The following is a 288,358-nucleotide window of genomic DNA, read 5'->3' as shown; positions in this document are numbered from 1 at the left end:
GATCCCCAGCAGTATCACCTCCCCATCCCCTAATGGTAAAAGATCCCCGTGGCAGAGCCCCCAACCCCAGTGTCAATGTTCCCCCACTATATTTGTACCTCCTCCTTCCCCATGTGTCACTTCAAAAGCACATATACATTTTAATATATCCCCCCGGCCAAAAATCTTTTTTTGAGGGCCATAACTCACCCACTCACCCCCCCATGCCAAAAGATGTCCCCTATTACAACCTCCCTCTGAGTTTTTGCCTATTAACATACTAATTAAATAGCACTTTCTTTTATGAAGTTTCATGAAGTTAGTTTGTATTTGCCTATTAACATTATTGCAGAGCACAGTGGAGAATGTGACAGGGGGGACTGATGATCAGTCCCCCCTTGATACAGCTGATCTCTGCACATGCAGAGATCAGCATATGTGTGCTCATGTTCCCCTCCTCACACTTAGGTTTACAGTGAATGCGCCTCAGAGTGCCATTCACAGCATTCTGTAGCACGATTTATGGGTCACAGACCACAAAATCACTCTCAGAGGGCCAGAGCAGGGGGGGGGGGGATAGAAGGGGGACTTAGCAAGCTGGCGCGGTCACAAGGGATACGACTGTGTCAGTTAAAGCCCAGCTAGTTGTGGTTGCATTTCATGCAACAGTGCCAGGGAAGTGGTTAAGCGGCTCACTATTGTAGAAGCCATTTTGGAATAAGAATCCATTTTGTATGCCATGTATGCATGAAGGGTGGGTGCACAGGACAGGATGGAGTTAATTCATTGTACAGACCCTGTTATAAGTGCACAGAAGAGCATATGTACATATAAGGTAAGGTATGCGATTCCAATGTTTAAACAGAGCTATAGTCTCACTGCAGATAATGCATACCATGTGCTAGACGGAATCTATAAATATGTGCTGTTCTGTTAAAAATAAAGGAGAGATGGAGATGCTTGTGGTTACATATACACGTTCGTGTCCGTGTCTCCTTCCTTACACACATGAACATATGTAGCCTTTAGCAAACAAGACTCTGAGGGTGACCAATAAAGAACTAATTCGCTGGCCATAGCTAGTGAGGAGAATTAACACTATCAAGTGGTATGAAGCCTAAACACAGGGTTTTTTTTCTCCAAGAGAAAAGCTATGCCACTGCCTCACACCACCAAGGGGATAACTCCCATACTTGAAATAGGCAGCAGAACATTTGAATTCCACCTGTGTGTTTTAAATACAAAAAGACATAGGATAGCGTGGTCAAAATCTTCATTCAGCAATACATGATGATAGTTACCACAGCCACTTAAGGCACCAAAGGTAAATAGACCCCTAACATTCAACAACTTATTATTGTCATATAATGAATGATGCCATTTGTTTTGTCTATTGCTTATCTCCATTCCCCCCAAGCATTGTTTGGCTTTGCCTCTTGGGTATTCTGTGGTTCATAGAAAGCTATATTTGTAAACTCTTCATATTATCTCTTGGGGAGCTTTTCTTTATTGTTTCTTACAGAACTCCTGTTATTTGATTGGGTATCCAGGTATGTCACGAATCACGGTCTTAAACATTCATTCATTGCTTTGTCTAAAACCTCCAACAGACTATCCCAGTGATTACCGCTCACCTCGCTGCTCACCTGCTCAGCCTGACCAATTACCTGTTACCACTCAGACTCATTGCCTGAACAACTGTGTTCCCTTCTGGAGCATGGTGTGAGCGGCCGCGGCTTCCTACGGGTGCGCCCGCGTCGACCTGTATTAATTTAAAGGGCCAGAACAATTGTTGGTAACATCACAGGAGGCGCCTAAATTCAAGCCTTACCTATAAAAGGAAGTCCTTGGGAGCACTCCTGTGCCAGAGTATAGGCTCCATTACCTTACTCCAGCGTTCCTGTATATACTTTGTTACTTGTTCCTGACCTTGGCTTTGTTCGTGACTTCGATTTCGTCTGACCCCTGGTACTGCATTTGGTAATCTGGTTCTGACCTTGGCTATCCTCTGTGACCTGCATACGTCTGCCCCCTGGTACCGTCTTGTCTGTTTGGTACTGACCCGGCCTGTCGACTATGCTGTATTAAGAGTTCACCAGCACATGTATAGGGGAACCTATTCTGAGGGCCGTGACCTGTTTGTCAGACGCAGCTAAGTCCATGCCTTCTTGCGAGGGTCCCTGGTGAACACCGCCGGAACATTAGACTCCACGCCTCAGAGATAGGTCACGCCAATCCCCAAATATGGGTTGCATCCATTATCTACCCAAGAGTTGTGACACTGTGTTTTCCTGTGGATACTCTCCTTGCTGAAACTCAACCATTACCCAGTGGTATCATTGCTGTTTGACTCTCAGCACTGCGGCTTCCATATTGTATACAGATAACCACCAGAACTGTTTACCAAAGCCACTGTATACCATCTCAGCGCCACGGCATCCATGCCGCACACAGGGCCTGATTCAGAGGCGCTCGCAAAAAGTGAGCTCGGGCAGTGTTTTTTTAGGAGCGGCCTCCTGGCCGCTCGCATAGCTGTGGGTGACCACCCACAGCTATAGCGAGCAGCCATGATGATGGTCGCGATGGTCAAGACCATCACGACCATCGGTCCTGCGACGACACCCTTGTGGTAGGGTCTCGTGGCCGCAAGCCCCAGAGAGCTTCTGGCTCAAATAGAGCTGGAAGCTCTCCCACTGATATCACTGGTGATGTCAGTGGGGCCGCCCACAAACGGCAGGCGTTCGCATGGGAATGCCTCAGTTTGTGAAGCCACCCCCCAGCCCCGCCTACAAAATGGGGCGAGCTGTCGATCAACATCGACAGCCGCCCCTTTTGTAGTGAGTCCCGGAGCGAGTGCGTACTGGGCCACCATCGACCCGCTTGCAAGCAGGTCTGAATCAGGCCCTCAGGCCGCATGCTGTTGTCTGCATTCATTGCTGTGTATCATTGCTCAGCGCAGCGGCTTCCACGCCTCATACAGACTGATCATAATTGTTTGCATTCCATCTACCGCGGTCTACCATCTATCAGCGCTGCGTCTCCCACGCTGCACACAGACCTCTTCCAACTCCAGCTCCAGTTCTGCCAGTGTACCTGCAGTGCATACCATCTGCTGCTGCAACACATCTTATCACCTGTGTGGATTCCACTCTGCATTGTGCGGACATCATCTTTACTGTGGGCCTGATTCTGCAAGGATCGTAATTGCAAAGCTGCACGCAGGCTATAGATATATGATGTATGCACGCAGGCAGCTTTGCAATTGCGATCTTTGTAGATATGGTAATGCACAGGAGGCATCACGCCCCCTGTACATTACTTATCCGAGGTGCGTTGTCCAACGCAGCATTCGATAATCTGCGTACCATCGGCCGGCTGTGGTGACCCATGGGGTCCCGCAGCCGGCCGCCACAGTTTAGAGGAAGAGGTCTGGAAATCTCCGTCAGCTGACAGAGATCCTGGCTTCTTCCCTGCCCTGCAACAGCGGCAACATGCCTCCATTTCGGGAAACGGAGGGCATCGCTGCCACCTCCCCACCCCCAGAATTTTAATCACTGACAGTCTGCTGCCAGTTTATGTGCGGAATCGCAGACTTGTTCTGCACATGCGCAGAACAGGTCTGGCGCCTGCGCAGATTCCCAAACATTGGGAATCTGCGTTCAAGAGTGCACTAATGTGCACTGCTGAATTAGGCCCAGTGTTGCAAGTATTAGTACACGCTGTGGCTATAGTGGGTTACTGCATAACCTAGGTTGACTATTTTGGTTATCCTGTACTGTGGGTACTGACAGTCAGCATTGGGGTTCCAGGTCTGGAGGGCATGATCGGGTCACAGTATTTTAGCATCGAGGTTTTCAGTACTGTGTGTGCCTGAAGTGTCTCTCTATCCTGAGTTCCTCTTCTGGATTATGGGCCAGGTCTTGTGTCAGAGCTGTGCCATGTATATAGCTTCATTAGTTCTCCCCTGGTTACATAAGACTCAGATTCCTGGCTTGGTTCCCAGGTCCAGACTGTTAGTACTATACTGTTTAGAGTTCAGGTTCTTCTTGTCACTGGAGTAGTCCTCTGGCCTGATTGGTCCTTGGAACATTAAGTGAGAGGCTGCCTGGTGGCTTGGGTTCCTGTTCTAATTCTAGTATCCTTGCATTACTTTGGTCCGTGATTCCTAGTGTCTCTAGCCTGCCAATAGGTGTATTTCCTATGAGTTGTGCTATCTTGAAGCCTCCCTGTTTCCTGCACTCCTCAGTTAATACCCTGGGCCCCTTGCCAGATCTGCAGAATACCAGAACCGTGACAGGCAGTCTCTAACTCAGACATGCTTCCAGCTGTTGGTATATCCAGCAAAACAAACTTGTGCTGTGATTCATGTTCCAGCTACATGTTAGGTGGCACTATTTCACAGAATACTACATTCCTGGACCTTATAAGATTTTTATTTGTTATTTCCCACAGTCTGTATCTTTGCTCTCTTGGTAGTATCTAATTATAATATATTCCACTGAATTGGGATCCAGCCTACATCTCTTCTGTTTAGAAATGTGTGCATAAGCTCTGGATCCAAAGACTCTGAGATGATTGATGATTGACCTACGCCTCTAGTAGTGTTTTGCCTTTTACTGTTACTGTGGGTGCACAGTGCTTTAAGTATGCTGCGGTAGACACTGCTTCTGCCCCAAAACACTTTTCAAGGCATGCATCACTCTGTTTAATTGTGCGGTTGATTTTCTTACTGAAACCATTCTGTTCTGGCGTGTATAAAATGGTTAGCTGATGCTCAATGCCATATTTCTTTATAAAGATGGCTACATTTTTTTTTTGTATTCTCCACCATTGCCAGATCTCATGATCTTCAGCTTTTGACTTGTTGAGTCTCCACCAGCATTCCTTGTGCACAAGAGGTCTTGGCAATGGTGTGAGAGTTGATCATCAATCCATGCATTAAAATCCCCCAGCATTAGTTATTTACATCTCCAGGCAGGTGGCAAATGGGAAGGACTCTCAAACCTAACCTAATAATACACTGAAATGAGTAAGTAGTTACCAGTGGATGGACCCTTTAAGTTTAAGTGCTTTTTTACAGCAGATGGCCATCCCATCTTCCCTGTTCTATTTTGAGCAATGGATCACAGAGTAATTTATTGGGTCTGCGGCTTCATTTTCACCTTGCCAGGTCTCTGTAACACAAGTTAGATGATCTAATGGTTCAATAAGGTGGGTAATAGTAGCTGAATAGATGTTATCACACTATTTATGGTTAAGACTATCCTGTTATCAGATGTATTGTGAAGTAGCAGTTATCCCTGTATTTACTCTGCTGCAGCCCAGCTGGACTAGGCTAGTGTGAGGTATGTGACTTGTGCACAAAATATAGATCATGTTCATGACAGGTGCATCTATGTATCACAAATAACAATTCATCCTCCACAGCACGATGTACCAACTTAAAATTCACCACCAAGAAATCCTAACAAGCTTAACACATGTAGCAACAGAAACTGGATCACTACATGTGACCCAGTGCAATTTCCAAACATAAAAATCCAAACAACAATGCACCTAAACCATGAGAATCATGTGCAGTTGTCCATACGGGTTGTGGCGGGATTCCGGTACCGGCATCCCGACAGCCGGGATCTCAACTACATGCCGTTCATACATGCAGCACAAGAATACATGCTGACATAGAGAGCAAGTGTTGGCATTGTGTAATTACCAATAATTAAATTACATTTAGATTGTCAAGAATCAAAAAGAGACAGAAAAAAGGGACAACAAAATAAAACCAAAGGAATAACGTTCATCGTTTCTGCCTTCCCTTCTGTATATGTCTCATGTGTCTTAGTGTGTGTATCTTTTCTGCCATCTTTTCTGTTGTACTATTACTAACTACTACTAACATTGGCCCTCATTCAGAGCCGCTCGTAAGCGGCCGTACGCTCGTAGCGGTCCGATATTGTCAAACCACACATGCGTCGGTGTAACAGTGCGCATGTGCGTACGGCTGATTGCGATCATTTTTTCAGTCGTTCGTCGAATAGCGAACAGGAAGTGACATGTCAAATGTGATTGACAGAACTGTCCGTTTTGGGGTGGTGACGGGGGTGGAGATGGGAAAACGCAGGCATGGCGAGGTGTTTTTTGGGCGTTACAACATTATCTGATGCGAACGGCCAATGTGAACGGAAAAAGTGTTACGTCACTGTCTGATCAACTTTTCATTCAAACTGCTCGCTCAGCTTGTGGTCTGGTATTCTCTACCACAATGACGATAGTCTCTTAGTTCCTCCCGCGGCTCATCGATGGTTTCCCGATTGATCAATTGAGGCCTCAAAAACAATCAGTTTAGAATTGCAAAAATGCTTGTAAGGTGTTTAGCAAATAGCCTTTTGTTACTAGCAAAAAACCGTACGCAGGTGAACTACTCAGCTGCTAATTTCTGGGTTAGACAATCAATTAGCTTTCAAATGTATTTTACCTTTACGTGTTTTTGCCAACTTTCATTTTTTTTTTTTTTTTTAGGGCAACAATATTGTACGCAGGTTTGCTGTTTTTCTTCATTTTTTAGGGACCAAGAAAAGAATCGTCCTTTTGTTTTTAGATAAGTGTTAATTAAAACTCCTACATGGTTTTTAACCCTTGTTTTTAAAAATAAATAAATAAATAATGTTTACATTTCCGTTGTATTGTTTGTAATTTTGTTAGTGGGATTACCTTTTAACCAGTTTTTGAATGAATTAACAATAGATTTTTTCAGTTTTTCAAATTATTTTTATTTTGATACACAATTTTTTTTAAGTGTTGTTTTTCAAAAATAAAATATGGATAACTCTAAAAAAATATAAAAATTATAGAAATGCACAAACAAAAAAAGTGGCATTTTCAAACCACAAACAAACAAACAAAATTTAAAAACAATTCACAAGAAGGGAGAGGGAGGTTTTGGCCATTAAGGAATATGGGGCAAACACAGAAGGAATGTGGGAAATTTAGCCAGTGCTGTCATCGCCTTTTGGCCCGTTTGGCCGGGGTAGGGAGGTAGCCTGAACGGGTCCGGGAGGTCCTTCGGCTGGCCTGTCCAGAGGCAGATGTTGGTGCCTATGGACTAGGCATAGGGCTAGGCACATTTGGAGGGATGGCTGTTGTTGTGCCAGAGGTGGAGGATCCTGATGTTCCGGCAGGAAGGGAGGCCGGCTCCAACATCTGCTGGTGAACGAGCTGCTCCAGGGCATTTGCAATCCGGATGTTGGCCCCAGTATTTGCCTACAGGGCCTGAGCAATGGTCACGTTGGCCACAGCACTTTGCTCCAGGGCCTGTGCCACCCGTAGCAGACTGGCATCCAGCTTCACCAGAATCTCAGTGTGCAGATCCGTTTTAATATTGAGATCAGTGAGGAGGGCCACTGCCTGCGAGGGGGATTGCCCTGGACTGTCTTCCACAGGGTCCCCCAGCCGGATCTATTGGTTCCTCCCCTGCAGAGCCAGCAGAAGTTCTGCGGCCAAAGCTCCCCTCTGGAGCAGACTCATCCGCCTGTGTCTCTGTGAAAAAAAACAGAAAACAATAACATTATAATCTAGATATTGTCCAAAACACATTTCGGAGTTATTAACATTACTACATTTACCTGAGGAGCTGCAAAGTCGGGCATGTCGGTATCCATGTTCGACACGCCAAACACCTCCTCATCCTGCACACACCCCTGTGCCATCTCCTCCAAATCAGTGAGCTCCAGTGCCACAGGGGTAGGACCCCCACCTGTCCCCCCTGCATGCCTAGTCCTATCAGCCAGTTTTTGCTTCAGCCGATATTTGAAATCGCTCCATCTGTGGGTTAAAAAGTTGGCATTATTCCTGCAGTATTTGGACCTGTAAACACTTTTTATTAAAATGTATTTTGTACGTACCGGCGTTTGACGAACTGGGTTGCTCGTTCAAACTCACCAACCCTATTGACAGCACTGGCTATGTCATCCCACATTTTCCATTTCTGGCTTGCACCCATATTCCTTGCTGCCTGGGGCAGGGTGTCAACGCATATTTGGACCAAAACCTCCATCTCCGTTCTTGTGAATTGTGGCTGGCGTTTTTTTTGGTGGCTTTTCTTGGCCTGCTAGGGCCAGCAGCCTCTTCCATTACATCCTCAACACCTTTTTGGTTTTTGGAAATACATTTTTTTTATGTAAAATGTGCCTAAAATGTTGCTTCTACAAAATCCATTAGGGCCAAAAATACAAATACTTACCTGGCGCCTCTTGGCCAGTGCTTTGCTGCTCTGTAGCCATTTTGGAGTTTCAGGTCTCACTACAGCAGACCGATTGGGGTTCTCAGTGACGTTTTTATACATGCGTCAGCATTATTCGGCCGCATCATTGATTGTGCGCTCCTATTGTCCGTCCGTAATTTGAGCGGGAAAATAGACTATTTATGGCTTGGTGTGACTCGAGTCGAGGTGGCGGGTGAGGAATCTTGGAGGTTTGATGGAGGAGGTGTTTGTGTGCGGTTTTTGTAGTGCGGAGTTTGAAGTTTAAGATTGTGGGTTTTTTTTAAATTTTCATACTTTTTTTTTTTATGTTCGCTTTTTTTTATTGTTTACCTTTTGATTTTGGAGTTTTTGAGTAAGTCTTTTTCCAAACCACCGTAAACAATAATAGTAAATACTTAAAAAATGTTAGTCCTTATGTTGGTTTTTTTTTTTTTTTACAGTTATTTTGGCCTTGCCCCCTTGACGTTTTTGGACTTTGGGTTATTTGTCTGTTTTTGGTAAGTGTTTTTATTTTCATGAAGTTACAATTTCGATGTGTTGGTCCTCGCCTATGTTTCGCTAAGTGTTATTTTGGGGGTTGGAGGACCAATCATGTCTTCCCACTAAATATAGCGTACTCTTTTGCGAAATATTGTTTGAGTTGTTTTTATTCTTAACTGAACGTACTATTTAGCGCACTAATGTCTCCTTATTGAACTGTAAAAGTAGCGTAATATTTAACGAACTCATGTGTCTTGTTTTAACTGTAAAAAATGCGTACTATTTAGCGCACTAATGTCTCCTTATTGAACTGTAAAAGTAGCGTAATATTTAACGAACTGATGTGTCTTGTTTTAACTGTAAAAAATGCGTACTATTTAGCGCACTAATGTGTTTTTATTATTTCAGTGTAAAATCATGTTTGACCAATAAATGTAGCGTGTGTTTTCCAAAACTAATGTGTGCTCCCTTCTCTTTTTTTTAGGCCTAAAAAATGTGATCACAATCCAAGTTTGCCCAATAATAGCTAAATATATTTTCAACTTTTGAAATGTAGGTTGTTCTACTCATGACAAGACCCCGGCCTGTAAGTATATTTTTCTTTTAAAATTTTTGGAAAATAACTACCTGGCTTACCATTTCAGGTTGATGTTGGTCATATTATCTTGGCCATGGTTCCAGAACCCGACCAACCTCAACTTCATCCCGGGCATAGGCCTCGTAGGCGTGCAAGGCCCCAGATATATAGAACACGTGTCACCCTTTTTGGAATGCCAGATGATGAGGTTTTATGATGATACCGTCTTCCTCCACAAATCATCCTAGACACTCTCTCATTAATAGAGAGTGATCTTGAATGGCAAATTAACAGTCCTACAGCAATACCACCACTTACGCAATTAATGTCGGTGTTACATTTCTGTGCCTCAGGATCCTTTCAAACCACGGTGGGAATAGTTGCCGGAATCTCCCAATCCTCCTTTTCAAGGATCCTGAGGGCAGTGATGGAGGCCATTTTCAAACACCTCCATCATTTTATTAATATGCCATTGGATATGGGTTCCCTTAGTGTGGCGAAGGCCAATTTTTACCAAATAGCTGGCTTCCCACACATCATAGGGGTTGTGGATGGCACTCACATACCACTTCAGCCTCCAGCAAGGCTGGAGGCTATTTATAGGAACCGAAAACACTTTCATTCCCTGAATGTAATGGTGGTATGTGATGCCTCCCTCCAGATCCTGTCCCTGAATGCCAAATTCCCCGGGAGTGCACATGATTCCTTTGTCATCCGGCAATCAGGGATTTGGCCCAAATTAGACAACCTACAAGCTGGTGATGCGTGGCTTCTGGGTAAGTTGACACCTTCAGTTGAAACCAATGCAAAGCTTGTTACACAATGGTCATGATTGTTATATTTGTCTTTTCACAGGAGACAGTGGTTACCCTTGCACACCCTGGCTGCTCACTCCTTATTTGGCTCCCATACCAGGGCCACAAAGTGAGTTTAATTCCACACTTACAGCCACCAGGCAGGTGGTGGAGCGCTGTATCGGCCTTTTAAAAGGCCGATTCAGATGCCTCCACCGCTCTGGTGGCGAACTCATGTATTTGCCGGCTATGGTTTCTAAAATTGTGGTCCTGTGTGGTATATTTCACAACATCGCCATAAGGAGTGGTGTCCCAATGCAGCCAGAGGAGGCCTTGCCTGAAGAGGGTCCCCCCGAGGTTGGTCGGAGGTCAGTATGTGGGGGGCCATACGCGATGATGTGGTGGCCAGATATTTTAGGTAATTATTGTTGCAAATTTAGTAAATTGACACAATGTAGACATGTAAGATTGTAATGTACAATTGTAATTTTTTTTTCATTGTTTTTTCTGGTATTCCCTTAAATTCCACGGAAAAACAATGCCTACTCCTGATCCACAAAATTGTCTTCATGTTGCCGCATTGGATATAACTCGTGTGAACAAGCCCTCAGTTGGGCGAAACATGCGTCCTCACATGCCGCACAGTGGAGGATCCCAATAGCCGCCGCATAGCCGACGTATGGATTAGGACTTTGGGCTCCCACCACGATGGGGATGGTATTGTATTAGCCAAGAAGGCTTTATATATATCTCAAATTCTACATGGGCTCTAATATTGGAGCGGGTAAACTATTTCCTGCTGCATAGATTTTCATTCCCAAATTGTTGGGACATCTTTCCACTGCAGTAGCTATACTCTATTTAGGGGGGCATAGTACTATGCATATGTACTGAGATTGGCAGTCTCACAAATTGTTCTCCTTACTTGCAGATTAAGCTATATGTATATCATATATGTGAATACTATGACATTTGTGACTGCATATGATACATATTTTCTTTAATGATTAATATACTAATTGCTGCATTGTAACTCCTCTCTCCCTCCTGTGTACCTCACTAAATGAATGAAACATGTAGTATGGATGTACATCAGGAAACTGAAACATTGAGATAAGAGGGTTCATTTTTTCAACCTATTATCTGCTCCCGAAATTTTCTTTTGGAGCTTACTTTATGTTCTATGTTTTCTGTGTATTGTATGTGAATCCCATTCTATTAACTCATTGTACATTCTAACAGCGGATTATTCTGCCATAGAAGTACATGAGGAAATTGCAACATTGAGACTAAAAGGATCCTTCCAAGATATTTGTGCTTCAGAATTACCCTGGAGCTAACTTTATGCCCCTTTTTTTACAAACGTATGGGAACCTTTAATTATCAGCTCATTGATAAGATTAATAACAGATTATCTGTGATCCATACATACCAAATAACTTTATTATTGTGATAATTTTATGACATCTTTGACATCTTTGACCAACTGAGAGTGTTTATTTTGTGATACACTATTATCACTCAGAGTGAGCTACATAGGAGATGTCATTTGTACATATGCATCACATTCAATTACTGCAGATATCCTATTAGGATTAAAAGGCGATTTGTTACACTTTTTTGTTACATTGACTATATATCAAGAAAGTACCTATTCTGTTAGTACGGTCTATACGTACAAATTATAAGTGTAACAATGAAATTATGCTCATGCGTAAACTTTTTTGGTACACGATTTTTCTAATAAAAATGGACTTCTCACTGCATTAGTCCTACATCCATCATCTGGTTCTGTCTCTGCTCTGACCTAGGTGGGGGCATTTTACCCTTCCTCATATGACTATTACTACGGCCATACATCATCAAAATGCCCAATCTCGTCTGATCTTGGAAGCTAAAAGGTGATAGGCCTGGTTAGTACTTGGAAGGGAGACCCCCAGGGAATACCAGGTGCCGTAGAAGTAAGAGGAATATTTGGGGACCCCTAGGTTGTCAGTCGGTTAGAGCACCATGAACCATACTCTTATTCGTATATCCAAATTATGATCAAACATCTTTACCTTTCTTGACCATAAATATCATACCCATTGGAATGATTACTGATTGTTAAGTATTTCGCCAGAGGATCACCTCAGGATCTTATTAGATCCATTTACACTTATATTTTTTAGTTTTGTTTTTTCTTGGGGGATTCTGGTACCTTATATTTTATTTAATTATATCTAATAAAAGTTACATTTTATTATATTTTTCTAAGTGTGCCCCAACAACTAGCCCTACTTTCGTCTTTCTTTTTGTATGTATTGTCTTTTGGGCTATGGGAGCACCACCAACAATTTTCTGAATGATCTTATTTGAAAGCAATGATCACGTATGGTTGGTCCTTTGTGGATACTATTGATCTAATTTGAGAATACTCGCTCTGTGCAGAATCTTCCCTCTCTTTGAGTTATGATAGGCTTCATGCAGTGACATGCGTAAGCTAATTTAAATAAACAAATTAAAACACTAAAATATGCCTATCACAAACACAGGAAAACAATAGTATCCATCCTAAAAAGAAGTAATTTTGATAAAGTAAACCATTGGTGAAACCGTACGTATTCTGCGGGAAAAATGACACACACTGACAAGAATAAAGTTTATTGAAATTTAAAAAAACAAAAGTTTGAAAACGTGAAGAGCAATTAAGCTAATTAATATATTGATTGGCATGAAACGATTCAAGTATGTTTGCAGAATGAAAGAGCAGGTAATCGAAATCTGACAGGCCCACTTCCTGAATTGACTTGTGCGAGCGTCCAAAGCAACCAAAGAGGAGACGAACGGTCGCTATTTTGAACGGTCGCAAGCTAGAGGAAGGGTTGGAAGAATATGGGGCGGAAGGTTAGCTACGAGCAAACATACGAGCGAGCGCTTAAATTTTAATTTTTTCGCTCGTACGGCGGACGAGCGAACGGACACTTGCGTCCGGGTCTGAATCAGGCCCATTGTGCCATACAGTGCACAATAGGGGTTCACATATTTTTCTGTTCACATATTTTTCTGTTATTCTGTAACTCTATAGTGTGGACTAACTTATAAGATACACTTTTCAAAGTGTTAACCCCATATTTGTAAAGCTGCATACACATACGATTTTGTTACCGACGATGTTATGAACGATTTTCTGTCAGATTATCTGTCAGATTTTTTAAAGTGTAATGAACGATTTTTTGAACTACAAACGATTTTTGTAACTTCCCTTAATGAAAATCGTTCAGTTGGTCAGTCAGAATGAACTACAAACTACAAACGGGAACGTGCATGAATGATAATCGTTCATCGTTATAACTCAGAAACTGAACAATGTTTTTCAATGATTGAATGATAACGACGTTGTTATAGTTAAATTGTTCAAAAAATCGTTACGTGTGTATGCACCTTTACAGTGATGGCATGACATTGCCTCATGACTTATGTAGAACACTAGTCATCTCTATTTGGCTCCAATTCCATTATTTAAGCCTTATACCACAAAAAAAGATGGAAGGTGTGGTCAGAAAATGACAGACACACCTAATGTATGACTGTGCACCAGCGACGTGCGGTGAGGTAAATGGCTGGGGGGGACACTGGCTAGTATCAGAGCCAGATTTACAGATACATATATGAACCAGAGGGTTCATGTGGACATTATAAAGGTGCAGCAGTATATAGTGCTGGAAATTTGGTGAGTTTTGATCAGGGATGTGCTGAAAAGGTAGACATGGGAGGCAGTGCCTCACCTGCCATACACGTTTTACTCCAGAGTTTTGACTATAAAAATTATTAGAATAATACAAAGAAGAGATTTATAATATTTTCTTTACATTTTTCTTATAATTTTATAGTCAATACACTGGAGCAGTGGTTCCCAAACAGTGCCCTGCAGCACCCTGGGGTGCCTCTGGACACTTGCAGGGGTGCTTCAGGTTGGTGGTCCAGCACCAAATCAAATTATTTATGGTCAGTGTAATGTAAATATGTGGACAAACAGAAGCACAAACCTGTCCACCACCACAAAACTGAACCTAAGGATGACAGGTAAGTACAATTTACTTCACTTTACCACTTCACTACATTTTTTTCTGAATTTCTCAATAACAAACTTTTGGCCTAGGGTGCCACGATTCAAAAAGTTTGGGAACCACTGCCCTGGAGTATACCTAAGTATGACAGGAAAGGCTCTGCCTCAACTGACCGCACATCACTGCTGAGTACGGCACGTTCACATGACACAACTTTGATAGGGATTTCACATTTTGCCCTATGCTCAGGGGCATAAGGAGGGCGGCTCCGATGGAGTGCAAGCTCCAGTCGCAGAGAATGATAGAGGCCATGCCGCAGCCTGACTGGCGCCACGCGGCACCTACAGCACGGCCGCCACGCGGCTCGCAGCTGTCAGACAGTGCAGCCTGAGCCGCGCGTAGGCTTTCTCATACTGCGCTCCTGACCCGAGTGGTGCATGTCAGGAGCGCAGAATGATGTCAGGCGGGGAGACAGTCTAGAGAAGGGAGTGTGGAGAGAGGAGCTACCCAGGAGGCGCCGCACAGCACCGCGCTGGAAACAAAAAAACTTCTGACTCTCTGGGACTGGCTGCACTTTGTTTATAGCCTTAGGCAGGCTAATACAGTATGTACCATATCATTTATAGGGGCGGTCAGTGAGGGAGAGTAAAGTCAGTGAGGGGGAGTAAAGTCAATGACAGTGCCCAGTGCCCCCCCTCTGATTGTAGCAGGTCCCCAGTGGCAAATGCAGGATTTCTAGAGGGGGGGTTTCCAAATGCTTGATTTTAGAGCGAGTGTGGCCAGTCCATGAAGAGGGCAGAATTAGTACTTACCCAGCTTTAATATGTGTCATATAATGTGTATTGTGTGTCATAATTCCAGCATATATAGGACTAGCAATCACAGTAAGTAATATGATGCGGCAGTAAGCCATCCTGCCTGAGCTGAATGTTTTTATTTTAGATGTGGGCACCATTCCAGAGCATTGGAGGAAGTCCGGGAGCCTGGAGGAGCAGCAGAAGAACCTAGCACTGCCCTGGACATATATGTACATATTGGGCTCTATAGCAGTGCATCCCTAACAGTGCACGTTTTCCAGATCTCCTAGTTGGTGCAGCCAGTTAGTGCAACCAGTTACTGGCTGATACAGGTTAAAAGATCCACAGGTTGTGCTAATTATTTCATTTGTGATACTGAGAAGAACATGTAGCACTAGTAAAATTCTATTATATTACTATTTCTACTGTGGTCATGGTATGTGCTGGGGAGGGGGGTTTCCAGGCAGACGGAAACCCCCCCTGCGTTCGCCTATGGTCCCCATACCTTATATTTATTATTGCACCCATCAGTCAGTGTCCTGTTGATTATATATCAGTGGGCCACTGATGGGTGCAATAATAAATATAAGGGATCAGGAACCTGCTACAATCATTGAGGGGGGGGGGTCACTGCCACTGACTTTCATAAAAAATTTACTATATAAAAAAAAATGCATTTACTATATGAAAATAAATGTATGTACTACAGTATCAGAAAATAAATGTATTTACTATATGAAAAAAATGCACTGCTGAACGCAGTTTCCCAATTATCGGGAATCTGTGCGTGTGCAGGACCCATTCTGTGAGTGTGCAGAATGGGTCCTGCTTAATCACATGCTAACCCTTGAATGCCTTTACCTGATTGACAGGCAGAGGCATTTAAGGGGTGGTGAAGGGGCGGGGTCGACTGCCGTTCACGGAAACAGGGTGTGTCCGCCTCGTTTTCCGGGAGTGGGCAGCCCAGAGACTGCATGGACATACGCAGTCTTTGGGGCTCGCATGCCAGCCAGTTCACCATCACAACCATTGACCACCGATGGTCGTGATGGTGATCCGAGCCTGCAACTTCGGTCACAGTGCTTGGATCGCAAATGCAGCAGGGGGTGTCTTACACCTCCTGCTGCATTTGCATTATTGCAAAGACCGTCTGCGTGCAAATCAGGCCCTCTGTGGCCAATTTAGGGTCACATGCTATTAATGAGATTATCATCTGAATCATGCCAGAGTCACAACCATGAGTCTGAATGTTTTATGTTATCCATAGTCACCTACAGGGGCGTAACTAGGTGGTGTGGCACCCAGGGCAAACCTCCCCATTTATATAACCTGGGCCTATTGCCCAGGGTCACTTATAGCCTCAGGACAAGGGCCTGATGTCCGCCTTTCAGTGCCACAGGCCTAAGGCTTGATTGCCCCCACAGGCCTAGTGCATGACAACTGGTGGACTAGGGAGGGAATTTTGATGGGAAGGCCTCATAGAGGGCCTACCTGTCCAGTGGGAGAGGCAGCACCCTCCGATCCTCAGCCGCATTCTTCTTTCAGTGGCCTGGGGTGAATAGTGAAGAAAGGGTTAGGGTGCTGTGATGTGGTGAATAATAAAGGAAGGCGGGGGGTGCTGTGATATGATGAAGGGGAAGAGTGCATTGAAGGGGGAAAGTGCTGTGAGAGGAGAACATTGAAGTGGAGGGGAAGGGGTGCTGTGCCCAGACCTGTTTACAGACTCTCTCGCCCTGTCACCCACAACATCTGCCCCACATACTCTCACCCTATCGCCTACTAGACCCTGCACACTCACCGTATCCCCTACCATACACATCTCCGTATACTCACCTGTCACCTACCAGACCTGTCCCTGTATACTCGCCTGTCACCTACCATACCTGTCCCCGCAAACTCACAGTGTCATCCACCAGACCTGTCCCTGCATATTCACCCTGTCACCTATCAGACCTGTCCCTGCATACTCATCCTGTCACCTACCATACCTGTCCCCGCACACTAACCCATTCAACTACCAGACCTGTCCCCGCACACTTACCCTGACACCTACCAGACCTGTCCCTGTATACTCACCTGCCACCTACCAGACCTGTCCCTGTATAGTCACCTGTCACCTACCATACCTGTCCCCGCACACTTACCCTGACACCTACCAGACCTGTCCCTGTATACTCACCTGTCACCTATCATACCTGTCCCCGCACAATTACCCTGACACCTACCAGACCTGTCCCTGCATACTCTCACCTGTCATCTACCAGACCTGTCCCTGCATACTCACCCATTCACCTACCAGACCTGTCCCTGCATACTCTCACCTGTCATCTACCTACCAGACCTGTCCCTGTATACTCACCGGTCACCTACCATACCTGTCCCCGCATACTCACTGTGTCATCCACCAGACCAGTACCCAAAAAAATGTATTTTAATTTTTTCCAGTGAGGGGCAACGTGTTTGTTTTTTTCCCTGTGGGAGCCAATGTGTGTGTTTTTTTTAATATTAAAAATAGTAAAAGTATTAATTATAGACATAGAACTTGATTCAGAGCCGCTCGCTAGCGATATGCGCTCGCAAGCGGCCCGATGGTTTGTGAATGCGCATGCGTACGCTTCGTTCTGCGCATGTGCGAACTACTCTGTGCGATCGCAGGCCGTTCGCTCGCCCAGCAAAGACAGCCCAGTGAAATGAGTGACAGGAGAGGCAGTTTGTGGGTGGTAACAGGGGCAGGGCACTAATAATGGGGGGAGTGGAGGTGCGAACGCAGGTGTGCTGGGTGTTTCAACGCCGTTTTTAAGGCATGCATAATTACAGGCAGCATCATAGTACACGTCACTTGTCTGTTTTTTACACTGAAGTCCTCGCAGTGCTTTCGGCGGGGTAAGGCAACCACAAGTGCTGCGATCGCTCCCGACGGTGCATGATGTACCAATGCTTTAATACACTTCCTGGAGATGACGTGCGCTAGTGGACGTCTCTACATAGGCTAGTGGGTGTCTGCATACACAGAGTGCTCGTTCGCACAGCCAAAGTGGGTGTGCTTATGCCTTGGCGAGGGATTGCTTCCCATGACATCACTTAGAAATATTTGCATACGCTGGATGCAAGCGATCGCATCTAGCGAGCGGCTCTGAATCAGGTCCATAGTTGGATGGGGCGGCCAAAAATGTCTCACACAGGGTGCTAGTGAGTGGGGAGTGCTGTAAGGTGGACTATGGATGAGCCGAGGGGGTGCTGTGTGGTGCATCTTATTGGACATTACTGATACAAATGGAATTTTCCTGGACAGTACCGCTGCAAATAAACATTTTACTAGGCAGTACTGATTGTAAAGGTTATCTTGGGTCCTGCTGTTAAAATCTGATATGTTGCTGACAATTGCGTACCTGCAATGGACACAGCGTGTGCGGTGTACACGGATCCATGGTAAAGTGGGGCACACCAGCACCCAATTAATTTACTTACCTGCCAGTCACTCCCACCATTACTCTAGCGATTTCTTTGGAAATATGGCACCAGAAATATAACGCTGACTCAGGATACTCTGGTACAGTGCCAGAGGGGTCTCAAGGATATCTGCATACAGTCCTCATTCTGTCCTAAAACTACCCTGTGTGCTGGACATAATCACTGAGATTTTATGTTATGCTGAATATTACCAATTGCCTATTCCATTTTACGAGACATTACCACTGGCATATATACCTTGCTGGGCAATAATAAGAGGCTGGACTTGTTCGATGTGTCCACAGCATTCGGGGAGCCTCACGTTGTGTTCTACCATTACAAATACACTCTAAAATAATTTGAATTAGAATCTAGTTTTCAATGTAAAATGTTTCCTCTGGGTTTAAGAGAAAATTAAATATGATATTAAAGCACATTCATATTAATTAAAATTGTAACATCTTTTGCAAATGAAAGTAGCACAGCTTCACCACGTGCATAGAAATAGGCCCTATACAGCTAGTGTTACACTGGAATTTTGTTCTCCTCCTGCCCAGTGTGTGCCAACTGTCACACTAGGGGGTTTGTTTTGCCTCCTGGATCAACATAATTTTAATGTGTGAATGGTTGGACTTTATGAACCTGAGACTTTTTCAATATTACTAACTATGTAACAACTTAACTATGCAACAAATGAAAATGAATCATAATCTCACATTTACATAAACAGATTTGTGTAATTCTGCCACTTACACATGCATGTGCCTGGATGGGAAAGGGGACATGCTATAAGCCAGGTACAGTAAGCAGGGTCGGATTATAGGAGGGTCAGATGGGGCGGTCGCCATGGGGCTTCCACAAATTAGGGGCCCCCACACTATTGCAAACATTCCTGGTCACGCTGGACCCTCTCTGGCCGGGTCCCGGCAGCGGACAGCAGTGACAGCACATTCCATCACTGATGGACCATGGCTGATGAAGGAACCCCGCCCCCCTCACTGACATAATGCCGTGATCCATGGGTGTATGGGTAGGGGATGGGGCCTAATGCCTGCCCCCATTAGAAACCTGCTGCCTGGACTGCACATAGTGGTAGGCAGGAACGGACTAGGACTGCTAAGCAGCCCTGCCAGTTCACCTGCACAACCCCTGCGCATGCGTCCGCAAAAAGGGAGTGGACTTGCAAAAAAAAAGGGGCGTGGTCATGCCTCACGTGGGGGGGGGGGTGCCGCGAGTCACGGAGCGTGGCATCGCTGCATGTCCCCATCTTTCAGTATCCCTGGCCGAGCAGAGTGCCCGGGTTTGCAGCCGGCCCATTTTGCCAACGGCCCTTCTGGTATTTGCCAGGAGTGCCAGATGGGCAGTCCGGCCTTGGTGGTAGGGTAGTGAATGCCCTCTCTCTGTCCCTTCCCCTCTCTCTCCCTCTCTCTGTCTCTTCCTCTCCCTCTCTCTCCCTTTCGCTCTATCCCTTATGACTTCTCTCTTTAACTACCTCCCTGTCTTTCCCTCTCTATTTCTCTTTCCCTCTCTTTCTCTCTCTCCCTCTGTCCCCTCCCCCCCCTCTCTCCCTCTCTTCCACTATCTTTCTTTCTCTCTCTCCCCTCCATCTGTCTCACTCACCTCTCTCTCTCCCTTACCGCCTCTTTCTCTCTCCCCACCCTCCCTCCATCCCTCCCACCCCCCATTCAAAATTCTGCATTTGCCCCTGGCAGTGTACTAGATGATGTGCTATACTGCTAGGAGTCGGTTTCCAGCAGTGTTGCAGACATGATGTAGTATGCTGTGACCTTCCCAGTCAGTGAAGAGTCCAGAGACAAGGTAAGGGGCATAGTAGTCACTATCGTGGGGGCTGTAGCAATTTTATTGATAGGGCCCCCACAACTTAGTTGCCCCGGGGCCCCCACAAGCCTTAATCCTATTTATGCAATTGTGAACTCTAGCACACTGGGGAAATGATACATATACAGCATAAAATTTGCAGTGAGCTGTAGCAAATAGTGTATGATGATGAGGATGTTGGTCAACAGCTTATGTTTGGTATTTTTATACTAGCAATGATCACTATATTCTGCCCTGTGAATCGCATAGGCAAAGCTGTACAGTGTTCTAGGTGCCGCTAGTCAAAGATGCAGGCCTTTACATGTGGGGCACTTTGGCCTGGGCGCCATCTGGCACCTTGGCCTTGGCCTGGGTGCCTGGGCGCTGGGATCAAGTGTTGATCCCAGCGCCAGAAGTCCTGCAGTCTAGTGAGTTGTGTCCCCAGCAGGACACATCTCACCGGACTGTTCCCAGCGGCAGGTGAGTCCACCCAGCTGCACCCAGCTTGTGGACCAATAGCTATTGAAGAGTGCCAGCAATTTTGAATTTGGCGCCAGACCGGCATCATATAGAAAGCAGCCGTGGCAAGCTAATCGCAGATGAAGGACGAGAACATCACGAAAAGAGCTTTGGCGGCCCCTGAAGAGGCTAGAAGACACTGGGCTGAAGAGAGAAGAGCTCCAGTAGCGGCACCTTTGGCCAGGACTGTGATTCCAGCCAGCCCCCCTTCTGTGATTCCAGCCAGCCCCCCTTCTGTGTTTCCAGTCAGCCCCCCTTCGGTGGTTCCAGCCAGCCCGCCTTCTATGTCTCCAGCCAGCCACTCTTCTGTGTCTTCTGCCAACCCCCCTTCTGTACCCCAGCAGCCCTCTTCTATGTTTCCAGCCAGCCCCAGCAGCCCCCCTTCTGTGTCCCCAGCCAGCCCCCCTTATGTGTCCACAGCCCCTGCAGCCATCCTTTTGTGTCCAGAGCCAGCCACAGCAGCCCCCCTACTGTGTTCAAAGACAGCCCCAGCAGCCTCCATTCTGTGTCCCCAGCCAGCCCCAGCAGCCCTCCTTCTGTTTCTCCAGACCCAGCGGCCCCCACACTTACCTTGTTGCTGCTCACGAGGTTCCTCTTGAGTCCTCTCTTCAGTGGCGCGGCATGACGTTGCGTGCATCGGGTCTAAAAAAAAAACAACTTTAGTTGCACGGTGCCAGGTGACACGCACATCAATAATAGTAGCTGCATGGCCCAGGGAGGGCTGACGGCAGCAGCCTCATCCTGGTGGCGGCCATGCATCTGTAATGTGTGACCCTGTCTGTATGTAATTATGTGTCTATGTGTGACCCTGTCTGCATGTACTGTATGTGTCTATGTGTGGCCCTGCCTGTATAAATGTGTGTATGTGTATGTCTCGTGCACACATAAGAGGAATTATAAGAGAACCTTTCTTACTTTTGCTAGTGTTACATTAGTGTGAGAAGAACCTCAACACTAATTCAATCTACCCCTTGGCTTAGGTGTGCCGTAAAATAATTCAGAAACAATAAAGGTCCAGGAACATAGAAAGTTTGGGGACCACTGGTTTAACATATTTGTAATTTTGTTGCATGCTTCTCCCCTATGTACAGCATTACTGCCTCACAGCACTGAGGTTGTGGGTTGGATTCCCACTACGGTCCTAACTGTGTGGAGTTTGTATATTCTCCCTGTGCTTGCGTGGGTTTCCTCTGGGTACTCCAGTTACTTCCCACACAAAAATTACCCCTGGTGTGTATGTGTGTGTGCATAGGGAATAGAGGGCCTGATTTAGCAAGGATCGCAACTGCAATTACGCATGCGATCGGCGAATTGATGCATTCTGCGCAGGTGTATGCATCGCAGTGTGCGTTCAGGCGTTTGAATGCCGTTGCATGGTCGTGCATAAATTGGCCACTGTTATGCCATACACAGCTTGGGCTTTCACTATGTGCAATGATATATAAATAACTGGTAATAAAGAAATAATATACATAAATGAATCAGCGGGACGGGAATATTCCATTTACACTGCATGTTAAGGTAGGAATATTTTCCTGTTGGTACAATAATATGTTTACATAAATGAAGTGCTGAACCTGGGGCCTGATTTACTACAAATAACTATTGAGATCACAGCTGCGTATACGCATGCAGATCTGCTGCGAAAATATGCTAACGAATGCAACTGGTCACCCAGCATAGAGATGCCCACTACCACTTTCACACATCCGTAAGACCTCGCAATCCTGTGTATACATCAGTAACATCGGACCCCCACGCAGAATTACAGCAGGTCTGACCTTACTCAGAAATTGTAACTGTCATCGCACGCAGTGAGTACTCAAACTGCAGATGCCGTTGCAGTGGCTAATTTATGCACGAGCAGGAAACGGCGTCCAAATGGACAGGCATGCCTGCGTTTCTCCAACCACTCCCCCATCACCACCCCCAAATGCTGACGTCCTGTAACTCACTCTGCGATGGCTTTGTATCTGTGTAAGTGATCACAGTGCGATTGCAATGCTATCTCACACACGGCAACTGCAGTGCATATGCATGCGCAGTGTGCACCATCAGCCGATCTGCGTACACTGTTGCAGTTGCAATCCGTGAGGAATCAGGCTCTTGGTAAATTAAACCATGTCAATATTTGATTGTCTTAAAATGAATCCAGAACGGTCTTTTCATAAATATACCAAAGTGAGTGAACTTGTGAATGTGTTCTGGTAATTTGTCATACAGAAACTTCTCAGGAATGCAATCATTTTAATACAGCCAAATGGCTCACCTTTAAACATATAAGTTGAAAGTCCACAAGAGTTACTAGCAGTGTGGAACCTGACTTACAGTAACAACTATCAGTTTTGGTCCCAGGAGATAGATACATCTTGTGAAGTTTGTGATAACTTTTATTAAACCAACATGACAGTTATTTAAACAAGTTGTCACATGTGAGATGGGAAACATTTCTGCTCTGCATCATGTTACTTAGCACAAGGGGAAGGAAATGAAAAGCACTTCAAATCCCAACAGCATCTATTAGGAAATATATGCCTTTCCAATATATTTTTTATTACATTTACTATGCATTGAATTCAAACAGGAAATTACATGATCTTCTGCAGGTTCAGGCCACTGCTTGCAAAAAAAACAAAACCCCAGTGAATTGGGAATATAGTGAAATTGTGGAGAAGTTACTGTAAATTCTCTAACATTAATTTATTTTTTTGCAGGTTTCCAAGGCAGAACAAAGGGAAATGTTTATACGATTTGCACAATCAGAGCATCACAAATTATGTTGTGCACATTGTGGCTGTGTACATGGGATGTAGTTATTATCCTGGCTGTCGGGATGCCGGTGCTTAGAATGTCAGCGCTGGAATCCCGACAACAGCCAGAATCCCAGCGCCAGCATCCCAACAGTAAAGCTGGCCACACACTAGACCAACTTTCATCCAACCAGCCAACTAGTTGATTGGTTGGAATGAAAATCTGGTAACGTAAGAGAGTAAATGATGATCAGCAATTTGTTCCTAAATGCCAGGAAACAGATGAAAATGGTCGTCAGACAAGTTTGTTAAATGTTTGATCTAAACAATTTGTTCGAACAACAGTTTTTGTCCATTTTCCAGAGTTTGGGAGCAAATTGCTGATTGTCATTTGCTTTCATCCCTTACCAGATTTTCATTCCAACCAATCATCTAGTTGGATGGTTGGATGTAAGTTGGTCTAGTGTGTTGCCAGCTTAAGTATTGGAGCTAGAGGGAGGGTTATGGTTAGGCACTAGGGGAGGGTTAGGTTTAGGCTGCGGGGACGGAGGATTAGAGGTAGTGTTAGAGAAAGGAGAGTATACTTACCTCCTTCCATTGGGATTGTGACCCTTCGGGATGCCAGCATCGGGATTCTGACCGCCGGGATCCTGCGCGTTGGCATCCTATACCCAACCCGTGTACATGCCCATCTGCTCATAAAGCTCTGTGCAGATATCTCTTCTGTAACCCATAAATAAAGGACATCCAGGGTCTAGGAACGCATTGCTTGGGTTCCCCTTGCTTTAGGGTGCTCTAATTTAAGGATAAGGATTTGGAGACCTCAGATCTTGAAGTAATCTGACCAAAGGCCTCAAATGGAGCCGGCGTCAAGTTACATGTCTAAAGATTGTTTCTGTTCCAGTCCTGAAGAAGTGTCTAGCTGACCTCCACCAGTAACTTACATTTTGTTTTACATACACTATTAGCATTATCCTGACTAAATTGAAAAGTGATATCACAAGCTCAACCAACTACTACACAGTTGCATTAGTGACACGATTGGGAGACCTACAACATCATTGTACAGATTAAGTAGATGATCATGCTGCATGAAGGTATCAACCACTTTCTTTATAGGAGAATGACAAAACCTGTGGGATACTGGTCACTGTTAAAACTAGTGGGATATGCATATACCTTCTAAATGTATTTGCAGCATTATAGACAGATAGCCCATCTGAGCTGTAGTGTCTTAAAATAGCAAGCTAACCAATTTCTTAACAGCCCAGAGTACAGATAGTTCATTTTTACAGGTCTAAAGAAATCATATTTTCAATAATAAACTGTCTTTATTTTAGAGAATCTGATCTCCAAATTTGCAGTGACCTTTGCCTTACAAACCCACAAAGGAGATACAGCATAAAACATGTCATCTTAGCATTGAGGGGACATGGAATCATATAGAAATGGGCCTTTTTATTTTGTTTGCCACCAAAAAAATGTATACATACAATTTAAGATTCGGCTTGGGGTCCAGACCTTCTACAGTATGTTTAGGATGTTGCCCTTCTCAGACCTTCCCAAACAAGGGATGCACCACTCCAGACCTCTCACTCTGCTGGGGAAGTGCCCAAAATGTGTATCCTTTTCTCACCCATTCTCCTACTTGATTAGTGAGACCACAGTGGCGTGCACTATAAACAGAGTTAGAACCCGTGTGGGTGTTATCTATACCCTCTCCTATCTATTTCCTCTGGGAAATAGATAGGAGCCTACAGTAGATTGTCTAATGGATGAATAGGCTAGGATTCCTGCTCTATTCAAACATTCAAATTCACGTGGGTCTCTTTGTGGCAACATTAATTTGCTCCTTTATGGACAGTATAGCGCTAGCTGAATGGCAGGAAACCCACAAGGTTTCCTGCACTTCAGCTGATCTTACCCAATTAGCGTACAGTTACTATGATAACGGCCTCTGATTGACTAAAAGCTGCTGGACTCTTAGCCATTTATGGCTAAGGTACAGGAAACACACATGGGTTTTAACCAGTCCCTCTTCTCTTCTACTGACAACTTCTATCCAACAGCTTTTTTCATTTCACTCCCAACTGACTTAAAAAAAATGAATTGCTCTTATACGTGGATTTTATGGAATCAGTATGTAATACCACCGGCCGCATGGCCAGCGGTTCTAATCCCGACAGCGGAAGACCGGCAGGGGTGAAGATCCTGATCACTAATTTAGGTAAGTATCACTAATTTAGGTAAGTTACTTCCTACTCTAACCCTCCCTTAGGGGTGCCTAACCCTAACCCACCCACTAGTGCCTAACCCTAACCCCCCTTTAAGTGCCTAAACCTAACTACCCCTTCCCTGCAGCCTAAACCTAAGTCTACCAGGGGGTGCCTAACCCTAATCTCCCCCTGGGGGTGCCTAACCCTAACCCCCCTTCCTCTAGCCTAAACCTAACCCTCCTGGGGGGTGCCTAACCTTAAGTCCCCCTGGGAGCCCTAAAACCTAACCCTTCCCCCCCGCGCGGCTGTCCACGCCCGGTGCCTGGCTTACCTTCATTCGGTATGCCGTGCGTTGGGCTCCCGGGGTAGGTCTAATGACAGGCATCGGGATATCATTAGTACCTTGCCGGGATTTGACAGTCGGAAAGCCAGTGGTCGGCATTTCGCCTGTCAGCTTCCTGACTGCATCCCGGATTTTATGTATAAAATAATATACTGTGGGCCTGATTCAGAGCCGGACGCAATTTGCGCTCGCTCGTTCTGAAAAGGGGGCCAGCTATTTAAATTGAGCGCTCGCTCTTTGCGGTCTGTTGACGCCTCTATGTCTGAGCGAGGAAACGAAACATGTGCTCGCTATTTTGTAAAGACGCCCCCTGGCCGCTCGCATCCTACGTCATCTCCGCTATTTATTAGATTAATCGAGTACATTGAAAGGCGTCTGAACTGCTCGCAGTGCTTGTGGTAGGATTTTCCTACCGCAATCATGCGAACAGTTCAGGCTAAGAAACAACCAAGTGACATGGTCGATGACGCTGCTTTGTTAATTATGCACACCCTTAAAATGCCCGTTTTGACCGTTTGGCACGCCTGCGTTCGGATCACCACTCCCCGTTTTCAAGCACCTTCCCCTGTTACCACCCACAAACGCCTCATCCTGTCACTCAAATTAGCAGGCACTTGCTATTTTGCGAGCGCTCGCTTTCCGACCGCAATGACTGGTTGTCGCATGCGCATTACGACCCATACACATGCGCAGATGTGCGAACATTGCTCAGAGCGAACGAGCGGCCGCTTACGAGCGGCTCTGAATCAGGCCCTGTATTCCATATCACTTGACACAAATTCAATTCAACAAGGCTTTTCTCAATAAAAATACATATCTAATAGACACAGACACTTAACATATCTAAAACACATATATCATATAGCAAGTATGCAAATGTATTATAATAAAAAAAATATACATGAAAATAGCTTGAAACAATACCACTTTTGGCTGCAATATTCAATTTAGTAGTATTTGTAAATGGTTACCCATAAAAGTCCAAGTCTGTCATCTCACTAATCAGTGAGGCTAATTACAGTCTCCTGCGTGTTTGAGAGATAGATACAATGTATAAAGTGCTCACCGGCAATTTGAGATAATTACTTTGTTTCCTTAATCAGCCTGTGTACATGGGTTCAGATCACAAAGTCCTTAATGCGGTGTGTTGACTCTCTCCTAAAGTCGGAGGAAACTGCGTTCTGTCAACTCTATTTGGAGATGTAAACAGTGCTGCCTCCTCCGACCCACCTAAACTCGGCGCCTGCCGGGCACCCACTGAGATTTTGTTGCCAGCGGTCGCCCGGCTCCCTCCCCGCAGCGCCAGCTGGAGGCTGGAGCTCACTCATGAGCTCTGGGTTCTGGGTCCCGCTGTGTGCAGTGCTCTATTGTAGAGATGTCATGAATGACGTCTCTCCCATAGTTCAGACTGAGTGAAGAGCAGCCAGACGGACCATGGGGACCAGATGGCAGTGGAAGCAGGAGCGGGGCTTGAGGTAAGTATTAGTTTTTTTTTTTTTGTGTGTAAGTGGCTTCACAAAAGGGGACATTACTACAGGGGACATTAGTCAAGGGTACTACTACTGGGGGCTTTACTCAGGGCCACTACTATTGGGGGCATTACTCAGGGGGCATTACTAGGGGCACTACTACTGGGGGCATTACTAAAGAGGGGCATTACTAATGGGGACACTACTACTGGGGGCAGTACTATAGGGGCCATTACTACTAGGGGGCACTACTATTGGGGGCACTATTACAGGGGGATTACTAATGGGGGCATTGCATAGGGGGCACTGCATAAGGGGCACCATTCCTGGGAGCACTACATATGGGGAGCTCTGCATAAGGGGCACCACTACTGTGGGCTCTGCATAAGGGGCACTACCACTGTGGGCACTGCATAAGGGGCACTACCACTACTGGGGGCACTGCATAATGGGCACCACTACAGAGGGCACTGAATAAGGGGCACTACCACTACTATGGACTCTGCATAAGGGGCACTACCACTGTGGGCCCTGCATAAGGGACACTAACACTACTGGGGGCACTTGATAAGGGGCACCACTACAAAGGGCATTGCATAAGGGGCACTGCCACTACTGTGTACTCTACATAAGGGGCACTACCACTGTGGGCACTTCATAAGGGGTACTACCACTACTGTGGGCACTGCATAAGGGGCACTACTACTACTGGGGAAACTACATAAGGGGCACTACCACTACTGTGGGCACTGCATAAGGGGCACTATCACTACTGGGGGCACTGCATAAGGGGAACTACCACTACTGGGGGCACTGCATAAGGGGCACCACTCCAGTGGGTATTATGTGTAAGGGGCACCACTACAGTGGGCATTATATGTAAGGGGCACTACTGCTGTGGGCATTGTATAAGGGGCACTACTACTGTGGGCATTGAATAAGGGGCACTACTACTGTGAGCAGGGCCGGCACTAGGCTTTGCTGCACCCAGCGCCGTCCTGTGTTGCCGCCCCTTCCCTCCACCGCTCCCTCCCCCTGAAGTTACTTTATCACTATAGAGCCGGGAGGGAGGGTGGGCGTTTTCAGCACCCGCCGGATTCAATGGCGTCCAGGCGACGGCCCGGCTTGCCCGGGCCTAGAGCCGCTACTGACTGTGAGCATTGTGTAAAAGGTGCACTGCTGTGTGTCATACATGAATAAGAGACACTACTATGTGGTGTAATGTGAATCAAGAATGTGCTACTGTGTGGCATAATTTGTTACGGGAATACTATTATGTGACCATGCCCCTTTCTTTTGAGACCATGCCCCTTTTTTGCCAAGCGCTGTCCCTTTATTAACATTGCACCGAGGGGGGGCGGTGAGTTCCACCACTTCTCTAGGACCACTTTAAGCAGTGGTCAACACACCGCATTAAGAACTTTGTGATCTGAACCCATGTATGCAGGCTGATAATGGAAACAAAGTAATTATCTAAACTTGCCAGCTTCCTGTTTCTCCCCCTCCATGTTGTTTCCTGGCACAGTACATTTATGTAGTCACTACCATACCCAGGTCGGAAAACCCGGGTCGCACCGTTTACACTGCACAATTACCCGGGTCCATCCTGGGTCACTTGACCCGGGTTATTTTTCAGGGACCCTTTTACACTGAGCTGCGACCCAGGTAGACCCAGCAAAAACCCAGGTTTTTGGTCTGGTGTAAAAGGGGTATTAGTCTCGACCATGCAGGAGACTGAAATTAGCCTCAGTGAGATGACAGACTTGGACTTTTATGGGTAACCATGTACAAATACTACTAAATTGAATATTGCAGCCAAAAGTGGTATTGTTTCAACCTATTTTCATGTATAATTTTTTTATTATAATACATTTGCATACTTGCTATATGATATGTGTGTTTTAGGTATGTTAAGTGTCTGTGTCTATTAAATATGTATTTTAATTGAGAGAAGCCTTGTTGAATTGAATTTGTCAAGTGATACTAAATACAGTAAACTATTTTATACATAAAATCCATGTATAAGCGCAATCCATTTTTTGTGTTATTTTTATTTTGTAGTTAAATTTGTAATTAAATTGAGCCAGCTGGTCCTGGCTAATAGGATTAGCAGCATATAGTGTGAAAATAATAATCTCTTTTAACAAACATATAAACTGCAAGGATAAATAGCTGTCAGGTAACTGACATGCTATAGATATAGCGACTGCCAACTGACTTTACTAATGCCAGCTTCCTGTTTCTCCCCCTCCATGTTGTTTCCTGGCACAGTACATTTATGTAGTCACTTCCATACCCATGGTGTTGCTCTGGGGCTACAGTAAAAAACAATAGAGATATGTGATGTAAGTGCAGTTGTCCTCTTTAATTAGTAAAATTAACTCAGAAGGGCTCTTAGTTGTGTATTTTAGCAGTAAAAGCTGCAGCAACACACCAGAGTTATTTAAAAAAAAAATAACTCCATATGGTCATTGTTAAGGGTGCAAACTGGGCACTTTAACTAAGCATATTTAAGATGCATACACATGGTCAGATTTGTCAGATGAACGATTGAACGATTTTACCAAAGTTTTGAACGATTGAACGATTTTTGACAGCATTAAAATGAATGGAACCGTCCAAGTCTGACTGCAAACACATCAGATGTCAGATATCGTTATCTGACAAACGGGAACGCGCATCGTTCATCGTCCATCGTTCAGGCATGTCAGATATGTCAGATTTTCCTTCAGATATGAACGACTGAACGATTTTTAAATCGTTATCGTTCAGATCTGAAGGAAAAATCTGACCGTGTGTATGCACCATAACTGATGATCAGCAATTTGCTCCTAAATGCCAGAAAACAGATGAAAATGGTCTCAGGCAAGTTTGTTAAATGTTTGATCTAAACAATTTGTTCAAACAACAGTTTTTGACCATTTTCCGGCGTTTGGGAGCAAATTGCTGATTGTCATTAGCTTCATACCTTACCAGATTTTCATTCCAACCAATCAACTAGTTGGATGGTTGGACAGAAAGTCTTTACGTGTGTACTCAGCCTCACTTATTTTTGTCATTTGTAAAATAGCTCTTGCTGGTAACTGAGCAGGACACAGAGGAGAGATGTTGATGAGAGTTAAGGCCCCCATACATCCGATTGAGGATCTTGCGATCCTGCGATCAGACGGGAAGCACCGATCCGCCAGTTGGAAATACTGACCGGCGACCATCGATGTTCAGCGGTCCTTCGCAAGATCGCTGAAATTTTACATGTTAAATTTCATTGATTTAACAATCACGATAATTTTTTGATCGTGATTGTCATATCTGTGAATTCCAACATGTTGGATTTCTACGATCCTGCGATGCCGGGTTGCAGCATCGCAGAATCACGGCAATCCATCGCTGATGGATGGGGGCCTTTAGTTTTGCATACAGTACTACACCTGGCACCAGGTAAGGTTCTGTAAATTAGACTTGGCCCTAAATATGGCTCTGAATACTATGCATGGCCGCAGGTATGGCTCAGCACTATATACTAGGTACCAGATATGGTACATGGTACCAAATATAGCTATCATATTATACCTAGTAGCAGATGGGGCTCAGCGTTTCCTTACTTTTGGCACTTCATCGTAGATTTTTCACATATGTTTACACCTGCTGATATTATAAGTGCCTCTGAAGCCTGCCCTTTTAAATGTTTACTGACCAAGAACCCAACTAGGAATCTGCTACACAGGCATATGCAGTCAGTTCTGGATCAGTAAAAAACACAGCTATTTAGGTTCACTAAGACACTAAGAAAAACTTGGATGCAGCTGGTGATTATATTTTTATTATATTGAAGGCCTAGTTAATAAATGTATAATAATAAATATTATGTGGTCCATAAAATATAAAGTGCACTGTGGCTTGCAATTGGGCTGTTCAGTGAGGTATGTACCCTTGGCCACTGGTCCGACTTACACCATGATCCATCATTATTCCTTTACAGGATAAATAGTTTTTTCAAAGCTGGCAGTGCAGTGTGTACCTACCCTCATTAAATCATCATAATGTTGTTTCATGTATTATTATATAACATTTTAGCTATGTTATTTCACTGGAGTCAAATAGCAAACTGAAATGTCTTGAAGAAATGGGACTTGTTCAACAAAGGATGTGTCACATACTATCATTCTAGTAATTGCAAGACAATGGGGATGACTGCCAAGCCTAAAAAAGAACCTAAATTATCTTCTTATGTCAGAGTGAATAAAGGTCATATAAAATAGGTGTGCCTTGTGTAAATTACCTAATTGTCTGAAACAGAATAACCAGAATTATTCTTATGCAAATATACTGAGAACATACATATGCCACATAGATAGGGTCCTGAATGGAATCACACCACAACTCCAGTGCTGTGAGGCAGCTATGCCAACCATTGTGACTTCATGCTGTTCACCTTCATTTATGCCTCAATTTACTTACTAGAAATTGTGTGGGATCAGGACTGTCTTAATTTAGAGGACTTCATTACACATATAGTGAGGTGAACTATGAATATATACATGCCTCATAAATATTCACCTGCGGCTCCTAATATATATATATATATATATATATATATATATATATATATATATATATAGCACTGTGATATGTATCACATGCATCTGTAATATCACACATGTCCTATATCACTGCTGGGGGGATGCATTCCTACATAAAATGCATCTAAGAGGCGCAAACAGTATCTTATGGAAAGCATAGGCTGTGGCATGGTTTCCACTACCACCAAGGAAGTGAAGAAAAACAAGTCATTTTGCATATATAGACCCCCTGTATATAAATAACTACACTGTGTCATTTAACTAACCACATCCTGCAAAACAAATTATTATTTGTGCATGTCAGCAGATAAAGAAGTGACCTTTATATGTTACATTTTAGCTACAATATGTTTATTTTAACTAAATACAGATGTTTATGGATATAAAGTATGATGCACCTAATGATACTGGAGGTGGTGTATGTAGTCATAATTTTGTTTTATTGTTATTATTATGTTATTATTAGATTTGATCACTCCAATTGTTACTCCTCATGCATACTAACAACATTACTACCACTCTGTTACCAATTCATAGGTTGATAACGTTCCCTTTCTCCATTTCTTGTTCATTCTTCAACTGCAATAATCAGGGCTGATTTATTTAACTATGGTTAAAGGCCATTTTGAATATAAATTAACTTATTCAGACCCAGGGCAGTTAGAAAATAAATGGGAAAAGCAGACATACAAATGTCACACTGACACAGAGTCAGGTTGAAAAGTATGCAGCACTGCAAGAAGATGAGACCAGTTGTTTGAAATTATGGGGATGATTTTCTAAAGGTGTAAATTTTATGCCAGCTCAGCAAATATTTTATGCCCAATCAGGTCAAATGAAATGTAAAAGACTTTTTTGTTAATAAAAATAAAAAGTAAGAAAAGAAATTACTCCTAACACAACTGGGCATTGGAGGACGTGCTTGGAGAGACTAATTAAGTCCAATTTATTCTGCAAACTAAGCAAAAATGCCTAATATCATACTGTACATCTAAAAAAAAAAAAGTAATTATATTATAACAACGCTATATAGACAACTAGAGAGGTTATCTGCAAAGACGATGGTCTGTGAAGAACATAATAATCTACTTTTGAAACTGGTAATGGTAATATTCAGTAATATCTCACATTTCGTTTTCCAGACATATTGGGCAAGGATGGACTCGTATGGTAATTTCAGTGGTCACTAGATGGCGCTGTGTCATTTAACGTAAGCACATGAGGGTAAACTGCAAGTTTATGGTCTGACTCTGCACCATTATAGTTAATTATGTACGTGAATAAAAATAATACAAGCATTAGTCATGCTTAACAAGCTTGGAATATATGTATGTTTTAGTTGCTTTGGACCTAACAAATATGGAGTAAATGCGTGCAAATATTTATAACCCCCTGCTTGTGTTGACTCATCTGTTTGCAAATATTGAAATATTATGAGGGGAAAAAGCAAATATTGTATGTACAAAGCTCTATATAGAAAGAAATACAATTAGTTCCGGGTGATACATTATTTTAAGTGATACATTTACATAATACAGATCTCGGTAAGTATAAATTATATAAAAAGGCAGTTATTATTTATATCAACTATAATTATTATATAAGAGATTTCTTCTTATAGACTCTGCAGGATTTGCCAATGTCAAATGGTCCAGCTGGCAATGACTGCGGACCTGCACACGGTTTGTCTGCGCAATGTTGGGTGCTATTAGACCAACACATCTATCTTATCTTTGGTGGTGTATTATTTCATAGCCATTGATGATCACCCACACTTCTCATATGCCAGCTTGGAGAAGCAGGTCACTGGATCCACAAGCCTATTAGCACATCCTAAAACGCACACAAGTACAGTATTTCCCAGTTAGTAAGTTGCTCCAGGGTGGCAGTGGAGGATAGCATTAATGGCTATTGTTTCTGGGAAACTGAATCAGGAGACTTCAAAAGCAGAAACCGGCTGGCAATACGCACTTTCTGATCTTAGTACATGACGCCAGTGATCGCATGATAAATACTAGCAGTGCACTATGCTATAAAGTATGTGCGTACAGCAAGGAAAGATTAAAATATAATAATGAAATGCATAAATCACAGCTTCCAGTCATCATTCAAATATTAGTTATTTCTGTACAAGAGGCAAAGCATAAGCCAAGCCAATATAGATAAAACGGCATTAGATATTAATGGTGGATAGGATTCGATGGCGTGTATTTATCATTAGGCAGGAAACCAGCATAGCAAGTGCTTCCCAAAGGCAAAACTGTTGTGTACTGTAGCTAGATAGATAGATAGATAGATAGATAGATAGATAGATAGATAGATAGACACACACTGTATATATTTATTAGAATAGGAATAAAATATAATCTGAGCAGTGCATGAAATATATGCAAGGGATTTAAAGAGGTGTGTCTATCTATAAGCATTGCCACCCAGAAACAAAAACACTGTGTATATATATATATATATATATATATGTGTGTGTGTGTGTGTGTGTGTGTGTTTGTGAGTGTGCGTGTGTGTAGATCAGGGGTGTATCTACCCCTTGGCCAGCATGGCACTCGCCAGGGGTATCGGACGAGGGATGGCACCGTCCTGCGGCCAGAGGGTACAGTCAAGACAGGACTGCCAGGACTGGAGTCCCGGGTACACCCCTGGCTCCTAGATGTCCAGGAGGCTGGAGCGGGGTGCCAAGGGCTGAAGCTGGAGAGACAGAAGGGAGGCTGGCTGGGGACACAGAAGGGGGATGTTTGGGGAGACAGAAGGAGGATGGCTGGGGAGACAGGAGAATGGCTGGGGAGACAGAAGGAACATGGCTGGGTAGAAAGAAGAGGGATGGATGGAGAGACAGAAGGAGAATGGCTGAGGAGAAAGAAGGGGGATTGCTGGGGAGGCAAAAGGGGAATGGCTGGGGTGACAAGGGGGGCTGGCTGGGGAGACTGAAGGGGGCTGGCTGGGGAGACAGAAGGAGAATGGCTGCGAGACAGAATGGAGGATGGCTGGGAAGAAAGAAGGGGGATGGCTGGGAAGACAAGTTGGATGTCTGGGGAGACAGAAGGGGGTGGCTTGGGAGACAGAAGAGGTGCTGCCTGATGAAACAGAAGGAGATGCTGGCTGATGAAACATGGGGCTGAAGCTGGAGAGACAGAAGGGGGCCTGGCTGGGGAGATGTTATAAGAACAGTGTAAATATATAGAAAATATTGGGGGAGGAGGGCACCAGTCCATTACCTTGCAAGGGGCACTCGGACCCCTAGATACACCCCTTGTGTGTAGATAGATAGATATACAGTGTATATATACACACACACAAACCATAAATAAATTGTGTGTCTATAATAATGTATGTATATGCACTCTAACACTGACTGTATATATATATATATATATATATATATATATATACATACATATATATATATATATATATAATATAAGTAACAGAATATATATATATATATATATATATATATGTAACAGAATCACCGGCGCTCTTAACGTGAGCAATAGAGTAAATCCTGCTGAGGTGCTCACCCTGGGGCATGCCACCCCTCCATGCACTGAAATACTCTTTTTCATGAGTTGCTAAGCCTGAGAGTGCCGCTTTATTGAAAAAATTATATATATATGGAGGTTTGGTTTGGAAGCATGGCTATAGTAGTTGAGATTGATATTGACAGGAAAGTTTATAATCAAAGAACCAATGCCTATACAGGCAGCTTTATATTCATGATTTTGCGTGAAGCCGATCCATGTGTGTGTGTGTGTGTGTGTGTGTGACATAATAAACACCGACTATGGTAATCAGGGGAGCCCGGGCAGGCTACTGACATTCCGATAACACCCCGGTGATTAGGGTAGTACTGTGGCAGTGTCACCCACCATGACTGCATTACATGACTGGGGAGACGCCTAGCGCAATGTACAGGAGCACTGTGCACAGTGTCAGAAGTAATGGGTGGAGAAGGGCTGGCTCATAAACAATTTTTAATTGGCTAAGAAATTTTGCAACTGCTGTAAAGGTCAACGAAGGAGTTGGCTACATAGTATGTGTAACAGTGTAAGCAGCACACAGTGCATGTGCACTAGGTGGATGCCATGTTGAAATGAGTCTGCAGCACAGAAAGAGACTGCTCGTCTCTCACTCTCAACAGGCGACTGCTGCTAGACAGAGCTATTTATCACACACTGATCAGAAAAACTTCATCCGGGTAAGTGCATGTGTGTCCCTGGCCTGCCATACAAATCTACGCTATGGGGGAGAAGTAGCTAAGAGCAGGTTACTTATACTGGGCTGCCTGGGTCACTAGCTGTTGTTATGCCCATTAGATCGGGCTGCTGATCACCTTGCTGAGGGCGACAGCAAGCAGTGGAGCTAGTAGGGGTCTCACATACTATAATTTATAAAGTTTTACATGTGTGTCATATGTGTAAAGGGTCATACACAGACTCAGGGGTTGGTTCTGTCAGCTCATGTGACCCCCCTCTAGAAATGACTCAGCTACACAGTGACTTTTACATTACTCGTCATAAAATTAGTGGCAGAGCGCTTCAGCGCTGCACAGCTTGTCCCCAGCAGCCAGTGTACACACACAGCGCCGATCAGTGAGTTACACGCCTGTCTCGCTGCCCCCACCGTGTCACACGCTGCTACTCTCACCGTGGCTGAACTGACGGGAAAGCTGTACAATAAAATACTTTGTGATGGGAAAAAATCAAACCCTAGAAGGTAGGTTTTCAGTTTCACTTTCATTTGTTGCATATTATTGTCCTTTAGCGAATGAAACACAAATGAGGAGACGTGTGCTGTTGTGGTGGTTTTTTCCCATGGAAGACTTGTTAGTGTATAAAGTACAGTATAGTGGCAGCGGATCAGAGTACAAGGCGCCGCTGTCACACAAAGTACACAGCACAGGCTCAGCAGCACAGTTGTGTCATTCTGCAGATTGTTACACAGCACAGGCTCAGCAGCACAGTTGTGTCATTCTGCAGATTGTTGCACAGCACAGGCACAGCAGCACAGCTGTGTCATTCTGCAGATTGTTACACAGCACAGGCTCAGCAGCACAGTTGTGTCATTCTGCAGATTGTTACACAGCACAGGCTCAGCAGCACAGTTGTGTCATTCTGCAGATTGTTACACAGCACAGGCTCAGCAGCACAGTTGTGTCATTCTGCAGATTGTTACACAGCACAGGCTCAGCAGCACAGTTGTGTCATTCTGCAGATTGTTACACAGCACAGGCTCAGCAGCACAGTTGTGTCATTCTGCAGATTGTTACTTATTTTATCCTGATGTAGCCAGGTGTGAAGAATAGTCTGCTGCTTCTTTATTCACACTGACATGTCTTATTATATGTATGACTGCTTTCCACCATATACATTCGTGTTTTAATTTGAGATGACAGCATTTATGTTTCTGTTTATACGTACTTGTACTTATGCAACATCACTGCTATTATTATATGTATATGTGTGTTCCTGATCGGGTTTTGTAGGTCACAGACTAAAGCCTTTGGGAATAGAAGGGTTAAAAACTAATCTTGTTAGGAATAATTCAAAGATTTGTTTAATGCCCCCTCCAGCGGGAGGGGGTGTTGGATTCTCACAGAAGTAAGATTTTAACGATTTAATTTCGGCAACCTGTGCCCCTCCCCCCTCGTCGAAGATGGCAGTGCATGCTGGAATCTGTAGTGCTACTACACAGAGTACATTATATTTAAGTGGGCGATGCCTTCTATTGAACGTCTGAATCCCTCAAGGTTGCGTGAAGAAAAATCGCAGGCTGCCAGTTATATAAGGAAAAGAAATGTAACAATTGGGACCAGTTTAATTAGTCCCCAGGCATCCCCTGTATTGTGTGCATTGCAGATTGGCGATTCAGTGGGGAGACTGGGTTTAACCCTGTAGGTGACGAGCTGTATTGGCAGAATAGAGGAAAAGCTGTGGGAGGTTGCACATACGCATGTGCACAGTATCTGACACATAAATGAGGCACAGTGCTCTAGTTTAGGTAAATTGGGTGATTAGCATGGTACAGACACGTTGGCAGTCACTGGTTTATGAAGCTGGCATCTTGATTTTGCCTATTTTAAGAGAATATGTCCGCCTTGGTAATGTAGTATTAGGGTATGGTGTATCTCTCGGTGTCTGTAACATACTTCTATTATATTGTGTTATGAAGAACCCATTGATTTGTTTATGCTGGTTGGAATGTTTGCCCTCAGTGTTTATCTTGTGTTGCTGTTACTATGTGGCCTTGTTGCGTGCTGTACAAGGTATGTAGCCTTGTGTGTTATAGGCTGAGCACGTCAGATGAAGTACATATGTCTTCAGAGAATTACCATGGGCATTTCAATGTCAATTCATTATTACTGTAGCTAATTTATTATCACATGTCAGTCTGTAAATGGGCAATACATAAAACTCCAACTAGTTACTACTGGTAGCTATTCATTGCTAAAGCTATAAACCATATTAAGATAATGATGTTAAATGTTCATATTAATTCTCATGACACTTGCGTATCATGTAAAAAGATGTAGTTGTTCATTTGACGTATTTGCCCATTAGGCCTGTATTTATTTCCAGTTACATCATATCCAAACCTTTGTAGTGACGGGGACTGAGAACATTGTCACCATAACTAATAAGTCATTATTGCATTGTGTTACATGTGCTCACTCATGTTACAGTATCACAGCCGCTTATGTACTATATATAGTTTGGGCAAGTCATTTAATTTTGCAATTAAATACAATCACCCTTATAATGTATTTCTCCATAATAATTGCGCAGATCCATGTATTCGCTATTTCTAATATCTATATACATTTATCGCATATCTGAGAATTTATAATGAGGGAGGAATGTATAGATAAGGCAGCACATGGCTGGGAAGATCTATAGATACGAGAGTGTGGGAAAGTAAATGTTAGCCGGGGCAGGTTTTGGTTGAGTTAGTGCCTCATAATCTGATTTGCACATAACAATTGATAAGATGCGGGTTATAAACGCATAATGACATTATATGGTGCAGTCACCGCATAGGCAAGGTTGAAAAGCTTTGTCGGGTGCTTATTTATTTATTGGATCACTACTTGGACAAGTGAGCAATGAAGCAGCCCTGGTGTGGTGGGCAACTATAGCGATCAGAGGACTCAGGTGGAGACACCTGTTCCCATAGCACTGCATCCAGGGACATTTCTGCATAGCCACTGTCTACATGTGAGCAGAACATGCTACATGGTCCTCTGGTATCCCCAAGCAGTGACATAGGCCATGTGTGATATTACAGATGCGTGTGATACGCAGCACAGCCCATGTGACATTAGCCTCCCCATGGAGAGGTGCCCTTTCCCCCATCCATCCAGCAGAGTTCGGGGAAACATCCTCCCTGATCCGGAGCGGGCTCCTCTGTTGTGCAGTCACTGGGGGAGTGTGGTGATCGCTGTGACCTCCCCCACTGACGTGTCTGCTGACGATCACGGAATTCTTTGGAGAACCCATCGCGGGTACGGGCGGTTATTATTGCACACAGATTCCCCGGCGTGGAGGGTGCCAGTGTCAGCGGAGGAGCGGGCTTGCTGGCTGGGTGCGTGGGGCTCTCAAAGTTATAGCAGCTCCATGGTCAATGGCGGGATTATTGCACTACTTCTTCTCAGTGGCTGTTTTATGGCATAGAGGTATCACTGGTGATCATTCACACTGAGCATCGGAGCTGAGCTCACACCTGCACAGGGATCTTATACAGGCTTCTTATATAGGATGATGTTTTGACTGGGATCTGGCAGCCATCAGGGACTATTTAACTCGTGAGGAAAAGTGGATATGGTTATAATTACCTGGGAGTCCTGGAGATCTTATTGATTACAGTGGGTTATTTGTAGTGTACACTTGTGGATCACTAGTGAATGGCAGAGGAAGCTGCTAGAGAGCCATGCGTGGGCTTGTCACATGTCAATCACTTCTACTGTCACAGGTACCCTGATCTCCCTACTATAGCTGTACTTCCTCCTGTCACTTGTGTGATTGGCCAATATCTATCTATCTATCTATCTATCTATCTATCTATCTATCTATCTATCTATCTATCTATCTATCTATCTATCTAATCTATCTATCTATCTATCTATCTATCTATCTATCTATCTATCTATCTATCTATCTATCTATCTATCTATCTATCTATCTATCTATCCCATTGCACTGTTTGCTACATGTATTTGAATGTATGCTCTGACAATTTGCTAATAATAGTACAGTGCCCAGATTCATTGCTGGAACAGTCTTTGAAACTATGATGCATCTACCTATGCAATATGCTGCTATATGGGGATGTTCTTATTCTGTACTGAAATACATTCAAGGCAAGCCTTGACACATGCATTATTCAAAGGTGCATTTTCATTTTTTTGTTTATTAAAATAACTCATTGCATATTGATGGAAGAGTAGTAATACAGAAAGTTTGTGATTTTAATGTATACATGTAATGGAACATTATGTTTTGAGTAAACAAGCCTGACAAATTATTTAATAGCATTTTTAAATGAGTTATGCCATTTTTCCTGGTAATTTAGCCACAAGGTGGCATTGTACTACTTTTATGACTAAGCTATTTACTTTTACAATGTAATAACTAGGACAGCTGTCATTAATGTGCAGATTAGTTATGGTTAAATATTTTGCTGATTACTTGCAGAAAATCAAAGCAAAACAAAACAATATAAAAGCCTGTGACTGGTTGGCTAACATTATTTTAAGTCCTGAAATCATATGTTGTTAACTTGTTATCTCATCATAGATTACAGGCACAAATAACAATATAACCATAAAATATATGGTATTGAGTGTCTGGCTACATTTTCAGGGTCATTGTGAGATCATTTGAAAATGCCCATGTTCTAAATTCAGATTGGTTGAGGAATGTAATGTTTGTGTTGTCTTCAGAGAACAGGTTATGTGGTTTGTATGGTATTGTGGACTATGCTTTGCAAACATTTCAGAAGAGTAACATTCAAATATATAATTTTGTATCATAATTTAAAAGTTATATAATGCACTTCCATAAGAATTTGCAAGAGTCTTATTTTATTCCACTTATTGCGATTAAAACTAATATCCAACATTAAGAAGTGAGGTTTAGTTACCCAGAACACACACAATAAGTTATAGAGGCTTGTGTATCTGTCTTTGTAAACATGTATGAATGAGTTTGTTAGTTAAAATACACTAGAAGTAGTTTACTAAATAATCACATACATAAAAGAAAAAAAAATTGCACCACTGAATTGTTTTTTCCAATTTCATTGGCGCATAAGCTTGTTTATTGTTTTTATGAAGACATAGAACTGTTTTTCCTATGAATCACAATAACATTGTTTGATTGCTGAAATTGCCTTCAAGTACATGACATCACATTTTTTGTGGTAGAAAAAATAGATTTATTATTTTTTTATGATGCTTTTCTATATTTATTGTGTTGCGTAGTAACATGTTGTCGCCTGTGGGTATCAGTGATGCTGTCGTTTTCCGTTAAGGGGTTTGGTCAATGACTATAATAGCTCTTCGCAGGTACTGTAGTTTTGTTAATGAATCAAGAAAACAATAACTGTAATAAATATTGTCACCTTTTTGATAAAAACTGTGAAGACAAAGGGGTCTATTCAGCAATGTTTTTTTGCATAAAAAATACGGAAACCATCTTTCCGCATTTTTCATGTAAATCCCCTATTCAGCAATGGGATAATGGAGAAGATAACGCAATTATCTTCTCCACTAATTCCCATTTCACAGAGTACCACAGTGTAAGGATCAGCCATTGATCTACAGTGCTTTAATGCTTTTTGCTATTCATCAAAGCAAATAGCGTTAAATTACTGGATAAATCATTACTTTATATAACGCCATCTCAGAATGGCATTATATAAAGAAATCACATTAAATTTCCCGAAAACTGCAGGGACTGTGGGAACTTTTCCCATAAGTCCCTGCAGCATCGTGTGACACCGCCCCAGTCTCCGTCCCTGCTTCCCGGTGACCGTCGGCAGTTAAGACCAATTAGACCCTGTTAAACCTGCCGAAAGTGATTGTCATGTGTATACAGGCTTTATATTAGTCTGTATACATGTATATTAATGTGTTTTTGTATTTAACATTTCTATATAAATGTTAAATCTAAAAGAACATAAATATACATGTATACAGACTAATATAAAGCCTGTAAACACATGTCAATCTCTTTGGACAGGCTGTATTTGAACTTACCCATCTGCGGTCACCTCGTAGCGGGGACGGAGACTGTTTGGAAGCACATGACTGAGCATGCGCAGTAGCAGTAACAGAAGGTATTGTTTTTGGAAACCAAAAATAATACTTTCTGTAACATCGCAGGGACAGCGTGTTACTGCAACCACTGTCCCCGCATAAAATAATGCTGAAAAGCAGCCATAAATTTTAATAATTCATAAAAAATCGTGACGATGTTGCCTGATAATATTCTGGGCAACATCGTCACTTTTGCTGAATAGACCCCAAAGTGTGATAAGATTATTTTGATTTCGCTTTAACAGATATTGCTTAATTTACTATTGAAATACAGTTTCTCTTTTTTTCAATTTGTATATCTATACAACAATTATATTATGCAGCAAATACAAATATATGTTAAGCCATCACAAATTTAATAAAACTTTTATAGTCAGTCAAGTAGGAAAATCAAAACCCTTAGAATGAGCAGAATGTGAAAGCTCTGTTTAAGAAGATGATATAGTGTCCACGGCACAAACACATCAGCACTGGCAAAACTTGTTACAGTCATTTATTGGGAGGGGATGTGTTGATAGAGAGAATGTGAATAGAAGTAGAATTATAGGATAAATAAATCTACTGTTTATAACATTCTGAGTGGGGTTTGGGGGATATCATTTGATGTTACATGGAGAATGTCTGATTGAATAGATATGATCAGTTGATGATTGTGCCAGAAGTCTAGATGTGTTTGAGATTGGATCTTTGTCCAATTAGATTCCCACAGCAGCACCACTTGTAGTATCAGGCCACTTTGGTTCTAGGGATTTAACAAAAAGTGTGCTATAGCAAGTACTGTCCATAAATGACAGCTTCACTCTTGGGTTCACCTATGAGTAAACAAAATTTACTTTATAGGATGGGAGCACCTCAATTTCTATCCATAAATTACATAGGGGCCTATGTATCAAAGTTTGATGAGAGATAAAATTGTGAGAGAAAAAATATATTAACCAATCAGCTCTTGTCATTTTTCAAATACAGCCTATAAAATGTAAGTTAAAAGCTGATTGGTTGGTGATTTATAGCTCACAATTTTATCTCTCATCAAGCTTTGATACATATGCCCCATAGTTTGTAATTTTAAAAACATCAGGTATCATTCAGGCCTTCTAAGTTATAAACATTCCTACCCTTAACAATAGTAGAGAGGAAAAGAATAATCAAAGCAGCTGACAGCACGTGGTGTAGGCTGATGGGATTTATTATGACAGGTGTTGAATGACTCAGTACCTGTTAATAGAACCATCCCCCACACTGAGTGCTGTTAAATATGTAAATGTTAATCCCTGCCTGTGTTTTGTAAATATGCTTACATTTCTGGATGAAGAGTTCTCATTTATGTGTAGCCTAGAACGTATGCTTCCACTTCCCCCACATGGGATCACTGTCATTATAATATCTGAGGCTGGTTTTATAGTAAACCCCATGGGTCAGTGGTTTGTCCTGGCTCTATATTATACAGTATATCCTTGCATTTTAATGATTGAGATTTTTGCTCACTAGGACCTACTCATTTCTAACCCTGGTCCAGAGCATATAGATAATCTATCTGGGCTCATGGAAGCTCCCGTTCATACTAAAAAATTGCAATTATTAGAAGAAAAATGGGTATCTACCGTTTTTGTCTAATTTTTTTGTGGGGCACAAAAGCATATTAGATGTACATGGTAAAATTATCTCATGGCAAAAACACCTTTGAACCATTGTTGCTAGGAAGTGACAGACCTCTATTATTAGCTGCGGTTAAAGAGTGGGTCAGTAGTGCCGAGGGTTTCCTGTGAACAATGAACCATCTAGGTGACATTAAACACTGTTGTATAAGCTGATATCACATAGATATGTATTTGACATATAAAAATGTGCTACAAGACCAGTTTTACACCATCTCTGAGGAGGAGCAGATAAAACAAGTGTGTTATTAAGTGGAAGTGATATCTTATTTTTAAAATGAAAACTGCCTGAAGCATTTCACTTGCAATAAACATACCCTCAGTGTCCCCGCGCTATCATGATTTATAAAATAGCTAAATGAGGGTCTAATAAGCAGCAGGGAAGTTGCCAATGTTTTCACATAAATGTTTTATCTTTGTATTCCGTAATTGTTGCAATTGTCATGTAAAAGCACCAAACTAGGTGGACAGATTCATTGCACCTATTATGCTGGGCATACACTCTACAATTATCTGTTCGATATCTGTCCAATCTGGCTGGTTGGAATGAAAATCTGGTAATGTGTGGGAGCCAATGACAATCAACCATATTATCTTAAACACTGGAAAATGGGCAAAATGATTGGTCAAATTGGTTAAATTCATTTGATTTAACCAATTTCTCTAGATGACCATTTTTGTCTGTTTTTCAGTGTTTGTGAGCAAATGGTCAATTGTCACTGGCTCCCATACATTACCAGATTTTCATTCCAACCAGCCAGATTGGACAGATATCTGACAGATAATTGTATAGTGTATGCCCAGCATATGACGTGATTCTCTTTCCATGTGGGGAGTGTCATGCTAATTATCATTGTGCTGCCTGACCACGGGTGTCTGCTTTGTATGAACATATAAGTAAAATATGGATCCGAACACGACACTAGGGAAATCAGGTCACTCAGCATCAGGGAAGGGATTTCTTAAAATGTGTACCACCTTATTCAAATCACATTACTGCATTCTCATTAATTCCATGTTGCTTGGATTTAATTTATTGTGAACATCACAACTGACTTCACATTTATTTGGATCAAATAATAATGGAAAATAATCCTTACACCAGAGGTTCCCAAACTCGGTCCTCAAGGCACCCTAATGGTCCAGGTTTTAAGGATAAGCATGCTTAAGCACAGGTGATTTAATTAGTACATCAGTCAGTTTGATTTAACCATCTGTGCTCAGCCATGAGTAGCCTTAAAACATGGACTGTTAGACATTGTACGATTTATTTTGATCGGGATAACCAACGGGGCAATTTTTCGGCAAATTGAAAGCCGCAATATCTGTCCTACACATTAAGCAGTTTTTTATTAGAAGCTAGCGATTTGTCACCACACCACACTGATTTTGCATATGTCCACCCACAAGGAGGATGACAGAGTGACAGGAGAACACAGGGAATATGGGCAGATTATTGAGAATGCACACACACTACTTGATATCCGGAAATTGAGGCAAAGATTTTTGGTCTTGGCCAACAGATTGAATAATCAAAGGAATTCGTTTGTGGAAGTTTTTTAATTGTTTTATTGTTGAAATGCTGAGATGATCATTTATACTACACAATAAATGAGGCCGATCACCCTATTATTGGCAAATCGGCCTAATAATTGTATAGCATGTATAGCTTTAGGGTGCCTTGAGGACTGAGTTTGGGAACCACTGCCTTACGCTGTGTCAGAACATAGCCTTCACAAATTTTTCTTTGGCGGTCGACTTGCATAAAATAATCTTTTTTTAAATAAAAGTTAAATTTAGACTTTTATTTACAAACACATAAAAATATGCTTGCAAATTATTTTGCTGCCTAACTTTGTTTTCTATTGACTATTGACACCTGATACTATGTAATTATATTACAACAGAGGATAGTGTAACTAAGTGCAATTGAAAGTATAGGATAACACTAAAATTATATGGTATCTGGGTCTAAGCAAGCAGGCCACCTCCCGAGTGTGTAGATTGCAGCACAAGAGACTAAATGCCTAAATGAGTCAAATCTGGCACATGAGGTAGCCTGTTGGTATTATATAGCAATTATTTACTACATGCAGCTATGGGAATTATAGGGAAATATGAGCATTGTGACAGAAAATACCAAATCCCTTAATATTAAAAGGAAATTATCCTATTACTCACTGTAGGAGTTTTCCTGCTGCATTAAATGCAGGCTATGCCATTGGGGGATTTTTCAGTAATGTTGTTTATACGCAAAGGCTGTTATGTTTTAAATGACCTTTTAGATGAGAGCTTTTGTGTTTGGTTCTGATGAGTCAACTGTAAGGTCGATGTGGCAAATGTAATCTGTTCTAACTATGATTTCATTTTGTAAACATATGTGCTAAATATGCAAATTATGGCTAAAGCATTAAGCACTGGGTCTGCGTGTTCTTTGTAATAAACACATATTTATTAATATTTTCTGATATCTAAGATGCAAAAAAATATTGTATTCTGTTCATAATCATGTTGTGAATTTGTTTTCCTTGCCATGGTGGTGAATAACAATTATATAAGTAAGGATGTAGCTATATGGACACTATGGTATAGTAGGTTGACACATGTCAAAGTATGACTAAGCCCTTATACCAGTGGTTCCCAAATTTTTTTGAATCACGGTGCCCTAGAGTACCAGCGTTGTTTTCATGGCACCCCTGAGACAATATTTTGTTATTGAGAAATTCAGAAAAAAATGTAATAAAGTAGTAAAGTGATGTAAATTGTACTTACCAGTCATCCCTAGGTTCAGTTATGTGGTGGACAGGTTGGCACTTCTGTTTGTCTTATATTTACATTACATTGACTATAAATAATTTGATTTGGTGCTGGACCACCAACCTGAGGCACCCCTGCAATTGTCCCGAGGCACCCCAGGTTGCCGCGGCACACAGTTTGGGAACCACTGCCTTATACTATAAAAATTTGTTTGTAGTGTATAAAGTTGTGTGGCATTTTTGAAACTCCAGAAAGAGAAACTTGCATGGATTGATTTTGTAACAAAATGTGTCTGGCTTAGGTGGGTGAGTTTAATTATTTTGGTGCAAATATTGCAATGCGAAAATTGGGGTCTATTCAAGTAGTAGAAAGTGTGTGAAAGCGAGTTTGTTTCATGAATCTTGCATACATCGCATGAATGCATGCCCCCGAGAAATGCGAGATCCAGTTAGAAATGGCAATTCATGGTACCTGCGGCGAGGTTGCATGACTTTTCTACAAAATGTGAGCAGAGGTGCGTGAAAAAGAGGGGAAACCCCAAAAGTGACATCTGAGATAGCAAGACAGTATAGAAGGCTGCTAGTGGCCATAAGGAAAGTACTGGAGTATCTCAATTAACCCATTATTGAACTTTTTAGAGTTTACTATTCATTGGGAGGAGTGTACCAGAGGTCCTGCGCTGTGTCCCAACATTTGTTACCTTAAAATAAAGATTTTCCCTACCTTTTCACCTGCAGGGGGATGTGCACAAAAAAATGCAAATTGAATTTGCGGTGCAAGTTCGCTGTGATACCCCTTTGTATTGGCCTCATTCATTTTCTTACGTTTATTTTTCTTTTCGCCAGGCCAAAATCTTGACCTGAAAGTGAGTGAATTTTCAGTACGTTATATGTTGCTGCTTATACTTTGTGTGTTATTCAGATAACTCTACATTTTGTTTTTAGAGTTTGAATACAGTAGAATTTTACCTGCTCTTCCCCTGATCTGTTGATCTGGCTTGTCCCTTAATGCTGCTAAAATCCAGCCAGGAGAAAGCGCTTTTCTCAAACTGCCACTGTATTGTTAAAGTAATGTGTACTGTACGTATGGGCGGATCTAAGCGCCAGACAGCTACTAAAATGGCACTCTTTGTATTTTCCACACAGTGCTTTATAAATTATATTATCACTGTATTTGGTATAGAAAAACACTAACTCAGACAACCAGTAAATTGAAATGAGTTGGGACTATTAGAGTGAGTATAGTTACAAATAATAGTGCTTACCTGTATGTGTCTACTATGTACTTTTTATACACATATATATAACATACTACTACAAAAATCTGATAGGACCATGTGAATCAAAACAGGTGTAAAAAAGTGCTGAGTACAAATATATGCAATTAATCATCAGTCTTTCCTAGCTAGAAAAAAAACCCCAATAAGTTAATAAACTTTCCATTGATGTAAATGAATTTGCTAAATCAACTGTGTGCAGTTATTCTCTGGTTGAAACCATAAATGTGAAATTGCAAATATAGCACTAAGCACCCATTTTAGCTGAGTGTCACAAATGCATGAAAAAAATTGTAAGAATTATACAAGTTATATATTTTTATACTGCTTCATTACATATTATCAGGCATCAATATTCTGTTAGTGTTTAAAAGTATTTTAGGAAAATAGATTATTAGTCTATTAAATTAACTTATGCTTTTAAACCTAACATAAATAATGCATAAAATGTGTCTATGATTTTAAGTGAACAGTACTTGTGCGAGTCTAGAACACTATTAGAAGATAAGAGAAAACAGACTCAGCAGGAAGTCTCATGTGAGTGCATTATATTGCAATGGCATCATAAAGTCATGTTAAACATGCAGCTTATGTGTAGTCAAGGTGATGATAATTTCCATACTGAAAATAGTGGATTATTCCTGCTCCATGGCACTTGTGGCAGTTATATGCACAAACTGGCTAGCCTTTTATAGAGGTCCAGTCAGGTTTGGAGAAAAAGCATTTACAAAGTCGCGACTAACGCTAAATTTTCCAAGTGGATTATTACAGAATATGTAAATTCTGTCCATGTAAATCATTATTTGCTGCTATTTCTGCTACAGACCAGAAAGAAATACCGAAAACTCCCAAATATGGATTGGAAAATTTGCAGCAATACTACTCAGACAGACCTAAAAGAAAATAAATAAATGTAGTGTACACCACTATCCAGATATAGTGTGTACTGTAATCTAATACAATGACTTAAACAAGAGCAAAAATCAGTCTTCTGGTGTGAAACATCTATGGTTGTGAAAATATGTACAGTGTAGTGTTTTCTGTAAGCAAATGAATTCTGATGGTGTTCTTAAAAATAACCACGCACCTGTATTAGATGAATGATGCTAAATTATATATCAAAATCAAACCCTTTTGGCCTCTCAGAATTCACCATAGATAATCCTCCAAAATGTGAGAATGTACACTAAAAATGGATATGGTTTCCCCTAAACCATATGGAAGTGGTACAGCTTGAGGGGTCCAACATAAAGGAGATTCGTTCATTACCATTAAGGACTAAACTAAATCTCTGGTGTAAGTCCCTTATATGAGCTATCACTACATGTGAGTGCAAAAATGTATTGATACTAATAGATAAAGCAAAGTATCACACTTTTTATTTTACTTATTTTCAGGGTAAAAAATATATATATATATATTTCACATTCTGGTTTATGGTGAACTGCAGTCTTCTCCCTGAAGGCTCTGCAGATGTCATGCTGCCATGCAAGATTCAAAAGATGCCAAGAGGGGTGGAGTACTTGAAGTGTTGCCTGTGGCAAATAAGGGGAGATAGAATAAGAGATCTCTTACCAGTCATATATGTAGATTAAAGCTGTCTAATAGGGTGACCATTTTCAGTGAGTGATGTGAGTAATGAATGTTATAATGGCAAGGGGTGCGTGTGTAATCAACGTTATGCTGTTAAGGGTGTGTGTAGTGAATGTTATAATGTACTGCTTGGGGCACTGTAATGTGGCATAATCTGAACTGGGGGCACTATTATATGGCCTAATATGAACAGGGGAAATCAGTGGCGTCCCGACGAAGGGTGACACCAAGGTGCAGACTCAGTGACAGGAGCCGAGTACTGCACTGTAGCACTGAGTGTAGCACTCAGCTCCTGACATTGTAAGGGACCCGGCACTGCCACAAGGCACTTTCTGCACCCCCCTGCAGTAACAAGAACGGGACCACTGGGGTTCGGGCCGAGAGACCACGCCCCAGTCCCACGAGACCACGCCCCCATCTTGCGAGGCCACACCCCTACAGCGTCCCTCCCAGAAACAGGTGACACTTTGGGGAGGGACGCCACTGGGGGCAATGTAATGTGGCACACTATGAATATGAGGTGCTCTAGTGTGTCATAATTTGAACTGGAGGCACTGTATTGTTGTATAATATGAACTGGGGCATACAATTAACTAGGGTACTATTATGGGACATAAAATGAACTGCCGCTGTGGAAAGAGGTGTCTCTCTAGAAATATTGGGGTCAGAGTCCCTTCAAAATGTTGCCATGGGGCCCATAAAGTTCTGGCTACGCCTTTTCAGTGTTGTTAGGAACATTAGCCACCAATGTAGGTGTTCACCATCAAATATTATTCACACTAGAAGATTTATTGATATATATCTTTTATGGTGAGGGCATTATGAGTTTTATTCACAGTCCAACAATTTTTGGGATGGTAAATGCTATATCTATTTGTTTCCTTTTATTAAAATAATGCTGTGGAACAACAACATTTTAGCAATGCAGGTAATTTGTGACTTTAGACATGTTTGCTTTGATAATATAATAAATTACATTTATAAAGTGGCTGTGATGCTCCATTTTCTTTTTGTTACTGGAGAGACCAGTGACCCAATTGTTACACTGGAGTTTTTATAACCATTACTGGAAATGTACTTGTATAAAATAAAGTATACTGATATGGAAGAACAAATTCAAGATACATCCAAAGAATGATATATATATTTTATCTTTATAAAAAACATATAAAAATCTTTTACACAATAGTTAAGCACATAGAAATAAATAGCAGTCAAATGTAATTATACCAACCAGGCAGGGGCGTATCTATAATGGGTGCAGAGTGTGTGGGGGTCCAGGGGGGCCCACACTGCACACCCTGCACACATAGGTTTAATACTTACCACTCCTCCTCCGGAGTCCCACGTCTGCGCCGGTATCAGCGCTGTCAAATCCTCCTGAAAATGGCCGCCGCGTCAGACATTTTCACGGTGTTTTTCGCATGCGTAGTAGGGAAAACACTGGGAAAATGGTTGCAGCACCATTTTCCCGGTGACCTGCGCATGCGCTGTAGACTCTGGACACGCTCTAGTGCCCAGAGTCTGTCGGTGCCGTACTGAGCGCTGCTGGTCGCCGGAGAGAGAAGAGAGGACCCCGGACAGAGACTGCACATGGGTCCCCTCCTCTCTAGAAATGACCCTGCAACTTGGTCTGATGTACCAACTAAGACATGCATATCTGTTGCATATATCTCCTTCACATATTGAGAGTAAAAAGCTGCAATGCAAGTATTTCAATTATTAGATGGACTACAGGTCCCAGGATATAAATTAAACTTATATAGAGCTCTTTTTGCAATTAAACATAAAAAACCTGAAATAAAATGAAACTAACATAAAATGAATAAAACTATATTGTAATAAACATATATTTAATGATTTTATATTTACCTTTTGCTCACTGTGAAAAGATGCATAATATGCCACACAGTAGTGTCTCCAATTCATAATATGCCACACAGTAGTGTCCCAATTCATAATACCACCACAGTAATGCCCCAGTTGAAATGTCACACTGTAATACCCCTAATAGATAATATGTCACACTGTAATGCCAAAATTGGTTATATGAAACACTGTAATATCCACAGTTGGTAATATGCCACATATGCCCAGTCTTCAGAGCTTCCACATTTCCTTATATTATCATTTCAGAGCACCCTTCATTTACTTATATTCCAGCTCAAAGCCTCCCTCATGTCCCTATATGCCAGCCCAGAGCCCCCTTATCTGCCAGCCCAGAGCACACCCATTTATGCCAGCCCAGAGTACCCTTTTAAGTACCAGTCAAGATTCTCCTCTTAAGTGCCATCCCTGAATCCCCCCATATGTGCCAGCCCAGAGTCCTCCTCATTAAGTGCCAGCCCAAAGTCCCCCCTTTGGGTACCATTATTTTACTTACCTCTCCGAATTATGCCTGGAGATTGTCCGACAGCTTCTGCTAACATTGAGTCTGACTCCATGCGTGCCACTGTTCTCTGTCATGTGTAGTGGAGAGCTAAGCTAACACTGAAGTCCAGACAAGTGTGTCCGGAGCTCCGTATGACTCTTGGATGGAGTAGGGGTATGGAGTCTCGAAGATTGCAGGCTTGCTCCAAGCAATCTACAAAGTCATTAATAAAAAGATTTAAAGGGTCAGGGCTCAACAATGATTCATGTGATTCACTACAAATAACCTTAACCTTGTCTTAATTAATTTCTTTTACTTCTATGCTGTAACCCAGGGGTATTGAAGATGTGTCCCTCCAGCTGCTGTGGAACTATAAATCCCAGCATGCCATACAACAGTTTTAGCATATCCTAATAGCAAAACTGTGGCAGGGCATGCTGGGATGTGTAGTTTCAGAACTGCTGGAGGGCCACATGTTCAATACCCCTGCGTGTATCCTCTACACATTACATACTTTTCCCAGTAGATCTAGTATTATCATCTTATGAACCACTCTACTATCTCAGACAAGCACTTTTGTGAATTCCAAATATATCATATCATTTACACTACCAAGATCCAGTTTAAAACTTACCTACTTATGGGGCATATTATTTATCACTAATAAGTCTGTTACACAAGCGGAAGCGCTAATATCAACGGGAGATTCATTATTAGGGGTCCAATAGGGTCAAATAATATTCAGCAAACTCCAAAAACTGGTGTTGATTCCAGAAGCCCCGATCCTTCGTTTGGGAAGGAGGTCCAGGGTTGTGAAGAGGGATCTGAGGGGATCCATCCGCTGTCTCAGCACTGAGTGCCTGTGGCATTGTGCATGCGTGACCTCCGGTCATGCATGCGTACAAGTCAGGGCTGGATTGATGGCCACATGGACCTGGAGCTGAAAATGACCAAAGGGCCTATTATGAGAAGCAGAGGAGGCGTGACCAGTGCTGTGTGGGTGTGGCCAGTGCCATGTGGCCGTGTACACCCCTATACTCTCTGCTCCAATGTCTCCCTAAATATGTAAAAATTTTGTGAGGTAAATAGAAATACAAATTTACTACTTATGATTTATGGCTGACCGTGTGGAGAGCAGATGGCCAGTCAACATCATGTTGTCATGACAATGGGCCTATTTTTATGTGGAGGCCTGGAGCTGTAGCTCCATCCGCCCCATTGTTAATCTGGCCCTGGTACAAGTCTGGATGGGCACCGGTAAGTATCACTGCTACTTCTATAGCAGTGTTACTGATCATGTAGACAGCTGCTTTTCGAAGTAGCTGTCCCTCCACCGGAGCAATGCTGAATTGCTCTGATAATTAAGTATCCACCACCATCCTCAGATAATGAATAAGCCCCATATAACTAATCATATTTGTTAGGCATGAGTTTTCTTTATGAAACTATGCTGACTAATATCAAATTATTTTCAACAATATATTTAAAAATTTAATCCCTCTCAGTCTCTTCAAATAATTTACCCGCAACAGAATTTGAACTCACGTGTATATTTTTCTGGTCTCATTACGTATCCAGTTTAAAGATCAGTATCAACTCTACTAGCACTAATATCTTGGCATTGATCTGATTATGAGTGCTTAAGTAGGCCCTTTAACACACGTGAATAGATGCCTTTTGGGCCAGGCTTGTTTTCTCTGTCCTAATCCTGTTTAGGTGTAACTGCAGCTCCTCCTTTGGTAAATGAGTGACATGTTATTGTGTGTTGTTACATTTTATTTCCTGGTATTTGTTTTATCTCCTTTGCAAATACAGATGAAAAAAAAAACGAAAACATACATTAGACTGAGAATAGTTTTCTCTTTATCTAATACAATTATTCGGGTCTAGATACTAAAGGTGGCCATACACGGTGCGATGCACCGTGTAGAGTGACTGCCGATCCATCGGCAGACGGATCGTGCTGTCACCGCCGGCAATCGTGCCGTCCCCGCAGACCGCACAATATGCCGGCTTCCCCCTCCTTCATCTGAATGGGATCGTACATCGCATCCCAGATCAGATGGGTTTGCAGGAAGACTCTTGGATGCGATGTACGACCCCGCGGGAGCACGCAGCACGATATCAGGTACGATATCGTGGCCCATATACGGCACGATATAGCACCTATATCTTGCCGATCCGTCGGATTGGCACATATATCATGCTGTGTATGGGGGCCTTAAGCCTTGGAGAGAGATGAAGTGGATGAAGTGGATGGAGATAAAGTACCAACCAATCAGCTCCTAACTGTCACTTTACAGGCTGGTTTTGAAAAATGTCAATCCACTTTATCTCTCTCCAAGGCTTAGTATATAGACCCCATTGTTCCGACTTTATACTTTAATGACCCAATAGTATCAGTTTCATATTATTCTGTTTATGTACTTAAGGAAATGTTTTGAGCTTGTGTGTGCTTATTAAACTTTGACCTTTTAAATTGGCTATACTGTGGCTTTGCAACAAATGGGGAAGGGTTATAAATATATTAATATTATATTCATTAAAACTGATACTACAATCGGGTGCATTCTAACCCCTTTAGGAGGAGTTCTACAATGTGAACTGCACTGGAATATTTGAAAGCATTGTTGCAATACTATTTTGCTTAATTTTTTTTTATTTAGCACCATCAATTGCATAAACAAATACAGCAAATAACAATGTATACAAAACCACTGAAAATATCTTTGGTTTTCAAAGGTGTGGGTAAAACATTGAATAACACAATCAACATATTAACACAAGTAATACATACACAGATGAACAAGGGAGAGAACACTACAATGAGAAGAGGTCAGGGAAGCAGTCATGCATGCATCATGAAGTGTTGTAGAAATTTGTCACACTCTTTGATCTCTAACCAATAAAAGCACGTTGGCACAAACTCAGAATATCTATATTTTTATCCACTGCAGTGAGTGCAATGTTCTCCATTTTCATGTACTAATCAAGTCTTCGAAACCAGCTCCACATTGGTTCTCCAATACGGGTTCTCCAATTTACAGGTATAATTGTTTTGATCACATTGTTGAAGTGTTTTAACAACTATATCTTTATATTTGTAACTGTTTATAGCATTAAAAAGCCAAAACCTTGGTCATTAAGAATGTCCCACCACGGTCTTTATGTTGTGCGTTTTAGCTTCCACATTTACAATTGGTAGAAAAAAGCCATATGTACAATATTACTGTCACTCGCTTTGCTCTTACCATGTATTTGGAATATTTATGTAGTTTGTTTTTCACGCTAGATCTAGTATTGGATATATTATTTTACTTCACCAGTTATTACATAGCTGTAATTGATAAGCATGCAGCTTCATCCTTTTTTTAAAACTTTATGCAGTCAATTCACCCATATGAATCTATGCATTTACAGTAAATGAAAGCATTACATATGAAGCTACCACCTAGGCGTATCATGATTTCCTCTACACATTGATTGTCAGTGAATCATAGTTGCGGACATTGTGGGACTTTCTTCTGGGAGATTTTTTTAGGGACAGGTCCCAAAGGCCACTTGGAGGGTGTCACCGTGAATCGTGTCAGCACAGCCCTGCCGCACAATGCTGAGAATTGCAGTGGCAGGCACAACCACAATGACACGATTCAGTGTATAATGCCATCATGGCCAGGTTTACTTCTTTGCAGAAGGGACAGAATGCATAACACCAGATGTATTAATGCGAGTTGTGTACCCTCCTGGGATAGCTCCTACAATTCAGCAGTCTCCTAGACATTCCAGGACATTATACAAGCATACAGTAAACTACAATTATCTTCACAATCAGTTTAGCTAAACTATCAATATATAGATAGCCTGGAAGCTTACAGCACAGATGAGATCTTTTTAGCCTTGCACACAACAGTGACAGTGAACTAACCTGTTCTAATTCTCAGCATTTGAAGCTTTTTGCATGATGGCAAAATCACATTTAAATTCAATAAGTCACTTGACCAACTTCTTTGCAAAGTCAAAGTAGTGAATCACAGCAGACACAATGAACACGTTATCTTAGCTATAACTACAGTGCACATTTATAATTGGCACTCTCATAAACTATGCTTGGAGGATGAAAGGCTATATTTAAGTAAATATGAGGTCACACATTAGCTTCAGAAAGAACCTGTTCTGGCTGAGAAGCTTTGCTAGTCACAGTGAGCTCTGCCTTTTGAGATCATTCAGCACAGACTTCTGCAGTCACTGCATTTACAGTATATTTAGGTTATCTGTAGCTGATTCACTGAACCATCTGGTAAGGTAAATAATCTGGACGTGCAACATAAGTTTGTGTCCTGAAATAGTCTACACCCAGCGTTATATAAACTAGAGATGCATTTATATGGCATATTATTCCTTGGGAATTAACCATTTCCACTGCTGATTCCATGTGTATTAGGTCATGTGTTTCCACTCAGTAGTTGAATGCAATATAATTAATTTTCTATTGCTAACGTAGCTTTAGTTGTGAGAACAATCAGCACCAGTTTGATAGAAAGTCCTGTCTCTGGCAGGGGAGTCATGTACAACAAATACATATTTTAAAAATGATAGCCTACATGTTTTTTTTTTACCTTCATGTGGGATTAAAAATAATGCCTCATCCCTGATGTAGATGATTTGAGAACTGGGTAGAACGTTTTGTCCTTATTTTACCTTGTCAAAGCAATCAGTATTGAGACTCACTTTAAATATAATATTCATATTGCTACATAAAATGTATATACAGGGTGATCCAAAAATCTTCAAACAAGGATCAGCAGTTTCTAATTTCTGTATTGATCGTGGTAGTCGTGTGGAGTAGCCTCCGAGGTCCACTTTATTTTTACCTGTGGGGACACTTGGAAGCCATGGTGTACCAGGAAAAGATATGAAACGTGAATCACCTAAAGCAGTGGTTCCCAAACTTTTTGGAATCACGGCGCCCTAGAGTATCAGCATTTTTTCTACGGCACCCCTGGGCCAAAAGTTTCTTATTGAGAAATTCAGCAAAAATTAAATCAAGTAAATTGTGCTTATATGTCACCCTTAGGTTCAGTTATGTGGTGGTCAGCAGAGCTGCGCTTCTTTTTGTCCACATTTTTTGATTGGCAGCCATTAGCACTGGTTTTGCCTATCACACTGACCAAAAATAATTTGATTTGGTACTGGACCACCAACCTGAGGCACCCCTGCAAGTGCCCTGAGGCACCACGCACCCAGTTTGGGAACCACTGACCTAGGAATGTATTCAAAATACAATTTCACGCATAGCACCAGGTGCATTAACATGAGTTCACCAAGAATGGGAGTGTGGCATCCCTATGTATTTCCAGTAATGACAACTATGTAGAGCATATTTTATGAATAAACTTACATTTTGTTAAACAGTGTTAATTTGCCCTATGTACGTAATTTTCTCTATGAATGAAGGGTTTTGGACCGCTATGTTTTAATGACACAGCTTTATTTGCCCCATATTAGGTCTCTTTCATTGCATTATACCATTGATCGTATGCAGAAAGAACATGAATTGATCTAAGAGCTATAAGTAGAATAATCACATGTAAAAAATGTGCAAGATATTTTTGGGGATGTGAATGCCCTTAAGTGGTAACCACCAAACTGTTTATTTTATTTTATTTGAAGCCGTCACACTGTGTGCTGCATGGGATCTCCACCGGGTTAAGGACTACACTGTCCCCCTCCTTCCTGGACATAGCCTGCTCACCTGGGCAGTCTGATGAGTAGTCTATGTCCCAGAGAGATGGGGGGGCTGAGTAGTCCATGACCTGGTGGAGGGGGAGGTTGCATTGCGACACCCCCTGTGCCGGCTTCTATGTACACTTATGCATATATAATTATTAAATAAGCTATATATATATATATAGAGAGAGAGAGAGAGAGAGAGAGAGAGAAAGCATGTATATTATATAACACACACACACAAGCTAACAAGTACATGCACATATATACATACTAACACATACATATACACTAAAACAGTATACATACATATTTGCACTTTTGATACAGCACCTGCTGCAGCTTGCTAATGGGTGGGCACCTTGCATCACTAGCCCTGCCCTTACAGTTATATGGGGCGAGGCTTTTTGTATTGGCCTGCATGTTCCAGTGCCCTGTACATCCTATCTCCTTTAATACTGCATTTAAGCAAGGTGGAACCTTGGCAAACAGCCAGGGGCGTATCTATAATGGGTGCAGAGTGTGCAGGGAACACGGGCCCCTGGGTCCAGGGGGGCCCCACACCGCACACCCTGCACCCATAGCATTACTTACCTCTCCGGAGTCCCACGTCGGCACGGGTCGTCCGGCATTGTAAAACCTCTCCGGAGTCCCACGTCGGCACGGGTCGTCCGGCGTTGTAAAACGACTGGAAAATGGCCGCGGTGGCCATTTTCCCGTCGTTTGCGCATGCGCAGTACAGGGAAGATGGCCGCTGTGGCCATTTTCCCGGTGACTTGTCCATATAGTATAGACTCTGGGCACACTCTAGTGCCCAGAGTCTATAACTCCGGCGCTGGCCACGCACAGCTCAGTGCACTGCCGGCCGCCGGGCGGAGAGGAGGGGGCCCATGTCGGAGACTGCACACGGGTCCCCTCCACTCTAGAAACGCCCCTGCAAACAGCATGTCACTTTTAATCCATGGGCAAACAACTCTTAAAGGGAAAATATAATTTTCACTTAAGGGAAATTTGCTAACCAGAAAATTGTGCAGATCTGACTGTTATACAGATAGGCAGGTGCCGTTCTTCTTCCTGTTTATATAAATGCCTCTGTGCAGACCTGTGCTCAATTGCTGCCTGTTATAGTAGAACACAAGCTAAAACATTAAAATGTCACTTCAAAGTCCTGCTTACTATAATTTCTGGGTCACCTTAATTAATTCAAACATTGACTTTTTTTTCTCCTAAAATATGTTGGTTGTTGAGTCTCATTTATGTCTTGCATACATAACTAATGTGAGTAGTGGGACATTGGGACGATCTTTGTTTCCTGTATATCATTTGTACATTGCAACATTTTTATTACATATTTCTCACACACGCATCGCTGGTCCTTGCCGGTTATCCATTAGACGACTTTCTGAACAATCCGATCAAAACCTCCTGGTTTCGGTCGGATTGTTCAAAAAGTCGTCTAATGGATAAGCCCCTTTAATAGATAGATCAGGAGATAAATTTGTTGCCTTTATCAATGGCAACAATAAAGACTACAGTATGCTAGAGATTGTTCTATTCCATACCCTCAGGGTTATAAATGGTTAGAGTAATACAGAATTCTTATTTGGTTGGCCTCTACTTGAAGAGAAATTCATTCCAGAGCACTAGTCTGTAAGCTCCTAGGAGCAGAGTGCTCCTACCCACTGTCTCACAGCCTTCTTCTCTAGCACTTATATGACAGCCTTCACCTTCCCATGTGTATTGTGTATGGAGAATTGTGTTGCTATTTGTTACTTGTGCTCTGTTTATAATTTGGTTACTGTATTGTAATGTTCTGTGTACCATTTACTGTATGTACAGTTCTTGCGGACCACTTGTGGCACCCTTTAAATAAAATGTAATAATAATAATAATAAGTAGGGTTTTGTTAAGATCCTGATTTAGAATAGTTCATTTTACATTTGGAGATCTTTCCAAGTAGGGCCTTCAAAACAGTGTGCTTGTGGGCGTGAGTAGCTAACAGGAGACTCATCTGAGAATGTTGCTGAGTATGGTTATCTCCCCCCATTTTCACGCTATGAAGATGTGACTAATTAGAAATTTCTTGAATGTGGATAATTACGCCATGAACATTGGAGTAATTCTAAATGGTTTGTAGGAAAGATTCTAATGCAATCATAGAAAGCAGATGATTGGGAAGCATTGTGACAGAAACTTATTTACTTGAACTCTAGCAGATGAAGAAGTGTAAATTATAGTATTCTATTAATTACCTTCCTGTAGAATCATTACCTTCAATGTGGTAAATAAAGTCACAGTCTCCCAAATCAAATGTTTTTTGTGCATCGGTAGGTGGCAGAAAATGTGGCAAGGCCAACTTCTTAGCTAGATAGTGTAATCGCTTAATAGAATACTCCCTCACTTCTCTATGATGAATAAAGTTGAGTTGTTTCCTGTCAATCCAGAAACAGGTGAAATTGTTAACCTTAAAGACTCCGTAGGGTATACCTAATTAACATATTTAATTATACTGTTAGCCTATGGTGTGTGCTTTAAGTTTCTTTCTAGAATTAAGCAGCTGTAAACAGTTTTATTAATCATCATCATTATTATTAATAATAATTAAAAAATATTTAAATGTATAAAGTTTGGCGAAATTCCCAAGCTAGTTATTTTCAGGAGAATGCTGTGTATAGGAGTATAAAATAGTGTAGACTATATTCATGTGATGCAGAAATAACATATTTATGCTTTTAACATTCATGTCAGCATTTAATAAAAAGCTAAATTAATAGCAAGTAATAACAGTTAAGAAAAGATAAATTAATAACAATTTGCATAATTATCCTTAGCTGAACACTAAGCAAGCGTATTAGATTCCATGGAGCTCTCGGTTATTTATCAGTAAATCAATTCTCTGTTTACATGAACTGACTAAAGAACATTTAACAATTACTGCAAACTATTGTACTGTGTGGTGTATGATGCCACAAGCTGTAATGTTTATTATTATATGGTTGCATCCAGGGGAATTTCCTAATGATGATGCTTTCAAAAACCGTTGGCAGCATAAGAACTAGAGATGCATCATGTGGAAATGATTTTCTCTCATCACTGAAAAGGGCATTCTGCCCTGAGTGCAGTCATGGTACTCCCACTGCTCACTCTTTTGGCAGATCAATCTCACTGTTAGAATATAATTCAATCACACAGTTAGACAACTGGGATTGATATGTATTTCAGGAAGTCTTTACTGATCTCCAGCCAATAGGAAGCACATGTGATATCATATGACTTCCCTTTAAGCTGGATGCTGCAATAGTGTTAATTGGCTGTGCCATCATCATTTTCTTTATAGTTTTTCTGTTAAACTTAACTGTGGGATTGACTTTTGTATAGTTATTGTACAAATGTTCGCAGTAAGTAACTTATAATTTCTAATAGTGTTTGTGGAAAATATGTTAGTGGATTGCATTGGTGTCTTCAGCATTTCAATTAAGAAAGTATCTGGTGGAGTGTTTAAATCAAAAGGCAGTTGTTTTTTGTTACCTGTACTTTTTCTTTCCTTGGTCTAACTATGCCATGTTTAATTTTCAACTCATAGATCTCATGCTCTCTGAAGGCAGCCACATGTAGGCTATTCCTGACATCAGAGTGATAGGACCATTGCACAGTTTGGCCACATGTTTAGTTGGCCATATTAGATTTGAGTCGGCCATTCAGCTATTTGGGAAGTATGGATGGATACAGGTCTTGTGCAGTCATACTTGAGACGAGAACATGCTGATTCATGTGTACACACTATTACACTCTACCACTCCATCTGTGATCCTCATCTCTTGAAACCGTCTGCTGAAAAGGTTGTGATTGCAGGAACAGCAGCAGATGTATTGGACAGAACAGTGGTTAGTGCGTCCACACTTCCAGGTTTGTCTGACATTGTACCATCGCATCTGATGAATAGTAGAAAACCACAAAAAACAGATCTTCTGATAAACTTGATCGTAGGTGCATATACACTCAAGCTATCTGCTTGTCTCATGTATGGGTCGGGAATTGGAAGATCTGTCAGACGATTGTATAGGTGTGTACCTAGGTTAATGGTCATCTTCCAATCACATATTTTAACATGCGTGATATTATTTTAGTTTTATTTTATTCCACACATGCTGCCATTTTGGACTAATTTCCCCATGTAGCTGCCAATATTGCTGTGTGTATGGACAGAATTATTTGTAGGCTAGTTCAGAAGATTTGGACACAGATTATAAAATAGCTAATTCAATCAAACTAAAAATACAGATATTTTTAGCCAACCTGGTTATTTTCAATCAAATTGACCCAATTTAGCAATTTAACCACTTAACTGACATTTTTTTTTCTAAAAACAGCTCCGAAATTGTCTGTTTTTTTTTAATGAGTGAAATAGGTGAAGAATCTCTAATCTCTGCAGCCGCTGGGTGGGGGGTCTTGGGGGTCCCGCTGTGCTTACTGATCATCATTGGCAGCACAGCAGACACTGGGAGAGGGTGCAGGGAAGCAGTGGGACCGGAAGGTTCCTCTGAGAGCAGCAGCTGCTGGAAGATTCTATTGCAAAAAATTGAGCTGTACTGGAAAAGAAAAACATGGGAGATTTCTTTTGTTCATAATCTTAATATTGTGCTACACTTGTGCTTTAAAACCACTGTCTATCAGTCCTCTACTTCTATATCTATCTATCTATCTATCTATCTATCTATCTATCTATCTATCTATCTATCTATCTATCTATCTATCCATACATTTAATTGTTCATTTGTATGTATGTTCGTGATAAACTCGAGAATTATTAAACCGATTTTGATCAGGTTTTCAATGAAATGTTCCTTGAGATCCACCAAGTAACATAGATACTAGAAATTCGGTCTATGCGGGTTCGGTTATATTCTGCTTTTTTCGACAAATCAGCGCAAGTCCTGATTAGTTCGGATTTATCTTATTGGCTATCCAAAACATGTGAGAGCCGGATAGCCAATATGATGCTGTTTTAGAGATCCGAATATATCCGATTTAAACCGAATCGCTCCTCTCTAATATACACACATACCAATCCTTTATCCTCATCAGGAAGCCATTACAGAGATAATTTACTGGGCTTCTTCCAGCAGCAGCTCCACATGTAATCTGGGGGGGCAGAGCTTGTGACTGACAAGCTCCGGAGGACCCCAGTGCAGGAGAGGACTGAAAGAGAGGGAAGGGGCGTGGCCACCACACTGCCTGCACGGCTCTAACCGTGAAGACTGACTGATCTCACTATCACCCAGGTGAGAGAGTCCCCATTCACATACTTTAATCATCGATTCAGTATCATTGAACAAGATGAATCACTCGGCATCACTGAATAAAATTAATAATCAGGCAACGACAGTTAGGCACTGTTAGTCTATACTGCTTATATTTAAATAAAGCAACAGGTGCACTTTATAGATAAAAGCTGCCCTGTGTGAATACTTGCAGCTGACACATGAGGGATTCTGTCTAAGCCCTCATTAGCAGAAATAGAGGAAAAAATGTGTCTGCGCAGGTGTAAACACACTAAGGATTCCCAAAAGCTGTTAGAAGTAAACTATTTATTTCTCACAGTATCAATTCATCTGCAAATTCAATAAAAAGATACATTTAGAACACACTTAATAACATTCAGTAAATATTTAGTATAAATATTCAGCCTATAATAGCAGCCTCATGTGCACATATAAATATAAAATGAAAAAAGTAAAATTATATTATTATATTTAGTTTGAAATGATGGGGTCAATCCAATTAGGTGCGAATTGCGAGGTGCGAGTTGCTATTTTCTCCTCGAGTTTGCAATCCAATTAGCAACTCGCACTGAATCAGTCAGACTGAATTTGCATCTTCCATTCACACCTCCCTGTGGGTGGGATATGGAAAGGAAAATCTTTATTTTAAGGTTAAAATGTCGGGATACTGTGCTGAACCCCTTGGACACCCCCCTGATGACTAATTTGGAAGTTTCCAATTAGCTTAATTAGTCCAATAATTACATGTCATTTTTTGTGGTTACCCCAAAATCAACTTTTTCGTTAGTTTAGGCACCCCAAATTGTTTTTATCATTTGTTTTTAAAAAATTTTCAATGTGCCCTCAAGTACGCCAAAATCACCTTTTTTATCAGCATTTTTCATTTAATTCGTTTGAGATTAAATGAAAAAAGGTTTGTTTTTATCATTTTCTTGCATTTACAAAAACCAAAACACAAATCAGCCATTTGAGACCATTTAAAGACCTACAGTACCTCACTCCAGGATGGTCTCCCCACTTTTTCACGCACTTCTCACAAATCGCATTTGACAGTCAATTCGCACCCCTCCTCGAGTAGTGCGAATAGGCATATTTAATTGGATTGGAGAATTCTTGGGAGCGTGCTTTGCTGCAAAGTCTGCGAGTTTCAAGAAACAAACTCACTACTCGCAATTCGCACCTAATTGGATTGGCTCCTATGTCTACCAGGGATGTAGTTATCCCTCGGGGAGGGTTAGGCTTAGGCTAGGGAAAGGGGGGGTTAGGGTCAGGCACCTGCGGGGGGGGAGGTTAGGATTAGGCACCCACCCGGGAGGGTTAGGTTTAGGGTGCGAGGAGGGGGGATTAGGTTTAGGCACTAATGGGGGGAGGTTAGGGTCAGGCACTAGGGGGGAGGTTAGGGTTAGGCACCCCTAAAGGAGGGTTAGGGGGGGAGGGGGGGTTAGCTGTACTTACACTTCGGCCAGCCGCTGTTGGGATTTGAAGCATATACAGCCGCCGGCAATACAATCCCATTCTGTCTACTATGGTAAGAGCTGTGTGTTTGAGAGTTAAATTACAGAAAACAATCTTGTCAATACCATTTGCTGGCTAGAGATTCAGAGATGTTATTCAACTGGAAACAATGATTTCACTGCTGTGTATTTTAGGAAGTCATTGTTTAGCACACATAGGGCTCTTATTTTGCTTGCAACCTCTATAAGAAATGAAAACAGGAAGCTTTAGATAATTATAAACAATGTGTGCATTATTTACATGTCTAAAAATATATTTTCATAAATCAATATTGAATGTCTTTTTTTTTAATGTTTCAGATTCCAAAGAAATATATTGGTATCCTGTGTATTTTGTACATTGAATAAATTAAACTAATTACTATTATTTTATGCAGCTTTCTCTCATGAGCTTTATAAGGGTAATTTAGTGGGTTTTTTTATAGACAGAAAATGTTTAAATATTTTCTTTTTTAACTTCAAACATTTTAGCATTGAGTTGGTGATGGATAATATACTGTTGCTGTTGATTATTTTATGCGCAAGGAACAGATACTGTATGCAAATTAGGCCCAGCTATTGTTCTGTTACTAAAGCAAAAGTGTAGTGACTCTGGGCCTGTTTCAGCAGTGTGCGCAATTGCGATTACGAATGAGATCAAGCGACTGTTTGCCATTACGCATACATATAAGCTGCACTGCACGTGCGCAGCGATCGCATTGCGATTATGGATGCACAGAGGAATCAATTGCAAAGTGAGTGATAGGCTGTCAGCATTTGGGGGTGATGACGGAGGGTGGTCATAAGAACGCACTCGTGTCTGTCCGTTTGAACGCTGTTTCACGGGCATCTCTGCTTGCGGAGAGACATACAGTGTCTCCGGCTGGTCAGACTTGCTGTAAATGCTGCATACCTGACCGATGTGCATCAATGCTACTGATGTTTATGTAGAAGAGCGACATTGGTCGGCTATAAGAAGGCAGCAGTGGGCGTCTTTATGTCGGGTGTGCATTTGGAAGGCATTAGCATATTTCAGCAACTGCGATCCGAAAGAGTTAGCAGTTGCAATTGCATTTGCGTACGCAGCTGAATCAAGCCCTCTTTAACACTTTGTGGGTTTTAAAATTAGACATTTAATGCACATTCTTAATGCCTAGTAAATGTTCTTAATGCAGATAGTCTTAAAAATAATGTAAACTTACGATCCTTTATAATATATTATTATATTTTATTTTTTATAGGCCACAAGGGGCCCTACCAGCACAAAGTACAATCTATAGAGGATAAGGGTGGACACAATGAGGGGAAGAACACAAAGTGGGGAAGGGCAAAGACTGCAGTTAGGATAAGCATTTGCTTTGTTTCACAGTCAACATTCATACATATTAAGACTCATTAAACTAAAATGGAGTTCTATGGGAGTGCTCATAGGACTCTGCAAGTTTTGAGAAAGTGCTTTGTATAAAGCTAGGGTCTTCTTTACACTTTTAATAGTCATCTATCCCATATTTATGAACGTTATAATAAAAGCCCATATTTTTTCCTCCTTGTTCTTACCTGCTCTTACCTACAACATTGTTTTGTTCTCAGTAGAAAAGTGACCCAGTTATCTGGAAGCCACGGTTCCTCAGCACTCACCAAGTTCTGTGCTTGGGTGCTGGGAACCTGAAGCCTCTGTATATCCAACCTTTCATTTCTCACCTAGGGGAAGATGTACTAAACTTTGGAGAGAGATAAAATGGAAAGACATAAAGTACCAACCAATCAGCTCCTAACTGTCACTGTACAGGCTGTGTTTAAAAAATGACAATTAGGAGCTGATTGGTTGGTACTTTGACTCAGATTTATCAATGAGTGATATTCTTTTTATCACTCGTTACTATCTTACATGGTGCACAACCAATCAGCTCCTGTCATTTTTCAACACATGACAGTTAGGAGCTGATAGGTTGGAGCACCATTAAGATTAGTAACAAGTGATAAGAATATCACTCATTGATAAATCTGGGCCTTTATCTCTCTCCACTTTATCTCTCTCCAAGGCTTAGTACATCTACCCTCTAGTGTTAACAGCGCTCTGGATATCACTTAATACACTGTTATCAGATGACAGCAGATTTATGTAGTAGCAGCTGGGCCAGATTAACAATGGGGCGGATGGAGCTACAGCTCCAGGCCTCCACATGAAATAGGCCCATTGTCATGACAACATGATGATGAATGGCCATCTGCTGTCCACACAGTCAGCCATAAATCATAAGTAGTAAAATTGTATTTCTTTTTACCTCACAAAATGAAGCATTTTTTTCTTTTCCATATTTAGGGAGACATTGGGGCTGAGAGTATAGGAATGTACACGCCCACATTTCACTGGCCACACCCACACAGCACTGGTCACACCCACACAGCACTGGTCACGCCCACACAGCACTGGTCACGCCCACATGGCACTGGTCACACCCACACAGCACTGGTCACACCCACACAGCACTGGTCACGCCTCCTCTGCTTCTCATAATAGGCCCTTGGTCATTTTCAGCTCCAGGCCCATGTGGCCCTCAATCCGGCCCTGAGTAGCAGATGTATATAACCAAAACCCACTGCTCTTGTGCAGGCCTAGTAAGACAGTTGGCAGTACAGAATGAGCAGCACAAGTCAGGGGAATTCCAGCAGTAAAGGGAGAGTAATGGTAGTGTGGGAGATTTGATGTTCTGGAAGCGTGGAGGTAGTGTTAAGCTGAATACACACTAGGACAATGGATCGTCCGGAACTATCTGACGATTTACATGTGCCCGTCCAGTTGTGATGTCAGTCACCGGTGGCCTCTGCAGCAAGTGTACGGGCGGACACACAGCATGATGTGCCGATATATCTGCAGATATATCGCCCATCGGCTGTGCTGCATGTCGTTCTTTGCCTGGCACTAACAAGCGTTTACCATGATTGGGCCACCTAACCCTTGCTCCATACCACCACATATGTTCATATGTTTTTTGAATGTAAGTTCTTACAAGCAGGACCCTCTACCCTCTTGTGCTTCTCCCTACTTTACTTTCATTTACTTCTTACTGCTCACTAGGGCACCTAACACTTGGTTGCTTAGCTCTGCTGCTTATGTGGGTGTTATGGTCGCTAATGTAGCAATGTATATTATCCATGTCCTTGTCCTGCAATGTATTGCATTGTACTGTACTGTAATTCTGGGTAGACACGGGACGATCAGTCAGCGATAACGATATCGCTGACTGATCTCCCTGCGCCTTCCCGGTGTGCTGGATGATCGTTATCATTCATCCAGCACACCACCAACCCACCAACGACGGGCCAGCAACCTGCAATCAATGATCATGGAACCCTATGTAACCTGGACGATATCGTCCAGGTTGGCCTGCATGCACGGCTGATGGACGATATCGTTATCGTCCATACGTGCCCATTGCTGGTCGTTTGAGGGTTGGAAGACACAAAGAAAATAAAGATCTGAACGATAACGATATGAACGATATCATTATCGTTCATAAAAATCAGCCCGTGTGTACGCACCAGTATTCTTTGGTCACCTATTTGTTTATATACTTTGTAAGGAGTTGCGGAACACTTGTGGTGCCAAATAAATAAATAAATAAATTATAATAATAATAATAATAATAATAATAATAATAATAATATGTTCAATATGATATGGATGCTGTTACTTTGTGCTTGGACTCTTGTGTTTTCACCATTACGTTCTATCTCTGTCTGCTCATATAAAGTAATAAATCTATGGGATGTTTTATTGTCTCATTATTGTAACAGTCTGTTGAATATTTTGCCACTTTCTAAATAAAATAATGTTTTTCAACAGTTTTACATAAAGCAATTATCGCCATCCTAAAAAAGTTAACGCAGCAAGTTCATGTATAAAGTTTTACAAAAACGTGTTCTGCATTTTATTTAAATCACTGTCATCTAAATTCCCCTAAGACACATATAAATAGCAGACAGATGTTTTTAGCTTGCAGAATTACACGATTATATATAGACTATGGAGTTAATGGGTTTAACATTTTAGACTATCATTGGCACAATTAGTCTGTCACACATTCTTAGTTTGAATTGCGTTTAGAATTAATTGAATTCAAAATTGAAAAAAAAAGTTGTCTTTAATATCATAGCTAGAAATACTTTTCAAATCAGTATTAGGACATGTGTTGCTAACTTAAACATATTTTTATAGGGTTTATTAAACTATTTATTAATTCTGATACTCCGCTTTGGTGAATTCAATGGTTTCTGTTACAACATTGATTTTATTTAACAAATCTTATTCAATGCTTTTCATTGTACCACAAGTATGTAACTGGTTCCTACATACATATAACATAAGCATATCAGTTCTGTAGTTTGTCAATTTGTGCATTACTTTGTTTCTGCTTCTGATACTTTAAATGTGTGAGCTTCATTGTCACAGAAATCGATGAATATTATTGTTTCTGAAAATTATCATACCTTTAGAGCAGGGGTTTCTAAACTCGGTCCCCAAAACACCCTAACAGGCAAGGTTTTAGGGTGTGCTGATCTACATTTTTTCATGTCTTAGTATTAAAGCAGTTGCACTTAATGTATTTAGGTTTTGTAGGACATCAAATAGTGTGGCGTGCAATTTTTTTTTGTAGTGCAAAACATTCTAGTAAGCGCTGATTTGCATGGCCAGCAACTTAACCAGGAGAGATATGAATATATAGGCAGCAATAATATGTAGCTGAAACTGAAGAGGATGAATAGCCTCACAATATAAAGAGCTACATATTTAACTGTAAAGAGAAAAAGTCTAACAATATATTTATGTAATACATTTTATGTGTATTTACTAGATTAAAATAATATCTAATTATAGTTAACCTTTGAGAATTAAGGGTGAAGTTTTCTTTTGTTCCTCTGGAGATTGCCACATAGCAGCAGCTGGTGGACTTGGGTAGCAAACATGCTGAAAGACAGGGGAGTGATCACTATACTGCCAGCACTAACAGGTCAGCTGCACACTAGCTGCTGGGCAGGGCTACTGCTTCACCGAGGCAGATTTTCTCTCAGCGCTGAAGGATGTAGGATGTAGTTACAGTCTCTCTGACTGACACACTTTTCCCCCTTTGTACAATAGTTAGAATGAACATAAAAAAAGTGTCCACTACTTCTTCCTCATCTGAGAAAAAGATGTTTCAGAGGGAATGAGAAATATTTCAGCCAGAATTCCTGATGACTAATTTACCTCAGATGCTGAGGTAAACTAGATGTAATTATTCAGGTTTTTTCCTCAATATTATGGTAAGTTTGTTGGTATTAAAAATAAATAAATTGAATATGGATTTCTCACAGGGATGCTTATTAATTGTTGCCTGGAAATGCCTTTAGAAGGTAAAATATACTGTATGCAGTCAGCAGAACAGTTCTGCCTGTCAGATGTAGTTGGCATCCCGATGCTCTAAACGCTGGTGTTCAGGATCCTGTGGCCAGAATCCCGACAGCAGTCAGAATCCCGGCTCCAGAATTCCAATGGCTGTGATCCTTCTGGTGAATATTAGGGTTAGGTTTACTGTTAGGCTGCGGGAGAGGAGGGTTAGCATTAGGCGGTGGGGGGAAAGGTTAGGCTGCGGGAGGGAAGGGTTGGTTAGGCTGCGGGAAAGGTGGGTTAGGGATAGGGTTACAATACTTACCTGCCTTCGGGATTACGCCATTGGGATGCATTATCAGTGCCGGGATCCAGTACCCAACCTCTGTCAGTAGTTGGCTGGAGCTGGTATCAACTGGAGAATCGAAGTTTGAAAAGGGTCCTCTCATAATAAATCCATTGTTGGTCCTTCAGATATTGAATAATCCTCAAGTCCCTCTTCTGTGGTAGTTGGGAAGTCTGAGGACGTAATTGGGACAGCTGTGTGTTTAAAGTCACATTTTCACCTGCTTTTGTAAAAATGAATTGATGGCCCCTGAGTTTGCTGTTTATCCTCCTGTATAAGAAGTTATCGCACTGGCAGTGCCTTTCTGCTGGGGAAAAAGCCTATTTGTTTTGAAGCACTTCAGTCTCCAGTGGTCGCCTGAATCTACCCGCTACACTGTCAGAGAATGAGGATGGAAGATACAGGGGTAAATTTACTAAGAATCGAGTTTGGTTGAGTTTTTTAGTTTTTAAACTCACTTTGCTTCACCAAAACTCAGGTGAGTTTTCCCTTTAACAACTCTCAAATTTACTAAGAAGTGAGTTTAGGTGAAAGTGAGTTTTTCGCTGGTGAAGCAGATCAAGTTTTTCCTCCAAATTGCGAGCTTAGAGGAGAGTTTAGAGGAGAGTTTAAGGAAAGTTTAAGGAGAGTTTAGATGAGATTACTCACCCGAGATTGCAGTTTTTTCTCTCTTCCGAACTCACCCGAGCAAGAAGCCTGCACATATCAGTGAGATATGTGTAAGCTGCTTGTATGTTAAGACCTGTAAAAAACGGGTTAAATAATATAAAAAAAATGACATAGGGTCCCCCCCCTAAAGCTTAACCAGCCCGGGACTTGCCAGCCTGTCCTGGTACTTACAATTACTGGGAACAAAATGAGTAGGGTTCCACCGTAAATAAGGTACCAGCACTAGGCTGCAGGGCCAGTCCTGGTTTTAATTATAGGGGGTAAAAATTTGCGTAGGGGTACCCCTATAATTAAAACCAGCACTGGACCCTTTCTAGCAGGGGACTGATGCCACAGCCAGGGGAGCCCTTTCACTGTCCCCCCAGCTGCAGCATCAGCCCAGACCGCTAGTCAGCACAGGCCAGGGCACCCCTGGGCACCCATGGCCTAGGCTGAGAGCCCGGGGCTATGCCCGCCACCCTAGGGGCGGTGGGTGCCGGGTTGATAGTGTTAGTGTGTAGTGTAAAATCAATGGTTAAATATTGTCTTTAGTTGTGGAACTACACATACCAGCAAGCCTCCCCCGCGTGCTGGTATTTGGAGAACCAGAAATACCAGCATGCGGGGCACTACGGGCCCGCTGGCACTTGTAGTTCCACAACCAAAGTAATACGTAAATAAACACAACATACACCGTGAAAGTATAATTTTATTCTAACATACATGCACACTCACACTCACTATCACACATACTCGCCTAGTATCAAAAGTAATCCATAGGGGTACCTATAAAAAATTCCATACTCACCTCTCCTATGCGTAGTTCACGTCCTCTTCACCAAGTAGGCATCCAAAGGGTTAAAAAACACCACGAGTGTACCCGAATCCAAGCGGACTGAGTACAGGTATGTGTGTGTACACATGCCTTTACTCCACGCAAATGACCGGGGCACACATGTGCCCCGTCATTGAAGGAGCCGCCAGCCAATCAGCGTGAATCTCCGTCGGAGCAGCTCGCTGATTGGCTATATGCGGTCAGCGTGTCTCCCCATAGACTTCTATGGAGAGAAATCTCCATTGAATTCTATGCTGGGACCCGCTACATTGTATCATTGATGTAACCACAAGGTTAACTACGCATAGGAGTGGTGAGTATGGATTTTTTTATAGGTACCCCTATGGATTACTTCGGATACTAGGCGAGTATGTGTGATAGTGAGTGTGAGTGCGAGTGTGCATGTATGTTATATTAAAATTATACATTCACGGTGTATGTTGTGTTTATTTATGTATTGCTTTGGTTGTGGAACTACAAGTGCCAGCGGGCCCGTAATGCCCCGCATGCTGGTATATGTGGTTCTTCAAATACCAGCATGCGGAGGAGGCTTGCTGGTATGTGTAGTTCCACAACTAAAGACAATATTTAGCCATTGATTTTACACTACACACTAACACTATCAACCCGGCACCCACCGCCCTAGGGTGCCGGGGATAGCCCCTGGCTATCAGCCTAGGCTAGGGGTGCCCTGGAGAGGGGGACCCCTTTATTGGAGGGGTCCCCAACTCCCCAGGGATCCCTGGCCTGGGCTGACTAGCGGTCAGGGCTGATGCATCAATCCCCTGCTAAAAAGTGTCTGGAGCTGGTTTTAAATATACGGGGGACCTCATGCCTTTTTTTTTATCCGTATATTTAAAACCAGGTCTGGCCCTGGTGCCTGGTGCTGGTTCTTAAATTACGGTGGAGCCCTATTAATTTTGTTCTCCATAATTTTAGGAACCAGGACTGGCTGACAAGTCTGGGGCTGGTTATGCTTTTGGGGGGGGATCCTATGTCATATAAAAAAAATAAAAAATAAACACTTTATATTTGGTATACAGGCAGAAACATACACAAATCACACTGATCTGTGTATGTTTCTGTCAAAGTCGCAGCTCTGGAGGTGAGTGTATAAAACTTCTATTTCATAGTGAGTTTGCTACAATCTCACACGAGATTGGAAACTCGATTCTTAGTAAATTTGCGAGTTGCTTCTTTTTCATCTAAAGTACTTCCTATTTTGGCCGATGGTGAGTTTTTTCGAGTTTGCAAACTCACATGAGTTTTAACAGTGAAAAAACAGAACTCACTTCCAAACTCACTCGAGTTTATCTTTAGTAAATTTGCGACATGAAAAAATGGCAAAACTCACGTGAGAATGCAAACTCACCAAAACTCACACATACTCGATTCTTAGTAAATTTACCCCACAGTGTCTGTTTTCTGTCGCAGATATATTGCATATTTTCACCTCTACTGATAAATTCTTGAATACACTAAAAAAACAAATAAATGTTATTATGTCATTATCATCATTCTCAGGTATTAGTTGTGAGTGGTAAAAAGAGAAAAAAATCAGTTAGTCCCCTATGTATCAAGCTGTTTTTTACATACAATTATGCAGAAACTGCACTTTCTACATAACTGTATGTATTGTTCCTATGTACTAATGGCACAATGCAGGAGATTGCACAGAAATCTCTGGCAAAGTGCTAATTAGCACTTCAGATCGCAGTCCCTATTATTATCACTGAGGACTACGATCTGACCCCTATGTACTGAACTCCAAAAATCTAAGCTTTTCAGAGTTTAGCCCCGGTAGTTTACACCATCTTAAGATGGTATAAACTGCTTTAAACCTATGGAGGCTCCAGGGGCAAGAGAGAGATCTTTCAATCTCTCCCCTGCAGCCTCCGGCCAGCTCAGGAGGCTGACACTGTGCGCATGCGCAGTGTCAGCTTCCCCAGGAGAAGTCTTTCACTTCTGTGAAAGACTACTCCAATTTCGGGGATATAACTCATAGGGACAGCAATTCCCCTTTGTACATAGCATAAAAATGAAAATATCCCTGACGAGAAGGATAGATAAGAATCGCAGCTGGTCCGTGATTAATAGTACATAGACCCCTTAGACTGTGGTGTTCTAATAGAGTTTGATTGTAGTTAACCATTTTCTGAGGTAGACAGATGTTTCCCACTTACAAAAAAAAAAAATTGTCACAGGGTTATTGGCTCAGACATAGACATAAAGTTTCCTGGTATTGCCTGTAGTAGGCAGAAACATTCCAAAACCCGTTTTCTGAATAAGGTTCTCCTGGTTATGTGATTGCTGGCCAATCTCACTAACACCCACCTTCCCCTCCTGATAATTCCCACACTGTTGACTAGGAATCCTAATACCAGATTGCAAGTATGGCTCTAGCTCCCGAGACACCTCCCCCTAACCTATACTCCTCACACTGGGCTTTGTGTGAGCATTCTGAAGTTTGCTATACAGGCATTCAGGTTCACCCCTATAAATATTGGTTCTCAGGAGTCTCATAGACTTGGCCGATGTGCCAACAATTTTCACCTGATACACTGGCTGCTGTTTCCACACGTAAGACTTTTGAGAAAAATTAAATTAAAATGACAGTTGCAGCAGGTCATCTGCTATATGTCTTTCACAAGGCAGGAAAGGAAGTCAAATCTGCCTGCTCCCTTGATACACTTTCTCGCTTCATAATACATCCTTATAAAGACTATCGGCAGGGCTACTCTCTTGTGGGTCAGGCATTTAACTATTTTAGAAATTCTAGAGAGAAAAGATGTCTCACTACATCAGACTGATCAGAACTAGTACCTAAAGATTATCCTAGGCTCTCACATACAGACATGTTTGGACCAGAGTTTCTGTCTTGTTATTATTAGTAGAGTAAGCAGTGATAACGTACTGAGTGACTCAACCTGTTAGGGTTAATGTGGCTATCATTATGAAAGGCCAGTGGACATGCTGGGAACATTAGTACTCCAGGCAGAAAGTTAGACCAGGGTTTATGTGGTGTTAAATATGTAACACAGGTGCTGGTGGAGGTTAGTCCACACATGGTCAGCTTAACCAGGTCTTAGGTTTATTTAACCAGGTATAAAAAACATGTAGCATATGACACAGGGATATCACAGGTGTAACAGTGGGAAGCAGAATTTATAAGTAACGGCAGCCTGGAGCTCAGCATGTTGCCAGGCATTTTAGTGTGCTCAGCATGATTGTGGTAAATACACCGGCATATTGTAGCACTGGTGCCCTATACACTAGTGGTGGTTATGCAGTGTACTTGCTGTTTGGTATTGCAGCTCTGTATGGCTCTGTATGCTGTGAGTATTCTGGGCCCAACTATCCACATGGAACACCAGGGAGTAAAGACGCGCGGAGATGCAGAGCATACGCAGTAGCGCATGTCAGAGGTTGGGTCTGTCTGAAACCGGCAGATCCAAGTGACCGCCAAGTCAGCCTATCTTGTCAGGGTACTGGGCGGAGGCAGTGCAGGAGTACACTCATTCCAACAGTTATAAGGCTCATAGATCCTTTATGGTGCTAAAGCCTAAAACTCAGAATAAGGGGAAGAAGGTTCTCTCTGTATGGGTGTTATGCTTCCAGAGAGAGAGAAGTTATACAGGCAATACCAGACCACAGAGATGAGGTTAATTTGCTAAAACACAGAAGCCTAGAGGAGTAATCGTATCATGTTTGGCACTCCTCTACCTTATAAAATGCAATGTTCCACCCTCAAATGTGCAAAGATTTAGGCACTAGGGGGATTAGGGTTAGGAGTAGGGAAAGGGTTAGGATACTGACCGACAAGTGATGGTATCCTAACCCTGTCTGGATGCTGAGCGCCAGCGTCCAGTACCCAACCCTTCCACTGGTGCTCCTAAAAGTTATATACTGTTAAACTTAAATAGTCTAAAATTAATTGAAGCTTTTTTTCTCCAAGGTCAGTAGTCAAATCCTCAGCACTAATGTCCACTTTCCTTTTTTTTCCTTTTGTTTTTTTTCCCCCTTGATTCTCATATAATGGATCATTCCATATGACATAACAAGAAAAGGAAATAATATAGTGTAATATCTTCAAAATTCTTTGGTAACCCTAGTTACCATGCAGAGGTTAATGTAACATTTTCCCTGAAGGGGATAATGTGTCCTTCCCAGAAAGGACATACACCATTCAAAAGCTATTATTTTAGTACACTTGCAAGAAAAGAAATCTACACGGGCACATTGCAGTCTCTTTTCCTCATCCAACAATCTTTTTTTGGCTTATACTGGGTACACACTGGCCGACTTATCGGCCATTCAATTGAACGGCCGATATATCTTTTGTCTGCCAGCGATATTTCTGTGAACTATGTAGTTCACAGAAATATTGCGTCGGCTGTGCAGCACATATAATGCCCAATATATCTGCAGATATATTAGTACATTGTGCTGTGTGCACGGGAGTCAGCCGACCGCCCGTACACTTGCTGCAGAGGCCGCCGATGATTGACAGCTGAACTGGGTGGGCACATGTAAATGCCTGCCCAATTGTGACGTCAATCACGATGCATCGTGCACTTACCATTCATCAGATAGGACAGCGGATCTGCTGGGTGGTCAATACGTCGTCTTAGTGTGTACCCAGCTTTAGAAAGGAAATTGTCCCCATAAGGAAAAAGAATAGAAGGCACTTTATAGTGCAAGTTATATATTTTTTTTTCAACAAGAGACAAGCATATACACATTTAAAAATGAATAGTCACACTGGCTGCCTATCAAATAATTATGTTATACAGCCCTTTTCTCAAATACATTTTATTAGGTTTTTCAGATTAGACATTAGACAGAAAACTTGTTCAATAAATCAAACAATGATATAATAGTATCGATAAAGCGGATCACAGAACAGAAAATACAAATAAATCTTGTATTGAGTATGAAGTAAAAGTTTGTTATCCATAAAAAAAATAGCAACTACTGTTAGTTAGATAAGAACAACAAAATATCTATCAACAGCTTGTAAAATATACTAGAAGATAATAATGGTCTTACATCTTAGTAGATAAAAGCTAACAGTGTAGAGGACAATAATACTAAATATTCTGTCATTATAACTTTACCTAACCAACCAAATTAAAAAAATTCAATAAATGAGTGAAAAAAACAAATCTGTTTGAATAGAAAACAAAACAAAAAAAAGAACAAAAAAAGACAAATAAAACATAAACAAGACAAGACGGACCAAGACACAACAAGACAAGGGAAGGCTTTAGTAGATTGGGAGAACAGAAGAGGAAAGCCGAAAGGAATGAAGGAATATATTGGATGTAAGGACTAGGACTTGTTATACTTAAAGGAGAATCAAAGCAAAGAAAAAGCCGGATATCTTGCCTGGAACACTGGAGTATCTCAACAATCTAGACAAATTGGAAACCAAAGTAGTGTTGCGATTGTCACCTTGAAAAATGAGAACAATAGAAGAGAGAGGATATACATTGGGTAATATGACCAATCAACGCACTGCAAATTTATCAATAAGTACCAGTTTGTTGATTCATAGAGTTTGTATATTTTGGTCTGAGATGATTCCTCCAAGCTGTTAATATAAATACCCCTTTTCCGTTGGCTATAAAGACCTTTAAGGACAGATCTTTGCCCTCATGATGTAATACGTTCCATGGTGCACAGGACAGATTCAGGAGCCTTCAGATGGTTACCGATGTAAATTGTCCTCAACTGTGAGAGAAAAATGCCTCTTATTCAGAATTCTTTTGTAGAATTAGGCATAGTAAAAGATGATGCCTACTTACTTCCATTTACTGTAACTAACATGTTAGAATATACAGTAATTATTAATTACCTGTAGAAAACCTTACTGTCCAGCCAGACCCTCAACTTAGAGGATGGATAGTTTATTGCATGATAGAGGCTGGTTGATGTCTATCAATTTAACGACTTACCTAGCAACTGCAGCCAGCTGGGCTTTAGTTGGCACAATCGCATCTCATACGACCGTGCCATTCGCTGTGTCCTCCATCCTCCTACTTCAGCCACTCAGGAGTAATGTCCCAGTCTGTGACTACCATCATCACTCACGAATCGTGCCCTAGAATGCTGAGCGAACTGCACTCGGGTGCATGCACCATATACCAAAAGTGTGAGAAGGGGAACATAATTCCCCTTCGAACACTAGTATGCAGAGATCAGCTGCAGCAGGGGGGTACTGATGATCATCTTTTGGCATTTGGAGGGTATGGGGATGGGTTATGCCCAACAAAAATAATTTTTAGCACGTGGAGGGTGGGAATATATGAAAAATATGTAATTTTATATGAAGTGACACATGAGAAAGGGGAGTACCAATACAATGGGGGCCCATTGACACTGGGGGTTGGGGCTCTGCCACTGTGCCACTGGGATCTATTACCATTAGGGAACTGCTACTGCTTGCGATCTTTTGCCACTGGGGGGGGCTATTTCCACTGGGGGTGGGAAATTATTTTACAATAGGGGTCTATGGACACGGGGTGCAAAACATCCCCTATGTATATATTTTTTAAATAAAATATTCACATCTATTTTTAAAAGACATTCTAAACATAAATGACAATTTCCGACCATTTTTTGGGGAAAAAATTGTCACGGCTTCTCCTTACCAGGGCCGTAGCTAGGGTAGTGCGACCAGTGCCATGGCACAGGGCATCGCAGGGCAGGGGGTGCTGTTTGGGCCTGTCAATTTTCCTGTTTATTATCATTCTCACTTGTAGCTTCCTCCTCTTTTATCCAAATCATCTCCTGGCCTCCCCTATCTCTTCCCTGGCCCTTTCCCCATGAGGCCATGGCCCTTTTTCAGGTCCACTATCTTATCTTCCTTTTAAAAAAATGGGGGGGGAGGGGCACCAATGCTTTCTCTGGCACAGGGCATCAAAAAGTCTAGTTACGGCTCTGCTCCTTACTGGGTGCAGCTGCATCTAAAGCAGCCTCAAAAGTAATCTTATCTATAATTCATGTGGTAAGCTGGTCGAGTGCATGTTTAATTGCAAAATACTATTGGAGACTGGTATTCAAGAGGATTACAGTCTACAACCTCAATTTGCATGGAAGAGATTTTTATCTCAGACTCTGATATGCCCACAAATTTCAGAAGATGGATTCTGTATGCAATGAGAGTCAATGGTTTTGACATAACTCACTTAGGGGCCACTTTTTGAGAGGTGTTGTCAAAATGAAGGCACCTCAGGAGGTCTTCCCCTGCAAACATTTATGCACATGGCTCTTTAGTCATCAGTGCTGACATTTGCATAGATACCTAGGGGTATATTCAGTAAAGGTCAATTTTGATTGATTTTAAATTGCTCTTAGTCGATGTTGTGCTTCTGGGGCTAAATCACACATTTACTAACACTTAACAAAAACAAATAAAAAATTGTCTGTTAGCCCCAGAAACACAACATCGATTTAGACTGATTTAAAATTGATCAAAATCAATTAATATCAACCATTAGTAAATATACACTCTAGTGATCAAGAAAATATAAAGTTTCTGAGAACAACCACCATGTGTGTGGTAGTCTGTCCACCAGCTGTTGCTACTGTAGGTGGCAATCTACCAAAGAACAACTGTAGTTTGCAAGAATCTATGAAAACTTTAGTTGCACTACAAAATAGGCTTGCCATCTAGCAACAGCGCCCAATCCTTTCCTCCAAAACATTACAAAGTAACTGTTGCTTATACCACTTTTACACAGAAGCAGGGGCTTCAAACCAACTTTTACCCGACTTTTGAAGCATGGGTCAATTCCCGGTCCCAGAGCAGTAACCTCTTTTAGACGGAAGAAGAAATTGCCGGGTCAAGTATTTGGACCCGATAATTTGCCGGGTCAACCTGGGTTCTTCTTCTGTGTGAAAGGGTCAACCCAGGTTGCAATTCCCGGGACTTTGACCCTCGAATATACTTTTAATTTCTTGGTCTAGCGCAGCAAATTTTAGGTTTTTTTTTAGGGGTGTCTCGTGCAGGTGCTTTATTTTGGGGGGCTGACAAGCTTATTTTGGTTGCATATTTAAGTTCATATATTTTTATTTTAAGTATAGGAATAGGAGTCAGTGAAATGTATTCAGCAAATATAAAACATTACAAATACACTCACATTTACTAGAGTCTTAATCTTGCCTCTGGTTATAGGAGGTATAACGCAGAAACCTCGGTAGAGAGGTCCTGAGTTATGCCCAATATGTCTGAACTGTCTGCATCGATCTGAACATGGATATACCCCAAGGGAGTTCTTTAGCAGTGTCCTCACATATCACAGTTCCTAGACTAATGTTTCAGTTTCTGTATAATGAAACAGTGGCGATAAAATATATTCAGCCCCTTTAGCATTTTTCACATTTTCAAGAGATTCTGTAAGCTCAAATATAAATTTTCCTTTTTACCATTTCCATACACTGTAGCAGGGAAACATCCTCATAACCTTATCCCACAGAACTTCTGGCAACCTGTACTGTAGTTCTGATTTCATGTGAGTGTTCTACTCTCCTATAAAGTGCATATTTGCACATGCTATGGTTGGGAATGGACAGTTTCTTAGATGCGCCGTACTGTAGGTCTCTTGGTGGACTCCCTAACTAGTGCCCTTGCTGTATGGATTCTCAGATCTGAAGGGGGGGTTGGTTCTAAAAATATTACAATTGTGCCATATTCTCTCTATTTCCTTGTCATGGATTTTACAGTGTTCTAGGGCATTGGCAGCCAGACTTTTGGACACAGTGATCTACTCTAAAGACCCCCGAAAAATCTTTACTCTCTACCATAGTATATAACATAATATTCATTAAGTCAATTATGCAATGAAATGCAAAATATGCATAACATCAAACATATAAGGTGTTTTTTATTGATCTTCCTATTGTGATTAATCATGTAGCAATAATGTACTGAAAGATGGTTCATCTGTCAGACAGCTGCTACATCTGGATTTAATTATCTTCATCTGGAAGACGGCTGCTTTGCAAAGGTAGGTTGATCCAAAAAATGCTGTCAAACTAAGAGGTGTTAATCTCAAGATGGTACTGTTCTTCCAGATTCCAGAATTTCCTGATTGCAGCTTCTCTATATCTTCCTCTAAATCTTCCGCATTCATACTGAACATAGAGACAGTTGCAGAAGTTTCTTCAGTATCAGCATTAGCAAATGGAAATTACATGAAAACTAAGATTGGCTCAAGCTGTTTAATATCCTGAAGTCGCCTCTCTAGTTCTTGCCAAGGATATTGTACTTCAGTACAGAATGTATCATATGTGTAACGGCTTTCATCATATTTTTCTACAACTTTTCCTACATTAAAGTTCCTCAAAATGTCCTTTGCATGCTGCACATTCAGAAACTGAATTTTAATTTAAAAGCATTTAAAAGCTAAGTAATTGGGTAAAAGTTTGTCCTTCCAATGAAGTTCAAGGTTGAATGCATTGCAGTTGCTGTAAAATCAGAATCTTATCAACCATAATACATCGTGCAGATATTCACCTCACTGCAACACATACAGGAATCTTTCTAAGAACTGCCCCCAAACTAAGCTATCTCATAGTTGCCGACCTTTCGGCTGCCTTCTTTGGCTGTAAGGAGGCATCCTGGTTGACACTGCAGGGGACGGGTCTTAGCCGGTCTGGGGGCAGCAATGGGTAGAGCTTGGCGGAGATGAGCTAGTCTGGTGGCATGATGACACAATCGCATCATTGTAGCCCCGCCTCTGCTATGCACTGAAAGATTACTGGCATTGTGGAGCTGGGCCGAGCTACAATGACGTGATTCAATGTGAATTGTGTCATCGGCTGCCTGTGCCATCCTCTTCATTGGGGAAGTGGGTGGCTGGGTGGTCCCAGCCCCTGGGAGACTTGTCCACCTTTCTGGGTGGCCTGGAGTGCCACTCGATTTTCAGGAGCCTCCCGGCTATTCCAGGAAGGTAGGCAAGTATGAGCTATCATAGTAAAAGAGCAGGTCTTCACACTCAGCCTCACTTTGCACGAACTGATTTAACTATATTGGCCATAATGTATCTGATGTATGACATCATGGGCAAGATGTATGGTTGGTGCAAAATGATGTGTGGATTGTTACAAAATCAGGAAAATCCTCATTGTTTCAACAGAATACAAGAAACCCATGGTTCTTATCAACCAGACAGAGTCCCCATTGCTAGCAATGCACATAAGTGTGAAGAGGAAAACTTGTTTATTTTGCAAACTTAACAAACTATTGAAAATTCCTCCTTGTAGGATATAGCAGGAAATACCATTCTTATGAACCTGATTAATTTAGAAGTATTCATTATCAATGTATTCATCAAACTTCAGGGAAAATAATGACATTTAGGAGTGCCCATTTTCTATATGTTCTGCAAGACATTTCCCGCTCTCTCCACCCATCTCGTTTAAGTTTGGAGAGATATCGGCATGTCTTTAATGGCTTGATGATTTCACTTTTACTCTTTAATGTATTAAAAATAACATTTCTATATTCAAGAAGAGCCTTCTCCAACATTTCCGCATCTTCAAAAGTTTTCTTAAGCTTAACTAAAATATTTGTAATAGGAAAGAATGGTTTTGCCGCTGCTGCTTCGCATTACAAAATAAATTTAGCAAATATAAGCTCTTCTACTCCTAACTGAGCTATCAGGGATATCACTTGCTTTCTTATTTCACTAGTAGGTGGAAAGTCATTTATTATTATTTATTTATTACCAGTTATTTTATTTTAATTTGTCTAATGTATGTACATGGATGTATAAAAATATTCTTAGGGGCATATTCAATTGCAATTTTGAAAAACCCGTGCGCATGAGGTTTTCCTGCAGCCGTAAGGTTTTTCCTATTCAATTGCTGTAGAGAAAATTAGTTGCGTTAGTTTCTAAAGATATTTTGCAGGTACAAAAGACAGGGAAAGTCCCTGTTTTAAGTTAAAAATGCCAGACCTTGCTTTAGAGCTCCTTGGTCCCCCCCCCCAATGACTAATTAGGCAATTGGAAGTTTCTAATTAGCTTAACTAGTCAATAGCTACATGTCATTATTGAGCCTAACCCTGGCTACCCAAACTGCCACCAGTCCGTGTTCCCTGCACAGCTGACAGCCGCCTGAGTGGTTACACAAATATCAGCCTCCCTTTGGCCATTGGCTGCTCTACTACTGCGTGCACCTTGATCTCCAGTTTTACTGGTGGGTTTGGGTAAGGGACAAATAAATTGCTCAACTCTGGGATGCTGTTATAAGTGGCAAAATAATATGTTTTTAAACCAAAAATAGTGTTTAAAATACCTTAAACACACACTGCTACTGGGTGTACTGAGGCCGACAGCCATGGCTCTCCTGCAGGTACCATGTATGTTCCTGCTGCCATGGCACCCCCGCTGCTGTATACAGGATGGGACAGCAAGGAGACTCTCCCCAGGGACTGCACTCATGGTGACCAGCACGGCAGCCCCCCCAGTCGGGTCTCCTTCAGCATAGGCTATCATGAGGCAGCCTGAGCCGGAGCTCCCTCTCTCAAACCTGCCTCAGACCTGGCTCTACAGCCCCCTCCTGCACCAGTCCCTGCTCCCTGCCTTGCCCATAATGACATGCTATAGAGGCAGCCTGTACTGTTATCTCAGCTTCACCAGCTCCACTTGCTTCCCAAAGTCCTGTGTGCCTGCAGCCTGTCCACTCCTGTGTCCTTTCACCTCTGCTCTCACATGGAGAGCCCTTCTGCCCAGTGGAACACAATCCCCCGGTAGAGTCTGCCTCCCACAATCCTCCGGTACATTGCTCCCTACTGCACACACCGCACAGCTGCTGCTAGTGCTTAAATGTGAGGTATAGGTTGATTTTAAAAATCCCCTCCTCCGCATGGGTTTTTTCGAAAAAAATAACAGCAACAATTTTTTTAAAATTGGATACTGCAGGTATCGGGAGTGCGCATACCCGCAGTAATGAAAAAACTGGTTGCAATGTCCGTGGTAGTTTTTACTGTGAATATCTCGCAACTAATTGGATAAGCTCCTTAATCTTGCATTAGGACTGTACATACTTCCATAGTGGTGACTGGTGGGAGTTATTGCAGAGCTCATCATTCAGTACCGTTAAAATGAATGATATTTTCTTCCCCATAATCACTTTATCCTTTCTAAAGCTGGCCATACACTGAACGATAATCATTCAGGTCAGCTGATGAGACGACCATTCTAAAAGATTATTGTTCAGTGTATGGAATGAACGATAATCATTCACAGCATTAAAGCGGTTTAAATACTTTTGGGATTGATTCATTTGGTTATCAGACATGACTGATAGTCCTGACCATTGTTCAGCCAATTCCATGGTATACAATCGGGAAACCGGCTGCCTTAATACCGACAGCCGGCTTCCCGACTGTCATATCCCGGCGAGGGTGAAATGCCGGATGTCTACATGTAGACGCCTGACATTTCCCCGACGCTGGGAGACCGGCACCCGGCATCCCGATCGAAGGGATGCCAGGCGCCGTGAGTGGACAGCCGCTGGGGGGAGGGTTAGGTTTAGGGCACCCGGGGGGACTGAGGGTTAGTCACCCCCCCGGGAGGGGAAGCAATCGGGAAGCCGACTGCCTATATACCGGCAGCCGGCTTCCCGACTGTCTTATCCCGGCAAGGGTGAAATGCCGGGCGTCTAGATGTAGACGCCCGCATTTCCCCGACGCCGGGAGACCGGCGCCCAGCATCATGATCGTAGTGATGCCGGGCACCGCGAGTGGACAGCCGCGGGGGGGAGGGTTAGGTTTAGGGCTCCCGGGGGGGACTTAGGGTTAGGCACCCCCCCGGGAGGGTTAGGGTTAGGCTAGGGGGAGGGAGGGTTAGGGTTAGGCACCCCCGGGGGGGGCTTAGGGTTAGGCACCCCCCCGGGGGTATATCATACCCATTCCCCCGGGAGGGTTAGGGTTAGGCTAAGGGGAGGGACGGTTAGGGTTAGGCACCCCCGGGGGGACTCAGGGTTAGGCACCCCCCCGGGAGACTTAGGTTAAGGCAGCAGGGAAGGGGGAGGTTAGGGTTAGGCACTTTGGGGGGGAGGTTAGGGTTAGGCACCCCTAAGGAGGGTTAGGGTTAGGTTAGGTTAGTTTATACTTACCTTAGGGACGATCGGGATTTCCAGCTTCCGCTGCTGGGAACTCTGCTTTTGTCGGCCAGGCGCTGCTGGGAATCGAACTGATTCCCCATACACGCTGTCGGGCTTCCGCTGCCGGAAACTCTGCTTTTGTCGGCCAGGCGCTGCCGGGAATCGAACCGATTCCCCATATACGATTTCATACCGATTCCCCATACATAGTGTGATTCAAAGTTGGTAAGATGAGTTGTACGATTGCTCTTGAAATTCTTCCCTTGAAATTTTTCATAAGATGTGGTCAAATGGTGTACGATTGATCGTTACGATCATAGGATAAGATGCTTAGAATAGTATCACATTGTACTCAAAAGATTGTAGATCTGCAAAACCATCTGATCTGCGATCCAATTAGAGGACGGCGGGGACGGGCAGAACACACAAAAAACACCTATTTTCACCTGATTGGTCTGTCCAACCTGTTGTAACTGGCCATATCGTGTAAAATATCGGCCCGTGTATGGGCAACTTTAGATGCAAGCGTTTTGTGTGACATTATTGGGAGTAGAGCATGTCACTCGTAGAGTTTTGCCATGTCTGGAAAGGCTTGAAAATATGAAAGTGAGCAAATGCATATTTAACACTCGCAATCAAAAATTGTCATAGCCCGTAGGGATAAAATAAAAAATACTGTATGTATACATATACATTCTCCTGTTTTAGGCACCATTAAACAAAGACAACAATTTGAGGTTACATTCCGTATAAGTAGTTGATTCAATTACCCGCAAGCTAACTTCAGAAAGGCTTCTAGTAGCTCTGTAGGATGTGTCTCTATAGCTGATATCTACTTGCAGACTATGGTGGTGCAAGCAGAAACCAGGCTATCGTAATTACATTAAATTAAATGACAAAAGGAAGGCTGTATAAGTAACAAATGAGTAGGAAAAGTAAAGAATTATGTATGACTTCTGATCGGAAAATGGCAATTCATGGTGATGTAGAACATAACCATAAAGTCTCTGTACGAACATACACTCAAGTGAATTCCAAGTTTGTGCATTTCAGTTTTCTTCTTTTGCTGAATAAAATGTTTACCTTTTACTGAAACATAAAATAGACTGCTAGTCCATAACATTTTTATTTTTGTTTTTTTTTCTTTCATTAATTTTTACTGCTAAGCAAAATGGCAGGATAGTAACAATATTTAAAAGGTGAGATTAGTTATATGTAGATTAATATCACAGTCTAAAGCCAGAAACGCAGTAATTATTTTTTGTTTTTAAAGTTCACCTCTTTTGAAATTCTAATTACTCATCACATGCCAAATTCTGTTAGATGTTTACACTGTGAGGGAATTTTATGCACACATCAGTATTTGTCTAGTGTCTTCGCTTTGTATTTGAAGAGTTTTCTTCAAAAATCTGCTAAATACTAGTGCTGAGCTGATCGGTTCTACTTGGTTATGTTCGGATCTGAAAATGTCATCTTATTGGCTATCCGGCTGTCACAAGTTTTGGATAGCTTATAAGATAAATCCAAACTTGCGTTAAGTTGGCGAAAAGAACCGAGAAGAAATGGAACCGCTCATGTTTACTAAATACACAGCCCTTTTCACGGGATGTAGTTATGAGACCGGCGGCCGCGATGCCGCGGGTCTATATCCCGATGGGGGAAGCCCGACAAGGGACTTAAGATAGGCGTTTAAATAGTGACGCCTATCTTAAACCCGACGCTGGAACACAGAAGGCCGTCTGCCTGAACGAGGTAAGTCCGGGGGCACCCATAGTGTTAGTCGCTGTGGGGAGGGTTAGGTTTAGGCATCGTAGCTGGGTTAGGGTTAGGTGTTTTAGGGGGAGGTTAGGGTTAAGCACCCCTAGAGGGAGGGTTAGGGTTAGGTTCCACTGGGAAGGGGGGGTTAGGGTTAGGCACTAAGGGGGGAGGGTTAGGTTTAGACACTACCGGAGAGGGTTAGTGTGCGGGGTGGGGAAGGTTAGGGTTAGGCTACAAGAAGGGAGAGTCATAGTTAAGAGGAGAAGGGGGGAGGGTAAGTAGACTTACCCGACCTATCGGGATACCAACCATCGGGATGCTGCTGTCGGTATTTTTACAGGAGGCATCCCGACAGCCGGCATTATAAGTATACTTACCCTACCCGTCAGGTTTCCAACCATCGGGATGCCGCTGTTGGTATTTTGACTTATATGGAAATCTATAGAAAAACGCTGTATTCTTTAACACTAAAAAAAAACCAGCAGCATTTAATATAATGCATGACTCAAAAATGTGCCAATAAATGAAGAATTCAGAAATGTTAGTAAATATTTAAAGAGCACATCTTTGTTTCTGAAGCCTTAGGCTACAATAGAAAAAAGAGTCCAGAACAGACTGTTGTACAATCTAAGGTGTGGTATATTTTGTCGACATTTATCAAGTCGACATTCATAAAGCTTTTCTGTCCTATTATTTCATGTCAGAATGAGGGGAGAAGAGAGGGAGGAATTTCAGCTGCCTGAGATCCATCTGTCCCTGCAGTTGTCAGATGATATAAGCACTTTCCTCATATAATGCTGTAGAAAGCAATGCCTTGCTCTCGGGTTTGGAGTGGATTCTCGGTGTTCAGGATGCTGACAATCAGATTACCGACAGCGGCTTCCCGATGGTCAGAATCCCAACAGAATTTGGTAAGTAACCCTAACCCTTATTCTAACCCTCCTCCTATCCATAACCCATATTTCCAGTAGCCTAACCCTAATCCTCCCCTTCCACAGCCTAAACCTCCCCCTAGTGCCTAATCCTAACTGTAGTGCTCACAGTCAAGATGTCAGCAATTGGGATTCTGGTCCCAGGATTAAGACTGCTGTCGGAATTCTGGCACAGGATTCTGACTGCCGGCATCCTGACCATCGGGATGCCGACTACATCCCTTGCTCTCTACAGAGCAGTGTTCTAGGAAAACCACAACAAATGTACTAGGCACTTCAGTAATAGGTCTGGTCATATAGGATCTTAGAGCGGCTCACCAGGTAAGGGTGGCTAACCCCTAAATGATATAGAAGACAAAAGGAGGAAACTGGGAGAGCATAAAGTATACAAACACAAATAAAATATCTCAACAGAAGTGGTAAACAAGAAAAAATCATGAATATGTATGACCTGGCCTGGGGAATAGAAACTAAAGCATAATAGTCTAGCATATAAGAATAAAAGCATCAAATAAAAACAAGAAATAAAAAATAAAACAACTAACAGCTGACGCTGATGTTATAAAGGAGTCAGGCTTTAAAGTAGAAGACAATTTTCAGCTAACCCTTTTCTACATAGCTGTAATACATAAATCATGTGAAAAATGTAATTTCCGCATGATTTAAGTGACTTTTTGCTTGCTGTATAAACCTCTAATTTAAGTGTGGTCTGCAGGAGAGAGTTAAAGTAGACCATCTGGAGGTTTAATTTTTTTTTATTAGATTTTTCATATCTGTTGATCTATACTTATCTATTATTCCAGTGCATTTAATACTACTTATCAAAGGTTTGCAACCTAGCAGTAACAGCAACAGCATGATTGCAAATAGACTCTTAATGATACAGATTCTACAAAGCAATGCTTTTACAGTGTCTTGCAAAAGTATTCACCCCCTTTGCATTTTTCATGTTTTGTTGCCTCACAATCTGGAATTAAAATGGATTGCTTGAAGGTGTGCATCATTTCATTCACAGAACATGCCTACAACTGTGAAGTTGTGTTTTTTTATATTGTGAATCAAACAACATTTAGGACAACATAACAGAAAACTTCAGCGTGCATAACTATTCACCCCCCTAAAGTCAGTACTTTGTCGAGCCACCTTTTGCGGCAATTACAGCTGCAAGTCGCTTTGGATAAGTCTCTATGAGATTGCCGCATCTTGCCCCTGGGATTTTTGCCCATTTCTCAAGGCAAAACTGGTCTAGCTCCTTCATGTTGGATGGTTTCCGCTTGTGAATGGCAATCTCCAAGTCTGACCACAGATTCTCAATTGGATTGAGATCTGGGCTTTGACTAGGCCATTCCAACACATTTAAATGTTTCCCCTTAAACCATGCGAGTGTTGCTTTAGCAGTATGCTGCGGGTCATTGTCCTGCTGGAAGGTGAACCTCCATCCCATTCTCAAATCACAGGCAGACTGAAACAGGTTTTGCTGAAGAATATCCCTGTATTTAGCACCATCCATGTTTCCCTCGACTCGAATCAGTTTCCCAGTCCCTGCTGCTAAAAAACATCCCCACAGCATCATGCTGCCACCACCATGTTTCACTGTGCGGATGGTGTTCCTGGGGTGATGGGATGTGTTGGGTTTGCGCCAGACATAGCGTTTTCCTTGGTGGGTGAAAAGTTCAATTTTAGTCTCATCTGACCAGAGCACCTTCCTCCATACATTTGGGGAGTCGCCAACATGCCTTTTGGCAAACTCAAATCGTGTCTTCTTATTTTTATCACTAAGTAATGGCTTTTTTCTGGCCACTCTTCCATAAAGCCCAGCTCTATGGAGTGTATGGCTTATTGTGGTCACATGCACAGATACACCAGTCTCTGCTGTGGAAATGTGCAGCTCCTTCAGTGTTACCGTTAGTCTTTGTGCTGCCACTCTGATTAATGCCCTCCTTGCCGTTCTGTGAGTTTTGGTGGGCGGCCCTCTCTTGGCAGGTTTGTTGTGGTACCATGTTCTTTCCATTTGATGATGATGGATTTGATGGTGTTCCGGGGGATCATCAAAGATTTGGATATTTTTTTATAACCCAACCCAGAATTGTACTTCTCAACAACTTTGTCACTGACTTGTTTGGAGAGCTCCTTGGTCTTCATGGTGTGATGCCTCTTGCTTAGTGGTGTTGCAGCCTCTGGGGCCTTTCAGAAAAGGTGTGTTTATACTGACAGATCATGTGACACTTAGATATCACACAGGTGGACTTCATTTCACTAATTATGTGATTTTTGAAGGTAATTGGTTGCACCAGAACTTTTGCGGGGTTTCATAGCAAATGGGGCGATTGCATATGCACATGCCAATTTCCCGAATTTTATTTATAAACAATCTTTTTTATGTCAGTTTTTCTCATTTCACTTCACCAAATTAGACTATTTTGTGCAGATCCATCACATAAAATTCAGATTAAAAAAATAAATAAATTACAGGTTGTAATGTAAAAAAAAGGTAAAAAGCCAAGGGGGTGAATGCTTTTGCAAGGCACTGTATATCTCCACTTTTATGACTATTCTTTTCATGTTAATCCATCTGATAATACCATAAATAAATTATACCTCTTGGTGTTGCAATATTATAAAAATCAGTACCTAATTAACTAAGCAAGATATGCAGGGTATAAACACAAAAGCAAAAGTTTCCTATAATACCTATCTCCGTGTGTCTGGGTCATGACATCCAATATAGTGCTTTACATAAAAAAATGACATTCAAACCAATAGTTACAGCGTCAGTGTAGGAAAAGTTGTTTATTTTATATTTCAGTATTGTTTTGTTCATGATAATTTCCCTCTAAGCACTGGATGATTGAATGACTTAATGTCAGCTTAATCTAGATAAGCTAGCTAACTGCCAGAGCTGAGTTGGCAGAACAGGAGAAATGCATTATATGTTACTGTGGACTGAAGAGTGCTCATGAACCTTGGAGCTGAAGTATAAATGTAGTGTGACTATTTGTTAGTGCAGAGTAGAAATTCTAGTTGCTGAGCTTTCTCCAGACTTCTCACAGGACCTATTCTCAGGCTGTTAAGTCAACACAATCTTTATTGATATTGGCAGCACTGCCAGAGTCAGCTCGCTGTACACATGCTTGCTACATTGCATTAATTGTTCTACTAAAGGAGTGTAACACATACAATTTAATACGTAACATATGCTGCTTTGATTAGAAACTAATTAAAAGTGCAATCCCTCACAGGGCTAATGTGTTCTAATTGCAGTTTTGTATTCATTAATAACATAGCTTTCATTGATATTTTGTTAATTATAGAGGTTTGCTACAAGTGAGTGTAAACTGAATTGTACATAGAAATATGATAGGATCGAATGTATTTTAAGTACCATTATTATTATAATCATTATTCTTAGAAATAATAAACTTGATAACCTTTTCAGTGTTATAGGTTAAAGCCAAATGTTCTCTTTAACATGATTATATGGGAGATAATTCCCAAGGACTTGCTTCCATTTCATTTAGTTACAACATTTGCACCGAACTACAGCGTTGGCTCAGAACACTTGTTTTTGCTAGAACTCTGCTGACCTTTGGCTTTTTGTCCATATCTGTCCTTGTCTGTGGATTTGTTACAGAATGATTGTCTAGTTAACAGCCTCCTACTGGTACTCATTTTGTGGTCTCTGTAGCAGTCCCATTCCTTCTGCATTGTGAATGCCAATGGAGCCAAAAGATTTAGCTCTTCAAAGAAGCCACTACCAGCCACTAGAGACAGAGAAAGTTAACTGTCTCTAGACATAGCAGACATAGCACAGTGTGGACAGGCTTCTATGGGATCGGGAGGTCGAACCGATAAATATTAAACAGTACATAAGATGTGACCTCCCGATCCCGACCGTTGGCTTTATCGGCTAACGGTTCTGCATCGGGACAGTGTACACACCTATACATTCAATGGCCATTCTCTCGATATTGGATGAATGGCCTGATGATTGTGTAGGTGTGTACCAAGCGTTAGGGCGGTATCCAATTAGCAGTTCTAAAGTAGCGCTGCTAATTGATTGTTGCAGGGCTATCAAATTATTGTGGATTTTTTTCGGGACCTGATGTGTCCGAAAAATAATCCATGAAAAGTGTTGTTTTTTCAATGGCAAAAACACATAGATCTGTGAGCTTATCACAGATCCTTTATGTTTTCAGACTAACTATCCTATTATTTAGTCCAAAACTATAGGATGTGGGGAAAAAAACATTGGCGAAAAATTCCTGGTTTTTGCCGAACAACACACTATTGCCGAACAACACATGCGACCAATGTTATTTTGGGGTAATATTAGATCAAATTAAAAAAATAAATAAAAATTAAAAAAAAATAATTGAAATAATTTTAATTTGGGGTGCATAAATTAACAAAAAAAAGTTGATTTGGAGGTAATTTGAATTCATTATTGGTTTTTATAACCAATAATGATATGTAATTATCGGATCAATTAGTCTAATTGAAAACTTACAATTTCCTAATTAGTCACTAGTGGGGGTGTCCAAGGGTTTCAGAAGGAGTCCCTGACATTTTAAGTTTATAATAGGGATTTATTAAATTTCTTTAAACCTACTCTGGGGCTTCGAGAAAATAGCTTCAGTAATCCTTTAGAAGTTACTGTGGCTGATTTTCTACCCAGCAATTGAATATGAAAAACCCCAGGGCTGTGGGATTTTTCAAAACCATGTCAATTAGATATGCCCCATTGAGTGGCTGAACGCAAAATCAAATTAATTTTATTATAAGTCTTACTTAGGTGACAAGGTGAATCTATGACTAGAAATATAAGTATAATAAGTAAAACATTTACGGCATTAATCAATTTATTTAGTGGAATATTTTCTTTGGTGCATGTAGAATGAGAGAGAAATACACTGTATTTGGGAATTCGGACTAGACAGTCAGGTCTTGTTTATATAGGTGAGGTAGGAACTACTTTTTGTACTGGCAATTGCAGAATAATATATTAAATAATCTTTCTCAACTGTAGTCCTTAAAACTCCATTTATTTGAACAGAAAATTAGCTATTGATACAACATATAAAATAGTCCAACACTAAACTCACAATATTCCAGAGAATACAGTTAATGATAATTGCAGAAATTATCCTATGCAGAAGCTAATTCTCCAAGATGATCCTGTTGTAGATTTGTGAGTGTCTGTGTTTCCTTGATGTGCGTTTCACGGGCGTACCTGCCCAATTTCTCAGACATAATAATATTGTTTATTTTTAAAAGCAGATCAATCTCCTTGCGCCACTGGTGTAGTGAATCCACACAGTGAATTGCCACAAAGAGTTTTCGTTACTTTGTGGATGGTTTACACTGTACATGAACCCCTGGGATTTCAGTTATTCCATTTTATGGCATAATTTTATTTAGGCAATTAAGGTAGCATACTTGTGCACAGCAAGTTCTATCATTTTGTTTTAGAAAATACTAAACTAAAAATTCAAAGTTCTTAATAGAAAAGAGCTGCTGATTGTTTTAATAAATATAATTAGTTTGATCATTGGGTGCTGAGAATAATGGTGCCAGCTTCCTGACGTTAGATCTGGTCAAACACTGGCTGATTGTACCAAATCTGATGAGATGTATGTGCTTGACCCCTCTGGAAGATGCTCATACAACAAGCCAATAAGAGCTATCCACATTTCTGCCATGCCTTAGAATAATTATCTTGATTAAGAAACAATCATCACCAAGGACCATAGTTATGTTTAGCCTATAGATGCTGCAATATAGAGGCAAATGCTTGATGTCACCTGTGATACTGCGTTTTGTATCTGTATCCCACTGACGGCCACTCCAGGGATAGCTCATAACCATGAGCAGTATTTGCAGTTACATAGAGAACAAGGTTATGTATAATATCATATTGCCTCACATTTACATTTTAACATGCACAGCTTTCACTTTTTATATCTGTACAGCACTCTGTAATATAATGATATATCCTTATCAGAATAATGAGAGCTTTTCACAACTCCTTATATTATGCCACTTAACAACATGCCTCCTCATATGCTCTATTTATATTTGTACCCGTGAGTTCAATTTGAGGTGATGGATAGGGTGCCGCTGAGTTAATGCACCAGCTCTCATAGCAGCCACACTCTATCTGTCCTTGATGTCAAACTGAGGAGAAATGTGAACATTACAAATAGCACTTTTGTATGAATAGAATATGTATGTTTCAATTGAACGTTTGATGTACAATCTGTACATTAGTAAACTCCTGAAGGAACAGTAAATTTTCGTTAGAACACCGTTTGGTAACTAACCAATGTAATGTGCTATACACAGTGTACACTAGTATATTGACAGCTTCCTGTAAAATTATACTTTATTAAATACTTGTAGAGTCAGAAGTGTAATTCTTTCTGAAGACTCATTTTCAAACAAACTGTTCTCTGTAAAACATACTTAATGGCAGATTTAATATAAGCTTATCATAGACTCATTTACCCATTGCAACTGAATGACCATGTGATGCTCACTTGAGTGTTATCATGCAGATAGAGATGAGAGATAAGTCTGGGTTTAGATCAGTAAACTGCGGCATCATCTCTCCTTACACATTATAGGGTAGGGCTGCTTTGTGATAGCATTGAGCTAAGCATGGGTGCTGAGAGAGGGGGGGGGGGAGCGGGTACAGTTTACCCAGGCCCGGGCTTGCTAGAGGGCGTCGCCCCCCCCTCCCTCACAGCAGCTCAGCACACAGCTTGTGCTGGGCTGCAGTGCGAGCAGTCTCCTATGGCTGTGGGGGGGAGCGATCAAACTGATCACGCCCCCCCCCCCCCGCTTAGCGCCTGGCTGGGGGGCTTACAGCGCCCCCCTCCCCAGCACGCAGAACCGCTAAAGTGGTTTGTTTATTTATTCTTTGGCAAGGGGGTGTGGCCACGCTTCCCGTGATTAGGCCACACCCCCTCATTTACCGGGGCCCGGCCAGGCTCTCTACGGCCCTGGAGCTAAGTACTATTAGCAGAGTAGCAGGAGCGGAATTGTGCAGCAGGATAAAACTGGATGGAATTAGTGTTGTGCGCTCTCACCCCCTAAGTAGTAGATAATACACTTGGCAGAATAAAGTGTTAAATGTGTTGTGCAGTTTTTTGGTGCCTGTGGCGGTTAGTCCACACGTGTTATAGTTTAACCAGGTCTTAGGTTTATTGAACCAGGTAGAACAAAATGTAGCATATGACACAGGGATAAAACAGGTGTGTAAAGAATAGTATTCATGAAGCCTGGAGTGTTAGGGTATTGCTGGGCATTGCAGTGCTCCGGGTGTCTGGGTGGTATGCACCCTGGTGTATGGTAGCGCTATACCCCTCACAACATTGGTGATATAGCATACTTGCAGGTTCCTAGTAGGCACCGCAGGGCTGCTAAATTGGCCCCAAGCTGCATATTCTGTAGAAAGGCACTAACATGACATTGTATTTAATGTTTCAAAATACAAAAATATTTCACTTAAAAACAACAGCTCTGATGTTCCCTTAATGTCATAAGTTATTTAATATCTGAATGAAGGGTGAATGTGAAGTACATACAGGGCCACGTTAACGTATAGGCACACTGGGCAGCTGCCCAGGGCCCCACGGTTCTAGGGACCTTCGAAGATATCCTGGAAGTGTCTGTGCTGTGCGGGACAACGGGGAGAGATCACCTTCTAGTATGCAGAAAAGTTGGTGTATGCTCAGCACCTGTAGGTCACTTTGTACTGAAGTACCACTGAAAGATACCCCTGCTCCCTCATTATACCCTGCTCTTCCAATCACCTGCTCCACGCTAGCTGACGTAGAGCCAAGCCCCTGTGTAACTGGGGAAACAGGAAACACTATACAGATAAAGTGCTGGGAATGCATAGCTTGCATAATTACTATCACACTTTCCATAAGGTAACAAGTGCTGCTCTGATTGTGTGTTATCCACAATTAGAGCTGCCAGGGAGCATCTTTCTCTACCTGCCTCTCAGCCGGCTGCCCTATGCACAGAGTTAGCCGCTGCACACTACATTACACTCAATCAGAGCAGCCAGGCAGCATTCCCTACATGCCTCTCACCATGCCAGTGAATGGTTGTCAGCATGCTGATTGGTGGATGGCTGGAGCTAACCACCAATCAGAGTGCAGCATTCTCTACCTGCCTCCCAGCTTGCAGCCAGGCATTGAAGGGCTGCCAGCATGCCTATCGGTGGATGGCTGGTGCTATCCACCAATTAGAGTGCTGAGAGACATTCAGTGTATGGAATCATATGGAGAGACAGTGCTGGGCCACGGGAGGGGTAAGTTATGATATTTTTATTTATTTATTCCCGTGAATGGGTGGGTAGGGGCCCCAGTGCATTGCTTTGCCCAGGGCCTACAATGCTGTTAAGATGGCCTTGAGTACATGAGGTGGCACTGTCTGCAGCTCCTCTAATGAGAAGAGATGACCAGCTGAACAAGTAGCCAGTGTCCGCATCTGACCTTCTACTTCCTCTGTGCGCATTAACAGACCACAATGGGTCACAAAAATGCATGAAAAGTAACATGCATTTTAAATGTGTTTTTAATACGTTGCAAATACAGGGCCTCATTTATCAACGAGTTTATCACTCAAAACTAGTGATAAATATCACTGTGCATAATAAATGGTGCTCCAGCCAATCATCTCCCAACTGTCAACTGTTAGAAAAATGACAGTTGGGAGCTGATTGGCTGGAGCACAATTTATCATACACAGTGATATTTATCACTAGTTTTGAGTTATAAACTCGTTGATAAATGAGGCTGACAGTCTGTTGTTTTAGTAACATGAGATAGTGATAATATAAAAGTCCTTCCACTTTCTAAAATTTGAAACATAGCATTAAACTTTTAGATGTCAATGGTGAGATCAAACCATTTAAAAACCAATGATCAGATTTTTATGCACTTTTAAAGCGTTTATTAGTGGCTGGAAAGTGAAGTATATAGCCATTACTAGAATTGTATGTGTTTAGACTTAAGGCTATATTCACTAAGCGCTTTTCGGCTGGCTGGAGCTGACAATTTAAAGCGGCACTCAAATTCAGTGTAAAGCCAAATATGCTTTGCACTGAATGTGAGTGACTCAGCTTTTTCAGCTTTCTCCCGCCGAGAAGCAAGCTGCCGCTTCATAAATATAGCCCCTAGTTTTCGCCTTTCAGTAACTGCAGCAAATAAAAGAGAGTTGTGCATACAATGAGATTAAAATGCGGAAAGCACATTGCTTATTTTGCCATTTCTTCTTTTATAGGAATAACTTGCACTATAATGAAGTAAAAAAAAATTAAGAACATTTTATTTTCAAAAATGGAGAATAGGGTGCCAGCGATACCAATAAATCAAGATAAAACAAATGTTCCTATGGAAAAATCTAACAGCCCACCTAATAACAGCCACGAATTGTGTGAATCAGGTAAGTTCATGAGAATTTGAACTTTTAATGTACAATATAATTTACAATATAATAATGCACTCACTAAAACTGTATCAATGCATATATCTTTTATAATATGTGAATCCTCTCCTAAAACAAAATAAATGATTTTAAAGTTAATTAATGATTTTACTGTGTGGTAGAAAATTTCCTCAAACAGCCTTTGATCTTTCTTGTTGTTATAACTTTTGGTTATGTAACATTTCATAGCATACAAAAATATTATGCGATCTAGACCAAAACCCATCCAGGGTGTAAAAGAGGCAGTTTACAATTATATAAACAATAAGGGGTATATTTATTAAAGTGAGAGTTTTTAGAAATTGAGATGTAGCCCATAACAACCAATCAGATTCTACTTAACATGTATCTAGCACTTTCTAGCAGATAATAGCTAGAATCTGATAGGTTGCTATGGGCAACATCACCACTTAACTCTCAATTTAGTAAATATACCCCTAAGTGTGCTAGATTGGATAGATTTAACTGTTTAGAAATTAGGCTGTGCAATCAGATCCCACAGATGTTATTAGTATATGACCACACACATCTGCTAACTGGATTTATTATCATGCCTGGAAACTAAGGAAAGCACCGATTTCCGTGGTTGGGCAGCCAGCTTATATCTGCTAGGCCAGAGGTTCCCAAATGCGGTCCTCAAGGCACCCCGCCAGTCCAGGTTTTAGAGATATCTATGGTTGAGCACAATTAGTTAAATCAAATTGAGGTACTAATTAAGTCACCTGTGATCGAGCATGCAAGCATGGATATCCATAAAACCTGGGGCCTGATTCAGAGCCGGACGCTCTGACCAGAACGCTCACTCTGAATCAGGGTCCTCCTCCATTAAAATGGAGCATCCTCCTGGACGCTCGTATAGCTGTGGGTCACCACCCACAGCATATACGAGCGTGCAAAAAGATGGTCGCGATGGTCTTGACCATCGCGACCATCGGACTTGCGAGGGAAACCCTGCAGTCGGGTTTCCCAACCACAAGCCCTGGAGTGATTTTGGCTCTATCAGAGCCAAAATCACTCCCACTGACATCACTGGTGATGTCAGTGGGGCCGGCTTCAGACGGTAGGCGTTCCCATGGGAACACCTCCATCTGGCAGGCACGCCCCCGGCACGCCCACCAAAGGGGGCATGCTGTCAATCAACATCGACAGCACGCCCCCTTTGGTGCGAGACCCCGAACGATGGAAAGCCCGTCGCTCGCCGGGTCTCGTGCATGCGCACGACAGAGCTCCCTCCGTCGTGCGCATGCGCAGTGGGGAACATCGACCCACTTGCGAGCGTACTGCCCCTCGCGAGTGGGTCTGAATGACCCCCCTGGTCTGTTAGGGTGCTTTGAGGACCGAGTATGGGAACCACTTAGGCAGTTGGCTTGGCTATTGACTGCAAGGTAAGTGTTTATTTCCTTTCATTACTATATTTCGAGAACATGTGGAGCTTTTTGTAGTTTTTAGAGCATTTAAGGAGTAAGAGCCATGTTTGTCTTCATCTCTGTGTAAGTTTAAAAATACCTAATTTATTTTTAAATTGGCAGGTACCTTAAACTGATTCTTTAAAATGAAGTTTGCTTATGGTCTGAATCTCACTTTCTGCTAGTAAGATTGTTTTGCACCTGGCTATCTACTCAGCATAGGTTTGTTCTTTGACCGTTTGAAATATGCTCGAAAGGACCACTTTAGTTTTGGTTTAGTAACATTTTGCCACAATCGATTGAAAAAGGGAAAGATTTTTATACACAATCGATTGCAAATTGCACGATTGCTGCAATCAATTGCTGATGTATGGGGGCCAATAGCCATGCATATGTAGCTATGGGTGATGCAGAGTCATGCCCATCACAGGCGCATCTTCATTGAATAGGTGTAACAAGGTTATAATGTGGCATTGTCAGCTAGGCGATGTTCGGTCAGGTTCGGTCAGGCGATGTTCGGTCAGCTAGGCGATGTTTGGTCAGGTTCATATGCAGTGTTATGCATATGAAGAATTACACCTGTTTTCAAACAGATGTTTTCCACCAAGGATAGGGTTGGTGCAAGTATGTGCCGATAATAATGATGGCTAGGAAAACCAAGCATATGGATAGGGGCAGTCTGCAGTATAAATGGGTACAAACTCTGAATACGAGTAAATATCCACATTTAGGGTCTCATTCAGACCCGGTCGCAAGCGCCGATGCGCTCGCAACTGGGTCGATGGTCCCCACAGAGCATGCACACGACGGAGCCGGCTCTGTCGTGCGCATGCGCGAGACCCGGCTAGCGACGGGCGCTCCGTCGCTGGTGGTCTCGTAGTAGACGGGGCGAGCTGTCGATGTTGAGTGACAGCTCGCCCCCGTTTGCTGGGCGGGTCGGTGGCATGCCCAACCAAACGGAGGCATTCCAGTCGGAATGCTTGCCGTTTGGGGGCGGCCCCACTGACATCATTGATGATGTCAGTGGGGAACTTCCTGCTCAAACAGAGCAGGAAGTTCCCTGGGGCTTACGAGTGCCCAGACCCAACCTTAGGGTCTGGTCGTAAGCCCCGATGGTCGCGATGGTGATGACCATCGCGACCATCACCCTGGTCGGTCGCTAGAGCTGTGGGTGGTAACCCACAGCCTAGCGATCGACCAGAAGGCGGCACTTAAAAAAGTAAGTGGCCGCCCTCATTCAGAGCGATCGCTTGCAGAAAGGGAACGCCTACCGTCTGGGGCCGGCCCCACTGACATCACAAGTAAATCAGCCAGCCAGATGGCGTCCTGTCAGAAGGGTGCACAGCTATATTATCCTTAGAACAATGATGCTTAGTGGCAGTGTTGTTTTTTAGCGTACAAAAAAGGCAGCAATAACTACATAAGTTTTAAGTGCTTCACTTTTCTTTTACTGTTTAGAAGAACTAAAATGTGTCATTAGCACAAGTTATGTGGGTGAATATAGAAACTGCTTTATTCACAGAGTAAAAACTAATTTGGAAACACAAAAAGGAAAGCAAGCTTTATACTACTTTGTCACAGACTGTACTCGGAAACAATTTAAGCACATTCATTAATGCTATTTGTGGAATTTCTATGACTTGCACGCTATGTTTTCCTTGTTCCAGATATATTTAAAATTTGGAATAATGGTGGATTTGTTTGAACAGAGCTTCCTAGGAAGAGCAAACATTGCATCAGTCTTGTGCTAAAGAAAGTCATAGGCTTTAGTTGTGTCTAAATGTAAAGGACAAACATGCTAGTAAGAGCAATGTTGGATCTGAATATAGTTGAAAGCATTAATATTTCACATAAGTACACACAGACAGCAATATAAACTGTCTACCTTATTATAACGTTGTTCATTACTGACCTAAAAAAATAATTACACACCCTTTCCTCTCCCACCTGTACTCTATAATTCCCATACAGTCTCTATACATGTCACGCCCTGTAAAGCTAGCTTTTTTATAGCATTACAGCTTTGTGAGTAAGTTTATCGCACTAGAGGATAACTTCTGTGTGCTTGTATTATTATGGAATCAGTATGGCAGGTACTTGAATAAAGCAGGGGAGGAGGAGAATAAAGGAGGTGGAGAGTTGTGGGCGGAGAAAAGGAGGAGCCAGTAGTCAGCTAAAATAATAGATGGTCTCCAGACTACCACTGCCCTCTTATGAGAGGGGGCCAGGGAAATGCTACTCCCTTCCCCATCTAAGTCCCATTCTGCCCAGCAGCTCCCACTGATCACTGTCTGACAGGAGGGGTCCCTCACATGCCACAGCAAATGGCTTCTTACTCACATGCAAAATCCACCTGTGAATAAGAAACAGTTTACAGGCGGGATTAATATTGAGTTTCTGGCCTCTCCTTTGAGCCCAGTCCCAGTACATTAGTATCCCGTGTACGGTGGTGGCCCTGTCTTTTGGTCTTTCACAGCAAACATAAATGGGATAATGTCGTTTTAGAAACCTCTATACAAGTAAAATGTCAGTGAGCTTGATACACCACCAGCTTATCATTTTTTACTTTCAAACTATCTGCTTCACACAGATCTGGTCATTCAGGGATCAGACTGCACAAATTATTCTGTATGTACCGTATGTGGCTAGAATAAGGGTTGTTCACAAGTCTAAATGATCTTTCTACATGAATACAATGTACTGTGCTGACAATATAGAATAATTATCGGGGCGGTTAGCCTTTGCTTTATATTATATCCTATCTATATAAACATAATAGTAATCTATATTTTTACTAAGAGGGCCTATGTACTAATAATTTCAGGACTGAAACTATTATTAAGGATCTGTTTTCAGCAGAAATTTTCATTTTCAGTGAAATTATCTCCGGCTTTGTATCAAGGGACAGCAGTTGCGGTAACTGCTGTCCCTGCGAGTTACCTCCCAGGTATGTTGTAAAAATCTTTCACGTTTGTGAAATACTTCTCCGTGGGACAGGGCCGTAGCTAGGGTAGTGCGACCGATGCCATCGCACAGGGCACCACAGGTCAGGGGGCGCTGTTTGGGCCTGTAAAATTTCTGTTTATTATCATTCTCACTTATAACTTCCTCTTATTTCATTCCCAGCATCTCCGGCCTCCGCTATCTCTTCCCTGGCGCTTCCCCATGAGGCCATTCCCCTTTTTTGGGTGCATTATGTCCCTGGGCACCAAAAAGTCTAGTTACGGCTCTGCCGGGGGAAGCTGTCACTGCTCTTGCACAGAGTCAATTTTCTGAAAAAAAAAATCTTGATGAATAGGCCCCTATATCTTAAACAAACACATAGCAACTTACAAGCGAAATCAAAAGACAATGAATGACTCTACACAGTTGATGATGCTGCATTTGTGTTATTCTTTTCCCTCCTCCCCAGCCCTATTATCTTGAACAAGGTGGGATTTCAAATAAAAGTTCCCCACCAAAAAAAAAATCCATGTGGAATTAAACTATTTTCACTATAAAAAGATGTCCTTGCACAGTATTGGTGAATGAAATATGTAAAGGTAGAAAAAGAAGCTATGAAAGAAAGTAATGACAGAAGATAATTAATCTTGTATTTATTATGTAAACTGTAAAGCTGTGATGGGCAGCACAAAAATGCTAGCTTTCACATAGCCTCTTTTATAATAGTAGTGTCTTCATTCATGCTTGTATACCAGTGTTACCAGATAAGCATGCAGTACTTCTATTTAGTTGTCTCTGATACATTAATGTCATTACAGACTGTTGCCAGTAAAGCTCCATTGTTCCTATGCATATTTTGTGTGTCTTTTATGGTGTCATGCTTCTTCCAGTTAGAACAATAAAATATGAATTTCTTGACATTTAGGGTATGTTCAAAATGTTGACATAAACATTATTGAATTTTTTTTAATGATAGTATTAAATATTATTCTCCACTTAAGTAATTGTTTTTTTCACCCAACATTAAAAAGACCAGAAAGTTAGAGAAATGCAGCATAACAATGACGCATGATATTTGAAAATGTTTTATTCCCTATGTCTGCCGAAAATGTCAATCAGATGATCAAAACCACCTTTAGAATACATTATCAGACCTCAATAATTGTAACATGTACATGTTGCATTATTTCTTCTTTTTTTTGGTTAGGTTTTATTTTTTGAACCAGAAACTGATAACATATATATATATATATATATATATATATATATATATATATATATATATATATATATATACAAACAAATAGTCAGAGCGCAAATCTGTAGCAATGGAAAATAGTCCCAATAAGTGAATCCTTAAAATAAGGGTCTGTATGCACTGCCTCGTGTATTGGGCCGGCGTATCCCCCTTTCAAAAGGTCCCTGTATCCACAACACAGGTAATCAAATTCTAAAAGACAAATAGAAGGGGCGCCAATAGTGCATTCTCTCCAGTTTTTATTTGAACATATACAACAAACATATGTCTTAAATGACGTACCAAATAGAGCGGTCAAGCCACCGCAAGTGTACAGCACATGAAAAAAACCCTCCGTCTCTGGGAACAACCAGGTTCACTCGTCGGAAGACTCGTAACACAGAACAACGGTAGGCCACGCCCCTACACGTTTCGTAACTCAGGACTTCTTCAGAGGGCTGGCCTAGCGTAACCAGGACTCCCCATATAAACGAAGTGTAGCTAATCACTTTGCCACACCTCGTTTAGCTATTTAAAGCACTGCAGTAACATTATAACATTCATACGGGATTTAAACATGTATTGTAACACAGTATGTTAAAAACATGTAGTAATAACTATTCCATTCTTTTTAAATATAACGAACAATGGCCCTCATTCAGAGCCGTACGCTCTGAGCAGAGCGCACGCTCTGAATGAGGGCCGCCCTCCACCACCCACAACCTATACGAGCGTGCATTTTGATGGCCGCGATGGTCGTAACCATCGCGACCATCGAAACCGCGAGCCGGAGCCTGCGGTTGAGGTTTTCAACCGCAAGCTCCGGAGTGATTTTGGCTCTATCAGAGCCAAAATCACTCCCACTGACATCACTAGTGATGTCAGTGGGCTGGCTTCTGATGGGAGGTGTTCCCGTGGGAACGCCCCCTTCTTGGAGGCACGCCCCCGGCATGCCCACCAAAGGGGGCGTGCTGTCAATCAACATCGACAGCACACCCCCTTTGATCAGACACAACGAGCGAAGGACTTTCCTTCGCTCGTCGCGTCTGACGCATGCGCACGACGGAGCTCCCTCCGTCGTGCGCATTCTCAGTGCAGAACATCGACCCACTTGCGAGCGGACAGCCGCTCGCAAGTGGGTCTGAATCAGGGCCAATATTTGATCATACATAAATATACACAACACATAATAGTTAATAAATCTAGCCAGATGCTAAATAATATACGCAGCCCTCTGATGAAGTCCTGAGTGACGAAACGCGTAGGGACGTGGCCTAGCGTTGTTCTGTGTTACGAGTCTTCCGACGAGTGAACCTGGTTGTTCCCGGAGATGGAGGTTTTTTTTCATGTGCTGTACACTTGCGGTGGCTTGACCGCTCTATTTGGTACGTCATTTAAGACATATGTTTGTTTTATATATATATATCATTTTTATTTCTGTTTTTAAGTGGCAAGATCCAGAAATTCCTTCAGGTTTGCCAACATTTTTCCTCTGTTTAGTATTCTTGCCATTTTATATTGATTTTCACCAACCAACATTTTTGGGGCTATCCATACATCTGTTTCAATTTGTATGCTTTTACTTATTCTATTAATTATTCTTTCATTTTTAAAATGCAACAATATGTTGTCTGACAAATTGCTCAGTTCAAGTGCTGTTTGCAGAATGAATGAAAAATAGGAATATAAATGCCATCAGATGTAATGATTAGAATCTAATTTGTCAGCTTAAACTATTATCTAGTGAAGCATGGAAGTCCAGTTTATTTTGTATCGTACATTTTGAAATGTGTTCCTAAGGGAGCAGCTGAATGGCCTGCTAAAGATAATGAAACTTGGCAGCTACCAACTTAAGATAGATTCTAATTGCTTACACAGCAGATGCATGCTGAGTCTAGAGACATGCCTTAAAAACTTTCAACAATTTGAGGAAATATTTTGGATAGACTGCTTGTATGATTGACACAATTAAATAGCAACACACACACATCCATTTTTTTCCACCCAAATTACTATTTTTTATGTGTTAATCAAATATATTCTTAAAGATGTTGCAATGTAAATGTGACATTTACATTGCTAAGGAAGTTTATTTGTATTACCATTAATTATTCTTATTTGGGAAAGCATCATGCCAAGAATAAAATTATGACTATATAAAATATTAAAAAAGCAGTTCAGCTAAGTTAATTTTAGTTTGGAAGAGAAACACCAATTGTTAATAAAAACAAAAGAGAAGAAAATGCAAAACAAAAAAACAAAAACTCAAAATCTAAAAGAAAAAGTTAAATTTTTACCAAAAGCAGAAAATTTTAAATAACAAACCAAGAGAAGTTTCACATAAAAAGGTAGATGGTATCTTGATCTTAAATATGTCTTAACATGATGATTTAGAAAAAAATATATATAATATTAATAATAATATGAACCAAAACAATTACAATTATGTACTTATTATATTGAAAACATTATCTTAATTTATTTCTTAATTTATTAACAAACATAATTAAATCCAAATAGATCTTGTTTTCTGTGACCTATTAATCTTTAGAAATGTATCAAAATCACACAGTATAATAGGTCTACACTGTGACAGCAATGTTTAGAAATTGTATTGTATAACACTGCCAGCTGTTCATGTTTTTTGATTCTTTTAGATTAAACCGTGAAACAGTTTTTCTCACGATGATATACAATATAAAATGTATTATAGTTTACCACCTGTTTTAACCCAGCTTTCAATGTCATTTTTTATGTCAGTCTTCAGCTTCTTTTTAACCAACCGATATTTTTCATCTGAAACTGCTAAGATCTTAGTATCTTAGTGGTATCATTAAAATATGTATGGCTCTCAAAACACATATTTAAACTCTTTAATGTAGTGAGATTACGCTCAATCTGCAATGTTGGGAGAATCAAAAGTTTGAGAGATCGTCATTGTAATACTCTTCATAGTTTCTTTTGGTGTTGTCAGGGGCCAAGTAAACACATGACAAATTCCTGGCCAAAGGTTGTGGGCTGAGATACACAATAACTCACAATACATAATAAAACGACCAATGTGATGAAAGTGATTGTGTGGAAAGTAATTAGTACTTGGCATAATGCCCAGAGGCAATCCCAAGAAGTGGAAACTACCAATTCTCTATGCCACAAATGAACACATAGCCCACCTGATCCACTTTTGATTGGTCAACAGTATAAAATGTTTTTCAATCATTAGCATGGGAATAGTTTTGAGGTTATAAGACTTCCCACACTTCTAACTGGAAACAATGTTATACAACCACATTCTACTTATTTCCATGCACAACAGCTTTGCACAGGGACCAGCTCTCCCATAGCAGCTCATATTCCTGCAGTATTTGCCCATGAATTCCCAATTAGATACATCATCACTGGAGATTACAGTTCAGTAAACATGCTCTTCACCATTTTCTTTATTGGAAAAATCACCAAATGTGATTTGATATATTATGTAAACTTCTGGCATTACATTCTAATTGGTAATTTGGAAGGCGTGTAGGAGTTTTACCATGGTAATATTACTATACTACAATATTTGAAATCACAGAACACAGCTTTTCAAAAAACATATTAATAGTTGTTTAAAAAATAAATACATTTATATATATATTGTGTAATGGACGGCATTCAGGGACTCCCAAGAATGTACAAGAGACTTGATTAGTAGGTCAAAACTATAGTACTATAGATACCAAATTAACAATGACCAGAGCCAGTTCATTGTAAAAATACTCGCAACTAATTATGCTCGTTCATTTCCCTAGGAGAGATAGTGTTGGCTGTGGTCATTGTTAATTTGTTTTCTATAGTACTAGAAGACATCTTTCTGGAACAACACTCTGAAACTTCACAACACTTGTTCTATCTGGATGTTGTAATATATAGTGACAATATTTCCACCACTTTGAGCACGTTGCTGACATGTGTGCATTTGGGGATTTATGGAGCCAGCTGGGTACAGTAAGAGCACCTCTTTTTCTTGAACCTGTACTATGTGAGCACTTTTATGATTGATAAATGCTGTGGAATACTTGAAAAAGACCATGATTGGACCAAAACATTGCAACAATCTGCTAAGATTCGTAAGCATGGAATAAGTGTTAAAAACCTATTGGCTGTGTCTACTTGGTAAGTGCCTTCTTGTGGAACTTTATTAATGCCTATCTACCTGGATGGTGTGTACTGGCTGAAGTGCAGGGCCTTGTAGGACCCCCTCTAGCCCAATAAAATGCAGCAACTTGACATGGCATCGATTCCATAAGTGAACAAAAGATCTCTGGAGAGATGTTGACCCGTGCCGTCTGGATAACTTCCCACAGTTCCCTAATATTTGTAGCTCCAGGATCTTGGGTGCGAATGGACCTCTCCACCACGTCCCATAATTGCTCAATTGGGTTCATGTCAGGCGAACGTGGTGGCCACACCATTCTTCGGAACTCTCCAGAAAACTGGGGTGCATGGCCTCATGGGGTCTGCGCAACACCCGAACCCTATAATCGGTTCAAAACAACTGAAACCATGACTCATCAGACCACACCACATGTTGCTAGCCCTCCAGGGTCCAATTAGTGACGAGGTGAGCCCAGGTGAAGTAATGTGTCCGGTGTTGTAGTGTTACCTCTGGTGGGTCTTCTGCTCCGATATCCCATGTAAGCTATAGAACTCTACACTGACCTGCTGGATATGCGTCTGATACCTTCTGCATTGAAGGTGGATGTGATTTGAGCTAGTGTTGCTTGACTGTTGCTACGGACAAATCTAGCTAGACGCCACTGGTCGTGATAATTAAGCACCCATAGCCGGCCACTGCACTGTCCGCGGTGGGTGGCAATGCCTTCCGTGAGGTATTCCCGGTACACACATGACACTGTAGATCAAGGAATATTGAATGTCCGCACAACATCGAAATGGAATGTCCTATCCGTTGGGCAGTCACTATCATGCCCCATTTGATAATTCACGTCACCTTGCCATGAACAGCCTTGCCAGTATTAAAACTGATTTGCGAGATGCTGTCAACTGACGCAGGTCTGGGCATTTCCAAGATGTCACAGTATTGCAACGCCACCTACCATTACCTTTACATACTGCTATCCCATACAGTGTCTCCCTCCCCCCCCACTCGCCCTTTTTTCAGATTTTCCTATTTGTCATGTATTTTCTTACTGCATACTACGGTTTGATATTGACTAATGCATATAAACACCTATATAAAACTACTGATAAGAGTAATCTCATTTCAAGGAGCATTGTGACTCCTTTATAATTTTAAATAAATACATACTGTTTGAACATATCCACAGTCTTGAGTGCATATCTATCATAACATTCTCACTTACTATAACACATTTTTAAAAGGGGGTCAATATAGCTAAGCGCAGACACACTTCCTTTATTTATACTGCTATCCTATGACTTTTGGCACTTTAGGTATATAATATAGATATATATAAATATATATATATATATATATATATATATATATATGGTCTAGCACTCCCAATGAAAAATACTAGCTGATGCCGGTTCTCCCGACAAAATGGAATATACTTGAAGAAGGTGCGGCACCCCTGGCATTTGCAATAAAGAGACTTAGATTGCGGCTTTAAGCATACATACATATAAATATATAACTATACCATGCATGTGTGTGCAAGTTGGTTTTGACACAGTAGTATACTGTATATGCAATAACTATGACTGTATTCATGAAAGGTCTGAAGGTTCTCTTTGGAGTGATTTCCAGTTGATGAAGAGCATTTTAGTAAAATGGCGGATTCTGGCTCTAATTTGTTTGTAATCAGAAAACCAGGACACATGCTTTGCTCAGAACCGGAAAACAAATGTATACTAATTAAAAGTTTGATTTTCTTTAAACTTTCCTGATATAGGATATCAACTTGTGGATATGGAAATGTCAATACTGCACATAAAAGCTAATTCGAAGTAACGCATGCACATAATATAAAATTGTAGAGAAATGACCATCAAAAGTCAAAACACCTTTTAAACTTTTACATCCATCCGAGCTATCTTCCGTCTTCTGAGATAATGAGGGATCAGTTCGGAGACAATCCTAATGGCCTAAAGTGTTGGTGCAATTAATCCTTTGCTCCTCCCTTACCCATATATGGTGAAACACAATGGCACAAATTATACAAATAATTAACCCAATAAGGGTGTGACATTTTATTAAAAGTAATACAAGGATTAGGACTTTCAGATGTACTACAATATAAAACACTTGCCCCAATGATATTACTCTCTCTGCATTCTAAAACTTCTTAAAATTATTAAATTTGATCCCAATTTTAAATAACGCCTCCTCTTTTTGTAACCCTAAAATTAACTATAAAACCAATACCTAAATATTCCATAACACCACTATTCACTTATTACCTTACTTAACCCTGAACTCCAATTTTTACCTAAACTCTAACTCATTCACCCCACTCCCCTCCCCTTCACTTTCACGAAATGACTCCCATCCTAATTGTATTTCCAAAATACTGTAGGTATTGACATATACTTCCAATAACCTTAGATTAGACAATAGTTCTGAAAACATATGGTCACTCTGCCATTGGTGCACTTACTTGAACTGCTGGATCTAATATCAAAACTGGGGAATGTGGGACTTTTCTTGGATTTATGCAAACGACTGTGTAGAAAATTTGCCAGCAATGTGGCGAAAGCATGTGATCCCCACATTGAACTGGATGGATGCAATGGTGGAAACAAGGATTGATTCCATAAAGGAGTTTGATGAGGATGGGTATTCAGAAAGGGCGAACTTTATGTTGAGGCTGTCCCAAGTGGAAAGTGTCAGCTTGACCGTGGGGTCAAGTAAGTGCTGCTAACCTTACTCATCATTTAGTATTTGGTAGGGAATGCCATGCCACCATCTGACTGAGGTAGGTGGCATTGTAATATCTGAGGAGCACAGGAAGTCTCTGAACTACTTTTTACATAACTCTCACTGAGGACTGGCACACTGCGCGTCTGCTACAATGTATTTTCTATAGATACTGTCTCTGAATTCCATTTTATACGGCACGCACTGTAGACTGCACACTGCTGCATCTGCGTATCTACCACATTCAGACTTGGAATGTACTATGTGGAATAAAAAAGAGTCTTTGATAAATTTTCCAGTGGGGTGTAAACAGAGGACAACTACCCCAATTCCTGATGAGAATAGGAATCAATGGTTCAGATTTGTGTTATCCGGCTCCTCTGAAAATGACTAATGGCGTTAGTCGCTCACAGGATTGCACGTTCACCACACTTTCTACTTCTTGTAAATCTGCAGAAGTTCCACCTTCTTGTAAATGGTATCACTAACACTCCTCACATTACGAACTTAAGTAACGTTTGGTCCTAGAGCACTCTGAGAAATGCTCTTCTTTCTTTAGTGTTGATTGTGATAACTCCTCATATTACCTTCTCTTCTCTGTCACTTGCTATGACTCTCTCCAAGCAAAACTCTGCTCCTTTCACTGAGTCATCACTGACAAAACTGACTCCCTGACTGCAGTAGGCTGCCTTTTACCACAGTTGTCCTAGACCTAGAGCCTCTCTAGTTTGCTGCTCAGTGTATGCGACAGCCATAGATCATATCATTCCAACTCGTGCTGCCCTTTATTTCTCTGGCAGCGCGTGCAACACCTCGTGTATACACGCTCCTACACATAAACCCCCAAAGCTGGCAATAACCCTTTCACTGACTCTGGTGGACTACATTGTGCTGTAGGGATTACATGATTACATTAGTTATTTTTAAGCAAGATAATCTTTGCTGAGGGCATACTGTAGGTAACACTGTAGATTTGTCCAAAAGAGAAAACAAACAGGCTTCACATCATCAAATGACAGACAATGGGCAATATTTAAAAGGCTGAAGTTTTAAAAATATAAATAACAGAAAATAAATATTCAGCAGTCTGGCTTGAGATAATACAACATACTTCTTTGTTGACAGCTAGAGAACTGCTGGCTTCTAACTTACAAAAACAAAAACAAAGAAGTTTTAAATGACTTTGTTGCTGACAGTTTTTGGTTATTTTTCCCTGCTCTTTTAGGGTTTCCAACTTCCTCAATTTGAGAGATTAGCTGTACTGACAGCCTCCTGTAAGTACATATAAGCAGGTGCACCTCTGATCATCATCAGCTGAATAAAGTGGCCTGGAATTGAAGTGGCCGCTAGTAAACATGACTTAAATCTTAGTGAAATGTACCTCCCTTACACAATTTCTTTTGCATATGCCACTCGCACTATTGGTATACTGCATGCCACCAATAGTAGTCTCCTGGGCATTCTGGGAGAGAAAGCATGTGTGCTAGATACCATATAGTCACACTGCGGCTTTTATTCTAATTTTCATACAGTCATTTAAGTGGGGGGCATGGTTACTGACCAACTTACTTGAGGGATTCCAATAGAGCTAGATTTACTAACTGGAAGCTTTAGCAAACCACTGATTATTTGCAGTTTTGACACCAAAATGTAAAATGGTAATATTGTTAAATGTGGTATCAGGCATATTTTGCATTTAATATTATTGCCATTTTAAATATAGGGTACCGACTCACTAAGAATTGGCAGCTCGCTTAATAAATTTAGCGCTTCGTCTCCTGCTTAAGTATACCAATGGGTGGCCCACACAATTTCTGATGAGAAGACAGCACACATTCCTACCTCAGAATCATCTGTCCAAACACAAATTCTTAATATAAGCTATGTACATATGGCTTGTTTTAACATTTAGAATGTCTTACTGGGGCAGTTTTCACTAAATCATAATTTAACCTTTACCTAAGCAAGGTTATTTATACCAAGCAGGTGCAGCTGAAAATTGTGTCTATCATTTTTCTGTGATGTAACCTCAAAAGGCAATGGTGTATGCTGAAATAACGCCTCTGGTGTGAGAAAAACTTTTCTCTTTTGTTTCAGTCGGGGTTGGGTGCCTGTCAGTATATTTTGGCCAGTGTTTTGGTCAGTGTGAAATAATTTATTCCTCCCTGTTGTTTTAATTCAACTTGGCCAGATGGTAAATATCAAAGTTGGACCATATTCAATGCTCAATTAAATTCATTACAGAACCTTATTCTGCTGATAGGTTTCAAGATTTATACCATGGAGCTCAAGTCACTATAGCTCTCTTCAATGACACCTACATCAAGCATATTTTATCCTCTTCTGTTGTTACCTCACATCTAGCATTGGGAAGTCTGTCTGGTTTAAAAGTAACTCTCATTTCAGCATGCGTAAGAATATCATATCATGTGTCTGATATGGTAATAACATTATCAGGTTTCTCAGTGGAGACATCTCCGTTTCTCATAACAAACTCCTGTTCTTCTATCTCCTGAGCATAAGATGGGAACTCAGCTATTTTACCTCTGGTATTATAGGATCTTAAGACATCTGAAACTCAGGTTCATCACAGATGGAGAACCTGACTTTCTATTATAAATCCTTCCTGTTTTGTTTTACCTGATTGGTAATGTTTGTAGTTCTCTTGTCCTGATTGAAAAAGTACAGACTTTGGATGTTCTATCATAATCTCCTTTCTAAGCTTCCTGAACCTGTTGCATGTGCCCCTAACCGATGGCAGGACTGCTGGGATTGGGTTTTGCATGTGTGACATGTGCTCTATGATGCTTTTATAAGGTAGCACCTGTATTGTCCATGTTTCTTTTGCAACATCCAATAAGCACCAGGAATACCTGCCATAGAGTAGCTCAAAAAGTAAGGATACTATGGAGGAATATTGAACTTTCCTTACAGCAAACAAAAGACAGTCCCATTTTTCTTGTCTTTATCTACAATTCTCCACATAGAACTAGGTTATCTTGGTGGGAAACAGACTCATAGATAATACTGGATAAAGACTTCAGGGAGCCTGGGGCACTTAAGACAGTCTCCCCTAACCCTTCTTATTGTCAAATATTAGAGTTTTAAAAGTACAGTAGGTGGCTAATATTAAAGAGTCAGTCAGGTGAATTCCATCATAAAAGGATTATTTAAGATAAAGAGCATCCTAGTGACTGTTATACAGTACACAGAGCATTCCAATTACCACTATAAAGTAAACAAAGCATCCCAGTGACCGCCATACAGTACACAGGGCATTCTAGTGACTGACATACAATTCACAAAGTATCCCAATAATCACTGTACAATAAACATAGCATCCCAGTGACTGCCATAACATTTTCATCCCCTCATTATAAATCAACCCCTACTGAAAAATAATTTACTCCTTCAGCTCATCTTAACAACTCCATTCAAAATAATTAATAACTAACCCCATTAACTTCCTCATCCCATTATTAATTAACTCCCATATTATCAATTACATTTTAATCCTTTACTACAGATATTAGCTTGAATAGCTTATTTAAACATCAATTTATATACCAGGATTTAAAAACTACATAAGTGTGGTATGTTAGGTCGACAGTTCTCATAGCGACATGCATAATGTCGACATGAGAATGTTGACATTGTCAAAATGTCGACAGTTTCCATTTCTACATTCATAATGTCTACACGGATGACATGTCAACATGATAGAATGTCAACCTAATGTACCTGATGGCCCAGCGGTCACATACCCGGTCCCGGCGGCAGCAGCATCTTTAGAGTCGTCTTCTGGGTACCGGCGATCATGTGACTATCAGTTCTGATGCAGATGTCTGACAAGCGGTACATGTGAATATTTTCCCTCTAACCCCTCCCCCTCCTTGTGCCTAATCCTTCCCTCGCTCCCCCCCTTCCCCTCAGCTGCCTAACTATAAGCGTTGCATTAGAGCACATGTTTATCACAGTTAGGCCAGCAGCAGAAGATACAACCTGAGCAGCCATAGACATTCATTTTATTGTAGAAAAAGCAACATCACATTCAGCTGGTTCAGCAGTTAAAAGGCAAATAGCTATAACTGGTAGTGAAAACATGTTATGATCTCTGCAGTCAGTCCTTTACAAGGTACTTTTAGACCTAATTAGCTAGGCCTACAGTCATTCTTACACGAGAAGGAAGATTAAGCCTTCTGTAATATAGAGAGTTTTTCATTCAAATCAAACCTAATGGCAAATGCATTTCTAATCCTCAAAACAAATGCAAAAATTTTCTTGTGCTCATGATGTGGCTGGGTGTAACTGTATCTGGTGTACCACACTTGCCTACTTTGTGATCATACTTTCCATGAGCAGCCCGGATCGGGGGCGGAGCCAGGCAGGTGCAGTAATTAAATGTCGCAAATTGCTACGTTTAGCCCCTCCCCCTCATCACGGACCCGCATATTCCCCATGAAATCTCCCCATCCTGCCCGCTTTACTAGGAAGTGGGCAGGATGCGGGAGATCTGCCTACACTTCTGGGGGTGCGGTGGGCTACTCGAAAATTTAGGAGCCTCCCGTGACTTCCGGTTAAGGTACAGGTACTGCTCCATAACAAGACCTTGCACTAGGAAGCTGGCAAGTCTGTAAACACTTCTCGGTGATGTGAATGAGATCATACATCTGAAAACAGATAATTATTATGCAGTATATCATGTGCTGTGGTAAACATTCTTATCAGCAGCAAATGTACTGTACACACAAAACCAAGATGCATAGCTATAAAATAATAGTAAATTATAACCTCACCAGTACAGATCCTTTGATTACAGACTTTTCTAGCTAACAAATGACCTCCTTATAGCTTATGAAATACAAGTTCACAACAACTTCTTTACTAATAGTTTGTGTGGTATTTCCCATCTCTATTAGGGCTCTGTTAAGTATTGTCCTGAATATTTTTTTCATCCCTATATTAATGTTTTTATACATATGCACAATTTTCAGTAAAGTATAAATTGATATTAAATAAAACACCACATCATGTTGTTCATTTGAATTATCCAAATATATCCAGTGCATAGAGGCACATCTATTATGTGATTCTGTGTTTGTAAACAAAATGTAAACAAATATTTGTAAAACTAAAATATAGTACAAATTGTAAAAAAGAAAAAAAAAGAAAATTCTAAGAATAAGCATTTTTACATTGATTTTATTCTGTTATCACCATCTTGAGGTGGCGATAACAGATTAAGTATTGCAGCAGTAAATTTACCACCCTAATGTTTGTTTAATAAACTTCCAAATATGGTGGGGATGCACTGGGGAGACACGGGATAGATGAAGTGAAGAAACACTGTGGGGGGTGATACTCAGAGACGTATGGAGAGGTTGAAACTGAGAGACACAGCAGGGGGGATGAGGCTGAGAGACATGGGTGTGAGGCTGAGATACACTGTGGGTGGATGAGGCTGGGAGACCTAGGGCGTGGATGAGGCTGAGAGACCCAGTGTTGATGAAAGAGGGGGTGGGGCTGAAGAGACACAGGGGATAAGTCGATGGCCGGTAACTAACGGAGGGATGGGGGGCCCAAAAACATGAGCGTTCTGGGCCTCAAGATTTTTGTTGCCGGCCCTGTTGCCATCACTACCTGAACTGTTGTTCAGTTTTACAATTAAATGGATCAATATGTTTTTAGAGAGCTTTAGAATATTATTGTTAATTAACAGTTATTTATATAGCACACATATATTACGCAAAGCTTTACAGAGAATATTTCAGTCATTCAGTCCCTGCCTAAGTGGAGATTACAATATATGTTCCCTAACAAGGTACACATACACGCTAGGGTTCATTTTTGTAGCAGAAGCCAATTAAACTACCAGTATATGTTTTGGACTGAGGAAAGAAACAGGAGCACCCGGGAGAAACCCACGCAAACAAGCTGAGCACATACTAACTCCACAGAGATAGTGCCTTGGACAGGAATTAAATTAATGAACTCAGGGATCTGTCATATAGGGCCTGATTCAGATCAGCACGCAAATGCCATTGCAGCTGCGATCGCTCACAGATCACAATTGCGGAAACATGCTAAGGACTCACTCGACGTTCACTGCTTACAGACGCCACTGAAAGCATCTTACATCCGCCGATCACGCAGAAAACCAGAAACATCCGAAACATTGAACGCAGATCAGGCACCATCAGTCTTTTGAGTAAGTCTAAGGTCTTGCAGAGGACTCTCCTGCTGCGAGCAAGAATGTAGTGGCTAATATATGGACGCCCAGGAAACAGTGTTTAAATGCTACCGACACGCCTGCGTTTCTCTAACCACCCCTCATTACCTTACCCAAACACTGACTGCCTGTCACTCAGTTTGTGAGTGAATCCTCCTGTGTGAGCGTAATCGCAATTCAATCGTTGCATGTGTGCGGTGTGACTTACATGCATGTGCAATGGCTAACAACCGCCCACTGTGTAAATTTTGCCAATTGCGTCCAGATCAAAATCAGGCCCATAGTAATGCTAACCACTATCCATATTAATGCTAACCACTACACTAATGGTGTGTAACTTAAAGGGCGTGAGGAGCTTTGTATGAGTTTACAACTTTATTTCACGTTTTCAAGGTCCAATTTCTGTAACGTAATAGGTAATATAATTTGCTAATGTACTAATACTCTTGAATGTAATCATTCTAGTTATTTGTGTATAATGCCCCTTTCAGACCGACGACCCGGGAAATGAACGGGTCTATCAATCCATGAATTTCCCGGGTCTTAGTACCCGACCCTGGTAAAGAGCAGTGTTGTGGTCATTTGCGTTCACAATTAGCAAAAATCCGGGTCGATGCGTGTTCATATGCAAATACCTGGATTTTTGCACTGTGTGTGAGTGAAAGGGATATAAATCAAAATGCAATAGCAATTTCTCAAACTGTTCACAAAGTATTTTTAAATAACAGCATGCCAAGAGATTGTAATTAGTCTGGTATAAAATAAACTAGAATTTTTATTATAGATATGTGTGTATACATTGATGATTTAAGAACATTAATATTTAGCTGTATATGTTTGCATAATTGTACTATTAATGACAGAGTCTGCGTGAGTTATGAATAAAAATGGATTTGCAGTTACCACTTCATCATTAAACATAGATAAAGTAATAGAACTGTTGTTGAAATCTCATTTATGATACTTAATTGAAAGATAATGGAGTTATTCCAGGACTTAAATTAGTCTTTGTAGAAACAATTATCTCTCAGTTCTTCTTGCAAACTGCAGTAATGTACACTGATATTCCACCACAAATAGTATTATATTGTTACCACAGGTTCAAGGATTGAATTTTAAATGAAACACATTCTTCCCAGTTCAATATGAAAGTCAATAACTATTAGATCACAGGGCAGTGTTTTAGTATCATTGAAGTGTTATTTGTTTTCAGGTCATTTGAAGATTCAAGATTAAAAAAAAAAACAATGAACAAGTAATTTTTTATATTTCCATTTTTTTTAAATGATGTAAATATAACTGATTTTCTTCTTAAAGGATATATACTGTCCAATATAACTGGGTGTGGGATTCTGAGATTGCGGGCAAATTTAAAGAGGCCATGTTTAGTAAGTGAAAACCAACTTGCATTGCCTCATTAAATATTGCAGTTTTAAATATGATCTCAGCAGTTTCAGTATCCAGCACAACATCACATTTGGCCCATCACCTCTTCTAACACTTTATGCAAGTCTAATCAGATTTCTGATGAGTTCCTATAGACCTCCATTATTATTGTCATTTAAAGCTTATGGATACTGAAAATAAATTGTATAACATTTGTTATTTAAAACACGTTGACTTTTTATTTTGTTATGTTATTTTTACTGTTTTTTTTTTTTAATTATTATTATTTTTACTTTCCAATTCTCACAGGGAAACTAAAGCAATCCAATACATAAAGATGAGACATTAAATAGAGTAGTGTATTATAGTATAGTGGGGGAGAAAAAAAAATGCAACTTCATTAATAGTGCTTACACCTTACATACAGAACACAACAGTAACTGTAAATCAATATGCAAGCTGCATATACATGTAATATAATATGAAAGTAGATCTGTAAGTGTGAGTATATGTATATTGACATATATGTATAGAAATATATATATATATATATATATATATATTAGGGATGAGCGGGTTCGGATTTCTGAAATCCGAACCCCCCCGAGCCCCCCCCCCCCGATCCGAGTCGTATCCGAGTCAGGCTAGACTTTTCCCGCCTGACTCGGATCTGAAATCGAGGCAAAACGTCATCATCCCGCCTTCCGGATCTCGCGGGTTTTGGATTCTATAAAAGGTCCCCGCGTCAGCGCCATTTCTCACTCCGGCTGTGGACAGTGAAGAGGGAGGGTGGGAGCTAGGGCTGGCTGGGCTGTGTTATGCTGCTGTTGTCCATAGGGGCTGTGACCACTCAGTCCATAGCATCTGACTGGGCTGTGTTGTACTGCTGTTGTCCATAGGGGCTGGCTGGGCTGTGTTGTGCTGCTGTCATAGGGGCTGGTTGGGCTGTGTTGTGCAGTCAGTTGTCCATAGGGGCTGTGTCCACTCCAAAGTCTATAGGGGCTGGCTGGACTGTGTTGTGCAGTATCCCATAAAGGCTGTAGTCCTAGAGGGGTGCTGTTGTCCAGGGGGTGATCTGTGCATCAGGGCCTGTACGCCTGTGTCATAAGTAAAGGGCCGGCTGGCTTGACCGTTAAAGGTTGCTGTAACCCCCAAAGTGCACTCCAAACAAAATAAAAAATTATTTTCTGTGTTTGTGAATTGTGTGCACTGTGGCTGCACGTGCATCAACAAAGGAGCAGCACCAAGCGTGCGCCTGTGTCCCATAAGTCTGTTAAAGGGTGGTGTAACCCCCAAAGTGCGCTCCACAAAAAATAAACAATTCTTCTTTTTTTGCTGTGTTTGTGTGCGAAATGTATGCGCAGTAGCCGCACGTGCATCAACAAAGGAGCAGCGCCAAGCGTGCGCCTGTGTCCCATAAGTCTACTAAAGGGTGGTGTAACCCCCAAAGTGTGCTCCTCAAAAAATAAAAAATTCTTCTTTTTTTTCTGTCTTTGTGAATTATGTGCACTGTAGCTGCACGTGCATCAACACAGTAGCAGCGCCAAGCGTGCGCCTGTGTCATAAGTCAAGGGCCGGTTTGGACATCTAGTCCGGACTGAAGAACATGCCAACAATTTCTGACTTGTCTACTGTCACTGCATATGATACTGTCACCACTGACAGAATGGTGGAGGATCACAATGGTGACAGCATCCAAGTAGGGATGTCAGACAGTCCGTACCTGTACTGGCAGGAAAAAGAGGCAGTTTGGAGGCCCCTGTACAAACTGGCTCTATTTTACCTGAGTTGCCCCCCCTCCAGTGTGTACTCGGAAAGAGTGGCTAGTGCAGCCGGGAACCTTGTCAGCGAAAGGCGTAGGAGGTTGCTTCCACAAAATGCGGAGAAGATGATCATAAAAATGAATTATCAACTCTACCAGGGAGACCAGCATCCAGAACGTACAGAGGAACCTGTGGTGGTGGATTCCAGCGGGGACAAATTAATACTCTGTGAGGATGAGGATGTACACAACACTGAAGAGGGTGAAGAATCGTTGGATGAGGATGATGAGGACGACATCTTGCCTCCGTAGAGCCAGTTTGTGCAGGGACAGATTAATTACCAGCTTGTTTTGTGGGGGCCCAAACGAACCAATCATTTCAGCCACAGTCGTGTGGCAGACCCTGGTGCTGAAATGATTGGTTTGTTAAAGTTTACATGTCCTGTTTATACAACATAAGGGTGGGTGGGACGTCCCAAGGACAATCCATCCTGCACCTCTATTTTTTCTTTGCATTATGTACTGTTTAGGGCCTAGTTTTTCAAACTGCCATCCTGTCTGCCACTGCAGTGTCACTCCTAGATGGGCCACGTGTTTGTGCCGCCCACTCGTGTCGCTTAGCATAGTCATCCAGCTAACGCGGTGCAACCTTTTGGACTAAAAACAATATTGTGAGGTTTGAGGTGTTTAGAATAGACTGGAAATGAGTGGAAATTAATGTTATTGAGGTTAATAATAGCATAGGAGCAGAAAAACCCACAAATTCTGTGATTTTAGCTGTTTTTATGCTTTTCTTCAAAAAAATACAGATCCAAAACACAAAAACACAGAACCAAAAACACGGAAGGGTGGTTTTGGCAAAACCAATCCAGATCCAAAACACGAAGAAAGATCCAGATCCAAAACCAAAACACAAAAAGTGGCCGGTGCACACCCCTAATATATATATATAATATATATATATATATATATATATATATATATATTAATTGCAAGCAGTAAAACATATATTTATTAGAGATATTTATTGTACTTTCATTATAATTGTGTTTTGCTTTGTTTTATAGGTGACGATTCCAATGTTGAAGATACAGATTTCAATTGGGATGAATATCTAGAGGAATCAGCATCAAGTGCTGCTCCACCCACTACGTTTAAACATGTATGTATTGCAGACCCTCCAACATAACCCCTTCCACCAGGTACAAAATAATCTGCTCTTTGAATTCTCTCTTAATTTATGATTGCAGTCACCTGTCTTGAACTACACTATGTAGACAAAAGTGATTGGACACTGACAGCAAATAGATGAACAAGGTTTTATTGATGTTATAGGTCCACTGCGTGCAGTGATTACCCTTCTTTAGCAAAATGTCCACAAGTTCCTGTACAACAGCAGGCGGTATGTTTTGCCATTCCGCCTTAAGTACAGTGACCAACTGTGACATTGAAGAAGTTCGAGACGGCCTAGAATGCACCCGTTGCTCCGATTCATCCCAGAGGTTCTCAATGGGGTTAAGATCTGGACTGAGCTGGCCACTCCATCCGGGTTACCAAATTTTCTGTATACCAGTCCAGCGTTGCCCTGGAAACCGGTGGCATTGTCGTCCTGATAAAAACATTTGTTGATGCCGTAGAACTGCAAGTGCATGGGCCTCACTTTTGTCTCCCTAGTGTAGTTTACTGATCATGTAACCAGTGTTTTAAGCACAGATGACTTCAATCATATATTATGAGGAAAGTCCTGGAGCATATCACTTTGTACCTGGTGGAACAGGTCACGTTAGAGTGAATGGTATTGCTGTAGTTGTTGACTAATAAGCAGAGCTAAAATCGGATGTGGATTAATAGATCTACACTATTTAGATAGGCAGTCAAAAGATCGACACTAAGCGATAGACAGGCAATTGGTCGACAGGTACAAAAGGTTGACACTTACAAAAGGTCAACATGGATGAAGATCAACAGGTACAAAAGGTCAACATGATCAAAAGGTCGACATTGGAATGGTGCCTAATTTATATCCAACTCAGCATCAGGCCCTTAAATGTTTTTTTCATTAGTAAGTAGAATGTCTCAAATATGTTCACAGTGTAAACCATAAATTCAGCTGTAATGAGGATCTTGGTGTCTTTCGCATGAGAATCATCAGCTGTGAAAATCATTCCACTTTCATGAATATTAACATAAATTCAGAATTCACATATTTCTATATCTTACACATTTACAGCACATTTGTGGGTGGTGGCAAGCAACATGAATGGCTAGAGTAGGGTAGTTATTGTAAAAATACTCAGTCATTTGTATATTCACTATGATTATAATTTCCCCCCAAAAATTGTTTTTTTTAACTATCAACCACTATGAGACAATGGATTAATTTAGTTCCAACAAAGAAAAGCACAAACAAGCAAAGTTATACTTTAGTAACAATAGCTTTCACATACGGAACAGAATGTTTATAATTACGTATTTCCCTTGCTCCCTAAAAATAAAGTGTCACAGGCCATATTTGATCTTAAACTAATGAAATGGCTGTAGTTCAACGCATTTGGCAAACTAAATGGAAGCTACAGATAAAGAGATAAATAATAATGTAAATAGGGAGACAGCTTCTAAATGAATACTGGCTGCTGATTGGAAGAGCGCATGTGTTTTTTGCTACAGTTGTCTGTCACTACCGTCTCGCTGCATGGGAGGAGAATCCTGGAGTTGACATGTCTGTGGTAGCCTGGGTCCAATAAGTAACATAAGAATAATAACCATGCCTAGTTACAGATCAGCAGCTGGTGGGGCAAATATATATATCCTCATCAGGGAATACTCATATAGTCATAATTAATGATACACAAAAATTCAAACCAAAAAAGTAGAACCAATAAATCATAAACAGGTTAATCACATATAGAGAGAAGCATATTCATATACATAAACCTGCAACCTTTAAAATATAAATCATAAGTATCTGCAGGGCCATTTAATTAGATTAAAATACTAATATATATATATGTGTGTATATATATATATATATATATTAGGGGTGAGCGGGTGCGGATTTCTGAAATCCGACACCCCCCCGAGCCCCCCCGATCCGAGGCCGATCCGAGTCAGGCTCGACTTTTCCCGCCTGACTCGGATCTGAAATCGAGGCAAAACGTCATCATCCCGCCTTCCGGGTCTCGCGGGTTTTGGATCCTATATAAGGTACCCGCGTCGGCACCATTTTCTCACTCGGCTGTGGACAGTGAAGAGGGAGGGTGGGAGTTAGGGCTGGCTGGGCTGTGTAGTGTAGTGTAGTGTAGTGCAGTGTAGTGTTGTGCTGTGCTGTGCTGCACTGTGCTGCTGTTGTCCATAGGGGCTGTGTCCACTCCTTCAAAGTCCATAGGGGCTGGCTGGACTGTGTTGTGCAGTCAGTTGTCCATAGAGGCTGTGTCCACTCCAAAGTCCTGTGCAGTGTCCCAGTCCTAAAGGGGTGCTGTAGTGTTGTCCAGGGGGTGCTCTGTCCATCAGGGGTGCTCCCCCCAAGTGCAAAAAAAATAAATATTTTTTCTGTGTTTGTGAATTGTGTGCATTGTGGCTGCACGTGCATCAACAAAGGAGCAGCGCCAAGCGTGCGCCTGTGTCCCATTAGTAAAGGGCCGGCTGGCTTGTCCGTTAAAGGGTGCTGTAACCCCCAAAGTACACTCCAAACAAAATAAAAAATATTTTCTGTGTTTGTGAATTGTGTGCGCAGTAGCCGCACGTGCATCAACAAAGTAGTGCCAAGCATGCGCCTGTGTCATAAGTAAAGGGCCGGCTGGCTTGACCATTAAAGGGTGCTGTAACCCCCAAAGTACACTCCAAACAAAATAAAAAAATATTTTCTGTGTTTGTGAATTGTGTGCGCAGTAGCCGCAGGTGCATCAACAAAGTAGTGCCAAGCGTGCGCCTGGGTCATAAGTAAAGGGCCGGCTGGCTTGACCGTTAAAGGGTGCTGTAACCCCCAAAGTACACTCCAAACAAAAAAAAAAATATTTTCTGTGTTTGTGAATTGTGTGCACTGTAGCCGCACGTGCATCAACAAAGGAGCAGCGCCAAGCGTGCGCCTGTGTCCCATAAGTAAAGGGCCAGCTGGCTTGTCCGTTAAAGGGTGCTGTAACCCCCAAAGTACACTCCAAACAAAATAAAAAAATATTTTCTATGTTTGTGAATTGTGTGCACTGTGGCTGCACGTGCATCAACAAAGGAGCAGCGCCAAGCGTGCGCTTGTGTCCCATAAGTAAAGAGCCGGCTGTCTCATTTCTTAAAGGGTGGTGTAACCCACAAAGTGCACTACTCTCCAGCAAAAATAAAAAAATATTTTCTGTGTTTGTGTGCGCCTTAGCCGCACGTATATATCAAATCAATATAACATAAATGGAGGACCAAACTTTCTCCGATAAAAATAAAATAGGGAAAGATCAAGAACCACTTCCTCCTAGTGCTGAAGCTGCTTCCACTAGTCATGACATAGACGATAACATGCCATCAACGTCGTCTGCCAAGGCCGATGCCCAATGTCATAGTAGAGGGCACATACAATCCCAAATGACAAAGTTCAGGAAAATGACCTTAAAAAAACATTTAAATCATCTGAAGAGAAACGTAAACTTGCCAATATGCCATTTATGACACGGAGTGGCAAGGAACGGCTAAGGTCTTTCCCTATGTTCATGACTAGTGGTTCAGCTTCACATGACGATGGAGGCCCTTCTCCCGCTAAAAAAATCGAACGAGTTAAGCTGGCAAAAGCACAGCGAAGAACTGTGCGTTCTAAGAAGATATCACAAATCCCCAAGGAGAGTCCAAGTGTGGTGGTGGTTGCGATGCCTGACCTTCCCAGCACTGGACGGGAAGAGGTGACTCTTTCCACCATTTGCACGGCCTCTGCAAGTGCTGAAAGGCGCACCCACAGTCCACTTGCTGATATGCAAATTGAAGATGTCACTGTTGAAGTGCAACAGGATGAGGGTACTGGTGTAGCTGGCGCTGAGGAGGAAGTTGGCGAGGAGGATTCTGATGGTGATGTGGTTTGTTTAAATCAGGCTCCGGGGGAGACAGTTGTTGTCCGTGGGATGAAAAAGCCCATCACGGTCATGCCTGGGCAGAAGACCAAACATTCCACCTCTTTGGTCTGGCAATATTTCTATCCAAATCCGGACAACAACTGTCTTGCCATATGTACCATATGTAAAGGTGAAATAAGTAGGGGTAGGGACGTTAACCTAGGAACATCCTCCCTTATACGGCACCAGCAGCGCGTTCATAAAAAGTTACTGTCAAGTTCAGAAACTTTGGCTAAGACCTTAAGTAGTCCAGGGACACCTAAATCCCTTTCTCCTGTTTTATCCAAGGAATCAGTGGATGAGGAGGATGAGGACGACATCTTGCCTCCGTAGAGCCAGTTTGTGCAGGGACACAATAATTGCCAGCTTGTTTTGTGGGGGCCCAAACAAACCAATCATTTCAGCCACAGTCATGTGGCAGACCCTGGCGCTGAAATGATTGGTTTGTTAAAGTGTGCATGTCCTATTTATACAACCATAAGGGTGGGTGGGAGGGCCCAAGAACAATTCCATCTTGCACCTCTTTTTTTTCTTTGCAGTATGTACTGTTTGGGGCCTAGTTTTTCAAACTGCCATCCTGTCTGCCACTGCAGTGTCACTCCTAGATGGGCCACGTGTTTGTGCCGCCCACTCGTGTCGCTTAGCATAGTCATTCAGCTACCTCGGTGCAACCTTTTGGCCATAAAAACAATATTGTGAGGTGTGAGGTGTTCAGAATAGACTGGAAATGAGTGGAAATGAAGGTTATTGAGGTTAATAATTGAATAGGAGCATAAAAACCCACAAATTCTATGATTTTAGCTGTTTTTATGCTTTTTTTAAAAAAAATACAGATCCAAAACACAAAACCCAGAACCCAAAACACGGAAGGGTGGTTTTGGCAAAACCAATCCAGATCCAAAACACGAAGAAAGATCCAGATCCAAAACCAAAACACAAAACAAAAAGTGGCCGGTGCACACCCCTACTATATATATATATATATATATATATATACACATATATAGACACAGGAACCATACATTATATTCCAACGTTTCTTAGAAGATTTATTGGATCTTTCATCAGATAAATGGCATAGATAGAGAAGCAAGGAAAGAATAAGGTTTTCAACTAAAAATTATTAACAGAGCGCATCCTTTGGGTTAGCACATAAACTGATAAGTCAACAACTATTTTCTCAACACAATCTGTATATTATGTTTGTTGTCTTTACGTTTAAAAAGGTTTGCATGACTCTTTTCTGGCAAATTATAGGCATGAGTTGAGATGTGTGTTTTCTTGAACAAATACTATCTTTTTGCCACTTTCTCATAACGCCGATTTGGGATGTTCTTAGGCTATTGTTCCATGGACAGTTTCTTACAGCTCTTCAGCGTAAGACTAACTATTTCAGTGTTGCCTCGGGCCACTCGGGGGAATTCTCTAGAGAGAGTATTTCTCCAGGGTTGCTCAGTTTTTGAGGACTGTTCCAGACAAATTCACACTGTGTCATTTTCTCTTTATTTCTTTGTAATGGACGTAATCCCTGATTGTTGCTTTTAAATATCCTTTCCTTGAATTTGCTTTGATTGTTTTCGGATATTCATGATGAAGTTCTTGTTTGTAAATGCAATACCCAACTGAGGGAACTCTCATAGACAAGTGTATTTATTTAAAATAATTATTGAAATACTTTAATTTTACACAGATGAACAACAATCAGTTAATCATGTGTCCTCAGAAGCCAATTTATACTTAGCATGGTCTATTTGGGTGTATCTTAGAAACAGAAGTTAATTCTTGTGTAATATGTGCAGTGGCGTCACTAGGGTTGGTGTCACCCAGTGCTGTAATGCACGGTGACACCCGCCCCCCCACAAAAAAAATAAAAAGTCGGGACAAAGGTGCACAGCTCCGCGAACTCTGCCCCCTTACCAGTCTACCCGGCGGGCGTGATGATACCACGCCCGATATTCTGGGTAGCAGTGCTTAAATTGGTCCTTGAGACGTGGTGGAACGACCCCCTCCCCCCTCTCCCCCGACGATTTATCAAAAAAAGGACAGCGTGCGCCTAAGGCCTGTGGCACAAAAAAGGGGTGTGATCTTGAAAAAAAGGGGCATGGTCACACAATACTATCCCCAATTCAAATTATCTCACACAGTAGCACAATCGTATCCACATTACACCATCAAGTAGTGTCCCTTATTTATGTTCTGGCACACAGTAGTGCCCATTTTACACAACACTCACATTATTGACCCTTATACACAATGCCAACAGTAGTAGTGCCCCTTATACAATGCCCACAGTAGTAGTGCCCCTTATTCAATGCCACCTGTAGTAGTGCCCCTTATGCATTGACCCCTGTAGCTGTGCCCATTATGCAGTTCCCCCTTTAGTAGTGCCCCCTGTAGTTGTGCCCAATATGCAATGCCCCCTGTATTAGAGCCCAATATGCAATGCCTCCTGTATTAGAGCCCCTTACGCTGTGCCCCCTTATGCAGTGCCATCAGTAGTGCCCCTTATACAATACCCCCAGTAGCTCCTCTTATGCAGTGCCCCTTATACAATACCCCCAGTAGTGCCCCTTATGCAGTGCCCTTATACAGTACCCCCAGTAGTGCTGTTATGCAATACCTCCAGTAGTGCCTCCAGACAGTAGTACCCCCTTATACAGTACCCCCAGTAGTGCCCTTATGCAATACCTCCAGTAGTGCCCCCTTATACAGTACCCCTAGTAGTGTTCTTATGCAGTGCCCCGTATACAATACCCCCAGTAGTGCTCTTATGCAATACTCCCAATAGTGCCCCTTATACACTATCCCAAGAGCTCCCCTTATGCAGTGCCCCCACTAGTGCCCCCTATACATTACCCCCAGTAGTGCCCCATATGCTGTGCCCCCAGTAGAGCCCTTATACTGTGCCCTCTATACAGCACCCCCAGTAGTGCCCCTATGCAGTGGCCCCAGAATGCTCCCAATAATGCCCCTTATGCTGTGCCCCCTCCACTGTGCATTACTACTTACCTTTCTTGAAGATGTCCAGGCTGGCTTGCACTAGAGGTGTCCAGGGTGCGCTCCTCGTCTTCTCGGCGTGCCGCATGCTTGATGACGTCACCGCGACCAGTGTCCAGAGCCACACAAAGGCACAGAGAGATGCTCTGTGCTTTGTGCCTATGTGTGGCTCTGGACGCCAGCCGCGGTGAGGGAATGAAGTGATCCCCGGCAGCGGCGGCGTTCAAGGCCATAAAAATTGGGATCGTCGGTGGTGTCGGGGAAGGGGGCAGACGTCTCTGTGGACGGGGTGCGGCCCGCGGGTGTGTGTGCGGCTGTTTTTGGTGTCACCCCCTTGAAGGGTGACACCCGGTGCGGGCCGCACCCCCCGCACCCCCCTTGTGACGCCACTGAATATGTGTTATTATATGTGTTATTATCTCTCGTGGAACAGTAGATTTTTCGAAAATTGTCAAAGGACCTTACACAGTTAAATATGAATGGGCCTGAATTTTTTATGTAATTAGTTATTGGAGGCCATCAAATCAGTTGATGACATTTATCCTCATGTCACACTGTTATAGTATTTTGTCTACATGCGAAAAAAATATATGCCTATTTGTAACCATGTAACCATGTATCTACAGTGACATGAAATAGATTGTCGTGTTGTTATGGATAAACTATGTAACTGTATTATGTTCTTGTGGGTAATTTTATGCCTTAAAACAGAAAACATAGTGAATGTATAGTTTCAATCAAAATGTACCTGTTTATTTTCTGTTTTAAATTTAAATTATTAAGAGATTTACATCTTTTGTGGTATGTTGTCCCTAAAAACGGATATGACTCATCAAATGTCTGCCATTTCAGTACATATATTTCTATTATCTTTCACAAGGTTGAGATCAGTCTTCAGAGCAGCTTTCATCCTGGAATGAAACTGGAGGTGGCCAATAAGAATAATCCAGATACTTATTGGGTAGCTACTATCATTACCACATGTGGCCAGTTACTTCTCCTGCGATATTGCGGCTATGGAGAAGATCGCAGAGCAGACTTCTGGTGTGACGTTATGACTGCCGATCTACACCCTGTTGGCTGGTGTACACAAAACAACAAGGCCCTAATGCCACCAGACGGTAAGATCAACAATTCAACTCATTGATGCTTTTTGATGACTGTAACCATTACAAATATATCTGTTACAGTGTATGCCCTGCATACTTATTATAGTAACAAGTTGTGTAATCATGTTCACTTAGACATTTATTTTTAACTCCCAAAATGTGAAAATTCCAGTAAATTAGGAAAATGAGCACATTGTTATGCTGGTGACTAGATGATAACTAATAGCTCTAAAAGTTCACAGAGTTGCTGTAATATAGCTAAAACTGGAAAATGCTGACAACAACCGTACACAGAAGGACTGCACCCTTTATTCATAACAATAAGAATTACTCAGATGACTAATGCACTGCTGTGGTTTCAAATAGACTAAGAATGTCTCCTTTTACATTACCGTTATGACTTATGGAAGGTAAGAGGTTTTTATGTGTGTGCTGCTAGAGCTAGAGGGGCTGATTCTGAGAGCAAAGCAAAAAGAGCAAGGAACTTTGCACATGGATAAAACACTGTTGCAGTGCAAGGGGTACAAATGGGTTGGGTATGGGAGACCGGCAGTCAGTATGGCGGCCATCAAAACACTGCCAGTGGCATCTCGATGCTCAGAATCCAGACAGGGGCTCCGTAAGTATACTAACACTCCCCACTTCACCCCCAAACCCTCCCTTCCTGCATCCTAAGCCTCCCCTCCCTGCACCCTAACCCTACCACTTAGTTCCTAAACCTACCCCTCCCCCCTTAGTGCCCAACCCGGTGGTGCCTAACTCAAAATCCCTTGCCCAAAGCCTAACCCTAACCCCCCCCCCCCCCGCAGCCTAACCCTACTAACCCTAACACCTCCTTGGTGCCTAAACCTAGAGCCCCCCCCCCATCCCGGGGCTAAAAGCTATTCCGACCCACTATACTGCCGTTTGGGATGCCGGCCGCCGGGATTCCGCGTCGTTATTTGGACTGATGTGGGTGTTCTGGCCATGGGTAGGGATTCCGGCACCGGGAATTCACTACATCCTGGTACAAATACATGCATTACTTTTGTATGCTGGGAAATACTGGCTGCTTTTGCATGAGCCCACAAATGCTGGACAGCTTTATTTTTACACTAGAACCTCTCTCATATCTAAGTCTCTCTACACATGTTACACCTTCCCCACCTGCTGATTGTCTTCATGTTATTCACCAATACCAAGTACATTTGAATATTCAAATATTTTTTGTAGACCAAAAAAAAAACCATTAGTTACTTCAATATGATTTCATTTCTTGTTAGTTTATAGTTATTATAAAACCAAGGTGATATTTACCTAGGCAAACACTAGTTGGTATTTTTAACAAATTTAATGGGTCTCCTGCATTGTTGAACATACGTTTTTACACTACACATGCTGCACAGTCAAGCATACGCAAGTATGGGTAATACAGAGTCATACGTATTCCGCTTGTATGAACACTGTACCTATGACTAAAGAGGCAAAACTGGTCTGGAAAGGGGCGTTCTCATGTAATCAAAGCCCAGTGAGGGCACGTCAGCACAACAGGGAGCTACACAAAGCTGGACGTAAGTGTAAATATTCCTGCTGCCAGACATATCTCTTGGACCTAGCATAGGGCTGATGCAATGTGCACTGATGATGACTAGTGGCAAGCCAAGAGTACGGATAGGGGCAGGTACTGTAAGATGTGTGCAAGTCTGCATATGGGCAAGTATACTCATTTTTTTGAAATGCACCCAATTCAGGAGCACTTGTCCAATTTCCATCCAACTCCTCCTCAGGCCCAAATATGTCTAGTTATGCTGTATTCTACTGTAACAAATTCAGATAAACTATCAAAAATTGGAGCTTCAGAAAAAAAGAAATATTCTTTGTATAGGGTGCCTCTAACACAAGTGCCTGTCACAGTATGTAGAAGGAACTAATAATTCCTAATTGCAACTGTAGCCAGTAGTAATGGGCCTGATTCAGAGATTTATGTAAATTCGATATTTAAGTGAATCTCCCAATGTGTTTTGATCTGCGCATTCGATGGAGCCGCACTGCACATGTGCAGATTAGATCCTGGTACATCGGTCGCGGTGCCCCAAAAGCCAAAGCATAACTGACATGCTTCTGGCATTTGGGAACGGTGACGGGGAGCGTTACAGAAAATGGAGGCATGTTGGCCGCATTTTCTGCGCGTGTCAATGCCAGTAGCTGTGTCTTTGGCCTGGGCAACGTGCATCCTGAGTCAACTGAGGGTTACTCATTTGTTCAGTGTTATGCAGATGATCCAATGATGCGTTTTTGGATACAGCAGCGGATCACAGAAGCCTGCTCTGGGCAACTTTTTACTTAAGATGCCTCCTACGGCTTTAGCATATTTTAGCACAGCAACTATGTAATAAGATGCAGCAGCTGTGCCTGTACCGTAAATCACTGAATCAGACCCAATGAGTGCTACTAAACAGTCTGTTCTCAGACACAATTAGAGCGGATGTTCAGTTACCAGAATGTCCTCCGGCTGAATGTCACACTGCTTGGTCTGGCACATACGTAGTGATGGCCACCTGACACAGCGCTGCTCAGTGGATGTAAAAGTCGCTAAGACTGCAGCATGCACATGCAAAGTGCTCCTGCACCAACAAGCCCCAACGCGGCACTCGAAAGGAGAGGCTCTGGTAGCAGTGTTGAATACACACAGGAGTAATGGGATGCTCTAATAGCAATCACAAACAGCAGTACATCCCAGCTGCTGCAACAGTGTGAAAAAGTCTCCAGCAGCAATACTCAGTCCACAAAGAGACATCCGAACAACTGCAGCAGTAAGTGATAGTAAAATCAGAAAGCAACAGTGCCCAGGTCATTCCTTTGTAAACAAAAACAGGCCTCATGCATACACTTCAATTAAATGGACTGATTTCCACTATAACAGAGAAACCATGATCACGGAGCCTCCCTACCATTATGAAAACCAGTCACAGGTCAGTCAGTGCAGTACTGGTGCCTGTGGCTGGAGGGAGATAGGAAAAAAAACAGCTTGGTGACTTCTCTACTAGCCCTTTCCTGAAAAGTATTGGGGCTCGTCATGACTCCACTAGGCTGTGAGAACAGAGTGGTATTGAAAACTCTGGAGTGGCAACTTTGCAACACCTGGGGACTGGAACCTCTGTCCATTATACAAAAAAAATAAAAATAAACAAAGTATTTCAGTCCAAATAGAAAAAAAAGTAACCCAAAGAATTAACATACCGCTCTGCAGACTCCTGTTCACTGACTAACAGTGGAGAAATGTACATACAGATTGAGTCTCCCATATCCAAAATGCTTGGGAGCAGGGGTATTTTGGATATCGGAATATGCCGTATTTTGGAATATTTGTATACCATATTGAAATGTCTTAGGAATAGGACCCCAATATACACACAGAATGCATTTATGTGTTATATACACCTTATACACACAGCCTGCAGGTCATTTTATACAATATTTTCAATAATTTTGTGGCTCAAACGAAGTTTGTGTGCATACATGAAATTCATTTATGTTTCACATACACCTTATACACACAACCTATAGGTCATTTTATACTTTATTTTTAATAATTTTTTGCCTTAAACAAAGTTTGTGTACATCGAACCATCAAAAAGCAAAGATTTCACTATCTCAGTCATGCTAAATATATTCCGTATTTCGGAATATTCCGTATTTCGGAATATTTGGATATGGGAGACTCAACCTGTAATTGTTTGGCTAGTGAAGGAGAGTTTGGAACAGGAGATTAGCTGTTCATGGTGATGGGAAGGAGGTAGTGCATTCTGTTAGTTCTCATCCACTGATTACATCTACAAATTGCTGTGACTGTGTATACTGAAGTCATAGTAAAACAATCTTCTTCTGTTTTGAAACTAAAATAGAGGTAAAAACAATGTTTACTGCAACATATTAGGGGGTATATTAACCACCAACTACATCTAAAATGCGGTTGAGATGTGAATCTATTGCCCCAACTCTCAATGTGTAGTGAAAATTATTGCTTGCATTTAACAATATTGGGGTTCTAGGACAGAACTTTCCAAAGGCTCTGTCCTGGTGAAGACCATAGACCTGCGCATGCATCAGTGAGGGTAGACAGAGAGGCATCCAGAGGAAAATATGGGGGACCACCACGTCTTTTTCCCCGAGTATTTTCACCACCTCGACTGGTTCAAAAAAGCCTGGTGCTGGTTGTGCTTTTAGGGGGGACCCCATGTCATTTTACTAGCTTTTTTCACACAGAAGCCTTCACGGCTCTCACTGATCTGTGAAGGCTTCTGTGTAACTCGCACGTTGTATTGAAAGTCGCATTACAATGTGCGATTTTCCCCTTAATTTAACTGGCATGCACTTGCTTGCCAGTCAAACTTGGACCCTTAAACTCACACCCTATTACATTTGCGAGTTTAGGGACAAACCTGCACCTTCAAAATGTGCGAGAAGGTGTGAGTTTGATCCCGCAAACATACACGCACCTTATTACATCCTGCCCATAGTATTTTGCTTAAATACTTAAAGCTGGACTACCACCTACAAAAAAGAATTTACTAGTGTGTCCCTCCCCCTTGCTGCATAGTCATGGAAATTACTGCAGGTAGTAGGTCCTGGGTGGGGCATTGGTTAAAGATCCATAGATGTAGTTAATCCTTAGTTATTAGGATCCATAGGTGTAGTGAATCCTTAGTTATTATATAAATAAGTACTGTAATACAGAACCGGCAAATTAGTTTTAATCAGTCACTTTGAAATGGCTGCGGAGGTATGTGTGATTGGCATGACCAGTCAGTGGCTCTTATGCACCCTCCACCTCTCTCCATCGGCTCTTAAACTGCTGTTTGTAAAAAGTAAATTTCTGTTCAATTTTGTATGTAAATACAGTTATAAGTAGCTCTATTAGATACATTTTATGATAAATGCAAGTGTACCTTTAAAGGTCTGGGAAACAGTTCCCTGCTGTAAGACTAAAGGGGGGTATCCACTAGACGATAAAGTTGAACGATTGAACGATAATGATAAAATCGTTAGATAATCGTCTGAACATCGTTTGAACATCGTTTGCAAATCGTGCAGTAATTGTTTCTAACGATGTACGATGCGCGCTCCCGCTGGTCGTTTGACCGTCTCCTCCATCGACTGAACATGCAGGTCAATTTCACTTGATTGCTTACAAATCGTTTACACATCGTTTACACATCGTTTACACATCGTTCACGCTGAACGATCAAACGATGAACCACTATCTGCCCACTATAGCTGAAAACTCTCAATCACAGATTAAAACAACATAGTTTATTGTTATATATTTTGCAAATCGTTTGCATATCTTTTGCAAATCTTTTGCAAATCTTTTGCAAATTGTTCAGAGTGGAAGATCATATTTCAAGGGAAACTTCAAGGGAAAATCGTTAAGATGTTGGACAGGAATAAAATCGTCTAGTGGATGCCCCCCATAAGTCTATTTTGCATGTCTTCTCTTGCTGAAACCATCAAAAGGAATTAGAATGATGACTGCCTTAATCCCTTCTCCTTCACATTATGACACATTCTGTTTTACAGACTTACTTTTTTTTTTAAATATCACAATGGTCTCTGAATTGTTGTAATAGTGGACTAATATGAAACATTGCTCAGGTATTACATCAATATAAGAGGAATCGAGAAAAAGGATTTGACATTTTTAATTAGTATAACCCTATGCTGAACAAAAGGATAGGTTCAATTATACTACACATGTAAGTGCAATTACTGTAGCTGGTTTCTGCTCGCACCTCCCTCCATAGGCTGCGAGCAGAAGTGACCTAGAGCGATATAACTCACAAAGCTGCCGGAAGATGTTGCGGAAGCATTAGCTGGTGAGTAATTTAACTAAAAGGGTACCCCAATATTGTACAACAGTGAAAATTCCTCAAGCACAATGTTAAAATAAACACTAAATACAAGATTTCAGGTCAAAATTAAAAAATAAATAAAATAGAAAAATACCCAGAAATTAAAAAAAAAACAATTCTCACATATTTTATCTCCTAGTGCCGGCGCACTTCTTAGTTATACGGAGCCAAGCACAAATAAGTTTACTTTTTTCCCAAGTGAGGTTATTGAAATGAGAAAAAGGAGTAGAGAGGAGGCATTTTAGAGATGGCCCATGCTTTGCAGACTGCAGAGGGCACACATTTGACATCCTATACATTTAAAGGGATAGATTTGGCACCTTACAGTAGTGCAATTTTAGGTGCAATTTGAGCAATATAAAAAACCATAAGTATTAAATAGAACAAAAACAGTCCCAAATGTATTTGGGTAGTCCGTCTAAGGCATTTTGTAGTGCACTTTCAGTGCAATGACATGAGAGCCGAATGTTGCTGGCTAATAGGTCTTTAAAAAGAGAAATTCTAAAATAATGAAAAAAGTTAAAGGAAATAATAAACTAAAAATGGTTATTATTAGGATAAAAGACTGTTAAAATAAAATTGTTTTGTTTTCTAAATAGTACAGTTGTTTGATAACGGGAAAATGGTCATGCCCATTTTCCTCTGCACAACTAAATATTATTTTGCATAATGAACAATAAAGAGTAACACTTACTGAACCCATTTGTTCACAGTTGTTCCAAAAATAATATGCAACTTTCCCATACTAGTAGTTTCTCAGTATGTAACATCAAGGAAAAAATTAAGAAAGGGGACAATATTTGTCAAATTTAGCTAATGTAAGAGTGCAGGTTTATTCCATTTTTATTCATTTAACATTATATGTAATAGTACTAAAATAGCAGTCTAAATTGCATTAATGTAAAGAAAAAGTATATGGTTACTTTAAAAGGATTATACAGTTTCCGAATATTAACAATATTTATATTTTGTGATATCTTCATATGATTGGTTGCTCTCATCACCTTTGTCTACATTTTTTTTTCTTTTCACCCTGTGGTATCTATTTGTTAAACCCCACAAAGCCTCAACTCCAGCAAAAATAGTTATTTTTGCCAGAAATAGAGCTTTTTGATATTTTTCAAGTGTGACTGCTGTTTTCCAGTATTCCCGGCATTAGCCATGCCCTGCAATTCCCCATGTTTTGTATTGTTACAGTAGCTATCGTATATGTAACAAGAACAGTGATGGTACAAGTACCATTGGTGTTCTCTAATCACTATAGCCATCTCCGGATGGCAAATGTAAGGAGAAATTCTAGAATAAAGTATCTATCTATCTATCTATCTATCTATCTATCTAAGAAAGAGTGTTAGGACAACTCTAATGGTGCGTACACACTGGGCGATTTTACTGAGCGATTGCACTATTACGACATTGTAATCGTACAATCGCTCAGTAATTGTGCACAAGTTGTGCACTTCTATGTCAGAAACGACCAGCGATGCGCACTCCCGCTGGTCGTTCCCGACATTGTCCATCACCTGAACATGCAGCCCAATCTGCCGATAACGACAGATTGGCCATGTTCTGGAATGATGGAGGGTGCCTACATTGAGTGACTGATCGTTCAGTGTAGGCACTACAGGGGATCAGGAGCGACTTAACGATTACGATGTAGTAATCGAACAGTCTTTCCTAATCGCCCAGTGTGTACGCACCATAACTCCGTAAATGTTAGCACACTTTATACAACAAACTAAATGATACATGTAAACATGAAAGGTACGGGTTGGGTATGAAATCCCGGCTGTCGGGATGCCGCTGTTCAGAATACCGACAGCGGCATCCCGACAGCCAGAATCCCGACATCCATAGGAAGCCACGTAAGTATTTTCCCAAATCCCTACCCTAACCCCCCCTTCCTAGTGCCTAAACCCCCCCTTCCTAGTGCCTAGTGCCTTAACCTCCCCCTCCCTGCACCCTAAAGCTAAGACCCCCTCCCCAGTGCCTAAACCTAACCTCCCCCCAGTGCCTAAACCTAACCTTCCCCTCCCCGCACCCTAATCCTAACACTCCCTCCCCCGTGCCTATCCCTCCCCTTAATGCCTTACCCTAACCCCGCTAGCTAACACCCTAATACCTTTGGGATGCCGACTGTCGGCATACTGGTGCCGGGATCCCGACTTGTCAGGATTTTGGCACCAGTATTTGGACCGTCGGCATCCCGCACGCCGGGATGCTGACTATATCCCAAAACAGTGACTAGGCAAATCACCAAAAACAATATTATGAATAAAAAGTGAAAGTATATTTTGTTATACACTCCCTTTTTCAGGTGACGGCAGTCTTTAGTATTCTGAGTGGCAGTCAGATAGAGGAATCTGAATAAAGTGGAGAAAAGTATTGTGCCTTATAGTGTAGTAGCTTAATACATAGGATGATGATGTAAGAAGAAGGTGTTGGATATGAGTACCAAAGATACAGTAATGCAGGCTTATCTGATTTCCAATTGTTGTTGTGACTTCCCAGGATTTCAGGTGGATCTCGGGTCCTGTGTTTTCCTTAAATCTAGTTTATACTCGTTCAAGCACAAAGGAGAGAAAAAGCAATATATCGTACTACTGAATGCAAGGTGGAGATATATATGTGCAATATAGGACCGCATATCATATAAACATGTTATCATAGGCTGTGTACCAGATAATAAATGGATAGAGGTATCTTAGGGCCTCATTCAGACCCACTCGCAAGCGGCTGTCCGCTCGCAAGTGGGTCGATGGTGTGCACTGCGCATGCGCACGACGGAGGGAGCTCCGTCGTGCGCATGCGCCAGACGCGACAAGCGAAGGACTTTCCTTTGCTCGTTGTGTCTGATCAAAGGGGGCGTGCTGTCGATGTTGATTGACAGCACGCCCCCTTTGGTGGGCGTGCCGGAGGCGTGCCTGCCAGACGGAGGCGTTCCCAAGGAAACGCCTACCGTCAGAAGCCGGCCCCACTGACATCACTAGTGATGTCAGTGGGAGTGATTTTGGCTCTGATAGAGCCAAAATCACTCCAGGGCTTTTGGTCGAAAACCCCGACCACAGGCTTCTGGTCACACTGGCGATGGTCGCGATGGTCAAGACCATCGCGACCATCATCCTGCACGCTCGTATGTGCTGTGGGTGGTGACCCACAGCTATACGAGCGTCCAGGAGGACGCTCCATATTTATGGAGGTGGGCCCTGATTCAGAGCGAGCGTTCTGCTCAGAGCGTCCGGCTCTGAATGAGGGCCTTAGTGTGTCTTTCTTTGTATCCTCTTTACTGTTCCTTAGTGGATGTGTTCTTTGTCATATAAGATTCTTCATGGGAAGGAAAACAAGTCTCCATCTGTGAAGTTTTTAAGCCACAAAGACAATAGGGACAAAGAGGAATGTCACACAAGAAAACAAGGAAACAGAGTTCCTGAGTACACAAGTTGTTAGTGAACAGAATGTGTCTCAGATGGGAAATCTTATCTGTGCAAGAAGAAATATAATCACTATAAATCAGTATTAAGATACGTGTCCAACGACTCTGATACTACAAGTTCCTGCATGTCTGCCTAAAAGTTGTAGTGTGATGCCCACTTAGCTCAAAACTGTGAGTCTGCTTGTTTTTGGTTTGACTTGTGTTTCTGTAGTGTTCATACACACAGAAGTTAAAAAGCAACGCTTGGTAAAAAATTGTAGACAAAACCTTGTACTTTGTCTATAACAAAACAGTGATTAACCTGTCTCAAAGCATCCCTGCATAGTGCATACTCAGTGGTACTAAGGGGTCTATTCATAGAGCAGTGAAAAGCCCTGTTTAGCTGAAAACAGCGCTTTTTACTACTTTCGTTAATTAATGGAGTGGGTTACCGTGGAGAAGATTATTCCTTCTCCAGCAGCATCCCTGCTTCATGTATGCATCACATTACCATACTTTTGTATGGTCAGTGCGATTCATAGAAGAATGGAAAACTCAGCTTTCCGTTCCTCTGCTGTGTACAGATTACGCCATCTCAGGATGGCGTAATCTATACTGCGAAACGAAAAGAGCAGGGAAGTTGAAGCCACCCTGATCTCAGATGCCGGAGCATGTGCAGTGGGAAGAAGGTATATTGGAGTCTTGATATGTCTGCTTCAAGGATCGCCGGAGGGGCCATTTTACCGGAGGACGTCGCTGGACAGCTAAGTTTACATGAATGGGTACAAAACATTACCATATATTTCATTGATGTGATGTGATATATAGTGATATTTTTCGGTAGCCAGTACATGTTTTACATGAATAGATCCCTAATTACCTAACATGCATAAGTATGAAACAACATGATATTATACAGTTTAAGGTTAAGCCTTCTGAGCATAGCATGCATTGTTGAAATTGACGTAAAGGGAATGCTTGTAAGAAAGTGTGTACGTACTGGTACCTTCACTTTTACATTGTACACTATCAGCCTCAAAATATGTTTACTAATCTTTAAGCAATTATAATGAATACCTGTTTGTGTGAAGCCTTACTGTTAATATAAACTGATGATATTTACCGGCAATATTTCAAGTATAGTACAATACTTCATGTTAGCTGCATTTGGCTAAAAAGAACTGACTTGCACTATTTTTACTGTCATATATTAAGTATTAGGATCATGTTTTTATAACATACATATCTTTTGTATGGGGTATTGCAGACAGGGCAAAGAAATGCCAGTCAAATGCCAAAACCTTGCATTGATTGCTGCACTAGAAGATAGCTATTGCTTCTTTGCCTGAGGAAAGAGAAGTTCATAGAGCACGTTGAAGCCACCCTGTCATGTTCTTGAAAAGTGATTTCATGTGCAGGGTTGAGCCTCAGAGGGATGACTTCGCTAAAGATAGATTGAAGAAAGGGAAGTAGCTGTAGCTGTTGATTGTTGGCTACAGGCAATGATCTGCTATGGTAGCTGTATTCTTTAAAATGAGGATTATATGCTTCTTGTATAGCACACAATATATTCTGTTGAAAAATTAAATAGATTGTCCGTCCAGTGTTCACAACAACTGCAATAGGTGGACTTCCATGAAAACTTATTGCGTAAGGAATTAGCTGAAAAATAGCAGTTCTTTGGTCAGTACCTAATGTTGTGATGCAGCCATTGGTTGTGATGTTGTGATGCAGCCCTTTGGTTGTGATGTTGTGATGCAGCCCTTTGGTTGTGATTTTGTGATGCAGCCCTTTGGTTGTGATGTTGTGATGCAGCCCTTTGGTTGTGATGTTGTCATGCAGCCCTTTGGTTGTGATGTTGTCATGCAGCCCTTTGGTCAGTGCCTAATGTTGTGATGCAGCCCTTTGGTCAGTGCCTAATATTGTGATGCAGCCCTTTGGTCAGTGCCTAATGTTGTGATGCAGCCCTTTGGTCCGTGCCTAAAGTTGTGATGCAGCCCTTTGGTCAGTGCCTAATGTTGTGATGCAGCCCTTTGGTCAGTGCCTTATGTTGTGATGCAGCCCTTTGGTCATTGCCTAATGTTGTGACGCAGCCCTTTGGTCAGTGCCTAAAGTTGTGATGCAGCCCTTGTGCCTTATGTTGTGATACAGCCCTTTGGTCAGTGCCTAATGTTGTGACGCAGCCCTTTGGTCATTGCCTAATGTTGTGACGCAGCCCTTTGGTCAGTGCCTAAAGTTGTGATGCAGCCCTTTGGTCAGTGCCTAATGTTGTGATGCAGCCCTTTGGTCAGTGCCTAATGTTGTGATGCAGCCCTTTGTCAGTGCGTAATATTGTCATGCAGCCCTTTGGTCAGTGCCTAATGTTGTGATGCAGCCCTTTGGTCAGTGCCTAATGTTGTGATGCAGCCCTTTGGTCAGTGCGTAATGTTGTGATGCAGCCCTTTGTCAGTGCGTAATATTGTCATGCAGCCCTTTGGTCAGTGCCTAATGTTGTGATGCAGCCCTTTGGTCAGTGCCTAATGTTGTGATGCAGCCCTTTGGTCAGTGCGTAATGTTGTGATGCAGCCCTTTGGTCAGTGCCTTATGTTGTGATGCAGCCCTTTGGTCAGTGCCTAATGTTGTGATGCAAAATAAGGTTTCTGCAATAAATGCTTTTATATCAACAGCTTTACAGCACGTTAACGCTGTCTTACATAAAACAATAAACACCTCTATCCCATTTAGTATGCTAGTGGAAGTTCCTACATTGATTTATAATAAGCATACTTGCCAAACCTCCCTGATTGTTACTATTTCAGGGAGTCTCCCTGACTCTCTGAAGAGTCCAGCAATCTCCCTGATTGCACCTTACCCCTGTTATGAAGCTGTTACATAAAAGAAAAAACAGAGATATGTACATTCAAATGGGTTTATTAGTATCATTTCCCTGGATTGGTTATAAGGCACAATGATCCCTATGACTATATGCACTTTCTGAAAAGTATCAGTGTGTTTTCATCAACACGTAAATATTACTATTGGGCCTCATTTACATTTAGATGTAAATCATTTTTATGACATGTAAGAGTACACCTCCACTGTAACACACGCTCATAGGTGTTGCTTTCACAATCTCCCTGAAATGCTTTTTCAAAAGTAGGCAAGTATATTTATAAGTTAACAACAAGTGCTAGAAAGGGAAGATTAATCTTGAAAAGAAACACACAGAAAAATTCTCCAGCACAACGCTATGAACCAGTAAAAGGCTGCTCTTCTGTTTGTGCAAACAATGCAGGAGTGTAAGTTACACACATGTGCAGTATACAGGGTACTGGCTCATTGCTTGGCCCCTCTGTAACCAGAGGGCAGCTAGACCGCTTACCGCTTTCCCTAGTGGTTGAACACATAAATGACACAGTTCTGGCATCTCTGAGGAATTAAAAAATGTGTTAATCTTTTCCTTAGTGTCGGACCTGCCTGCGTCTTACAGGTAGACATACAGTTGGCTCTAACTCAAACTGAACCTCCTAGGACATCTTGTCTTTCTCCGATGGGTCCTAGCTTTTCCTTCCTCTTGCAAGACACACAATTTCTCTTAGACCCCCATACTCAGCTGCAGATTCTTGTGGTCAGACATATTTTTAATTCTGTGGGGATGGATTCCAAACTCCTGGGGCTGATCATTTGACAAGCTAGCAACACCTAGCCCAAACCATCACTATCAATATATATATATATATATATATATATATATCCTTAAATATACTGTGTGTAAATATATATATATATATATATATATATATATATTTACTTAAACCCATATCTTAAATCATAATTTTTTTTGTAAATTGATTACATAAAAATCACTTGAACCACATGGTTATAAGCATAAGCACATAATAAATGTCCAGTTGGCATTGCTTTACTACTATAATAAATGCATGTTTTCTTTGCTTAATATTTTTTCTTTGTACATAATGTTTAAAAGATTCTATCCTCCCCATTCCCTTAGCTGCTCATACGTGTATGCAGCCAGCAACCCAAAATTCTGTTACTCATCTGGTACTTTTCAAATCTCACAAATAGCAGACAATAAGGTTTTTATAGGGCCAGATTTGGCAAGGATCGCAACTGTGAATACACACGCTATTGGCCGATTGTTACGCATTACGCATGCATCGCAGTGGCTATACAGACCCATCACAGAGTGATTGAATGGAAGTAGTGTTTGGGCGTGGCGACGGGGGGGGGGTGGTCGGAGAAACGCTAGTGTGTTTGTGCGCCGTTACAGGGGCGTGCATAAATTAGCCACCGCAACGGCACACGCAGCTTGAGGACTCATATCGTGCGACGAAGTTAGCAATTTCTGAGTAAGGTAAGACCTTGTGCAAGTGTGTGTGTGAGACTGCGATGGTACTCTATTGCTGTACCAATGTTTTCGCAGTCTTGCTAAACATTACGGATGTGTGTAAGGTAAAGTGGGCGTCTTTGTTTAGTGCTGCAACGGCATAGCGATTGCAATGGATTAGCATACTATCGCTGTTGAACTGCGTGCGTAATCACTATTGCATTCGTAGTTGTCATCCTTGCTGAATTAGGCCCATAGTTAGGTGTGCAGTCATCATCTGACTAATTGGGTCCTATAGGATGTGGCCTTTTGGTGCACAGACCAAGCAGCAGATCATCTTATTTTGGGGAACATTTACCCCTTAACCAGCGCCGTATCTGGACGGCAGTGCGCCCTGTGCTGCACTGCCGCCCCTCGCACTCCCCCCCGCCCCCTCCTTCCCCTGAGCGCTTTCCTATTTCCACCTGGGGGTGGGTGGAGGACGGGAACTTCTTTGAGCGCCAAGCAGCACTACAGGCGGTCTCTATACAGACCTCCGAAGCTGCACAGGTTGTGGCCGGTGACCTTGGAAGCTTCTGCCCTGTGCGGAGGCACCGGCCGCACCACCCTCCCTACAGCCCTGCCCTTAACTATGTTTACAGGCATGTCCATTGGATTGGAGTACACTCATTGTAACAAAGTCAATCAAGAACAGTTGAGTTCACCTCTTGACCATTAAAAATATAATCCCTCACTAATTTAAAGTACTATTAGTAGTTTATAACGGAAGTATAACAAATTGTTTTTCACCATATGTAACTTCCTCTTAAAGTAAGTTTAACAAAATATATTTCAGTAGACAGTGTTGTACACTTAATGTGTTTATAATTTACAGTTTACTGGGTACACACTATGCGATCCATTGCACAATATACCGTTTTGACGCGGATCGGAATGAAATATCGTGCGGTCCGCGTAGTTGTGTACAGCCGACCGCGCGTGCCCATGGGTCATACAACGCAACGTCCCATCTGCTGTGCAGCAGAGCAGATAGAACGATGTGATGAACGACGCCATGCTGCTAAATACAGCATGGAACTACACATCGCGCCATCGTCCACTGCATTGTGTAGTGTGTGCGAATGGTGCGATGTATCATACCATCGCATCATGCCATCGATGGGTACACATATTGTGTAGTGTGTACCCAGCTTTAGGCTACGTACAAACTGGCATTTGCAATGTATTTTTATTGCATATTGAAAGTTTATAAATTGTATTGCTTTTATGTGTGCATTTAATAGTAATTTTTTATGCTTGTTTAAATCAGATATATTTATTTTGAACTTTTAAAGTGTACACCGAAAATAAAGAAAACAAATAAATTCTAACACATTTTATATGCTTTTACAAGTGCACCCAATTTGCATTTTATTAAACATACATCTGTGACCCTACTGAAGGAGGGGATTCGCTCCGAAAACTTGACCTAAGTCAAATCACTCTGAAACATACATTTGTGACAAAACTGGAAGTAGTTGATGCCAAACACTTGTGATGCACATATATAAAAGCTTGATAACCACATCTCATTATGTTTATAATGCATTCCCAATGAGATTAATATAAGTTTTCAGTTGCATTGACATGCATCAAATACATTGAAATGGAACAAAAAAATTACTAAAATATGCGGTGCCAACTAAAACTCATGTTTCCATTCTCTCAACTTTTGTTAGCGATGCATAATAAATACAGAATGTTAATGCTGGTGTGCATGTAGCCTAAACTTAGCTGCAGTTGAGTAGCTGATCGCTGGCTGTCTGTTGCCAGGTTGTACAAATTTAACTGATAAAATCATTAAAGGGCAGAGCTAAATAGCCAGAATGAGATGTAGTTATTACCCAGCAGATGGGATGCCAGGCTTAGAATGCCGGAGTCCCGACATAAGTCAGAATCCCGGTGCCAGCATTCCGCCCGCTGGCGTCCAGGCAGTAAGTATTGGGTTTAGGGGGAGGTTTAGGGTTGGGTTTAGGGGGGGGGGTGAGGTTAGGTTCAGGCTGCGGGGGGGGGGGAGTGTTAGGTTTCGGGTTAGGGATGCCGTTGTTGGGATTCTGACCACTGGGATCCTGGGCGCCAGCATCCCCGTACCCAAATCACCAGAATACATGGTATATGACAACACATACATTGGCAGGTTAGGTTTTCATACTAGCCAGTCATATCCATTTTTTATTTAGTAGTACAGGATGTGGCTACATTCCAAGCCGGGCCACATTGGTTAAAGTGAACCAAACTAGTCAACATAAAATTCTTACAGCGAAATGTACTACTACGGGATGCGGCAAGTGCAAATATTTTGGCGATTTAGCTGCAAGATTTAAAGTTGCAATTTTTTGAAGGGCAAAACCAGATTAGTCTTGCTTTAAAAACATTGCTGCTTTTAATCTTGCAGATAAATCATCAAATTCTTGGCACTTGACACAACTTACAGATTATTACATTTGGCCCTTAGTGTGTGCAGTAACCTCTAGGGTGAGAAAAAAACTTCCCTCTTAGTGGCAATTTATATATGTTTATATTGCTCTTGAAATACGTATATAGCAGAGGTTGCCAAAAGCGGTCCCCAAGGCTCCCCAACAATTCAGGTTTTAGAGATATCCATGGCTGAGCACAGGTGACTTAATTAGTACCTCAGTCAGTTTGATTTAACCACCTGTGCTCAACCATGGATATCTCTAAAACATGGACAGTTGGGGAGAATTGGGACCGTGTTTGGGAACCTCTGGTATATAGTCTGGTACTGTCCAGTTTAGAGGATCATCCTGGTAAGTACCAATAAGTGCAGAATTTTTAATTGATGAAGCTGGAAGTTATTATAAACTAGAGGCTGCTCTTTTTTCTGTGTCTCTCTTTCTTATCACCCATCTTGAGGTCTCACAGTTCTGTGTCAATCTCTCTCTCCCTCGCCTCTCTCTTACTGTCTCTCTTCCTGACCCTGTCTCTCAAACTCTCCGTCTCTGTGTCAGGATGTGTTGGGCAGTGATAGTATGCTCTGGAGGTCTGTGCCGTGCAGCATTTCGTTACCATGGAGCACATGACTGGTGGCCAGCTGACTCTTTGATGCTGGGTGTAGTCCACATATAAGTTTCTTTGTGCCCTGCAACTGATGGAGCTGCAGTGATAGCAGTTGTTACCCACTGACTGATCGTGGTACAGCACAGGGGAGAGATTGGGGGGGACAGCTGGAAACTGAAAGCAAACTTTAGAACCTGTCTGAGAAGTAGTGGCCACATACACGTTTTACTGTTGTGCACATGTGTGTCTATGTGGACTTAGAGAAGGAGGCAGGCAAAAGCAGATAAGTGCTGTGTGCAAATGTGTGTGTGCCTGGTTAAACTGTTTCTCAGTGGTGTTTGTGGTAGTATAGGCTTATTAAGTTAGACATGCACGTGCGCGCCCGCGTAATTACATTATTTATAGATAACTAAACATTCTCTTTAATCTATTAGACAACACAATCACAACATGCTTGCCACTTAATAGCCCACATACGATAGGATTTATTGAAGACTGAGGACACATTCGCCAAATCCTCTCTTTAAGCTGGGTGCAGGACCAGGAACAGATGTGGAGATGTAAGTAGATCAGAGGGGGGGGTTTGGGGGGGTGGAAGCAGGGATGTCTTAACAGCAGTTTGGGCCATGGGCAAAGCAATGCCCCTACCCCCCATTCACGCGAAAAAAATTTAAATGGTCAATAAAATTAAACCCTCCTGCATGCCCATCAGACCTCCCACACATGCAGAGAGACTCTGTCTGACTGGTCTGAAGCCGAAATTGGGACTGAGGTCAGAATACAGTGCACCGGTGGCCGGCTTACAAAAATATCACAAATTTACCAACTGACCACGGTTACAGGGGGGCGGGTTGATGGGCCCCTACAAGCTTCGGGCCTTTGGGCAACTGCCCAACAAGCCCAATGGAAGAGATGGCCCTGGGTGGAAGACCGATTAGGGGAGCAGGACTCCTTCAGGCACCATGTGAGATAGGAGACTCAGAGTGACAACTGCTTTGCCTATAAGGTGAGAGTAAGGGGAGGAGGATGATGACACTATATTGTGTGCACCAGTGTGTATCTCTTTTTTAGCCCTGAATGTGTGTCAAACCCTTCTGCATGTGTCACTCTATGGATGCATCTGTGACCATACTTGCCAACTCCACTGTGTAAGGGGCACTAATGGGGGCCTGCATAAGAGGGACCTCTACTGGGGGCATTGCATACTGAGGTTACTGTATAAGGGGGACTGTATAAGAGGCATTGCATTAAGGTGCATATGGAATGGAAAGGAACATTCCCAGAGTGATGAAAAAGGGTTGTGTGTCATGTTGACATGCCCCATTTTTCAGTGGCCATGCCCCTTGTGGCATGTGACCACACTCATTTTTGGCATGCACGTCTACGGCGCGCGCACATGGGGGGGCTCCTTTTTTCAATTTGCCCTGGGCTCCAAATACCCTAGTTATGCCACTGGTTACACTATTACATCCTAATATACTGAGATCAGCTGCCAGCGCCCTCCTGCCCCCTCCCATTATACCCTGCCAGGGGTCAACTTCACCCTGCAGGAGACAATGCTGAAAGTTCTGCTTGTTATACTGCTGGTGCCCATGTTACACTATTATATCCTCTACCCTGCCCATACCATTAGTCACTCACCTCAGGAGGCAATACTGGCAGCTCTGTAATGCCCATACCGCACTATTTATCATCTGTCAGGCAAATACATAGCTCAGCACCTAGGTGGAAATAATTCATTATCCATGTTTCTGATATACTTAGTGTGTGTGTAATGCTGATGCATATAATTTGATGCTTGTTACACAACCAGGGGATCTGGTCCCATTCTGTGCCAATAGTTTGTGCAGTAGTTGTTGTTATATTTCACTTTACTGATCAGCACAATTCCTTGTGTTCTGCTTCTTCCATTTGTGGGACCTTGCTCTCCTGCCAGTCACATCTATTGTGTGCAGGAGCGAAACATCTCACCCTCACATACATGTACTACACATACATATACTATGGCCAGGCTGAAGGCATGCACAATGTAGGTTTCCATATGATATGATTCAGGCCATTCTATTCCTGAAGAAGCCCGCTCTGGTGGCATGCTGCTCTTATTACTACAGTGTTCACCTGCCACTGCAGGACACCCCCCCTGAGTGGCAATAGATACACCCATAGGTGGAGCATGACACTCCCCCTCAACTGCGGCGGCGCTGAGGTGGGGGGGGAGGGCACTGTGGGCTCCTCAGCCTGGCAAAATTCCAGGGGGGTAGGGGGCGCGATCAGAGCGATCGCTCCCCCCCCCCACAGGCAGAAGAGAGGAGACTGCTGCCGCTCGGCGACAGCAGCAGTCTCCCTGGTCTCCCACTACAACCCAGCAAATAACGACGTGTACTGGGCTGCTGACAGGTAAGAGGGAGGGGGGGCAGCATCGGCCCCAGACCCAGATAATTAATACCCACTCCCCACTCCCTCTTGGGGACTGTCATTAAATAATATAATTTTTATCAGCAGTCAATTTTATTTTATAGATGTATCAATTTAGAAAGGCAGTCGTACAGTGAATGCTTATTGCATGATTTGTAATGTGAACGTTTATTTTTGTGTTTAGTTCCACTGTAAAGCTAGGAGCCCCTTCTGAGGAATAGTGACTCATACTTAAGAGAGAAAAATAAACCAGTCACAAGTTTTTCCATGGAATTGTAACTTTGTATGATTGTTTTTACTCAGGAACAAGCAAATTGTATGGTCATCTGCTAATCATATAGAAATAATTACATGATTGACACTGAGTCACCGAGACTTCATGTTGACATGAAAAAAGGTTACGGTTAAAGTCAGCTGAAGTGATTATAAGGAGGTCTATTGTGAAGAGTTATAACATATTGTATTAAATTCCTCCTAGTAGAAAAATGATTGCCTGTGTCATAAAATAATTCAGTTACACCCCTTGGGCAATATGATATATACCTTAACTACAACATGTTTGTGAATTCTAAAAGACCACTATTAGATTTGTGGTTTCCACCAAGTGTTCATACAGTATAAGAATGTTATCCAAGCACAAGTAACCCTGCAGTGTTTCATTTCAGATACAATTAATTCTGACTTCAAAAGCCTTTACGTTGTGTCTTGGCATAAAGCCAAGGAGTAGGATAGTTCAGTGAATGAAAGCATTAGGTTTAGAAACGTTGCTGGCTATATAAAGCCAAGGGTTATTGTGCAGTATTTGCTCTTACCTTGTGTTATAAAATCACACTTTGCAATCTTCTTCAGTGCAATGTGCTAGTAACACCGCAGAACGTGTTTACTAACATATAGTGATACACAGGCTGTAACACTTTTAAATTGAGTATAGCTTTTCTTTATTCTTTATTTAAATATTAATTAAGAATTTACGAAAACAGATATATTACCTATATAATCATTAGTACAAGTATAATATTCATTATGTATCTGGGTTACCTCGGAGGAGAACAAATTGCGATCTCCAGTTTACCATGTAGATAAAAAAATGCAACATGCTGGCCAGAACATGGGACTGGTACAATACCCTCTTGATTTACCCTAGTCAAATTCATAGCTGGCACTTCAAAAACTAGTCTGTGCAACAAGACCCAAGCATAGCGCATTATACGCATCCTCAGACTCATCTGTGCTGATAACCTTAAATTTCTTATTGGACACTTTTCAGCAATTCCATGCATACCCTGAAGTAGACTTAACTATAATGGTATTTATAAAAGAATAATTCCACATTCAGCAACAGTTATAAATATTATCTCAATTTGATTAAACTCTGTAATAAAAATTGCATGTACTGTATATTTGTTGTTGTGACTGTTAGGACCAATAGTCCTGATTTGTTACATTATTAGACCCCCAAAGGGATAATGACCTATTGGAAAATGATTGTGACTTCACAGAAAGTTGGATGTGACTAGATTATCTGTTTGGATTGGAGTGTGGTTTATGTGTAGGGATCATTTTGTTTCTAAAAATAATTTAGGTTTATTTCATAAACTCAATTGTGAGTAATTAATGGTGCAATTAGTGACGGATCAAAACAAAAATAGCTGTCACGGAATTAAATATTCCAAAAGTAAAATAAGGCAGTAAGTCAAAAACAAGTATATTTAAATGCCATGATATATGTGTTTTATTTTTACAATTCAAGATATAGTTTTAAATAGTATTATAAAATTGTATTTCAGGTTATATAGTTAATTACTAACACTTCTAAAAGCACAAAACATGTTTTGTAATATGGTATATTACTATGTAAATGGTGATTAGTTCTTAGAAGTTTGCTATTATTTGTATTGTTTTTCTCTGCCAATTTAATTTATAAAAAAGCCCCTTTGAGTTTAAGTTTATGTGGCCTTTCTATAGACACAAATATGCTATAATGCTTTGTATGAGGATACCTTACTAATTGCATGAAGTATAGGCATTAGAAGTGTGAATACTCATTTTTATATTTGTCTAGTACAGTATTTAGTCAGTATGAAACTCATGTGTTTGGCATGAATGTGTGTTATGATACATAAAGGTAAACTTGATTTTGTATATCTTTTTATGTTAGGCTTTCAAATCTCTCAACACTTTTTATTTCTACATCAGGATACAGACAAAAATCTAATTCAATTATTTGAGCATAAACTAAGCAGGTTCCATGACAATGACACCCATACACTGACCTGAGATATTCTTTTCCAAACGGAACTTCTCTTGGTATCGACTTACCAAGTTCATTATATTATATTATTCTTTTGTGTTTAGAAAGAAGACACATATTTTGTGACCTCTGGAAACTTACAGTAGTAGCAGTCACAATGCATACTACAGCATGAAATGTTGATGACATTTGTCAGAAAAACAAAGTGCTTTGGTTTTAATGAGTTTTCACTTTTGTCATGAACAGCAAAATGGGAAATACTGTATTTATTTTTCAAACTCAGCATACACTTCATCAAGATTAAAACATACATATTTATTGATTTTTTATTTAACAGTTATAAAAGTATTTGAAAAATAGCGCTTACAGTTTGTCAATGTGCATTTTCCATGCAATCCGTGTTTGAAACCCTTAAGAACATACATATAATCCCTGTTAAAGTTCACATTCCCTCAAGTCCTCATACTTGCTAACATCTATATTATTAAACCTGAACTGTATGTAGTCAGGGGGCATATAATTGTATCATTGTAAACATAGCAAAGGCCTGGAGATGCCCTCTACTTTATTAAGATACTCTCTCCTCTTACAAAACGCAGAGAAAGGGACTTACACAGTAAGCCCTTGCATCTACATCCCGCTATAGCCCAGCAGTGAGGAGGGATCAGTAATGTATGTCTATCTGCAGAGAACCCTGCTCTGTGCTTCTGAGCACACACAGGGGCACATTTAGGTTCTCAGTTCAACTTATCAGAGAGGAAAGGAAATCCTAAAAGGGATTCCACTGCGCAGCCCCCACCCATACACATGCTCAGTAGAGCAGAGTGGGGCCTTCCTGACTGGTAAGTGGATACACATCTTACACCCTCAACCCATCCAAACTGCATTGCCTCCGAACAGCTAAATTTCAGCTATTCTGCGTGATACTGTCAGCAGATTATGTTACAGTACATTCCTATTCATGACATGGTTATTTAACTCTGTTAGACTGTCATTTGTTGAAGTTTAAATAGTTAATTATAATGTATTATTAAATAAATATAACCTCATAAAGCCCAGATAATAAGAGGCATTGTACTGTGTAATAGGTAATTTCTGAAAAAACAGAAATTGAAATTTCCATGGACAAATCTTTAAAATCTGCAACTGTCCCTGGAAATTGGGGGAACATTGCTACCAATGTACATTAGAGTCACCTATCTTAAAGTGTCACTATAAGTGGTTGTGAGAGCACGATATGTATGTGTCACACAAAGTGTCTCCTTGATATCTTTGGTGCCTGCAGCAGATTAGATGGTAAGGATCCTGACTGATGGGAGTCAGGATCTTGTCTCTCTTTATAGGAAATTCCATAAAATAAAGGAGTCTGAATGGAATCGTAGCAGTTTCTTATGTAAATTAAGATTAAAATGAAATTGAAAACATGCATTATTGCAAATGAAATATGATGCAGCTTTGACATAACAGATGTACGTTATATTCTGAGTTTATGGGGCATATGTATCAAAGCTTGATGCGAGATAAAATTGTGACATATATATCACCAACCAATCAGCTTCTAACTTACGTTTTGCAGGCTGTGCTTAAGAAATGATAGTTTGGAGCTGATTGGTTGGTGTTAGTTCACAACTTTAACTCACATCAAGCTTTGATACATATGCCCCTTAGTCTCTAAACCAGGCCTGGCCAACCTGTGGCTCTCCAGCTGTTGTGAAACTACAAGTCCCAGCATGCCTTGACACAGTTTTGCTATTAGGGAATGCTAAAACTCTGGCAAGACATGCTGGGACTTGTAGTTTCACAACAGCTGGAGAGCTACAGGTTGGCCAGGCCTGCTCTAAACAATGGGAAATGTTGACGTTTTCTTTTCATATAAGCCCCTACTAAAAGTATGATTCATGTCTATGCACCCAATTCTCTATAGCACCCAGTAAGTGAGAAATAAGACCACAGTCCCACATGACAGCAGATTTGGTGCTGTATACAAAGAGTCTGCGATAAGCTGGTGTTGGGCTCTTCTGCTAGTACTTGCACAGGTGAAGATTTGGCTTTCAAATATGGAATTTTCTCTTTTTAGCAACAGTAGGCGCCATTGTGTTGCAGCGCCAGCAGCTCATCCCCGTATCAAATACAGCAGCATCCGGTGAGTACTGCCACCTAGGACATCCTCAAGTAGTGTTCAGCAATGTAGCTCTGCATTAGTAGCTTCTTGGCTCTTACATAATGTTTTGCTATAACTTCAAATAAAATGGTAGTCTTGTTTCCCTGCAACTAATATTCTTATAACTCCTGTGTCTATGATAACACATACAGCTAGGGGTAATCCAATTGAATCCATGGGAATAGATTTTAAATGAATATGTAGATGGATTAGCCAAAGACTACATACTAATATTTCTGACCACATGGTTAACCCTTATAAATACTTTATACGATTTATTTTAATGTGAACTCAGTTTGGATAATTTTAATTGAATAAGGAAAATGTCTGTCTTGTGTATGAATAAATATTCAACCTTTGTAATTGTGCACATCACAATAATGTTGTCAGAATAAACTACACTAATTAACATTTAGCCTTGGTGATTATTTCATTATTATTCACCTTGTACATTTAAATAACTGCTAACAAATTACTTTGTGACAATGTTGAAATACTGGACAATTTTCTTATCATTATGAAAGATTCCCATATATGTAAATGACGCCTGAATATTACAATTGGTCACTTAGATTTGTTTATCTGTTTGAATTGCTCTAATGCAATGTGAAATGCCTGAAAAGAAAAACTCATGCATAAGTCATGAATGAAAACCAAAGCAGAAAGTCTGTTCATCACGTTGTCTTAAAACTGTTATTGAACAATTTAGGTCAGGCTGGAACAGCTCTCACTTCCTGCACATACAACATTTATCACTGTTAGAAAATCTCCACTAATGTCTACCCCTTTTCCACTGCTTTGCCTGGTCGCACCCAAGATGATGTTCACGCGCCCATCCTGGGAGCGACCAGGCTGAGACTTCTTACCGACAGGCGGCAAGACCCATCACTAATGATGTCCCCTGCTGGTGTTCAAAGTTGCAGCATCGGATCCACTGCCTAAACAGCAGGCGGCTATTGGACATTTGAGTAAAACCCTCAGGTTACTCATGATGACCGGCAAAGCCACGCTGCCGGGACAGTGAAACCGATATGCTCCCGTTTACTGCAGTGCTCTGCTTCCCCACCCTCAAGCAGATGCAGACTGTCACCCACTCGACGTCTGCAGCCTGCGCAGCTAAAAATAACAAACAGCGATTTGCGAGAACATCGAACTACCATAACTCTCTGAATCAGCCCTAAAGGTGCCTATCCACTAGATGATTAAAATGAGCGATTGAACGATATCGATATCGATCGATAGTTAGATAATCGTTTGAAAATTGTTTGCAGATTGTTTAAAAAACTGGTCTTTTAGGCATCTATCATCGTGCAAACATGCTGGTCAACCTGACGATAACGTCAGGTTCAGCATGTTTGCAGATGATTGTGCCTACACTGAATGACTGCTCGTTCAGTGCAGGCTCATCACAGACTGACAAACGACTGCACGATTACAATGTCGTAATCGTGCAGACGTTTGCCTGCCTTCTATTGGATAGGCACCTTAAGTACTGTGGACAACCAGGTTTCAGTGAACAAATACCCTAAACCTTAGCCATGGCAGGCCCAGCTAGACCTACCCATGTATAAACTTGCTTCCAGCATAAATCTTTTAAGAGAAAGTCCTGCAAGAAAATAGAATAGCATAACTGGCAATGAGTGGTTACATTTACAGTACTTTCTGTGTGAAACACATTCTTTATGTTGATGATTCTCAAGAAGAAAAGACTGCCTATTGTGTTTTTTTCATGTAAGGTGAATAATTCCATAAGTTAAGAAAATGAATGTATTACTTCTTCCAGCGGTGTCGACAAAGCACTGATATCTTGCTATTAAACTAGAGGGTGGTGTATGTGTGCTCAGATTAATGTCACTTGGGAGTAGTCTTACTCTTTATCACTTAACTGGATTAGCGAGATACAGCATACAGCACCCACCCATTCACACATCTTTAATGTCTTTAATAATGTTTTCATAGTGCAAAATTTCCTTTATGTCTGCAGGGTAAAAGAGAAACTGAGTTATTTTTCTTTTATAAAACCCACCCATTCATTATTTCTGATAATCCTAACAAAAGGCTAGTATTTCTATGTGTGTTTCCTGAAACCATTGTTTCACTGATTTATTCTCATTATTTTATATTTATAATGACCTTAAAAATAACACCATAGTAATACTGTGTAGATGAATACACTTCTATTCAGTTAGTAAGAACAATTTAGAAATCTGTATTTCTCTTGAACCCTTTAGATATATGTGTTTTATGTTTTCTGTATGACTAAACCCAAACATAGCTATTGAATTAATTGATATGTTGTTGTATTTAGTGAACAGTACTACTTAGGCCCGTATTTGCCGGCGAAAAATCTGCTAAGTTTCGCCTGCCGGACTTGTCGGCTACATCCCATGTTTTTGTAGAAAACACTTTTCATGCGCACGACCGCTTTTCGCCCTATTCAATTCATGCTCAGCTTAACACAGTAATAAACTGTGTTAGCATCCGTTTAAAGCCTTTTCACGCCTTTCCCACTCTGCTGCCTCAGAGACATTTGCTATATAATCAGAAAATACAGAACACTGTGGTGTTGGGATGCTGGAAGCCTTGGTGGTGTCAGTGCTCGGCAGTTTTATGTCTTGTGCTATAATTGTTCTGCAAAAGGAGATGGGATATACCCATCTGTACTTAACTGTACAAGTCAAGTAGATTCCCTTCTGTCACTCACCTCCATTGCGCAGGGCTTTAAAGGGAAACCCTGCTGAAGAAATGTAGTCAACCCTTTTTAAACAATGTAGCTGTCTTTCTCGCTTGTACAAAGTCTACGGTATTCTGGTTGTTGAGTGTTCGGTGACTGTAGTTTAGAGGTCTCTTATGATGTAGTCAGGAAGTATTATAACAACTGAATTGTACGTTATTCCTTTTCCGACTGCCTTATAAGAGTCCTGCTGTGTTGTAGACTTGTTTCCTGCATTAGTGACTCTAATGTCACCAAGTAATAGGATATGATAGATAGGATCATATTGTAGATTATTGTGTATTTTCCACTTGGAAAATCATAAAGCACGCAAATACTTGGAAGATGTGCTTAGAGTTAAGCTAGGACACAGCTACATATCTGCACATTCAACATTTTCTTCCATGCAGCATGTGGTTTGCCAAGGAACCAAATTGCTCCTTATAGATAGATATGCTCCTAACTATTATTTTCAACTTTAAAGTGGACCCTTACAACCTAATGTCCTGGCAGATCCTCAGTAACACAGTCTGAGGAAGATAATCTTCTCAATGATATCAGGCATTTTAGCTGCATCCACAATTTGGTGGAAGCAACTAACTGGAGGTAAATTGCTGTTATTTTACAGATTTCGCTCAAAAGGTGATGTAGTACGGATTTTCCCTTCAACACAACGTAGTACGGTTTTTTGCCTATTAATATAAAGGCAGTATTAATATTCATTAACACATTTAAAACATGTGCATTGCTGGATATCCTCCTCAGTTATTCACAAAATGTTTAAAATGTCTTTCCTCCTCACCGTTGCAGAAGACTGGAAGTGCCCTAGACTAGCAGCCATAGAATCCACATACAGCACTAAAGAGTACTGCAGATACCCTATACCACCACTGCTATTATTAAGAGGCCTAGTGCTACTATCCAATGGAGCATACATAATCCTGCCACCCTGCGCACTACAATGCCTAGCTGTACCTTGTGTGGACTAACCATCACCTGCGCCTCTGCTGTGCAGCTCACTTAACATCCTATACACCCAGGGCCCAGTGTACTCTCATTGTACTGTCTGTTGTTGTTTTATATATATATATATATATATATATATATATATATATATTTACATCATACCATTTATCAAGGTATGGACCCCAGTGTCCTTCCCGAGTCACTCTGCCAATAAATCACATGCCCAGACATACTTCGCTAAACTCTTCTAGTACTTAAGAAAGTTTCTCTTCCATCCATCTTCAATATGTAGACAGAAGAATTGTATTTCTTCTTTTTTTAATTTATTTCATAACCACTTAAAGTACTAAATTGCATGGTATTAATATTATTAAAAGTTAAACAGGCATATTAATGTTAAATATTTAACATTTAATTAGAAATTACTCATTATACAAAGATATAAATAATTTGGAAAATATAATTACTCAGCAGTAGCTGGAAATAGTTTTATAATTATATCTGATATCCAAATAAACAATTACTACACATTCTTTCTATGCCATATTTCTTCTTATATAATGTGCTGATTTAATTGTAGCTATACCCACTTGTTTCTGATTAGGCAAGTTTAGTAAAACAACTAATAGATGATTGTCATGGGACCAGATGATCGCAATAGTTCAATAGTTAAGGCATAATGCATTTCTATCAATATTAATATTTATTGGTAATAAAATGGGCTTATTTTTATATATTACACTATTGCTGCATTAAAACGTAGAATGTTTTTTAAAAGACATAGGCCCTCATTCAGAGCCGTTCGCTATTTGCGGTCGTTCGTTTAAAAACAAGGGGTGGCTATTCAAATGATCCGTACGCACATTGCTGTCTGTCCACACCTCTAAGTCTGAACGAGCGTGCAAAACATACGCTCGTTTATTTGTTAAAAACGCCCCCTGGCCGCTCGCATCCTACGTCATGTCCGCTATTTATTAGATTAATCGAGTACATCGACCAGCGTATGAACTGCTCGCTATTCTTGTGGTTGGTGTTTGCTACCACAAATTTGCGTGCAGTTCTGGCTATAAAATAACCCAGTGACGTGGTCAATGACGCTGCTGTTTTAAATATACACACCCATAAAACGCCCGCTTTGACCTTTAAGCACGCCTGCGTTCGGATCTCCACTCCCCATTTTCAAGCACCTTCCCCTGTTACCACCCACATACGCCTCATTCTGTCACTCAAAATAGCAGGCACTCGCTATATAGCGTACAAAGGATTTTCGGCCGCACTGACTGGTTCGCGCATGCGTACTAAAACGCGTACGCATGCGCAGATGTGCAAACATCGCTCGGAACGAGCGTACAGCCGCTAACGAGCGGCTCTGAATGAGGGCCATAGGGCCTAAGGGCCTAATTCAGACACAGACGCTATGCTGCGCTCGCTCGCATTGAGTGATTTTTCGCAATCTGCGCATGCGTATGAGTCGCAAGGTGCGTGTGCGAACCAGTCATTGCGATGGGAAAGTGCTTGCCCGTAGCCTGCAGTTGGGGCGCTATTTTGAGTGACAGATAGTGCCGTTTGTGGGTGGTAACAGGGGAAGGTGCTTGGAAACGGGGGTGTGGATGTGCGAATGCAGGCGTGCCCGACCGTCAGAACAGCGTTTAATGGGCGTGCATAATTACCAAAGTAGCGTCATTACAAACGTGACTTGGTTGTATTCTAGCCTGAACTGCTCGCAATGTTGTGGTGGGAACAGGCTACCGATGGCTCTCGATGTTCCCGATTAATCCTACAACTGCCGGTGTGTTGTGAGTGGCAAAGGGGCGTCTTTATACAGGTGTGAGCACATAGTGCGGCCGCTCGCTATTAGTGGGGGCGGCTTTACGCGACGCAGTGCGAGCACATGATTTAAATAGCTGGCCCTTTTTAGCCAGCGAGCGGACGCAAATAGCGCCCGGGTCTGAATCAGGCCCTGAGTCTGAAGTAACTGTGTGGTTTGGCAAAATCATGCCGCACAGCAGGTGGTGTAGAATTAAAATGTGCAGAGAGAATTAGATTTGCGAGAGATGTGTCCAAATCTGAATTGGTATGTAAAAATAAAGCTGACCAGTATTTGTTGGCTGCATGCAAAAGCAGCCAGTATATACCTTGCATGCAAAAAAAAAAATGTGTCTACACAGCCTTGCATAGCGACATAGGCCCTCATTCAGAGCCGTACGCTCTGAGCAGAGCGCACGCTCTGAATGAGGGCCGCCCTCCATGAAAATGGAGCGTCCTCCTGGACGCTCGTATAGCTGTGGGTCACCACCCACAGGCTATACGAGCGTGCAGTTTGATGGCCGCGATGGTCTTGACCATCGCAACCATCGAAGCTGCGAGCCGGAGCCTGCGGTTGAGGTTTTCAACCGCAAGCTTCGGAGTGATTTTGGCTCTATCAGAGCCAAAATCACTCCCATTGACATCACTAGTGATGTCAGTGGGCCGGCTTCTGACGGGAGGCGTTCCCGTGGGAACGCCCCCATCAGGGAGGCACGCCCCCGGCACGCCCACCAAAGGGGGCGTGCTGTCAATCAACATCGACAGCACGCCCCCTTTGATCAGACACAATGAGCGAAGGACTTTCCTTAGCTCGTCGCGTCTGGCTCATGCGCACGACGGAGCTCCCTCCATCGTGCGCATGCTCAGTGCAGAACATCGACCCACTTGCGAGCGGACAGCCGCTCACGAGTGGGTCTGAATCAGGGCCATAGTTTGTCCAGGTATGGTTACTTGCTCTCTTCTTTTTACTCTCACCTCAGAATCAGGCCCTCCGTATTTAGAGTGTATTGTTATTTAATGAATTTAGTCATGCTATACATAAAATGAAGACATGTTTTCCTGCTAGCTTTCTGCCCTATTCTTTGATATATACCCTGATCAGCCATAACATTAAAACCACCTGTCTAATATTGTGTAGATTCCCCTCATGCTGCTAAAACAGCACTGACCCACTGAGGCATGGACTCCACAAGACCACCGAAGGTGTCCTGTGGTATCTGGCATAAAGACATTAGCAGCAGATCCTTTAAGTCCTGTAAGTTGCGACGTGGGGCCTCCATGGCTCGGACTTGTTTTTCCAGCACATCCCAAAGATGTTTGATCAGATTGAGATCTGAGGAATTTAGAGACCAAGTTAACACCTTGAACTCTTTGTCGTGTTCCTCAAACCATTCCGGAACAATTTTAGCAATGGGACAGGGCATATTATCCTATCCGTCAGGGAATACCGTTGCCATGAAGGGGTGTACTTGGCCTGCAACAATGTTTAGGTAGGTGGTACGTGTCAAAGTAATACCCACATGAATGTCAGGACCCAATGTTTCTCAGCAGAACATTTGCCTCCACCTGCTTGCCTTCTTCTCATAGTACATCATGGTGCCATCTCTTCCCCAGGTAAATGATACACACGCACCTGGCAGTCCACATGATGTAAAATAAAGCTTGATTCATGAGACCAGAACACCTTCTTACATTGTTCCATGGTCGAGTTCTGACGCTCACATGCCCTTTGTAGGCACTTTTGGTGGTGGACAGGGTTCAACATGGGTTCTCTGATTGGTCTGCAGCTATGAAGCCCCATATGCAGCCAGCTACGATGAACTGTGTGTTCTGACACCTTTCTATCATAGCCAGCACTAACTTTGTTTTAGCAATTTGTGCTACATTAGCTCTTCTGTGGGATAGGTGCATCAATGAGCCTTAGGGAACCACGACCCTGTTGTCCTTCCTTGGACCACTTTTGGTACACACTAACCAATACATACCAATAACACCCTACAAGACCTGCCATTTTGGAGATGCTCTGACCCAGTCATCTAGCCAATTTGACTATTGTCAAAGTTGTTGAAATCTTTACGCTTGCCCATTTTTTCTGCTGCCAACACATCAACTTCAAGAATTGAGTGTTAGCTTGTTGCCTAATAAATTTCACCCCTTGTAGTGAGATAGTCAATGTTATTCACTTCACCTGTGAGTGGTTGTAATGTTGTGGCTGATTGGTGTTGATAAATAGATTGATAGATTGAAAGATAGATAGAGACCTACAGAGAAGTCTTAAGCTGGGTACACACTACAGATACATTGCCCGATCAATTGATAGGCCAATGTATCTGCTGCCTGTCGGGCAGTGTGTACCCGCGATATGTCGGTGAACGTCGGCGGTGAACGTCTACAGACATATCTGTCCATCGTCAGGTGTGTACGGGCGGTCTACAGACCGCCCGTACACACAGAGCGGCAGCCACGAGGCGTGTCACGCCCCTCGGACACGCCCCCAACACACCCCCTGGTCGACGGAACCCGCAGATGATGGCCATTCAGTGTGTCTGAACGACCATCATCTGCCGATATATCTGCAGATCACTCGATCTGCTGATATATCTGTCAGGTGTGTACCCACCTTAAGGAAATTTACTGTAAAAAGGGGTAACTACACAGGGGACAATACAGACAATAAAACTACCATAATTAAATAGGTGACATTTATAGTCTAACTAATTTACAATTTATTTATTTGAATATTGAAGCTGGAATGGCATCCAAACATTTCACGGTTTTTTATTTACCACTTGCCTGGCATAGTCGCATCAGATGCGACCACACCAGGCTGGGCTTTCCCTGACATGGTCGCATCTGATGTGACCAGTCAGAAATGCCCAGTGGGCTGCTGAGGGAAGCTAATCTTCCAGCAGCCGCCTATCCTACAGGGACCTCCCCGTCACTCTAGTCTACACCTCGGACTGGTGCTTTTTAGGCAGCCCAGTGGCACCTCTCACCCAGCATCTGCAGAGGGAAGCTGTATGGAAAAGCAGCCACCGGAGAAACAGACTGCAAGTAGCCCTCCCCCTCACTGTACCTGCAGAGAGAGCAGCTGCCTGGTATAAGCCAGCCCCACAGTTTGTACAGTATACCCAGGCAGCAGCCTGCCTCCACTCACTGAATAATAGGGATGCCCTAGGGATGGCATCAACCATCGATGTTTCAAACATCGATGGTGGCTGGCTGATGGTTAGCTTTCCCATTGATGGCACAGAACCAATGGTTCTCTGCCATCAATGGATGAGTGGGGCCGATGTTTTTTTCCTCCTCAACAGGACGGAGCTTAGCCCTGCCCCTGGCGCCTGCTAAGCCCCTTCCCCATTTTTCGATTGGTCCACCACAACCCCAGAAGTAGTGGCCATCGAGGGGAGTGCAAATCATCGATGGTTCACCATCGATGGTTGGCCATCCCAAGTCCCTATGTCCCTATTTCCCCCAGTCAGTCCTGATCATTGTTACTATTGATTTTCCCGATACATTGGAAAAATCAATTTTATGTGGAACTAAACCATTGATGGTTTAAAGTAATCAGCTATTGATGGTACAGCCGTCGATGGTCATCACTACAGTATACCATGGAAATTGCTATTCTTATGGTATACTCTGTTTAAAAAAAAAAAATTGATAACTTTTTTTTTTTTTTAAATAAAATTGTGTTGGATAAGTTTTAAATAGATCTTCTTGACCTAATTCAATCATAAAAAAAAACGACAATTTCTGAGCGGTTTTTAGAATTTTTTTTTGTCAGTTAAGTGATTAAAGGGACACTGTGGGCCTGATTCAGACCCGCTTGCAAGCGGGTCGATGGTGGCCCAGTGCGCACGAGCAGCATGCGCGAGCCCCATAGTGAGTGAGACCTTCCCTCGCTCCGGTGCTTGCAGCAAAACGGGGCAGCTGTCGGCAGCTCGCCTCATTTTGTAGGTGGGTAGGGTGGGTGGCTGAATAAACGGAGGCGTTCCTGAAGGAACGCCTGCCGTTTGTGGGCGTCCCTACTGACATCACTCATGATGTCAGTAGTGGACTTCCGGCTCTATTATCTTGATAAAAGCATTAAGTTGCTGAAACGTTGACAGCATTTCTGGTTTGACCTAATTTATTTACATCTGCTGCATAAGTCCCATTGAGTGCCCTCTTTCTGTTTTCTACTTATTTAACCCATGGTTGACTGTGGCACCAGGGCTGTTGATATTTTGTAGGAGAGTGCCGGACTATTATTCTTACATATGTATGTATATATATATATATATATATATACACACACATATACACATGGTTGCGAACCTACCAGAAACCGACCCTAAAATGTGGGTAAACCCGCTCACACAATAGAACTGCTGGTGGCAGACGAGTTCAGGTGAAGCACTGCACAGATAACTATGATCCTTAGAGGCTTCGTTTGCTGGAGATGTTAATAAATGATTAAAATTAGAAAAAATGGCATTTGTTAAACCATGAGTGCCAACATGCCCGGACATTAAGGGACCACTGGCACCTGTAGTTTGAAAAAGCTGCAGCTTCCTGGCATGTTTTTAAGCCCAAAAATGAAAGAGCAATGCTTTTAATAGTAAAACATGTGGTGTAATAAAATTATTGCCCTTTTAAATATTGGGCTTAAACACGCTGGGAGGCGACAACCTTACAAGTCACCGTTTACTACATGAACGCCACACACTGAGTAACCATCCCTTTGCCTAATCAATGGAGTACAAAAACCCTGCGTGAGAAACCAAAGATTTTAACTATTGATTAGTTGGTCCATAAAACCAGACGAGCTTCTTTTTCATTTCTGCAGAACAGTTCGTAACCCATTACTTGTTTCCTGGAAAAGGCCTTATTTTTGTAGTTATGAAACCTACATTACATTTTGGACTTTTTTGGATTTATATGCCAATTAAAATTCTACGGTCTTTAGGTGCACCATAGGTCGCACCATCGAAACTTGCACCCGCCGGTGCAGATTCTCCGTCTTAATATGGCCTCCTATGTGAATGATTCTGCGTCTCTGTACGCACACACTACCCGTGACACGTCTGTGACACTCCCTAACATTTACACTTTTATGAGACCGTGTGTCTCCTGTGCAGCTCCTTTTCACCTCCGGCTCTGTGCGCACGCTATCTGGACTCACGTGCACGTGTAGAAGAAAAAATTCACTCCACTGCATCCATTATATCCCTTACCATCCATCCATTTATTTGATGGATGGTAAGGGAATGACATGGCTTATGATACATATATTACATAGGAGTCCATGACTGATAATGTGCACATGGAAGACAAATCCACCTGTATTGAGACAATGGAATTACGTTTGCAATTCTGAGATGGAAAAAAGAGCAGCGAGACAAGGCATGGAGACATCCAAGCACCGAGGGCCCAGATAAATGCTCCTATGATAGTTTCCATGGGTACTAATTCTAATTGCAGAAGGTTCTAATGTTTATGGGGAATATTGGTCTGGTAGGCCTTATAACATGCGGTACTCTGAAAGATTTCTGGGTCTGTCCCCTGGTAGGAACTGAAAGGATGTGACTGTAACTCTACCACAGTTTAAAGAAGTTTTGGGTCGTTTTCATTTTGGAACAACACCTCCAAGCAAACCACTTCCTCTAAAGAAGTTGCAATATATGTGACAGACTGCGTAAGTGCATTCTGCTATGGTGATTCATTTCAGAGGTAAAAAGGAGTATGATTTATCTCTGTGACATTTATTATTTGCACCATAAGTGATCTATCCTACAAGGAATTAAGGAAGACTGCAACTTTAAAGGACATCCACTATCTGCAAGTGTTTTACTTTGCTGAGGCTATTCAGTTGTCAGGATACACCTGTTTGTAAACAATACTATTTCCTTAATAACTGTTCATATTAGAGTCCATACTACAAGCTTTCGGGACAATTCGTCATCATGGACTCTTTTTAATAATCGATGATTTGAATTATTATTTCACTGCAGTGAATGTTTTATATGGCACATTTAAGAATGTTGGAATACTGTATCAGTGTATGTAATTGTTTTATGTAGAGTATTGTGCTTCAACAATAGTCTGTGCTGTGGTGTATATTAATTTGGTATTTTTGGTGTTACAGATGTATCCTCATACACCTATCATTTTAGCACCATACGGTATGAAACGCCTGGTGCGACCCATGGATAGCGATTCCCGTGCTGTCTACTTTTTCCTCTATTTTGCTATTTATGTTGCTTATAGTATACTAGTTACTCAGAGTCAGGATTAATATTTTTGAAGCAAAGGAATTGGTATAAAGTCACAGATTAAGCATAATGATGCATGGCGTATCAGACCTGTCTTTTGCCGTTTTATCCTAGATTTTTTCCTCAGTATTGCAAGTTTTTCCTCTATTGTGCTTTTTTTCTTCAGTTGTGCATCTTAGTTCGCTTATAGTGTACTAGGTACTTAGATTTAGTGTTTTGGTGCGGCTCAATCGCAATGTCTGTGGCGTGTGCTAAACAGGACTATTTGGTGTAATTTGAGGATAGGTATATGTTGTGGACAGGGCCGGAAACATAAACCTTGGGCCCCGGTACACACATTTTTTAGAGGCCCTTCCATCCCCACTTCCCTGCAGCCAGCCCCCTTTCAGTGTCCCTCCAGTGTTCAGCCCCCTGTCAGTGTCCGTCCAGTGGCCAGCCCCCTGCGAGTGTCCCTCCAGTGTCCAGCCCCCTTTCAGTGTCCCACCAGTGGACAGCCCCCTGCGAGTGTCCCTCCAGTGGCCAGCCTCCTGCGGGTGTCCCTCCAGTGTTCAGCCCCCTGTCAGTGTCCTCCCGATAGCCAACCAGCTCCCCACAGTGCAGCACCAACACTTGCCATGCCATGGCTCCTGTCTTCTAGTAGTGCCAGTGCAGTGCTGACTGACGTCATGACATCATGTGCTGCACTGCGATATATTAAAACAACTTTATCACCGCCGGTGCAATAAGCTACATTACTTCACAGACTCCCCATACGGACCCAGCCAGTACCTGCCTGCTGTGCCCTCCTGATCATGAAGCAGCTCAGGCAGTTATCAAGGGAAGTATTATGTGTGGGCCCCTCCTGGGTCCCCTACAACCTCTGAGCCCGTCACAGCTGTGTCCCTTACCCCCCCTGTCGCCGGGCCTGTATGTGGCACATCTGTAGATAGTTGATATTAATATATAATTTCATATGTATATATATATATATATATATGTATATATATTTTAAATTCTAGCACTATCTTTGTTTAGTGTTGTTTGTTTAATAATATATTAGAGGGATTGCTTTGTCCTGACAGCTGCTTTAATAATATTATGCAGTATTATTCAGTGAACGTAATTTCAGATAAAGTGCCACCAAAGGTTATTTTTTACCTTAATAGTGTCTGACAATATCTCAACATTATCAACAAATGTCTGTGACACATGCAAATCAGAGCTAGAGGGTCTGTTCCTAACAACAATACCGGCATTGGTTAAAACTCAGCTTTGTTTAGTGCCTAAAAGAGAGAAGCATTTTTTGTTTGCTTAAATCCTGTTTTTTTAAATACAGTAGTATAATGTTTAGTATAAGTTAATAGCCATTTAATTTACAATCACTTTTGAGAAACTGACATTATGGGGGCTATTAAATTATTTTATAGGGCGCCATCAGCAATTTAATCATTGCTCCATTCGGGGCACGCAAAGCCGCGGGTAGACACATTTCTGCCATCAGCCTCCTGAGGTAGCGAGCAGAAATGTGTGAAGAGACTAGTCATCACTTTTGGCGCCCAAACGGGAGTTTGGGGGCCGAAGCAGTACTTTAGATGGGTTTAGCCTCTTTGTGCGGCTAAACCTGGTGCTGTCAGGCGCGCTTACTCCCCACAGGTGGCCAAACGGAGCAACAATTGAATTGCTCCGTCAGGTGCCCATTAGTTAAGGCACCCGATAAAAATTGTAATCACCCCCGTATTAGTGTTACAGTGGGGTGATGTGGATGAGACCCGTGGCTGGCACATGCTGGAATGAGTCTAATTATCTCTATATACACTATACATATGTAAGCAGTGCTTGTTTATAAGTGAGCATGCACCATGAATGATGCTGCTGCTTTACTCTCTAAAATATGAATGAAAAGAACATCATTCATCTAAGCTTAAGAATGTAATAGATTATTGAAATACTTTTTTTTTGTTTTTTGCAGAAATAATCAGATCAAAGTTGTGTAATGTGATTGCTAGTAACAAGTCTTGGAGTAAATATTATAGTGCTCAATAAAACAATATATACAATCTATCATAAACATTGTCTTTGAAGAACCTATGAAACATATTTCAACATTGGTTAGCTATATAAAATATGAATAATTTATTGTATAGGAACATCATTTGCATATTCTGGATTTCTTTAGGCAGTTAATAGAATATTTCCAGATCTGTGTTTTTGGGTATTCCTCATAATTCATGGCTGATCAAGCTTTACATTGTGTCCCATGATATTATTGTGCAATTCATGAAATAAAGAGACACTCCTCAGGGTGTATACTACACAACTCATACTCCACAGGGTGTATACTACACAACTCATACTCCTCAGGGTGTATATTACACAACTCATACTCCTCAGGGTGTATACTACACAACTCATACTCCTCAGGGTGTATACTACACAACTCGTACTCCTCAGGGTGTATACTATACAACTCATTTATATGCAAAGCTCATGTTAGTTTTTCTTTGAATAGTTCTTCTCAGATGATAGACAGTTCTGTACTATCCAAGTGAAAATATTTGATTGTTTTGTTAAGTATGCTTACAGATAAGGCATCACTAGCAATGACGTTATGAAAATGGCGAAGGTAGGAGTGGCAAGGGTAATGGAATAGGAAGGCATTGTCCCTGTGCCCCTCAAAATTGATTTATTCTATAAATGATTGCATAACACCATGTCACTTTATATAGTACGTGTGGCCATTTCTTTACTTACCCATTGACGTATTCCAATAGACACAAAGCAAATCATTTATGGCTTTTGATGGCTATTTTCATCATATTGTTAGAAACGTAACGAGAGAATGTTAACTTACAATAAGGTGTCATGCATAGACTCATTAAGCAAACAGGTAGAATATTTTAAATATGCAAGAAGTCTACAAAATATCTTGTGATTTTCAGTAATGTTTCAGTTTCTTGCCTTGTGACAAGCTCATCCTCCATGCTGAAAGAAAGCAGCAGGGACAGTCAAACGTCACATTTGCCTACAGATCCAAATTGTGACCAAGGAGGCAGTCTCTATTCATCGTCATAGTCAGCAGCTCCCAGCAGTCAGGTCATTACGAAGAAGAAGTTTTTCGGGGGGTTAAACTTCCCTACCATGCTTTTATTTTGGATTCTAAATAATGTAGAACAATTATAATTCTGTTCCTACTAATCCTGTTTATCTGGGAGAATAAGATGTCTTAATTCTTCAAAAGTTAATTAAAGTTAAGTCACATTTCCATTGGCCCATTTGGGTCTGTGTTAGGAAAAGTGTACATCTTCAGCATACAACTGAAACCTGAGGAATACATTTTCTCTAAATCCTGTTGTCCTCACAATCTGACAGTTCTAAGTCAGTCTGCAGGCCATCTAGAAGAAATCCAGTGATGTTTTGCAGGTTTCACTTGGAATCTTCAGTATACTTACATTGCTGTGTTCCTCCACCAGGGGTTATGTTGCATATCTCATGTCATTTTAGTGGCAATATGTACATATCCTGTATATTCAATATTTGCTATACTTCAGTGTGCAGAAAATAAATGTTTCCTTGATCTAAAAATGCTGCATAGTCTTGTTAAATATATTTGATCAGTAGATAAGCATACTGAATTTCTGAATATTATTCTTGAAAAACAATAAATTTAGCAAATATTTTCAAGCTATTTGATCTTGAATGTGGTAAAAAGTTTATACAGCTAGTGCAACCATTGAATGGTTTGTATTACTGCACTCTCCACATCTACTATATACTATAAAGAGCACATTCATGCAATATTTTCAGTAACCTGTTAGAGCAGACCCACTACTATATGTATACCACTGTGCTGGGGTTTAAATTTAAAGGGTGCAGACTTTACAATAGATAGTGCTGAGTGGTTCCAACTTAACAAACTCTGCTTAAATAAAATGACATATTACAGGATGTCCCCAAGGGATGTAGAACGCCAAAGAAAGCCAGCCCGAATGAGGTAAGTCCGGGGCGCCCTTAGCATTAGTTGTGGGGGGGGGGGGGATTAGGTTTAGGGAGTGTATCTGGGTTAGGTTTTGTGTGTGGGGGGCTAGGGTTAGGCATCCCTAAGAGGGAAGGTTAGGGTTAGGCACCCCCCAGAGGGTTTTGTTTAGGGTGCGGTAAGAGGGGGTTAGGGTTAGGCACCTCCGGGGGGAGGTTAGGGTTAGGCACCAGGGGGGAGGTTAGGGTTAGGCACCACTAAGGGAGGGTTAGGGGGCAAGAGGGATAGGGATAGGGTACTTACCTGCCCTGTCGGGATCTACTCCCTTCAGGCTGCCGGCGTCGGGATATGAACCGGCGGCTGTTCAACTGCCGGAACTTCATACTCATTCAATCCCCAATATCAGTCTCAGGATCATCTGTACATGTGGTACAGATATGTCCTTCCTCGTCTATCCCCCTTGTGTTATGAGTCACGTTACACAGGGCACATGAGAGCCGCTGGATCTTGTGCAACTCAGCTGGCTCCAAGCTTCTTTTTTGATGCAAATGCGTCTATTTGGAATGTGAATAAGATGCACAAGCAGACTTCACTGATTAAAATGATATGCAGCATGTGTATGTTCTGTGTGCGGCTGAGTCTGTAAAATCATCAAAACGGAATGTGGGGTGGAAAACAAGCTGACACTGTTATCTAGCATTTCGTATACAGATACAGCTGCAGTCACACACAGAACATACAGATGCAGCATATCATTTTGATTAGCGTAGTCTGCTTTATACACCGCATTGCGAATAAGACGTATTTGCGGAAAAAACGCAAGAAAAAATGCTCGGCATGAGTAACCTTGCACGGGACTAGATGCGAGTAGAAGGGCTGCTTATTTCAAAACTACAGAATAGCACTCATAACATAAAACATGCACCTATCGGACTTCAGTCTGTTTAACGTGTGTACATAATTCACATTAAGCATATGATGCTTTGGAACTTATAATTGTTAGTCTGTGTTGCCGGTAGCATTTGAGGCTGGAGACGTGGTAGAGTATGTGCTTGGTCACATAAGCCTAGAAATCGTTGTGCCAGGCTGTAGGCACGCAGAGGCACATTACAAATGTATTGTTTTTATATAAATTCTTTACTGTACCTAATATGCTAGTGATTTAAGTGTGATCTTGAACCCATTTGTTTTTATGGTATAACCTGTTTAACTATTGCATTAACCTTGGCTAAATTCGCCTTGGTGATCAGGTTATTGCAATTGGAAAAATAATTAAAAAAATAAACATGCAAGAGCAAAATATCATCCAAAAATGTATGATAATGATATACATTAGTATACTGTAGTTCACTGTAATTGTAAATTTAAATGTAGTTAGTGTAGCATATAGTTTCTTGAACTCTGGCCACAAAGGCTGGCACATGCACTTTTCTTGCATTAAGTCACACAATACATTGGCTCCAGCCTCGTGACTACTAGGACATGGGATCCTGTTGGTGACTAAGGATGTGGCTAGAGCAAAGGCAATTGAGTGTTTGGAGGTCTATTGATATTTTAATGTTTGTTTCATTATTAGTTTATGTAGTAAAGGAGCTCTGGAATAACCATTGCAGTGAATGCTTTTCAGTTCAGTGTCCCGGACTTGTTAACGTTGATAACGTTGTTATGTTCTACTTAACATGCTTACTATATTTTTTTCTGGTGTGCTAGATATGCTGTCGATATAACCAGATAAAACAATGATTTGTGTGAATTGTTTTGTCTATGTCATTTTCGTGTTGAGATAAGATTCCTCAGAAAATATTTTTTATAGACTACAGATGTATAGAATGCTGTTCTTGCCTTTGTCAAAGGAGTTTATCTTAAGACCTTAAAGCAATATCAAGCACATACAGTATACAGGTTTATTTCTGAAGTGTCGGATTGTAAAGCTTGACATGTCTGTTTGTGTTTATGCTTGATATTTAAAAGGGCAGTGCTTTTACTAGCAAGACAGAGCTATTAAAAACACTGCCCTTTTAAATATTGGGAAAGCACTGCCCTTTTATATATCAGGCATCAACACGACCAAAAGTATCAGGTTTTACAATCCGACACTTCGTAAATAAACCCCATAGGGACGAATTAAATAATCCACTATAATCCGTTATCGTGTGTTAAATTGCAAAACAGCTGTTAAAAAATAATTCACCCAATTCAATTCGCCGGCCAGTTACCGCATGTTAATTCTGTATTGTTATGAACGAGTCTTTTTTAACGGGACGCCTTGAGCAGGTTTTGCAAAACCCATTTTTTAAGATGAAAATGTTGGGACTTGGTTCAGAACCACTGGGACCCCACCTTAATGAATTCAAAAAGAATGTTTTAAGTAGCTTATTTTGGCCACTAATGACATGACATGGCTGAAACTGCAAAGTGAAGAATAATGGAGTTAAAGATGTGGGACAGATAAATTCGGGTGGTGTATGTAACAGGTGTTTTACGTATTGCAGATGACAGTTACAGGTGTTTTTAAAGATTATTAAAAAGTGCCTTTAAATGACACAAATAACCTACTTACACCCATTTTTATGTACCCCTAATCATGTATTTTGCATAAAACTACTTGCTTTCATGCTTATAACAACCATTTGATACAATTTAAGAACCCCAAACCCTTTGATTTTGGCAACTAAGAGACTTCTATATTGTTAGTCAATATCATTTTAACTTTTTTGGGGGTACAAGATGATGTCCCCATTTCCACCTGTACTTAACGCCTGTCATCCCTGCAAGAATTAACAGGTAAATGGCCGCATACCTCTAATTGAATTGCCCGATAAACGGGAGCGTGGATACAGGCGATAAGTGTATTTAACGGGTGATAGGCTCATTGAGTTAACACTCATTAATGCTTTTTCACCTTTAATTGAATTTCCCACATAATCTCTTATTTAAGACTTGCGTCTATACTCCCATGATTCTTGAGAGAAAGTTGGAAATCAGGCACAGGGTATGTAGATTTTTCCATGTAATTCTTATTTAATATATGAACAAATATATGTGTTACCATATATAATTCAGGCGCAGTAAAAATATATACTATTCATAATGCCGACACCTTATTCATATGAGCTGCTCCTAATAGTGGCTATATCTATACGTCCCACTTAGTCAAATGAATGCACCTAGAGCAGTCTGGAATCACTTATCTGAACCAGGATCTTATTATTGCGTTGGTCTATATAAATAATACAGAAAGTAACTGTCCAAGCAAGAAGCACTTATTTAATTTAATTTATTAAAGATTGTAAATAAAATACACAATATATAAAAAACACAATTTAGTACTCAAAACGTATCAGACTGGTGAAGATACATTATACCTCAATCATTAATATACAATTAGAATAAGTGGGATCACCTCTGCAGTAGGTGTCCCAATTTCATATCAGTATATACAGAGGTTAAAAAAGAACATACTACAATTATTTAATGTATGAAATGAATATTTCTGATTATTTAAAGGGAAAGTTCACTTGTCTATCAATCCCACTCCCACATATTTAAGTAGAATGCTTCTTATATTTATTTCTAGTAATATTTATAGGAGGGAGATGGACAGCAATTGGCTTGCAGCATCTTCTGCCTTCATTAGGGGTGGTGAGGAGACCCCCATTTGCAAAATAGGACAGAGCAAATTATATTAGTTTACATAGTGAAAACATAAGTATACTCTTGGAATGGGTATGTAATACAGAGATGACTTCTGTCAAAGTACCTTCTCAACTCATTGGTGAAAGACATTCTGGAGGCAAATGAATGTACAGGGGTCTATGTACTAAGCCTTGGAGAGAGCTAAAGTGAATGGAGATAAAGTACCAACCAATCATCCTAACTGTCACTTTACAGGCTGTGTTTGAAAAATTACAGTTAGGAGCTGATTGGTTGGTACTTTATCTCCATCCACTTTATCTCTCTTCAGGGCTTAGTGCATAGACCCCTTAGTATTAGGAGCGTAATTTTGTCTCTCTTTAATGTACATAAAACATACACACATGAAGCCATAGCATGTTTCACTAGAACATCTTCAATTTGTAGTTGTGTATCAAGTCACTTATTTCAGGATTAGCAATTCTTTGTAGAAGATGCTCTATAGATACTTATGCTTCATCCCTCCTACCCATAGTCCCATCCAATACCAACTATGATCCGTGTGAAAGAAATAAATATAAGAAATAAGTTTATACTACCAGTATGCTTAAGATGACCATCGTATTTATGTTGTCAAAACAGATGGGCATCTAGCCGCCCCTATGGGCCTGCTTCTCAGCCACATGCTGTGACATCCGTGTCTGCGCCTTTTGCCGGACGCATGGCTATGACTTTATGTAAATACAACCACAGGCCTATATGGCCTTTACAGCAATCAGGTCCTGGATTCAGAATGTGCATTCAGTCAACATACGTATTCATTTACAATTTTGTCTTAGGGCTAAGAGTTTCACAATATTGTAGAGGGGTAAAATGCTTACAATGTCACCATACCACTTTCAGAAGGAATGGACTGCACACGTCCTGATTAGATAAAAGATACCACTATGCCTGTATGCTTTATTGCTCTGTCTGTGTACAAGCTTCAGCTGCTTGCTTAATCTTCATAATAGCAAATTCAATAGGATGTAGCCAAAATTTAAACATTTACAATGTCAACAGTTATGTCGTCAACATTGATAAAATGTCATCATTGAACATGTCGGCATGTGCAGAATGTGGACATGGTAACAATGTTGATGTAAAATTTTGACGCAATATAATAACACAACTAAAAATCGGGGGCAATCAGTATTATCTTCTATATATAAATATAGAGAAACTATTATATACTTGCAGTACCCCAGTGGGTAATACTGTGTTACACAATAAACATGAAGCTTAAAAAATAAAGGTGAAACAGAACACCAATGGGGGTGCAAACTGAATGCTCCCTTATTGGTGTTCAGTTTCACCTTTATTTTTTGAGGGTTAGAGTTAGGCTGTTGGAGGGGAGGGTTAGGCACTAGTGGAAGATTTAGTGTTAGGCTGCGGGAGGGGAGGGTTAGGCACTAGTGGGAGAGTTAAGGTTAGGCTGCAGGAGGGGAGGGTTAGGCACTAGTGGAAGATTTAGGGTTAGGCTGCGGGATGGGAGGGTTAGGCATTATTGGGAAAGTTAGGGTTAGGCTGCGGGAGGGGAAGGTTAGGCACTAGTGGAAGATTTAGGGTTAGGCTGCGGGAGGGTAGGGTTAGGCATTATTGGGAAAGTTAGGGTTAGGCTGCAGGAGGGGAGGATTTGGCACTAGTGGGAGCGAAGGTTGGGGTTAGGCTGTGGGAGGGGAGGTTAGGGTTAGACACTAAAGCGGTTAGGGATACTTACGGCCAGAAGTGCTGTTGGATCTGCCAGAACTCTTAATGAGCTGACCTCTAGACCAGGAAGATATCGCAGAAGCTGCCGGTTCCGCCGTAACATCTAGACCACCATTATGACTGCCGACATGAGTGCCAATGTTTACGTAGTTGAGCGTTTTTTTGCAACTGCACCTGCACAAAAATTTCTGTAAAGCCCTACGACACATGCATTACACAGAATGTATGCTCAAAGTGCTATTGCAATCGATTCAGATGGTATCAGAAAAGTGGCAGAAACGTAATGTGCAATCCTAGGTGGTGACTGGGAGGTGGCTAGTAGTGCATGCATAAATTGGGAGTTCAGTGGGCATATTATAGGAGTGTCATAGCCGTGTCAATGCAAGCAACTGCGTTCCCAGATGCACAAACACAAGAAGAGGAGGCCAGATGGAGAAACTACACATGCCATAGGGCTGGTGCAAGTTTTGATGGTGCGACCGATGTTGGCATATAAGGATGCACCAAATGGTATTACAGCGTGCACGGGCACTAAGAGTGGTCGTCTCTTTACTTACACATTCGGCTACATGAATGTATGCAGTTGAAGGAGTTTGTATGATATTTGCATAAATAAGAGATGGGTCACCGTCAATTTAAGCTGCTGCGTTTGCTTTTGCGTGTAACTCAGAATTAGGGCCCTCATTCAGAGCCGTACGCTCTGAGCAGAGCGCACGCTCTGAATGAGGGCCGGCCTCCATGAAAATGGAGCGTCCTCCTGGACGCTCGTATAGCTGTGGGTCACCACCCACAGGCTATACGAGCGTGCAGTTTGATGGCCGCGATGGTCTTGACCATCGCGACCATCGAAACTGCGAGCCGGAGCCTGCGGTTGAGGTTTTCAGCCGCAAGCTCCGGAGTGATTTTGGCTCTATCAGAGCCAAAATCACTCCCACTGACATCACTAGTGATGTCAGTGGGCCGGCTTCTGACGGGAGGCGTTCCCGTGGGAACGCCCCCGTCAGGGAGGCACGCCCACCAAAGGGGGCGTGCTGTCAGTCAACATTGACAGCACGCCCCCTTTGAAGAGACACTACGAGCGAAGGAAAATCCTTCGCTCGTCGCGTCTGGCGCATGCGCACGACGGAGCTCCCTCCGTCGTGCGCATGCTCAGTCCAGAACATCGACCCACTTGCGAGCGGACAGCCGCTCGCGAGTGGGTCTGAATCAGGCCCTAGGCCCATAGTGTTAAATCGTCCATTTCAAATCCATGCCTAATTCAGTATGTACACAACACTGGTTTTTAGCATTAATAACAAGGTAAAATTCTAAACTAACATTAAGTAATTTGCAGTCACAGGGCTGACGCAGAATTACACACAATTCTGTTTTGGGGACTGATCTTGTGATTTTTAGCACTCTGCATGCTCCAAAGCCAACAGTACAGTATGTGTCTACAGGTGATTTTGAGTCATTCGGGGCTATGTTGTTGTGTATCTTTCCTACATGCATTTTGAGGTTTATGATGACTGTATATATTTTAAACGTGTTATTTTTATTGCCGAGTCCAGTACATGTAGGCTGATGCAGAGTTACATGCTCCCACATGAATGGAACTAAAATCATATTGTTTTCCCTTATGCATAGTTGTACTCATTTGTGCAGCCAAGAGACCCTATCCATATACTTCATTTCATTGCCACCATCTTTATAAGTGTGCATTTGCAATTTAACCTACCTGTGAGCCACACTTGCCTACTTTTGAAAAAGCATTTAGGGAGATTGTGAAAGCAGCACCTATGAGTGCGGTGATAAAGTGGACGTGTACTGCTACATCTGAGAACTGTATAGGGAGAATGTGTTATAGTTGCTAGTATGTGTGTCTCTCAATTCTGAATGTAATTGGTGCAGCTGTCTAATTGAGAGAGTTGTGCACTCCTCCCATCTAAAAATATAAGGATGAATACAGAGTGCGCACTCAAAATATCCAGAGCCAACAAGTCTACATAAATAAGAATATATAAAGCCTTTTATTAATAAAGATGTTTGTTTAACAATCAGCATAATATAAACTGAGAGATACATTTTTTTCTTTACAAATTGGCTGGAGAGATTTATTTAATTTTCTACAGATACTGGCTGAAGAGATCAGTGAGCGGTTTGTCTGTACTGTGCTGATACAAACTTTAGACATATAAGTGGTTCTTAATGGAAACATTGTGACTGGAATTCTGTTACATCAGAAACTCAATATTACTCTACAACAATAATATTTCAGCAACATCTATTCAGATAGACATTTACTCCTTGTAAGCCTTCAGTGTACTTTGCTGCACAGGACTGATTGCTTTATCGAATAATGGTTACTGTTGTTTAAATGGTGGTGATTCTGTTTTTTAGGAACAAATTGTGATTGAATAAATTTTTTAGGATATGTTTATAGTATTGATGTTATAGTGTTTGGATTATACTGATTTTTAAACAAACATCTTTTTTAATAAAATGATTTATATATTCTTATTTATGTAGACTTGTTGGCTCTGGATATATTGAGTGTGCACTCTGTGGCCCTGATTCAGAGCCGGTCGCTCTGACAGAGCGCTCGCTCTGAATCAGGGCCGGTCTTTTTTTTTTAGAATGGTCTCCTGGCCGCTCTCATAGCTATGGGTGACCACCCACAGCTATAGCAAGCGGCCAGGAAGATGGTCGCGGTGGTCAAGACCATCGCGACCATCGGGCTTGCGACGAGACCCTTGTGGTAGGAGTTTGACTGGGGCGGTACACCTGTCAAACCGTAACGCAGGTGTCCTAAGGTGAGCTCAGGGAGGACAGAAACCTTCCGTGGAGCAGAAGGGCAAGCCCCAGAGAGATTTCTGCTCTAACAGAGACGAAATCTCTCCCACTGACATCACTCGTGATGTCAGTGGGGCCGCCCCCAAACGGAGGCGTTCACATGGGAACGCCTCCGTTTGGGCAGCCACCCCCCCCCGACCCGCCCACCAAAGGGGGCGTGCTGTCACTCAACATCGACAGCACGCCCCCTTTGGTGCGAGACCCGGAGCGACGTATTGCCCGTCGCTATCTGGGTCTCGCGCATGCGCACGACGGAGCCGGCTCAGTTGTGCGCATGCGCTCTGGGCCACCATCGACCCGGTTGCGAGCGCACAGCGCTCGCAACCGGGTCTGAATCAGGCCCTGTATTCATCCTTATATCTGAGAAATCTGCCATAAAATTTACTTACATCCAAATGTAAAGAAGCCCCAAAGCAGTTAGTAAGATCTATTTGTTGATGAAAACACACTGATACTTTTCAGGGCTTTCTCATGTATTGTGTGTTTACAATGGGTTCCATATACTGTAAGTAGTCAAGAGAAACCTTATATGAAAATGCATGTAGCCATAGGGACCATTGTGCCTTATAACCAATGCAGGGAAATGGCACTGATTATACTATTTGAATGTATATATCTCTGATTCCCCCCCCCCAGGAAAAGCTACATAGGGGGGGTAAGGTGTAATTAGGGAGCTTGCTAGACTCTTCAGGAAGTCAGGGAGATTGCCACTATATCAGGGAGGGTATGCAGTCGGGAGGCCGGTGGACGTAATCCCGACAGCCGGCTTCCCGACTGCTTTATCCCGGCGAGGGTTAAACGACAGGCGTCTACATCTAGACGCCTGTCATTTTACCGACGCCAGGAGACCGGCACCCGGCATCCCGATCGAAGTGATGCCAGGCGCCGCTGCGGACAGCCGCGCGGGTTAGGTTTAGGTCTCCCGGGGGGACTTAGGGTTAGGCACCCCCCCCGGGAGGTTAGGGTTAGGCTAGGGGGAGGGAGGGTTAGGCACCCCCGAGGGGGACTTAGGGCTAGGCACCCCCCCTGGGAGGTTAGGGTTAGGCTAGGGGGAGGGAGGGTTAGGCACCCTCGGGGGGGGACTTAGGGTTAGGCACCCCCCGGGGGACTTAGGTTTAGGCTGCGGGGAATGGGTGGTAAGGTTTAGGCACTCAGAGGAGGGATTAGGGTTAGGCACTGGGGGGAAGGTTAGGGTTAGGCACCCCTAAGGAGGGTTAGGGGGAGGAGGTTAGGTTAGTTAATACTTACCTTGGGGCTATCAGGATTTTCAGCCATCGCGGCCAGCCGCTGTCGGGATTTGAACCGCCAGACTTGCGTCCGGCAGTAATTCATACCGATTCCTCAGGGAGTCTCCCTGACAATCCGGGAGAGTTGGCAAGTATGCTGTGAACACACCAGTACAGCCCAGTTATGCCTACTCAGCTGCAAGTGGAGATGTAACTGAGAATAAAATGGTGTGAAAAACCATAAAATATTGTACACTCTGCCAGCAGACTTGCATTTAACTCTACATCTGCCCCCACAGTGTGCAAACCGTTACATTACACACAGCAAATAACTGCATTATTACATTGTACACATTTCTAGAGTTCAGGGACCATTATTGCTTTATTTCTTTGCGTTAATGGGATGTTTTATGTAGGACTTTGGCTTAACTGAACAGTGTAAGCCAGTCCTATATAAAACTGAATTTAGGATTATACCATATTAGTATATACAGGATATGTATGTTGTATTGTCCTGCATGTATATACTGCTATTCAGATAATAAACTATGTAGCAGTGCAGGTCTGACTAAAACATTTAACAATAAAAAAGATACCATTATACATTGTACTTTAAGCAGTCAGGGAGACTATAATATACCCTGACCAATGGACATGATCATAACAATATTTATCAACATCAAAAACTGTTCTCATAATTAAAAGCATAGTGATAGCTAACAATAAGAATTCATTCAGCATACAGCACATGAGAAACTGTATTGTGGCTTTACACATTGCCAGTGACACAAATGTCAATTTTTGTAGCTGCTTTGCACCCTTTAAGTTAGGGACACTTGGCAACTGGTGGATAATTGAAATTAAAGTGTGTTTGCATCATATCCATGAGTATTATATTCACCGTTCAAGTATTTTGTACATTTACACATGGCATACACTAAATGACATCCTTTTCTTTCCAGGAATAAAGGAGAAGTGCACTGACTGGGCTGAGTTCCTGATTCATGATCTGACTGGCTCCAGGACAGCTCCAGCACAACTTCTAGAAGGAGTATGTTCTCTACTGGAAATTTACTTACTTGTTCTTTGATTTTTCCTTTCCAAAAAGTTACAATGTCACTGAATGGGCTATGTATTCTTTTTTTTTTTTTGCATCAATATTAATGGTGAAATATGTAACTTTTTCCATTTTTACATATCACATTGCTTGTTTTTTTTTACTTCAGGGAAATTCTCAGGCTGAACAACTTTACTTTATGGGATACAAAAAACTCCAGAAATTCTATTTAATCCTCTAAAATATCTTTTGTTAAGAGATAATATAATGCTTAATTTAAAAGAGGAATGGGGAAATGGAGTTAGTAAGCTGGCAACCTGCAGGACAGTCCGTTGTCAGGGAAACCAATCGCAGGATCTGTGAACTCCATAAGAATTGGTGTTCAGGTTTTGCTTGTAAAGTGTGTTTAAAAGGGGTCATCAAAGTACAATGAATAAATGTTATTAAAAAGGCTCACTTTACGCTGCTAAAAGAGGTTTTTAGTTCATTTCCATCGCATTATTATCTTGAACAAAGAGCTTTGTACGCCTACATCCTCAAAGGGAATATGAGTGCACTCGTTATTTATAGCTTAATTTTTTTATTAGCCTAAACATAACAATTAGTAGTCAAATTATTTATGGTTGCTAAGTCATATTACAGATAAAAATTAGATTTCCTGAACCATTAACATACTTCCTCATAGAGATATCAGGGAAAAATATGTCACCATGCAGCTATCCGTATGAATTATCCAGCAACTATACTCTGCATGAGGCAGATGGTGATACACCTATGCATCGATTTGCTGTTAAGCATTTTATTGATTACCCTATAAGTATACCTCCCAACATGACCCTCTCCAGGAGGGACACAATGCTCTGGTCCTGGACTTCCCTGGTAATTTATGATTGGTGGAGGCTCCAGGGGTGGGGCTGCAGTACAATCCAAAATGCAAATAGGGGAGTCACACCAACTGCCAGTGAGTCCCAGCCAGTGATGTTTGGCAGTGTGTGAAATGACAGTTGGTGTGGCTCCCCTATTTGAACTGCGCTGCAGCCCCACCTCTTACCAGGGAAGTCCAGGACCAGAGAATTGTGTCCCTCCTGGAGAGGGTCATGTTGGGAGGAATGCCCACAACTTCCAGGAGAGAAGGCTAGTATGTAATGTGGTTAGATCTTAGTTCCTTTACACGATATATGTAAGTGGTATGTGTACTGCATGGTTATAAAGGTGCTGATTCCGACTTGGGAGCAAAACAAAAAAGAGCAAGTAATTTTGCACCTTGGTAAAACCATACTGCACTGCGGGCGGAGCAGATGTAACGTGCATGGAGATTTGAGCAAGTCATGTCCAGACTCAAAATGCAAATCTGAATTGTAGTGTAAAAATAAAGCTGTCCGCATAGGCGCCGGAAATTGGGGGGTGACCCCCCCAACATTTGTGAGGGGCGTCAACAGTGCAGTAACTACCATCCCAATCTCTATTTGCTGGGCACCCGCTGTGATATATCTTGCATGAACAGTGCGCCTGGTTCCTTCTCTCTGGGGGTGTAACTAGAACTTTGTGGGCCTCATAGCAGAATTTCTGAGGGGCCCCTCAAGTCAGGTATCCACCACAGGGGGGGGGTGTTAGGGAGTAAGGGCGGGCAGTGCTGGGTGTAGAGACAACAGCTGGCGCAGTACTGGGGAGCAAGGGGGGGTTAGTAGCAGGCAGTACTGGGGGTAGGGAGGGGAGGGTAGACGGCAACTGAGGCAAATATGCAAATGTCGCAGACTTCTAAGAATGTATTAAGATGCCCATCTGCGGCTTTGCAAATCTAAGTACCTGTGTACAAAGACTTGGCATCGCTCGCAGATCATTCAATTAATTATCGTTCTTCTGAGTAACCCTATCATCGCACAGAATGTCCATAGGGACTGAGATGCCGGAGCCATTTTTAGTGTATATGTGATCGCAGACACAAGCTGTGACATGTCCCAAAAACGGTCGCGACACGCCTGCAATTTTTGCTGTGACTCTTTATTACATCCCCCAAATGGTCCCAGCCCATCAATCACACTGTGAGTAAAGAGTCGCTGCAAGCGACTGTGGCAGTGTACCTTGACGCATGTGCAGTGCTTAAGCTGGGTACACACGGTACGATCTGCACAACCAACGATATCGCTGAATGATTTCCCTTGAACTTTCTGTAGTGCAGGACAAAACGATATTGGGTGTACACAGTGAAAGATATCCATGATCTTTCAGTGAAGTCATCCTGCCACATCTCTTAATATACAAATCGTGATGAAATCGTCCAAGTTGACTTGCATGTACGGACGACCATAGATATCGTTATCGTCCATGCAGGAACGCACATCGTTGGTCGTTCGCTGCATAAAAATGAACTATATGAACGATTTATCATTGAACGATATTGTTATCGTTCATAAATATCGTACCGTGTATACACCTTTAGATGCATGCGCAGTATACCGATAATCACTCAACTGCGTAAATATCAGCTTTGCGTATATCTTTGAATCAGGCTAATGATTTATCCAGGTGCAGGTTACTTGGATGTTTTTGCTTTGTAGCCAACTCAGAAGGAGCACGCAAAGTTAAATTCCGTCACCTCACTGCTCGCTGAGGCTATTCACTTGTGCAGAGGTTATTTCTAGATTTGAGGCTCATTATTGCAGTATTTGACAGCATTGAGGAAGTTGATATAATTTGTTGCGTGAATTAGTCATAGTTCTGCTGGGATCATGTTACTTATATTATATAATACTAGAAATCACAAGTTTATTAAAAATTACTGTAAACATATAAAACCTATTTCAAGTAATGTTTTACTTGGAAATCTTTTTCCTGTAATAGTAATCACATACAAAATGTGACATTTGCTTCTATTCCTACAGCCTCTTCGAGGGAAAACCCCAGTAGACCTCATTACAGTAGATGCACTGGTAGAGTTGCAGGATTCCCAGAATCCCTTCCAGTACTGGATAGTCAGTGTGATGGAAAACGTCGGAGGAAGATTACAGCTGCGTTATGTTGGACTAGAGGAGTCAGATTCCTGTGATCAGTGGTTATTTTACCTGGACTGTAGACTTCGACCTGTTGGTTGGTGCCAAGAAAATCAGTGCAGGATGGAGCCACCTTTAGGTATTTTATCAAATATTTTCTTTTTTATAGCTAAGTTAAGAAATGTTTCAATAATGAACAAAATATACCTTTTAAAATGTTCTTTAAAGTTAGATATTGTTACAGAATGTTTCCTAAAAACAAACAAAAAAAAGGTGTTGATTATGATTATTGCTGTATTACAATGGTGCTTCACTTTTACTATATCAGTATTATTTCCATATGCTCCTTAGTACAATTTTTGGCTTTCCAAGTCAGTGAGTACACAGGGCCTGATTCAGCAAGGATTGCGGTAGCAAAGACGCACGCAATCGGTCAATTCATTTGCATTGCGCATGCATATGCATCGCAGTACACTTGTGCGAACTAGCAACTGCGATGGGAAATGCCTTTGCAGAGGCTATGCAGACCCCAAGCACAGTGATTGACAGGAAGTGCCGTTTGTGGGTGGTGACGGGGGGGTGGTTGGGCGAACGCAGGCTCCAGTGCGTTGGGACGGCGTTGCAGGGGCGTGCATAAATTATCCACTGCAATACCACACGCAGCCTGAGGCCTCAAAGCTTGTGCTGAAGTTAGCAATTCCTGAGTGAAGTCTCACCTGCCTTAACTGTGCGTTTGGGTCCGATGTTACTCGATGTTACCGATTGTTTTGCTATGTTGCCCAAGTATATGGATGTGTGTAAGGGGAAGTGGGCGGCCTTATGGTAAGCTGTGATCGCAATGCGACTGCAAACATTTGCATTTCACTGCTAATATTAGCTACTGCGGTGCATGCGTTCTAGCAGAATAGCGAACCTTTCTGAATCAGGCCCACAGTCCCTCACGACAAAAGGTGCATCCAACAAAAGCAATGAAAATAACTACAAATTTTTAGGTAGTACATTACCTATAAATTTGCAAGTTGCATTGTTTTGGGTTTGAGGACTTGACTCAGTGTGCACTGCTGAACGCAGATTCCTGACAATCGGGAATATTTGCGTGCACAGCACCCATTCTGCGAGTGTGAAAAATGGGTCCTGCTAAGATGCACGAAAGCCCTTGAATACCTCTGTCTGATTGACAGACTGAGGCATTTAAGGGGGGGGAGTCGGCTGGAGTTCCCGGAAACTGGGCATGTCCGTCCCGTTTTCTGGGAGTGGCCAGCCCAGGGACTGCGTGGATGTACGCGGTCTGCTGGGCTCGCAAGTAAGCTGAGGCTCAGCTGGCTGGCCACCTGGCGCCGTCCACCATCGTGATCATCGACCACAGATGGTCGCGATGGTGATCTCAGCCCACGACCTCCATCAAAGTGCTGGGATCGCAAATACAGCAGGGGTGTCATACACTTCCTGATGGATTTGCATTATTGCAAGGATTGCAATTGCAAAGGTGCCTGCGAGCAGCTTTGCAATTGCGATCCTTGCTGAATCAGGCACTGAGACACTATACTAGTAATCACAATCAAAAGTTAATCTGCTAAAAGTTTGTTATTGTTTTTGTTGTTACACAAAGCGGCTGATGCAGAGTTGAATGTACTACTGTTTGCTGAGAGTATATTGGGCCTAATTCAGCAAGGATTGCAATTGCAAAGCTGCGCGCAGGCACCGTTGCAGTTGCGATCCTTGCTATTATGCAAATACAGCAGGAAGTGTATGACACCCCCTTCTGCATTTGTGATCCCAGCACTGTGACGGAGGTCGCGGGCTTGGATCACCATCGCAGCCGTCAGTGGTCATAGATCGCAATGGTGGACGGCGCCGGTTATCTGGCAAGCTGACTCAGACTGGCCAGCTTGCGAGCCCAGGACACTGCGTTGATCAACAAAGATCCTGGGCTGGCCACTCTCAGAAAACGGGCCGGATGCACCCCAGTTTCTGGGAACGCCGGCCAACCCCACCCCTGCACCACCCCTTAAATGCCTCTGCCGGTAAATCAGGCAGAGGCATTCAAGGCTCTGCGTGCAACTACGTAGGACCCATTGTGTAGAATGGGTCCTGCGCACGCGCAGATTCCCAATAATATTGAATCTGCGATCAGCAGTGCACTTGCATGCATGGCTGAATCAGGCCCATTGTGTGGATTTGCCCTGCACCCGCAGTTGCACACAGAATATAGGCATGCTGCATATCATTTTAATTAGCAGTAGCTGTTTGTGCATAATAAGACGAACGGAAAGACTCTCTGTGCTACCAAGTAACAAGGCGCTCGCGTGTTATGTTTAACGCGACTTGTAGCGCATGGAGGTAAGATGCATGTAGACACATCAGTATTTGCTCTTTCTTACTCTATTCCTGAATCTGAATCAGGCCAATTGTGCAGTATATTATATAAGAGCTGTATTTCCCGTGTGCTCAGGACAGTAAAGCACAGGAATGCACTGCACGTGTCATAGGCAGAGTCTCAATAAAAGGCACACCTAGATGTCTTATCAGATATGTAATGTTAGAGTTATTTCAGTTATTTCAGCTTAGTTCTTATTCATGTTTCTGGCATACTTTTATTTTTAGAATAGCACCTGCACAACATATTCAACATCTTTCCTGCAGGTTACTGCTTAAAGGTGAACTGGAGGTCAATACGTAAACATAAAATACAAAAGTGCGCTTACTATAGACTTGCCATTTGCAGGATCCTCTGTGGTGTTCATTGGCTGCAATTGTCAAACACAGCACATCCATCTCTCTTCTCTTACTACTGTATACAGCCTGTTTCAAACACTTTTCCAAGTTCACCTACCCACACGTTTAATAGAATCTGAAAAGCATAATTGTACTTATTTGTATAGGCTATTCTTCCCATCCACTCTTTACTTAATTTTTCTCTTGGCCTGTTACAAGCAGGCTTAATAGATGCCAGTGCCTCAGATCCATGAACTTCCCATTCACAATATGGATAAGCATCTTTACATCGTTACATGTCAAAAATATATATTTAAAAGTTTGATAATTTTGGCATTAAATTTAAATGTGTTATACACATACTTACCTACTCTCCCGGAAGTTGCGGGAGGCTACAGAATTTTTGGGGAACCCCCCGGACCCTCGGAAGAGTACCTAGTAAAGTGGGCATGATAGGGAGATGATTGCCGCAAATCGCGGCTCCGCACACGGGGCTAAATGCCGCGAAAATGGCAATGGCCGCAATTCGCGGCTGTTTGCCATGGAGGGAGCGGGGCATAATGACATAGAAATCTGGCCCTGCCCCCCAACGTGGCCTGCTGTGTCTGCTCTCTGGGCATCTCACGGGGACCATATAATAAATATCGGCAAGTATGGTTATACATTTGAATGCATGTTTTGTTATCTGACATTACTCATATCAGACTTCATGAAGCTGCTTGTTGTGATCTTCATACATGTATTACTTTATCTTATACAATTGGATCACTGATAACCTTCTGAATCATTTTTGTTGCAAGCTTGTTGCAAAATTATCACATTTGCAGTGCGATCTGGGCACGATATTAGCCCCAAATTATCACAGTGCCCAGATGTATGAAATGACACATGAAAGAGAGCCCCTCCCTGTTATTCCAGTCTCTTTACTCCTGTGCTACAGACCACACATGTGTCGCGCCCATAGTTGCGGGGGGGAGGGGGGGGTAATTTCTCTCTCCCTCTCCCGGTAATTTTTGCATTGTGTAGCCCATAGGCCCAGCACGGGATGCTTTGCATTCCAGAGCTTGTTATATCCAACAGCATCGCATCCCCCATAGAAACCTATTGGGGTTGCTGCTGGCGGACATGGAGGGACAGCAGCAGAGATATCTGCTGCGTTCCCTCCATAATACATCTGGGAGATACTAATTGTTTCCGGTTATCCCCCAAAATGGGTGTTTTCGGTGAATATGCCACAAATAATTAATGATAAATGGGCCCCTATGTCAGTAGTACATGAAAATGCTAACCTGGGCTGTTTTAGTGTGGCCCCAAAATGATCAGAATGCACATGTAACATTCTATTGAAATTATTTTGATCATTTTTGGATATACTGAAAAATTTAAAATACTTTGAACTTAATAAATTAATTATTTAAAGTCAAATATGCAATGTGTATTTGATTACATACAACAAGAAGTATTTGGGTGCCTGTTAAGTAACTTTATAGTTGTTTTCCTTGTATTTTACAAGTAATTGTTCTTTAGACCCATATCCATCAAAGAATTTTTATGATATAACTAAAGCAAAGTCCCTAACTGTGTTTGAGTTTATAAGTATGCAACTGACATACTTAGGTTAGTATGGGCAACATCTCCACTTCTACAAACCCGCACTTTAGTAAATATACCCCTTAGTGTTTGTATGATGAGCTTAAATCTCAGGTACGGCTTCAAGAGACCCTCACAAGAGGGTGTGGGATGTAAACCTGGGAAGTCGGGGGCGTGGCCACGGAGAGCATGGAGTAGCACACTTTTTGGTGCACTCTCCAGACCCATCTATCCGTGCACTCTATCCTGCTGCTCCCCTGGGACCATCCTCTGGTGATCTGGTGGCGGAAGGTCTCCAGACCACAGTGTTCGTCCCTGCTGCTGCTGCGGAGGTTAACTTACCCGGCGTGGTGGAGTTCGCGGTGACGGGGCCTGCCCACGTGAGCCGCCGGCGCCATCTTCTCTGCTTGTGCAGTGCAGTGCCTCCGTAGCAGACGGTCTCGGCGCTTCATCCACAGCTCCTCGCCAGTGATAAGAGGGTGAGCTGCCTGGAATCTGCTGAAGGTGGCTGGCAGTGAGTCCTTCCCTGCTGGCCTTGATAGTGGGTGCATGCCCCGTTTCTGTGCTGCACTGCTGCACTGTATACACTCCTGTACTGACTTGTAGGAGATACCAGTGCCTAACACATCCTGCCTGCAGGCTGCTGTTGTTATCAGTCTACACTGCATCTGTGCTGTATTAAAAAAGGAACATTCTTTACTCCTCCTTGTCTACTACTGTGGTCTGCTAAAAAAAAAAAAAAAGATATCTACATTATTTGGAGCCTCTCATATTTTCATGATGGTGAAGCATCATAACTCTGCTGTGGCAACGAAGTTGGAGAAGTTCTCTAGAGACCCACATGCTCAATCCACTTCTATTGATCAGAGAGGTAATTCCCCTCCTGTGTCTCCTGCAGAGTCGGTGGCTTTGGTTGAGTCATCTAATTCTGCACTTCAGCGAGGTCTCGAAGCCGTGTCTGCTTGTGAGTCCAGGCTGTCTGAAAAGATTGGCAAAGTGCAGTCTGATCTCTCGATTATACATCATGACCTGCGGTGTGTTCGTGAGAGAGTCGGTGAAGTGGAGACCCGTACATCCACTCTGGAGGATAAAATAACACCTTTGGGTGTTAGAGTTAACTCAATTGATTCGCAGCTTACGTCTATACAGAGGAAAATGGCTGACATGGAGGGACGGCTCAGGCGCAACAATGTAAGATTCGTGGGGTTACCAGAAGAGGAGGAAGGTACCGATCCTGAAAAGTTCTTGGAAAAATGGCTTTCAGACACATTTTGTTCTACTTCCTTTTCAGCATATTTTACAATTGAAAGAGCTAGACCTTTGCAGCCTGGGGCGCCACCGCACACTCTAATAGCGAAATGACTTAATTTCCGTGACCGGGACTCTGGGCCTGATTCAGACCCGCTCGCAAGCGGGTCGATGGTGGCCCAGTGTGCATGCGCACGACGGAGCCGGCTCCATTGTGCGCATGCGCGAGACTCGGATAGCGACGGGCAAACCGTCGCTCCATGTCACGTACCAAAGGGGGCGTGCTGTCGATGTAGAGTGACAGCACGCCCCCCCTTTGGTGGGCGGGCTGGGGGAGTGGCTGCCCAAATGGAGGCGTTCCCATGTGAACGCCTCCGTTTGGGGGCGGCCCCACTGACATCATGAGTGATGTCAGTGGGAGAGATTTTGGCTCTGTGAGGGCTCTCAGGGGCTTGCGGCAACGAGACCCTACCACAAGGGTTTCGTCGCAAGCCCGATGGTCGCGATGGTCTTGACCATCGCGACCATCTTCCTGGCCGCTCGCTATAGCTGTGGGTGGCCACCCACAGCTATGCGAGTGGCCAGGAGGCCGCTCTAAAAAACAAGAAGGCCGGCCCTGATTCAGAGCGAGCACTCTCTCAGAGCGTCCGGCTCTGAATCAGGGCCTCTGTTCTTAGATTGGCCAGCATTAATGGTCCTTTACAGTGGAACGGAACTCAGATCTCTGTATTCCCTGACTTTGCTATTGAGATGCACAAGGACAGGGCCCAATTTCTTCCGATTAAAAGGCGACTTTGAGATCTTAATATCTCCTACGCAATGCTGTATCCATCTAAGCTTCGTGTAATTCTTCACGACTCCGAGAGAGGCGGCACTTTGGCTCGACCACCGCAGACCAACACTGTATAATGATTGATATCTTGAGCTTTAATACACATATATTTAGATATGACTAACGTCTAATTTGCTTCTGATATAGATAATGTGCTGTATGTTTTGATGTTACCGCTGACTATGTAGTCTGGGCATGTACGAAGGTGGGTCAATCTTTGTTAATTTTCTACCTTCAGTATTCTCATGGCTTTTTCAGCAAGATACGATTTAATATTTTCAATGTTTTCTCTCCAATATTTGTTGCACAATTTACGTGTTATTTCTGTTGCTGGCCAATATAGGCTTGTATGGGTAGAATATTCTATATTCTTTTGCTGACTGGTTACTGACTAATTTTATAATACAATTTTATATGGTTTTGATGTTTGCTCCCAGGGGATGACTCCGTGTCCGGAGGCCTCCTTGTGTTCTGCTCTGTTGTCATTATATATTTGCTCCATTTATCTTATTTGAGGTAAGGTAATATATATTACTTATATTGCTTAGTTTAGTTATAAGGGATAGGGGTATTAGGGTACAAGGTATGCCTAGGTTGGGTTTGGTATACAGGGTGGGGGGTGTTTTAGGGGTTGGCTCCATACTAGTTTGTATGAGGTTCTTTATAATTCTTCAAATATGATGGTGCTTTTTGTACGTGTCCGATGTGTGCTCTCATGGTTGCTTAAATATTTTCAGTACTGTATTAAATGATGGTACCACATACTGTTAATATTCTTATGTGGAATGTAAGAGGGTTGAATGACAAGTCAAGAGATCACTGGTGTTTAGGCAGGTGAAACAGTATGCCTCAGATATAATATGCCTTATGGAAACTCATTTGACTGGTGTTAAATTGATGTCTTTAAAAAGCCATGGATTTGTCGGACATATCACTCATCACATACTTCGGCGTCTAGAGGTGTGTCCATATTGGTGCGTAAATCCATTCCGTTTAGTTTAGAACAGGTGAAGTGTGATGCTTGGGGTAGATATGTATTTATTAAATGTAAGATTGACTCAATCTCTTTGTTGTTGTTGGCGGTATATATTCCTCCACCATATTCACATGATGTTCTTAAGAAGGTGGCTGAATTTTTGGCGTTGTTTCCGGGAACACCCGCCACATGTGTGGGAGATTTTAACAATATCCTGGACCCAATATTAGATAAGCATAGAATATCTGTTACTGATACACGGCCAAGGGGCTCTGGATTTTTGGGTATGGTGGAGGGTATGGGATTGGTGGATGCCTGGAGGATGAGATATCCTTCTGCAAAGCAGTTTTCTTGTTTTTCGTATACTCATCTCTCATTTTCCAGGATAGATCTGGCATTAGTTACGCCCGAACTACTACCGAGAGTTCACAAGGTCCATTATGAGACTAGGGGTATATCAGATCACTCCCCATTAACAATCCATCTTGATCTGGAGGGACAGCGGGATCAATCCTTCTGGAAGTTAAATCAGTTCTGGCTGTAACGCATGGGCTCTGGGGCAGAATTAGAAGCTGCTTGGAAATAATTTTTTGAATTAAATAGTGGCACTACTTCTATTTCAGTTTTGTGGGATGCTTTTAAATCATTTCTCAGAGGGTCCTTGATCCAAAGAGTTGCCTGGGTCTTATTTAGCTAATCTGGCACGAATCTAACATTTGTCGTCTAATACAGCGGTTAAAATAATTGGTTCTGATAATGTTGCTTATGTGTGAACTCCAGATATCGCAGAGGAGTTTGTCAGGTATTATCATCAATTATATGAATCTAGATCAGTTTATACTCTTCAGGAATTGCGCAATTTCTTATATACCATATCCCTTCTAACACTTTCTCCGGTGGCTAGGGACTTCCTTGACTCTCCTTTGACGTTAGAGGAATTTGAGGAGGCCATAAACTCCTTTCCTAATGGTAAAGCCCTAGGGTTAGATAAGATTCCCCTTGAGCTCTTAAAAAAAAATTAAAACTTTTTTGTACCCCAATTGTTTGATCTTTTTAATCAAGTTCATGAAAACAACACCTTACCAAGTTCTATGTCTGAGGCATTAATGATTGTTCTACCTAAACCAGGCAAGGATAATACTCGGACTGCTTCGTATCGACCCATATCACTTCTCCCCATGGATGTGAAAATCCTGGCAAAAATACTGGCCTCCAGGATTAATCAGGTTATAACTCAATTGATTCATTCTGATCAGACAGGCTTTATGCCGGGTAAGTCCACGGCGGTAAATCTTCGTTGCTTATTCACACACTTACAGGAGGATGTACAAACTTCCATTATTGTGTCACTAGATGCCGCTAAGGCATTCGATTGGGTCGAGTGGGCATTTCTCTGGGAAACCATGGACCGTTTTGTCATTGGCCCGGGATATATTAAGTGGGTAAAATTACTATATTCAGCTCCTGTGGCAAGAGTGTCTATTAATGGATTTATTTCTTCGTCGTTTTCACTTTTTAGGGGAACGAGGCAGGTATGTCCATTGTCGCCCATTGTATTTGCTATGGCCATTGAGCCGTTAGCATGTGTGATTTGAGCCAATTCTGCTATTTCTGGGTTCCAGCTGGGTTCCAGGGGGGATAAAATTGCACTGTACGCGGACGATATACTGCTTTTTATCACGCAATATGATGTTTCTATGCCTAATGTCCTGGATGTTATTGATATGTTTGGTAAATACTCAGGTTTATTAATTAACTGGGATAAATCGTGTATTCTTCCCCTTAAAGGTGCTTGTCCCAGTAATCCCATTATAAATCTTCCACTGAAATGGATGGATTTGTTTAAATATTTAAGAATTTGGATCTCTAACGTTCCTCAAAATATGTGCCATTGAATATTATGCCGCAAATAGCTTATCTCAAGTCCCGTGTTCCAGTATGTGGTAGGTTATCACTAACTTTAACGGGTAGAGTTCATCTTGTTAAAATGGTTCTACAACCAAAGTTTTTGTATATTTTGCATCACTGCCCAGTATATATTCCTCTGAAGATTTTTAAACAAATTGATGGATTACTGTCATCATTACTTTGGGTCAAAAAGAGGGTTAGAATTAAGTTAGACACTTTGACTAGATCTCGTGATTCTGGTGGTCAGGCGTTACCTTCTTTCAAGTTCTACTGTTATGCTGCACAATTAGCGCATATATGGGAATGGATTAATGATAAAGCTGCTGATTCTTTACCTGCCCATGTTCTGGCTCGGTCTAACTCAGGTTTGTCGCAGTTACAGTTACTCTTAAGTGACAATGTTCATGTAGTTAACATGCCATTAGTTAGGCAAGTCATTATTATTTGGAGACTTGTCTCGAGTGTTGTGCAGGTGTTGGGCATGGATCCAGGTACTCCCCTTGTTCACGCCAGGGGTTTCAAGGAACTTTCTGCTCTACAGGTCGGAGAGTCCTGGGGTACATGGTATGTCTTGGACAGTTAACTCACACGGGAAGGCCTTCCATCAATTACAACTAGAATTTGAAGTACCCAAACATTTTTTTTTGTTATCTTCAGCTCAGACATGCTATTAATTCCCAATTTTCTGAAGCTCCTCTGTCCATACAGGAATCTCCTATTAAAACATTATTGCAATCTGCTAGTTCTAGTTGTTTAATATCTGTGATTTATTCTACTTTATTGAATAACCATCATAATTCTGATTTATTATTTCTTAAACAGAAATGGGAAATTGATATTGGGGTGCTTGCTGAGGATGTTTGGAAAGCAGCTCTTGCTAGTCCCCATCTAGCTACTATGTCTGTAAGGTATCAACAGATACAATTTTTATAATTAATAGGGTATACATGACACCCGCCCGTTTACTCAGAATAGGGGGAAGGACCGATTCAAAATGCCCCAAGTGTAATTCATCTGAGGGAAATTTTTGGCATCTTCTATGGCTGTGTCCTGTAGTTAATTCTTTTTGGCAAGATGTAATACGTGTTATTGTTTCTACGGGTATACTTCAAGATATTTTGACTCCTATTTCATGTATTTTGGCTGTAATAGATGAAGACACAATTGATAAACATGCTATACATTACACCACCAATCTCTGCTCACTTGCTAAGGTATGCATAGCAAGGGAATGGATGGCGACTAGTGGGCCGAACCTGGAGACTTGGCTTTCCCTGGTTAGTTCAGTTGCCGCACATGAAAAATATGTTTATACGGCTAGAAATACAATGCAGAAGTATTATGATGTTTGGGCTAGATGGCTAGACTCTCCATATAAAACATACATGAAACATAAATGAATTTCATGTAACAAACTTAGCTTGAGCCACAAAAAGGCGGGAGCACGCAGTGTGAAGAAGAGACCTGACTCAGGTGCATTACAGAGATTACACTCATGAGGATCAATATCTGGGATCCTACAGGGGAAGAGAGAAAGTTTTGGTTTTGTATATGATCTATCTACAGTCTCTCTCTCTCTCTCTCTCTCTCTCTGGGGGTTTATACATCTATCTATCTATCTATCTATCTATCTATCTATCTATCTATCTATCTACAGTCTCTCACTCTCTGGGGGGGTTCTACATCTATCTACAGTGTCTCACTCTCTGGGGGGTTTCAACATCTATCTATCTATCTATCTATCTATCTATCTATCTATCTATCTACAGTCTCTCACTCTCTGAGGGGTTTCTACATCTCCGCCATTTGGGTCTCAAGATCTTTGCAAGGGCAGCAAGGCCCTTTGGACCTTATTGGATGTTACCCTATTGTTGCTCGTTGAAAAAGGGGCCCCTATAATAGTTCAAGCTTCAGAGCCCCAAAAATGTAGATCCGCCACTGGTTCCACAGCTGTAGCAACCAGCACTTTGTGACAGGAGCAGGAATTCTGCATGCTGATGTCACTTCTGTTCTGGTTGTACCACTGGTTGTTATGGTTGTTATGGCTGCAGGAACTGCTGTCAATTCTAACAGTGTCTTCATATCATATCGTGTCTTCATATCTGGTGGTACTGCCCAATCTTTCTGCATTTTGCTAAGATATTAAAAACCATATTTTCAACACTTTTGTATAGCTATGAATCCCTGTCACTCCCAGGATCTACTTGCTGCTTCTTAGAGCTCCGCCTGCCTCTAGAATAAACTAATGGGACATTTTGTTTCAGCTGCCACAGGCCAGCTATGCAGATTGGAAACAACCTATGAACCCTGCAGAGTAAACTATTCTCAATAGAATCTGGCATATATTCAGAACTCATCAAAAACCTTTACCAAAACATGGGAGCCCTGGACAATAAGCGGTATCCAGATAGCCCCGAACATTGTGTTTTCGATTTTGTTTTGGTGAAAAAACGGCACTTATCGTGGATTATTTTTTTTGGAAAACCCCCATGTGAGGTAATTAGCCGCGGCTAATTGGATACCCCTCAATGTGTTCCAATACCCAACTCCTGTCCGCATAATCTCACAAATAGGCCAAAGATAAAAAATAAAATAACCTCAAAAGGCTGAGTGCGTATCTCAGTTGTTCTCTTGATACTGTTGCTCTTTATATCCTCATTTTTTTCATAGTTGTAAGTCACACAGTATTTTGTGCCTTTCTCTTCAAAGGGGAAAAAATAAGCAGCTAATAAGCAAGTATTGCTGATTTCGTTTATTGATGATTATTCATTATGCTGAATGCTTTTTTTGTTTTACTGGCATGTAAATGTTAATAGTGCCACATCTTGTATAATGCATGCTCTGTATTTTTTGTCATTTGCTGATTTCACATTATTTAAAGTTTTTAGCCACTTCCCTGGTGCTAGATCAAATGTGACCACGGTGAGCATTAGATGTGACCACGCCAAGCTGGGCTTTCCCTGACATGGTTGCATCTGATGCGACAGTGTAAGTGATGTATGCCAGTGGCTGCTGGAAAGTAATCTTTCAGCAGCTGCCGTGGCAACCTCCCGCCAGCATCTTCCTCCCAGCCGGGGTACAGAAGGACAATCCTGAAAGGAACTTGGAACAGCGGCTGCAAGAAAACAGTCTACCTCCAGACCGAGCTCAGGGGCTCAGGGAAGCTATGGCTTCTCTTCTCTTCCCCGGGCCAAAGTCACTGCTGGGGAACCCCTGCTCTCTGTGAAGTCTTGTAAGAAAAGGAAAATTATGTTATTTACATAATTGGCAACAGTTCAAAATAGTTTCTAGGGACACATTACCACTGAACAACTGGATCTAAGTAGTGTACATCAAAGTATAATGTCTCGTTGGACTTTGGAGCTCTACAATCTCTATCATGCAATATTTACTTAATTTGGTTATACATACTAAATTTGGCAACTTTGAGATTTGCAACATAGCACAGCTTGAAGCCTTATGTGACAATTTTAACTTCGATCACCGAGCTAGTAACAGCGGTAAATGCCTCCAAATATTTTTATTTTCTTATAGTAAATGATATATTAATGGACAACAGTTAAAGGGCATGTGAGCCTGTATATTGCATCTTTCCTCCCTATAGGTTGCCAAGTCTCCCTGGATCTGTAATTTATTTATATATTTAATATATACTGCACAAAAACAGTTAAATATCATGAAATAATTAGAGCATTCTTTCTAATATACAGTGGAAATTACTTCTTATCAATTAGTTACAGTATTTTTATGCAGTACAGTATGTGTAATTGTTTCCTACTTGTTACACTTTAGACATTTGCCCACTGAAGAGTATGTCTGAATGGAAATGCGCTCTGGAAAAGTGCCTGGTGCATGCTGCGAGATGTCCTCTTCCGGTTGAAGTTTTCAAGGTAAGAAATACTTAATGATAGGTATGAAGAATTACACATAAAGGCCGTCTCTACCATAGGCTGAATGGGCAGTTGCCCAAGGGCCCCAGGATTCCAAGGGCCCGTGGTCGATAGCACCCCACCCATCGCATAGCTGCCACCGCTGATAGTCCTGCATGGGGAGGAGGCAGAGGCGGGTACTGGCTCAGGGGAGGAACTAGCGGTGGTGCATCCGGTGCATTGCACTGGAGCCTGCTGTGGTGCAGGGGCCCATAGCCGCTGCTGCACCCCCGCTAGTGTCCCCCGGGCCCCAAGTGTAGGGCAGATCGCAGTGAGAGCACAGTATACAGTACAAACACACAGCTGTTTGTTATAGCAGCCAATGAGAGTCAGACAGACTCTCATTGGCTGCTGTGTCGTCCACGGAGAGAGCAGGGTGGAGCTCACTCATGAGCTCCGCCTTCCAGCTCCCCCCACAGCGGGTGACGTCTCTCCCATCCCACAGTGCAGAGCGAGAGCGGGCCCAGAGGAGTGGACAGCGGCGGTCGTCGGCAGGAGCGGGTATCAGGTAAGTTGCTTCTTATTTTTTCGTGTGTGTGTCTAAGGGGGCACGGGGACTCAAAGAGCATAGGGGGGGTGCCACTTGGGGAACTATATAGGGGGCACTGTATGGGATTGGTGGTCGCTACTAGGGGCACTGTATAGGGGGGCCACTACTGGGGGCACTGTATGGGGAGGGTGGCCGCTACTGGGGGCACTGTATGGGGGGGACTACTACTGGGGGCAATGCATAGGGGGATTACTACTGGGGGCAATGCATGCGGGGACTACTACTGGGGCACTGCATAGGGGGATTACTACTGGGGGCAATGCATAGGGGGGACTGCTACTGGGGGCACTGCATAGGGGGACTACTACTGGGGGACCACTTCTGGGGGCACTGTATAAGGGGCACTACTGGGGGCACTGCATTGGAAATTTGTTGTACTGTACATGTTTAGACTGTGACTTGTGTTTTTTTCCTGTGTATTACTTCTGTTTTTCTGCCGATAGCCAACACAACCCCACCCCCCCTCCCCCGGCATAGCCTCCACCTATAGCATCCCTTCCTCGGCAGAGGATTGTTTAATAGGGGCCCCAGTGCATTGCTTTGCCCAGGGGCCTGCACTGCTGTTAAGACAGCCCTGTCTCACATGGAAGGATTTTTTTTATTAAATGGAGGCTGGTGTCTGGACAAATTTACACAGAGCACCTGTTTTTCTAGGCCTAGATATGATCCATTCAGCCTTATAATTAACATAGATATTGGCTACAACATTTGTTTCATCTGCTTTACAATAATTACAATGCATGATAGAATGATTTGTAAAAAATAGTACCAAAAGAAATTGGTGTCTTGAAACTCCAGTCACTTAGATTGATATGAATCAGCATGCAGCAGAGTCTGAAGAATGTGATGTTGTCTCTTAAAAATTCTGGTACATTTACATCTTTTACAGTTTATTTACTGTACGTCTGCTTTGAACCCATGCACTGCCAGTAAATGTTTTCTTTTGCTTGCTAGCATACTGGATTCAGCTAATCTACATTTTTTGTCTCTACTGACCCATGCTTTTACAGAACAAATGAGAAGACAAGGAAGTTAGGTTGCGATTAAAATATTAAACATTTACATAAAGGACTTCTAAGTTCAGTGGTCTTAAGTAGTATTTTCAGAGCAAGAGTAGTGCGACTAGTGACACGAAGAAAACACTGTAAGGAAAATTTCAGATGTAGAGAATATATCATTTAGCAGGAAAACTAAATGCTTGGAATACAATCAGGTGGTGTTTTTTAAGGAAGAAAATTGCAAGAGTCAAACACGCCCAGGATAGGATAAACATGGTCTATTCTGAAAATAAACCATTAATGTGTTAAATGGATTATGTAATGACTCTGAAGTCTGAATATATCCAATTGCTCTAGTTAATTAAACAGATTATTAAATTAGTCTTTATTTACCATCAACAAATTTAAGGTGATTTACTGCCATGTGTGAAAGCACAAATATACAGTAGACCATAACAACCTTATACTATGCCAGTGAAACACTGGTTGGTCATTAGTTTGAATGGTTGTTCATGCAATTATGCAATAACTACTTGAGCCCAGTGCCCTCAGTATCCCTTTACTTATCTGAACCCTATATACAGCAAACATTGCGAAGGTCTCCTTTTACACCTGAGCTAAAACCCGGGTTATTGCAGGGTTAACCCGGGTAGCACCCAGGTAACTTGCAGGGTTTTACACAGTAATAACCAGTGAAACCCTGTAGTGTAAACGGCGCAATCTGGGTCACGGTGACTTGGATCGTGGCGCATGCCTGCTGATTGGCTGGCTTCAGTGGCTCTTGGAGATGGACGTCATCTCCAAGTGTCCACTTGAACGCCGGAAAAGCCTGGTCTCAGCAGTCCCGGATTCTGGGTCGGTGCCCTGGAAATTCCGGGTCTGATCCGGATTGGGACCCTGTTCCAACCTCCGGGTCAGACCCGTAATTTCGGTATAAAAGCATTATTATATTCAGCACTTGGATGGATAGACTTTCTGTTTTCTTCGTTCTCTTATTAGAAGCTATACAAACTATATAATAATCTCTAGAATTAGGAGCTATTCTCTTTAAACTTTTCCAGTCCTATTATATCTGTAATAAAGATGTAATAGAACTTCTTCTACCAACCATTGTCAGTTTGGTACAATATCCAATACACAGTATTTGAATTCAAATGTATGTTTAGTATCCTACTAATATTGGTTTTATTTGATCACTGTTTGCATTGAATATTATTATCCTTATTCTATTTTAGTATTACATAATGCAGAAACCATCCATAAATACAGTGACTTCTTCTCTCTGAGTAGTTTGAGTAAGTTAATATTAATTGTAATTTACTTATAAAGGATCATGCTGACCTAAGGAACCATTCCTTCACTCTCGGGATGAAGGTGGAGGCAGTGGACCCAACAGAGCCTGCAAATATTCGTCCAGCAACTGTGACCAAGGTAAGTCACATTGGATCTCCTACTGTATATATTACATTGCCATTCATTAATATGCAAGCAGCAACAATAACATATACCAACATTATTGTGCTGTATGTACAAATTTTAGTTTCACCATTGGCTGCTACATTAGTGGAGCACAGGAAGAATAATTACTTTCTGGATAATTTTGTATACATTGTATTTATTCATTTGATAGTAAAAGCTATATGATTGACAGGATGACCTGCCCTGCCATTACAGAAATGTTACCCCTGAACAGCAGAGGATAGAGGATGGAGGATGAAGATATTTTAAAATGGATAAAATATTTAAACAAAATTACTTACCCATTATAACTAGAAAAGTGAGTTTAATCAGGGTTGCCATCTGCAGAAATTATGCATTTTACTAAATCCTAATTATGAAGAATATTATGAGTTGCATGCCATCCTTGGTAACAGTATTTATACAACAAGTGTGGTGTTAGGGGAAATGTGATTTTTTTTTTTTTCCCGAGATTGCTTCAGTTTTCTCAAATAGTCCAAGTCTAAAAGTAGCCAGTCACATTGGATCCTGGCAGGAGAGACCTGTAACTGGAGATCGAGGCCAGATCTTATTTAGCGGTATCTTCTACATGTAGAGACTGACCTAATTTCCCGGTTATATTTACTTATTGACAAGTCTATTTTAAAGTGAAAACTGTACATACAACCACCAATGTATTTTTATCCAGTTTTTCTTAATTAACAGAATATAATGTATGTATTTACAGCACAGCCCATGTAGCTTAGAGATGTGATGACTTTGGCAAAGTTCCCACAAATACTAATACAGCAGGAACCAGTCCAAATATATTCTAAGTTTTCTAAACTAATATGTGTATGTCATTTGAAATTGAAACTATTTATTACATTTTATCAACTTACGTACATTAACGTAACAGATATTTAAAAGAAAATTAACACTGGGCAACGCAGGAAGCGGGTAACCAAAGTATTCTGTAGAATATAATCAAATACTTTGTTAGTAATAGGCCACAAAATTTAAATTGTGCTAAAATTTGTGGTATGAGATCGATAAAAGCCTCCATTGATGGTGATACTGCTGAACTTTAGTTGTATTTTTACTTTAATATTTGTATTTTATTTAATGTTTTCTTCTGTATTTTTTTCCATTGTGCATAGACCTTTCTAAATACTGCATAAGAATGATAATATTTGTTCAACTGATCTTTCTCTACTTATTAATACAATATATCTACTTGTATTTTTGATTGTAGGTTTTTAACAGCCTTTATTTCCAAGTGACTATTGATGATTTGAGGCCAGAGGCTAGGGGCATCTCAATGCTTTGCCATGCTGATTCTTTGGGACTCCTGCCTGTACAATGGTGCCTTATAAATGGGGTTAATCTCACGTCTCCCAAAGGTCTGTAATACAGTCGTATAGCAGATAAAAATACCTTTTATTCATTGCAGCAAGTTTCTAATGCAATCACTCTGGCTTTATGCTGAGCCGTAAACACTGCACACAAATGTCTGGCACACAGTTTTTATTAGTGATTTTACTTTTAAGCAGAAAGTTACAGAAAAAAACAACACTTATTGTAACACTGCACTATTCATCTGAGAGTGTTAAAGGAAATTATACTAATGTCCTCATTTCATTGTAGTTCAGGCTGATTTGTTTGGCTGTGTACCTTAGTGAATTAAACTCTTTGCTTTGGTAGGATTTCTAAGCATTAAGGAGAATTCAGTAGCGAATACATAATGTAATAATGTATAGAAAAATGTATTGCATTGACTTTCATTTTGACTGCAAATTTGAGATTCCATAGATTATTGACAGTCAAAAATCAGACAGGCGTAAAATGTACACATTAGTGCTTAAAGTGTCTCTACATGCAGGTTATCCGGAGCAGGACTTTGACTGGGCGGATTACCAGAAACAGTGTGGCGCAGAGGCAGCACCCCATACATCCTTCAGAAATGTAAGTCCAACACCTTGTGTGATCCCATTCTTAATGGTGTTTTAAGTGAAAACATGTCTCACAGGGAATCTTGTACAAGTGTAATGACTAAATCTGGGACAGGAACATTTTAAGACTCAATGGTAAAAGTTTTATATAAGTTATTTTCTGCCTAGCATTTTATGCTACTTCTTTATTGTGTTCTGCAGAGCTGGCCAATGTGTTTGTTAGTAATTCAGCTGAAATAAATTTCCCTTCACTGTTTTCTGCCAATATGTTATAAATGCATGCACAGAAAACTACCATCTAATGGGAGAATACAATTATTTTTAAGATGCATTTAACTATGGCCAGAGCTCCTTACTGAGTTTAATCTTCATCTCCTGCATGTCCGGGACATCCTCAGTTCTGTAGACAGACACCTAGGAGAGCATGACCTGTACCGTATCTGACTTTGGGAATGTTTACAGCTTAGCCAGTCAAATAAGCTGTAAGTGACAGAGATAGCGACATGATGTGAGGATAGGATAGTGGAGGGAGCAAACTCTTATAACAGTACACTAGTGATTTAAAGACGCCTGATGCAGAAAATTGTCGTATAAAACACAACTGTATATGAAATGAATCATTCCACTAATTATCTATGGTATAAATTACAAGATGCCATGACTCACATTATTTACGGAGCAGCATTACGTGTCTTCAGCAATGTACCACCAATCCTTAATTGGCTTCTTGAACTCTGTAATTTATTTGAAAATTCTATGATTCTTATAAAGTGTATGATATATGGTACAAGGCAAACATAGCTGAGTGTGATAATCACCCTTCTGAAATGTAATTATTTAGCTAACTTTAATAATTCAGGGTTATTTTGGGTGTTATTTTAATCTTTGTAAATAATAAAATAATTTGCAACATTTGGCTACTGTTCTCTAGGATACAGAGTTGTTGGGCAGGTCATCTAAGCACATCACACATGGGGTGTTTTATAAACATATGGAGCAGTGTGCTCAGCTACATTGATGCTGTATCTCCTGGCAACCAATCAGATGCTTGTCTTCATTTTTGTATGGCACACTATAAAAAGTAAAGTTATATGATTGGTCACTGCATTTAAACACATTAGTACAACTTTATTTATTTTATTAAATAAGCCTCAATGTCCACTCTATGATGATCTTTATAAAACATAACCTCCAGCATGATAGTTTTCTGAATATAGTTAGTAGTAGTATTTTTTTGTATTTTGACCATATTTACCTAATCTCTCGGAATGTCCGTGAGACTCCTGTATCTTGGGGAAGAAGATGCTTCCCACTCAATTCCCCAGTGAAGTGGGCAAGTCGGGGCTCGATGATGTAATTTGCATTGAATTGCATCATTGTGGCCCCTCTAACTGCTATTCCACTAATAATGACATTGTGACCTGAGGGATGGAGCCACTATTAGGTCGTCATAACTACTAACCCTCCCCCTGGTGCCTAACCCTAACTTTCTCCCTGGTGCCTAACCCTCCTCCAAGTGCCTAAACCCAACCCTAGCCTAACCCTAATCCTCCCCCTAGTGCCTAACCCTAACCTTCCCCCTCTCCCGCAGCCTAACCCTATCCTTAAAAAAACATAATATACATGTGTCGACCATTTTTGTGTCAACAATATGTGTCAACCATTTGAACATGTCAACCATTTGAACATGTTGACCTGTTAACCTTCTTGACCTGCACTGTCAACATTTTGTACCTATTGACCGTTTGTACCTGTCAACCTATTGCATATCGACCATCTGGTGTCGACCAATTGACTGTCAACCTTTACATTGACGATCTTCTATCTGTATACCATTCAAGTGAACGCGGGCCTAAACCATCTCCCACCCCTTAGCGGTCACGCCCATTGTGCCACACCTATCTCTTACATTGATGATGTCAATAAATTATATTTTTGTTATTTCTCATCATAACTTGACAAAGTGCAGGTTATTTCTACGGGGTTTCCACTACAAACTCATAGAGTTTTCAGTAGTTTTTGATTCAACTTGGAACAAACAGACATACACAACCTTCTAATAATAGTGGTGTATATACATACAATATAAATATTCATAAATATATATATATATATATATATATATATATTAAAGATGAGGGGGTCTGGTTCTCAGAGAACTGGCCCCACCCGAACTTCACAATCCGGGCCAGGATCCGAGTCCGGCTCGGGATTTCCCACCTAACTCGGATCCTAAAATGAGGCAAAACGTCATCACCGCTGTCAGATTCTCGCGGGTTTTGGATTGTATATAAGTCCCTCCCCGCGGTGATCGGCACCATTTGCTTGCTGAGTGTCAGGCTGTGCCTTGTCCAAGGGGGATGAAGTTTAAAAAAAAAAAGTTACAAATTCTTTTTTGTGCTGTACCCCACATTGTGACGCTATCAAAGTGTGTAGGGTTATCATGGGTTTATCATACTGCAGTGTATAATTCGTAAAGTATTGTGAGTGACGCTGTCGGTCAGTAATACCGCAGTGTAATATATTCATAAAAAATATTGTGACGCAGTGTAATATTCAACACGTATTGTGACACTGTACGTGGTAGCACTGTGTATTCATAAAAAATATTGTGACACTGTAAGTGGTAGCGCAGTGTAATATATTCATAACAATTATTGTGACACTAAGGGATAGCGTAGTGTAGTCATAAAAATTATTGTGACACTGTAATTGAAAACGCAGGAGATGCTTTCTGTAGCCCGCAAAATATCTGGACATTTTCACTATTCAGCAGGTGCTTATAGATTATTGCAGCACCTGCAAGAAATGTTGAATTTGCCCTGTCACCAGCTGAAGCAAGAGGTCGATACAAGGTGGGACTGCACCCTTTATATGCTTCAGCGGATGGAGGGACAGCAAAAAGCCATCCAATGCTACACAATGAACTATGACATAGGAAGAGGAGGGGGAATGTACCTTACTCAAGCTCAGTGGAAAATACTTTCCGTGTTGTGCAAAGTGCTGAAACCCTTTGAAGTAGTCACCTGTGAAGTGAGTTCAGACACTGTCAGCTTGAGTCAGGTAATTCCCCTAATTAGACTGTTGGAAAAGCAGGTTGAGAAACTAAAGGGGAGCTGAAATGAAGCGATTCCGCTAAGTATGTCGGACTTGTAGATCAAGTCCTTTTTTCACTTCGCCAGGATCCAGGATCCAAGGGTTTTCAGAATCTTACAATCAGATCAATAAATGTTGGCGACCGAGCTGGTTTCTAGGTTTAAGTCATACATTGTGTCTTTCTTCCCAGCGGATAAAAATCTGAAGAGATGCAAAGAGCTGTTGGTAAAGAAATTGTCAGCTCAAGCGACATGTGATTTAGTGATGGCAATTTCTTCAGTTTCACCAGCAAGTGCGTTTGCCAGGAAAAAACTAAACTTTCCCCCAAAAAAGACCCACTGGTGATGCAGCTGAGTCAACACAACCAAGGTTTGACATCTGGTCGGGTCTAAAAGAATTGCCTACAATTAATAAGAGCCCTACCGTAACTCCATCAGATACAGAGGACTATTTTGATGATAGCATCCAAATAGGCATTTCACATAGTCCTTTTCACTACTAGCAGGAAAAAAAGGCAATTTAGAGGCCCTTGCACACACTGGCTTTGCTTTACTTGAGCTGCCCTCCCTCCAGTGTATGAGTTTTCAGCACAGCTGGGAACCTTGTCAGCGATCGGCTAGGAGGCTACTTCCTCAGAATGTGGAAAAGATAATGTCCATCAAAATGAACTACAAATTTCACGAGGAAGGCCATTACCCCCAATTACATCCAAAAATGACTGAGGCACCTGAGGCTGTAAAGGTGGATTTCAGCGGGGATGAATTAATATTGTGTGGGTGAGCAATTGGATGATGATGGTGACAAAATCTTACCTCTGTAAAGCCAGTTTGTGCACGGAGAGATCAATGTCAGCTGCCCATTGGTAGCTTATTCTGTGGGGCCCAAACAAACCAATCGCTTCAGCCACAATTGGTTTGTTTATTGCTGAAGTGATTGGTTTGTTAAACTGTACATGTCCTGTTACTATATACAAAATAAGGGTGGGTGGAAGGGCCCAATCACCTCTTATTTTTGCATTATGTGCTGTTTGGGGCATTGCTGCCTGACATTTTTAATTGTATACTTTATTAAACTGCCATCCTGTCTGCCACTGCAGTGCCACTCTGTGCCATGTTGGAAGCTGAACTACCACATATTAGTGGCGCCCACTGCTGTCTCTTAGCTTAGTCAGCCATCTAACTCGATGCAATCTTTTGGCCTAAACTGGCTGAAATCTATATGAGCTGTGAGTTGGTCAAAGTTGACTGGAAATGACTGGAAATAAATGTTATTGAGGTTAATATTACTGTAGGAACAATAACAGGCCCAAATTATGTGATTTCAGCTGTTTTTTATGATATTTTAGAAAAAATACAAATCCAAAACCAAAAGCCAAAACCAACACGCAATCCAGATCCAAAACCTTGAAGGAGATACAGATCCAACACCAAAAGACGGGGGTCGGCGCACATCCCTAATGTATATATATATATATATATATATACATACATACATAATATTAATCTTATATATAAAATTCATTTATTCTGTCTGTGCGGTTATGTATTCGGACACCCCTGTACTGATTGGGATGAAACCAACACGAGGTGGTCCAGTTGGATCCTGGACAGATTTTAGAAGTGGGGTTAGGTACGCTGGGCAGAACTTTGACACAGGCGCCTGTTCTCAGCCTTCCACTGACATGCACCAAAAAAAGGCCAACAGGCCACTCATTGTGTAGTTAATTGATGTTTAAAAATTATAAAACTGGATTAAAACTCCTTACAATAAAAAAACTTGTCACTATGCACATTACGGAACCTGTCCCCCCAGAATCCGCAGTCATTCAACCTCACACAAATTTGAGTGCAAGCTCCTTGTAGGTTATGTGAAATCTCCTCAAAAGGACAGTGAATCAATTAGAGATCGGTCACCACCCAACATGTTCCGCTTGTGACAGCTTTATCATGGATATCAACTGATGAAGCTTTCAAAAGTGGAACATGATGAATGGTAAAGAAAAATAACCAAAACATACAGGATTGTGTTTAATTTACTATAGTGTTTTCAAGTATGTAATGTTATTTGTATGTTTGAGCCAGTGGCTAAGTGGTATAATTGTAATATATATATATATATATATATATAATTATAGCATACGTGCCAACTTTTCTGCCCACTCCTCCTTGGAAAAAGTATGCAATCTGTGTAAGATGGCAAAAGACACGTCTGATAGGAGTGACCTGGGTCGTGCATCCTTATGCTTTATCTGCAACTTTACACCGATTCCTTTGTGACAAAAACAAACCCTATTTCTAAGTACCTAGTACACTATTTGCGGACTAAGGGCCTGATTCAGAGTTGGGAACAGAGTAAGTTGTAGCAAGTAACTGTGTACCTGGACAAACCATGTAGCAATGCAAGGGGAGCAAATACATAAAAAAAAATGTTGTGTGTTGTAAATAAATACTGGCTGCTTTTTCCTGTAGCTTACAAATGCTGGACTGCTTTATTTTTACACTGCATTTTAGATTTCATTTTGGAACACCCCTCCCAAATCTAATGGTGGGTACACACTATACAGATACAGCTGCAGATCAAGTGATATATATCTGTTCGTACACACTGAACAACCATCATCTGTGTGTGGGTCCCGGTGGCCAGGGGTTGTGTCCCGGTGGGCGGGGGGCGTGCTCCGCCCCCCTCCTCGCAGCTGCTGTGTGTGTACGGGCGGTTTGCAGACTGCCCATACACACCTGCCGATGGACAGATATGTCTGCACGCCTTTGCAGGGGCGTGCATAAATTATCCACTGCGATCCCATATGCAGTCTGAAGTCTCATAGCGTGTTTGGATGTTAGCAATTTCCGAGTAAGGTCAGGGCTTGTGCAAGTGTGCGTGAGGCTGCCATGGTACTCGATTGCACCGATGGTTACGCTATTCTGCTAAACATTACGGATGTGTGTAAGGTAAAGTGGGTGTCCTTATTTTGTGCTGAGTTTGCATTGTGATCACAATGGATTAGCTTGCTATAGCAATTGAACTGCGTGTGTACACAAAATTGCGATCCATAGTGAGGAGGCGGTTAAATGCACCATGCCTTATTATAGAATATTCTGACCAATGTCACCCGCCTGTTACAGTGACAGGGAGGAAAGTACTGCTGGAAGACTAGACAGGGATAGTGTGCAGTGGTGACAGATAGATGTAACCTATGTAACCTTCCAGTTTAAGTAAAACATTTTATTTGTGGAGTGCTTAGATGGGAAGTGTGTTGTATTAAGTGTTGGTACTGTTGGTAGGGCTGGATTAATAATGGGGTAATGGTACCGCAGCCCCAGGCTACATCTCAAAATGGGCCCATCAGCAGTGTGGCACGACATAACTTAATAATGGGGTAAAATTGGGCACATGAGTAACTGTTTTTAGTATTGAATAGGGCCAAGCTTGTCCGCTTAGATAAGCTTCCATCCTGTGTGCACTGCAGTGTGCTCCAGCTCCACCCTCAAGTCCACCATATGACGTATGATGATGTCACACTCTGCCGCCTGCTCTGTGCTGGCAGAGACTTGGGGGTCTATTAAGTAAACATAAAAAAAGGCTTTCCTCCAGCATTATTGCTAAAGTCTAAAATATAGAGAAATACTATTTCTCTATATTTAGTATAGAGAAAAGTGATTTCTCCTCTTTTTCATTTGTCTGTGAAGTCACAGCAGGCCCCGTTTTCTCCTCACTGGGACATCATCATGCCTTTATTGCAGGTTCTGTCCCAGCAGGAGTTTTATTATAAATACAGTATGTTATTGCACGTTGATAAACCTTTACTTATCCTTTAACTGTAATTGTTTTCTTCACAATATGCAAGCAATAGTTATGCGTCTAGAAGACAGCAGTTCTACATTGCTTTTTTACAAAAATGTAATCATAACACAAACAAAAAGAAAGAACAATTTGCATGTAACATGCAGAACAAGACAAGTAATGATATACTGAAGTTTTACTGTGCAGTTGCACTGTATAAAAAAAGGGAAATTGCTATTGGCACATATTCAGCGGAATATCCCTAAAATTAGACTATCTGTTGAAATCAGGGACAGGTGGCAACTATCATTATAATACATGCTGTGAACAATACATTTATGGATGAATAGAACTTGTGCTGACAACACATTGAGATTAAAGCATTTCTTGGTAGAGAAAACATACTGACTTCCTCACCAGTATACTTCCTCAAATAAAGATAAATAGGCTCTTCTAATGTTTGTGTTTAGGGTTATATCATTTAACTAAAGTGCTTTACATAACGCCCACAAAATTTTAAAACAAGAATTTCTCCTCAGTGTACTTCCTCATAGCTTACTAACAATCTGATTTAAAACTTAACTGCATATACTGTAAATCTATGCTACAAAGGTTATCGGCTCAGAAAAAGTGTTGAGCCCTTTGCTATCAGATATTCCCAAATGCAAATCCCTGAGAAAAACACAGACTTGTTCTCATGTCCTTTATAATAATATCCTAAAATCACATATAGGAAAGTTTCACAAAGGGTTAAATCATTATTGGATCAGCTACTTATGCAAGTTCATGGCTCTGGATTGTTATGGGACAATTAAACCTGTACAAGTTATAATTTCCAAGACAATATAAATGCTTTAATATAGGTTGCAGGTCTCTGAGATGATTTTTATATATCCATAATAGTTTTCTGTAGGAGGTGCATTATTCCTTACAATATATGTTTTCCTAATAAACACTGATGTGATGACATCAGAACCCACTGTTTATTTATACAGATATAATGTATTAGAATAAATAAATCTGACAGGTTCTCTTTGAACAGCATTCATCTCAAGAAGCCTTCTATAGCAGTTTTAGGTAAACATTGAGCCATTGTTGACCCTTTGTTACCTTGGTCAACACAATTTATCTCTTTGTGTTATTGTGATGCTGCACTGCAGTACTCCCTGTGTTGTGTAATACGTGTGTCATATAAACATAGTACTATTTATATTAATTTTATACACACTGGTTACTAAAATAATAAAATTGGTAATTCAGGGTTGTCAGCCGGCCTTATTATGGCTGAACATAATTTGAGACGTGCACTGCCTCAAAATGGAACCAATATTGTGTATTTACAATATCTAAATACAAAAAGCTGTATTAACCATGCATATGTGGATACTTCGAGGGCAATGTACTAGTCTCCGATATTACAAAACTGTCACGATTATACCAATTTTCTGGCAAATTTCAAGTCACCGTATGTAATAAAATACGAATATACACAGTCACCAGAATCAACCTTGACTTGATTCAAGTTACAGTCTCTTTTTTTTAATGTTATACATACAAATCGTCAGTTGTAATAGATAGCGAGTTTATAACTCACTGGAAATGTACCAGAGAAAGTCGCTGAATAAAAGAGGTCCCTCTGGCCGGCAAAATAGCTGCAGTGTAAAAATAAATAAAAAAGCATAGCAACCCCACAAAAGTAAAATCAGCCTTAGAGCTTCAGCTTAGGCTGGCATTAGATAAAAAATAATGGAGACAAAGAGCATGGGTCCCCCTGAAATTTCCATTACCATTATAGCAGGGAAACACGTGACATGGGATGCTCCTGCCATAGTGGAAACCAACTCTAAGCCTCTCAGCACAGTGCTGCATGCCTCCCAACTGTCCCGCATTCAGCAGGACAGTCCCATTTTTCTGGGACTGTCCTGCTGTCCCACTCGCAGGCCGCAGTGTCCCGCAGTGGGAGGGAAGTTGGGGGAAACACAAATCGCTGCTTTGCATAGCAGAGCAGCGGACTAGAAGAAGTAGAATAGATACCATTTTTTCCTCATTCTCCTTGATCTCTCTACTGCTTTCGACACTGTGGACCACCCTCTCCTGCTGCATGTTCTTCACTCCCTTGGTGTACATGACACTGCCCTCTCCTGGCTGTCATCCTACCTCTCTGACCAATCTTTCTCGGTTTCCTCTCATGACTCCTCTCCCCCCCCCCCCACAGCCTCTTACAGTAGGTGTTCCTGAAGGTTCTGTTCTTGGACCTCTCCTATTCTCCCTCTATACTTCCTCTCTAGGTGAACTCATCAGCTCTTTTGACCTCCATTATCATCTCTATGCTGATTATACTCAAATCTACCTTTCCTCCCCTGATCTCTCCCCCTCTCTTCTGACTTGTATCTTCAACTGTCTCTCTGCTATCTCTTCTTGGATGTCCCAGCGATTTCTTAAACTTAATATGCCTAAGACAGAGCTGATCGTCTTCCCACCCTCCCACATAACCTCGTCTCCCACTATTTCTTTATCAATTAATGGCATAGCTATCTCATCTTGCCCCAAAGTGGGCTGTCTTGGAGTTATCCTGGACTCATCCCTCTCCTTCAAACCACATATCCAGAACCTTTCGCAGTCCTGTCATTTCCATCTAAAAAATATTTCCAAGATCAAACCCTATCTCACCCAGGTTGCTACTAAAACCCTCATACACTCACTGGTCATCTCTAGATTGGACTACTGTAACCTCCTCCTATCTGGCCTCCCCAAATCACATCTCCTCTCCAATCTGTCCTTAATGCTGCTGCACGGCTTAACTTCCTCTCCAAACACTCTACATCTGCCTCCCCTCTCCTACAAGCCCTCCACTGGCTTCCCTTCCCTTTCAGAACCCAATTTAAGGTTCTCACGCTCGCTTGCAAAGCCCTCACCCAATCTTCTCCCATTGACATCTCTGATCTCATCTCCCTTCACTCTCCTGTCTGCTCTCTTCGTTCAACTAATGCACGCTGCCTTTCATGCCAACTGATTACTTCCTCCCACTCCCGCCCAAAGATTTTGCCTGCTCTGCTCCCCACCTTTGGAACTCTCTCTCACTCCCCATCAGACTCTCCACCTCTTTGCAATCCTTCAAACGGGCTCTCAAGACCCACTACTTCATCAAAGCCTTCCAGCAATCATCCTAACTCGCTGCTACATGCTCCTTCCTCCCCGTCTACCCCATCTGTGTCAAACCTGTTTGTCTGCCCCTCCCTTTTAGAATGTAAGCTCTTACGAGCAGGGCCCTCTACCCTTCTGTGCTTCTCCCTACTTTAGGTTCATCTACTTCTTACTCACCACTAGGGCACCTAACACTTGGTTGCTCTTGCTCTGTTGCTTATCTGGGTGTTATGGTCGCTAATGTAGTAATGTATATTATCCATGTCCTGGTCTTGTATTGTTCTGTAAGTCATTGGTCAACAATTTGTTTATGTACTTTGTAAGGTGCTGCGGAACACTTGTGGCGCCATATAAATAAATTATAGTAATAATAATAAATAATAATGCCATGCGCATGCGCACGGCATCTATTCACTAATGTAGGGAGATCCTGCGGGCTGCTCGTCATCTCAGAGAGTGCTGGGTATGTCCCCATAGTGATGCCAGTGGGGGTTCCACAAGGCTCCGCCGTGTTTTATCACAGCTCCACCCCCTTTACAGTAAGCCACGCACACCATTTTCAGACGCGCAAAATGTCCAGAATGGTTAGAATTAAAAGTTGTGAGGTATGGGACTGGTGTCACTTGGGAAATGGGGCCCACAAAAAAAATATGACACACACCCCTGCCTGCACTGGTAGCATTAGGAGCTAGGGCTATTCCCTTCACTACTTGCGGTGAGTGTGGGGTTCATAATTATTTGTATAAAATAATTAATATTTGTATTTACTGAGCACCTAGTGATTCCAGTCATGCCTAATTTTAAGGGCTTGACTTGACATGCTGTCACTTGGAGTACCACAAGTGGCAACATGCCCTGGCAGGCAGGGCCCGCTGGCACCTCTAAAGATTATATTACAAAAAACACAGTACACTGACACTGTAGTCAAAGTATTTTATTAAATAAATATACCCTGAGACCACTAGTTCTCCCATTTTTTATTCACGTAATTAATTTGGGAAGGGACCTCTTTTGTCCATATAGGCACCCCGTTCATTTTGCAAAACAGTGTAACAATGCATTGCTGCTCCAATAGTGAACAGATGTGCTCTGATGGTCAGAGCAACCTTTAGCTTTCAACCCAGTTCATGTAGGGTACACCGGTGTGGCTTATTTATATCTGTATTGGAGCTGACATTAAGATGGTTGTTCAGTGGGAGATCTTATTTCACCATGACTGGCAAATGTACTCAGATTATTTACTAAAACTTCTAAAACAGACAAGCAGTGGTGTTGCTCATAGCAACAAATCAGATACTAGCTATCATTTCTCTGTTGCATTCTAGAAAATGATACACAGAGTGTGATTATAAAAATCACCAGTGTTCAAAGGTTCCCAATTAGACAAATTATGTATACATTGTACTTTTATTAGGCGGCAGTGTACTGAAAAGCAGGGTTAATATATGGGGTGTAAAGAGGCAGAGTCAGAGGGACTGGGCTTTAGGATACGTTCTCTCTTGTAAGAGGACAGGGAATGTGATATCAGGTAATTTGACTACATTAGGGACCAATAAGAAATGTTCCCCATTTCATGGATGCCCAGAGATATTTATGTGACTGGTATGAAAAGAAAACTCTTATCAGTTCTACAACACAATATCAAATTCACTTGGGTACATCAAAAATAAAAAATTAATCCCTTTGAAATTGATGCCATGCAAAAATGTGATAGTCGTGATTGCACTAGGGTAACATTGTGTATGTACCACTAACAGGGAAACGTTTGCTGAATATTCGTTTTGTGTTTGCAGATTATGTGATCCTAATTACATTTTTTGTTTCAGACATCAAACTCGCGTGGTTTTACCAGAAATATGAAACTGGAAGCAGTTAACCCAAATAATCCATCAGAAATCTGTGTTGCTTCTGTTACCAAAGTAAAAGGGAGATTAATTTGGCTTCACCTTGAAGGTAGATACATCTTGGTTTATTTTATTTCCATATCTAAATTGGACTAGTTTCATTTTATGTTACAAACAGATTCTTACATTTTTTTTTAAACATTAGTTTTTATTGTTTTAGTTTCTTATACTTTTATTAAATGAAAATTGTAAAAATAAGGTAATGCATTCTTATCTTCTTTTGAAAAAGTATTTCAGGTTGATTGTGTAAGCAACGCCTATGAGCGATGCTGAAGAGAGCGTTTACTGCTCTGTCCAAGAGAAGTGTCATAAAATGGACTTATGTCAAAAGACAGCTCTGATGTTTCTTTCTTTTCCAAGTTATATAACGGCTAGTAAGCTGCAAATATTATAGGAGAATGTGCCTTGAACGAAGTATTTACGTTTTGAAAACCATATGCAGTTAACACAGTAGCTGAGGCACACTGCTGCACTGTGCAGTCTGATGCGTTTTCTAAGGGCCAGACGAGATAGGACGGGCTGGATGATAAGTGGGGGTGGGCTAAAGAGCAAGTGAGGTGAATGGATAATGAGTGGGGGTGATGCTGACAAGAGAGGGAGGGTCATAGGAGTGGTGGTGGGTCCCTTTGTCTTAAGTGCCCTGCCCCCCCAAAACGTAATAGAGCCCTGACAGGAGCACACATTTACATTAAGTCAACATACTATCTTGGGCACATATCTCCTGTAATCCATAATACATTCTCATGTAGCCATCAGTGTGCTGTAAAGTTGCTTCCATTTTCTTGTGGTGTACATCCTACTTATTCTTATCCCCAGTGTTTCCTCCATTGTGGGTAGAGAGTGATGATGTCCCACCTGGCCTGGCCTCAGGGAGATTCCTAGACTGTTCTCTCAGTCAAAGAGATTAACACTATTTCAGGAAGTCTCCCTGAATGTTAGGCAAGTCAACAATAGTATGAGGTAATGGTTTTCCGTTAAACACTTTTTATGTGACTATTACTGTCTGTAACCCAAGGCTGTATAATCAGGTAAAATGAAATGTAGAATTAAAGCATGTGATCTGGGCAGATGCATTAATTAGTCAAGTGCCTTGGCAGTATAATATACAGTATATATGGGGAGTCTGGCTTTGATGACTTAGTGCTCACTAGTGAAGTAACATACATGCAAAATTAACACAATTTATAGGAAAAGTGTAGGAGAACAAGCATTCCCATTGCAGGAATACACTTTGCTTAGCAATCTTTTATATGAAAATTGAACCAAGTGGGATTTCTGAGCATTTGACAGTGTTGAGATAGAATCACATACAGATAGACATGCCTCCTATTTATATTATTGTGTGTAAACCTTTGTAGGGCTAGAATCATCTACATCAGTGGTTCACAAACTTTTTTGAATCACGGCACCCTAGAGTATCATCATTGTTTTCACGGCACCCCTGGGCCAAAAGTTTGTTGTTGAGAAATTCAGAAAAAAATGTAGTGAAGTAGTAAAATGAAGTAAATTGTGCTGACCTGTCATCCTTAGACTCAGTTATGTGGTGGTGGACAGGTTTGCGCTTCTGCTTGTCCACATATTTACATTACATTGGCAATAAATAATTTGACTTTGTGCTGGACTAACAACTTGAGGCACCCCTGTAAGTGTCCCGAGGCACCCCAGGGTGCCACGACACACAGTTTGGGAACCACTGATCTACATATTAGCCTGTCAGAGCATTAACTTCCACATGTAACCAATCAGAGCATTGGACACTTCACAAAACTGTTACATAAAACCATCAACAATGTCAGAAACACCATTATATGAAAAGATGTCCACTGTTCACACATCCAACATGTTAAAATAGAAATACAAATTATGTTGTTTGGGAATATTGCACATTTCTTAGTGATGTAACAATTTCTGCCATCTACCACTTAGAGTGGTGTCCCTCCCCGCGTTGACAACCGGTGCGGGGAGGGCTGTAGTGCGCGTGGCGAAGCTGCATATCGGCAAAAAGGAGTGGTGACCTCACGGTTTTGGGGCATTGCCTCGCAGCCCGTACCCCTGTTGTAATCACTCTGGGGGGGGGGGGAGGCTGTAGGTGCAGACTGCCCCCAGGGACCACTCTGTGTGCAGTGCCAGCTCCCTCACTGTGTAAGGAGCCGAGTGCTGCACGTCGTGCTATAGTGCAGCACCCGGCTCCAGTCTGCACTTTGGTGTCACCCCTCGACGGGTGACACCCGGGTATGGCCTGCACCCCCCTTGTGATGCCACTGACCACTTATCTAAACAGGTAGAGCTATTTTAAAAAAAAAGCTGGTAGTATTTATGTGCTCTTTAACAAATACAGAAATTATTGTGCAAAAATAACTAATCCACCCTGCTTGTAACTGTGATGGCAAATACAGGTTAATGCAATGTTAAGTTACAATGTTACTAAGTAATCTAGAGATTAAGGGGCGCATTCACAATAATCAAATGCGATCTGGGCACGGCATTGCAGTATATGATAATACCGCAGTAATGTATCAAAAACAACATACAGGGACAGGCGATGTGTTTAGAGTTAAGTGTCCGCATCAGCAGTCTTTCCAATCCTCTATCGGAACTCCTTCGCATGTGCGGTTTACTGCTCACGCATGTGCGTCGGCCATTGCCAGGGAGTTCAGTATATAGAAGAAGTTGTTCTGCGCTAAATGAAGAGTTTAAGCAGCTCAGTTGAAAGAAGTTACTAATAATAATGTTCAACGAGCGCTAAAATGTGAGAGCATATGAAGCACAACAATAATATAACAGAAATTAAATAAAGGGTAGTAATGTTTATAGTCCTTTGGACTAAGTTGTGGAAGTGTTTAGGAATTTTTTTATATTGTATTCCGTTGTCCCAGTATGCACACACTGTGCCTACTACTTTTCCTAGCTCGCCCTACCTTTGTCTGGCGAGTCCTCAGTTTCTACTTGCAGTTTGATGAGGGATTCGCCAATCTTCACTCGTGCCAATGCGCTGTGTGCTAGCATGGTGCCTTCCAATGATGTCAGATGTTGGCCGGGCTTTGCTTGACAAAGCACCGCAGGAAGGTGTGAAACACGTTGGACTGAGTGGAGGAGTATAGGAAAATCCCCGTTACTGAGCTGCCCCATCATAGGACTTTGAAATGAGAAAATGTAATTGAAAACTTTACATTTTTTGAGCAAACTGCAATACAATTATGTGCATTTTAACATAGATATATAAAATCTTTATAGCAGATAGAGGTCGGGATTCAATTACCCGGGTTAAGTGCCCGGGGCTATTCAATTGCAGCCAGTGGTAAACCCACAGGCTGTACTTATGGCAGATTTATGCAAGCGCATTCCCCCATAGTCCCGGGCACTTAACCTGGAATATATGGGTTAATGCAGACTAACTGTGGGCTTACCACGCTAGCAAATGGGCTTGTATTTGAATAGCTACAAGCTTAGGGTTAAATGAATCCGGCCCGAAGTCTGCTTATTCTCAAAGCAAACCTATGTTTATCCCAAGTATATTCAAATGAACTTTTTCAAATTATACAGTGGTTCCCAAGCTCTTTTAATGTAACAAACATGCCAACATAATTGCAGAAAACAATGTTTTCATGGCATTTCTGTGATGAATAAAATTGTAATAATATAGAAATACTATAAACTCAGGGCAAAGCTAGGCAAGTTTGTAAAACATATCCTTAATCAAACCTGTCCTACATATCTTTTGCATGTCCCTTAAGGTGCATACACACTAGTCGATATTTTGCACGATTCGTCCGATTTCGACACATCAGAATGACAAATCGTGTAAAATATGTCCAAATCATGAGTGTCCACTCACGATCACGATGCGCGTACCTGCAGGCGTACATCGCATCTTCAGATCTTGCCTACAGCAGGCAAGATCTGCCAATCTCATACACAATGCACTGGAAATCGTTAAGGATGCACGATAGATCGTTGGTCAGATTGAACACTTTTTAGCACCATGTCGTGTCCTCGAGTGCCGGGGAGAGTTCAAGGGAAATCGCTCACGATATCGCATTGTGAGCACATCATCTAGTGTGTAATCACCTTTAGAAATCCCCACCCTTATCTGAGGCTGGGATCCAGCACAAGCTATACGAGCATTACTGAGGAGCTCTTAGTGCTCTTGCATTCAAGTAATAAGGGAAAATCTCATGGCTGGACACTGTTTTTTGCTAAATGTGCTTTCCCAAAAAGAGTTTCTCTAAAATGAAAAATATATCATATAACTTCCTTATCGCAAATGTTTAACTTTGAATTCCTAAATGGATATTTTCACAATAACACCAACACTATTGTAACACAACCACATAGGTACAGACCTATAGTCATATTGGTCTAGAATTCTGATCATGTTGGTTCTCCTCTGGTCTACTTCAGCAGTTAAGTAGTTAAATAATAATTTTATATTGTCCTCCTTTATAACCTGTTTAAATATGTAAATACATTCATGAGGAATTTTATTTTAGGTCTGCAGAAGCCACCTCCAGAGTATATCATTGATGTGGAATCAATGAATATTTTCCCTGTCGGTTGGTGTGAAGCAAATTCATACCCACTAAACACACCACACAGAGCTATTGGTAAGTACATAATACCACATGTCTATCAATTGAAATAGACAACTATATGTTATAAATACTCTCTAGCAAACTGAGCCTTCTGCAGTCTCTTGTAAGATTGAAACAAAAATATGTATAATACGAATACTGTCTTATTGCTGAGATCTGTAATTATCCCTGGTCATTATGGTTTTCTTTCAAATAGTAAAGTTGTTTTTTAAAAACATTTCAAATGAAATGGGAATAAAATCTTTGATCATACTGTATATATACTAGAGTAATAGTTGTAACTTATTTGTGGATATCTTGTGATTTGGGGATCTTTCATTCGCGGCTCATCTACAATTTAAAACAGCACCTGGAAGTCACGTGTATTTAGTGAACGTGCTAGCATGCACATACAAAGCACTTGAGCCACATCATATGCATTCTACAAAGGTGATACATATACGTCAAGTCTCTTTCATGTTCGAGTGTGTTACATATAATACAAAGGCACTGTTGACCAGAATTATTAGTAGCCACACAGCAAAGCAAGCAGCTAGAATGTGATAATGCTTTGGATTTTCTGCTACCGACTGTCTGAGGCAGTGGAGGACAATGTAATTTTTGTAGCTTGGCTCTATAAGGCACTGTTATTGTCACATATGACTCAGTGACGCGGTGAGGTCAATGGCTGGGGAGGCAGACATGTATAAAAACACAGTTTTTATATCAAAACTCTGGAGCATGACAGGGAGTATGATAGGGGAGGGAGTATGACAGGGGAGGCACTGCCTTCCCTGCCTATCCTGTTCGCACGTCCCTGTGTTCAAGCTTATACAACCAAGAGGTGACTGCTAGGGCTTTCTAGAGCATATAGTGGCACAATAGCTGGATCCAATGGGATGTCATATTTATCACTCCAGTGGTCCTATTTTTCGCCAACTATGATTACCCTTGTACCCACTGGCGTCACTATGGAGGTGCTGGCCGCACCCGGCTGTCACCCTCGGAGGGGTTGACACCAAAATGACGTCTCTTTCTCAGTGACAGGAGCCGAATATTTCAGTGTGACATTCTCTTGCAGCACTCGGCTCCTGTCACATCACATAGGAGAAGCCGACAGTGCAGCAGACGCCTTCGGGGGCAGCCCAGCATCTGGGCTGCCCCCAGAGTGATGTGATCAGGATTTCCCATAAGGCCACACCCCATTATGCTAGACCATACCCCTTTTTGTTAGGGATGTGCAGGCTCGGTTCTACTCGGTTCCGTTCGTTTTTTTTTACCGAATCTTATTGGCTATCCAAAACTCGTGACAGCTGATACCCAATAAGATTCGGTAAAAAAAAATGAACAGAACCGAGTAGAACCGAGCCTGCACATCCCTACTTTTTGTGCACGCGCCACTCCGTCATGTGGGGGGAGAAATTAAGTGCGCACGGAGTGTCACTAGACTTGGTGACGCCTCTGCTGGTACCCACTGCCCTAAGGTTGCAAGTAAAAGCCCATTCAGCACAGCAATGGTTTCTCTAGGAGCTGGGCCAGAATTTAAATTTGATGCATCTTTCCCCAAAAGAAGATGTAACCATGTGCTAAACAGACTGGAGCTGGTGCACATTATGACAGGGGAAATCCCATGTTGTGGGTTTTGCGGTTATGATCTGACCCAGTCTGTGAAGCATTGTGCTCATTACCACATTACAAAGGGGACCTAAGCTTGTTTTCCCCTACTTTAGTTGTAGTCAGCCATAAGCTCTAGCACTAGTTCTCGTTATTGATATGGGGACATTGCGTGAAGATGCACATAGCTTTCTTCTAGTCTTAAGGGCATGCAAACTCCTACTTACACATAAACACACCCAATCCTCCACTCCAGATGCAATTAATTAGATGCGTTATGTCCTTTTTTATTTGGCTGGGCTTGCTCAGATATATAGGGGCACAATAGCTAGAACCAAAGGAGTGTATTTTAGTTGTTACAATTATCCTGGCACCCAAAGAATCGGGAGGGAAGTGTCACATTATTATTATTATTATTATTATTAATAATAATAATAAATATTAATATTTTAATATTGTTTTAGCTAGGTTGAGGTGGCAGTTCTGCATCTGTATAGAGTGAAATGTTGATCTGTATGTGAGGGAGTATCAGGTGTGTCTAATTAGCTACTGTTTTTGTTGATATGTGTCAGGATGTAAATTGTTTTAAATTATATTGTTCTATTGTTCTACACTGTAAAGATATGTGGTGCTGCTGTCATTATGCACAGGTTACATCTAACTAAATATGTCCGTACATGTGGGGATTTTAATTCTACATCATAGCTATCTACATTTACTACTGTTGCTTAGTAACCAGACTAAATGGGGTGTAACAGTAAATACCTCCGGCATCACAAACTGAAGTATCAAGTAGAAAAAAAAGCTCTAATAATTAATTAGTAATTAGAGTGATTGGTAAATTGTAGCATGAAAAACTTTTTTCATCAACTACACTTTGTGGAGCTTCTAGTATTAATAACCTGCATTCAGATGGATTCCTCCAACAGCAATTGTGTTAATGAGTTCAGTTTCTAGGCAGATTAAAGGAATACACATAATAAGTGTATGAAACCCTATCATTATGAAAACTTACACACACATCTATCTATCTACACCCACAAACATTATATATATATATTATATATATATATATATATATATATATACACACACACATATATATATATATATATATATATATATATACATTTACGATAGGGTGCTGACAATTTCAGGTATTTTTATATATATATATATATAAATGATACTGATATAGGCACTTGCCCCTATAGGGGTTCTGCTCACAATACAGTCTTTTGCTGGTAAGTTTCTTTCTATAGTCCCAACTTCACGGTGGCTGCTCAAATGTTCTCCAAATGGACCTTTGTTGTAGTATTTAAACAAAGCTAACCCACAGTCAAATATAAATGCGCAGCATGTGTACCTATTTAATAGTACGTTTCTCTTAGTGGCGCTTTGTTCCCAAAAAAACATTTTAAGAGCATGGAGAAAAGAATGTTCTCATGGTGTGTAGTAGTTTAAAATGATTTATTTATCACGGGGGGAGGGGGGGCAGCAGTGAAGTGCGCAGCCTGTCTTCAAGCAATTTTTCGGAGGTGATAGTTTAGAACAGAAGGCATGATGATTGCCTCCTAAACTGTGTTTGAACTCGCAGTGAGTTCAAACCATAATTATCACATGTGATAATCATGTTTTGATGAAAAGGCCCCATAGTCATAGATATCCAAAAAGAATGGCACTTGGAGACTTCATGATGGAAAAACATGAGTATTCCCCATATCGACGTTTCGTGTTACGCGTGGTCCTGACAACGGTGCTGGTGCCCAGAAATGTTGATATGGGGAAAACACATGTTATTTTCATCATGAAGTCTTCGAGTGCTATTCTTTTTGGAAAGCTATATATATCTGCCACCCCATCCTCGTGCAGCTTCCCAGGCAGCCGGCGAGATCCAGGTGAGTAAGATTGCGGGGTTTGATGAGGGTTTGGGGGAGTATTTAAATGTGATTATGGCATTATTTATGTTGCATCCTTGATAACGGGCAGAGGCCCGAAACGTCGGATTAAAGTTCACTATTCTCTACAAGAAGACGCTGAGTGCCGCTAGTTCTCATTGTTATGCATTGGAGGAACAGTCCTAGGAGGGCACCGGCGCATGAAATATAGTTATTATTACGAGTGCTGGGACTTCTGGATAAATATGATATATATATATATACACACACGCACTCGCAATTGGCTTCAATCCACAGCACTCAGGCATCTGCCGCTTCTTTGGTTTGTGACAACACTATCATGAAGTCTCCGAGTGCCATTCTTTTCGGATATAATACTGTTTCTTAGGAGAAATATCATTATTGACTTGCTCACAGTTTAGAGTACGGTGACACCTGTTACATTCATCTCTCATCATCTTTCTTGTCTTTAAATCCTCTTGATGCATGTGCTCTGTGCAACTAATTGCTGGCCCCTGAGAGGGAGGAAACATGTTCTGTGAGAACTGTGACAAGAGTTCTACATTCCTCATTTTTCACCAGTGTGTTTTTTGCAGTGTTTGTAATAGTAAACTAGCTCAATAATCCAGTATATAAATGAATCATAGTGAGAGATTTTTAGTTTTTAAAGTACATTCATGCACAGTGAAAATGTGCAAAAGCTTAAAACTATTGTGTTTGTTTCTGGGTTTTATTACTAAGCCATTAAATGTATGTTAAATGGAGCATTAAGCAGATCTAAAATCTGGATTGTATACGCAGATATAAATGACTAGACATTGTAGCCAATGTAAGCATTTCCAAGTACTCCTGTAAGTGGCAGTAACGCATTCAGAATGTTCACCCTAAACAGACACAGGCTGGCAAGACCATATGATCTGAGCAACTGGGAGACTGTCAGTTTGGCTAGAGTTCTTGAAGCTGTTATGTAATTAGATACACTTTTCAGTGTGTTCATTCAGTGATTCATATGGAATATAACATCACAGATTATGCAATGAGTTTAGGTATCTGATTATCCACACAGACATTCCTGACCTTTACACGGCACAATTAAGATAATTGTTGATCGATTAAAATGATATATAAAATTTCTTACTCTGCTTTTAAGCAAAGAAAGTGGTTTGTTGTTTCATAGACCACCCATCGGTAACAATTACAACTATATAATACATTAAAATACAGTTAATTTTCTCTATGCCTCAAGAATGAAGCAAGTCACCTAATGTCATAGTAAATACATGTTTATTGATTAATACATTAATACCCTAGATGTAAACATGGGGTCTGTAAATTATGGCTTGTTAGCAAATACTGTCAACGTATGAAAAAGTGTGGGCTTTTAAGGTCATGGGTCATCCAACAAAATAATAACCCAAAACACACAGCTAAAAGCACCTCAAGATTGGATAAGAACAAAGCCTTGGACTATTCTGAAGTTGCCATCTATGAGCCCCGATCTGAGCTCTATGGAATATCTATGGAAAGAGCTGAAGCATGCAGTCTGGAGAGGGCACCAATCAAACCTGAGACAGCTGGAGCAGTTTGCTCAGGAAGAGTGTAGACAGGTGCAGAAGTCTCATTGAGAGCTACAGAAATCACTTGATTGAAGTGATTGCTTCTAAAGGTTGTGCCGCAAAATATTAGGCTGCGAATCCCGTAATTTTTGTCCATGCCATTTTCATTTGTTATATTATTTCTAATATTCTGTTTAACTAAAAATCAAATGCAAAGTCTGATTTCTATTGAATATAGAAAAAACAATGATGGTGCCAATTACTTTTGTCACTTTCAAGTTATTTCAGAGAAAAATATGGGTTCTTCTTTTTTTTATGGAAGGGTACCAAAAATGTGTCTACTTCTGTATATTCGTTATATGGGTCAGTTCTAGTGGCCATTGTTCAGTTTCGATTTGAATGATGTATCTAATTTATTAGTAATTAGTTTACTGTTGTCTGCAAGTTAAGTATTGTTTCTTTATTAATATATACCTTTCAGTAAACTCTATTAAAGAATACTAAAATATAATTCATATTTGATTTACAATATTAATGTATAGTGAGTACACAATACATTTGTAAAAGAGGATAAAGAGGACCCGTAATATCTTAGATGGGGTCTCATTCGTTGGGTTGTAAATTACAGATTTATAACCATTGGTCTACATGTTAATAACTTCTATGTTAATTTTGCAAAATATTCAAAATATATTATTGCGTATGCCAGTATGGTACATAGGAATGTTTATTTGACATTGAGAGAAATGCACTTTCCTATATACAAAAGCACCCCATTGAAAGTATTAGACAAAGCCCTCCTTATAAGAGATTAAAATTGTAAAAGCCACATCCTGTAATCTCATTGCAACAGGTGATTGCAGAACATGGTTTATTAGTGCCTTGGCCTCATTTAGAAAGAACACCCCAATATGACCAGCGTTTAAAAACAGAAGGCACACACACTTTTATTCGCTCACAGCTACCACCTTTATATAACAATATGAGAGTCCTATAAAAATGGACACATTATCTCAAAAATATCACAAAATATTTCCATTTGTACTGCAGGTCTTAATATTCTGCACTCTCATAAATTACTTCCAATGTCTTAATATTAATATCTGCTTCCAATATAATAACCATTACAGGCTGTATAGTACTTGTATGAGTTGAAATTAGTGATTTTAAATCATATCAGTGATTATAATATGTGCTTTAGGGTTGTAATAACCTCTAATCCAGTTAAATGAAAGGTTCATAAGATGCAGCTACATATCAGAGCAAAATGAACTGTTAAAATGAGCCTTTATTTTACAGTTGTCTATCTGACGGGCTCAAATACAGTGGTATGTGCGGGAGCAATAACAGGCTGGCAAACTACCATTTGCACAGGCATAAACCACTAACTTGTTCCAAGGCAACATAAAGTCATAGAATTCTGAATTTAAAAGATTTTACTATTGTAACTTATTTCTTTATTTGAAAGAAGTTTGTCTATAGAAGTAATGCTTCCATTCTTTTTGTACCTCCACTCTGGTACAATTTCAGGGATCGTAACAACACGTTTTGCATCATCACGGCCCTGGCAACTCTGTGCAATGTCATGATTTGTGTTGTTGCACAGCGGAGTGAGGGTAATGAGAATGCTAGGAATTGGGTATGATCCAGCAGGGTGACCAGTGACAGGAAGCAAGTATGATAAAAGAGACAATAGATCCCTATTTTTACTACTTTTATTTATTCTACCGGTTAGTCATTCTAAAAAAAAATTTAACTCAGGCCTTAAAAAGCATTACACTACACGTGTAATTTTCCTATAAACTAATCCACGTTCATTGTAAAGCTGCCCTCTCATTAGTTTAACTCGTGTGTAATTATACTCAATCAAATCGTACAGCTATTATCACTGCTTGTGTTGCATATGAACCACAGCATCTAATGACTGAAACAGTGAATAGTTACATAAAGTGCAGGACAGAATGATTTCAGTTGGAAGGATTTTGAAATTATGCAATTGTATAACATGTAAATTTTCCAATTGTAAAGCATAATGGAATATGCTGGTGCTTCACAGTATAAATAAATGTAGATAATAATGTTAATAATTTGCATTCATTTCATTGTAATTATTTTTTCTTTAAGTGAAAAAGAAGAGAAAGATTGCAGTTGTGCAGCCAGAGAAACAGTAAGTTACCACATACTCTATCAGTAATACAGCTTAATTAAAGCATGTGGGATTTTTTTCAATTTTGCTCATCTTGGTGCAAAATATGCACTAAACCACATCAGTCAATCAACAGTTAGCTTCTATCGGGCCTACATATTAAATGTATCTGGCCTATGTATTAATATGTATTCCCTGTCGAAGATCTGTGCCCACCATAGGAGTTGGACGGATGCCTGCAGTTGTAGTTGGCGCAAAACTGAGGGGGTCCATCCATCATAATGAGGTTAATCATTGTACCTCTTTTCCCACATTCCTGTAATAGAAACCTAAAGTGGTGGAGGTCTGAGTTTTGAGGAGAGCTGCGTTCTGTTTAATAACTAAATATTATATTTGTGATCTTTCGTTCTTTTACAAGTAAAACTGAGTACATGGAACCATATCTATCATCTGTCCAATGACAATAGACAGTGAAAACAAGCATATGCTCCATTGCTATGCTTTAATGCCACTTTTGATCCTGAAAGTAGCGTTAGTAAATGAGCCCTAATATCTTTAAAACAATACTGAATTCTACAGATTGTAATAGAAAATATTAGTCTGACACAAACTGAAATGACCAAGCTGTTACTATGGGTAACATTATCAGATTTAAAAAACAATAATGCTGCTAATAAATTTGCCTTACAAATAGCTCAGGTCTCATGGTGTCAAGTGAATTCACACAATATGAATCATTTATGAAACATTTTAACTGGAAATGATGGGATTGCCATGTGGTTGTTATAACTACTCTTGTGTGTTTGGTATCTGTGTGAATGAAGATAAACATTTGCACGCAGAACATGATTGTATAATGGGAGGTCCTGGACAAACATGACATTAAATATGCATTTCCTTTGGAGTAAGTTCAGTGAAAGCACTCAAATACAGTATGGTGGGTCAATAATATTTATATTTCATTGAACTAACCTTCAAGCTTACCCTTCATGGAAAAGTGGTCACAATGCTGTTCACATTGACATACAGCCTTACCTCCATGCCTGGTACACCTTGTGTGCAAAAGAATCCAGTCTTCCTATCTGTTGTATGTGTCTGCTCCAGTGGCGGATGTTGCCTAGGGGCTACGAGGCTGCAGACCCCCAGTAAAATCTGCCACCTCAGTGTAGTCAATGCAGTCCGTGACTGCACTGGCTACACTGTGACTGGCAGTGGCTTCCTACTGGAAGTGCCACCTGCCAGTCACATAAACAACAGGCAGCACCAGGGGGAGGTGTCTTCTCCCCCTGGGACTGCCAGTCTGGCTGCTATTAGCAGAGAGCGGCTTCCAGGAGGAAGCCGCTACTCTGCCTTTCTGCAAGCCCTAACTGGCTCCTTGGGGCTGCAGACATTGCAGCCCTTTGGAAGCCAGTGGTGACATGCGCATGTAACAGTCCCGGCGCCTGACAGATCGATTGCGAAGGTGCCGGGACCCTGCCAGGAACAGGTGAGTGACCCTGACCTTTTGAGCAGCGGCAGCCCCCTCATCAAAGTGGGTAGGAGCCGCCGCTGGTCTGCTCTATAAATAGCTTCAGCTCAGTCTCATTTTTACTAGCCAAGTTATTGACTTTAGACCAAAGGCGTGGCTAGGTTTAAATTTAAATTATGAGCTGTTCTTGCTTTTTGTAAGGTGCATAGTTGTGTACTTGGAAAAATATAATCATATCCACCGTAAAAATCCATAAATCCTTATTGCTGTCAACAGCTTTGAATGGAAGTGTATATCCCTGGACCTGCCTATACCATTTTCCTCGATTTGTAGTGAACTATTCGTTCTTCTTATTTAAGCACTGTACAGGAATTATTTTGTCTTCTTGTAGCATAGCCAGGAAAAATCTTAATAGTACCTAAATATATTTGTAATTTCATTGGAGGAGACCTGTTGAAGTCATCTTTGACTCTTCAGTGTCTGCCCTGGTGTAAAAAAAAGATAAGAAACAGTATAAAATTGAAACTTAAAAACAAAAACCACACAAATTGCTAATAAATAATAATAAATATGTCAAACCTTGTATAAGAAGCATTTACTTGGTATCCCTAGACTCAGGTGAAGAAAGTAAAACTCTAGGGTTATTGAATGGGACTAGTCTGACTCTGTAGAAGTAACTGTGGGCAAAATTGCTATAACTGTCCTCGCTACAAAGAGACCACTACAAAATAAGGATTTATCTCTTGATCTATGCATGATTGAGGAAGTCATTTTCACTACCAATGAATTTTGCTAATGAAACTGGAAATATTTCTGAACTGTTATAGTTTTCACTAAAAATTTAATTATATGTATGAATACTATATGTTCACCAAATTGTGAAAATTGTTTTTCATTCATTTTGTTTTGATCTTTTTGATAATGAAGTCAAAATAATGTGCCTCAGGTGGCAGGTAGGGTAGAAATGCCCCAGGCAATATTTCTTCAAAGTCTGTAACGTTTAATCACAACAATATTCATTTACTTTATAACCATAGGCTTGTCCATTTCTGTATCATGTATTAGGTTGTCCAGATGGAGAGTGAGTTAAACAGGGGAGACTGAGTAGGGTTGTCCACCGTGTTCTGCACTGTTATGCTTAGGACAGCGCCTGGAGTTATGCGAGTTAGCTTAAGGACCTTTTGTCCCCATGGATAAAACTACTCAGTTTTATATGTATACATATACATATATATATATATATATATATATATATATACATACATATAAAGCTATAACCTGAGCCAATATCTAAAAAAACTCAGTGAAACTTTTTTTCCCAATCTCACGTAGATTACACCAAATTAAGATAAAGATAGGTCAGTAGGTAGAGAGATGCATGCTGTTCAGATGTGTTCCCTGGAATATTTGCCTAATTCTGCAGGTGAGTATGGAATATTCTCCATATTTTGTGCAGGATTCATCATTTTTGTTCTGCCCCTAATTCCCAACAACCAAACTACAGAACATAATTAATTCACACCATCATTGCCGAACCTCTACAGATTGTGAAACTTAAAAACACAGAGCAGAATGTAGAATTATTCCAATGCAAAATTCAATTTGCGCCAAAGTTTACTGCATGTCTGGACCGAAAAATGCCACCTAACATTTTTAAGAGACTCCTATAATTTACTTACTTGTATACCATTATATAGCCGATATCCTAGGTGTCAGCATGCATTATTCTTAGAACGCATGACATGGGTCCCGTCCTGATCACCGCAAAGTGGTCACAATAAAACTTATTGCATATCTGACAGGTTTGGAACTCCAGATCCCCAATTGCGGTTCTGGCCCACAGACAGAAGGGCTAATTTACTAATATTAATTGCAAAGTTTAAAGTGAAACACAACAAGCAATTAGCTTTCATAAGTCTAATACAAGATAGATAGTGAAAAGCAGCATAGTGCAAATTTTAAGATTATTAAATTAGACTTAGGGGTAAATTTACTAAGATGGGAGTTCTATTTAAGAAGTGATGTTGCCCATACCAACCAATCAGATTCTACAGCACCTTCTAGAAGATAATACATGGAATCTGATTTGTTGCTATGGGCAACATCACTTATTAATTGAACTCCCATCTTAGTAAATTTACCCCTTAGGGTCAGCTAATTGAACCTGTGTTTCAGTTGTAAGTTGTAAACAGATTATAAGGATACATTTCCCCTTTTTTTTATTTTATACTGACTAAATTTAGAATTTTTAAAACAGCAGTATATGTTACATACACTAATCCAGATTACAGTATAGTATTCATACAGTACTATATTAAGAGTAACTTCAAAAGAAGGAAGATAAATACAGAACAAGGGGGTGGGGAGGTGGTGCATACACCCTATGGAGTATAATACAGAAACAATTGCATTTCCAATTAGAGCCCTAATCTTACTCATCATAGAATTAAAACAAACTGCGATTAGGGAAGATGTAGACTTGAAGAAACATTTTTAGCATAATAATCAGACCAAGAGAACCATTTGACATTTGACAATGGGGGATGAAGGGGACATAGAATATTTGAAACCTATAGTTTCCATTTCATAACTACGTTGAATCTTAGAGATACATTATAGTAATAAGGGAGGGTCGGGTCTCTTCCAATATTGGGCTAAAGCTAATCTTGTGGTAATGAGGATATACCCAATCACATATTTTTTATGTTGTTGGGCTGACAAAGGGAAATAATGTAATAGCAGGTAGACGTGGGAGGGATTCCGAGGTAACCTGTTTAATCAGATCGAAAACCTCAGTCCAGAGTGGTTGTATCACAGGACAGGGCCAAATAATATGAGTCAAGGTACCTTCCATCCCACAACTCCTCCAGCAAAAATTAGATGAATCTGGCCAAATTGAATGTAATTTAGCTGGAGTATGATATAAACAGCATTTCAGAATGACATTTAAAGATATTTGTTAACAACCCAATCCATTCCTCATCAGAGAGATTTGAAGTTCTGATTGCCATTTGGTTCGAATTTCTAACTTCGTATCTTATCATGCGGAGAGTAAAGTTTTATACCACATAGAGATACCACTTTTATGGTTTAGTGAGAAGAGTTTGGAAGTTATGTAGGAGGGAGGGCGAGGGAGGAGCTGACAAGTTGCTGATTTGGAAGATATCCAGTGTCTAATTTGAAGATATTTGTAAAAGTCTTTAGAAGGCAATGAATATTGTTCCCAAAACTGGAGAAATGTCTTGAGAAGTTGGTGATCATACAGATCCTGGACTGTCAATATTGTCCGTTCTAACCAAGTAGAGATAAATTGGGAATTAAGTTTGAAACCGCCAATATAGAAATGTTAGAAGTAGGGAGAGAGACCTCGCTGTAAACCTTAATCAACTTCTCCCAAACCACTAATGAATCTGATATAGTCTTCAGTCTAAGGGATTGAGGGGGTATACTTTGGGAGTCCATCCATTAAAGATCTGTTATGGGGAAAGGCTTACTAATGGAGCGCTCAATATCAACCCAGGGTTTATTAAGTGAGGGGGAAATCCAATCTCTTAGCTGGTCTAAAAGGTAAGCATGTTGATAATATTAAAGATTAGGAGCAGCCTGACCACCCTTAGGTTTAGATCTAAATAAGCGAGTCCTGGACACTCTGGGTCTCTTGCCCTTCCAGAGAAAGGCGGAGATAACAGCATAGAATTTAGTTAAGAGATAACCAGGAATTAAATAGGATATAGCCCTGAAAAGATAAATTTTCGGGAGTAACATAATTTTAACTGAAGCCATATGTTCTAACGTAGAAATCTCATAGTTGGCCCAGTTCGTAGTGAGAGTAGAGAATTGTAGGAGTAATGATTGGTAGTTACACGTTATGATGTCCTGTAGTTGTGCTGGATTTTGTATAACCAGATAGTTGAGGTGGGAAGTCTGCCAGGCATAATGTTATTGGAGTGTGTAAGGAATCCTGATTTATACCATATGCTAAGGCTTTCGTTTTAGTAGTATTTAATTTGTAGTAAGAAACTACGGAATATTCATTAAGAATATCATGGAGAACAACTAAAGAGGAAATGGGTTTTGTGACAAATAAGAGGACTTCGTCTGCAAAGAAACAGATTTATGCTTCAAAAAGAGCCAATAGAGAGACCCTCAAGGGAATGACAGGATCTCATTTTTCAACTAGGGGTTCTATAGCTAATGAGGAATATTAAGGGGGAGAGAAGACACCTCTGACTGGTCTGGTACCATTAGAAATGTTAAAGGATCTGGACAAAAACCCATTACTGAAGATACGAACCGAAGGGTTATCATATAATGTTAGTATCAACTTTAAAGGTGCCCATACACTAGACGGTTAAGGTGAGCAATTGAACGATAATGATCGTTCAATCGTTCGCAAATCGTTTGCAAAAATGTCTAAAACGACCAGCGATGCGCGTGCTATCATCGTGCAAAAATGCTGGTCAACCTGACGATAACGCCAGGTTGAGCATGTTTGCCGATGATTGATGAGCCTGCACTGAATGACTGCTCGTTCAGTGTAGGCTCATCACAGACTGACAAACAACTGCACAATTACAATGTCGTAATCGTGCAGTCGTTTTCATGTCTGCTAGTGGATGGGCACTTTAAGAACAATCCACTAAAAACCAAATTTGGTAAGGACCTGGGACATATATAACCAGTGCAATCTGTCAAAAGCTTTCTCTGCATCAAGAGTTTCTAAGAGGCATTTCCCCTTTAAGAGTCTGAAACATTCCCCTATCAATAAAAAGAGTACCTTGACTTCATAAACAAGTGTCTCTATACAAAACAGATAATGCATTTACATCCATTTACATCTCTAGTCCCTTTTTCATTAGTCTTGAGACTCTTGACATTAACATGACAAAACCCATAAAGCAGACTTCCGACCATTTCATGCAACATTAAAAAGCAAATATAACTTTTCAGGGTGGAATTAGTGTTGTGTTGTGATTTTAATGGTGCTTTTATAGTTGCTATAAAACTAATAAATTGAATTGAAAGCGGATGAGCTCCCAAGTGATGATTCCCTGGCAATATTGCCTTTTATATAGTCAACTTGGCTTACTTTTATACTTTTATATTAAACAGGCTATTAAAACTATTTTAGTAAATGCATCATTAATGTATGAATTTAGTGTTATGACCATGTGATTATGAAGAGATTTAGCAGAACAGGTCTTTTGGTGTGCTTTCTATTTACATTTGCCTTACAAACATTTTGGGAACTGTGACCATAATTATTGTAATTAAATTGTACTGTTCCTTTTTTAGACTTGAATAAACTCAAAAGCACACAGAGATGTATAATGGCATCTGCATGATTATGGCTAAACAGATTAGACTCTTTAATACTGTCTAGTTTTTATATCATTATAGCATACCTGTGGCACAGAGACAATAAAGACACACTTATGATATGCAGTATACAACTTTAAATACAGCATACAATTCTATCCAAAATATAGATTTGACAGTCATTATCTGCAAGCAAACTTGCAAAAAGTTTGCAAGTCCTGAAAGGCATATCTTAAAGATACATATCAAAAATGAAAGTGAGTGATTGGTGTTTGCATGATGTCTATCTTGCTAACCAGTAGCTACAAGCTGCAAGCTGTTTGCGTTGAATAAAATGGCCAGACATTGGATATGATGTTATGCAAACTGCAGATTAGTAAATACTGAGCTTTATGGTTAAAATGCACATACAGTTTTTAACATTGCAAAAACAGTTATCGGAGCACTCACATCACTTCTACAACCAATATAAGAACAATTGCTACTTGTAAAACACAAACAGTAAGCGATTTGACGGATGTTGACCTACATTATCACCTCCTCAACAAGTCACATTATTTCACTCGGGTTCCTGCCGTGCTGTAGTATTTCTAATTTAAAAAGTGTGTACAACATATTGTAAAATTGTTAGTGCCGTAAAAGATCAAGTAAAGAATAGAGTGGCACAAATACAATTATTGTGTTACTAAGTAAACTATTAACGGGTGTACAGCCTTCTGCTTCAGTATGGATTTGTGTATTCACCTTTCACTAATTGTAAAGAGCTGTATAAACGTTGGTCTTTTATAAATACAACATAATAACAATTACAGCAGTAATAATAGGACAAAACATAGAACACTATAATGACCAGGGCTGCCATCAGAAATTGTGGGGCCCAGTACTGACAAAATAGGCAGGGCCCCCCCTTGGGAAGATGGGGGTGGTGGGTCACATGGAGCTTTGGATAATGTGAGTGGAGCGACAGTGGAGGTGGGGCATCAGTTGTTGCAGAAACCAGTGCTCAGGTTTCTCCATGTCGTTTCTGATCGTCGGCCAGCAGGTCTCCATCGCAATCAGCAGAAAAGGAGGAGGATGTTAAAAGATAAAGAAGGGAGTAGTAGAAGATGAAAGATGGTGGCGGGATGAGGGGCAGGGCAAGAGGAAAGGTGGGAGGTGGGGGTAATATATGGAAGATCAGTGATGTCTGGATATAGGAGGGCTGCAACTGGAGGGTCACAGGACAGAGAAGACTGGACTTGACGGATGGAGAGAGGATCAAGTGGGGATGCAGGGCAGGTAGGGGCTGGACCTAGGCAGCACAGGGCAGGGAAGGCTAGACTAAGGAAAGTGCAGTACAGGGAGGACTGGACCTATTGCTAGACATGGTGCTAGATTGCTAGTCATGGTGGTATGGGGTGGCACAGGGCAGGGAAGGCTGGACCTTAATGGGGGGCACAGGGCTGGGAAGGCTAGACCTGGGGGGTACAGGACTGGGAAGGCTAGACCTGGGGAGGCACAGGGCTGGGAAGGCTGAACTTTAATTGGGAGGGGGGGGCGGCACAGGGCTGAGAAGGATGGACATTAATGGGGGACACAGTGCATGGAAGGCTGGACCTGGGAGGGTACAGGGCTGAGAAAGCTGGACATTAATTGAGGACCCTGGGCTGAGAAGGCTGGACATTAATGGGGGGGGGTACAATTGGTAATGAGTACATATGTATTGTATTGTCTGAACAACCCAACAGAAATCATGACCACCACAAGTTGGGAATTTATTTTATCAAAGTAAAGCTCTTATAGGCAGCATTAAGAATGTTTACCAGATGAAAGAAACTTCTTGTTGGGAGGGGGTGGGATGGTGCTGATACCAAGAGATCACCTACTTCCAACCTCCAGGTAACCAGCCCCAGCACTGCAGCATGTCACTGCAAGGAATATACAGAGAGAGAAGAGGCCCAGCATTATATGGGGATAACAGGCCAGGGATATCAGGAGAAAATGAATGACCAACAATGTGTGAAGGTGACAGGATGCAGCCAGATGGGTGCATACACAGAACTGCCATAGCAGCTGCACCAGAAAGCCCAGTCACTACAGACCGCAGCATACGTTACATCACTGCAGGAAGATGGTGGGAGTTACAGTAGCAGTGACAAGCAGTGTGGAAGGAGTTAGGGCCCCTGTGGCCCCCATGGCTCTTACCCATAGCCCTCACAGTTAGTGCAGTACTTGTCATCCTCCCGCAGCATGTGGGACAGCCGGGATAGCCTGGTGCTGCTCCTTCATTTGTTTTGTGCCTCCCTCTCAGAGCGGGTGGTCATGCTTGCTGACGGCAGAGCAGGATGCGTGTGACTGGGTGCCGAGCGGTGCGAGAGGTTACGAGGCCGCTCCTGATTGGCTGCCATTCGAAATGCTGTCGGCGCAGGTTTTCCATGCCCATGTCTATTCAAATTGCCTGGAGCAAATCCACACCCAGGCCCCCTCTATCTCCTGGCCCGGGACTCCAGTCCAGGCAGTTCCCCCCTGATGGCGGCCCTGATAATGACTAATATTATACTGCACATCACTGCAGTCACCAATCTAGTATAATACATGCATACTGAGCCTGATGCAGAGTTGAACATACGCCTATTTGCTGTGTGAACCTTGCGTGCTTTTGCACTGTGCATTCTGCAAAACTGGGTATGTGAGGTGAGGCAGAGTCGTGTACAGTGCTCCACAAAGCAAGATTACATTGCCCAAACTGCTGCTTCCTCCACCAATGCGGCTAATTTACTCTATTATACTCCAGCTATTGAAATTACATATATTCAAATATTCAACACAACAATAACTTGCTTGTATTGCTAACATTAAAGATATTCTGTTTTAATAGATTACCGTCCTCAGTGCCTGTGGAGAAAATACCTCTGGAGCCTTGTCTATTCCCACAGACTGATAGCTACACATCAGGTATACACATGTTTGCTAGCGTTGTAACTTGTTTTTTTCTATACCTCATTGGGCCTGATTCTGTGTCGCACACATCCGCAGCCACTTTCTGGGGCGGGTTACTTCCTCATGCTAATGTATGCGATATTCCCTACGTATATGCCGACGATTACTGTGCCTGCATGTGGAAGCCTAGCTCGCAGGGGCGTATCTACCCATTGGCCAGGATGGCACTCACCAGGGGCGCCGGCCAAAGGGGGGGCGCCGTCCGGCAGTGCCACCAGCAGTCAATGGGTGGACTACCCCAGGGGCTTGAACTAGCCCCGCTAGTCCCCCGGGCCCCACAAGTGTAGGGCAGATCGCAGTGAGAGCAGTCTGCCCCTTCACAGTAACAAACGCAGGCGGCTGTCTGTTTGTTATAGCAGCCAGTCAATGAGAGTCAGACAGCCTCTCATTGGTTGCTGCGTCCACGGAGAGAGCTGGCATGAGCTCCACCTTCCGGCTCCCCCCACAATGGGTGATAGGAGAGACGTCATGACTATTTGTTACTATTTGTTTAAAAAAAAAAAATTAATTTAATAATTTAACCTGTTTATAATCATAAATGTGGGTTCCTTGTCCTTTCTAAAGTATCAAAATAATTTTATTTTTATTGGCACTTTTGTTTTTTTTCAGAGAACGAGGTTGTTTTTTTTCTGTGATGGGAACAAAGCAAAATAAGCAACTAAACATTGCACTTTAACAAAACCATTGTGCACTGCAGGGGGAGAGGGGTACACATATGCAGTGTAAAAATAAAGCAGCCAAGCATTTGTGGGCTACATGTAAAAGCAACCAGAATAAACCCTGCATGCAAAAATAATGTATTTGCACTTTTGCAGTTTAGCATGGTTTGTCCAGGTGCAGTTATTTGCATTTTTTGCTTTGCTCCCAACTTAGAATCAGACACTTATTTTAGAATTTAGAGCAGTAGTTATGTTACTGCCCACAACATGATAATTCATTACAGTATGTTGTTTTTTATATCTAGGAACCACCAATGGGAAATATTGCTGCCCACGGCTGTTTATCAATCATCGCTGTTTTTCTGGACCTTATTTAAATAAAGGCCGGATAGCAGAACTACCTCAGACAGTGGGTCCTGGGAAGTGTGTGTTGGTTCTTAAAGAGGTATGTAGCCAGCACCCAATTAAACCTAGTGGCTAGTGCAACATTCTAGCTTAGCACCACTGTGCTAAGTATGGCACATCTTTCTCTATTACCAGGTTTTATAGTTAATTCAATATATTTTTTAATACTGTTTTGGGTAAACTTTTGCAAACTTATTTACCCACAACTGTAGTTAGGTTTACATATTTATAATATTCTGGTTCTAAAGTTGTTCTTTTTACTTAAATAAATCTGCTTCCTCTTGTGGCACTGAAACAGTTATGAGGGGTATTTAAATGTAAGAAATAATTGTCCACCAATTACTAATCCTAATTCCTTTAACACATGTGTGTAAAAGCCAGGTGCTTTGCCATTATTATTATTATTATTATTATTATTATTATTATTATTATTATAGAATGGCAGGAATTTCAGGGAGTTTTTCTGGTTACCTGTAGAATAGGCACTATGAAAGTGGATTGGGCCTTTATAGTCGTGAACAATGATCCCCTCCACGTTTAGAAGCAAATAAAGGCATTACACAGCAGGGGACAGGTCTATGATGATGCAATTGTGTTGCAAAGCTCCCTGCACTTGCTGCTTGAACTTCCCTGTGTGATTTACCAAAGTAGGCAAATATGGGATTTTGCTACATAAGTATTTCCTCCTTTGTGAATACAGACAAAAAGACTATTTAGTAGATACAAATTCTTTTTATCATTTTCAGTTATTTTGCTTAGTTAATTGTTTATTGTTAAATATTGACAGTTTTATTTTTATTTATGTATTTAAATACATTTGGGATTATAATTGCTATCCATAGCAATCCTTTCTTTAGCTTCAGTCTTTGTTAACTTGGTATCTTTTCAGCATGTTGTGCTCAATTCTTTGTAATTCAGTAGTGAATATCCAATTCCTTTTAGTTTTAACAATTTAAATGTCATTATTTTTACTTATTCCAGCCAATACTTTAATTGTTAACCACACTGGATAGATACATATACCATATGTTCATATGGTGTGTACTTTTAACAGTATTTATTTTAAATGTTTAAATTGTTTGCTTATTTAGTCTGGAAGCATTACACATTCCCAGTATATTAGAATCAATGTTTATCTGAGCTTTAGAGCTTTTTTTTAGCTCCTCAGTTTATTGAAATTGAAGAAAAATATTACCATATTGTGGTCACTATTTCGTTCTAGATTAAATCACCTTCTGTGCCCGAACAGCTTCATTGTCGAACTTGTGTCTGGATTATTAAAGTGACCACATTTTCTTTGCTACCCTTTCAGTTTGCAATAATACAGTAATTGAATTTCACTAGAGTGATTTGGGGCTTATAACAATCCTCATATATGTTTTGTACTAGTGTCTTTTTTGTACATGTACAGATGTGTCCACATACATCTATCCTCAGTGCGCTACAAGTCACGCCACACATAACGTGGGAGCTCCGTGTAACTTGGTAGTGCCAAGCATCTTTTGTGTGACTTTTTACCTTCAAAAGCGTCTTATTCGCACAGCGTTGCGAACAGATAGCACAAGCAGCTTCTGCTGACTAAAATGATATAGAAAGGAAAGATGGTGCGCTGTAATTTAAATGTTGGCCTGTATGGGAACCAGCTGTGACACCTGAGGGATCTTGCACAAACCCTCACAAAAAAACACAAAAAGTAAAAAGGTCTCTGCGCTAATTCCAATACAAAATAACCCAAGACTGAATAATAATTATAAAAAATTATTAAACATATATTTGTTAAACATGTTTAAGAGAACTGCAGTTCAAAATAAAAACATATACATACAGTAAGCATTAATACACAGTATAAATGTCCCTCCAAACATTACGACCTGTGGCAAATAACTAACACAATATTGCTGTTATAGAACTAAAACACAATGTGTCTATGAAACGCCTCAACGTAGTATTTGAGACCAGTGGAAAATTCAATCCCCTCTATATACCTTATATGGAGTTGATCACATATACATAAGGAAAAGAAAGGCTTTAGGTGTGAAACAATATATTGATATGTGGTCACCATACAAGATCGTTTGAGGAATGAGCCGCCTGTCCAATGCAAAAGCTCATGCGTATATTGTATGACCACAATGCGTTAACTCTGTATCCTAAAAAAGCCAGGAATCAACCTGACTGTTACACAACCCTGTGTCACATTCTGGATCATAGAGCTCCAGCTTATGTGTTAAGTTGCTCACAATAGATCCACGTTCTGGTGTCTCCTTAGGGTGGCACCGCTCCGGGGGCTCCCGACCAGGCCAGGGGAGTAGATATGACAATGTCCTTAGTTAAACGTTGCTCCAGCGGCTCGCAACCAGGTAATAAGGGTGAATATAGCAACGTCCACTCTACCATGTGTAGTGACTAAAAGCAGTATAATTTGTTGTAGGTGGAGAAAATGGATACCTGTATACTGCGACTCCGTGTGGCGTGTCGCTTCTCCACTGATAAAAAGACGGCTCTGCCCCTGATGGCAATAGGCAGTTCTCCAAATTCTGGAATGCCGCTGATAGCCACAAAAGTAATAGGATAATACGTGGAAACTTATGAACACAGGTTTATTTAACAACCACAATTATCCTATTGTCACATTTCAACTGCGGAGAAGTTTGTGCTTCCTATCTCCCTGTTTCCAATATTAGGAGGACAGAGATACCTTTTTAACAACTGTTGATACTATTTACCTCCAGAAGGGAACTATCTCAGACATTTTTTGAATTGTTGCAAAAGAAACGTTATTTTAACAACAAGAAGTATCAGAATATGCTGCTCTTCTGTTTCCACTGAGGTTCCTTTTTTACTTTGGTTTGTCAATGTTTTTTTATTCATGAATTATTCTGTACTTATTTGTTTGATTGGATAATTAACTAATCTTTTTATTTGTTTTCTGTGGTCATAATCGATTAAGTTATTTATTGCCTGTCTGTTATTAAATTTAGATTTTTATACCTTTACAGATTCTAGTCCTATATATATATTTTTTTTTATGTATAGTCTCTCAGCTTAACATAACAATACTTATAGCCTTTTGAGACAGGACAGTGGTGCACTGGTAGCTTCTTGCCTCACAGCACTGAGGCCTTGAGTTTTATTTCCACCAATATGTGTAAAGTTAGTATGCCCTCCCCATGTTTGCCTGTGTTTCTTTGTTCAATTGTTTGCTTAACAGGCTTCTGAAAAATAAAAATTAACCCTAGTGTCTATGTGTTTTTGCCCATTGTGGTTGAGACTGTATATGTTGTAATATTGTACTACTAGGACTGAGATTGATATGAATTACTACATTTTCTATGTAAAGGGTTGCAAAATATATAAATAAATGTTAATAATTAAATAAAAATAAAGAGATTAATCTCCAGACTAGAATCCAAAAAATAGGTTATTGTTCTTTATTAATTCAAAACTCCTGATTGTTCATTCATTAATTAACTCAGTGGTTCCCAAACTTTTTTGAACCATGGCACCCAAGTGTATCAGCATTATTCTATAGCACCCCTAAGTCAAAAGTTTGTTATTGAGAAATTTAGAACATTTTTTAGTGAAGTTGTAAAGTGCAGTAAATTGTGCTGACTTGTCATCCTGTGGTGGTGGACAGGTTTGTGCTTCTGTTTGTCCACATATTTACATTACATTGACCATAAATAATTTGATTTGGTGCTGGACCACCAACCTGAGGCACCCCTGCAAGTGTCCCAAGTCACCCCAGGGTGCCACGGCCCACAGATTGGGAACCACTAAATTAACTGTTCACATATTATAATATTGGTAACCACAGATACAAAATGGAAGACTTATATATAATGGTGCACTTTGTATACATAAATACATAAAATGCACCATTGTACATGTCTTCCTTTTTCTTTCCTTGGTTATGCAGTGAATAAAGCAATGATTAGTTCTAATTCACCTACTATGCTTGGAAGACTTCTTCTCACAAGCAGGGCCCTCCTCCCTCATGTGCTTCTCCTTCCCTTACTCATACTAAACTCCCCACAAGGACGATTTGAACCCAGCCCGACATCTTCAGCGACGGGACCCAGCAACTCTGAATCAGGCCCAGAATACACTAAAAAAATCTCTGCTTTGTCAGATGGGGTTGGTGGTTTATGGATTTGTGTATAGCTCTTTGACATAACATTTTTTATATATTCAATTGCTACTTAAACCACACCCACAAAAATTTCTCCTGTGAGATTATTGTTACGCTAAAGTATCCAGCCCAGTTTGCGGATGGAAAAGCTCAGGCACATGCTCGTATTTGCCCCCCAGACTGAAAGTTGCCAGCAGCCCTTTGCTCCTGCTGTCCTTCAGGTGTAGTACATGGCACACGTAACATTTTAGAAAACAGCACTTTTGAGGTCAGCAAGTGCTTTTGATACAACAGTAGTCTTGGCTCTCACATAATCCTCAAATCCTTGTTTACAACAAGATCATTAGGCAGCCAGGCATACTCTTTTATTTTGCTGATATAACTACAAGAAAACCTCATACTTTTATACATTGCAGCAGAAAAATCAATAACAATATTTCTAATATTGTTCTTCTCATTAACTGAGTATTGATTAAAAAGTGAGTGAGCATCTTTTCGTCCCATGCATGACTATTTAATTTACTCCCTGACTGTATCACAAAACCCATTTGTGTTTTCCATTTGGACAGTACAAAGTCACTAAATTAAACTATTATGTAGATGTCCTTATGCTTTTCTGCTTACATACTTAATGTTTGCTTTACTAATAGTAAAGAGAGGTTTAAAAATGGATCATTTACGGTATATTTAAAAAAAAAAAAATCTGTAATTTTTTTTTACTTTAAATGAAATGTACTGATTATAGCTTTGCTTGTAAGCCACATGTTTTTTTTGTTTTTTTTTAATGGTCACATTGAAATCTCTAGCTTGGGAAGTACATTGCCAGAAATAAGTACTATATTTTTTGGGGGGCATGGTGTATTCCAAGTAGTCTTGTGAAGTCGCTTGTAACCTTCTGACTAAGGCCCAGATACTTCATTCTTGTTCAGTATGATGAAAGGAGAATTTTGTAGTGTTCTCCAAATAATGTGTCTCTTATATTTATAATAAAGCTCAGACTGTTCTTTTTTTATGTGTTTAAACGGTACACATTTCAATAAACAGGCTGTCAAATCACATAATTTCCTGTAAAATTGAAATGTATTTGAATTCCCCATATACAACACAGCAGGGCCGTAACTAGGGTGGTAAATCCGGTGCCACCGCACAGACGCCCTGATTCAGAGACGGACGCTTTGAAAGAGCGCTCTCTCTGAATCTGGGAGTATTTTTTTTTTGTGCGGCCTTCTGGCCACTCGCATAGCTGTGGGTGACCACCCACAGCTATTGCGAGCGGCCAGGATGATGGTTGCGGGTTCGAGACCATCGTGACCATCGTGCTTGCGACGAGACCCTTGTGGTAGGGTCTCGTGGTAGGGTTCTCTCACTGACATCACTGGTGTCATCACTGGTGATGTCAGTGGGGCCGCCCACAAACGGCAGGCGTTCACTTGGGAACGCCTCCGTTTGTGAAGCCACCCCCCCGCCACGCCAACAAAACGGGGCGAGCTATCGATCGACATCGACAGCCGCCCCTTTTTGTCTCCCTCTCCGGGGCTTGCGCACGTGCAGTGCGGCTGCTGCCCGTGCGCAGAGCACACCATCGACCTGCTCGCGAGTGCTCAAACGCTTGCAAGCGGGTCTCAATCAGGCCTAGAGTGCAGTATGCCCTGTGGCGGAACAGACCACCTCCACTATCTCTCTATGCCAGGTGCCCGCTTCAATGTATGTCACTCACTAGCGGTGCGCCCGGCTGGTTCTATTCAGTCCAGAACTCTGCCTCCCAAGTTGCTTTGTTTGGGGGCATCACCAGGGCATGTGTGCAGCTCAGCACCAGCCCTGACAGATAGGTCCTTGGGCCAATGGCAGCTTGAGGTAGTGGTTCAGCAGCCAATGGCGGCAGCCGGCAGTGTGGGAGTGGGAAGGCAGCGGCTGACCATGACAGAGGCATGGAGGAGCATGACAGAAGAGAACATCACTGGCGATCCCTCAATAGCTCTGGTAACCGGCGCTCGTCACCAATGCGCAGCGATTCTTGGGGGGTCCACTACGTATGAGGTAGGTTAGGCAACAGTGAGGAGAGCGGTGGACATCCTGGAGACACCTTTCCCAGCCAGGCACAGTTCAGACCAGCGAGGAGCTGTTACTGGGTGCAGTAGTGTGGCAGCAGCTTCATGATTCTGCAGTTAGTGTGATTACCGCTGTCAGTGAGTCTATCTGGTGAAAGATAGGATTGGCAGGCAGGTCTGGTGAGTGCTTCATGCCTTGACTGTCCTTAATTGCAATCTGACAATAAGTGGTGCCCCCTCATGGCCCCCCTGTGCCAGGTACTATGGGTTAAGGGCTGTCACTCCCACTATCTGCTACTCCCAGCCAGCTACCAATAACTGCCACCCTCCTTTTATCCCCTGCCACCCTCACTATCTGCCACCCCCAGCCAGTCACCCCACTATCTACACCCCTTGCCAGATACCAATATGATCAGCCACCATCCATCTGCCACCCCTAGCCATCCCCTATTATCTGCCACCCACCTTCTATGTCATGTCACACCACTATCTGCCTGCCCCAGCCAGTTCCACCACTATCTGCCACCAGCTGCCAGTCACCCCACTATCTGTCACCCATATGATTTACAACCCTCCCTCTGCCACCCCAAGCTAGCTCCCATTATATGCCAACCTCCTTCTATACCCTGTTAATCTCCACTATCTGCTACCCTGCTTATAATTATTAATTTATTTATTAACAGTTTCTTATATAGCGCAGCATATTCCGTTGCGCTTTACAATTGGAAACATTAATAGAACTAAACTGTGTAATAACAGACAGATATATAGGTAGGAAGGCCCTGCTCGCAAACTTACAATCTTACACTCCATCTGCCAGCCCCTCTCTGCCCACCGCAGCCAGGGCTCACCTCTCAACACCCCAGAGTAGGCAGCTGTACAGCACAGAGCCCTGGGTGCAAAACATCCTTGCAGTATATGGGCAGAGGGAACCGCTTCAGGAGAGGAGTGATGGCGGATGCTGTGTGCCAAACTGGGCTCATGTGCCAGCTGCTGTCACCAGTGACCACCTGTAATTTGTAATATAAAGTGTTAGGGACTAGAAGTCCCAGCATACCCTGACTATCTGGGGTGGGGTGGGGGGCAGTAAATGTTCTTTCTTGCACAGGGCACCAAACTGTCTAGTTACGGCTATGCAACACAGTACTGCACATTTTGATTTAGATCATCATGACCACCTTCAGTCAGCAAAGACTGAAATTATATGACTGGAGTAAATAATTATACATTACTCATATATAAAACTTTCTAATGTTCTAAAGTAAACATTTTCATTTGTAAGGTGTGTTTGACTAGATTATGAGGTATTATTTGCAGTGACATGTGGTGAGGTAAATGGCTGGGGAGGCACTGGCCAGTATCAGAGCCAGATTTACAGCAATAGATAGTGCTGGAAATTTGGTGAGTTTTGATCAGGGATGTGCGTAAAAGGTAGACAGGGGAGGCAGTGACTCACCTGCCATACCCTTTTTACTCCAGAGTTTTGACTATAGAAATGATTAGAATAATATAAAGAAGATATTTATAATACTTTCTTTAAATTTTTCTTATAATTGTTATAGTAAAAAACTGTGGAGTATACCGAAGTATGACAGGAAAGCCTTTGCCTCACCTGACCGCACATCACTGCTTATTTGTTTTTCATGTTCTGCAGTTTTGAAGTGGGTGGAGAATGGAGATAGAATAACCTATAGCAGTCAGTGGGCCTTATTCAGTTTAGGATGAAATTGCAAAGCTACTTGCAAGCAGCTTTGCAATTCCATCCTTGCTAATATCGCACCTCCTGCTGCATTACTTATCCAAGCTGCGTTGTCCAACGCAGCATCGGATAATTTGAGATAACAGCGTCCGGCTAAGTGATCCATGGGGTCACCCAAGCCTGCTGCCACAGTTCAACAAAGAGGCCCAGAAATCTCCTTTAGGCGACGGAGATCCTGGCCTCTTCCCTCCCCCAACGGCGGCGACACGCCTCCATCTCTGGAAATGGAGGTCATCGCCGCTCCCTCCCCACCCCCAAATGGCAGCAGACTGTCAATCACTGATAGTCTGCTGCCGCTCTGCGTGGGTGCACGCACGACCCGTACTTCACATGTGCAGTGCGGGTCAGGCACCCGCGCAGATTCCCAACGATCGGGAATCTGCATTCAGCAGTGCACATACTGTAAGTGCACTGCTGAATAAGGCCCAGTGTTATATGATTGTGTTAGCGAGGACTGGGCAGGATGTGAAAGAGGCAGTGTCATCCTGTTAGGAGGAGAATAGAGGAAAGTGGTCAGCTACAGCATGAGAGATCAATAGTGGAAGAAAAAGGCACTCAGCTGCAGAGTAGTGATGTAAGGCTCTTCTGATATACTGTATGTGGATTGTGGTATAAAATGCACTTTCAAAGTTTTGGATGATAAACGCTCTTGCACTGTCTTTATCTTCGGCCGAAATGTGCTACTGCGCATACACTCCTTGTTCGCACGTCTTTCCTCCCTGGCATTCGTTGTGAATGGATGCACTTCTGAGACTCCCGCAGATATACCATCCCTGCAGAGCCGGTATACAATCGGGAAGCCGGCTGCCTTAATACCAGCAGCCGTCTTCCCGACGGTCATATCCCGGCGAGGGATGAAATGCCAGGCGTCTAGATGTAGACGCCTGACATTTCCCCGACACCGGGAGACCGGTGCCCGGCATCCCGATCGAAGGGATGCCGAGCGCCGCGAGCGGACAGCTGCGGGGGGGTAGGTTTAGGGCACCCGGGGGGGCTTAGGGTTAGTCACCCCCCCCCGGGAGGGTGGGGAGGGAGGGTTAGAGTTAGGCACCCCCGGGGGGGACTTAGGGTTAGGCAGCCTAAACCTAAGTCCCGGGGGACTTAGGTTTAGGCCGCGGGGAAGGAGGGGGTTAGGGTTAGGCACTTAGAGGGGGGATTAGGGTCAGGCACTTAGAGGGGGGATTAGGGTTAGGCACTTGGGGGGGAGGTTAGGGTTAGGCACCCCTAAGGAGGGTTGGGGGTTAGGTTAGGTTAGTTAGTACTTGCCTAGCCACGATCGGGATTTCCAGTGCTGTCAGGCTTCCGCTGCCGGGAACTCTGCTGATGTTGGTCAAGCGCTGCCGGGAATCGAACCGCCGGCCATGTGGGCGGCGGTATTTCATACCGATTCCGCAGAGCCTACAGAGTACAGCAAGTATACTAAATCACTTCTGCTACAGGGTCATAGTGCTACTATCTGCCAGTGTTTTTACCATTACAACGCTCAGCAATACCCTAATGCTCCATACTGCATTAGTACTACTATTTGTACACCTGTTATATCCCTGTGTCTTATGCTGCTTGTTGTTCTACCTGGTTTAATAAGATATCTGGATGAACGATCAACAATGAATAGGTCGACAGCAAATGGTCGACATACACTATGTCAACACGAATAAAAGGTTGCCTGAAAAAGGTCAAGAGTGCAAAAGGTCAATAGTGCAAAAAGTTGACAGGGTTAAAAGGTCAACAGATTCAAATGGTCTACACATTTTTGTTATATACAACATTTTTACGGTTTGGGCAGGGGCGCAATGGGGAAGGAGGGACTAAGGGGCGCCAGATTTGAGGATACGGCAAGAGTGGAACTACTGGCAGTGCAGGGGCATTGAAGTGGCCCGCAGCGTCATTGACAATAGTACTAATAATGAGTCAAACTGACTCATTACAGTACACTGCTGACCAGCCACGGGCCGCCCATAATGAAAAGGAAGGCGATCCAGCCGGAGGAGAGGAGGGGGGCATCTCCCCTTCCCTCCTCCTCTCTGATGCTGCTGTTGCCGGGGATCCAACATCACGGTCTCATGACCGGACCCGGCACTAAAACAGAAGAGAGGAGTTTCCATTCCTCCCTAGATCACGCTGACAGTTGGGCCTGGGCTTTGCCCCTGCTGTGTGGAGAAGAGGTCTGCCATGTCTTAGGGCGATGGGATGTGGGGTCTGGCCATGGTAATTAGGAACTGTGAGCATGCGGCTAGTGCTGGGCAGAGCCATCACCTGGTGCCAAGGTACTGTCAGTGGCGTATGTACCATCCAGGGGATGTGATACTGCCTTTCAATGCCAGCTAATGAGTGCTGCTGGCTGACTAGTGCTAGGAGGCAGGTGGGCAATTACCTGGGAAGGTGGGAGCGAATGACTTGTTCATTGCCTGGGATGGATTATGTGCGCTGTGGTCTGCTTATAAGGTCAGTATATTCTTTAAGCATTGGTTGAAGGCACAATATATAATCAGTGTCCCTCCTTGCTGCCAGGAAGATACAGGTTAGCTTGCATGTGAATATTATGGAAACTGGGAAAGCTTCATAAATAATATAGTTGCTATTCAGTACATTTGTTTATTCCTAAATATAAATCTGCTTTGGGAGGCTCCCAGCCCCTAAGCACAGGTCAGTCATCAATCTGATGAAGAAAAATTACTGTATTTACAGGGAGCTTTAGGACACACAGACTGCTGTAGATACATTAGGGGAGGGGGGACTACTACTGGGGCACTGCATAGGAGGACCAATACTGGGGGCACTGTATAAGGGGCACTGCATGGGGGGACCACTACTGGGGGCACTACTGAGGGCACTCTATAAGGGGACCACTACTGGGGGCACTGTAATAAGGGGCACTACTGAGGGCACTCTATAAGGGGCACTACTGGGGGCACTGTATATGGAGCACTACTGGGGGCACTGTATAAGGGGCACTACTGAGGGCACTGTATAAGGGGCACTACTGAGGGAACTGCATAGGGGGACCACTACTGGGGGGCACTGCATAAGGGGCACTGTATAAGAGGCGCTACTGGGGGCACTGCATAGGGGGAGCACTACTGGGGGCACTGCATAAGGGGCACTCCTGGGTGCAGGGGGGTCTTTAGTAAATCATGCTGGCTGTATTTATTTGCCTGCTGCATTCATGTTTTTAAGGGATAGAGGTGTGTGTGTGTGCGTGTGTCAGTCAGCGTGTGTGTAACCCGTCATATGCTGAATGGTATATTTTACTGTAGTGGTCCTAAATCATGTGCAAGCTGTTTCTATCTATCTATTTATTTATTTGTGTCTAGATGTTTATTCATTGGTTCGGTAACCAAGAATTTGGAAACTTCCCTTTCAAAATCCTGCATTTGCCACTGCGCTGGACCTAGAAAGGGGCACTCCTGCGTTCACCAAAGGCTACAAGAAAAGGGAGTATGTGTTTAAAAACACCCCCCTTTCATCACTCTTGGGGGCGTGCCCGTCACTTACGGACATGCCGGGCTGCCCGCAAGCTCTCCTGTCTCTATGAATAGATACTGGGTGCATGCACCCACCATCTATTCACCGGCGGTGATTGTTGCATTGCAATTTTTCCCACCCACGGGACACAGCGGCCCGCTGGTGGGGACGGCACCCGCCATGTTTTAACAGGGAGCTGCCAAAAGGGTAGGATGCATTCTGTCCTTTTGAAATCGGGCACGGCACGGTGCCCCGCTAAGACAGCCTAGGGAGAACACTATATATGCAGTATGGAGGCATAACTTGCGCATAAAAAAGGTGCACTGCCAACTCTAAATGTATTTGTTGCTATTACGAGCTTTATTTTATTTTGTCATTTGGCAAATTACTTTTATTCTACTGGCACATGGTTACTTTTAATTTAGATTTCACTTGTGGCGTCATGGCATCTGAGGTTGCTAGAATGTTTGTTTTTTGCACCTCTACACTTGAGAAATATGGGTTGTTGCATAGGTATGTTAGGTCGACAGTTATCATGTTGACATGATCAAAATGTTGACATGCTTAGAATGTCGATAGTGATCATGTAACATGCATCATGTCTACACGAATGACATGTCGACATGATAGACTGTAGGCAAACCATCCCTAGTGGCCTAGTGGTGTCTTACCTGCTCCTGGCAGCAGCAGCGTCTCCAGCATCAGGTTCCGGGTTCTGGTATTCACTTGAGGAGCAGTTTTGGCAGAGATGTCTAAGGGGAGGCATTTCGGTAAGTGCTTTTCCCCTATCCCTAACTCTAAAATCTACCCCTAACCCTTCCTCTATTGCCTAACTCTAGCCTACATTCCCCCCCACAGCCTAACCTTCACCTGCTCCAGTGCTTAACCCTAACCTCCTGCAGTGTCTGTCCAAAACTGTCGTAATTCTGAGAATGTCGAGATTTCACATGGCAACAATTCAGATGGCGACATTGTAAACATGTCGACATTCTGAGGATGTCGACATGGTGTCTGTTGACATATTGAACCATGACTGTATTCTAGTATTAACATTGTTGTGTTGACATTATGAATGTCAACATGGCAAGTGTCAACAATGTAAACAAATCCCATTACATAAATATAATTACTGTTTACTGAATATTTCTGGTTTGCAAGTCCTGTGAGTGCTGCCCACACTCTATATTGCATTTGATTTAAATTTGACCTACACTCAGGCTGTGCCTCCTGTTTGAGTGCACTGATTTACTCTGATGCTATAAATTTGATATCGGCAAGTATTACATTATATCTAATAACATTTATTTAAATAACAGGAACTCTCAAGTGAATGTAGCAGGGCTTGTTAATATAGACTGTGATTTCATACAAACCACTATTTTCATGCTCCACAGCACCGAGTGAAATATTGTATCGAAAAAGATTGCTTAATGAATTTATTATAACCTCAGAAAGATCATGTCAAGTGCAGAAACTGGACTCAATTTGCAGATCAGCATCTGTAACTCTCTAAGTCACTGATTTATTTCTGAATCACAAAACTCTATTGCTTATCATTTATGATCCTTAATATCTTCAACTTGAATGCTATAAAGCTAGTGGCCTTATTCTGTATAAGCTGTAAAGTACAGCAACTGTTTTCAACTACTACTTCCTATTCAGTACCCATAAAACAGCATTATTTTTCAGATTACTCAAGTTATTTATTAACTAATGTGTTATTGCACACTGCTAGTAAAACTAAAAATGTATAGGCTAACTACCTGGTGAAGGCTACAGTTTTAACATAATTCAATACAAAAATATACTTCTTAAGTATTATAAAAATTGTCTGTTGAATTGTACAGTGTAAATAGCTTTTTGCACTCATTTCATCCCGTCTTCGGGGTAAATTTACTAAAGTGGGAGATTTTAGAAGTGGACATGTTGCCCATAGCAACCAATCACATTCTACTTTACATTTAACTAGCACCTTCTAGAAGATAATAGACAGAATTTGATTGGTTGCTGTTGGCATCATCTCCACTTCTAAAAACTCTCACTTCAGTAAATGTACCCTTTCAGTTCAATTTCTTTCCTTAAGTTGTGCACCCAGTTTTCGAAATCACTTAATGAAACCTCCTCAGTTTATCCTACATCTATTGATTTTTTTTCTCAATCCTTCTCTTTTCGGGATACATACTCATACATATTATCCACCTTTATGCAGTTGACAGACAGTATGTTGACAGCATTATATCGACGGAACAATGCTGACACTGTTATAATGCTATTTAAAAGAAGGGCCCGCAACTCCAGTGCCTAATACTAAATCCAGCCCATGTTATGTGTTTAAGGGCTACAAAATACCATTGTAACAGCTGAAATGGTTAATAAGAATACTGTGGATGTAATGTAGCATTGTATAAATATTGTCACACACTTAACCACATGCTCTTTTACAATCTAAAGCATGTAATGGTGCAGCTACTTACTTGCTATATGTTGCAGGTCCTGAGTATGGTCATTAATGCAGCCTATAAACCTGGACGGGTATTACGGGAGTTACAGTTAGTGGAAGACACATCATGGAATTTTCAGGAAGAAACACTGAAAGCCAAGTAAGTCATTTGCTGATAATGCACACAGGAACTTAAATTGTACGCACTGTTAGCAAGTTCTCCAAAAACATTACATTTTTATTTATTTAACAATAATGAATTGGTGGCTAGTATACAGCAGATAATATGCTGTGTATTTCAGAGCTAATGTTACATGAAACATACCAGTAATGACAGGTTTCAGAGCACAGGCGTAAATCATTTTTTTAATCTTCCAATCCTCTCCTGACTAGCAGATATTCTAACATTTGGAGAAGCTGCAATTCTTTTTGCAGTTTGATGTCATATAGCAATTTTGGATCAACCCCAAATTAGTGTAACCTTTGGCTAGGTTACCAGTCTTGGACTGTACCAGCACTAGATTAATTACATAACAGTAATGGTCATTTACAAACCGTAGCGCAATGTCTTGTTATACAGAAGTTAAAGTAAGAACCAGTGTACCATGACAAGGTCAAAAACGTTTTGTTTAATATATACACATATAACAAAGCAAGCTTAACAGGCTTCTATATTTAATCACAATGATTAGCAATTGAAGAGGGGGCAACATAATTACTGCCCAATTGGCACCTCTGTGCCCAGCTTGTTGGGTGCCTGGAGAGGCACTGGAAGTGTCCATAGTTCATACCTTGTCCCCAGCTTCCTACTCCTGGACCAGTGGTGTAAGTTCATCCCAGACGCCCGGAGGCAAGTTATCATTTAGTGCCCCCCTATCTCCCATATATACAGCCCTACGTGGGGTGAATATATTGTGGGTGATGGAGGAGGTGCCCCTTCAGTGCTGGCGCCCGGCGGCAGGCGCGTCCATTGTCTCCCATAGTTCTGCCCCTGTCCTGGACTCCTTTTCTTTCAGGCTTGTGTTTTGGTTATAGCAGTCTACCATGGTAATCAACATTAGGAATAAAGAGCAAGGGGTCCTCTCAAACTCAGCTCCCACACCATATTTTGTGGTCACCCTCTTTTAGTAAAACAAAGTAATTCAATAAATTCTGAGACTGATGTATAGATACATATACATTGTTTAGATTATTTTTTGTGTGTTTTGTTTGAATATTTTTTGTACATAGCTTATGTTTTATATTTTAGATACTGTATATGTGACTGTATGAAAGTTCAGTTTAAGATATCAAAACGATATTAGTGTATCACATATGAATATATTAAGGCATTACATAGTAATATATATATATTTTTTTTCTTATTTGAATATACTTCATATGTATGCATGGGTTCACCTGTTATCTAATGGTAACTTACCTATTTAGTTGAAAGTCACTCAAATGGTAATAATGATTTGTGGATTTTATGCAGACTCTATATACATAATAAATTGGCATGCTTGAGTGTTTTATTGTGCAATGTATCTAATATCATACAGGTGTGTCGGTCATACATTAGGAAGTTATACACTTTTCATTAACCTCTTATCAAAAATCTATGCAACCCGGGCAGGGTTGGTGCAATCCCTGGCAGTGCCCTCGGCTAATCAGACTGGGAGTATAACACGTGACTGTGACATTATAGCCAAGCACCACACTCCCACCCTCCTGACTAAGATACAGTGCACTCCACTTTTACTACTTCTTACATTGGCTGGTGAGAGGTGTGGGTGGCATCCTTGGCATCTTAAACTGGTAACATTGTAATGTAACAACAGCAGTCAACAACTGCTGGCTACTTCTCCCTTATGACAGTGGTACATTGTGGGGGCATTAAAATTACTGGATGAGTAACATTATGTAATTTAATCAGTGTTTTTAGGCACCCCTAATTTTTGGCACCCTAGCAAACTATCTAGGCTCGCCTAATGGTAGCACTGTCCCTGCGCTGTGACACCAAATGGGAAGGTGCTAATTTTCAGTAGTGCAATACACATCACCCATAGCTCTACAATAAAGCTCTACAAAAGTATATTCTATGGGGCAAATTTACTAAGCTGAGAGTTTGGGAGAGTTTGCAAACTCTGAAGAGTTTGTGCATTTTTTCCCACTCTCAAATTTACTAATGTCAAACTCGGGAGAGAGATCTCCTTTGCTACGGGAAAATACTGGAGAGTTAGCAAACTCTCTTCAATTCTCCATCAGCAAAACTTGAGAACCTTTTCACTGGTGAAGATAGGATTCTGGAATTTACCAAGCAGAGTTTCGAAACTCTCATGAGATGGGCAAATGCCACAGCCCGGAGACCCTTTCACTGGGGCTCTGGGTCCAAAGCATTAGCAGCCCAAGCTGGTAAGGCCAAGCTGGGGATCTCAGGGGAGGGGTCCAAAAAAGGGGTCCCCCCTCTCCCTTAACCCAGGCTTGGTCTGAAGCCTGGGGCTCTTCCCCGCACCCCAGGAGTGTTGGGTATGGGGGTAATAAAGTGGGGAAATATAATTAAACTATTGTATTTTACAGTGGAACTACAGGTGCCAGCACGCTGCCCTTTGGCACTTGTGAAACTACAAATGCAAGCAGATGGGCGGCACCTGTACCCCCACTGTATAATAAATAGTTAAAGAAAGACAAAACACATACCGTGCAAAGTATAACTTTATTAAACACACCTACCCATTCACACATACTTACCTATACCAGATGTTTCTGACCCCTTCTCCAGTAGAATCCGTATTGACTGGCCCTGCAAAAAAGATTTCATACTCACACATATATTGGCGCTGGTCTCCGCAGTAATCCATGGCATATTGAAAAAAAACGATCTTACCGAACCACGCACCAGGTATCAGTATGGCTGGCGGGACTTGCAAAGCCTGTGCAGTCCCGTCAGCTGGCATTCGGGAGGTATTAGTATATGTGGCAACACACATACTGATACCCGGTATATACAGTATATATATACATATTGTGATAGAAGCACTGGAGAAGTTAGGGATGGCATGTATATGTGTCCCAGATTCCTGTAATATGTATTTTAGACCCCAGGAAAAGTCTGTTTTGGTAAAAGCCGGAGAATGGGTCCTGGGGGTGTGGATGTGAGAGAGAAGGGAGGACTCCATCCACAGGGCCGTTTCAGGTGTTAGGTTTTTCAGCCTGAGAGCAGGCTAATTAGGGATTACACCTGGAAGTGTCTCAATATAGCTGTGTAAGAGTTTAGATGCGGTGTCTCACACACCCTGGGGAGAACAGACATCGAGGTTTGTTCAGAGACACTGTGACCTTTTGAAAGTGCTGTGTTTGTGGTGAGGTAGTAGGGCTTGCCACTTGTAGAGAGGAAATTACCTGTCTAGTCAGTGCCCAGCCGGGCTAGGAGTTATTTTATGTTTGGTTTATTTGTCTATTGGTGTTGCATAATAAAAACTGTTGCCGACCAGCTTGCACGAAAACCCACGACTGGAGTGCTGTTTCCTGGCTGCTGTGTGTAAGGAGGTGTCCACCTACCCCAGGAGAGGGACCCCTACCCCGATCATATCAATATATATATATGCATTCATACATGCGCAAACGTATTCCTGTGATTTAATTACAATACTGTATATATATATATATATATATATATATATATATATAAAACAAGAAGTTTGTTTGTTAGCACAAATATCTTTCACACCTCTCAAGGTAAAGCTGCCAAATCTTACATAGTTATTTAGTATTTAGTATTAAAAAAGTAAGCTATTAGACCACATAGCGTCAACACGACAGCGCAATAAATCTTATATATAAAGTTCATTGGTCTGTTGGTTTGTTTGTCTGTCCGGTTATGCATTCAGACACCCCTGTACCGATAGGGATGAAACCAATGCGAGGTGGTCAAGTTGGATCCTGGCCAGGTTTTAGGGGGGTTAGGGTCCTGTTCAGACCTCCCTTTGGTGTACGCTGGGCAGAACTTTGACTCATGGAGCCTGTTCTGGGCTTTCCACTGGATGGATTTGGATGAAAACTTCACAGAAGGGTAGCAATTGGTCTGAGATGCCTAATGGAGTGGTTGGGGTCCCGGTCGGATCTCACAGTGCAGTGCGCCGGGCAGAAATTTGACCCAGGAAGCCTGTTCTGGGCCTTTTACTGGATGGATTTGCACAATATCACATAATAAAACTTAAAAACTTGTAGATTTAAACCCGGGCAACACCAGGTACTTTTTTGGGATAAGACGAGACGTGTTGGGACCTCGCTATCCTGGACCCTTATATTATGGACAGATAAGCTTTCATTCATTTTACTTCTTTTACGTTTTCTACCTGCATTTATTTGTGGATCTTTGTTAAATAAAATTGTGTTTTATATATATAAACTGTTTGGAGTGCTATATGAGTATGGGGAACTTGCTGTAGTTCCTAATCTCCAGAAAACACAGTTCATTTTATCTATGCAGTGTTAAAACGTTACACATGATGTTGTGCCTCATTTTTGAGAAAAAACAAACTCTCAATGCGCTACTAATAATACAGAATATTGAAATATAGTTGAAAAAGCAGCTCCTCCTGACAGATACCAGCCAGTAATGGATCTACATAAAAACATAACACAACAGAACAGAAAGGCACCTATAGTGTAGTAATTCAATAGCCAGTGATTGATGAAATTTGAGGTAAGCATTATACACTACCATTCAAAAGTTTGGGGACACCGAGACAATTTCGTGTTTTACATGAAAACTGACTTTTATTTATCAAATGTGTTGCAACATGAATAGAACATATAGTCAAGACATTGGCAAGGTTAGAAATAATGATTTTTATTTTAAATAATAATTTTGCCCTTCAAACTTTGCTTTCATCAAAGAATGCTCCTTTTGCAGCAATTACAGCATTGCAGACCTTTGGCATTCTAGCTGCTAATTTGTTGAGGTACTCTGAAGAAATTTCACCCCACGCTTCCTGAAGCACCTCCCACAAGTTGGATTGGCTTGATGGGCACTTCTTGCGTACCATATGGTCAAGCTGCTCCCACAACAGCTCAATGGGGTTGAGATCTGGTGACTGCACTGGCCACTCCATTACAGACAGAATAGCAGCTGCCTGCTTCTTCCCTAAATAGTTCTTGCATAATTTGGAGGTGTGCTTTGGGTCATGGTCCTGTTGGAGGAGGAAATTGGTTCCAATCAAGCGCTGTCCATAGGGTATGGCATGGCGTTGCAAAATGGATTAAAAATCCCTTTTACCTTGTACAAATCGCCCACTTTAACAGCACCAAAGCAGCCCCAGACCATCACATTACCTCCACCATGCTTGATAGATGGTGTCAGGCACTCTACTAGCATCTCTTCACTTGTTCTGCGTCTCACAAATGTTCTTATGTGTGATCCAAACACCTCAAACTTTGATTTGTCTGTCCATAACACTTTTTTCCAATCTTCCTCTGTCCAATGTCTGTGTACTTTTGCCCATATTAATCTTTTATTTTTATTGGCCAGTCTCAGATATGGCTTTTTCTTTGCCACTCTGTCTAGAAGGCCAGCATCCCAGAGTCGCCTCTTCACTGTAGACGTTGACACTGGCGTTTTGCGGGTACCATTTAATGAAGCTGCCAGTTGAGGACTTGTGAGGCGTCTATTTCTCAAATTAGAGACTCTAATTTACTTGTCTTATTGCACAGTTGTGTACCGGGGCCTCCCACTTCTCTTTCTACTCTGGTTAGAGCCTGTTTGTGCTGTTCTCTGAAGGGAGTAGTACACACCGTTGTAGGAAATGTTCAGTTTCTTGGCAATTTCTCACATGGAATAGCCTTCATTTCTAAGAACAAGAATAGACTGTCGAGTTTCACATGAAAGTTCTCTTTTTCTGGCCATTTGGAGAGTATAATCGAACCCACAAATGTGATGCTCCAGATACTCAACTAGCTCAAAGGAAGGACAGTTTTATAGCTTCTCTAACGAGAAAACCCATTTTCAGCTGTACTAACATAATTGCACAAGGGTTTTCAAATCATCCATTAGTCTTCTAACGCGCTTAGCAAACACAATGTACCATTAGAACACTGGAGTGATGGTTGCTGGAAATGGGCCTCTATACACCTATGTAGATATTCCTTTAAAAATCAGACGTTTGCAGCTAGTATAGTCATTTACCACATTAACAATGTATAGAGTGTATTTCTGATTAATTTAATGTTATCTTCAGTGAAAAAAACAGTGCTGTTCTTTAAAAAATAAGGAAATTTCTAAGTGACCCCAAACTTTTGAACAGTAGTGTATATATATAAAAGTCAAATTTGTGAAGCTTATTTAATAAAATTAAGATAATGGTGTGCTAAAGATTACAATTCACCAATACAGGACTTAGTTTATAAATAAAAACTTGACACAAAGCATAAAAGTAAAACAGAGTGGTTCACCCAGGTCCTTATCTTGAATGCCCAATAGATAACTGAAAATGTGGTGTAGAGTCTTCCTTGGTGACAAAAAAAGGATCATCCAATCCATATAATTTGGAAACATACTTCCTCAGGGAATATATAAGGAACCCTCTTGCAAATCATGTTTGCCCCCTGTAAACATACCCAAAGTCTGTCATGTAAGTACAAGTTAATATTGCTATTGACAGGATGATAAAGCAACAGTATCATCATTCATTTTGGCCATTCACATGGGTAGGTGAATTGAATGTCATCCAACTGTCTGGCACCCCAGGCTGGACAACCATGCCATTTTTGGCTCCAATACATACTGCTAGTGTGATTTGCAAGTGGCTGTACACTTAATACAAGTACACACTGGCAGATTATGGTCATCTTCCAACTGCATTTACTATACCACCCAATAAACATCCTAACAACTTGGGTGGAAACATTAATAGGCATCGTGTACTTTGATATCTAACCAATTGCCAGATATCAACTGTGATATAGTGGCATGTGTGAGAACATATAACATTCATATACCTACATGATTGTTGAAGTACGAACGCATGAAAAGATTTGTACTATTGAATTCAGTCTGTTCAGTATTTTGTGGGTAGATTGAATACACTCAAACGAAATAGAGGCATTCTGACAAATTATATTTAAGCAGCAGCTGACAATTTTGTTTCTCAAGTACAGAACTGACTTCCTGAATCCAGGAAATGTCAACTAGATATCTCACTCTATCAGTAGCCTGCTGGTATGTTTCTTAGTACCTCTCATTCAAGTGCTCTTATTCCACAGGACAAGCCATTCAGGGAAAGGAAGAAGAAGCTGTTGTAGAGAAATGCATTGTATCTTGATTTTTATCTTGATTTCCATACTGAACAAGGATTTAAAGATTATTGTCTCGGACTACATCTCATATACAAATATTCACATAAAGACACAGCAATGAGCCATCATAGCTCTGCTTATATATGGATGTTACATACATGTTTATGTTTTAGGTTACTGTAACTTTTGCAATTTTAATTCTACTGGATTTGTGCATCTGTAAAACACTAATGTTGTCCATCACTATAATGTACTGTGCAGTATTTTTCCAAATCAGGAATAATGTATTTGAGCTCAGCTTCAGTGAAATTCAGTATGGTGTCACACTGGTACAACTTTAAGGGGTCCATTCATGTTAATTATTGGTGATCGGGCAGTCCTCTATAATTAAGTATTAAACTCACTGCAAGTAGCAGTGTTTGATACATATTCACCGAAGCAATTCAACATTGCTCCAGTATGGAGACAGTGGATCCATAAATCAACTGTCTCCGCAATCTCCTTCACTGCTACATCCGCAGCAGTGAAACTTAGCACTGCTGAGTCTGACTCTGCAGTGCTAGTGCGCCTGTATAAACTGGGCTAATGAAGGCACACAAAGCCCCAGCGTCTGGAGGAAAGAGCCGGACACGGACAGAGGGGTCCAAAAGGATACCTCTTCGCAACCCGGGACTTCTTCCAATAGGGAAGGACCGGGGTGCGGGAGCAATCGCCATCTGATGATGGCAAATACTCCCGCAGTCAAACTCCGAAAGCTTGATGAATTTAGGTCCCCATACTAGTGTATCAGGGAATGCAGGACAGATCAGGGCTGAAAGGTAAGCAGGAGATATCAGTGATATCTCCTGCATTACCTTTATAATAAATAGCCCCAATCCTTTAATTTCTACAAAAGTAGGTGGAAATGGTAAATTTCATCTGTTTTTGTAGAAATGAAGTGATGATGTATGGACCCCTAAATGCCAATGCTTTTTCAGCACAAAATGTGCTATTTTTAGCACTGAAATCGCTTTGTGTTGACACGTTGAATCCAGTCCCTGCCCCAGTGGAGCTTACAATCTATACTCCCTATCACATAGACACACATACACACTAGGGTTTCCATAACAACATACATTTACAGCTGATGTATTGCTGGTGTTCAATGCGCCATAGTGACACCGGGTTAATGCTTTGTACACTCTTACAGATATATTGGCCGATCAATTGATCGGCCAATATATCTGCTGCACGTCTGCCAGTGTGTACCAGAGATATGTCTGTGAACGACGTCGTTCAGACATATTGCATTGGCTGCGCTACACAGCCGATGGACAGATATGTCTGCAGACATATCTGTCCATTGGCAGGTGTGTTCGGGTGGTCTGCAGACCGTACATACACAGCGGCAGCCGCTGGGAGGTGGGCGGAACACGCCCACCCCCCAGCCGCTGGGACCCGCTGCTGCATGCAGATGATGGTTGTTCAGTGTGTAAGAACGACCACTTGATCTGCAGATATATCGCTTAGGTGTGTACCCACCTTTACAGTCAAGTAAAAAAAATAAAGCATGAGATACAGCATAAAATGTCTATGGGAGATGATTGGAAGGCGTTAACACTCTGCAACCTGTGAATGCTGGTTGCTTGAGTAGACAGCTATTATGCTTTATTGTGTATTGTCATTTAGACTGTATTTAGTAAAGAACTTGTCAAACATGCAGTATGCTAATTAAAGTAATTTGCCATGACCGATTCTTAATTAAACACCTCTGATTACTGTTAATAATGTTATTTCCTAATACAGTAGGTGTTTCTGGGTCATATCATTTAATAGGCAGTGTCACACAGGCGTTTTATAACACAGCAATCTTTTGACCAGGAAGCCATGGAATTCTAAAGAGAAGATAAGCTGGAAAATGCTCAGTCAGGGTTAACACTAAGGTGATTGGGGAACACTGTCCATACACCATGGAAATGTTGCTGATGAAGTGCATGTTACGCTGAGTCATCATTTACTTTTATTTTTAGAACGGAGCGATTTCCTATTGTGACAATCACACTATTCTAAAATGCCTGTTATCCAGCCCTGTCTGTGATTTACTCATGTGTAATCCTTTGTTTGCTGTATCATTTTATAGATGTATAGATGACTCTCACTGACACCCTAATGAAACCATGTCAGCAGTAAATTTTATGATACATTTTTTTAAAACCAGTCAGTTAATTAAATATATTTTATAGAAGACATATAACTGTACAGGAGTGATGACAGATTTATGGTATTTGCTCACTTTTCTACATGCTTGTATAGTATATAACATAAGGTATATTGATGACTAAATAAATACATTGGACCCTATTTAGCAAGCAGATTACTTATATCATGTGGATATTAAAGTTTCCGCATATTTTGAGTATCACAGCTATGTAGGAAAGGCTTAACAGAGAAGATAACGCAATTATTAATGCCCGACTCATACATCATCGCATTGTAGAGAGCAAGCCTTTGCTCTCTACAGCACTCAACATGTTATGCTATGCTGCAAGCAGAAAAGTTAAGAAAATCCCTAACTGCTTACCTTATATAACTCCATCTGAAGAAAATTCTTATTTCTTACCAGTGGCGGATTTTACCTAGGGTAACTTCAGTGAGCAAGTTGCAGTCCGTGACTGCACTGGCTACACTGACTGGCAGTAGCTTCCCATTGGAAGCATTACCTGCCAATCACATAGTCCCACCACTGCATGTGGCCATATGCTTGTCATGGCACCTGCCAGATCCATTGCACAGGCACTGGGATCTGGCCACCCAGCTGGCCCTACAGTGTCTCTTCCTCTCCGATCTGTAGTGCAGGCAGTGGTAGTCCCTCTTGCTCAAGAGTGTAGGAGCCGCTGCTGTGTATGTTTATATATATATATATATATATATATATATATAGATACTCACGTATAATAAGATCTCATTTTTACTTGCTGCACCATGCCCGAACTGAGCAATAGAGGATAGGGGTGAAAATTGCATGCGCAATAGAGGATAGGGGTGAAATCCTTTTTAGCTGGACGAAATGAATGCCAGCAAGGACTTTGTAGGGACAGCCTGTTTAAGCAAGTGCTGTGCCTGAAAGGATTTTTGCAGAATAGCTGTGAAAGGTAAAAATAGCTAATAATCATGTTTATATTGCCCAAAAATATTCAAGCCAATATTGAGATTATAGCTATAGCTTTTATAGCTATAGCAATATTGAGATTATAGCTAAATTTTTATTTTTACCTTTTCAATTGCAATGACTGGACTCAACATTGAGGATTCACTGTATATTTCATGTGTACATAAACAACAAATAAAATAATTCTCGATTTTATTTTGAAATAACAGATTCTAAATCATTTTTACTGAGTCACACTGGCAGCTATAAAGAGATTATCATCTGGGCAGGGTTTATACAATAAATTCTAATCTCCTAGCAACACTAAAGAGATCATTTACTAAGCCCTGAAGTGGTCATTTCAGTTAAATCTGCTGCTCACTTTATTGTGTTTACAAAAAAATTAAAACAGTAATTCAGGGCAGCTAGGGTACTACTTTATAGTGCATTATCTATTCATACCTGCTAGTACTACAAAAGAAAAAAACATGGTACTATTGGATGTCTTTCTATCAATATTACATACTAATGTGAGCTTAAACCACGTGGCCAAGTTGGGATGTGCACTTTTTCCCACAATTGTGCATCTTAGTCGCATCATAAAGACGCCCACAGTGTACCAGGGACTCTAGATTGGTACTTTTGTCACACAGGAATTGATATACAGAAGCTCATTCAGAGCCACTCGCAATCGCTGTGCGCTCGCAAGCAGCTCGATGATTGTGCACTGCACATGCGCCGCACCCGGGTGCGCGAGCCCCGCTGAACGACTGAAGGTCAGTCGCTACGGGTCTCACAACAAACAAAACGCGGCTGCTGTCGATGGTGAGTGACAGCTCGCCCCGTTTTGTGGGTGAGTTCCCTTAGGAATGCCGGGCGTTTGTTGGGCGGTCCAACTGACATAACTATTGATGTCAGCAGTGGACTTCCTGCTCTGTTAGAGCAGGAAGTCCACTCGGCCTTGCGGCAGCTAGGCCCTACCCCAGGGTCTCGTTGCAAGGCCGATGGTCGCGATTATCGCGATGGTCTCCTGGCCGCTCGCACAAGCTGTGGGTGGTCACCCACAGCTTTGCGAGCGGCTGGAGACCAAAAAAAAAAACATGCCAACAAGCCCTGCGAGTGAGAGCGAGCAGCTCTGAATCAGGGCCACAGTGTGCATAAAGTCGCAGATTGAGCATAATGATACAGTGCATGAGGCAATTGCGCAATGTGTTTTGCCTTTTGTACCCAGATTTGCAACCTAGTCGCACACAGGAGTACATGTAATGTCAGCTGCAGTAGTCTGTGTACCCTTTTATTGTACCTTTGTTGCATTAGTGATGCAACTAAGATGCATATATAAGGGAAACAACATGCTTGGCATTGCTAAGGTGCAAAGTCCGTGACGCGCCATATAGTCCCCTTATTTTAGTAAAGGTGAATGTTGAATCATATGTTTCCACATCGTCAATCATCATACATTTTTTGACCTATCTCAGAGGTTCCCAAATTCTGTCCTAAAGGTTTCCTAACAGTTCAGGTTTAAGTATATCCATGCTTGTCCACAGATGACTTAATTAGTACCTCAGTCAATTTGATTTATCCACCTGTGCTCAACCATGGATAGCTCTATAACCTAAACTGTTGGGGTGCCTTGAGGACCGCGTTTTGGAACCTCTGGCCAAAATGTAAAAAACAAAAACAAATAGACATTAATAAAGTACAACAGCCTTTTGATACCACAAAATTACACATTACATATACCACTTCAATGGCTTGAAAAATTGAGAACTAAATAAACTGCAAGACCCTGTTTAGTTGGTATTGCTTGGTCCCATTGAAAGGAGAGGTGTGAACCTTTGGGGAGTGACCTAGGGATTATAGTATTTTCCCTCCCTCCCAATCTGCAAATGTTTTGGACTTTGTTGTTTGATGGAAAGAAAGGCAGCCCTGGGGCCATGTGCAATTTGTTGTTGAGGTGCGCACCTCTCCAATACAATGGTTCCACTGATTTCACCCCACTGGAGTCAGCTGCACCACCACCTTGCTGTCAGGGCATTTGCAAGTCTTATTAGAAAGGAGTTGGATACCTTTATTTATTTATTTGTTGTTGTTGATTGGACATTTGGCTCATGCAAATATCGTTGGGAATTAACTTGCATTAGTCAAATGGATTTACTGGTAGCTATCCGTTCCTTTCATCTTACACCAATAAAAGCTGACCAAAATGTTAACTCCATGTCATCAGCTGCTAGGGCGTTTATAGGCAACAGTAGAGTTGTGAATACCTTATTTTCAATCTGACACCATTTGTCTATTGTCCTCTAAATGGAATTATTTAAATTTTCTGAAATGTTAGAATTACATAGCTAATATGTCAGTAAAATGTATGTAGTCAATGCAGTTTTGGAATATTAATACATATATTTTCAATGGTTGACAACCTGGTGCTCAAATATTTTATTAATGGCAAATATCCTTAACCTTACCTGCCACTTCCATCTGCTCGATCATATTCTGCCAATGAGGTGTGTTACTTGACAACCAAGCATTACACAACTGGCTCCATAACCTATAGGGGGAGATTTATCATATCTTGGAGAGAAGTGGAGAGGTTGCTCGTAGCAACCAATCAGCTTCTAACTGTCATTTTTCTAGCACTGCCTTTAAAATGCCAAAAGCTGATTGGTTGGTATTTTGAGCCTGATTCAAAGATGTATGCTAATGCCGCCGCAGCTGACAATTTGTATGCAGCGACTGTGCGAAAATATGCAAATGTCGCAGCCTCCGGAATTTGTATTGAGATGCCCACGGGAGGCTTTGCAAATACAAACAACTGCTTACAAATACGGTGAACAGTCGGCCTTCTGAGTAACCCTATTGTTGCGAAGAATGGCTACGGGAACGAAGACACCGGAACCATTTTTACTGCGCAGGGGATCGCAGTCATAGACTGAAACATGCCCTAAAAACTGTTGTCACATGCCTGTGTTTGAGTCGCCACACCTATTGTCGCCCACAAATGGTCCCTGCCTGTCAATCACTTTGTGAATAAATTCACACTGCGAGCAACATCAGTAATGAAACTTAAGGCATGCACAGTACAAGTACAACAGGCGCATATGCAGACCACCGATAATCGTTTAACTGTGTAATCATCGGCATTGCATCCTTCTCCGAATCAAGCCCTTTATCTCTCTCGATTTCATCTCTCTCCAAGATTTGAGAAATCTCCCTCATAAGTGAAGATGAACCTTTCATTATACACCATCTCCTGTCTATCATATAATGACAATTTTAGAATTTGTGTCCTGAACACTTTTTTTGTGGTGGGTGACTGTGTCCCAAAGTTGGATTGTTGTCAGTTATGCTCCTTGCATGCAAAAATTGGGGTCAGCTAAAGAAATGGCAGCCAATCAGATTTTATCAGACTAGTGTAGTCAGAGTTACAGGAACTATTATTATTATTATTATTAATAGAAACATATATAACGCCAACATATTCAATTGCACTTTACAGTTTGGAACAAAACAGTAATAAAACCATCTATAGGAAATCTACCATATACACTCGAGTATAAGCCAAGTTTTTCAGCACATTTTTTGTGCTGAAAAAGTACCCCCTCGGCTTATACTCGAGTGAAGTGTAGCACTGACCGGACTGAGTTCGGTCAGCACTACACAGCACAAACACACAGCCGCTGGAGCCGGCAGCTGTGTGTTTGCTGTAATCAGCAGCCGCTGAGAGGCTGTCAGACTCTCAGCGGCTGCTGCTGCTCCCACTGCGGGAGCCATCTTCCGGCTCCCGCAGTGGGTAATGGGAAAGACGTCGTCATGAGTAATGACGTCTCTCCCATGCAAAGCGGCCGGAGGAGCTGTTAGCGGCGGGACCAGGAGCGGGAGTTTCAGGTAAGTGATTTTTTTTTTTTATTCTTATTACGTCTCTCTCTACTGGGGTGGGGGGGACTACTGGGGGCACTACCAGGGGGCGATTACTACAGGGGGCACTACCAGGGGGTGATTACTACAGGGGGCACTAAAAGGGGGGATTACCACTGGGGGAACTACCAGGGGGGGATTACCACAGGTGGCACTACCACGGGGGGATTACTACAGGGGACACTAAAAGGGGGGATTACCACTGGGGGTACTACCAGGGGGGGATTACTACTGGGGGCACTAAAAGGGAGGGATTACCACTGTGGGCACTACCAGGGGGGGATTACTACTGGAGGCACTGAAAGGGGGGATTACCACTGGGGGCACTACCAGGAGGAATTACTACTGGGGGCACTACCAGCTGCTGCCATTTCCCACCCTAGGCTTATACTCGAGTCAATAAGTTTTCCCAGTTTTTTGTGATAAAAGTAGGTACCTCGGCTTATATTCAGGTCGACTTAAACTCGAGTATATACGGTAATAAGTTACGGCAACAACTCTCTGGAAATAACTAAATACACAAACTAATGACTAATATCCAGAATTGATTCACACCCACGGGAATGTCTTATTAGATGTTTCACAAGAAGTTAATACACACAATATCTTACAGAGTATTTTGTTGACACAACATCATCTGCAGTGATAATGAATGCTGGTGTGGTTGATCACACAGTATAGGCATATTGTGAAAGACATTCAAGTTGAATGTCATAACAGGTACAATGAAATTGAATTGAATGCATGCTAATGCAATATGAAAACATGATTTGGACAAACAGGTAGACTATGTCATCTGATTAACTAACATAGTCAGAGCATAAACACACAATTGCCTGCCAATGTTCTTTCTATACTGTATGTCATTCATTACAAGCTTAAAACAGGGTTTTGTTTGATACAAGTTTCATATTATTAAGGGAAATTGCAACTGTTCATATCACATTTATGATTAAATAATATGGACAATAAATTGTCTGCTTTAAGGTGACCCTTCAAATACTATAGAGAGTAATGATGTTGGCTGCACCATAAATGATAATACTGTCTGTAATCTATCAATTAAATAGGAATTAGTGAAGTACTTGAGGCACAATTTACTTAGGGCCTGATTCAGATCCGCTAGTGAGCGCACAGTGCTCGCAAGTGGGTCGATGGTCCCCGACTGCGCATGCGCCGCCTCCGGCGTGCGCATGTGCGAGACCCGTACTGCGATGGCAGCTCCGTCGCAACGGGTCTCGCTACAAGACAGGGCAGCTGTCGATGTTGATTGACAACTCGCCCCGTTTTGTAGGCGGGGAGGGGTGGGTGGCTGCACAAACGCAGGCGTTCCCTTAGGAACGCCTGGCGTTTGTGGGCGGCCCTACTGACATCACTCGTGATGTCAGTAGTGGACTTCCTGCTCTATTAGAGCAGGAAGTCCACTCGGGCTTGCGGGAGCCGAGACCCTACTACAAGGGTCTCCTCGCAAGCCCGATGGTCACGATAAACCGGCACTAGTAACCTTGCCGGCAGCTGCATGCACGGACGATGGAACGATCCCAATGTCGGCCAGCAGGGGCGCCCATAGTGCGTACACACTAAACGATGTGCCTGATGTGTTAGCCTGATTAGCAGGATCGGATGACAATTCGTCTAGTGTGTACCTGGCATAAGCATCTTATTGCATACATTGTTCAACTGTTATTAATTCATGATATCCTTTGTTTGAAGTGGGCAGAGGTTGGCTTTAAGTTGTGATCACATCCTTGAAATGTTAAGGGGCAGTGAGAGACACAGTGCCATGATATGAGGAGGGCATTGTAGCCGCAAACTAAGCATTATTCACTGTCACCAGACTGATATATTGGTAATAGCAGAGTCCCCACCATCACAAACTAATGATGTGAGACTGCTATCAAACTGGTGCAGCAGTCTGTGGGTCCATACATGTACCATGTTGAATGACATGGGATTTTTCACCATAATAGTAAGAAGCTTTGCACTCATGTTGCTGACCCATATGACTGGGAATAAACTGGAAGATCTGTTCATGTAACCATACTTCTGGAAGATGGCCAAGCATACATGGCTTGTATTCAGTGCAGCTGCCTGATAACCAAACATATATGACAGTCATTGACCAATTGGATTTTTCAAACAGACCAAACCAATCACAATTAACTACAGATTTTGAAGAGACAAACTGGTAATTTCAGAACCATTCAGCTCCCCCCATCCTCCATGAATCGGGACAAGAAAGGCAGCACTGGTAATTGTCCGCAGGACGCCGGACACCACTACTCCGGTACCAGCTCACAGGCTGAATATGGTACACTGTTGCTGTCTGATTGATGTGTGTCCCCACCAATCAATCAGGCTTCCCTGCCTAGGGATCCAGACGACAATCATCCTAGAGACACTAGGGACACTATAAATACGATTTGTAGTCAGATATCACAGTGACTCTTAATCAGTAAATTACTTATTTTAACCACACATATATCCCAGTGTTATTATTTCATTAAATTGCGTTCTTACAGATGTGTCCACATACATTTAGCCTCCTTGCACATTACACAGCCCTTCTAATCGCGCCATGCCATGACGTGGCTCTGTCGCGTAGAACGTCATGTCATGCAAATTTTTCCCTTGAAAAATTATGCAAAGAGAATGCACAAGCAGCTTCTGCTGATTAAAATGATATGCAGTATGCCTATGTTCTGTGTACAACAGCGGGTGTATCTGTATTTCACATGCAGATGCACCCACATTTGCACACACAATATAGGTATGCAGCATATCATTTTACATAGCACAAGCTGCTTGTGCATCAAAGTTGCATCACTTTGCGAATAAGAAACATTTCAAAGGAAAGAGCCGCACAAAATGACGCTTGGTTTGGAGTGATAACATATTGTTTAGAGTATGCTCTCTTCCTCACATTCTCAGGCAGGTTTTCATGTTACATTCTCAGGCAGGTTTTCATATGTAAACTAGTTATAGGTGACACTAGGCTGTAAACCACATTTGCTACATCACACCCCTAAAAACACCAGGGGAAGTGGAATAAAGACAACTGTGTGCATGCCAAACCCTGGTCGGTATTTATATCCCTGACTAAATACATTTGTTAGAGAGAGGAACCATAACACTGTCTTATATTTTAAATAATATGTGTAATATATGTTATTTCTATGTATTTGGTTTGGTGGGAAGTCATTTCAGGTGATTGTTGCTGTGTAAAAGCCGGGACGTGTAGGCAGGGGAGGCAGAGCCTCCTCTGTCGTACTCCTGAGATTTGATATAAAAATGATTAGAATATTACAAAGAAGATATTTATAACTTATAAACATCTTTGTTTATTGTAATAACTTTTATAGTTAATACTCACTAGCTTTGTGGAGCTCCTTGGGATTGCAGGGAAACGAGAGATGAGGCAGCAACAGCTCAGCCTCACTTCTGTATAGTCAGACACTGCTTGCAGAGCTGGGGGCGGGGCCACACCATGTGCAGCAAGCTGCACAGAAAAATAGCTAATGAGTATGGGGTGTGTGCCTTGAGCACTGATGGACACTTTGGATGTGTCATGTGATCAGGAAGTGCACTGCAGTGTTTAGAGATCAGAGCTCAGTGAGCAGCAGCAAGAGAAGACACAGTGATGCAGGTAGGAGAATCAATGGACACTGAAGCTTAGTGTAGTGAGGGGAGAGTTACAGTAAGTAGGGGGTGAGACAGGCTCCCAGCACTCAGACCCATCTCCATGTGTGCCTCCCCAGCCATTGACCTCACCACACGTCACTGTGTAAAATATATACTGTATTTGAAATTATTCTAGTTTTACAGAATCTATTTTCTTAACATTTTTATTGCCATATGTGATCTTTGTAAGCTGCTTATTGAGGATGTAATTGGCAAATTATGTAAAATCATTGTCATGTCAAAATAGGTCTCAAGAGAACTTCACACGGGTGTGCTAATGTGGAGAATATAAGCTCATCATTTCATGTTTACATTCCCTCCAGATACAAAGGAAAAACTTACAGGGCAACAGTGAAGATTGTCCGCACATCAGACCAGGTGGCAGACTTCTGCCGTAGAGTCTGTGCAAAGCTGGAATGTTGTCCCAATTTGGTTAGTTCATTGCTGGTAACTGATGGCTGCCCAGAAAACTGCTCCGTACAGACAAAAACCAAATACAGTAAGTGCTGCAACACATGTCCAGAATCATAAAGTACAACACATCCTTGTATAAAGAATGGTATTTATTCTTGAATCAACTCCAGTTCTATGACAGGTGAAACAAACTTACAAAGTCACAGTGACTCAAAGGAACCTATTTTTTTTTAATTGACAGTGAATTACAAAGTAAATATTTTTTTGTAAGGTAACAGTCAAACAATTAGCAGTGTTGTCACACTATGAGCAGGGGCGTAACTACCTCCAGAGCAACCCACATGGATGTTTGGGTATTGCTTCCTTCTTACAGTGCTATAAGTAGATACGCATCAACTCTTCCCTGAAATATATTTCCTATGGGGCCTGGTGATTGTGAGTTAGAGTAAAGGGGATATACACACTAGACAATAAAAGTGAACAATATGGACGATAACGATATCGTTATCATTCATATCGTCCAGTGTGTATGCTCAAAACGATGGACGATGGTCGTCCACGATGTTTGTTGTCTTCCGAACATGCAGGTCAATCTGACAATATCGTCAGGAACTGCATGTTCAGGGAGGTGCAGGGTGACGTCACTGAACGATATCATTAATGATATCGTTCAGTGTGTATGCTCAATGTCGTTTGCCCGGGAGTGTCTTCACAGATTCATGGCTTCCATTTGATAGGCGATTAATGTCTTTCATTGAGTCAGTGCAGAGTGATTTGTGCATTATAAACACTAGCATTTTCTAGCAGGGGAAGCACATTCAGAGTGTCTGTCTGAATCCACCATTAGGGCTAGGGTAACTAGTTGGTTTTTGTGGTCAGTACAGTCAGCCATCTAGTGGGTGAATTTTTTATTGTATATATTCGATTCTATTTTTTTGCAACAGTTCTAAAAGTTATTCCCTGTATGTACACAGTATGATTTATCTGCACAAAGAGGGTCTGATTCAGAGATGCATGCAGATCCATTTTGTGAGCAGGTCTGGCAATTTCAAGCACTGCTCATGCTCTGTAGCCAAGTGTAGGCATCTTGGGGTGATTCTGAATCATACATAACTCTACTTGGGGGTGAATGGGCGACATGGTGCCTTTGCACGGATGCTATGTTGAGTCTCGACAGAATTGACAGTTATGGTAAAGAGATTTTTCTGTTTTCATTCTGATCTCTTGCACCATGTATAGAGCTGGTACAAGCCATACTTGCCTACTCTCCCAGACCAACCATGAGGCTCCCGAAAATCGGATGGTGCTCCTGGCCGACTGGATGAGTGGGCAAGTCCCCCAGAGCTGTCTGCCACCCACCCACCACTTCCCGAGCAAAAGTGGGTGGTCCAGGTGGCTGATGATGCAATTTGCACTGACGTGCATCATACTGGCATGCCCCAGCTTCATAATGCTGGTAATCGTGCACGGTCATGCCCACCGGCCCGCCCATTTTCCTGTAACCCGTTCCTCTGCGGAGCTGACCTGGCTGCTTCCTCACAGAGGGGGCAGCCAGGAAGTCGGTTATTATGGTGTAAGCATAAGATAATGATGACTACTGTTTGAACAAGCAGATGGATAGGGCCGGTGTAGTCTCATACATGCGTCCAACTTGGCATACAGCTGGATACTCACATTTAGTTCCATGCATACAGTGCGATGCAATTGTGGCTGACTTGTGTGCATCTCTCAATCGGCCCCTTAGGGTTATATAATATTTACTAAAGTGCGGGTTTTTAGAAGTCCAATCAGTTTCTAGCTATTATCTTCTGTAGGTGTTAGATAAATGTTAAGTAGAATCTGATTGGTTGCTATAGGCAACATCTCCATTTCTAAAAACCTGCACTTTAGTAAATATACCCCTTAATGTGTAACAGCAAAACACATATATTGCAATACTGTACACAAATATGTGAACAAGCATTCCTTGACTGAAAACATGTAACAACCAATCAAATTTTTGCTTTCATTAATCTGATTTATATTAGTTTAAATAAACTTTTTTATTTGACTTTCTTGATTTTCATTTCTTATATCTTTAAGATTTTTACATGTCCAGTAAATTATTGATGTATGCTTTTAGAACACAGTTGTTAATTTCTATGATGTTAGTAAGTAGTTACAACAATGTTCATTGAAAATCTATTCACTTTAAACATTATTATTTCTTTAGCTTATTACTATGGAAAGCGTAAAAAGATATCTAAGCCTTCAATTAAAGAACACACTGCGGACGACGTTCAGGCCAAACCAGCAAGACGCAGAAAGAAGAGAAAATCTATTTTTGTGCAAAAGAAGAGGCGCACCACAATGGTTGATGTCAGTCCTGTTGGGTCAGCTGAGGTATGGGGAACATGGATCGCTGGATAATTCAGGGTTCTGTTCAGTAAAAAGTAAATGACTGCATTATGTAATTTTTATTTCATTTCTTCATCATTTCATCCAATATACTTAGAAAGATACTGAGCCGAAATTTCCAAATACCTACAACTTCATCTCAAAACATATGCTTGCAATGCTGGGTCACACTCTGAAATTAGAGAATTTTTGAAAGATCACACTCCACCACTGATAAATAATTTTATTAATAGGTTACTCTCTCCAATAATAAATACATTCATTGTTATGCCAATTTTAATTTGGCCCACACTGCTCTGTTGCAGTCCATGTCTGTTGCTGGGATCGTCTGCACATTTATTGTGTGTTCTTATTAGTTGTCAGAATTATCTCCATCAGTAAATTATTAATGGACATCTGCTCTCGTGTAGATCATTTTACGGTCTCTGATTTGTTCAGGGATGCGCATTGGGGGTGCTCTATTTATTGGCCTTACAACTACAAATGAAGTTCTTCTATTTTTATCTATGTGGTGTATTTAAAAAATAACTTTATAAAATGTTTACAGGAAAGTGCTGAAAATGATGGCATGGAAGATGACACAGGAAGTGAGGAAACAAGTTCTGAACTACGTGATGATCATACTGACACATCTTCAGTTGAAGTTCCCTCTGTACGTCCACGAAGAGCTGTAACGATGAGGAACAGCATTGAATCTGACAGACCATCTCTAGCAGAGAGGGCAAGGAGAGTACGGAAAACACGCTCCCTCTCCTATGTTCAAGAAGACAAAACAACCAGTGGGAAAAATGTAAGATTTCTTTCTTTTGTTATGAAAATGTTGTATCAGAGTCCCTCAACAATCGGAGACATTGGTATGTGATAATCTGTGGAATATATCTGTCAAAATTAATTAATTCATATCTCCAATATATTAAGCAACCCATTATAGAAAACTAGCGACCCTCTCCGGCTTCACACAGGAGCAATTTCATCTCACCACAGCCCCCTACATTTCATAGCAACCCTCTGCATTTTACTCCTGCCCCCTGCATCTCACAACAGTCTCCTACTTCTCACTACTGCCCCCTGCATTTCACTAGAGCATCCTATATTTCACCACAGCCCCTTGCATCTCACCACAGGCCCTTGCTTCCCACTTCCGCTTTTTACCCCTGCATCATACCACAGCCCTCTGCATCACACCAGTGTCACCACAATCCGCCTGCTGCTGCCCTACGCTTCTCACTCCTGCCCTCTGCATCTCACCAGTGTCAGCACAATCCCCCCTGCTGCTGCCCTACAGCTGGCTGGGGCCCGGCCACTGGGATTGTGCTTGGAAGGGCAGGAGGATCATGCAATGAGATTTGTATTGCAGCTACCGTAAGCATTATCTGCAGCATGTTCCCGGGGCTGGGGCACCTGTGCATATTTCCGAAGCCTCCATGCACACCCCTCCCCAACTGCTGAATATGGTAATGAGCAATGTCCTCTTCTCACAATGTACTCTGTATTTCCTGGGCTTCCTGTCGAGCTTCTTCGCCATGGTGCCCCTGGCCGAGAACAGCATTGACTTCCATGGGAGGCGCCTCCTGTTAGCCAAGGGTGTGTGGCTGAGTGGAAACATCACACTGAAGAGGGAGCACTTCACGGTTGAGGAGTGTTGGCCTCCAGGTTTAGTGTAGGGATGGACATCAGAATCCGATGGTTACTAATCATCGATGTTTATGTCTTGATGTTAGTGTTTTCACCATTTGATGGTGGCGGGCAGATGTTTGCCACCATCAAATGGAAATTATTTGATGGTGTTCCGATGGTTGCTTGCTTTATTAAATTCCTGATATTTATGAGTCCCCTGGCTCCTTCCTGGCTACTGTGTCTGCATCAGGGCATCTTCATGGGTTCGATGGAGGCTGTCTCTCACTCTCTGGGCCTAATTCAGATTTGGGAATAAGATAGAGCAAGTAACTCTGTACCTGAACAAACCATGTTGCAATGCAAGGGTGCTTCACTAAAATAGTCACTGCTCGGTTCCCTTTTGTCACAGATGAATGGTTCATACACCTAAACCTTTTTCGACCAATGCTGTATAAAACAGTGAAAACCTCATCAAAATCCGTCCAGTGGTTCAAGATATTAGCCCGAACGAACAGACAGACCCCAGAACCGCGAAGTTTATTTAATATATATATAGAAATATTTGCACCAGTTTTTGCCCCAATGGAGTGTACAATCTACAATTTATACCATACAAATTCACACATACTGTATACACTAAACTGAATTACGAGAGAAGCATTTTCACTGCAGATATAGCATTACATGTTTTTGTGTTCCTAATAATTTTTTGTATCTGCTGACTTTTGTTCTTGAAGGATAAAAAGCAGGAGGAAGAAGATTGCCTCGTTCTAGAGACTAACCCTTTCCAATGGACTGTAACTGATGTAGTAGCGTTTATTAAATCCACGGATTGTGCTCCCTTAGCGAAAATCTTTCAAGAACAGGTACGTAGGTTATATTTAAAACTCATCCCATATTAAAACTATGAAGTCTTGCATTAATAGATTATTCATTTGAAATACTAATACTCTCGATATAGTAAAAGACTAAAAACCTAAATAGCTGTCTTCAAACACATCAACAAGTGAAAGGCTTGTGTTAATAGTGGATTTATTATAGCTGGCAGCCTGAGCCTGATTCTGAGTTGGACCTAAGCAGCTGTAAGTGCGGATGTCCGCAGCAGCCAGGTTACTACCTTATGCTAATACGAGTATCCATCTTTCTATGTGCGTATCTTCTTCATGTGTATGATCGCACAACCCACTATTTTTGCTGGGTACAAAAGGTCCATCTGAAACAGGCGTCTAGCCTGTCTGCATGCCCCTAAAAAGCATGAAATTAAAGTTGGGCTGCACGCTCACCACACTCCCACCAGACAGATCTGTTTCATGAATCTTCATGGTAACTGCCCAGGTGCCACCCAGAAACACCCATTTCACGTAGAGAAGTGTGCATGCATAGAGCGAACCGTCTGCTCTTGTATCCTGTATCAAGCATACATTGTCTGCTAATAATGGTGAGATGTGTCAGACCCTCTATGTGCAGCTTGCCTTGATTGGTGGGCGTCACATGGTTTACCTGTGAGAAAACGCTGCAATACAGCATTTCCGAGAATGCTTGGAAGACATGGATCCCTGCCATTGTCCAGCAGCACACAGGCCCTCATTCAGAGGCGGTCGGAGGATGCAAGCGGTCGCTCAGAAACTGGGCGGCCGCTTGCATCCTGACCGGCCGCCTCTGTTTCGGTCGTTAGGCTGTGGGTTAACACCCACAGCTCTAACGACCGCTAGGGTGATGGTCGCGATGGTCATTGACCATCGCGACCATCGGGGCTTACGACAAGACCCTAGGGTAGGGTTTCACTTGTCGTAAGCCCCGGAGAGCTTCTGGCTCCGTCAGAGCCGGAAGCTCTCCACTGACATCACTAGTGATGTCAGTGGGGCCTCCCCCAAATGGCAGGCGTTCCCATGGGAACGCCTCCGTTTGGGCTGCCACCCCCCCAGCCCGCCTTCCAAACGGGGCGAGCTGTCAATCAAAATTGACAGCTCGCCCCCTTTGGAAAGAGACCCGCTACGACCGGCGCTGTCGGTCGTAGCGGGTCTCACGCATGCGCACGAAGGAGCCGGCTCCCTCGTGCACATGCGCACTAGACAAACATCGAGGCCGCCTCTAAATAAAGCCCTCAGTGCCAATCTAGATATGGAAATGAGGAACTCCCTGCATATTGTGTCAGCAATCTCTCTGCTTAATACAGTTGCCCCATCGGAACAGTGAAGAGGGTGCTGACAAAGCTGACAGTCTGAAATGCCCACTTCTCTTCTGTTTTTATAACACTCTATGGGTATGATTCCAAGATTTATGCAATGCCGATATTTACATAGATCGAGCGAATATGCACTAATGTCTGTTAGTAAATGTGTGATTTATCCTCTGAAACACAACATCGACGCTGATCGATTTAGATCGATCGTTTTTTAATAAAATAAAATCAATTAAAATTGACCTTTAGTAAATGTACCTCTAAGCATTTATTTTTAACAAGCTTATTATATAAGGTGAACCTTATAGATAAGTGTATTTTGCCTTCACTAATGCTGTAATCGATTCTACTTTATTTACGTATGAAGTGGAGTGGTGACATTGTTGCAAAGCTTATGTGGCAAATTAGCTGTGATCGAGTTTCGTGTGTCTGTTATGGTCGACGCTATAGATAAGGTTACATACTGTTGTTTTACTATGCAACATATTGTGACCTCATTACAATATCCCCCACACATACACCCTCCCCAACTCTACAGTTCTCTACTAGGCACAACAAATATGGTGTAGTCTTCTGGCCTCTAAATTTGGGGGATGTTTGCTGTCATGTATTGCTCCATACTAACACTCCTGACATTTGTGCTGTCGTAAATGCAGAGTTTTATATTGAAAACATTGAGGTTATTTTAACACAAACTAAAACATTCAGTTTTTTGGGTTTTTTTCAGGACATTGACGGACAAGCGCTGTTATTGTTGACTCTTCCCACAGTTCAAGAATGCATGGACTTGAAACTGGGCCCAGCCATCAAGTTATGCCACCAAATAGAAAGGGTGAAAGTAGCATTCTATGCCCAGTATGCCAACTGAACCCTCCGTTATATTTTGCGTTACTTAATCCATATGAACTGTTAAGATAATAATATAAAACATGGGGTTTCAGAAAAAGTTAAAAAACAAACAAAAAACATTGGTTACCATAGAAAACAATGTTTCCTAATTTGTAGCTTTTGCAGCCATTTTTCTAAGTAGCTACAGTCAATCGTAGCGGTGAAAAAAACAAAACACTTTTCCCTGTTCGAGTTTCTAGCAAACAAACAAATGGATTTTGTTGGATATAAAGGCATACATAGACATGTCTGATATCTTCTTTCATATTGAAAGTGTGTATTCGGTTTTACTGTGATCTTTAGCTTAAATGAAAGCTTTAATGTAGTACACTTTCTGTTGTCTACCGATCAGTAGAAAATAAAGCCTTTGCGGAGTGTACATGTCATTGCAGACTAATGCGTTGCAGAAAGTCTCACTGGTAGCTAAAGTGTCTCTGAGCTGTAAAGCCAGGTTAGGATGTGTGCACAGTTATCTGACTGAAGGATGCAGTAACATGAGGCAAAATGACGAGGCCAAGTGGTTACATTGCTACTGCTCTGTTGCAAGAGTGGATTGTGACAAGTAGAAATGTATTAGAATATAAGGGTCAAACATTTACTCCTTCCTCAATTCCAGTTTCTTTTCTGCTATTTAGATAACCATGCAAATTGGTCATTTTCACTCCGGTGCCTCATATATATTGTCCACTGCACCTACAGCTTTAGGCCAGTGATCAAAATCATGGTGTATACATGGATGACATGTAACCTCATTGCACGTTTTCTTCACTTTTACATCACACTGTGGACATAGGGTCTCATTCATTACGGATCTCTATTGCTATCGCAGCTGCGATTACGCACGCAGTTCTGCTGTGAAAATATGCTAATGTTTGCAACTGCACAGCCAGGATAGAGATGCCCACTAACGCTTTCTCGCATCCGTAATACCTCGCTGTCCTACGTACACATCGGTAACATCGAGTCAAGCAGAATTCCAGCAGATCTGACCTGTCTCAGAAATTCTTGTCGCACGCAGTGAGTACTGAAGTCTGTGATGGCTTTCTATCTGCTTTTTTGATCGCAGTGCTAACGCAATCCTGACCTGCGCACACGAGCACTGCAGAGCGTATGCACTATCGGCAGATCTGTGTACGCTGTTGCAATTGCAATCCGTGATGAATCAGGCCCATAATATCCTATGGCTAACAGAACATAAAACAATAGTAAAGATATGAAGATGGCAATATTTCTAGAAGCTGGTACAAAGGGGGAGGACGGGAGGTGCAATCCTTATAGATGTGATATATATTACACTGTAGAAAGCTCTGTAGAACATTTGAGCTATACTTTATTCCAGACTGATTTATGTTTGGTGTTAAATGCTGTTCCTCCGTGATCCCTGACACATACAGCTCTTAGAATTCTTATATTTTATTTTCTACTTGTTGTCCATACAGACTGGATAACAATTTTAGCTGGTAGACATGGTTAGTGAACTCAGAAATGTTTCTTGAACTGTGCCTTAAATACTTGCAAACCGGTTCAAGCAACATTTTTCAGCAGATAATAAGTGATCTGAAAATCTTAAAACAAGCTGCAGTAATCTGGCCACACATAAGGCAATTTTGTTGGCCAATTGAGACAAAATTAGTTGGTAAACACTGAGGCACCTATTTATTAATGATCACACTTGCAATGCGATCTGTGCAGGTCAGTACCGCCCATGATCACATTAAAAGATGCTATCATAGCGCCGGGATATATTATCTGGCACATGCAGGGAGAGGGTCTCGTCCCTGCGATGTGCCAGGGAGCTGTTGGGGCTGCTGCGCATGTACGCTCCCGCTGACTGCACATGTGCAGCAGCCATTGCCGGGGGTGGTAGCCCATAGGCATCTACATCTTTAGATGGCATTAGCTGCAGGGGCCAATATCAAGAATGTATCGCATTCTGGATATTGGCAACTCTGGCAGCATCGTATCCCCCCATAGAAACCTATGGGGGATGCGGCTGCCTCCTTAATACATCTGGGGCATACTAAATATTTGCGGTTAACCCTCAAAAACTTGTGTTTTCGGGGACATCCACAAATATAGAATGATAAATGGGACTCTGGGCCTGATTCAGGGCCCTCCTACCTAAAATTGGAGCGGCCTCCCGGCCGCTCGCATAGCTGTGGGTGACCACCCACAGCTTATGCGAGCGGCCAAAAAGATGGTCGCGATGGTCAAGACCATTGCGACCATCGGGCTTGCGACGAGACCCTGCGGTAGGGTCTCGCTGCCGCAAGTCCAGGAGTGCTTTTGGCTCTATCAGAGCCAAAAGCACTCCCACTGACATCACTAGTGATGTCAGTGGGGCCGGACCCAGACAGTAGGTGTTCCCATGGGAACGCCTCCGTCTGGGCAGCCACGCCCCCGGCACGCCCACCAAAGGGGTCGTGCTGTCACTCACCATCGACAGCACGCCCCCCTTGGTGCGAGACCCATAGCGACGACTGGCCGTCGCTATGCGGGTCTTGCGCATGCGCATGACGGAGCTCCCTCTGTCGTGCGCATGCGCACTAGGGCACCATCGACCCGCTTGCGAGCGCTCAGCGCTCGTGAGCGGGTCTGAATCAGGCCCTCTGAGTGCTGAGCTACACCACTACCAAAGATGGCCGGCTTTGACTGAAATCTGTCTACATTTTAATTATTTTCCCCAAAAAGTCAGGCTGTCCACAGTGATCAAGATGTGAGTTCATGAGCCATAAAGCATAAGCCATATTGGTGACCTATATGATCTGATGTGATATTTCAAAATTAACTACTTATTTACTTATTTCTAATTCTTAGACGTCTTGGATTCCAATTTGTTTTGTAACTATAAAACAAATTACAAAATGCAACAGTATAACAATGAGACACATAGCAACATTGTTACATGTAATTATCCTGCATACAACTTATACCCCTTGACCACTGTCTAAAAAACCCAGGCAATTGCTGTGTCTACCTGGGACTCAGCTCAATGGAAACTGCTCCAAGGAAAAATTCCCAGGTCTACTGACCCAGGATTTTTTTCCCAGGTATCGAGCAGGGTGTTTAGTGGGTTAAACCCGGTAACACTGCAGTGGAAACAGCTCTTACCTGGGTTTTTTGACTCAGGTAATTGCAAAAGCTGCTGATTGGTCCTTCCAGGGTGCTGGCTGCTGATGTAATCACCCAGAGACCAGAATAAAGGATGTCATTAACAAATGTTATTAAATAATTAACAATTAAATAAAATAAATAATAATTATTAAATAAATAATAATAATAAAAATAATAATAAAACAGTCATTAAAAATTTCATTAAATGTGAATGTCATTAAAAATGGCCTGAATAAAGGCCACTTTTAATGACATCCACAGGTTTTGCTGGGCTTACTTGGGTACAGTGGAAACGGGGTCTAAGCCGAGTACTACCCAGCAAAATGGCGAGTAAAAAAATCCTAGGACAGACCCGGGATTTTGGTGGAAAAGGGGTAATAGTCATAATAAAGAAATACACATTACAGGAAAGGCTTTTCTCTGTACATAATGTATTTACAAACATTTGCGTAAGCAGTTCTGTACAAAGTATGTAATTCCTCATTGTTTTTGCATACTTTATTGTAAATAGGAATTACCAAATTTCTTTCTCTACAGAGGAATAATAAATTATAATCTATATATCACAATTAAAAATGTCAGAAATACAGTATCAGGACAATTAGTAATATGTTAGCTTGTCACTTCCAAGCCATAGGTGTCTCATCATGAATTGGAAACATCTGCTAGTAGACCCCGCAGGTCAGTGTATGTGGAAGATGAGCTCTGTGCAGTGTTAGATTTAATAATTCATGAATGCATAGAATAACAACAATTTCAACTATTTCCACTTTCAATGCAAAATAAAATTATACAGATTAAAAATGTTGATAATGTGCATTTACACTACAAGAGAGATGGTAGATTACAGATGTCAAATGAAATAACCATGATTTCAAATAACTAAGCCACAATATGCCTCATTCTTTTGGATCATTCAATCCTAAAGGCTTCTGTGGCATGCAGTGAAGCCAGACTCTGGTAGGGAACGATGCCACATATGGCATTAGATGTATGGACCTCTAGATATAAAGCACAAATTAAGAAAAGGCATTGTAATGAAGGAGCAAAATCATGAAGAAAGAGTATTTTGAAATGTCAGTTTACCCATGAATACATTAGTTTATACATGCAAATTAGCTTTTGGAATAATAATAGGCTATTACATTGGCGTTTATAACTTGTCTAGTTATCTGACCTAGTTAATTAGTATAAAAGTATAGCTGTCTAAATATGGACCAGTCCAGCCATTAGCAGTTTTCTTTGGAAGATCAAGGCACAAGCAGGTAATGGCGCTGATCTTCTGTAATCTTCTGACTTTAACTATTGAAATGGCTGATAATGAACCAACCAGTTGGGATTGCATTAATATAAGGCATTTGCTTGTCATATGAGGCCAAATATTGTGATATTGTGCAGTAGCATGTGGCCAGCATTAGATTGCATTGAGTGATTCTGAAGCCCAAGATATAATATGCAGCTGGATGACCAAAATGTGTGTGCGGACACTTTAACTGATGTTGACTCCCTGGTAAGTATTTTGATTTTCTATTTGGAGAATGAACATTGCATAGGAATACCATAGTAATCAACCAAATAACCATGTAATTCCAATGACAAGCTGCAGGGCCGTAACTAGGGGAGTGCGGCCAGTGCCTTGGCACAGGGCACCGTAGGACAGGGGAAACTGTTGTCAACTTTCCTGTTTATTATCATTCTCACTTGTAGCTTCCTCTTCTTTTATCCCCAGCATCTCCTGGCTGCCCCTATCTCTTCCCTTGCCCTTCCCAATGAGGCTATGACCCTTTTTCAGGTGCACTATCTTATGTCCATATTTAAAAAATGAGGGGGGGTGCACCAATGCTCTCTCTGGCACAGGGCACCAAAAAGTCTGGTTACGGCCCTGACAAGCTGTAAGGGTGGAGAAATAGGATATAATTCTGGAAACACACATACAGATTTGGTCTTTCAATTTGCCAGTTTTTCTTTTTACCACATAATTCAAACTTATGCGTGGGCAAAACAATTATTAAAAATAGTGACTTTATAATTGACTAGATAGTTGACAGATATATCTTTACAAAAAAAACAAATGCTTTAGCATTACTGGTGGCTAAAATAAGATTGTTTCATTAATTTTTTTTAATTGATCCTATTTAGATTCTGATTAGTACATGTTTATAATAATAATAATTTTATTTATATAGCGCTTTTCTCCCCTAGGACTCAAAGTCGCTTTACAGTTTACAGCTGTAAAGCAATGCTTTTGTAGGTATTTTATGTAAAAGAATTTAAGCTTTATTTTTAGTCCTTTAAAGCTGCATATCTGATTGGACATGCTAGATCCTTACTGGAGAACTGTATAGTGCCCATAAGACAATTGTATTACATAATGTGTTCTTATACAGACAGTCCTTAATGCTTTGCCGTCTATATTGATTCATACGGCTTGTCTTTACATTGATAGACTGCACCGTTTTCACTGAGAATCCATCATAATAAAGTGAGTGTTCTCCAAAGTACTCAGTGAGCCCTAATATTGTGAGTAGTTGCAGTGTAGTAAAAGTCAATTATAGGCACCTTATTGTCACCAATGTGTACAAAATCTTATACACATATTCTCTATTTTGTTTAATTTAACACAGATACTGTAGATCTATCCTACCAGTGTTATGTTATGAATATCAACTTTGACATTTGCATGTAGTTTGATAAACATACAGCCCAATATTGCATTTGATTAGCTTAAAAGTTAATGACATTCAGATTTTCCATTTTGAGTATCTGTTTGCAAGCTGATGTTAGGAATATTAATTTATTATGATCTTTATATGCCAGAAGCAGTTTAAGAGTTGTGTGACCTTTTTGATGCAGCACAGGTATAAACTGGAATGTTTATATACTGAGCTAATATTGTTTCACATATTACATACCAGCTTCTATTACTCTTCATATCACACTTGATGCAGGCAAAATTAGCACTTAATTATTATATATGGTACAGTGCCTGTCAGCTGTGGTTGGAAGGACTGTGAATGATTTTATGACGCACATAGTACATGACTGGTAGGGATGTTAATTATAGGGACAATCAAAATATAGCTGAAAAAAGATGACACTCAAAAGAGTTTGAAATGCACTAATTATATCCAACTAAAACCACAATGGTTTTCTCATACTATCAAAAAAGCATATATTTTTTTTAATTATTAATTTTCCAAATCTGCGCTGATGGGAAGCATGTTTTAATATAATCTGCCAGAAGTGGTCTAATTTCCTTTGCTTAGATTACTGTGGGTACTAGGGAACGCCTATCAGAAAATCATATAGATAATACAGATTTATAATATATGTAAATCACTAAAATATTCTGCATTTCTGGAACTAATTCTAACGTGTCAATACCAGATCTCTGATATACTATTGAATCTGAAATGGCTAATTGGATGTGACAGAAAGGTAAACGTTATCATTACTCTTTTGCTGCAAAATCTCTTAACTACTATTTTTAAAGTAGGATATGCAATTAATGTAAGTCATGTCTTACCAATTCAACTGCTTAAAATATATGAAGAAAAAAAAATTCTAAAAATAAATAACAAGAAATATTGAAAAATATTAAAAATAATATGTCTAATTATAGTTATGCAATTACAACTGTTTTTTTCAGCCCTTTTTATACTGGGAAGAATTATTGTGGTTTTAAATTATTCATTTCAAACTGGAAATACTTATTGTGCATGGTTGCGTTGTTTGGATGCACATGTACAGTATATATGCACACTAACAAATGCAGCTATACAGCATGCTTATTTTATAATGTTTGGTAAGCCTGATACAAGGAATGGTGTAGAAGGTCTATTTTAGTGATCGCTAGCCACGTCAACTAAACTATATTTTATTACAGACAAAAGTTAATTAACATTTCTAGACAAAATTAGACATATTTCATTGTGATTTATCTCCCAAAATATATTCCACATATTGTATATATATTTTAAAATAAACCAACTTTAGGATGTAATTAGAAAAATGTTTGACTTTTTAATATATTTAGCTTTGTTATAACCCTTATTCATCAGTATGTTTTGTTACTGAATTTCAAGACCAGCAAGTTTAAAAGAATATTGTGAATAGATGTAGATACCCCTTCTTCATCCTTTGTACAAAAGTACTATCTGTGCCTTGCACTTAGTTATAAATCATATTCCTCATTCACTAGGGTTCCATCACCACATCCAAGTGGCGATATATACACATATACTATATATATATATAAATATATATATATATATATATATATATATATATATATATAAATATAAAACATTGCTGCGTCTATGGGCATATAGAAAATCAAGAATCTGAGGAGTAGAGGAATTATTTCAGTCTTCACATAATATAAGAGAATGTAACAAACTGTACCTTTTTCATTTAGTCAAAGCTTTTAGTCTAATATCTGAAACGTGTAAAGTAAACTGCACTAGGTGTATTACAGTAGATAATGAATGCTGGTATGTCTGATGTTGGCTTATATTGTTATAAGCTAGTGTGCAGGAGAAGCAGATAAGGCTATAGAAAATCCTAGGCATAGAGGATCAGTCTTGATCACTGGAGAGATACCATAACTAAGTATATGTGTAGATGGCTGCATGTTAAAATTAATATTTTTTCACATTCATATATTATACTGTACATTTTGTTAAAACGAAAAACAAAACTTTTTTTGTATGTTTTTTATATGCTTTTTCACCCTGTATGCTCTTTTATTGCATTTGTTTGAATGTAAACCAAATGTTAAGATACACTTCAAATGCATATTATGCATTGAATATTCAATCCCATAAACTCAATATGTAAAAACAGAAGAAGACAGCATTAGAAAAAAAAGTCTCTGTGCTTTGTTATTACTCCATAGGATAGCATTCTTTGCTTTTTTACCTATTTTGTTAGAGAAATAAGGAATATAGAAACAGGAACATAAATGCCCATCAACACCATCCCTTACACTGTACTACTCTCATATTTGGAAATTTAACTTCAGAAATAATTTGAATTACAGTACATCTGACTCACATTCATTTTATTCCGCCCCCCACCCCCTATTTCCTTTAAAAAGGGCTATCATTTTGTTTCAATTAAATCTTCCAAAATGATCTGCAAGTTTCCAAAACAATGTCAAATATACTTATGATTTATAGAATTGCATATGATTTTCTTTATTGCATATACATGTTCATTATGCATACAGAAGTAATGACACGGATGAGCACCATTTATGGGGATAGCAATTGCAGGTATCTAAATGTTATAATCACTTCTGTGTTATAAATCAATATAAAAATGTCATATTAGCAGTCTGTTATCAGAGCCTGCCACTATTCCTAATACTTTGTGTAAGTTGTGTGAGTAATTTTTTTATTTTTATTTTTTTGAGTGGGAGGGGGCAATGGCATATTATTGTTTTCACTGTAAGATTGCATTTTGTATATATGTTTTTTTCTGTATATAAGTAAAAATCTATTACAGAGTTTTATTTTAATTTGTATTACGAAGGCAACCCCTTTCTACTTGAAAGACTTGTAAACCATAATGTTAATAAAGTGCTATTAACTAAACTCTCATTGTTTTGTTGTGTATTACAATACTGTAATGTGCTGTGTGTTTTTTTCACATTCCTGTTGTTGGGTGCTTATAGAATGTACCAACAGCACAGCCAATATATTGTTACAGCTGTCTGACTGTATGGCCGACCAGCCAACAGCCCGATATGTCTACAGCAGAAGTAATTGAATATGATGTCACCAGTCTGTGGTCATCATCAAATAGCCATGCTGGCAGACATATTGGGTGGACGATTGGTAAATGTATATACAAAGGTCGGCGGGTCTGCTGAATGGCTGACCCGGCGGCCAGGTATGTACCCAGTTTTACTCTTTTGGCCTGTTATGTTTTGCAAAATAATGAATAGATAAATAACTATAAGAGATGCAACACAGAGAGAAAATCAAATCAAAGATTTACGTATCTGTGGGCCTTCAAAAATTCCTGCCTTTAATTTTTCAATAATAAGAGATGGAAATGTTTGACAAATATACATGAAACAATCGCCTGACTTGTCCATTGCTTTTACAAATTGTTTCATTAAACCCAGTTTGATATGGAGAGGCGGCAGTATGATTTTTTTCCTGTGACTTAAAGGGCTCATGAATGATGTTGACTTCTCCTACAGTTATAACTTCTCTTGGAGGCCATACGGTTTGCTGCTAGTACTTTTGTTTTGCACAACTATGCCATAAGCATTTGTGACAAGGATACTTCGTATGTCCACTTTGCTGTCCAAGAAGAAAGTTTACAATTTTTAAATCAACACAAAAAGGCTACTGATGCTGAGAATAAGAAATTTTTTCTAAGACTAACTTGATATTTTCATACTGTTCTTTAAGTTTTGTTGAATGACCGTTAGGAATCAATGCAAATTTATTCCCTTTGTGCAGTAATACACATTTTAAGCTCCTTTTAGAACTATTCAAAAAGAGCCGCCAGTCCTCTGCACGATATTCTGGTAAGCCCATCATCTGGAGAAGTTCTGGAATATTGTTGCAATACACAAGGTTGTTATCTTGGCTAAAGAACAGCAGTATGGCTTGCTCTCTATTTTGATACAACATTATAGTAACATCTGGCTCAAGACAATGCTTTTCTTGGAAGTCTGGATGCTAAAAGCTCAGCTCCTTTTTTTCGATTAACTCAAGTCCCAAATTAAATCGTTTAGTTCCCTTTGAGAAAATTTGTTTGGAGTAGAGGAACTTTCTTCAAACTCACTGTCATCTGTGTTGTCACTTGCACTGGATGAAATGAACATTTCCACATCATCACATTCATCTAAGCACAAAGAACGGAATGATGGTACAGGTAAATCTTTGTGGTATCGGTTGTTATGCAGAATTCATACTTGGGTATTCCCATTTGCGTTTAAATCGATTCATACCCTTCACATTTACAGCACAAAAATAGCAGTCACTCAAGGGATCTTTTGGCTCACGCCACATCATAGGTATGCCGAAATTAAGTTCTTTTCGATTACCTTTAGTCCAATTGCAGAGTGATTGCACGCAGGTTTTACAAACTTTGTGAAGCACCCAAATCTTGTCTTGCTGGCTTATGTGACATCCAAAATAAAGCCTGATACGCTTGTTTTACGAATACAGTTAGATTTTTTCTTTCTTTTGCAAAACTATATTTTCCACAAATATAACAAAAAACATCAGGGTTGTTAGTACACCATCTCTGAGAAGAACTAATTTTTACGGCGAAAACGGTTTGTTTCACACATTCAGTGCTAACTCCCAACAAAAGCCGAGGACGTACTGAACAAAACAAGCCCAAACAGTGGGAAATTGCTTGTGGTGGAACAGAGAGAGGGCCGAACAAATGAACAGGAGGTGTGTTAACTGCGTCCCTCGGTCCTCTTCATTGCTCCTCTCTGTATGCTGGGAGGAGGCGTGGCTGTGGTCTGAGGATGTCCCAGCAGGCTCAGCAGTGCACTGCCACGCCTCCTCCCAGCGTTAGTGAGGAGATATGAATGTGTTGTGTTGCTCCTCTCTGTATGCTGGGAGGAGGCGTGGCTGTGGTCTGAGGATGTCCCAGCAGGCTCAGCAGTGCACTGCCACGCCTCCTCCCAGCGTTAGTGAGGAGATTTGAGTGTGTTATGTGTCTCAAACATGACTACCAGCTATGTTATCACAAATAAAACAAATTACTATTATTGTTGAAAGAGGATTTAAAGCAAAACTAAGTCGATTCTGTTAAGTAAAGCAGGCCTAGACTAGTAAGGTACTTCAAATGGAGAAAATAATTGAATTTTATAATTTTTCAATAATCTAAAAACTGGAGCTATAGCGAAGATCTAATGCGAAAATAGGACCTGTGAGTACTCTCAAACCGATCTTAAATCCTTGGCAAGAAAAAATATATATTTTTTTGTTCCCCATTGTTATTACTCCGTTATCCAAAAAGAGCCTTGCAAAATATAAGAGTAGACATACAGACACGTTTCACAGTAAGTTCATAAAATGTTAATAACTATAGAAGGACACTAGAAGTTGCAGAATAATTACTCAAATCACAATTTTCCAGATATTGGTTTCCAGAATTTCTTATTTCAGGCAATGCCGCACAACCTAAGACACAGGGATTTACATTTTTGAAAGTGAATGGGTGTTCTGATACAGACTCTAAATTAACGCAAAAAAGGATCATAAAGCTGAAGCAGAGAGAAAGGACTTCTGTCTAACTTGTAGATATTGGAGCATCTCGGGCCCAGTTACTTTTGGGCAGAAGTGTATAACCAAGTTTGTTAACACATAAACATCTTTACAGGTCAAGACAAATGCTGGTCCTACTCAACAGCTCTAATGTTCCAAAGCTTCAGGTTGGGGTAACATGATGATATGAAGTGATAGTACATGGAATTTTGCTAAGGTTTACATACTTTCTGATCAAACAGCATGAGTAGACTCCATTTTATTAATTTGGTCACAAACTAGATATTAGGCATTTCTTCTTGCCCAGAAGAGGAATGGGTCATGTTCTCTTTTTGGACTGCATTCTTCTATTTCTCCACAAGTACATAAAGATTACATTTATCATCAACACTTTAAAATGTGAATATAGTATATGTTTTAATCAGTTCTGTCCCAGCAACTTAAAAAATGAGAGGATTGTTCTTTACTTTCCAGTTGTTTTTGTAGCAGCCAGTCTACTAATTAGAATCACTACTGTAACCATCTTCAATTGTCACAATTGTCAGACAGATTTCTCTGTAGTACAGTAGTTGGACACCATCCATCATGCAATCACTCTTGTTCTCTTAAATTTTTTTTTTTTAATTAAACTCTTTAACTTCCTGACACCTTGCACTGTGTTGGTTTTTTATTTTTATTGTATTAAACACACTTGAATCTGTTAGTCCCTTACAGATGGGAGAATCAATTAAATGGATGCAGAAAGTTGACCAAATGTAGGTAGCATATAATATAACTACATGAATCAGTCCCTATAATATTGTTGCCAGCAAGGGGTCAGCGACATCCGGTTTAAGAGTATATAACATTTTGCTTAAGAGTCATGCATTTTTATGTAAAATTTAGAGCTGTATCTTAGCTGTGTCTGCATAAATGTAGCAAATAAATAACGACCATTTGAGAATGAGGCCAATCAGGGCTGTGAATGCAACAGTGCAAATAATGTAAAAAAATAAATAAAAAAAAGCCAATTAGCAAGCACCAACACACACACATGTACGTACATGTCTAAAAAGAGTTTACAACCTCTCATATATTCATTGTTCCTGGAATGTAATAGGGCAGTGGTTCCCAAACTTTTTTGAATCACAGCGCCCTAGAGTGTCAGCATTGTTTTCATGGGACCCCTAAACCAAAAATTTGTTACTAAAAATTTCAATAAAATTTTTCAATAAAAAATGTAGTAAGTAGTAAAAGTAAGTACATTGTGCTGACCTGTGATTCTTAGGATCAGTTATGTGGTGGTGGACAGGTTTGCGCTTCTGTTTGTCCACATATTTACATTACATTGACCATAAATAAATTGATTTGGTGCTGGACCACCATCCTGAGGCACCCCTGCAAGTGTCTAGAGGCACCCCAGGGTGCCACGGCACACAGTTTGGAAACCACTGTACTAGGAGAAAGATCTTCTGCGGATGCTCTATCAGACTTCTATTAGTAGCCAAGACTAATGAATATGAGAGTGAGAGTGATTATGTACATGATGTTGATAATTAGGGAGCTGAAGGTACAGCTAGGGACCATTCCATATAAAGTCAAGTTTTCAATCATCACCAATTAATGATTGTTCTCTGTGAAAATTACAGGAAACCAATGAGCACTCTCTGTAAGCACATGGTTTAATGGTTTGTCCAGAACCAAGATGACAAGCACCCAATCAATGTTAGTTTTGTTTAAACAACTGAACTTGCTGAAAAAGACAATATTATTACTAACATATAGAGTAGTCACTGTCTAAATCTTTTTAACCTCAGGTTCATGTCTTAAAAGATAAGGGGCTATGGCAAGTGTCAATACAGGGGTTTCATAGCATACTAAGAGATTATAGGGGGGGCAAAAAGGCCAAGCAATTTCATGGAAGATCAGTGCCCAGTTAACATCATATTGTGCAACACATGCCCTTACCACTTGACAAAGCATAAACAGCTCATATTAATATTTCAGCTAGATTGTACCTTGACTATGCTTCAGAGTCTGCATGAGCAAAGAAAACTAAGCAATGAATATACCATTATGTTACAGCCACAATTTGTAGGAAACATCTTTCCTCACCTAATACAATACATTAGTAATGGAGGATATTTGTAGAATGAAGTGCCCCTTTGTGGAGGCCACCTAATTTGTTAGCAGGAATTCTGGGCATATTACCAAGTACGGTAAATGTTACAGCAATGATTACACAAAGTCATGTGACTGGAGACAAAGGAGACTGCTATTCATGTTTAAAAAAACAAACAAAAAAAACATTACATAAAAAAGCTAAATTAACTTAAAACTATTTTGTAAAGAAAAACTACAAAGAGGAAACTAGTATATAAACGAATGACCTAACTAACACAGAAAGGAAATGTAAATCTAGCTTGATAAAATACAGTACATAAATACTCCTCAATATTAACTTTATGCACCTCTCTAGCTCTTTCTCTTTGTGATCTGCTGTTGGCTTGTTTGTTTGTTCATTTGCTTAATGGGTAAGAATGTAAGCCACTAATGTCATGGGAAATCTCTCTCTCTCTCTCTCTCTCTCTCTCTCTCTCTCTCTCTCTCTCTCTCTCTCCCCACACACACAGGAAATGTATGTGTATATATATATATATATATATACCACATAAATCCGGCACTCCATGTACAGTATATTGATGCTTAGCTGGTTGCCCCCACTTGATCACAATGTAAGATTCCAATGTGAGATCCCCAGCATGTAAATGGCACAGCTCGATCTGTTAAGGTGATCAACGTTTCAATGCTGTATTAAGCATTTTCTTCAGGACCTGTAAATGTCAGACTTTGCAGCTTTGAGGTGCCACACAATATATTTAAAAATTTTTGGGAGGGGGCATGGCCATGCCTCCCAGATTTGGCCATGCCCACAGTACCCGGGCCCCTTGTAATGTAGCACACAATAAATCAGCACACTTCTTTGGGTACAGGTCACCTGTAATTCATCACACAGACACTTATGTAGTCATCAGGGTGCTGGAAAGCAGCAGTCATTTTCTCATAGTGCACATCCTCCTTACTCTTCTCTCCAATGTTTCCTTCCAGGATGGAGAGTGATGATGTCATCACTAGGTTGCACTCACCCGGACTGTCCTCAGTGAGATTGCTGGACACTCCAGCGAGTTCACTACTATTTCAGAGATTTCCCTGTCAATCACAAAGAGTAGGCAAGTATAACTGTTTTGCTAAATAAAACAAAGGCAATGGTAGCAACAGTGGGTTTACTTGCTGATACATGTGAAGGAAGCATTCTATTTTAAACAGCATACAAAATATGTCTCCATTCTAACTAGAAATACAGTACCCAGCTCACATGTAATGACAAAAGATCATACACCTGCATTCTAATTTTGAAGATAAAGAAAAGTGTCTGATTGTTTGTGGCAACAATGTCTTATTGACACAAAATAAGGTAACTCCAGTCTCTCATCTACTAATGAGATGTTCTGAGACTTCCACTGAAAGGACCACAATTGCTGTATCTCAGATGTGTCTGTTTAAACTCAAAACAGATACTTAGTAAGCATTCCATTCTTTTATTTGTTGCCATGGGCATTGGATAAGGAGAGTCCTCTATGACTTTGTACAAAGGACATTTTTCATGGAAGCACTCACTTGACATAGCAAAATATTAACCAATACTAAGCAATGTTTGGCATCAACAAACAACAAGGGAGGCTTGTAATTTGTTATTTCATTATTGTTTATGATTGAAGTATCTGCATTTTTAATTACATGTAATGCTGTTATTGTGAATGTAAAAGAGTACTGTATTCTTCTGAATCTGACATTTCTCAAAGATATCTACTATAGATTTAGAATCACACTGACACATAACTAGACTGCTGGGCTCTTGCTACTGAGTCCCAGTTAAGAAGTGTTTTCAAATTAAAGTTGTTACCCCTAAAATTTAAAGGATTTTAAAAAAATAAAAATAAATAAAATCTAGTTTAGTATACAGTATAAACAGTTTTGACACAGACAAAGAAGTACAAGTGAAACATGTTACCAAAGATCACCAACTGAAGCAGAGGGAATCAGCATGTCATCCAAATACAGTGCTACTAAAACCGCGTGAATGTTCTAAAACTAAAGTCAAATAATAAGAAGAAGAGGGCTGTGGCATTACTAAGTCCAAGAGGGGA

The 288,358-nt window shown here is 41.4% G+C and overlaps 1 protein-coding gene and 1 pseudogene across 1 annotated transcript; both read left to right on the top strand.

The window, feature by feature from the left end:
• Nucleotides 1-11,934: 11,934 nt before the first annotated feature.
• LOC148529180 (5S ribosomal RNA) lies at nt 11,935-12,052 on the top strand (annotated as a pseudogene).
• Nucleotides 12,053-96,909: 84,857 nt separating this feature from the next.
• SFMBT2 (Scm like with four mbt domains 2) lies at nt 96,910-272,791 on the top strand. The gene is made up of 21 exons (XM_088468906.1): nt 96,910-97,021; nt 119,977-120,071; nt 127,871-128,111; nt 151,530-151,595; nt 177,710-177,798; nt 180,687-180,933; nt 193,856-193,953; nt 196,870-196,971; nt 198,233-198,380; nt 198,860-198,942; nt 210,776-210,902; nt 215,344-215,457; nt 222,617-222,659; nt 232,283-232,359; nt 233,369-233,508; nt 247,363-247,472; nt 265,637-265,812; nt 267,940-268,109; nt 268,672-268,914; nt 270,479-270,607; nt 272,651-272,791. The coding sequence occupies exons 1-21, from the start codon at nt 96,916-96,918 to the stop codon at nt 272,789-272,791; spliced, it is 2,745 nt and encodes a 914-aa protein (XP_088325032.1). The 5' UTR covers nt 96,910-96,915.
• Nucleotides 272,792-288,358: the final 15,567 nt, after the last annotated feature.

The sequence above is a fragment of the Taudactylus pleione genome, unplaced genomic scaffold (genome assembly GCF_031769625.1).
Source record: "Taudactylus pleione unplaced genomic scaffold, aTauple2 ptg000086l, whole genome shotgun sequence".
NCBI classification, from domain to species: domain Eukaryota; kingdom Metazoa; phylum Chordata; class Amphibia; order Anura; family Myobatrachidae; genus Taudactylus; species Taudactylus pleione.
The sequence above is the reverse complement of the archived record's forward strand: the minus strand, read 5'-3'. Positions and strand labels throughout refer to the sequence as shown.

Coding starts and splice junctions, on each gene's coding strand:
- SFMBT2 (XM_088468906.1), top strand. CDS start 96,916: ATGGAGAATAGGGTGCCAGCGATACCAATAAATCAAGATAAAACAAAT. Junction 215,458..222,616: donor CACACCACACAGAGCTATTG/GTAAGTACATAA, acceptor TTTTTCTTTAAG/TGAAAAAGAAGAGAAAGATT. Junction 265,813..267,939: donor ACAGACAAAAACCAAATACA/GTAAGTGCTGCA, acceptor TTATTTCTTTAG/CTTATTACTATGGAAAGCGT.